Source organism: Camelus bactrianus, chromosome 2 (assembly GCF_048773025.1).
Source record: "Camelus bactrianus isolate YW-2024 breed Bactrian camel chromosome 2, ASM4877302v1, whole genome shotgun sequence".
NCBI classification, from domain to species: Eukaryota; Metazoa; Chordata; class Mammalia; order Artiodactyla; family Camelidae; genus Camelus; species Camelus bactrianus.
Window position 1 is genome coordinate 62,283,542 of NC_133540.1, and position 288,358 is coordinate 62,571,899.

The 288,358-nt window shown below is 37.7% G+C and overlaps 1 protein-coding gene and 1 long non-coding RNA gene across 6 annotated transcripts; one reads left to right on the forward strand and one right to left on the reverse strand.

Annotated features, from left to right (window-relative positions):
* Positions 1 to 17,458: 17,458 nt before the first annotated feature.
* TET2 (tet methylcytosine dioxygenase 2) lies at positions 17,459 to 141,216 on the reverse strand. 4 transcript variants are annotated; one of them, XM_045515758.2, is made up of 11 exons: positions 141,084 to 141,216; positions 104,793 to 104,937; positions 60,879 to 64,330; positions 59,153 to 59,243; positions 57,664 to 57,757; positions 56,808 to 57,016; positions 40,264 to 40,414; positions 38,254 to 38,343; positions 27,016 to 27,153; positions 24,296 to 24,650; positions 17,459 to 22,245 (listed from the first exon to the last, which is right to left on the reverse strand). In XM_045515758.2, the coding sequence occupies exons 3-11, from the start codon at positions 64,282 to 64,284 to the stop codon at positions 20,759 to 20,761; spliced, it is 6,021 nt and encodes a 2,006-aa protein (XP_045371714.2). In that variant the 5' UTR covers positions 64,285 to 64,330; positions 104,793 to 104,937; positions 141,084 to 141,216; the 3' UTR covers positions 17,459 to 20,758. The 4 variants fall into 4 exon arrangements, with proteins under 4 accessions (XP_045371714.2, XP_010951921.2, XP_045371713.2 ...); XM_010953619.3 differs by lacking the exon at positions 141,084 to 141,216 and adding an exon at positions 140,168 to 140,306; XM_045515757.2 differs by lacking the exon at positions 141,084 to 141,216 and adding an exon at positions 139,335 to 139,473.
* Positions 141,217 to 189,452: 48,236 nt separating this feature from the next.
* On the forward strand, positions 189,453 to 196,535 carry LOC141573612 (uncharacterized). Of its 2 annotated transcripts, none has more exons than XR_012499487.1 (3): positions 189,453 to 190,656; positions 191,191 to 193,431; positions 193,552 to 196,535. It is a non-coding gene; the product is annotated as an uncharacterized LOC141573612 (long non-coding RNA). The 2 variants fall into 2 exon arrangements; XR_012499488.1 differs by having other exon boundaries at positions 191,191 to 191,344; positions 191,654 to 196,535.
* The last annotated feature ends 91,823 nt before the right edge of the window (positions 196,536 to 288,358 follow it).

Here is a 288,358-nt window from a genome sequence, read left to right on the forward strand (position 1 = left end):
ACACATACAAGGCTGCTTTTGAATGTTTTACTTCTCCACAGTGTCTCACCTAGCTTCTCAGCAGGGCTACTGATGGTCTGTTGTATGTCTCCATCAGTCACCTCTTACTCTGGACACCTACTGGTCTCAGTCGCCTTGTAGCTTTCTTGACTGACTCCCATTCCTTCTCCCCACCTGAGCTCTAAGTTGGATGAAACAGAGACTAGGCATTCAGGCGGATGCCAGACAGGCTAGAACATTGCAGATAAGATCTGCTCTGACCCACTGGCTCATGGGAAGGAGTTGGAAACTGAGATGTGGCCTTTTCTAGACTAACACTGCCTCCCTCAGACTCTGCCTTGCCCAGGAGGTGGTGGAGCGAAGGCAAGTAAAATAGCACAAAGGTTCCTACCATTTTTCATGTGGCTTTTTCTTGATTGGGTGTCCTCTTGGTTGCTGGTAGACTTTTGACTTCTTTATTCTAGCACTCCTATAAGGTTATTTTAGCGTGTGTATGTGTGTGTGTGTGATGTTTCTGTGGGAAAGTAAGGGCTTGGAGATTCCTAGTCCACAATTTTGTTGACATCACTCTTCATCTTAGGTGTTAAGACTTCACTTTGGGGGAGTATTAATGGAAATTGATATTTTGAGTTACCTCACCACTGAAGTTACTCTTAGGCACTCTCCCAGATTTTGGAATTTTGAAACCATGAATGAAATTAGAAACCCCCATTAGAAGGCAAAATAAAGAGGATCTAGAGAGCCATATTTGGGGTTGGGAGAAGCTGTTCTAACCTCTGCTATGAGGACTTCATTGCAGGTGTTATTCACGTGATCCTCTTGTGTTCTTTATGAGATACCAGGGGAAAGGTTTTTCTCCTTACCTGGTCTGGGTAAAAATATACAAAGATTCTCTGTAAAGAAGGCAAGACAGTTATCATGCCCATTTGCTTCATGAGGAAACTGGAAATTAATAGGTGTTTTAGCCGGGATTCTTCTTCCCGCTCTACCGTACCGAGCCTTCTGCCCTCCCTGAAAAAGGAAGATTCCTTTGTAGCTAAAAGCAGGATCTCTGTCTTGTTTGCTCTTGTATCCCCTGCATCTGGAATGCTGCCTGGCACATAGTAGGTTTTCAAGAAGTATTTGTGGAATGAATGAGTGACTGTGAGGAGCCAGTTTCCTATAGTATATGAGAGAAAAAAAGAGAACTTTTAAAACCATTTAAAAATTTTATTTAGGGGAGGATGTTACAGTGGTAGGGTATGTGCTTAACATGCATGAGGTCCTGGGTTCAATCCCCAGTTCCTCCATTAAATAAATAAGTAAATAAATCTAATTACCCCCGCCCCCAAAGTTTTGTTTAGTGAACTTTATAATGAAGTATACATGCAGAGAAGGGCATCCGTCCTAAGTATATAGGTCAGTGAGCTCCCGCATGGACACATCCTGTAACCTGCTCTCAGATACAGATGTAACCAGCTTCTAGATACAGAAAGAAAACACCCTCTGACAATCAGTACACACCACTAACCCTCTGCCTTCTCTCTGAAGGGTAACAACCACCCTGCTTTCTTAATATCATGGATTTGTCTTGCCTATCTTTGAACTTTCTATGGATTAAATAGTGTAATAAGTCCTTTTTGGTTTTTGGCTTTTTTGTTATTGCTGTTCAACATTTTGTGAGATTCATCTATGCTGCTGAGTGAAGTTCTAGTTGAACTGTGTTACCTTTTGAAACTTTAAAAACATTTTAGTCTGAAATTAGTCAATGTCGGGTGAAATCCCAGGTTTACAGAATAATAACCTTCTCTCAGCACCATTTAGTGAGCACACAGGGACAGACACTATGCTGAGAACTGACATTCATGAATGATCTTACTTAACCCTTTCAACAGTTTCCTGAGCTGTGGGTATCATTCTCCCCACTTTCTTGGTAAAGAAACTCAAACATGAAGAAGTTAACTAGCTTGCTAGTTAATTACAGGTTCATAATTGATGAAACCCTCATTTGAACTCGGGCCCCACAGTCAGCCATGCCCGTGCTTACATTGACTGCCACTCTCATTTATCTTCTCCACATGGGATTCCTTTAAGAAACTGTTTTAAAATGAATATGCATTTAGGTAAATCCAGAGGGGAAAGCGGGGCTGGTACTGATTTGGAGATGGCTGTCTTTCAGCCATCTTCACCGTGCGATTGGACAGCTTCCCAGGACCTCTTTGCTGTCTTGAAATGTGTGTACACTGACCCTTTGAGTCTTTGTCCTCTCGTCACCAGGGCTGACTCAGGGACCCAGAGCCAAGGAAGAGAGGAAGAATACCTGGATCCCGGCCTGTATGTTCTGGATTTCAGCCTCAGGATAAAGTCAGGAAGGATTGTCTACAGCCATGTCCTGTGTCTTTGGGCCCAACAGTCATGGGTCACAGACCTAGCGAGAGGTCAGCTCCATGCCAGCTGTTCTCTGTATCTGTGTAGGAGGTGGTGACCTTGGTTGAATTGGCCCAGCTGAGAACTAGGTTCCTCTGTCAAGTGGTGAGCTGCATTTGTGGAACTTTTCTCCAGAGGCAAGCTCTCCCAGCCTGGGATTTACTGTGTTTACTTCCCAGCTGTTTTTAACACACCATTCAGAATGATGCAGGTTTTTCTTTTTTTCTTTTTTTCCTCCTGTTAGATTTTCCTTAGGCCAACATTTGTCCTTCTCCATTTGGTGGGCCTGAAATACTGCAGGCTCGCTGTGACTCCTGCTTTTGTGCTCATTTGTAGAAGATACCGGTGAGTGAGGGTAGAGACATCTGTCTGACACTAGCAAAGGCTGTGCTCTCCCCTCTTCCTTGCTGCTCACCATGACCTGTCCTTTTGTGGGACAGGATACCCCTCAAATGTCCATTCTCCTTTTACTTCAATTTTTGGTTTTGTTTTGTCTTTTAAAAAGCTGTATTTGCTGATTTTACAGAATTAGCCAGGACTTAACTCTTGGTTTGGATCTTTCACTTCCCCAGTTTCGGGGGAAAATGCATGCCCTCTGTCCTCTGGCCCCTTTCCCAGTTCTCTTATTTCAAGCCTTGAGCTCTCTCAGTGTCATCAGCTTCCTCTGTCAGTTCAACGCTTTGCTTCATCTCTGTTGCTTTTAAAGATACAACATACTCTCCGGGCTTTTATGACCGTGGCCTGTGTTATTTCCTCTGCTGATCTAACTCTTTCAAAAGCGCCTTTCTGCAGCCTCTCCCCTTTCTGCTCCACTTCCTCTTGTCTCGGAGAATGATCTTTAGCTGGTGAGCACAAGTTCATCCTCCCCGCAGCCTCTCTGAATTGTCTGGAAGAGCCAGGCTTCTCGGCACCAGGCATCTTGTGGGACACGTTCCAGCGCTCAGCTCACGACATCCTTGCTGCCACGTTCGTGAGAGTCATGCTGCCACCACCACTTACAGGGTGAGGAGATTGTTCCCAAAGCACAGAGCTGGGAATTAAACTCAGGGTTCTTGAAAGCCCACATTTCTGTCTGCTTTACCCACTTGCCTCCAAGTCCTTTTACCTTTGGTATTTATAAAAGAATACTGTCCAGAGGAGAAGGGTCCTATCCGAATATTTGTGGAGGGAGCTTCCTAAAATAGAGTGCCCTTCAGGCAGCATTTCTCTGTCCCGTCACCTCCATCCTGCAAAGCCCCGCTCACATCTCACCTCTTGTACGCAGCCTTCCCTGGGAACGGCCCCTCCCAGTGCCCCCTGGTTCCTTTGAATAATCCAGAGGCGTGTTTAACCACGTATTTGGTGCCTAATTATTTCCCACTTCCACTTTGTCATCCACACATCCCACCTCTCATCATCAGCCTCTGAAGGGTGACAGTTCTTTCCTGTGCTTTGTTTATCTTCCACATTGCCCTGAACATAGTTTGTACCCAGGAAATATATTTAGATCAACTGGATTATTTTGTAGATTCTGGCTCTTCTTCCGTTTTGTGTTTTGTCCCTTTTTTCCCCTCTTAAGTCCAAGGATTTGCTCTTGAGTTTCCCACCTTCCTTGCTACTTATGAAAGCCCTTGGGTATTCCCACGTTGCTGAAGTGTCACTTTCCCAGGCTGCTCAGCCTCTAGGTCTCCCTCCTTTGAGCTCCACATTTCTTAACAGCAACAGCCTTCATCATGCTCCAAGCCTATGCAACCTTGTCTTAATGCAGTTTCATAATCAGTTCTTTCAGGGAATTGTGATTTAATATCATTTGAATGCCTCTTACATGCCAGATTGGGTGGGAAGTGGTGGGTGGGGAGTGAAACCAGGGCCCATAGGACCCCCATCCCTGCTTTGACGAGCTAAGCAAGCCAAGCGGCTGTAGCCTGGTGAGTGGTGTGAGAGGGGAGAGAGGGCTGTGGGGAGGGACGCCAACCCAGGTTGGAGGAGTCGAAGTTTCACAAGGAGTTGCCACTGTGGAGGAACTAAAAAGAGTTCGATATGACTAGAGTGTAAGGTGGGACTAAAGATGGGGGCAGAGGAGTGTGGAGAGAGATGCAAGAGATGTGACCAGAACCCAAAGCAGAGACCCATCACAAAGGCTTCTGCAGGCCCTGGGCAGGAGGTTGAACTTGACCTTAGGAGCAGGAAGAAACCCCTGAAGGGATGTGGTCAGGGGTGGGGGCCGCTCTCAAAGCCTGTCACCCTGACTGTGCACAAAGGTCTTTGAAGGCAGACGCTGGTGTAGCTTTTCTGTAACTCAGCAGTACTGGGCACATAATAATGCTTGGCTGTTGAGAGTGACGAGCAGGCAGGGGAGAATCCTGGCTCTCCTCCTACCAGCCCCACTGCCTGGGGTGGAATTGAAGGAGGCGGGAAGTGGGCTGCACAGGCTACACCTGAGTGCTTACTCTGTCCTGAGAATGCTGCTACACACTATTTTATGTAAATGATTTTATTTCATCTCCGCAACGACTTTGCAGCAAATGTGTTATCCCTCATTTACCAAGTGTCTAAACAAAGCTTAAAGAGGTTATATAATTTAATCAATAACAATAATAATAATACTTATTAGATACACTGAGTTACTGCAATTGAAGTGGACAAGAAACAACCAACCAACCATATTATAGTTTACACTTAATTCCCCGTCGAACTCAACTTCAGTGGTGGATTTTATTAAAAATGCACTTAATGTTATTTTCTGCCTCAAATGTCTATCTTCCTAAGGTTTATGATGGCATTATGTTAAAAAAAAAAAAAGAAAAGAAACAGGAGTAAACCCCTGCAAACTTCCTCTTATCCAAGTTCTACACCAACCTGGACTAGCCTGGGACTTTGCATTGCACGGGATGTTGATGCTTCCTAGTTAAGAAATTGCATGTGCACCTTTGGGGTAAGAGAGATTATTTGCCTACTTCTGATTTACAAATTATCTTTTTAGCATTTGAGACATGAGCTGTCACTATACAAAATTTTTATCATAATTACAAATGAGCTTTACATATGAAAGACCTACCAGCACTTTTAAGGAAAAAACCCACTTCAGTTAGAAATGGGACACATATTTGATTGCTATCAAATAGCATTTATTTAATACAACGATGGAATCTATCAAGTCAGTGGGCTTTTACCTGCCTGTCTCTTCTGCCTTTAGTTGTGGGATCCGCAGCTGTGATTGGGTGGAAACCTCTTGAAGGAAGTAGAGGAAGGCCTGGCCCACCCCTTACTGCCTTGTGACCTCAGCCAAGTTGCTTTACTGCCCTGGGTCCTGGTTTCGTCGTCATGTTTTTAATTTAAAGAAGGCTCTTGCCTACTCAAGTACATCACGCCAGTATTCTCCCCTTACTCTTTCTCCCACTTTGTCAATTCTCGTAGAGACTTCCAGTCTGCATACTGAGTCAGTCTCGTAGAGAATCATTCCAGTCTGCATACTGAGATCCTCCGTGGTATCCCAGCTTAAAAAGCCTTTTCCTTGCCTCCACCTCCCTCCAGATAACGCCTCATTTCTCTTCTCTCTTCATAGCAAAACTCCTTGAAACAACCACTGAGACCCACTGTCTGAATTCTCTTCTCCACTTTTTTTTTCTATTTATTAAAAAAATTTTTTAAAATTGAAGTGCAGTTGATTTACAACGTTGTATAAGTTTCAGGTGTACAGCATAGTGATTCGGTTATATGTATACATAAATATGTGTGTGTGTATATATATGGATATAACCTTTTCATATTCTTTTTCATTATAGGTTACTACAAGATAGTAAATTTAGTTCCCCGTGCTATACAGTAGGACCTTATATTTTATCTATTTTATATATAGTAGTTTTGTATCTGCTAACCCCAAACTCCTAATTTATCCCTCCCCACGCTTTCCCTTTTGGTAACCATAAGTTTATTTTCTATGTCTGCAAGTCTGTTTCTATCTTGTAAATGAGTTCATTTGTATCATTTTTTAGATTCCCCATATACATGACAACATATGGTATTTGTCTTTCTCTGCCTGACTTACTTCACTTAGTATGATCACCTCTAGGTCCATCCATGTTGCTTCATCCTCCTCTCTACTTTTGAGCTCTGTCCAGTCAGGCTTTGGCTTGTGCCATTCCCCCAGAACAGCTCCTATAGTTCTCAATCATGATCTGCCTGTTTCTAAACCCAGCAGTCCACTCTCACGCCTCATTTTTGTTGACCTCGAGCAGGACTGAACACAGTTGATCATTTTTTTTTTTATTTTTTTAAATAAGAAAAAGCTCTTTCTTCACTTGGTTTCTAGATAACATCTCCACCCACCGCCACTGCCACCTATGTCATGAATGGCTCTTTCAGCCTTCTTTGTAGGGTTCTTTTCCACATCTCAATCTCTGAATATTGAAATGGCCCAGACCTCAGTCCTTGGGCATCTCTACACTCCCCCTTAGGAGATTTTATGTAGTCTAATGGCTTTAGTGCCATCTTATGCTGATATGACTTCCACATTTGAATCTCCAGCCATTCTTCTCTGAAGAAGACTTTGTTACCAATTGACTTTGCAGTACCTCCACTTGAGTATCTGGTAAGCATCTCAAACTGAACATCTTTGAACTCCTAACTCTTCCCAGCCTCCAAACCTTCTCCTAAAGTTTTCCCAGCTGAATTTCATTGTTTCCTCCTGAGTAAATGATAATTTCAATCATCCAGTTGCCCAAGCCAAAGTCTTTGAGGTCATTCTTTGTTTCTTTCATAGCCACATCCTTGATTCCTCCACTTCTCATCACCTCTACCACTTTGGTCTCTTACTTGGCTTCCTACAGTGGCCTTTCGTCTGGTCTCCTTATTTCTGGCTTTGTTTCCCTAGGTTTATTGAGATCTAATTGACACAAAATATTATGTATGATTTGATACATTTATGTGTTGCAAAATGATTACCATCATAGGCTTAGCTATCACCTCCATCCAGTCATATAGTTATTTCATTTTTTGTGTTGAGAATGCTTAAGATCTATTTTCTTAGCAACATTCAAGTATATATAATACAGCATTATTAGCTAAAACAACCATGCTTACATTAGATCCCCAAACATGTTAATCTTGTCATTCAAGTATATATAATACAGCATTATTAGCTAAAACAACCATGCTTACATTAGATCCCCAAACATGTTAATCTTGTAACTGGAAGTTTATACCCTTTGACCAATAACAACCATTCTACTTTCTGTTTCTGAGTTTGACTTTTTTTTGATTCTGCATATAAATGAGATCACACAGTTGTTTATCTTTCTCTGTCTGACATACTTCACTTAGCATGGTACCCTCAAGGTTCATCCAAGTAGTTGCAAATGGCAGGATTTCCTTTTTTTTCTCATGGGTGAATCATCTATTCATCCACTGACAGACACTTAAGTTGTTTCCATATCTTGGTTATTGTGAGTAATGCTGCAATGTACATGGGAGTTCAGATATCTCTATGAGATCCTAGTTTTAATTACTTTGGATATACACCCAGAAGTGGACTCCTAGTTCATATGGTAGTTCCATTTTTAATTTTTTTGAGGAACCTCCATACTGTTTTCCGCAGAGGATGCATGAATTTACATTCCCACCAACAGTGCACAAGGATTCCTCTCTACACCCTCACCAAAACTTGTTCTCTTTTTGATGATAGTCATTCTAACAGGTGTGACATGATATCTTATTGTGGTTTTGATTTGCATTTCCCTTATGATTAGTAATGTCAAGCAATTTTTCATGTACCTGTTAGCCATCTGTACGTCGTCTTTGGAAAACTGTTTATTCAGTTTGCGTATTTTCAATCAGATTGTCGTTTATTTTTTGCTTTTGAGTTGCTTGAATTCTTGATGTACAGTAGTCCCCCCTTATCTGTGGTTTCAGTTATTCCCTGTCAACCAAGGTCCAAAAATAGTAAATGGAATATTCTGGAAATATTATGGACTATTTCTGAAAGAAATAGTTCATAAGTTTTAAATTCTGCACTGATCTGAGCAGCATAATGAAACCTCATGCAGTCCTGCTCTGTCCTGCCCAAGATCCCCAAACATTGACATCATCTTGGCTCAATGATTCGAAATCACCTAAAGCAGATGACCCTGCTGCTGATGGATTGTCAGTCGGCCAATCAGAGCCTAACACTAGGTTACAGTGCCTACGTCATTCACCTCACTTCCTCTCAGCATGTAGGCGTTTTATCATTTTATCATTAGAGATTACATTCACATAAGGTTTGTTACAGCATATTGTTACAATTCTATGATTAGTTATTGCTGTTAATCTCTTACTGTGCCTAATTTATAAGTTAAGCCTTATCATAGGTATGTATGTGTAGAAAAGAAATATGTATAGAGTTTGATACCATCTGCGGTTTCAGACATCCAGTAGTGGGTCTTGGAGCTTATTGCCCACAGATAAGGAAGGACTGACTGTATTTTGGATATTAACTGTTTGTCAGATACATGATTTGCAAATACTTTCTCCCATTCTATAGGTTGTCTTTTCACTTTGTTGATTGTTTCTTTTGCTGTGCAGAAGCTTTTCAGTTGGATGTGGTCACACATTTTTGCTTTTGCTGCTTGTGCTTTTGTTGTCTTATCCAGGAAATCATAGCCAAGACCAAATGTCAGGGAGATTTCTTCCTAAGTTTTCTTCTACAAGTATAATGGCTTTAGGTCTTCAATTTAAGTCTTTAATTCAGTTGAGTTACTTTTTTCTGAGTGGCCTAACATAGGGGTCCAATTCCATTCTACACATGTTTATCCAGTTTTCCCAACCCTTTTCCCACATTGAATATTCTTGGTTCTCTTGTCAGATATAGTTTGCCTTATATGTGTGGAGTTCATTTCTGGGCTCTTGATTTTGGTGGAGTCTTTAGGGTTTTCTGTACATAGTAACATGTCATCTTCAAATAATGACAGCTGTAATTCTTCCCTTCAAATGCCTTTTTTTCCTTTGTCTGATTGTTGTGGCTAGGACTTCCAACACTATGTTAAATGGAAGTGGTGAGGGTGAACATCCTTGTTTTGTTCCTGATCTTACAGGAAAAGCTTTCAGCTTGTCACCAGTGAGAATGATGTTGGTTGTGGGTTTGTCATAAATAGCTTTTATTATATTAAGGTATGTTCCCTCTATACCAACTTTGTTGAGAGCATTTATCTTAAATAGATGTTGAATTTTGTCAAATGCTTTTTCTGCATCTGTTGAGATTATCATGTAATTTTTACCCTTTATTTTGTTAATATGGTGTGTCACATTGACTGATCTATGGATATGGAACCATCTTTGCATCCCTGGAATAAATCCCACTTGCTCATGATGTATGATTCTTTTTATATATTGTTGAATTTGATATGCTAATGTTTTGTTGAGGATTTTTACATTTATGTTCATCAAGGATATTGGCCTGTAATATTCTTCATTTTATTTTATTTATTTTTTTAATGTCATCTGGTTTTTGTATCAGTGTAAGACTGGCCTTGTAGAATGAATTTGGAAGTGTTCCCTAGTCTTTACTTTTTTGGAATAGAAAAAGATAGGTATTAACTCTTCTGTAAATGTTTGGTAGAATTTTCTGGTGAAGAGGTCTGGTCCTGTTTGTTGGGAGTTTCTTGATTACTGATTCAATTTTATTACTAGTAAAGGATCATCCAGATTTTCTATTTCTTCCTGATATAGTCTGGGAAGATTGTATGTTTTAGGAATGTATTTATTTCTTCTAGGTGGTTCAATTTTTTGACATGTAACTCTTCATTGTATTTCTGTAATATAGGTTATAACTTCTCCTTTTTCATTATTAATTTTATTTATTTGAGCCCTCTTTTTTGATGAGTTTGGCTAAAGGCTTATCAATTTCTATTTTGTAAAAAAGAAACTTAATTTCATTGATACTTCCTATTTTTTTTTTGTCTCTATTTTATTTATTTTGTTTTTGATCTTTATTTCCTTCCTTCTGCTGATTTGGGACTTTGTTCTTTTTCTTCTAAACTCTTTAGACAGAAAGGTTATTTGAGATTTTTCTTGTTTCTTGATGTAGGCCTGTATTGCTATAAACTTCCCTTTTATAACTGCTTTTGCTGTGTCCTGTGGATTTTTGAATATTATTTTTCTATTTTTATTAATCTCAAGGTTTTTTTTTTTTTTATTTCTTCTTTGTTTTCTCTATTGACTCATTGGTTTTTTTTTAGTAATATGTTGTTTGTCTCCACATATTTGTGCTTTTCCAGTTTTCTTCCTATAATTATTTTTAGTTTCATACTATTTGTGGTCAGAAAAGATGCTTTATGTAATTTTAATCTTGGTAAATTTGATACTTGTTTTGTGGCCTAGCACATGATCTGTCTTGGAGAAAGTTCTATGTGAACCTGAAAAGAAGGTGTATTCTGCTTTTTTGGAGGTAGAATGTTCTACAGATATTAAGTCCTGGTCTAATGTGTCATTTAAGGCAGCTGTGTCCTTATTGATTTTCTGCCTGGATGATCTATCCATTGATGTAAGTGGATTTTTTTTCTTTAAATATTTGGTAGAATTCACTAGTGAAGCAGTCTGGTCCTGGACTTTTATTTGTTGGGAGGTTTGATTACTAATTCACTCTGCTTACTCGTTATTAGTCTGTTCAGATTTCCTGGCTGTTTATGATTGAGTCTTTCTGGAAAGTTTTCCATTTCTTGAAATTTATCCATTTCTTCTAGGTTATCCAGTTTGGGGCATATAATTGGTTTTACTAGTCTCTCATGATACTTTGTATTTCTGTGGTATCAGTTGTAATGTCTCCTATTTCATTTCTGATTTTGAGTCCTCAGTCCTCTTTCAGTTTTTTTAAGTAAGTCTAACTAGAAGTCCATAAATTTTTAATTTTTTCAAAAAAAAGCTCTTAATTTCATTGATTTTTTTTTTATTGTTTTATGGTCTCTCATTTATTTATGCTCAGATACTTGTTATTATCTTCCTTCTTCTAACTTTAGTTTTATATGTTCTTTTTCTAGTTTGAGGTATAAAATTGTTTGAGATTTCTTTTTTCTTAATATATGTATTAATATATGCATATATAAACATCCCTCTTAGACTGCTCTTGGAGCATCCTATAATGTTTTATATGTTGTACCTCCATTTTTATGTTTCTAATATATTTGATTTTCCTTTTCCTTTTTTTTTTTTTTTTGATCCATTAGGTTTTCATGACTATGTTGCTTCATCTGCATGTACTTGCAAAATTTCCAGGTTTCCTCTTGTTACTGATTCCTAGTTTCATACTATTGTGGCTGGAAAATATACTTACTGTTATTTCAGTCTTCTTGTATTTGCTAAGACTTATTTCGTAATGTGATCTATTCTGAAGAAAGTTATATTAGAGCTTGAGAAGAAACTGTATTCTGCTGCTGTTAGATTAATATTCTGTATGTGTCTGTTAAGTTTATTTGGTCTAAAGTTTGATTCAAGTCTAACGTTTCCTTGTTTTTCCTGTTTTGATAATTTCTCCATTGTTGAAAATGGAGTATTGAAGTCCCCTACTCTTAATATATTATTATCTGCTTCCCCCTTCAGACCTGTTAGTATTTGCTTAAAATATTTAAGGTATTCTGATGTTAAGGGCATATATATTTATAAGTGTTTTATCTTCTTAATAAATTGATACCTTTATCAATATAATGTCCATCTTTTCCTCTTGTTATCACTATTGGCTTAAAGTTTATTTTTTCTGATATTAAGTATAGCTACCCCTGGTCTCTTTTGGTTTCCACTTAGATGGAATATATCCACCTTCATTTGAGATCATGTGTGTCCTTAAAGCTGAACTGAGTCTCTTGTAAGCATACAGTTTTTTAATGCATTTAGTCACTCTGTGCCTTCTCATTGGGGAATTCAACAAAGTAATATTTAATTATTGATAGGTAAGTTTTGAAGTTTTCTTTCTCTTTTCTTTCTTTCTTTCTTTGCTGCCTTTCTTTGTAAGTTGATGACTTTCTGAAGTGTAATGTTTTGATTTCCTGCTCTTAATTTATGTATCTATTGTAGATTCTGGCTTGTGTTCCCCACAAGGTTTACATAAAACATCTTGTGTACGTAACAGTCTAATTTACCCTGATAATAATTTAACTTTGATTGCATACAAAAACTATATTTTTACTCCCTGCTTTTATATTTCTGATGTCATCATTTACCATCTTTTTTTTATTGTGTATCCATTAACAAATTGTTGAAACTAGAGCTATTTTTATGCTTTTGTGCTTTAACTATTATTTTAGAGGTAAGTAGTTGGCACATCACCATGTTACAGTATTAGAGTATTCTCAATTTGACTATATGTTACCCTTTACCAGTGTGTGGTACATTTTATGTTTTATTTTAGTAGTTAGCATTCTTTTGTTTCAACTCAAAGACTCATTTCAGCATTTCTTGTAAGCTGGTTTCATGGTGATCAATTCCCTTAGCTTTTGTCTGTTAGGGAAGGTCTTTATTTCACGTTCATTTCTGAAGAGCAATTTTTGCATGGTAAAATATTCTTGGTTGGCAGTTTCTTTCTTTTAGGATTTTGCATATATTATCCCGTTCTCTCCTGGCTTGTAAGGTCTCTGCTGAGAAATCCATTGATAACCTTATGGAGGTTCCTTTGTATGAGACAATTTTTTCTCTCACCTTTTGAATTCTGTTTTTATTTTTGGTTTTATAGAGTTTAATTAATATGTGTCTTGGATAAGAACATTTTGGATTAGAATTTTGAGATGACTTACTAACTTCATGAGCTTAGATCTGTATTTGCCTTTTAAAATCCATTCTTAACAGAGTTATCCAGGAAGATTGGTTTTGCTCATTGCCAGATGCTTAACTACTAGAAATGTACTTGACACAATGTTTAAGAGTGAGTGTTCAAAACTATATGTGAATGAATGAATGATTACATAAAACCAGGGTGCTGGGAAGTGATCTCTAAGGTCTTATTCAAATCTGCTTATCCATGCTCTTGTACAGTTAATAAGTACTTCCTCTTTCTCACTAATGACTTTAAAATGTGTAAAATAAAGCCACTATAGTAGGAAATTAGTCTCAGCTGAACTAATGAACATAATTATAATAGTTGAGTTTTTTAGAGGTCTTTTTAATGTGCTTTAAATGAACTTATTTGTTCCTCACAACAACCTTGTGAGATAGGTATTGTTATTTTCATTCTCCAGGGGCAGAAATTGAGGAAAAGAGAGGAAGGATTAGCACCTAGCTAGCCCAGGGTCGTATGGCTAGTAATAGCCAGGACTTGAACCCAGAGCTGTAGTTCCTTATTGTAAGTCACTTCCTAGGGAATTCAAAAATGAAAACATTTTTAAGTCGGTGATACATAATACTTAAAACATAACTCCCTTCTATTTTAATATACTCCACCCTAAAATATTTTATTCAAATTTGAAAGATGGATATTGTAAACAATAATTCCATGAACTATATCTGTTAGTATGTGACACTGTAAGTAAAGGAAATAAAAATATAATATTGGTTGATTTTTTTTTCCCTTTGCTTTTAACTCTCAAATGGTTTGGACATTTTATTGGTCTTTGATATGTATTTGGTATGTTAAGAACTGTGACGTCATTCCAACTACTGGAGTTTTCACATAATCTCTAGGGGATTAACTCATCTGGAAATCAGTTTGAGGCTTTATGAGATCACAGGACAGAGGATTATTTCCTTGTTTTGTCACTGTCTTCTTGTAGCTTTGAGGTCCTAATGCTGCCTCATGATCAAGAGCTCTTATGCTGCTATGTAAATCTGTTTGGTCAGGGGAGGGAATGAGGGGTCCTACCGTGGGGAGAAGGGACAGGGCTTCGGGAGTCAGCAAGGTGAGCCCTAAGGTGTGGTCAGTGGATGCCCCTCCTAACATGAAGCAAAGGGCAGGGAGAGGGAAAACATAAACTGTAAGAACAACTGTTTATTCTAGTTGGTGACTGAAGTTTTACATTCTCACTAGTCCTCACCACATCCCTGTGAGGCATGCACTATTTTATTGGTTTTTGCAGTTGAAGCCTAACTGGTAAAAGTGCAAGGCTGCGTCCAAAGCCAGGTGCTTTCTGCTACACTGCTGCTCCTACTTCATCGCCGTCCTTAAAGCTCAATCCAGAGCTCCCCATGAGAGAGGGGTTAGGCCACCACAGGCGTCTCAAGTTTCAAGCAACTCCACTCAGATTTCTATTAATGTGACTCTTCTGTGCAAGGAATAAAAGCAAGTGCTCAATGGATATGCCTATAGATCCTTCATTAAGTGAATTTAAATGATCAGAATTCATTCTCGTGGGAGTAGGGAAAGATGTGGAGTATCTTTCTGTAACTACGAAATTTTACCCAGCACCTGAGTAGTAATCTCATTTCTGTTTGAATTAAGAATTGATTAGAGAGGAAAATGACAAGTTGAGTCAAGAAATCCTTTTGAAACAGCATAAAAGCCCCCTAAAGAAAGCATATTCGTCGAGTGTGTGTGTAAGAGTGGCCCCTTTCAAGAAGGAATCCTGGACATTTGTGAGAAACTGCCTGATAGGAGAGGGAAATGCAGGCAGGTGGCCTCAGAAATATGGGAACAAAAGTACCTTTATTCTTCGAAACTGAAGAGTGCTGGTAAAACTGAAATAATCTATAATTGCAGTTAATTCTTTTCTAGGCATCTTTTGTGAATGTTTTTTCACCACTCTAACAACTAGAGAGTGTGTTTCTCAGGAGAGGGAGGAAGGGAGGGAGGGAGAGACAGAGGGAAGGAGGAAGTGTCTCAACTCCTTACTGCAAAGCTGAGTGACTGAAGTTTGTGAGCAAAGGTCTTCGTGGGACCAGCACTCTCCCCTCGCGTTCATTTTGGAAAGAAAAGACCCTCCCCTAGACGCCTTCTTCCTCTTTTTGTTTTGTTTTGTTTTGTTTTGTTTTGTTTTGTTTTGTTGTTGTTGTATACTCACCTCCAGGTGGCCTTTAAAAAAAAAAAAAGATTAAATTCACAGTAGCCTGAGGAGTAGGTGCCTTGATGAATAAGGCCTTTCTCACTGAATCTGGTTCTCACACAGCTGCTCTGAGTACAGAGTGGGAGGATCAGGCAGGAGTCAAAGCGGAGCTAGAATTACCCAAAGCAGGAGGGCTTTTATGATAAACCCAACGGGAGAGACTGAGGAAAGGTGCATGTGGTCCTGGGTGACAGAGCAGCTGTGTGCACGTCTGCTTGCCTGAAAAGGTTCATTCTTGGCAATTATTTCCAGAGGAGGCAAGGGGCCAATAAAGCTTTGTGATGCGGGCTCATCTGTCATTGCCAGCTGTCTCCCGCGTTCAAGTCCACCTCCACTCACAAGCAGCAGTGCGTCATTTACAGCGCGCTGGCATCACCAGCCTCCGCTGGTGGGGTCAGTCAGGACCGCCCCTGGAGGGAAAAGCTTTTGCGCTCACAGAACTTTAAATTCCCGTTGCTCTGGGCACTGGAGACTAGCAAATGTGGAGAGTCGGAGGCTCCCAAGTTTCAGCCGGAGGATGGATCATGAAACGAGGGTTGACAGTATTCCCAAAGGGTTGAAATTAAAAAAAAAATCAAATCATTGGATCACTGCTTTTAAAATGGTGATGTTGCTTCTCTTCATATCCTGGCTTTGAGTAGGGTGCTGGAGGAATCACCTGGTCAGTGATTCAAAGGTTATTAAACGGCAGTCATTTTCCGGGCTTAGAAATGACTGTTTGGCCCAGGCTGAACAGAGAAGAAATCATGGGAAAGGGAAGTCCCTTACTTCACACGTAGTGAAAATGATTCTCTACCAATTTGGGAAGGGGTGGGGGTGGGGGTTGGAAGACCCACCGTAACTAGAACTAGTCACTGTGTTTAAATCTTGTGTTTCTAAAAGTGTTTCAGCAGGAGTGCATGGTGCTGTGTGAGGGGTGGTTCACATGACAGGGGAAGGGGCGGAGATAGAGACAATCTAACTTCAAGCTCTCTGAAGCCATGTGGGATGGATGAGGGCATGCACATTCTTCTGGGGCCTCTCAGGCCACCTCTTCCCATTCCTCTTGCCTAATGCTGCCTCCTTTCGGACAGGCAGTGAGAGGAAGGAGTCTTCCTTGGAGAGTGGACATGAAGAGGAAGATAAGAATCTGAGAACAAGGCTGGCCTTAGACCAAAGCAATATGAACTCAACCCCAGTGTCCCTGTTGTCGTCAACAGCCCTCAGACTATACATCAGGAGGGCCGGTCAGCCTAAGGTCAGCAGAAGTGCTGTGACTCCGTTCCTGACTTATGCTGGCTCCATACTCAAAGTGAATAGGTTAAAAATTAAGCTTGAAAAATAAGTCAATTGACTGACTAAACTATTCAACCAGAGAAATATCTTGGCCTTAATTATTTGGATGTTACCTTAGATATTGAGAATTGAGAATAACCATCTAATTAAATGAAGAAGTATGTATATATATATATACACACACACATACATACACACATATACATACACACATATACATACACACAGAGAATAACCATCTAATTAGATGAAGAAGTTGTGGTGTACACACACACACACACACACACACACACACACAAGAATATTACTCAGCCATAGTCTAAGTGAAGTAAGACAGAAAGAAAAATACCATAGGATATCACTTATATGTGGACTCTAAAAAAATAACACAAATGAACTTACAAAACAGAAACAGACTTGCAAACATAGAAAGCAAACTTATGGTTACCCAAGGGGAAAGGGTGGGTAAGGCTAAATTAAGAGTTTGGGATTAGCAGATACAAACTACTGTATATAAAACAGATGAACAACAAGGTCCTACTGTATAGCACAGAGAACTATATTCAGTATCTTGTAATAACCTATAATGAAAAAGAATATAGATATATGTATAACTGAATCAGTTTGCTGTTCACCAGAAACTGAAACAACATTGTAAGTCAACTAAACTGCAATAAAAAAAAGGTCAAGAATAACCATCTAAAAAGTATCTTTAAAAAACAATCTCTTCATTCCCTTTTGCCTCACTGAGGCAGCAGTAATTCAGGCAGTAAACAGAAATTTCAACAGGACAATACTTAGAGTGCATTAAATAAATATAAATTTTATTAAAAACACTCACATAGCGTTATCAGGAATGATATAATAATAAACGCTTTCAAATAACCGGCATTCATAACATTACAATACTTACAGTATTTATAACCATCCGATTTTTATAGACAAATCAAACATCTGATGAAAAGGAAATGAAACTAAGTTTTTTTTAAAAAAAAGCATAGAAAAATGCACACAGAGTTCATTATCTTAGTGTCAAACTGCAAAAGTTTCCTACACAAGTTAACCACTAGCTTTAGAAGTGAGCTGTACACCACTGTGCGTCAATCAAGATGAAAAATTCATTCAAGTAAAGTTGACACCACTCAGAAGCATTTTCAAGTATGGCTATATAGTCAACCTGATATTCCTATATAAGCAAATTGGAGATCTGCTTTCCATTCATTCTAACTGAGGCAGGTTTGATATTTACAGTTATAAATCTGATATTTACAATATGCCACTCAACTTCCTCTCCTCCTCCCTACCTAACCTCTCCTCAACCTCCCCCAAACTATATTTCCTGCTCTTGTTGGCCAGCAGTTTGACAGATGACAGTGGATGATACAGAAACCAAATATCCATTCATATAGGGTGGCTGACTCAAAACCAACTAATGTGCATGTAGTAACCAAATATTTGGGGTTAGATATATGGCATAGGCAAAATATTAAAATCATGCAGTTTGACATATTCAAAGCAAACATTTTTGAAATGTTTGTAAACTGGTCACAGCCAAAAATGGGAGGATTTTTTTTTAAGACAAAAGCCATGTTATAAAGATCTGACCAATAAAACTCAAAGTCCTCCTTTGATTAAGGATTTATTTGAAAGATTAGTAAGCAAAAATGAACCTAGACCAAGATGTAGCTGTACAGTCGATTGCACACCATACCCCTAAGTGTTCTGCCTGTGTAGGGAAGTCCTCGTGGATCTGTACCTGTACTGATTACAGGATCAAGACATCTTTATTTAGAGAGTTGAAGACTCTAGCCAACAGCCACTTGCCAAACTCCTGCCTTACAATTTTCCCTTTATCAACTCAGTGCATTCTATTTTCATGTAATTTTTTTCTGCTTGAAACAGTCAAAAGATTCTCCAGACTTTTAAAATGCTTTTCTTTACAATAAAAAGAGCCAACAGATTTACAAAATTAGTTTTAGTTACATCAGGACATATACAAGTAAAAATAGGAGGGATTTGAAATAAAAGGGTTAAATCCCTGAAAAAAATATATTTATTAAACCTACAACAATTTTACATAAACACAGGTGACATATTGGCATAAGGAGAACATGAGCTGAAATATCCCTGAATTTTTAGAACAAAAAGGTTGAAGTTCAAGTTATACTTGCTAAGAAATCAAGTATCGAAAAAAGGTATTTTTTTTTAATAATAATTAAAAAAAAAGACTTGGAAAAAAATGATGGTACACAATGCTATAAGCTTTCACTCTCAGTTCAATATCCTATTGCCAAACTAGTGTTGAGGTATATGACAAGTAGGAACATCACTCAAACCTTTAATGAATTCTTAGCTCACATTATGATATATTTGTAGCAGGCTGAGTAGCACCATCATGATGTGAATTCTGCTTCAAATCCATATATATATATATGTATATATTTAATTTCTTTTTACAGTACTAAAATACTAAAGCATTGCGTTAAAAAAGTTTTGTTTACAATTTAATTTACTTACTATACATCTCTTTCACTTCTTTATACAAATTAATGATTTAAAACCACCACAGCAAACCAGCTGCCTGTTTTTGTTTTTTTTTTTTTTCTTTTTAATTAACAGATTCACATGGAACTAACCCTGTTTATACTCATCTTACGCAGGCATCAGTCTGCTCAATCTTCCTGGTGACGAGGACACTTAAGCTAAGGAATGACAACATCACAATGTACAATTATCAGCAAAAGGCAGACTGCCATTCGGTTTGCTGAAGAGCACACAGATCTATACAATAGCGCTGGCTTAAGTGAACTAGCTTTGATGAGTCTGTAGCATGCGGTTATTACCTGCTGCTAATAGACAATTCTTAAAACCTACATATTTGAGCAATGAACTTGTCATACAATTTTGTATAAAACTGTTTTACAGTATAGCATGTGAGATGAGCACCAGAAAACATGTTTTGTGGACTAACGTATTCCCTTGAATCCAGTAAGCCCCATTTTTGGATGTAACTGGCTATATTAAAAATGGACACGTTGCTCATCAGCAGATGCATGGCTAAAAGCAAAAATATTTTAAAAGCTTTCCTTGTTTCCTTAAAAAAATCAACTTTGCATCCTAAAATGAAAGTAAACTTTTTTTTTTTAAACGTCTCAGTACCTTAGCATTGTTCAAGTTGTCAAAGCTTAGGTAGACAAAGTGCTTCTAAAACACCATTTAAAATATTTATACATATACATGTTTGTGCACATATACATATGTGTATATATGTACATATATACGTTTACTGTCCTACAAGGACTTCACTGGATGAGCAAAATCCAGAGGCCTTTAAAATGTCCACATTTTAAAAACTAAGCTCATGTAAGAATAGGTAATTATGATTAAAAACTTGAATGAAAAGGTACCCCCATTATTCAAGGGCATTGGAGTACACTGGTAGCATCTTGATGATACAAAGGCATTAAATTTTCAACTGTTAAAGACACCATTTTCTTAGCACCATTTCTTAGAACATCCAAACAAATTCAGTGTTTCGCTGTCCATTTATGCTTCCTGTAGCTATTCTGATAAATAAAAGTTAATATTAAGATTACAGTAAAAACTGCATGTTAAAAAGCCATAATTCCAGTATTTCAATATATCATATATTCAGCACCAGATGGTATTTTAAGATTCCTGCCCCTGTAATAATACAGTACTTGTTTGATTTGCGTTCCATGACTATGCAAACTTGGCATTATTAAAAGTGGTCACAGATGTGTAGAGTTGTAAGGGGAGGGGTATCACATTTACGTATCATCTCATCCAATAACAGAACCAGTGTTTAACAATGTAAATTGTGGAACACTTTTTTCTCCACCTTCATTTTGCATAGAATGCTTTGGTCTTTTGCCTAGATTCCATCTGTGACCACTTAGGAGTCAGGGGAAATTAAGTGCTATGGTGAGAGGACCTCTTTTTTCGCTGGTGAGCAGAGGTTCTTCCCCCCATATTTGTCAGGAACACTGTGTCCTTTCCCCACTGCCCGCGTCATGAGAACTACACTACGGATAGGCTGGTTGTGGTCTTTTCAAATGAGGTAACCAACCCGAGGGGCGACATCATATATATCTGTTATAAGGCCCTGTGACCCGAGTGAAGGCATATGGAGATGTCGTTACTGTGGAGTCTGTGGTCACGGACATGGTCCTTTCGGCGAGGGACTTGATGAAGCGCAGGTACGTGGGCTCGGAAGGCTCATGCGGCTCAGTGGGCTCCCGCTTCACTTTCTTGCCGTGGGTTTTCTGAGGCACGTAGTCCGGGCCGTACTTCTCACACTCTTCCTCTTTCTCGCGGGCCTTCTCGGCCATTTTGGCTTCCCAGAGCGCCAAGCCGTGCTTCGGCTCATTCATGCTCTTGTGCTGGTAGAAGACGAGCGAGATCCTGGTGGGGTGATTCCTGTTGGGGTTCTTCAAGGGGGTGGTGGCGTGCAGCTCGCGCTTGGCACACTCGATGAGGATCGACCCGTGAGTGGGAGCCACGGCCACGCCCCCGATGTCAGGATCCAGGAAGCTCTGCTCGCTGTCGGACCAGACCTCGTCGTTGTCCTCGGCGGCCGAGGGCTGCCTGTCCTGACTGCTAGCGTCGTGAAATTTGTGTAAGCCCTCCTGGACAGGGGCGGTCCTGTCGTGGTTAAGGCCGGGAAGCATCTTAGACAGCCCGTTAGCTGTGTGGGAAAGCACGTCGTTCTCCTTGTTTTGGAGATGCAGGGCGTGAAGAGAGCTGTTGAACATGCTCGGAGCTGCACCGTAGTTATGGATTAAGTGAGAAGACGGGTGATGTTCACCATTTTTATAGTCTATGTTTGGATTGCTCAAATTGGGTGGTAATCTAGAGGCGGCTCCCATGAAGTGGCCGTCCATCTCATGAGTGGAATAAGGAGGAAATGCCCCTACGTGGTGCACATTTGGTCGAATAGTACAACTGCTGAAGGCATCTCCTTGCATATTTTGGTTTCCATAACCTAAGTACTTAGAAGTAAAACTCTGGCTATTTCCGAACCTCGGCTGGTAAAGTGGTAGATTTAGCTTAGACAGAGGATCCTGGTTTGGATATCTGTATAGATCCACGGGCTGAGACTGGGGAGAATAGGAACCCAGATACTGGGAGCAACTGTCCACTGATATGTTTCCGTTGCATTGATATGATGGATACTGGTTATTCTGGTTCAAAAGCCCAGGGTAGGGGCTCATGGGGTTCGAATTCAGATATGAACTTGCAGCTTGGGATGAGGTGGAATAGAGGTTCATAGGGTTGGCACCTCCATATATCTCTGAAGTGTGTGAAGAGCTTGGATAAGGACTGACTGGATTGGGCCGTCTCATGTATAGATTGGTGGATCCAGAAGAAGAGTAAGAGTTGACAGACTCTGACTGAGGGTTACTAGTTAAGGGGAGATGTGGCTGCTGTTGCTGGGGTTGCTGCAGCTGGGGTAGCTGCTTTGGTAGCTGCGGGACTTGCTTCTGTAGTTGGGGCTGGGGCGGCTGGGGCGGCTGGGGCGGCTGCGGCTGCGGCTGCTGCATGACTGGTCCTGAAAGTCGCAAAAGTTCTGTGGACAGGATAAGAGAGAACATGGACAAAGGCGCTTGATTATCATCTTATGACAGCTGGTGAGGATGCTTACATGTATGTGAGACCCACCACCAGGATCTTGCAACATCCACCAAACAAGAACAAGAGCAAAGTTCGGGCTCTAATCACTGCCTAGCATAATTTTTTGTGTCTAAAACATTGAAAATAAAATGGTAGACCATGTAACAGTGCAATCTGTTAAGTGGTGAGAAATATAATAAACATCCCAAAGCCATTCCATTGGGAGCATCATATTCTCTGGAGTTTCTGTGCTTTTGACCAAGCCACATTCTCTACTTGAACTGCTCTCCTCCTTCCTCCCCATCTCCCTGCCCTTCCTTGACATAGTCATCCCTTCCTCAAGGAAGCCTTCTATAACCTCAGCTTCTAGTGCTTTTGTAACACTCTGTAATATCCACTGCATACATAAGTCAGATAAAGCAACAGTCCATAGCATACTAGAATTATCAATTTCTCGTCCCCTCTTCACTCCACTGCAAAGTAGTTCCGTGAGGGAAGAGGGATCACATCTTATTTTATTTCCCCATTGCCTGGCAAGCAATCAAATTTATTAAGTAAAGTAGCAGAAAAATTATTATAGAAGATTTAGCAATGCTATGAGAAAGAGTGACATTCATTTAAGTACCCAAAGCACTTTATATAATTGGCAAACCCTATTTCTCCAGCGTGCTTTCCAGAAAGGAAGTTTATACAGTTGTAGATAAAACTTTAAAGAAACTTTCAGCTTTGCAAATGAAACTTTTTTTTTTTATTAGTACTGACTTATTCATCCACTTTTTGGGGGGCGTGGGGAGAGGTGTAAATGAAACTCTTAAAAGTGATAATTCTATTTCATGATCTCACTTAAAAAAAAGTCATATGAGAAATGAAAACAGATAAAAGGAGCTACAACAGCTGTCCTGTAGAGACCAGTTAGAAGGAATCAAAGGCAAAGTTTCATCTGATTACACTTTACAGCTAGCTTAAAGGAGACAGCAGGGAGCGGACAGGATTTACTTCTCTTAGTGTAAGTCAACCAGTCAACAAATATTTATTAAACATCTCTGACATATTATTCCAAATTACTTGGTTTTATCTCTGAGCTTCAAAATCAATCAGTAGGGAAATTTGACTCTGTGAAGCAAAGATGGTTGATTGCTAAGCAAACCAGTATACTTACACTTAACAGATACACATTTTTCTCTTATTAATGACTACGCCAATACAGTCTCTAAAATTTGGGTAGGGACAGTACATTGTATGATTTTTTTTAAACAGTATTAACCACAGACATAGATCAAGGGGCTTTGGAAAGAAAGTATCAATTTAGCACTGATAAATAATGCTCCATTTCTGCTACTATAGATGTGGTCTATTTTGATGGGTAAAAGCTTTATAAGAACTACATGTGGACTCCCCTCATGAACCTCGACTCAACGCGTCTAAGGAAAAGTACCTTATTCTCCTGCACCTCCCTCCATAAATCCTATTTTCAAACTTATCTCGATAAATAGTATAGTTTTAATTATCTAGGCTTAAAACTCTAGAGGCATCCTTAAAGATTTTTTCTCCTTCATTCTAATGCTTTGTCACCAATGTACTGATACTCATTTTGGAAGAATTCCCCTGTGTCATCTTTGCTACATCTTCACTGTTACCACCAAAATTCAAGCTCTTGTTACCTTACTCTTTGGTTTACTGCATCAGTCACCAAAGTATTAGCTCCTCTACCTCCAATTTGGCCTTCCTGCCGTTTGTAGATTAACAGTAATTTCACCATATCACCTACCATAAAACTTTGCCATGTATTACAGAATAAAATCCAAACTTCTCCCTCAAGCTGGGGTTGATGGTACAACATCTCATTACTGTCTGCCAGACCAAGGCCTGGGCCTTGCTCCTTTACAAGAGATTCTGGTACACAACTAAGACCATGACTGAACATAACCTTCCAAAATTAACACTGTTGATGTTCAACCTAAGTGTCATAGAACACACATATCTACAATGTTTCACGTTAAAGTTACCTGCCAACTGTTTAGCCTGGCTTGTGTTTTCTATCTGTTTTGTACGAGATGAGGCTGACTTTTCCTTTTCACTCTTGCTTGTGCTGTTTTCCAGAGAGGAAAGCTTCTCAGCTGCAGCTTTCTTGGCTTCTAGCTTCCTTTGTCGGCATGTCTTGACCGGCTCCGCTAACATCCTGACTTTGCGCCGAAAAGAACTCAGGACCTGAATGGCACCATTTCGTTTCTTCTCCTCCTGAGCTTCTACACTCCCAAACTCATCCACGTCAGAGACTTTGTAGAGGGGCAGAACGTGGAGCTGCTCATCGTCTGGTTTTCCTCCAATTTCTCGATTGTCTTCTCTAGTGAGGGTGCATACCTGGTATGGAAATAAGACCGTGGCTTCAGTTTCAGTCCAAATGACAAGTGGTGTGTGTTTGTGTGTGTGTGTGTTTCTCTTTCTCAGTATTTAGATTTGTGGTGGGGGCTTACTTGACCAGATTGGTGACATGCATATTACCATAAAACCACGTCTGTCCGTTATTAACGCAGATTGCATCAAAATGGTACATCGAGATCGAAAAGTTCGCGTGGACCCTTTTGTTGTTGTTGTTTTGAGTCTATCAGGAAATGACACCTGTAGTGACTCTGTTCCTCACATACATTTCGGACTAAGGGAAGAAGTGATACTCTTACCAAAGCGAAGCAATTTCCCAGTTTTCACACTTAAAAAATAGATGTGGTCGATGTGAAGCCTCTTCAAAAGAGGCTGAAAGTTTCCTCTACCCAATGACTTCCTCTGTTTTTGGTAATATCACATTCACCTCATCTCATGCTTTTGTACAGAAAGAAATTTCACCTCTTTCCTCACACCTAACTTGCCTTCACTGTGTCTAAGAAATTTCCACAGGATACCAAAGTGAAATCTAAATAATGTAAAATGGAAGATCTGATTGATAAAGGTAATATGTAACTTAACACTGTTTCTATGTCTCTTTTCTTTCTTTCTGGGTATTCTGTGAAATCTAACTCAGTGTTTCCCTTTTCATTTCTTTTCTGAAAAGGAAAAAAAAAGCTACTTCTGCTGCTTTGATAAGTTAATGGTACTTTTTTTTTGTTGGCCACACTGGCCTTGATGAAAGATTACTTGTTGGTTTTAAAAATACTAGTTTTTAGTATTTAGGGTTTTTAATTAACAGAAAATGTGACCATGATTATTTAAAACCCAAGGTAATACAAAATCATTGGAAGATACTCTTGAAAGGAATGTGGTCACGATTGTTTTAGGTTTACCTCTATAAATAAGTTTAACATGAGATGGTATTAAAATGAGTGTTATACATTGTACACACATCTTCCCAAATCCTTGCCCCTGAGCGCTTGTCACCTTTTCCCACATACATTTATCCCTACTCACGTCTGCTTACCTAGCGCTGCTTCCGTTTCACCTCACAGAACCTGTGACCTACCAGGCAAATTCCCCTTTATTTAAAAATTCTTTCTCATCCTCGGCCCACTCTCCATCACCTTGCTGGAGAGAAACCTGGCTATCTTCAGGACCTACTATAGCTCCAGCTATTATTTATTTCTTCTACTTCCCAGAATTGAGCATAGCCTCCAAAGGATGGGCAGGTGTTCAATGCATGATTAGCAATGATGTTAGATACTGTGGATGGTAAGCCTTGTGTTTGTTCTCCTGGATCAGAAGTCATGTGGGGTCTGTGACCAACCAGCCCTTCAGCCTGTTTTATATGGCCAGTGAACTAAGAATGGTTTCTGCATTTTAAAAGAACTTTTTATTGAAAAAACCACAAACAAAAAATATGGCAGAGATCCTCTGGGGCTTGCAAAGCTTTTAATAGAAAAGTTTTCTAACCCCTGCTCTAGACCATTAAACCAGTACCTTTGCTTCTCAACAAAAATTTCACACCAGCTTCCTCGAATTACTTCCACTACTGCCTTCTACCTCCCCGAGATCTTTTCTACCCTAGAATGTAACTTTAGTGCCTGCTTTCTATTTTCCACGTTAAGTCTCATTGGTCATCTTCCTCAGCTACCCCTGTATCCATGTTGATGACTCATTGGGTTGATTCATTTACAGTTTCTACACTTGAGCTTTTTCATTATCTCTACTTTGGGTCATCCCTCCACGTGCAGGGCCTCACCCTGAGCTTTGTTGATGTGGAATACTCCTCCCCTCCTAACATGGATCTATTTCCTGCCCTTACCATAGCCAACAATTATAAGGCCCAATCCCTTTCACCCACTGTAATGTGTAGTTACAAAGGGTTCTTTTGCACTTTGAACCTTTTGTACTAGTACTGTGACAATGATGATCCATTTTTCATTCACACCTCTCTCTTGCAAGGTGGATTGGTACTTTGGCTTGTATATGGCTTTTTGCTTAACTGCTTATGACCTACTAGACATGGAACACTAAATTTTCAAAGACTTTTTTGGGCATCTAATTGTAGCTGGCAATGCTTAGTTACCAGTTTAGGTTAGCACCAAGAATTTCCATGATTTTCACGTTGCTTGACCACACTGTTTTCCACTAATGTGCCATGCCAACCTGTGATGAGTACTAATTATGCCATATAAGGTCACCTTGCAATAGCAATTCATTCACAAAAACACTGTTGTGCAGTGACACCTGCAGAGAACATATTCCTTGAACTGCTGCTAACTTCCAGTCCTCTGCTCCACAACGGGACATGCTGCTGACCTATCCTCAGCACACTTACCAACGTGCTGCCGTTCTGCATGTTGTGCAAGTCTCTGTGGGCATGAGCACAGAAGTCCAAACATGCAGTGACCCCTGAGAATGGACGACCTTCCTTCAGACCCAGACGGCACTCTGGTGCTCTGTGTTCATATTCAATCTGAAAAATAGAAGTGTGTGTGTGTGAGTGGGGAAGTACTTAGGCATTTGAAATTCTTAGGCACACATGTGACAAAAAAGCACAAGTCCTGTGTACTGAGCAGGTCAAAAAGATTCCTTAGTATTATATTTTATCTCCAAGAACACAATGGAATGACTCAAAACAGAGCAAGTACCCTGACATAGCAGAGTTTTTATTTTATAGTGTTATTCAGATATAACTGACTTACATTGAATCGCATATATTTAAAGTGTACTATTTGATAAGTTTTGACATATATATATACATGAAACGATTGCCACAATCAAAATGATGTACATATTCATCATTCCCCAAAGTTTCATCACACTCCTTTATAGTTCACACCTCCTGCTTTGTTCCCAGGTAGTTAACTACTGATCTGTTTTCTGTCACTATAAATCAGTTTGCATATTCTAGAATTTATATAAATGGTTCCATTTTGAGTTAATTTTTACATAGGTTGTGAGATTAAGAGTCTAAGTTAATTTTTGTCCATATGGATATCCAACTGTTCAAACAAACACCTTTGGATAAAAAGATAATACTTACCCCACTGAATTGCTTTTGTTGAAAAGCAGTTGACAATCCATGTTGAATCTATTTCCAGACTCTCTATTCTAATATTTTGTTATGTAATGGTGTGCTGATGTGTGTGTATGTATTGTATTTATGCCAGTATCAACTGTTTTGATTACTAGTAATGTAGGTTTGTAGTAAATCTTGAAATCAGGGAGTATAAATCTTCAAATTCTGCCCTTAAAAAAATGTTTGACTATTACAGGTTATTTGCATTTCTCTCTATATTTTAGAATCACCTTGTCAATTCCTTCAGAATACCTGGTGAGATTGATTAATCTGGGGAAAATTAACTTCTTAATGATTAGTCTTGAGATCCATGAACATGGTATATCTCTCCAGTTGTTTAGGTCTTTTATAATTTCTTTCAGCAGAGTTTTAAAGTTTTCAGTGCACAGGTGTTGTAAATCTTTGTCAAATTTATATCTAAGGATTTCATATTTTGGGTGCTATTTTAATTGATATTGGTTTTCATTTCAATTTTTAATTGTTTATTGCTAGTATATAGAAATATAATTGATTTTTGTATTTTGCAACTTTGCTAAAGCATTTATTCTAGGAGTTTTTTTTTGTAGATTCTGTGGGACTTTCCATGTAGACACACATGTTATCTGCAAATAAGGACATTTTTATTTCTTACTGTTCAATCTGTATCCTTTTTATTCCTTTTTCTTGCTTGTTGCATTGTCTAAAATTTCCATTTAGATGTTAAATACAATAAGCTACCAGGACATATTATACAGCACAGGGAATATAGCCAACATTTTATAATAAACGGAGTATAACCTTTAACAGTGTGAATCACTATGTTGTACACGTGAAACGTATGTAATATTGTAAATCAACTATACCTCAATTAAAAAATTTGGATGCCACAAAAAGCTTACTGACCAAAGATGAAAACTATTCTTGAAAACCTTCCTTGAATTTTATTAAGCAAACATCCATTTGATAAAAAATTTAAAGTATTTCTTTTTGCTATTGTATGACAATTGTATATTAAGTGTATGTTTATAAATAGGCACAGAGAGCATCTTTAACACATAATAAAACCTACTTGAGAAGTTAAAAAAATGTTAACTAGAAGTGGTGAAAATATACATACTTTTCTTTTTCCCAATCTTAGGGGTAAAGTGTTCAGTCTTTCACTATTAAGTATGATAGTAGCTTTAGGTTTTTCAACTAAGCCTTTCATCAGGCTGAGAAAGTTCCTTCTATGGATGTTAAATTTTGTCAAATGCTTTTTATCTATTTAGTGAGATACCATATTTTTCTCTAATATGTTGGTTAATATGGTGAATTACACTGGTTTTTTAAAATTGAAGTATAGTTGGCTTACGAAGTTGTGTTAGTTTCTGGTGTAAAGCAGGTTATTTATATATGTGTATGTATATTCTTTTTCACATTATTTTTCATTATAGGTTAGTACAAGATATTGAATATAATTTCCTGTGCATACAGTAGGACCTTGTTTATCTCTTTTATATATGGTATTTTGTATCTGTTAATCCCATACTCCTAATTTATCCTCCCCTACTTCCCCTTTGGTAACCATAAGTTGTTTTTTTTTTTTTTTTTTTTTTTATGTTTGTGAGTCTGCTTCTGTTTTGGTAATAAGATCATTTGTATCATTTTTTATATTCCACATATACATGATATCATATTTATTTTTCTGTGACTTACTTCACTTTATATGATAATCTCTAGGACCATCCATGTTGCTGGAAATGGCATCTTTTTTTTTTTTTTTTATATACCTAAGTACTATTCCATTGCATGCATATACCTACCTACCTATCTATCTACCTATCTATCTCCCCCAACTTCTTATCCAGTTAGTTATCTGTTGATGGACATTTAAGTTGCTTCCATTTCTTGGCTATTGTAAACAGTGCTACTATGAACACTGGGGTGCATGTATCTTTTTGAATTAAGAGTCTTCTCCAGGTATATGCCCAGGGGTGTGATTGCTAGATCATAGAATAAGTCTATTTTAATTTTGTTAATGTAATCTCCATACTGTTTTCCGTAGTGGCCGCACCAAAGTACATTCCCACCAACAGTGTAAGATGGTTCCCTTTTTCCACACACTGTCCAGTATTTATTGTTTATGGACTTTCTATGATGGCTATACTGACTGGTGTGAGGTGATATCTCACTGTAGTTTTGACTTGCATTTCTCTGAGAATTAGCGATACTGAGCATTTTTTCATGTGCCTACTGGCCACCTGTATGTTTTCTTTGGAGAAATGTCTACTTGGGTCTTCTGCCAATTTTTTGATTGGATTGTTTGCTTTTTTGTTATTAAGTTGTATGACTTGTTTATGTATTCTGGAGATTAAGCCCTTGTCAGTCATATCATTGCAAATATTTTCTCGCAGTTCATATATTGTCTTTTCATTTTGTTAATGGTCTCTTTTGCTGTGCAAAAACTTATAAGTTTGATTAGGTCCTATTTGTTTTTGCTTTTATTTCTGTTGCCCTGAGAGACTGCCCTAGGAGAACATTGCTAAGATTTATGTCAGAGACTGTCTTGCCTATGTTCTCTTCTAGGAGGTTTATGGTGTCCTATCTTAAGTCTTTAATCCATTTTGAGTTTATTTTTGTGTATGGTGTGAGAGTGTTCTAACTTCATTGATTTACATGTGGCTGTCCAGCTTTCCCAACACCACTTGCTGAAAAGACTGTCTTTTCTCCATTGTATATTCTTGCCTCCTTTGTCAAAGATTAATTGACTGTAGGTGTGTGGGCTTATTTCTAGGCTCTCTATTCTGTTCTACTGAGCCATATGTCTGGTTTTTGTGCCAATACCATGCTGTTTTGATTACTGTAGCTTTGTAGTATTGTCTGAAGCCTGAGAGGGTTAAGCCTCCAGCCCAATTCTTTTTCTTCAATATTGCTTTGGCACTTCTGGGTCTTTTGTGATTCCATATACATTTTAGGATTGTTTTTTCTAGTTCTGTGAAAAAGCTCCTGGGTAATTTGATAGGGATTGCATTAAATCTGTAGATTGCCATGGGCAGTATGGCCATTTTAACAATATTAATTCTTCCAATTCAAGAGCATGAGATATCTTTCCATTTCTTTAAATCCTCTTCAATTTCCTTTACACATTGATTAATTTTTGAACATTAAATGAATCAACCATTATTGAAATAAACTCCATTTGGTTGTGATGCATTATCCCTTTTACACATTGTTGGATGTAATTAGATAAAATTTTGTTAAGAATTTTCACATCAATATTTATAAAGAATTAGATTTTATTTTCTTTTTATTTAATGCCCTTATCTGATTCTAGTATCAGGATATTTCCAGTCCCATATTATGAGTTGGGAAGTGTTTGCTCCTTTGCCATTTTCTAAAAGAGTTTCCATTGAATTTTTTTTTTCTTAAATAATGGGTAAAATTTTAAAGGCAAATCATCTGGTTCTGGAGTTCTCCTTTTGGGGAAGTTTTTAACTACAAATTCAATTTCTTTAATAGATACAGTACTATTCATGGTATTTATATTTTTCTTTAGTAAGCTTTGGTAATTTGTGCTTTTCAAGGACTTTGCCCATTTCATCTAAGTCATTTTTTTATTGGCATGAAGTTTAAATTATGTTTTTATTACTATTCTTTTATTGTCTGTACAATTTATAATGATGTTTCATCTCTAATTCTTGATACTGACAGTTTGTGCCTTCTTTTTTTTTTCTTGATCATTATTCAAAGTACTAGCTTTTGTTTCACTGATATATTCTGTTTTCTGTATTCTATTTCAATGATTTCTGTTTTCCCCTTTATCTTTTCTGTCCTTCTGTCTTTTAGGGCTAAAGTTGCTCTCTTTTTCCAAGTTTTGTAGGGTAGATCTGCATACTCGAGAGATGGTTGAGATTATATTTTTCTGTTATAAATGTTCAGTGCTACAAATCACTCTCTAATCAAGGCTTTAAAGCTGCATCTCACAAGTTTCTTCATTTTCATTCAGTTTGAACTACATTCTAATTTTCTTTGTGATTTATTCTTTGGCCCATAGGTCATTTAGAAATATGTTGTTCAGTTTCCAGATATTTAGGGATTTTGTAGGTATCCTTTTGGTACAGATTTTTAATTTCATTTCATTGTGGTCAGACAACATACTCTGAGGCTTTTAAATTTATAGATACTTGTTTTATGACCCAGAATATAAACTGTCTTGGTAAATCATCCTTGTATACTTGAAAATAATGTTATTCTGTCATCACCTGGGGAGTCCTATACAAGTTAATAAGATCAAGTTGGTTAAGTGTGGTTCAAGTCTTCTATCTCCTTACTAATTTTCTCTCTACTTGTTCTAACAGTTATTGAGAGAGATGTATTGAAAACTGACTGCAATTGTGGACTTGTTTCTATTTTTAGTTCTATCAGTTTTTCTTTAATAAAATTTGAAGCTCTGTTATTAGATGCATAGTTAGGATTGCTGAGCTGACCTTTTTATCATTATAAAATGATCCTCCTTATGTTACATTCTTTGCTATGAAATCTACATGGCTACTAATATCACTCTAGCTTTCTTTTGATTGACATTAACATGAAATGTCTTGGTTCTTGCTTTTTAAAATATCACAATTGTTTTGTAGCTGTGTGATTATTCAATACACAAACTCTACCTTTTAATTAGGAGTGTTAAAAACATTTACATTTAATGTGGTTTTTATATGGTTGGGATTAAATATACCATCTTGTTATTTGTTTTGTATTTGTTAATGTTTCTTTTGATTCCATATTCTTTGTTTAAAATGTTTTGGGATTCATTCCATTCCTATCTCTTTTAAAGTGGCTGTTTGCTTAAGGTTTACAGTGCACTGGACAATCTACATACAAGTAATATTATACCACTCCATGTATAATATAAGAAACTTAGAGCAGTACACGCCCAACCCCCAGCCTCTGTGCTACTTCTACATGTTATAAACCTTAAATTACATTGTTAATATATATTTTTTAAACAGCAAATTATCTTTTAAAGAAAAATTTTAAATAAGGGAAAAAGTCTTTTTACTTGCATATGTACTATTCATGACATTTTCATTCCTTATCATCAATCCAGATTTCTATCTGGTATCATTTTCTATCAGAGGGCTTCCTTTAAGATTTTTGAAGTGTTAGTCTGCTGGTGGTAAACTATTTCAGCTTTTGTATGTCTGAAAAAAAGTATTTTGCCTTCACTTTTGAGAGTTGTTTTTACTGAGTATATATTTCTAGGTTGACAGTTTTTTTTCTTTTCTTTCAGTACTTCAAAGATGTTTCTCTTCTATCTCTCTTGCATCTTTCCATAGTCTCCTGTGTTTATTATCATTTTTCTTCCTATATGTAATATGTTTTTTCCTCCATCTGTTTTTCACATTTTCTCTTTATCACTGTAAACAAATTGATTTTAAGGTGACTTTATGTAGTTTTTTTCATGTTCCCCACTACCCCACCTCTCTCTGGGGCTTGCTGAGCCTCTGGGATCTATGGGTTTATTGTTTTGAACAAATTTGGAAAAAAAAATTGGCCATTATAAAAATATTTTTCTGTCCTTCTGGGACTTACACATGTATTAGTGTAATAATATTGTGCCATAGGTCTTTTGAGCTATTCGTTTTATTTTTCTTCTTTCTTTCACTTGGGGACATTTCTGTTGCTGTATATCCAATTTCTCCAATCTGTTAATTCTGTCTATTGTATTTTTTATCCAGACATCATATATTTTTTCATTTCTAGAAGTTCAGTGTGGGTCTGATATCTTCTTAGCTTTTTTAAAAAAATCATGTTCATACTTTCCTCTGTTGTCTTAAATTTATGGCTACTTTAATGTCCTTGTCTATTACATCCTCATCACATGTCATTTCTGGAACTATTTCCATTGATTGCTTCTCCCTTTACCCCCACCACCCCTCATTATGGGTCATATTTTCTAATTTCTTTGTATTCCTGGTAATTTTTGATGAAATGCTAGACATTATAAATTTTACCTTGTTGTTTTTGAGGCCTTTTGTTGTTTTTGTACTGAGATGTTTAGTTGGAATCAGTTTGATACTTTCAAGTGTTGATTTTAAACATTTTTAGATGGAACCAGAATAATCTAATTTACTTCTGCTACTAAAGCCAGGAGATTCTAAATACTCTACTTGATCTCTTTTATGTTAGGAGTTCTTTTCCTTCTGGATGGTATTAACAACTGTTCCAGGTCCTGTATAAAATCAAGGGATTATTCTGCCTGTTCCTTCGTTTTGTGGTTTTTTTTTTGTTTGTTTGTTTTTTGTTTTTTTTTTGCTGTTTTATGAGAGGGAGGTAATTGGGTTTATTTATTTATATTTGGAGGAGGTACTGGGGATTGAACCTAGGACCTCATGCATGCTAAGCATGCGCTGTACTGCTTGAGCTATACCCTCCCCGATCTGCCTGTTCCTTTTGATAGTTTTTTCCACAGCCATGGTAATCTCTTCACATGCATGCACTGTTCAGTCCTCAGCTGAAGATTTGAGCAGAACCCTCTACAGATCTCTAGAGCTCTTCTCAATGAAGTGCTCTCCTCTCTGGTACTCTGAATTGTGAATTCTAGCACTTTGGCTTCCCCAAATTCTGAACTTTGTTTCCTTAACACAAAGATAACCCTGGAGTCTGTTTAGGCTCCTCCTCTCTACCTTGAAGCCTAATATGCTCTTTAGGAAGTAAGCTGGAGTATGTTTGTAAGTTTATCTATTTTATTTCTTTTCTCTTTGGTGTTACTATCTTGTGCTTCTTATTGTCCTGTGTCTAAAAACACTTGTTTCATGTATTTTTTCTTATTTTTTTTAATATGTGAAAGTAAATCCAGCAGCTGTTAATCCATCATGGCTAGAAGTTGAACTCATAACATAAAGAAGTTTTTGATGGCTTGAATATTATTTATTATTGGGTTCACATAGCATTTTTGTATACTGAAGCTTAAAAAACTCTGGCTAAAGGAAAATGACCATTCTGTCTCACAAACTACAAACACTGGTCTGTGACTTTTTAGTCCATGCTCTGCTCTAGTTAGCTTTAGTCTGTTCCTTGAATAAAAAACATACAAAGTCTAGTTGGTCCTTATGCCATCTCATAAGAAATACCACGCAGGGGTCTGTGACTGGATTACTGGAAATTCATCTCTACATCTGAAGACAATTCTAAGTGCATGGCTTTCTGATGGCGTAAAGCTGTGCTGTTCCGTATGGCAGCTGCTAGTCACAAGTGGCAATTTAAATTTAAATTAATTAAAATTAAAGTTCATTAACTCAGTTATCAAGTGTTCAAGAGCCACATGTAGCTAGTAACTACTATTCTGAATAGTATAGGCAGAAAATATTTCCACTGTCAGAAAGTTCTCTTGGTCTAAAATGTCATCTCCACACAAGACGAAACCACACAATTTTGAGATTTGAGCCTGCTAATTCAGGCCTAAAGTTTAATGGGAAGATGAGCATAGAAAAGGGAGAGAAATAAGAAAAGAAATGAATCTACTGGATAGATATGAAGGATTATTTAAATTAAGAAAACCTATTTTCTAATTCCATAGAGCTGACAGAAGAAATGCCGTGAAGGCCCAATGAAGCTTAGCTTTAGCACTAAGACTATGAAATCAAGGAATAAAGCAAGGAGAACATTCATATATGAGAAATAAAGGTATTCTATTTAGTTGAGGGAAGGAGGCAAAGACCAAAGGGTAGATTTTGATAGCATCCACAGCCTCGATGCTTTACATATACTGTATAGAACTATCACATGGCTGTTTTTTTTTTTTTCTCTAAACCACATTAAAGCATATGGATAAACATTTCCAATAATACCTAAAATGCAATATAAAAAATACCTTATCCATTCTCAGCCATTAGTTGATTTAGTTTATATAAATATTACATCTATTTTTAATGTATAAATGTACATATGCATTTACATTTTATTGTGGTAAGAACATAAGACAACAAATTTTTAAATGTACATTATTGCTGACTATAGGTACAACTGTACAGCAGATCTCTAGACCTTAAACATCCCACTTAACTGAAACTTTATGCTAATTCATTAGTACATATACACATTTACTCATATATAAATTTTGAAACACATCTAAGGAATTTTATCTAATCATGTTGTTATAACTTAAAATTTGGGGCACCTTCATATTTTAGTTATTCTAGGTTCAGGAAATGCATAAAATATTCCAAACAAAAAGTAATAGAGTAGAATATAAAAGCTTAGAAAATCACTGTTGTATGAAACAGTCAATAATAAGAATCAATGGAGTAAAAAGAATATCAATGCTTGTTGTTTTTGTCCCTTTCCCCAGTTAAAACCTTTTGATTAATAGCCCCTATAAAAAATTCATTCAACAGAAAATGGCCAAACTTGAAATCTAGCAACATAGGCTCAATTCATTTTCTTTTATAGCCTGATTTATTGTGTTTGTCACCCCTGAATTATTTTACAACAGTACCATACCATTCCTTATACTTTTCTGTGACACTGATTAAAACAGGCAAGGTTGTAAAATAACAGTATTAATCTCATTGTTATTAAGACAGCATTTAAAATAATTTTCATAGACATTCACATACATTTCTAAAAATGTAAGTTGTAACATAAAATTTATAAACAGACTACTGTCATTATTAAAATTTCCTCCCTTGCTCCCACTAAAAAATAGAAAAAGAAGAATTGGGGTTTGGGGGGAAAGTTCACAATGGAAACAAGAATAGTTAAACTGTTAATTAGAATTGGTCCCCTGTCTGTCTCTGCTATGTAAACTAATCCCCTTAGAAGGTTTAACATTATTAAGTACATGACAATGTTTGCAAAATGTACTACCCTCCACACTTCCCTGTACCCTTGCTCTGTGTACTCTGCTCTGGATACCTTATCACCTCTAGCTTTCCTTCTATCATCCTCCCGCTTCCTCTTAAATCTTTAACCTCTCCATCTCCACTGCTTCCAATCCCAGTGCTTCCTTCGTTGGTTTCTCTTCCTCCTCTCACCCCTAAAATGTTAAATGTTAAAATCATTAGCCACTTCTTAATAATCTCCATTCTGAAAAACTGCATTCACTTCTACATATTCAGCTACTTCCTGCATTTTGATAACTTTCAAATCACAGTGCTAAACTAGATTTTTCTTCTAATTATTCTAGAAGTATGTAAAACCTAGCTTTGCCAAAATGAAATTTCTGAAATGAAATTTATCATCTTCCCCTTATCTCCCCCAAACTTATTTTTCTTCACTGATTCCTGGTACTAACTCATAGAACCATCTGTTCAAGCCAGAAATTTGGTGGATCTTCAAATTATCTTTTTCTTATCCTTAAATCCAGCTAGTCACTAAGTTCTATAAATTCTACCTCAAATATTTTATATATTTATTTCATTTTCTCTATCAATCATTACTGCCATTTCTTTAAATTAGGACCTTCACATCTCTTGCCCAGTGACTGTAATAGCCTGCTTCTCTCACTGAATCTTCCACTAATCGAAGCTATCTATGCTGTATTTCATTTGTTTGGCTTGAGTGACTTTTTTAAGTGAAATCACTTCGCCCTTCCCCACCCCTAGTATACACTTAGAACACCCCAATGGTGGTAGGTCTCTTACTTACAGGAAAAAGTTCAAAGATCTTTACATGGCCTCCAAGGCCATTTGTGACTTTATACCCCTACTTTCAGGGAAAGCCTTTTCATTCCTTCAGAAATGTGTGCAAACCTCTACCTCGGCTGTTATTTTTCTATAATTGGTATTTTACGTCCCTACATCTTGTATTTTACATCCCTACATCTCCTCTAGAGGAGGAATTTTTTAAAGACATAGAACCCACACTGCTCATCTTACTGTCCACAGTGACTAAACACAGTGATTTAGAACAGGCTCTCATTTAGGGCTTTTGAAACAGGGAAGACTTCAGTCTTCTGCCTCCTTCATAAGCATTTAAGAACAAATCACTTAGCCTTCCATATAGATACTGCCTAGCACACACTTACAAAATAGAAAAAAAAGAAGTTTGGCTTGGTTCATGAAGCCAAGGCCAAAAGAAAAAAATAAACATCTAGCAAAATCTGACACATCTGGACACATGTATGTACACTTAGCAAGTAGCACACCCATAGCTTTGAATGTATAGACTTGCTGTGAAAACAGTTAACAGGTGGTTAGAACCAATAGTTTGAGCCATCTAATTTTAATTAATCACTAAAGTCTGCTTACAGAGACAAAATTATCCATTTGAGAACAAGATTACTAGATAAAACAGCTTGTGAGTCTTAAAAGCTCATTACTTTTACAGATTAGAAGACCAACAACATGCTCTTTCAAATGGTGTAGTTTTTATATACCAGAAACAGAACATTGCAATGGCTTCAACAGTTAGGAAAAGAAAAAATTAGAAAAGTAAAGGAAAATCATTGCTTCAAAAATATGTTTGGAAGTAGATAGGTAGGTCAGCAACAGTGAGTAAGTGTTCCAGTCATTGTCAATAACTATTTACACTTACCTGGTTATTATATGCATCGGGTGCAAGCTTCTTGTATGTTGGTGCCATAAGAGTGGACAGGTTTTGTAAATGAGACTCCAGTTTCTCTTCCTGTATAAAATGAATAACCCTCCATATTAAATTCTAAATCCATTCTTCATGAAAGAGGCTATCAGTTAGATTCCTCACCCCCCTATGTATTAGATCCAAATCACAAGACACAGCGTCTCTTATTAAAAAACTAAAGCATCTTAACATGACTATTTCTAAGTGGAAAGTATAGACCATGTATTACCTATTTTTGTATGTGTTGTTAAATATCGAGCTCTTTGATATTTTCTTAAGATTAATCAATTTTCTACTTTGCATGCAGATATTTCGCATTTTATAAATATAAGCCTCTGCTGGTAGCAGGGTTAGGAGAATGAAGTCAGACAGTCTTTAAAGGGTCACATTCTCTACTGCCTAATTAGTGGCCAAGGAAGATGAGCTACTGAAAGGATTTGTTTGGTTTAATTTCCTATTTCCAATCTTTATATTTTTAAATGTTTATAAAAATAACATTTCAAAATTTGAAATGATCTCTCCATAGAGCAACTAAAAGTTACCAGGTGATTCAAATATGAACAAAACTCTCAGAACTATAAGGTGGTATATATGAAAAACTGTAAAGTTTACTTGAAAGGAGAAATGTTCAGTTACACTCCCTCCTCCCAACTGAAGAACAGATTTTTCAAGCAATATGTTTTTTTAAAATGGTAGACAATACTTGGTTGGTCCATTCATACTTAGACGTGCTCATTTCACAGTGATAGCTCTCTAAAATCCTCGGGAGTCGTAACCAGCTGGCAGAGATACACATATTTGCATTTTAGAAGATGAGGAGGTTTCTGAGTGGCGCCCTACTACCTAACTGAGGGAGATGTCACCAGCCATCCCCCAGATTTGGTTTACATGAAACCTGGTTAGAGTGATAAACATTTATGAAGTAGTGGTGAAAAAAATCTCTCCAGTGTGAAAAACTAAAGTGGAGCACAGCATGCAAAATTGCTATTAGGTTTATTACATATTTGGGGCTTTTTCTTATGAAAAGAGGACATCTAGTACATTAATACAGTTTATTAAAATATTATGCTCCTATAAAAAATTATATCATGACTTGAACTTTTGCACTTTATTAAACTGCTTATTATTATAGTCACAAATACTAAGGTTAACAGTTTTGTTCAATTAGAGGGACATTTAATTATTATTATATCCACAGTATAACTATATTTAAATTGCATTTAAAACTTGAAAGAAATTATAAGCTATATAGATTCACTAAAAATTTGACCATATTTAAATGCTAAATATACTGAGGTTTTCTGATTATCCAAAATTAGCATACTCTAGAATACATACTACCCTAAACTTATTAAATTTGATACCAATCCGCAAGTTATATTTTGAGAAATATTTATCTTAGAGAAAGGACAAAAACCAGTGACTTAAATGAGAAATCAGTATTTATTTCAACGATACCTTTATATGAAAATCTAAATGTTTTAGTTACTTGAATGCATTCATTATAGTAACATTAAACCATCTAACCTCATGGTGTGAAAAGGATGAGTAGAAATGGTCTTTTATAAATGCGGCAGTCATGAACATGACTTCTATAATTCAGGTTCAAAAGATGAAAGTTTTAACACCAAGGTTTTAACATTTAGTTTTAATATTGAAGGGACAGCTATGTGAAACTCTAGAATTAACATTAATGATAAAGAATGAAGAGGAAAGGCCATAGGTATAAAGAGTTTATGCTGCTCAAACTTTATTACTTTGGTATCCCATGGTTGTTATCATGCTAATCTCATGAAATTGTTATGTGCGTCTATAATTTAGCCAAAATTTTGCTGGTTCATCTCTGAGATGAAATTCTCTCTGTTAACAAGAGTTTAACAGAGTTATATCATATTGTTCACTTCATCTGTGCTCGTCAATTCTCCATGAAAAAGAAACAAATTATACATCAGGAAGTAAACAAACCTCTTTTGGGTCATCCCCAAGCAGCTTAAATTTTCTTGGGATCTTGCTTCTGGCAAACTTACATCCATTGTAGTACATGCTCCATGAACAACCAAAAGAAAAGGAGGCACCACAGGTCTCTGGGTCCAGCCCCTGGCAGGCACAGGTTCTTCTGAGAAATCAAAGAACCAAGTTCGTGACTATGGACAGCATTGCCTAGGCTATCGATCTCACAGGCTGGGTGTCTGCTTTCAAAAACGAGTGCAAATTAGTTTTAAAAGTTTAACTATATATTAAGCTGTGCCACAATCACATCAGAAAAAAACTATTTCAACTGATTTTAAAACACAATTTAAACAAAGTTTTCACTGTAGTATAATACACACACAGAAAAGTACACAGAATTTTATAGCCTGCAAGTGCTCACAAGTGAAACATACCTGAATAGCATTCAAACTAAGAAACAAAACATAAATACTTGCACCCCAGATTCCCATCTTATATTTCCTTCCAGGTATTGCCCCTCTGACAGTAACTTCTATTGAAATAGATTATATAGTATAAAAATAGGCAAAACTAAAGTATATACTATATACCTACTCTGAATATCGTGTGTATATGTATGTGTATATATATATAGATTTGCCTACTTGTATACTACAGCTATGTGTACATATATGTATGTGTGTATATAGTTTTTCCTATTTTTATACCATGTATAGTACACATATACAGATATATATATATATATACATAGTTTTGAGTATTTTAATACTATATGGTATGCTACATAAAAACAGGCAAAACTATATACACACACACACAAATACATAACATACATACCACTTACATGCGATTAACTGGTATAAGCCTGTGCCTTGCTTTTCTTCAGCACTGTTTGGCATATCCATCCACAATGTTGCACGTAGCTGTACTTTATTAATGTATTTATTCACTAAGCATAGTTTTTTATTGTATGAATATGCCACAAATTAAGCATTCCATCATTGATGAGCATTTGAGTGCTTTCTAGCTTTTGGCTAAAACACAGTGTTACGACTTTATGGCCCAAATCAGTTATATCCTAAGGGCAATAAGCAGACAAAAGCAAAGAAACCAAAAACAAACCCAGATAAAATACCTTACTAAGAAAATTATATTCAGTAAGTATTTTTTCCAGATTTATTGAGGTATAATTGACAAATAAAATATTTATTTAAAGTAAACAATGTGATGATCTGATATAAGCATAAATTATGAAAGGATTTTCCCATCAAGTTAATTAACACATCACCACCTCACATATTTATCTTTTCTTTCTTGCAAAGAACATTAAGTTCTACTCTTTCAGCAAATTTCAATTACACAGTGAGGTGTCATCAACCATAGTCACCATGTTATACATTAGATCCTCAGATCGTACTCATTTTATAACTGAAAGATTATACTCTTTTATTAACTTCTCCCTATTTCCCTCACCCGTTCCCCCCAGCCTCTCACAAATATTTTTCTACTCTTTCATGAGTTTGACTTTTGGTTGGTTTTGATTCCAGGTATGAGTGATACCATGCAGTATTTGCCTTTCTCTATCTGGTTTATATCATTTAGCATAATACCCTCCAGGTTTATCCATATTGTTGAAAATGGGAGAATTTTCTTTTTCAAAAGCTGAATGACATTCCTCTGTGTGTGTGTGTACACATGCCACAACTTTATCCATTCATCCATTGATGGACACTTAGGTTGTCTCCACATCTTAGGTACTGTAAAGAATGCTATGTTCATCAGAAATACTGGCTGGTAATTTTCTTTTCTTGTAGTGTCCTTGTCTGATTTTTTTTTTTTAATTGGAGTAACGCTGGCCTCATAAAATGAGTTTGGAAGTGATCCTTTCTCTTCAATTCTTTGGAAGAGTTTGAGAAGGACTGGTAGTAATTCATCTTAACTGTTTGGTAGAATTCACTGTTGAAGCCACCTGGTCATGAACTTTTTTGTGAGGTTTTTGATTACTGATTCAATCTCCTTACTAGCAGTTGGTCTGTTCATATTTTCTATTTCTTCATGACAGCCTTGGTAAGCTGTACGTTTCTAGGAATTTATCTATTTCTTCTAGGTTGTTGGTGTATAATTATTCATAGTATTTGTATTTATGTGGTATCAGTTGTTACACCTTTCCTTTCATTTGTAATTTTATTTCTTTTCTCTCTTTTTCTGGTAAGTGTAGCTAAAGGTTTGCCTGTTTTGTTTATATTTTACAAAAAAAATGTTCTCAGTTTCATTTTTTTTTTTTTTTGCTTAGTTTGTTCTTTGTCAGGTTCCTTGAGGTGTGAAGTTAGGTTGTTTAAGAGAGAGCATTCTTTTCTCTTAACGTAGGTATTTACCACTATGTGGTTTCCTCTTAGAACTGGTTTGCTGCATCCTAGAAGTGTTGGTATGTTTGTCTTAAGATATTTTTCAGCCATTATTTCTTGAGTAAGCTTTCTATCCCTTTTTCTTTCTTCTCCTTTTAGGACCCCTATAATGTATATGTTGGTCCTCTTATGGTGTTCGATAAATCCTTCAAACTAACTTCACTCTTTTTTATTCTTTTTCCTTTTTGTTCCTCTTCTTGAATGAGTTCCACTGCCCTATCTTTGAGTTGTACACCAGTCCTTTTTTCCACTTGATGTAGTCTGCTGTTGAATCCCTCTAGTGAATTTTTCAGCTTATTTATATTCTTCAACCCCCTAATTTGTTTGGTATTTTCTGTCTCTTTGCTAAATTCTCATTTTGCTTATGAATTGCTCTCCTGATCTCACTGAACATCAGTAGTCTTAGTAGTAATGATATTATTTTGAAGTTACTTATGGACATTGTGACATGAAAAATTACTGTTAATGTCAACAAGAATTTCAGCGTAAAAGTAAATATCCTATAATCCTATGAATAGGAAATAAAACATATGAACTCATGATAATGATTTAAAAAGCTTAAATTTTCTTTCTAAAAAAAATTACTTCCTATGTCTGCCCACTAGAAAACACCTTAAAGTAACAGTATCTTTGTAGCAATGAGAACATCTGGACACAGACTGTGATCTCTAAGTATCATTTCTCACTGAAATGAATATAGATTAAAATCCATCACTTTTTTTTTTAATGATAGCAAAAAGAAAGAATAAGCTAACTGATTATTTTTGGATGGTTACTAAGGCACCAAATCACTATTTTGAAATTTCACAATTAAAGATACTTACCATGCATTATTCTGTCATTTGTTTACAAACTATATTTAATGGTAACCAACAGTTGATAAGGAAAATTCTTTAAGGAATTTCATCTAATAAATGCAGAAGGAATGTTACAATTAGAAATTATGATTTTATAGATGTTAGCAAAAATGGCAAAATAAGGATCTCTGAAAATTCTCTCCTCCATAAAAGCAATAAGAATCCTGGTAAATATTGTCAAGATCAACTTTTCAGAAATCTGAAAATTGATAAAAAGGCTTGCAGCATTCCAGGAAGCATTTATTCAAGAAAAGCAGTGAACTTTTGGTAAGAAACTAAGCTTTACAGTGCTTTAACTTGCCCTGTTCCTAGTGTCCCCAGAACTCTGCAACAGCCTTGAAAACCAACAGCCCACATTTAGGATGAACATCAGTAGGCTGGCAACCACTGGAGGGTTTAGGTTAGATACCCTCCAAAGCCCCATTCCCAGGAAGTGTCCATATTTTACCTGTTTGGTAGTTCCCTAGAAGACCCCACGAGTAAGGCTTTCTTCATCTGATTTTCTGATTTCACTGGGAGTTCACCTATTGTGTATAGCATTTTCCCCACTGGAAGTATTTGTTGAAAATAGTCAGGGACAGTTATTGAACACTGGCTGCCTGGGGTCTTGGACAAAACTAATTAGACTGATCCCGAAAAAGAGAAGAGACTCAAAGTATTTAAAATTAGAAGTGAAAAAGAGGACATTACTAATGACCTTATGAAAAGCATTATAAGGGAATACTATAAAAAATGGTATCAACAAGTTATATAAATTATATGAAATGGACAAATTCCTAGAAAGCACAAATTAACTGAAACTGACAATCTGACATATTACAAGTAAAAAGACTTAAACAGTAATCAAAAAACTTCCTACAAAGATAAGCCCAGGAGTAAATGATTTTGCTGGTGAATTCTAATGAACATTTAAATTAGCCCCAATCCTTTACAAATTCTCCTCAAAAATAGAACAGGGAACCCTTCTCAATGCATTCCATAAGGCCATTATCCTGAAACCAAAAACAAAGATACTACAGTAAAATTCTAGACCAATATCCCTTATCAATGTAGATGAAAAAGTCTTCAATAATATACTAGCAAATGGAATTCAGCAACATATAGAAAAAGGTATACACTATGGTCGAGTAAGATTTATCCAGAAATGCAATGCTGGTCCCATATACAAAAGTCAATCAATATGATACACCATGCTAACACAATAAGGGCCAAGAAGCACACAATCATCTTATTAGATGCAGAAAAAGCATTTGAAAAAAATCAAGCACCCTTTCATGATAAAGATACTCAACCAAGGAACAGAAAATGTCTTCAACCAGACAAGGAGCATTTACAAGAAACCCTACATTTAGCATCATGCTTAATGCTGAAAAACTGAAAGTTTTCCCCCTAAAATCAGGGACAGGACAGATGTTTGCTCTTGCCAATTCTGCTCAGTATCTACTGTAGATTCTAGCCAGGGAAGTTACGCAAAAGAAAAAAAAAATAAGGACACACAGATTGGGAAGGAAGAAATTGAACTACTTGTAGATGACATGATTTTGTATGTAGAAATCCACCAAAAAAATTTAACACTAATAAACTAGTTAAATAAGTTTGTAGGATACAAGATTAATACATAAAAACCAACTGTGTAAATATATGCTAGTAATGAACAATCCAAAAATGAAATAAAAATAAACCCACTTAAAACAGCATGAAAAATAAAATACTAAGAAATTTGACAAAAGTAGTATAGGACTTGTACACTGAAAACTAGAAAACATCATTGAAAGAAATTAAAAACCTAAAGAAATGTAAAGACACCCTGTGTTAATAAATTGGAAGACTGAATATTAAGATGTCAATATTTCCTAACTGATTGACTGATTCAACAGAACCTCTGTCAGAATCCCAGCTGGGGAAATTGATAAGGTGATCCTAAAATTCACAGGGACATGAAAAGGACCCAGAGTAGCTGAAACAATCTTGTAAAAGAAAAACAGTTGGAGGACTGACTTACACATCCCAATTTCAAAACTTACCACAACTACAGTAATCAACACCATGTAGTATTGGCATAAGGATAGATATGTCCTGAAATGACTCGTACATCTTTGTCAATTAATTTTCAACAAGGATGACAAGAACATTCAATGTGGAAAAAATAGTCTCTCTAACAAAATAGTCCTGGGACAACAGTGATCAAAGACTGAAATTTAAGACCTAAAACTATAATAAATACTTGGGAGTAGGGGTAAAAATCACTGTGTAAATCTTCCAAACCATTGGATTAGGCAATGATTTCTTAGATATAACACTAAAAGTATAGTCAATCAAAAAGATAGATCAACTTGATTTCATCAAAATTGAAAACTTTTGTTTCAAGGGTATCATCAAATGGAGAGACAACCTACAGAATAAAAGAAAATGTCTATAAACCAAATGTCTGTAAACCATATATCTGATAAGTTCTAGTATCCATAATATATAAATAACTCTTACAACTCAAAAAACAACTAACATACTTTAAAAATGAGCAAACATTTAAGTAAGGATTTCTTCAAAGAAGATATATGAATAGCTAGTAGTACATGACATAATGCCTAACATTTACTCATTACAGAAAAGCAAAATCAAAACCACAAGATACACATTATACCCACTGGAAGGACGATAATAAAAAAGGCAGACAACTAGTTTTGGTGAGAATGTGGAGACATCAGGATCTCCATCTATCACTGGTAGGAATGAAAAATGTTACAGCTTCTCTGGAAAACAGTTTGGCAGTTCCGCAAAAAGTTAAACATAGTTACCATCTGACTAACAATGTCACTCCTAGATATATATCCAAGAGAACTGAAAGAGGCCAGACAAGACAGGTTAAACGTTGTATGATTCCATTAATATGAAATGTCCAGAAGAAGCAATCTATAGAGACAGAAAGATTGGTGGTTGCCACTTACGAGGGGAGGAGAAAGGAAAGTGACTGCCTAATGACTATGAAGTTTCCTTCTGGGAGTGATGAAAACGTTGTGCAACTCTGTGAATATACTTACCCACTGCACTATATACTATAAAAGGGTGAATTTTATGATATGTGTATTATATCTAGAAAAAAAATTTTAAATCCCTGCATAACAAAGTAACTTCAAGATGATTTCCTACATGAATTGGCTACCAAAAGGCACTTTTATTTCTATAGGGGACTTTCAAATATTGTTAGAATTTTCATATTGCAGCCTCATTTTAACATGGCTGAGAATTTGGCTAATGGTTAAATAATGAATTAGAGAAATTATACTAAAAATATTCACCTATACAACAGATTTTTAAAAATATTCTCACCTCACACCAGTCAGAATGGCCATCATTCAAAAGTCCACAAACAATAAATGCTGGAGAGGCTGTAGAGAAAAGGGAACCTTCCTACACTGCTGGTAAGAATGTAGTTTGGTGCAGCTATTATGGAAAACAGTATGGAGATTCCTCAAAAGACTAAAAACAGACTTACCATATGATCCAACAATCCCACTTCTGGGCCTATATCCAGAGGGAATCTTAATTCAAAAGACACATGCACCCCAATGTTCAGAGCAGCACTATTTACAATAGCCAAGACATGGAAACAACCTAAATGTCCATCGACAAATGACTGGATAAAGAAGCTGTGGTATATTTATACAATGGAACACTACTCAGCCATAAAATTAATAAAATAATGCCATTTGCAGCAACATGGATGGGCCTGGAGAAAGTCATTCTAAGTGAAGTTAAGCCAGAAAGAGAAAGAAAAATACTATGTGATATCACTTATATGTGGAATCTTAAAAAAAAAAAAAAAAAAGACAAACTTATCTACAAAACAGAAACAGATTCACAGACATAGAAAACAAACTTACGGTTACAAGGGGGGGGAAGGGCAGGAAGGGATAAGTTGGGAGTTCTAGATTTGCAGATACTAATATACATAAAATAGATAACAAGTTTATACTATATAGCACAGGGAACTATATTCAATATCTTGTAGTAACCTATTGTAGAAAAGAATATGAAAATGAATAGATGTATGTTCATGTATGACTCAAGAATTATGCTGTACACCAGAATTTGACATAACACTGTACACTGACTATACTTCAATAAAAATATATTAAAACACTCTACCTCTGAGTTACCATATGGATTTCTAACTGTTAAAAAAAATTTTAAGCTAAAAATTAGATCAGCTATTCAAACTTAATGCAAGTATAGAAAAACTAGCTAAATAAATTTAAATATATAATAGATAAACTTATACAACAATAAAAATGAGAAAATTATTAATTTGCAAACTCTCATAAAATAATGCAAAAGGGCGATAATCATCGATGGATGTGCTAAGCCATTAGGTAAAAGTTTTCTGGGAAACTTTATGATGGATGGATCAAGCTAATGACTCCTGAATTGAACACTCTTAACATTACTATAAATGGAACAAAGCAGCTATTATGTCCCTCCTCATGGATCTGAAGAACTAAGCTGATTTCATCACCACTTATGAAGTCTTTTGCCACTTATGAAGTATATATACATTTTATCACCATTTAAGTATGTATGTACACATGGATAATATATACTTCATAAGTCTCTAATTACCAATGTACAGAAGATATTGGTGATAGAGGAAGTTAAACAACTGTGCACAGCCAAATCCAGAATGTGGGAAATCTTACAAAGCAAATCATAGTCTCCTTAACAAATAAATTCATAAAAAAGAGAAGGGAAACTATTATAAAATAAAAAGCTTGTGAATCATATACTTTATCTTCCAAACTGGGACACTTTTTGAGAATTAAAGGAAATTCTGTCAATAATTATGCTAGACAATAGGCATGAACTGGGTGGGACCTACTCAAAGCTTCTACTCAAAAGCCTCAATCAAATGCAAGGTATGGACTTTCTTTTTCTCAATATCCTTTTACTTTTGTTTTGGGTTTTGTTGTTGGTGGTGGTCTTTTTTTGTTTGTTTGTTTTAGAAACAAGATCCAATTAGGGAATTAGAATATGGTCTGAACATTAAATGATATTTAAAAATCACTACCAGGATTTCCAGTCAAGATGGCAGAGTAGTAGGGCCACGAGCTTGTCTCTCCTTGCAACTACAACAAAACCACAACTGACTGCTGAACAACCATCAGAAAAAAGACTGGAACCTAGCAAAAACAGATCTTCAACTGGAAACAATGAGGGAACCACAGCAGGACGGTAGGAGGGGCGTGCTCGCAATACAATTGGGCCCCATACCCCTCAGGCGGGCGACTCACAAGCTGAAGAATAATTAAGTGAGAGGAGTGAGAGCTCTGAGCCCCATGTCAGCCTCCCCAGCCCAGGGATCCAGCATTGGGAGGAGGAGACCCCCAAGACACCTGGTTTTGAAGGTCAGCGAGGCTGAACTCCAGGAGCCCCACAGGACGACGGGAAACAGATTTCTTTCTCTTGTGAAGCACACGTAGAATCTTGCTCATGCCGGGTCCAAGGGCAGAGGCAGTGGTCTCATAGGAACCTGGGCCATACCTGCCTGCTGGTTTTGGAAGGTACCCAGGAGAGGTAGGGGGCGGCTATGGTTCACCCTGGGGACATAAAAGCTGGTGGCTGGCATTTGGGGAGTGTTTATCTACATAAGCTTTCCTGGAGGCTGACATCTTGCTTAGGTCATTAGCCCCCAAGCCCCACCCAACAGCCTGTAGGCCTAAGGGCTAGGAAGCCTCAGGCCAAACAAAACACTGGGTGGGAATGCAGACCTACCCATTAGCAGACTTCCTCACACTTCCTGTTCCTCTAGACAGGGCCCTGCCCACCAGAGGACCAGGATGAAGCTCCACTCAGCAGTAGGAGGGAAAGGCTCCTCCTGCCAGGAAACTTGCAAAAGCCTCTAGTCCAGCCTCATCCACCAGGGGGCAGATGCCAGAAGTAAGAAAACAATAATCCCAAATCCTGTGGAAGGAATCCACAAATGCAAGCCAGACTCTACCCCAGGACAGCTGGACCCTGGCCCTTGGGTGCCAAGAGAGGCGTGTACTGCTGGGACACATACGACTACACCCACAGAGGGCCACTTCTCCGAGGTTGAGAAACATAGCTAACCTACCTAAAATTACAAATAGAAAGACAGATAATATGAGGTAGCAGAGGAGTATCTTCCAGGCCAAGGCACAAGATAATTCAGAAGAAACAAGTAGTGAGGAGATAGACAATCTATCCAAGAAAAAATTTAGTGTAATGATGAAGATGTTCAGAGAACTCAGAAGGAGTACAGATGCAGAGGGGGAGTTTTAAGCAAAGAGTTGGAAAATATAAAGAATACCCAGAGTTGAAGAATAAAATTACTGAAATGAATAATACTAGAAGGAACCAAGAATAGGGCAAATGAGGCAGACGAATGGATTAGTGAGCTAGAGGACAGATTAGTGGAAATCACTACTGCAAAACAGAAAAAAGAATGAAAAGAAATGAGGATAATTTAAGAGAACTCTGGGACAACATTAAGTGCACTAATATTCACATTATAGGGGTCCCAGAAAGTGAATAGAGAAAGGACCTGAGAAAATATTTGAAGAGAAAATAACTGAAAACTTCCCTAGCTTGGGAATGGAAACAGTCATCCAAGTCCAGGAAACACAGAGATCAAACCAAAGAGGAACACACCAAGGCACATAGTCATCAAATTGACAAAAAATTAAGGATAAGGAGAAAATACTAAAATCAGCAAGAGAAAAGCAACAAATAACACACAAACGAACTCCCATAAGGTTATCAGCTGATTTTTCAGCAGAAATTCTACAGGCCAGAAGGGAGTGGCATGATATATTTGAAGTTATGAAAGGGAAAAATTTACAACCAAGAATACTTCATCAAGGGTCTCATTCATATTTGATGGAGAAATTAAAAGCTTCACAAATAAACAAAAGCTAAAAGAATTCACCACCACCAAACCAGCTTTACAACAAATGTTAAAGGAACTTCTCTAGTCATCAAACCACAAGAAAAGAGATACATGTACCCCAATGTTCACAGCAGAACTATTGACAAAAACTAAGACATGGAAACAACCTAAATGTCCATTGACAGATGACTGGATAAAGAAGTTGTACATCATACACACAATGGAATACTACTCAGCCATAAAGAATAAAATCATGCCATTTGCAGCAACATGGATGGACCTGGAGATCATCATACTAAGTAAGCCAGAAAGAGAAAAATACCATATGATATCACTTATATATGGAATCTGAAATAAAGAAAAAGAAAAAAGGGGACACGACCTTATTTACAAAACAGACTGATTCACAGACATAGAAAACAAACTTATGGTTACAAGGTGAGGGCAACAGGGTGGGGAGGGATAAATTGGGAGTTCAGAATTTGTAGATACTAACTACTATATATAAAATAGATAAGCAACAAGGACCTACTGTACAGCACAGGGAACTATATTCAATATCTTGTAGTAACATCCAATGAGGAAGAATATGAAAAGGAATGTATATAAGTGAATCACTCTGCTATACACCAGAAATGAACATATTATAAATCAACTATACTTCAATTAAATAACCATTAAAAGATGAAAATAAAAACCAGTGCCAAATTTGAGATAAATGATAAGGACCTTTTAAATAAAACCTAGTCATGGTGACATTGTCTGTTATAGATACACACTGAAGTGAACACAGGGGAGATGATACAGTATCTGTGTTTTGCTTTAAAACATTGGTGGGAGTAGGAAGTAGGGGTGGGGGAATATATGGAATAGTACTGATAAGAGGTTGATAAATAGTGAAGCTGCATGATGGGTCCATGGAGATTCATTATTCTGCACTCCTCCATTTATGTATTTGAAAAATTTTTATAATATAAAGTTTCTTTAAAAGTTTAGTATTAACCAAGCAGCCAAGATGGAGTAGAAGGATGCTCTTAGGTCACCCTCTCCCACGAATACACCAAGAGAGACATCCACAGACCCACTCATTCACTCAGAACACCTGCTGAACTTTGACAGAACATTGTGTTCTTTAAAAAACAAAATTCCTCACAAATTTGGTGGGAGGAAAAAAAAAAAAAAGAAGAAAATGGAAATTAGTGCAGGACCTGTCTCGCAGGGAGGAGCGGCAAAGAAAGAGTAGCGCTCTTACACTGGGACTCCCCCTCTCCAACGGAAAGGTCAGCAGGGACGGAGAGGGAACCTCCGAGGCTCGGATCTGTGCATAGCAGTCTTTGGCCAACAGAACTAAATGAGATTCATACAAAGAAGAACTCATACCAGTCCTTCTCAAACTCTTCCAATAGACTGAAAAGGAAGGAGTACTCCCAAACTCATTCTTTGAGGCCACCAACACTCTGATACCAAAACCAGACAAAAACACTACCAAAAAAGAAAATTACAGGCCAATATCACTGATGAACATAGATGCAAAAATCCTCAACAAAATATTAGCAAACAAACCAACAGCACATAAAAAAGATCATACACCATTCATCCTAGGAACACAAGGAGGGTTCAACATATGCAAATCAATCGATGTGATACACCACCTAAAGAAAGGACAAAAATCACATGATCATCTTAACAGAGGTAGAAAAAGCACTTGATAAAATTCAACACCCATTTATGATAAAAACTCTTAAGTGGGTATAGAGGGAACATATCTCAACATTATAAAAGCTATTTATGATAAGCCCACAGCCAGTATAATACTCAACGGTGAAAAACTGAAAGCCTTCCCACTGAAATCTGGAACAAGACAAGGATGCCCACTCTCACCACTTCTATTCAACATAGTCTTGGAAGTCCTGGCTATAGCAATCAGGCAAGAAAGAGATAAAAGGGATCCAAATTGGAAGAGAAGCGGTAAAATTGTCACTATATGTGGGTGATATGATACTATAGAAAAACCTAAAAGCTCGACACAAAAACTACTAGAGCTGATAAAAGAATTTAGCAAGGTAGCAGCATACAAGATTAACATACAGAAATCAGTGGCATTTCTTTACACTGACAATGAATTAGCAGGAAAAGAAAGTAAAGAAACAATTTTGTTTAAAATTGCATCCAAAAGAATAAAATACTTAGGAATCTGATCAAGGAGGTGAAAGACTTATACATGGAGAACTACAAAACACTGATTAAGGAAATTAAAGATGACTTAAAAAAATGGAAAGATATCCCATGCTCTTGGATTGGAAGAATCAATATTGTTAAAATGGCCATATTGCCCAAGGCAATCTACAGATTTAATGCAATCCCTATCAAATTACCAAGGACATATTTCACAACTAGAACAAATAATCTTAATATTTATATGGAATCCCAAAAGACCTAGAATTGCTAAAGCAATACTGAAGAAAAAGAATGAAGCTGGAGGAATAACCCTCCCAGACTTCAGAAAATAGTACAGAGCTACAGTAATCAAAACATCATGGTATTGGCATAAAAACAGATATATGACTCAATGGAACAGATAGAGAGCCCAGAAATAAACCCACAGACCTATGGTCAATTTATCTTTGACAAAGGAGGCAAGAATGTAAATGGAGAAAAGACTCTCTTCAGCAAGTAGTGTGGGAAAACTGGACAGCAGCATGTAAATCAATGAAGTTAGAACATTCTCTTACATCATACACAAAAATAAACTCCAAATGGCTTAAAGACTTAAATATAAGACAAGACACGATAAATCGCCTAGAAGAAAACAGGCAAAACATTCTCTGACATAAATCTTAGCAATGTTCTCCTAGGGCAATCTGCCCAGGCAATAGAAATAAAAGCAAAAATAAACAAATGGGACCTAATTAAATTTACAAGCTTTTGCACAGCAAAGGAAACCATAAGCAAAACAAAATGACAACCTATGGAATGGGAGAAAATACTTGCAAATGATGCAACTGACAAAGGCTTAATTTCCAGAATATATAAACAGCTCATACAACTTAAGAAAAAACAACCCAATCTAAAAATGGGCAGAAGACCTAAACAAGCAATTGTCCAATGAAGACATATGAATGACCAATAGGCACATGAAAAAATGCTCTATATCACTAATTATCAGAGAAATGCAAATCAAAACTATAATGAGGTATTCAAAAGTCCATGAATGATAAATGCTGGAGAGGGTGTGAAGAAAACAGAACCCTCCTACACTGCTGGTAGGAATGTTGTTTGGTGCAGCCATTATAGAAAACGTTATGGGGAGTCCTCAAAAAAACTAAAAACAAACTTTACATAAGATCCAGCAATCCCACTTCTAGGTATATATCCAGAGAGAACTCTAACTTGAATAGATACACCCCAGTGTTCATAGCAGCACTGTATACAATAGCCAAGACATGGAAGCAACCTAAATGTCCATTGACAGATGACTGGATAAAGAAGCTGTGGTATATTTATACAATGGACTACTACTCAGCCATAAAAAGAATAAAATAAAGCCATCTGTAGCAACATGGATGTTCCTGGAGAATGCCATTCTAAGTGAAGTAAGCCAGAAAGAGAAAGAAAAATACCATATGATATCACTCATATGTGGAATCCAAAAAAAAATTTTTAAAAATTTAAAAAAGGACACTTATGAACTCATCTACAAAACAGAAACAGACTTGCAGACATAGTAAACAATCTTATGGTTACTGGGGAAAGTGGGTAGGAAGGGATAAATTTGGGAGTTTGAGATTGCAAATGTTAGCCACTATATATAAAAATAGATTAAAAAAAGTTTCTTCTGTACAGCACAGGGAACTATATTCAATACCTTATAATAACTTCTAATGAAAAATATGAAAATGTGTATGTATATGCACGACTGGGACATTGTGCTGCACACCAGAAACTGACACATTGTAACTGACTGTACTTCAATTTTTAAAAATTAAAAGTATTTAAAAAAATGCTTAGTATTACCTAGCATTGCAGAGGCATTTCTGGCTTTGACTCTATATAACGACAAATACACTCCCACAACTCTTATTTGCCAAATAAATATTGGTTAGCCTTAGTCATCAAATGGAAATCTCAAAGGGAAATCTTTAACAGAGAAACAGCTGGCGTGGCTCAAAGAAAATGTAAAAATCCATTTTTGACCTTCCCACTGAAAGATGCTCTCAAGAGTTCTTTTCTGGACTCCCAGTCGGTGGTTATGGCACATGTGGGCACAGGGATTTATAACTCAGTGATAAGCATCACACAGCGTTAAACATTAAACTGAGTCAGCAGCCCCAGTTTGAGATTATCTTCCATTCTTGGCAAAAAATCATAGTTTTGACTTTTGTCAGACATAAAATTTATTTTATGGTGTAGAAGAAACTTCAAAAGCTATATCTGAGTCAAGTCTCTATGCCATTGGTGAAGTGTCTATTTGAACCATGTATCAAGTATATTTTTTGTTTTGTTTTATTTTTGGAGGATTGCTCTAAGTATGAGTAGCCCAAAATTAAAACTTCATCTAACAACTACTCATCTTTATCTTGAAATTCTAGACAAAGTTAAGGAAACGTATAAAGATTGGCCTTTAAAATGCTTTTTTAAAGCACGTCTTTTAATAGCTTTGTACTTGCCTCCTATTTAGACCAGTTAAACAAATTAGAATTTTTCGTAGACTTTAGCTCAGTCATTGTTCGTGGTTTTCAAATACAAAATAACATAATTTAGGAAAGTTCTTAACATGGAATCCGACGTAGAGAAAGAAATTCTGTTTCAGACAACGGCATTTCTAGGAATCAAAAGGTTTCAAGGGAAAAACATCAGAGATGTACGTAATAGTAAAAATTAAATCAATCACAAAGAATGTGAAATAGACTATGCACAAAACTTCAAGAAATTTAAATAAAACAACAACTGTCATTTTCACAAGAAGTTCTTCAGTGGTTTACAAGTTCCAGCCATCAAGTCTAAGAGGAAGTCTGCTTTACAAAAACAAGGCAGTGTCACTGAATTCCTGAGAAAAACGCTATCACCAACATCAGCTCAAGGTGCCTTAACTTTGATTTTCTTTCTGATTAAAGGCATCCAAATACATTTTTAAAAGAAGAAACAAGGAAAATTAGGGTAAACTGAATCCCCCAACATACCATTTGTGAAAGTGGATTTACGGCTATGAGTACACATCATGAAATCTGGGGACCCTAACTATCACAGAAAGCCAAGTCACACTTTCATGTAGGAAAAGTAACTTCCCTAAATTGATGATTTGTAGTTGACTTGCAACTCCCCACCCCTACCCACTGATGACCCAGAGGGAGAACCTATGTTAATACGTAGCAAAACCACACTGGTTAGAGTAATTGTCAGAAAAGAACAAATTTGGTTAGCCAGGGGTTGTTGCAATCAGCAGCATAACTCTATAAGCTCAGTGAACTATTTTGTATTTGGTGGATGCAGAAGAAAGGAGACTAAAGGAAGAAGCGCGAAATTATTTTACTACCCACTGTGAGTAAAATAGCTACGTAGGATTTCAGTGCAGCACTGTGAATTTTCCTCTGTTCTTTTAATGATTATAGGAATAGCACAGCAGAAGAAGAATAAAAAATTAAGCTTTATCTAAGTGAAGATTTAAACTTCCTACAAGTGGATGAGGGTAAAAAACAAAAAACACAGACAAAACAAACACAGCACTTGGTTGCACTAAATATATTCAGCTGCATACCCTTGCTCTCCTATTCCAAACTGTTATATTCCTGGGAAATAATGCCTATCCACAGCCACTAATTTCTTGATTATTTACTAGCAGTAAAAATGGAAGCAATTTTGATTATTATTATGGAAATAATTAACAAGATTGAAATGAAGTCAAAATCAGTCTGTTTCTTGTAGAACTTCTACAAGCCTTGTATTTTTACGTTCGCTACATATATAGTAAGGTCTTTGACCTGGGAATCCTCAAGTTTCTCACCAAACTTACCTTCTTTTTCAGATACTGCAACACAGAAGTCATGTCAATACTTACTAACGTGGTGGCTAGGCACACAACACAGTTGACACTTGTAGCAAAGGGACATTCGAATATTTTCAAGTTTATGAGTTTCTGGGTACAGACACTCAGACTTTGCAGCAAACAGCTTCTAGCTAATGGCTACACTGTCTGAAGGTACACAGTATGAGTAAATGAAATGGCCTCAAATTTTCCAAGTTAGCAAACACAAGTTCCTACTGCATGACTGTGAAGCAGGCATTTGGATCTCTATTTTGTAAATGTAAAACTGCAGGTTCAACTCTCCACCCTCAAACCAACAAATACGCTTTCCTCGCAGTGGAAAGAGAGGGGGAAGCCCCGGCTTCACTTACTCCTCATTCAGGGCACACCGACGGTTGGTGAGCGTGCCGTATTTCCTCAGCGTCTCGGTGAGCTCGGAGTAGAGTTTGTCAGCCAGAGAGAGTGGGATTCCTTCCCACACCAGGATGAGAATCACGATCACCGCAGCCTCACAGGTGTGGCCAGCTCGCTCCCGCACCAGACACAGTAGCTTCTCCTCGCTGCAGCTTCTGCGGACCACCTGCTCGGGTCACCATTCCACCCCAACACCCCCCACCCCAACCAAAACAAAACAAGGGTCACTTGCAGCCGATGAGAGCATTGATTGATGTCTGTACTTCTTCTCACTTCTGGGTCACAATTAGGGCGACCTTTACCAGCACCTGCAACTTGCCCTTTGCTGCCCTTCTACAGACTGGGGGCTCCCCCTGGGGTCAGAACCGGGAGGGATGCGAAAGCACTCAGTGTGGATGAGACTCTACCCAGTGCAATGGGGGCAATGCTCCCTGCCTTAAAGCCAGAGCTAGATGGAAGACAGGCAGGTCTTTTCCATAAAGTTTAAGGTCTTCATAAATGACAGTATAAAGATTAACTGCAGGTGTTTAAAAGATTAGGGACCTCTTCCTCACATGCCGTGAGAATTATACTTTTAGCAGGCACTTGAATGGACCTCCTCCTCACCATTAAATTCTTTCAATTAAATACAGTTTGCACATGATTTTTAAAACAAATCTGCTTTTCTTAAGAGATAACACATGATAAATATAAGCAATATTCCTTTAAACTAGCATAAATAACTCTCTGATCTGGGTAACCCCACTCTCAGGGTTAGATTAAGAATTAAAATGCCCAAGACTGAAGACCAAAGGCTTGTCAATCCACACTTACCCATTTAGCAATAGGACATCCCTGAGAACTTTTGCCTTCTTTACCAGTATAGATGACTCTTTCAATCCTAATAGCTTTACCCTTCTGTCCAAACCTTAAAGAAATCCACAGAAACACACACACACACAAAATTAGCAAATGAATCTAAGGCAACCAAAATATTGAACATTTGAATATCATTTTATTCTATGACCACATCCTGAGAAATGAATAGTTTTATTTTTTTAAAAAAATAGATCTAAGCCAAGCAAACTGGATAATAAACTTTAAGCCTTGTATTTCTTCAGTATCAAAATATACTGATAATTTTAATGAGCTAGGAAAGCTGATTTTTATACATAATTTCATAAAGCACAAAACTTTTTAAAGTTTGTTAAATTCAGTCTTCTAAGATATATATTATTTGATTTGTCCTTTACTAAATTTAGCTGTTTTAAAACTTGGGGAATCATAATTGATTTTAGTTAACACTGTTCGTCTAAGAACCTCTCACATTTTTTTTTTAAAGGCTGGCAAATAACTGGTATCCAGCAATTTTGAAAATATAGGATAATTCTAGAAATAGATTATATTTTCCCTTATGGCCAAGGCACTACTTACTGTTTGCTAATAAAAAAAGGCACTTAGGGAAATTCACTATTTCTGCCAGGCTACTAGATGATTATTCAGTGAATTTCTGTGTGCTAATTTAGAAATGAATAATTTGGAAATGGGGCAAGAATGATATAGAATATGTCCCTGCTGCCCAGAATGTCTCCTAATGTATTTTAATGATAACACTGCCTACCTCTCAAAGAAAAGGCCCCCTAACGTAGTAACAGCTTGGAGCTGTGGGTCCCTATATGAAAGTCTCTCTCTGTATTGATTATCTCACTCATAAGAGTCTTCTACATGCAGGAGAAACTGTGTAGGTTCGGGTAAATACTTGCATACCTGTGATTGACAGTAAGGAAAAAAATGCAGCTATAAATGGAATTGGTCTCTATTTCTATTCAGTATATCACTCTTGCCCTCTGCTCACACTCATGGCCAACCTCCTCAGAGATAACTACTCATTTACAACGTAGTTACAATTCACCTACTGTAGGTGAGTGTAACTCAGTGGTTCCCGTCTTAGACGACCTTTCCCCGCTTTACTTTTGGACACTTTGTCATCAGATGGGGAAGCCAGAGTAGGGCTTCTCTTTGCAGCCTGCGCCAGCACCCTTGTGCCTGGCAGGCTGGCTGGCTGGTTCTTGTTTGTGCCTGGGTTTTCTGGCATCCATCTCAGAGTGGGCAGCCTGTGCCAGCTCGCAGACTATTAGTCCTGTCAAATATTGTGACTCTCTGGTGAATTGCAGTGTGTAGTGTTGGCAACCCTGGAATAGCTAAGCCTCCTAATAATTACTCAATTTACAATTGTTTACTGCTTTGTATGTGAAAGCTGGAAAAATTCTGACATATACAAAAGGATAAACGTTAATCTGCCCTGTGCCTTTGCGTTAATTACCTTTCTTCCATGATTTCTCTAATAGCTGCCACATTAGGACCTGCTCCTAGATGGGTATAAAAAGGACCTTCATCTTTTTCAATAATTTGCTCTGTTGAGATAATAGAAGATTATTATTTTAGACCTCAATTGTACTAAATATAAAGGCTACATCCACAAAGCTTATCCCCCAACTGCACATTAAGGGCCCTAAATGTGACTTTAAACATTTTGTTTTCTTTAAAATGAATGGACTAATCTATTAAAAAAATGTGCCAAATAATTAAGTATATGTACATGCTGCCTGTTGGATAAAAATATATTATATTCTATTTCAGATACGGGATAAAGAATTATTTTAAACCAAGTAAGTGGAACTAGACAGAAAAAAAACACTGAGGGAATTAAATATATTATATGTAATATCAACTATGATCCAGTTTTTTAAACTGAAAAAAATTATAGCTTACTAGAATGCCTGCCTGCTATTTGGATGTTAAAAGATTAAAAAGAAAATGTCCTGTCCTGTCTCACCCCAGGATACTGTTCAGTTTATTGTCAAGATATTTTTTTTCCCGCTTATTTCCCCACAACACTTAATTACTCTGTTTTGAAAGTAAGAACACTGAATCCAGACCCATATTTATATGTCCTTTAGAACAACTTACAATGAGAAGAAATACTGGAGAGAGGGTCAGAGAAAAGGAAGAAGCTCTTATAAACTATCAGAGATGACAGGTGGGAAACAAGGGTTAGGGTGACAGAAGGGAGTGAAGATGAGTGAAACTTACCTAATATTGTGTGTGGCACGTTAGCCCAGTGAGGCGACAGTATTAGCCACACACAAAGGGGCAGTACGGCCCCTCCCTCCATCCTTCTCTACAATGTGGGCTGTCCTGTTGTAAGAGGAATACCACGGAGTGTGTGGACCATCAGCCACATGAGTTTAACACTGGCTTTTACAAATGTCTTCTACTGTATCCAAGCTGAGTGGCTATAGTTAAGATCTTCTCATGTAGATCTCTGCCCATCAGCAAAAAGTTGCCCTATTCCAAAAGACCTAGCACGTATCTTGAATTTTAACAAAAAGGTGCTTGTTTAAAAAAAGAAAGGGAAATACCATATTTTCTATCAAAAAGAAGAAACTTATCAAAATAAATATAAATTACACAATATTTCAAGTGCATAAATGGAGAAAAGGCAAAACTTTGAGTATTCAGAACTTTAGCATTACAATTTCCCCTGACTCACCAAGACAGAAGATGATAACCTCCCCCTGTCTAGAAATTAATCTTCTAAAATGACTAATACATTCGACCTTGAATTAGAAAAAGTACTAAAAGCTCTCTTTTACATTTGTTTGCAGATGGCAGTTAGTTTTGTCATTTTAACAGATCTTTTTTACTGCCTGGCTGTCTCTCCAGGAGATGGTACACAAAGAGTTAAATAAATTGATTAGTCTAAAACAGATACCTTTATATTTTAAAGGATTTGAATGGAGAGGAAAAATGAGCATGTACAATTGTTTTAATTTTTTGGAAAAACTGAATGTAAGTGAAGTTCTCTCTAGCACAGCACAAGCATCGGTAACTCAAAGACAAGAAATGTAAGCTTTGGGTTTTTATGAGCCTTCACAAATTGCTGCCAGACTCAAGATTTTAAAAAAGAAAGAAAAATCCCATATCTGAAGATAAATTCCCTAATTCTGGATAAACACCATGTGTCTCAGTACATTTCTGGCACTTACCTACACATCTGCACGATGGGAAATCATACTGGGTCTTGACAGGTGTATCCAATAAATTTTTTATTGGAGTATCTAGTAATTTGGAAGGTGACTCTAAAAAATTATTGAGAACAGAACCAGCTGTTCTTTTGGTTGGTGTCTTTTCTGAAGACGGCGTTGCTTGCTGCTCTAAAGCTGGGGTGTGGCTCTCAAGTTCTGCAGCAGGGGTTTGTGTAGTTAAAACCGTGACTGGCCCGGACATTTCAACTTTTACTTGCTTCTGTGATTTGAGAGTAAGAGCCTTATGGTCAAATAATGATTTGACCTGAAATTGCTTCAGATGCTGCTCCATGGTCTCAAGGATGCTCTTTTGTTGCACATTATCGCAGCTCGGAGGTGGAATCTCTTGCTTTGGCATCTTTTTCCATGTTTTGTTTTCTGGCTGTGCTGACATAGGGCGCATACAGGCTTGGGGCTTGGACCCAGGTTCGACCTTAATTGGCCTGTGCATCTGATTGTGGCCAGACTCGGTTTGGAGTTGCTGTATTTGCTGCTGTTCTTGCTTCTGCAAGAGGTGCCACCTTAGAGCAGCGTGCTTTTGAATGTCCTTCTGGGGCGGGGTCTGAATGTGACTTCCCGCGTGATTGGGCACAGGGAACGCATTTGCTTGGGTTTGCATCAGGTACCTTTGCTGACCGAGTTGTGCAGCTTGTTGAGCAGACACATCTTGGTTTCTACTTTTGTATCCCTGTAGAACTGAAGCTTGCTGAGGTTTCTGTTCTTGTTCTTGAAAGCACCTGTGAAGAATGTCTTGCTTTGGGGTCACATTATTTGGAAAATACTGCATGTGATGCAAGTTTTGGGTCTTGTTTCCTGCAAAGAGTTCAGAATGTATAGCCTGTTCTTTATTCTCTGGAACGAGGTGTGTATTGTTCAAACAAGAAATCTGCACTTTGCTTGCATTTGATTTCAAGATCTGACCGTAGGGGGAATTTCTACTCTTCATATTCTGTACTTGCTCCAGTCCCATTTGGGTACTACGAGTCTGGAACTCATTTGATTTCGAATATTGATTTTCACCACGAAAGCAGTCTTCTACTTTAACCTGGCTGAAGAATGACCCTTCTCTTTGCTGATCACTGTTGCCTTGGGGATGTGAAAAAGTCTGGGGCATTTGTTCTTTATTCTTTATCTGTAATGTTTGCTGCTGTTGCTGGCTTTGAGAGAGGGGTGACTTCTGGGATGGTTGTGTTTGTGCTGCCTGCTTCTGAGGCTTATGCAGAAGGTGTGAGTTTGAGAATGGCTCAGTCTCTGAAGCCTGTTGATTTAAGTGTTGTTTTAATGTTGGGGCCATGAGTTCCTCACTTTGGAATTCTAGTCTTTGCTGAATATGAAATCTTGGGGCACACAGTGACTGCCTGTGAGATTCAGGTGAAGGGTCTGTTTTGGAGAAGTGCACCTGGAGTGAGGGTTTTTGGAAGTGGAGAGGCTGGTCCACTGTACCTTGAGACTGCCCTTGATTCATCTCAACTTGGTACCTTTGTGGCCTCTGCTCTGGTTGCATTATTTTCTGGATATAAGCCTGCCCTGGGAGGCCCCCAGGCATGTTGGAATTTCCAGTGTATTGTTTGGAGGTCATTTGATTGGAGGCGTTGGACTGATACTGAAGAATTGACCGCAGGGATGTCTCATTACATTTTGGATGGGACTCTGCTTGATGATAGCGAGGGACCTTCAATTCAATCCATCCCGGTTTCAGACAGGACTGTGTTGGGAGCACAGGGTCTCGTGTTTGTTCTTCACCTCGACCCTTGAGGATCTCTTGCTCTTTGTGTCCCGTCATCGGCTGGCAGTGGTCCTGTGGATCTCCTCTGCTACCAGGAACTGGTGGGTTATGCTTGAGATGTTCTGATACTTGTCTTGTTTTCTCAGAACATGATGCAACAGTCATTGTCCCTGGAGTCCGTATGTCATTCTTGTTAACACAATTATTCTGAGGCCTTTCTGGAAGCATCAGAGAGGAGCTGGATACATGTGTGGATGGAGTAGGACTCTGGGATGGTGGTGCCTCAGGCTGACCCTCTATTTTCACTGCCCTTAAAAGAGTTGTGTTACTTTGGTTGGGGTAGTGATGGTGTTCTTCCAAAACTCCATCATTCAGAGTGCTTTTTCCTTCTGAAGGAAGCTGAGGAAACTGTGGGAGAGGAGGAGGGGGAGAAAGAAGCAGTTGTGATGGTGGTGGTGTGGTAGTGGCAGAAAAGGAATCCTTAGTGAACACTGAGCTTTGCTTGAAGTAAGCACCATTTATTTCATTTTGCTTTAAATACCGTTCAGAGCTGCCACCAGGAGCCTGCACATTGCTGCTGGAACCTGAACAGAATTCTTCACCAGATGCTAGCTGTGTGGTTCCTGGGATGTTACCATTTTCTGCCGGAGCTGGGCAGATCTCAAAAACTGCATTTTGCTGTTCTGGTTTCTGAAAGGGACAGGTAGCCAGCATTGCAGCCGGTTTACTGGCACTGTCAGCATCACAGGCCTCGGTCACCACTGCGGCTGGCTCTGGAGGCAGCTCAGAGTTCGAGGTCTGTGGGAAATTGATCTGCCCTGAGGTATGCGATGGGTGAGTGATCTCACAGGACAACTCATTAGTAGCCTGACTGTTAATGGCATGTATGTGAGATGTGGTTTTCTGCACCGCAATGGAAACACAATCTGGATAATATTGAGACAGTGTTTTTTCCAGGAGTTCACCGTGTGTGTTTTCCATGGAAGAGGCAGAAACTGTAGCACCATTAGGCATTAGCACTGCCGTGTTTTTAAGAAGTAATACAATGTTCTTGTCGTGGTAGTTAACATCTCTCCCCTCCTGCTCACTCAGAACCTGAAGCTCTGGATTTTCAGACCCACTGCAGTTATGTGTTGGAAAACTGGTGAGACCTGTCACTTCATCTTCCTGGGCTACAGAGCTCACAGATTCTCTCTTCTCACTCACATCGGAGACGTTTGGTTGACTGCTGCCTTTGACTGGATTTCTTTCTTGGCTTTCCCCGAAGTTCGTTCTTTCTCCATTAGCCTTTTGGTCTTGTTTCAGTTTCTTGTTCTGATGGAGCCCAAAGAGAGACGGTTCACTCACTGTGCGTTTTATCCCTCCATTCTGCAAACACCTGGAATACCCTCTACCTTCTTGTACAAAGTCCGGACTCACACGACTGTTCTGGCTCCCCTTCATGTGGGGTATTCCATAGTAACTTTTGAAAGACCGCCACTTGGTGTCTCCGTTTACTTCTGAATAAGGTCTCTCAGTTAATGGGCTTCCATTCTGGAGCTTTATAGCCAGAGGTTCTGTCTGGCAAACAGGAGAAGGAGATGGTATCAGGAATGGACTTAGTCTGTTGCCCTCAACATGGTTGGTTCTGTCCTGTTCCATCAGGCTTGCTTCGGGGCCATCCACAAGGCTGCCCTCTGAATGAATCCTAAAAAGCATGGAAACAAAAACCAGAGTACATTGATATGTTTCTAACACTAATAATACACCTTAGAGAAGCATCGTGGCATGAACAATATTGGAGCTCCTAGACAGAGCAAACCGTGGTCCTTATTTCCATGTCTCAGAGTGACACAACCAGGAGCTACTCAGGAAATTACTCTTGTCTTCCCAGCAACTCTCAAATATTCATGGTCACAGAGAACAAAGACCAAAATCACCAGCTAAAGGGGGAACCTGATACTATATTAGTAAATAGTATCGACTTCCTTCCCAAATAATTCTTTGTCAAAATGCTAAGAACAATAAAGACTACCACCTTTCTTTCTTCTCTAGCACCTTACATATCCAATCACTTGCTAAGCTTGATCAATTCCATTTCCCATATAGTTCTTGACTTTTCTTCACTGCCACTTAGTAGCCAGATCTACATGATCTTGTTTCAGTATCTATTGCAACAGCTTTTTAAAGGGCTTCTCCCAAGCCCAGACCTGTCCTCTCCCCAGTCCTTCAAGGACCCTTCATACTGTTATCAAAGGGAATGTTCTAAAACGCAAATCTGATGTCATACCCTTCTTAACACCTTACTGACGCCATATTGCCTGCATCAGTAGTTCTCAAACTCTTTACCCAAACACACCTGAAAGACACGGCAAGCTCCCAGTAGTGCTGACATTCCAGAGGATGGGGAAGGGATGAAAGCGTGGTTCACAAAGTGCCCTTTCTGAGTGATTCTGTCCTCCTCTCCAGGCACTTCCTGCCCACTTCTTTTGAGAATTCCTGACTAATAATGAATGGTTTTTCACGTATAGGTTTCTATTTTTCTGTTCTCCTACTTCTTCTCACAGTTTATACTCCAATTATAACAACAGCTTATAAATTCTCAAGTGTGGTAAGCTGTGTCAGACCTCCACACTGTTGTTTTATCTGCCCAGAATGCCTTTTTGGTCTCCTTACTTGCTCAGTGACTCCTGTGTTCAGCTAAAACTGTCTCAGGCATCACCTCCCCTAGGATTCCTTCTTTGATTTTTCCAAGAGAATTAATCACTTCTATTCCTATGCTGCTTCTATATCTTGTATATGATCTGCAGCTCAACATATCACACTCAGTTATATTTTGTTTACTCTAACAGGACTGTGAACTCCTTAAAAATATCCTACTCTGTTTATTTCTGTACTTGGTATAGAGTGAGCATCCAGCTTCACTAGATTGATAAAAATTTGCTCATCTTGTGATCAGATCATTTCTTCTTCATTTATTCAAACATTTTTGAGACCAATACCAATGGAGACTTCAAAGCCCAAATGCTAGGGAAAGCAGGAAGAAATGGGCACTAAAACCCCAAAATAATGTATTATAGAAAATCAATTCTGCCCCATTTATGATACAACCATGCTTTATTTTCCCCGAGGTTTTCTCATTAAATTTATTCTAGGGTGTAAGTGGAAAAAAAAATCAAAATTATTTTCCCTTTGGACTATAAAAAAGCTCTATTAAAATAGCCATTGCTTACTAAGAAAAATGAAACAGAGGAGAAAATAAACATTGGGAAGCAACACTGAAGTTATCATTTGCAGATAATAAGACTGTATACTGGTCAACCAAGAGAATCAGCTGAAAAGTTGTTACAGTTGATGAGAATTCAGTAAAGTAGCTGAAGAAAAAAATCAATAGCCTTGGTATATAAAAGCAACAACCAGTCAGAAGCTCTGGTGGAATAAAATACTATAATAGAAAAAAATGTTTTTAAAACATTACGAATAAACTTAAAAAGAAATGTGAAAGACCTATTTGAATAAAACTCTAAAACAATACTGAGGGTTACACAAACATAAAAACAAAACAAGTGGAAAGGTATATGTTCCTGGGTAGCTGTCAAATTAATCTATTCATTTAATGTACTCTCATAAAGATACTAGCAGAATGTTCTGAGGAACTAAAGAAGCTGTCTCTAAAGTTCATGTGAAAAAATAAGCAAACTGGGTACCCAGGAATAATCTGGAAGAGAATCGTAATGTGGCCTGGGAAGGGCACTGACCAAATTAAAAGCTATTAAAAGGCAACAAAAGCTCTACTGTACTTAAAGCAGCTTGTACTTACACATCAACAGATAATACAGTATTTACAAGACCAATGGAATAGAATAGAATGTCCAGAAATAGATTTAAACATGCATAGAAATACGGTGCAAGGTAACAACGGCATTTCAAATAAATACATTAGAATGACTGGACAGTTTTCTGAGAAAAATAATAAAGTTGGACCTGTCCCTTATATCTGACACCAAAATGTATTCTAGATGGATTTAACATCTGAATGTGGAAAACAAAACCCTAAGAAAATTAAAAGCAACCTGAGAAAGCTTAAAAAATAATTATCTAATGACTGGGTAAGTTCTTTGTGACAAAAAAATCTAGAAGCCATAAAAGATGATAAAGTTCAGTAAAATTTATGCATGCGAAAATAAACCAATAAGCAAAGTTAGAAGTACATAAAATGTAATATATAGGACCCATACAAACTGACAGGATAAAGACCAACCACTGAAGAAAAAAATAATGAGCAAAGGATGTGGACAGTTCACAGAAAATGAAATGCAAATGGCTCTGAAATATTTTTAAGATGTCCATTATTACTTGTAAAAAGAAATGGAAATTAAAACTGCAACGAGATACAGTTCTTTCCCCAAATTGGCAAAGAAGAAAAATTTTGATAATACACTATGTTGGCAAGCATGTGGGGAAACAGACATGCTTTGCATGGTTCTCAGGAGTCAAAAGTAATACAAATACCATGGAGGACAATTTAGCAATATCGTAGAATTTCACAGAAACTTCTTTGATTCTTCAGTTTTAAGAACTTATTTTACAAATATGCCCATATATATGTGTTAAAGAATGTATGCACAATACTTTGCAATAGCAAAAGTTTGGAAACAACCTACATTTTCATATAAAGTATTTCCAGGTAATTAAATGAAGTCAAACAAGCTGCAGAACAGTATGTGTAAGGATGCCACAGCCTGTACATTTACCAAACTAAAGAAAAGCAGCTCTGGGAGAATATACACTGAAACTGGTGATAATACTTTGCCTCCAGGAGAAGGAGTGGAGAGGCTGGAAAACAGCACTGGGAGGAAGACTGCTTTTAAATGTGTCGTTTTGTAACTTTTAAGCATGTATATTAATTAATAAATAAAACCTAAATCAAAAGGTCATAATTCCTATTGGACAAAGAAAAACAACAGAACAAAGTGACATCTTTATTTCTGTAAACCTACTTCCTTTGAAATGCTAAGAAATGGCCTAGACATGCAAGCCACTGGTCACCAATGGCTCCTGAGCCTTTGAAATGTGGTTAGTACGAATTGAGATGTTCTGTAAGTATAAATACACACTGGATTTCAAAGGTCTTAGTGTGCACAAAAAAAGAAAATAACTCAGTTTCTTAAAATACGTATTACATGCTGAAACAATATGATTTTGGTTAAGTAAAATACATTATTAAAAAAATTTTTTTTACTTGTTTTAACGTGAGTACTGGAAAATTAAAAATTTTACACGTGGCTTATGGTGTACTTCTATTGGGTAGCTTGGAGCTAAACTAATACTCTTAATCATCAGTAGCCTTTAATTTAAAAACTTTTGTTTCCAGGATCATGAGAATTGATTTGTAGTCTTTGATGTAAGGGGTTTCTCCAAAATCAGGGGCACCACCACTTTTCAAAAGGTAAGAAGCATAGACATAAGCCTAGGAAAATCCTTCATAGACGAGGTCAATTAGCTTTCCAAACACTACAACCAAAAATTCTTTCTTTCAGTAACTAAATCAATTTCCACTGTACCAAACAAAATGTATTTACATGCACACATGTACACTTATGTTATATAAACTTGCAGGTTCTTTATACACTGTATATTGTCCTACTTAATTTTTAGATAATACCTTTATCTATAAATACATATTTATATTTATTATATATGTAATATATTATTCTCTGTTATGGTCCATACCACATAATTTGGACATTCTTTAAAGTGTCAAGGGCAGAATTACAATGGATGAAGTTTGCGTATCTTTTATGAGCATAATATTAGCTTCTAAGAAGAAATGAAGTTGACTTAGAATAAAATTTATTTCAATATGGAACTTTAAACACAACAGACATTTTTAAACACTAATTTAATATTATTGTTAGAATTATTCTGCCCATGACAGCAAGTCCTTTACTGAGTACAACCATCAGATGTGAAGAGTTAGTTAAATGGTTAACCTTTTAAGGGAGGACAGGAAAAGGGTATATTGTCTTTCCATTTTAGGATGAAGATAATTCGTTATTTGATGATTATTTGTTATTAGTCTATGAATCTGACTGAGAAAATTTAAACCAATAAAGTACCACTTGACAGGAAGAAAAAAAAAGAAATATTTTCTTTGACTTCAATATGTCCTAGACCACACTTTGCACCTGTATCCCAGAGTATTACACAATCCAGTAACCCACTTGGAACAGCACTCTCACAATCACCCAGTGCTTTTATACTTCCATTGGAAAGCATTATTTATTTTTAATAAAAACAGAAAAAAATGAGACCTGTTCATTTTGACTATTATAAAAATACTGGCAAAGCTTTCATGCTGTAATTTGCACAGTGTATATAAATATACAAAGTTTTTTCAAGCTTACAAAAGTCAGTAATCTATGTATTAGGCAAGAAAATCTTCCAAGATAATTTTTTGTAGATATCTACCAGCTAATCAGTGAAAAAAGAGTTAGTAGGTGGTGGTTGTTGCTGCTGCTGCTGCTGCTGTTATTATTGTTATTGTTGTTGTTGTTATTATTATTAACAAATTTAGGGGAAAGGGGGAAATTTTTCCAAAGTTAAACTAAGTGTTTTCTGGAATGAATGTAAATTTTTGCCTTAGAGATATTTTTGTGTGGCATTCCCTTTGCTTCTGAGTGACTAAGAACAGAAATAAAATTTTTTATTCATTCATACCTGCTCTTCTAAGTGACTGATAACAGAAATATTTTGAATTCTCATAATTGATTTTTTGATATTGAAATTAAATATCCTTTATTTTTTCCTACACTAGAGAACATATAATTAATATGATGTACAGTACTAGTCAGGATACTTTTCCCTTGTGAAGCTGAATATTTAAATGCTTTTTAAAGTAATGCCAGCTTTTGGAAGTTTGTATATGGTAATTTATGCCAAATAAAATTATAATACAGTTTATGCCAAATAAAATTGAGCCTATAAAAAGCAGGAGAGAGAATTTTCATTTTAGAACAAGACTCACTTTTTACAGTAGGGACAATGACTCACCTATGAGGACACTGGTCAGTCAAAATTAAGGCACTAATTTTTTCTTAAAACTGTTATGAAATTTATATGCAAGAGCATAAGGCAGAAGAGCCTTTGGTAAACCTGGAAAGAATGACTGTGTATGCTTCCCCTGTGATGTTCTTCATGATGTCAACACTTCATGTTACAGCATTAGTTACAATCTAAAAATGAATAGCGAGCTTTTAATATATTCCTTAAAAGATGTTCCTATGGGTGATGGCCGATTTCAAGCTATCAAACTCCAGCTCACAAAATTCTGAAAATTTCACAATCTGTTCTTGCTAACTCTTATAAGCTGGTTCTAAGCATACTACTGTTAGAGCTACCAAAATATTAACAAATCATGTTATCTTTTTTTTGAGGGGGGGTAGAAATAGAATGAATGTTCCCTTAGATCAAATGCATGCCATATGATTTGGGTAGTCTTCCTTACTTCCAGAATAGCAATGGACAGAGAGCTCTTCCTCAAAGGATTACTGAACAGCATTTAAAACTTTTGGAAGGCCAAGAAATTTAAAAATTACTTACTCAAAATGAATGGTATTATGTGATGATGGTGGTCCTAACAATGTACAAAACATTTCAGAGCATAAGAAGGAATCTAGTTCCACTCTCTCATTTTACAGATGTAAAAACTGAGCAAATTTTTTTTCAAGTTAGGCATCAAAATAATTGCTCCCACCAGGGCTAGCCTGGCAGTTTCATAGAAGCTCTTCCTGCCACATAATATTAAGAAAAATGCATAATTCAGGGAGTTGGTTCTGTTAATAAATTCACACTTTGCCAACATTTTAGTTTTTGGGGGACTTAGGATGAAAAAAAAATATTCTAGTTACATATCTGTAGGTCTGTAATCATTTGCATGATTAACGGTATTGTGCATGTATTTCACTAAGGTATCATTTCTTTGTGTGGATTAGAATGGAATGTAAAAGATGTAAACATTTAGTACGTGGAATCTGAAGTTGCCACAGAGTTATTCTAATCCCTTCTTTGCTACCTTTCTAGATTACCTTTTTAATTAATGCTGGGATGCTGGTGATTTTTCTCTAAAACATCTGAGAACAATTTATAAATTTCCCCCAGTAATGTCAACTGAGAGAACTGGAATTCAATGTGCATTAGTTCATTTGTGTCAGTCAGGCATCAGTTGAAGCCCTACTCAGTGCAAGGGCTCTGAAGTGGCACAAGCACAAAGATGCAGAGGTCCTGCAGTGCCCTGGACTGTGGTTATGGTGAGACAGTGTGACTGTTCAAGTGCCACAGGAGTACAGGGCAGGGGAGAAGCACTAGCAGCTGTCAGGGTCTGCATGCCATCAACCCAAATTTCCCTTGTGAAATTTAACTTCATTCCCTCTTGCAATAATAAGAAAGACATACATGTCCCACTAAATCAAAGTTAGTTTTAAAAGGATGACAACGAATGTTCACCAAAAACATCTATCAACATCATTGAGGCAGAAGAACTAGTGTCCTAAGTAGAATATGTATCAGTAGTTACCAAGTACAGAGGAGACCGTACAAAAAAACTGAATGGAGTGCATTTTTTAAAAACTAATAATATTCAACAAATGACTTGTGGAAACTCCTCTGGTTATTGAATTCTTAGGAAAAGACATAGCATATATTTAGCTGCTTTAACAGTTATCTTTGCTAATAAAAATATAATAAGTAGCTCATTATTTAAATTGTACACACATGCAGTTTTTGATTATGTGGTACACCATGTTTATAGGTTTACCAAAAAAGCCAGCAAAGTGACTTAAACTTTAAGAATGAACAAAATAACATGGAAGCAACCTAAACACCCATCAACAGATGACTAGGTAAAGAAGTTGTGGGGGGTGTGTGTGTGTGTATATGTAATGTTATATATATATATATAGATAATATATATCCTGGAATACTACTCAGCCATTAAAAAGAATGAAATAATGCCATTTGCAGCAACATGGATGGACCTAGAAATTATCATACTAAGTGAAGTCAAAAAGAGAAGGACAAATACCATGTGATATCACTTATATGTGGAATCTAAAATATGATACAAATGAACTTATTTATGAAACAGAAACAAAATCACAGACATAGAAAAATAATGGTTACTAAAGGGGAAAGGGGGCAGGAGAGATAAATTAGGAGTTTGGGATTAGCAGATACAAACTACTATATATATAAAATAGATAAACAACAAGGTCCTACCATATAGCACAGGGAACTATATTTAATATCCTGTAATGAAGCATAATGGAAAATAATATGTATATATGTATATACTCTTTTCCATTATGGTTTATATAACTGAATCACTGCTGTACACCAGAAACTAATACAACATTGTAAATCAACTATAAGAAAAAAAGAAATGAAACAAGAATGGACAAAATATACCACTCATTCTAAAACCAGCTTTGGCATTTTTTAAAAAGAGGCAGTTTTAGAAATTATTTACCTAAATGGCGGGTGTTAATTAAATAACAATTTAAAATGTCATAATTTAGATCTTACTAGTCATATGATTTAGGTTTATCCCTTTATTCTAATATTCTAATATACCCCATGAAGTACGGTCTTCTAAGAAACCAAAAAGAGTAGTTTTATCTGCTATAAATGTCACTTTTTTTTTTTTAAGAAATTCTAAAGGTCAAATTATAATCAGGTAATAGGAATATAAAGAAGCTGTTACGGCCACTCTATGATTTCGGCTAATGCTCCAGAATAATTTTTCATAAGCTGTGAAGGAGAAAGAGAGAAAGATACTGAGATAGGGATTGAGAACTTTGAGTAAAAATGCCAAGTATGTCAACCTTCAGCTGTGTCAGAGGTACACATTAATGAAGCATGTTTATCTTGGTTGAAAACACTAGCCTTCTGACTTGTCGCCAGCATTGTGGTTTCTTAAGGCCAAAGCAGGCTTTAGCCTCAGCAGTTTTTACTTTGGTATTTGATTTTGCTCCTTCTCACGACTCTCTGACAATAATTTATTATGAATTCAAGTCACATCAGCAGCATCTGTGAAACAATTACTGCATCCAGGACTGACTCTGCAGTCTAATCCATCATAATTATGACAGGCCTCTTTGAAGATGCTATGATGCATGACTTAAAAATAGCACATTAGTGTGCAAATGGTTCGGCATCTCATTTCACCAATATGCATTTAGGGTTGTAATTTAGCTCAACACCATTTGACTCTTTTTGAATCACTCAAGAATGGTGGCTGCACCTCTCACCACATAAAGCTGTAGAGGATGCTCAAAATGTGTGAAAAGGGTTTTTGTTTTTGCTTCTAGATTTTGGCTTATTGATTTTGTTGGTGGTGTGTCTTTTACTGCTGTAAGAGGAAAAAAACACACACATCATTTAAATCTCATGTCAGCTATTTTCAAGAAGACAAGAGACTCAATTTATAGATCTGTTTAGCTGCCATACAATAAGACAAAACTTTTTTCCCTATAAAAATACCTTTGACTTCATATTAAAAGTATATAAAATATGCTACTCTTGTCAGATGAATCCTGTTTATTAATTTATGCAAATTACTGGGGTAAATTCTTAAGACCAGTTACCTGCAGGGACTGCATCGAGTCAAGCCCATGAGTTTCAGCATCAGCCTTAGGAGATGACTGTATATGCCTCTATCACCTCCACCCACAGGCTCTGCACCTATTGGTCATTCAGGTGTTAGGAATTAATTAGTTCCTGACATGGAAGACATTGAGTAAAGACGATGTATTTGACTACACTGCCTGCATAGATGGCACTATTCTCCAAAATTTTAGATTCTTCCTACCAAAATGGGACATAATGTGTGTCAACTACACGTTTATTTCAAAATATGTGCAGGACAGTGGGCCCCAGTTTTGTCTAGTGAATGTTCCTGTGGACAGTGCTCTAAAATTCTGACCAAAATGTTGGTTTCAATCCCTATCTTCTACGTCTATCAAACTCCTTCCACTTGGTTTGACTTTCTTTCTTAATATATAATATTAGTACAGCTGTTAAGTCCCTCTCTGGAAACAAGCAAAGTGTTCTTTAAAGGGCATAACTTACTAAATTAAAAAAAATTTTTCATTTATAGTAATGGTAAAATATTAAGGGAAAAGTCAATCAATCCAAAACATAATTTCAACAGAAAAATTTGTGTATCCAAACTACATGTTAAGCTTGGAACATAATGTTTTATATTTGCATTAAACATGGAGAACATAAGGTGAATCAGTATTTTTACTGTGAAACTGACTTTTCTATTTCTACTCTTATAAGAACTTTGAATCTTAATATTAAGAGATCTGTGAAGGCGTACTTCACATATCCCAGAAAAAAAGCCAGTAAACACATGAGTGTGTCAGAATCTGGGAGGAAGAGCCTGCGTTCCCAGCAGTGCATTAATTACACAAGCAGCTGCACGCACGTGACAAGCACTTGCGTTGCTCCTGTGGTGTGAACATGCTTCCTGGGGAGGCCTCATCCAGTTTTTCACAATCCTCAGTAGAAACTACGTAATTCCAACGTATGAAGTTTTAAAATGTGTTTCTTATCTTAAAAGAACAGCATAGACAACATTTAATAACAAATAGATTATTTGAGGGAGGAGAGTCAGGTGGAATGTCACTGAAGGTTAGGGAGGAGGCTTACAGACAGAATTCTCCGTGGAAGACATGGAAACAATGGACAGTTTAGAAATGAAACTGCTTACAGCCTGCAACTCTAGTCAACGAGTTTCCCAACTGGGAAGGCGGGCATCATCTTCTGTCAGTTCTCAATTAGCCACATATCTATCTGTTCATCCTGAGATTGTTTCTCAAATTTGGGCTTATTCCAGGTCTCTGACTTTCAGCAAACTAATATGTGCTGAGGGGAAAGATCATCGAATATAATTAGGAATGTAATTTGTCACAAGCATTATTTGCTTCTCATAAATCATAAAAGCTATTCAGGGTTTTCAGTTTCAGTCCACTCTCATCATTAAAATGGCTAATTATGAGCTAGTTATTCTTACTAGGACACATTTACTTGAATACACTCTAGCCAGTGCTTGACATTTCTGATTAACAAGATGTATTCTAGAAACTAGTTGTTTGGGCTTGATCTCGCTGATACCCTATCTGAGAATCTGTCCAGTGAACAAACACGCCCCAGCAGGGGGAGGCTGTAGGCTGGGCTCTCTGCAGGCAAAGCTGAGGTAGGAGAGATGAAGAGAAGGCAGACTTCCTGGGCAGGGAGCCGTGCAGTAAGAGCCCCTGGGGTCCCTCCGAAGAACGCACGTGTGCCGAGAGAGAGCCAGTATTTGGATGCTTGCCCCATAGAGGGCATCCAATGGCTAGTCAATGTCAACCACCAAAATAGCAACATCCAAGGTCCTGCTGCTTTGTTCAGGCAAATGGGGAACCCTAAGCATTTTTCATCCTTCCTTAGCCCTGCCCAACCTCCTAGTGGCTAGTGTTTAAAAGAGAGAGGGCAGGGGCAGAGAGATTCAGAGTGAGACTCTCAACTCCAAATGTTGGAGCCAGAGGTTAAGGCTGTGCTGGGTAAGAAGACCCCTGACTCAGGCTTGACTTGGGAGTTTTAAGATGACTAGGACTGAGTTTCAAAGACTGGAATAAAATTATTCTAATAACCAGAAGATGCTATAAAAGTATGGAGCCTAATCAAGACAACACCATAGGATAGTGGGGTGTGTGTGTGGGGGCAATATCATAGTATATTTACAGGTAAATTATAGGGGGAAATGGCTTCATTTTTATGCCTTGAAGTATGATTTTTCCAATAAAACTGTTGCATAAATCCGACAAAGCAGTTTCTGGTAATATAAAAGAACTTTATGTAATTTCTGACAGGGCTCATAATCATGCAATGTTTTTATATAGTGACAGAGGCAGAGTCATAAAAATAAAATGTCGATGTATTCATTCTTTTATTTAACAAACATTTATTTGAGCACATCCTATGCCTACCTGCTAGGCACCGTCATAGCCAACAGCAGTACAGCACTGAGCAAAAGAAACAAACGGCCCTGCCCTCTTGGACCTGATACTCTACTGGAGAAAGAGGCAATAAACATAATAAGGAATAAACTGCATGGTATAATAAGAAGATGTTGAGTGTTAAAGGACTTACAAGGCAGGGGTGAGGATCAAAAGTACCAGGGAAGATTTGCAGGTTGCCTTATTAAATACTTTAGTCAGAGTAAGTCTTATTGAAATAGACCTGAACACAGTCTTGGAACCAAATTATGTAATCAACATCCAGCTCACCAAGATGATCCTAATTAATCAATGTGTGAAACTGTATTATTGGATACACTGTCACACATCTGGAGCCCTAAAATCAAGAATGGAAAAAGGGAAAAAAAAAACTACCAAGATGTAGAAAATAACTATATTAGAGTTACCTAATGTGTCACATACCCAGGGGGCTTTAAAGTATTATTGTGAAACAAATTAATAACATACCCTGGAAGGGCAGGGGGAGGTGGTTGTGGTAATAGCTCAGTGGTGGAGCGCATGCTTAGCATGCACGAGGTCCTGGGTTTAATCCCTAGTACCTCTGTTAAAAAAAAAAGAAAAAGAAAAAAAGATTAAAAAAAAAAAAAAACTAACATTTTATAGACAACTCCATACTAGGGATACTTGGAACACAGGCATTTTGGCATTTATACTTTGTATTGTATTCATGAAATCTGCTCCCTCTCAAAGGTGTTTTGTTCCTACCACTGCCTCAGAAGTCATGCCATCTGTGTTTCTGAGAAGTTTTATACAACCTTGAACAGCTCCATCTTCATAGCAATCTAGTCCTAATCTGCTACAGTTACCATGACAACCTAGTCATTTTTTTTTTCTTCCCATCTTGAAACAACTAGTGATTACTGTGGTTCAGTTAACTTGTAGGTTGTTACAGTTATTCTTGAGGGTAAAATGAATATTCTATGTAAAGATTAATAATGGAGATGCCATTAAACCCATTACCCATCAATAGGTTACCAAGTTAAGATACTTCAATATGTGCCAGTCCTAAAGAATACTGCCAATATTATTTCATAATGTAAATAAAATAATTTCTGTCCACCAGAAGAAAAAAAAGGAAAAGAGATTTTCTACTGAGTAAAACATTAGGAAAATGAAAAAAGTCAACTATGTAGATATTTTAAAAGAACATTATATAACCATGTGTTCATCAGAAACATGTTCTCATATATTATGAAGGTTACTCTCATCTTCTTTATCTTTTGTGTTTTGTTAGAAGATCTGATAAATACTTTATATTGCCCAAAATTATAGTATACATTTTAAATGATACCAAAGTAGAAATAAAAAGACTGTGAAATTTTTTTTTCCCTCAAAACAAGTTCTTACTTCTGGAAACACAATCTAAGGGATCCAGAGGTAGTATTTAACATGGTCTCTGCCTTTAGGGATTTTAGTTACTACACTGGCTAGGTAAGACATATGTATATAAGAACAGCTATTCAGAGCTGGTCCTGGGTATAGATTTTTGAGCAAGTCACAAACTTCACACATCACAATTTAAAAAAAAAACTCAATTATAATCTGAGGGAAATGAACATGATTACGTCTACGTTCTTTTTGAGGTCTAAAATACGATTTTCTAAAATTAGCAGTGATAGGGGGAAGGGTATAGCTCAACTGGTAGAGCACATGCTCAGCACACAAGAAGTCCCAGTTCATTCCCCGGTACCTCCTCCAAGCGGAAATCAATGAAGAAACCTAATTACCTGCCCTTCAGACTACAGATAATAAAATTGGCAATGATAAATATCTACTGGGTCTCACTGAAAAAAGGCATCAAGAAGACTATTTTTGGTCTGAAAAGTATACTTTTCACCTCATTTTACCAATAAGTAAATAGAAACTAAAAGAGTAAAGTAGCTTGGCATAGCTGATACAAGGCAGATGTAGATATGAAACACAGACCTGTCAACCTCTGAGCCAAAGTGTGGCTAGATGGGGGAGGTCAGCTCAGGGCAGAGAAGCAGGTCTGGCACTCCTTATGTTTATAAAAGCACTCCATATACCGTCCCAGGAAGAGAAACTCTGGATTGGTCCTTATGAGTACAGTCACTATGCAAGCAAATTCTTCTAAGGAGCAAGGATGACTAAACTTTCTTCACTGATACTATGTCTGTACTAAAAATACCATTTGAATTCAAAATAACACCTAATTATCTACAAAGTAATTTCCATATAACCATAGCATTATTTAGGGGAGATCACAAATTTACATGTCACACCAAAGGATGCATTAAAGGTTGATTTGGATAATGATTTGACCAAGAAACACAGCCAAATCTGTTATCATGACCATAATTAAATCCACTAAAAGAAGAATTAGCTTTTTATCTGAAAATAATTTCAAATTAACAAATTAGTGAATAAGCCAAGTTCATGGCATTTTCATGGAATAGAATTTTCTAGAGAAAAAAATCTGATAGTATACATTTTCTGTCTTAACTTGTATCAAATTATTATGTTTACACTTCAATTATATTTGAATATGATATATGCAATATAAATCAGAAGCCATGTGTGTTTAAAATGTCACCAACTCTCTAAACATTGTGGCTTTCCCTTGTTCCCTTTCCTTTCCATCGTTCGGTGGTTATAAACACTCTGGTTTTAATTATCATCTTATAAATATGGTACCATAAAATAAGTCTACCAATTAAAATACACACTGAATTAGTTTTCTAGGGTTCTTTTGGTGAGGGAGAGGAGGAGGTAATTAAGTTTTATTTATTTAAATTTTGTTTTTAATGGAGGTCCTGGGTATTGAACCCAGGACCTAGTGCATGCTAAGCATGTGCTCTACCACTTGAGCTATACCCTCCCCACAACACACTGAATTAGAATGAAGAAAAAGAACTTCTCAGATTAACTCATAAAGGTTACAGAACTGTAGTAAGCAGAAGCAACAACATTTCCATGAAAGGACTCTGTTAGAAATTCAAAACAGTATTTCCTTTGAACTCTACGCCACCCCCACCTGCTGCAAAGAGTTATAGAGAAATAAACACATTTGAAACATTCATTTGTTTTAGTCTTTGGCTTTAAACATTGATTTCTACTCAACTTGTCTTTTTCCATCTCCCCCAGAAACTCTAACGAAAACTCCAAGTCCCACTAACTCTAGTATTCACAGTGTGGAAATGTTTTATACTGTCTGCTAAACCCACAGGTAGCAATAAGGATCATAAAATAGTCTGAAGCAAAATTAATTTTATTTGAGGGGAGAACAATGGGTAGAAAGAAATGGTGGTTAGTCTCCTAACAAAAAAATTATTTTAGTCACATATAGAGAAAACACACTCTGAACTGTCAGATTTTTCTATTCAAAGGCATTGACTTACAGTTAAAATGTTCCTCAGGCCCCCCACTTATGGTCCTGCATAAAAATTCAACACTGCTCTGCTGAAAGAGGTTATGGGTTAGAATCCTAGAATTGAGTTGGCATCCTGGTCCCCTTTTAGTTTCCTACAATTCAAGGCAAACTCTTTCTCATGTTTAAACGGTCTTTTTGTGGCAAAGGGCAGCATGAAGAGATGGTGAAATCATTGCAATCAAGAAAAAAAAAAAAAAGAAATCTGGCTGATCTCATCTTAACTGCAGTTAATGCTTTGAGATGGTGTTTAAAATGGCGTTATTGAAGCAATGCTGGGAAAATGTTGTATTCCTTTGTTTCTCTATTCAGAATACTTTGAAAACTCTAAATCTTTCTTCAAAACCCACTCTGGCATTTCCAGCTTTGGAAGACTGCCACAGAGCTACCAATCTTAAAGACTCAAAGTACCCACTAGCTAATTTAATGTTTAAATAATTGAAATTATAATGTGCTGAATCAGAATCCAAGCTTTTCAGTAATAAATATAAGTCAAAGGTCACAAAGTTTAAAAAGCTCTTTCATTAATTTTCTTGAACATAGATTTCATGATCTGGCAAGTGATCACAAGATGTTACTATAGAGAGGCACTGAACCCATTCTTTTTGGTTTAAATGCTACTTAACTGAAGAATATTAGATTTTTACAAAAATGTCCCATGTGGCATTTTCTGCTTAAAAAAGAAAAGCATTATATATTTGTTAGTATACGTGGCAAAATTTTATGGTACACTTTTTGACACTTATTTTCCAATTTCATCATTTATTGAGCCTGTGAGCTAAGGACTGTGGTAGGTGCCACGAGAAACACAATGATGACTGGCTGTAGTGCACTCAGGGAGCTTAATCTAGAGGGCACAGAGTTATAAGAAGATAATGCCATCCAGCTCATACAAACAGGAAACTATGGAACATATATCCAAATGGAGATGATTTTGATAGAGGCCCTTAAAAATTTTTAGAATTTCTTCAGTTGCAGTGAAAGAAGAGCATTCTAGGTGAATGCTTGAGAAAATTTACAGAAACCGTAAAATAACAAGAAATCTAGTTGGTCAAGCAAAGGTATACATAAAACCTTAAAGTCAGAAGGATACAGAAGTGACAGTAGTTAAGGTGTCATTTTAAGTAAGGCTCTTTGTGATTATTACTACAAGCTTTGATGCATAATCACTCAGCTTGATTAAAACTAGCTAAAAAAATTTAGTATGCTTCTTCTAAGACTTACTTTTTCTGAATATATTTGAAAAGCTGAGAATCTTCCTGAGTTCTACATTTATACCCTTATAATAACCAAGTAAGTGTGCTGTCAAATTTGAGCATACAAATTGAGTTCTACTCCTAAAAATTGCCACTGTAGGCTATTTCATACTGTAATTGTATATTTCCATGCTAGAAGAAGGGTTGAGGAGCTGAGTCAAGACTTAAACTCAGACTTGATGTAGTTAAAAAGAAAACAGAGACACAGATCCATTTGTAATGTTAAACTTCCAATGGACTCTTTTGGTGGGAAATGGTGGGGTGAAGAATGAATGCTTTTTTTTTTTTTAAATAATGGAAAGTTAGAAAATTGAGACTAATAACATGAACTCAATTTTTAATGTGTTTAAGCTGGAAAGAACAGCACTAGAAAATACAGACAGTCTTCACAATTTCATTTTCCAAAATTTTGTGCATCTTTGATTTAGCGTACATAAATGAATTATTTTACTCTAGTTTAAAATATAGGTGTGTAAACTAAACTCAAAGCAAAAAGAAGAGGTGGGGAAGGTATAGCTCAGTGGTAGAGTGCATGCCTAGCATGCATGAAGTCCTGGGTTTAATCCCCAGTACCTCCATTAAAAATAAATAAATCTAATTAACTACCCCCCCCCAAATAAAAAGCAGAAGGAAGGAAATAAGATCAGTAGAAATAAATTAGATAACTGGATAACAATAGAAAAGATTTATAAAACTTGAGAGTTGGTTCTTTGAAAAGATAAACAAAACTGACAAACTTTTAGCTAGACTAACCAAAAGAAAAAAGAGGGCTCAAATAAATAAAAATAAAAGTGACAACATTATAATTGATAACACAGAAATACAAAGGAACATAAGAAATTACTATGAACAACTATACACCAAACTTAGACACCCTAGAATAAATGGATTATTCTCAGAAAGGACCAAACTACCAAGATTGAATCATGAAGAAATAGAAAATCTGAAGACCAGTAATGAGTAAGAAATTGAATCAACAATCAAAAACCTCCCAGTAAAGAAAAGCCCAGGATCAGATGGCTGGTTTCACTGGTGCATTTTAATAAACAGTTAAATAAAAATTAACATCAACTCTTCTCAAACTTTTCCAGAGAATAGAAGAGGTGGAACACTCCCAAATGAGGCCAGCATTATCCTGATTCCAAAGTCAGATAAGGATATAAGAAAAGAAAACTATAGGCCAATATCCCTGATGAATATAGATGCAAAAACTCAACGAAATACTAGGAAACCAAATTCAAGAGCACATTAAAAGGATCATACACCATGATCAAGTGGGACTCACTCATCCTTGAAATGCAAGGATGGTTTAATAAATGTGACACATCACATTAACTGAATGAAAAATAAAAATCGTATTATCATCCCAACAGATGCAGAAACAGCATTTGATAAAATTCAACATTCATGACTGAAAAAAAAAAAAAAAAAAAAAACTAGAGTGAATGTTCCTCAACATAAGACCATATATGACAAGCCTACAGGTAATATTACACTCAATGGTGAAAGATTGAAAACATTTCCTCTATGGTCAGGAACAAGACAAGGGTGCCTACTGTCACCACCCATATTTAACATAGTACTGGAAGTCCTAGCCAGGGCAACTGGGCAAGAAAAAGAAATAGAAGGCATCAGAACCAGAAAGGAAGAAGTAAAACTCTCTCTATTTGAAGATAACATGATTTAATATAGAGAAAATCTTAACGATTCTATCCACCCCCTGCCAAAAAAAACAAAACAAAAAGGCAGACCTAATCAACAACTTCAGAGAAGTTGCAGGATATAAAATTAACATACAAAAATCAGTAGTGTTTCTATGCACTAACAATGAAGTAGCTGAAAAAGAAATAAAGAACATGATCCATTTACAATAGAATCAAAAACAATACAATACTTAGGAGTAAATTTAACCAAGGAGATGGAAGATTACTATGCTGAAAAACTTTAAAACATTGATGAAAGAAACTGAAGAAGACATAAATAAATGGAAAGGTATCCCATGTTTATAGATTAGAAGAATTAATACTGTTAAAATGCCCATTTCCCCAAAGCCATCTACAGATCCAGTGCAATCCCTATCAAAATTCCAATAACATTTTTTTTTTACAGAAGCAAAAAAATTCTAAAATTTATATGGAACCACAAAAGACCCCAAATACCCAAAGCAATTGTGAGAAAAAGTACAAAATGGGAGGCATCACACTTCCTGATTTCAAGCAATATTATAAAGCTATAGTAATCCTAACAGTATGGTACTGGCAAGAAAACAGACATACATACCAAGGGAACAATCAAGAGCCCAGAAATAAACTGACACATACAATCAACTAATATATGACAAGGGAGCCAAGGATACTCAACGGAGAAAAGACAAGTCTCTTCAATAAATGCTTCTGGGAAAACTGAATATTCACATGCAAAAGAAGAAAACTGGATTCCTAACCCTACACCATTCACAAGAAGTAACTCAAAATGGACTAAAGTCTTAAACATAAGACCTGAAACCATAAAACTCCTAGAAGAAAACACTGGAAAAAAGCCCCTTGCAGAGGTCTTAGCAATGATTTTTTGGATATGACACCTAAAGCACAAGCAACAAAATAAAAAATGAACAAGTGGGACTGCATCAAACTAAAACATTTCTGCACAGCAAAAGAAACAATCAGCAAAATGTAAAGACAGCCTATAATGGAAAAAAAATTTGCAAATCAAATATGTGATAACAGGTTAATATCCAAAGTATATAACGAATTTATACAACTCTGTAGCAAAAACCTCAAATAATCCAATTTCAAAATGGGCAAAGGACCCGAACAGACTTTTTTCCAAAGAAGATATATATATGAATGGCCAATGGGTACATCAAGAGGTGCTCAATATCACTAATCATTAGGGAAATGGAAATTAAGACCACAATGTGCTATCACCTCACAGCTTTCAGAGTAGCTATCATCACAAGACAAGAGGTTGCACATTGTGGTGACGATGTGGATAAAAGCGAACACTTACACACTGTTGCTGGGATTGTAAATTGGTGCAACAACTATGGAAAATATAATGGAATATCCTCAAAGAATTAAAAATAGAACTACCATCTGTTCTAGAAATTCCACTTCTGGGTTTATATCTGAAGGAAATAAAAGCACTGTGTTGAAGAGATATCTGCCCTGCCATGTTCATAGCAGCATATTTCCAACAGCCAAGAGACAGAAGCAACCTAAGTGTTCATTAATGGATAAATGGATACAGAAAGTGTGAGACATATATATGAATATTACTCAACCATATAAAAGAAGGAAATCCTGCTATTTGCAACAACATGGGTGGAAACTTGAGGGTATTATACTAAGTGAAGTAAGTCAGAGAAAGACAAATGCCATATGATCTTATTTATATATAATCTATACAAACAAACAAACAAACAAAAACAAACTCTAACTCATACAAACAGAATAAATTGGTGGTTACCAGAGGCAGGGGTGGAGGTGGCAAAATGGGTGAAGGTGATCAAAAGGTACAAACTTACAGTTATAAAATGAGTAAGTCACAGGGATGTAATATACAGCATGGTGATCATGGTTAATAATACTGTATTGTATATTTGAAAGTTGCTAAGAGAGTAGAAAAAGTTCTCAGCACAAGATAAAAATATTTGTAGCTATGTTGGGTGATGGATATTAACTGAAATTATGGTGGTGATCATTTTGCAATAAATTTATCAAATCACTACATCGTGCACCTTAAATTTATGCAATGTTGTATGTCAATTATATGTTAAAACTGGAAAAATAAAAAAATACAGGTGGGTGTGTGTGTGTGTGTACACCTACAAATACAAGCATATAGGCAAACAGCCTACCATAAAATTCCAAGTTGCCAATCTTTATAAATAACTGATTTTGAATACATAAGAAAAATAATTCAACACTTGAAACTATCATAAACATTCATTTAATAGTGTTTTTGTGATTAAATATAACCTTTTGAAAGTCTGCTGTTCCTCTCAATCCAAAAAGGGCATTGAGTGATCTGTACAGGTCATTTTGCAAAGCAGAACAGTAAGAAGATAAAGAAGAGGTGCTCTTCATTATAATTATGAGTAAACTGGACTTGTCAACCATCTGACAAGACAGACACTGCATAGTTTGAAACTTTCAAAACTTCTCATATTTTTGAGACAGAGAAAGTGCTGAAATGAGAGTACTTAATTGTATCCTCAGCTCAATTTCTCTTGAGGCCAAGATGGGAATAGTCAAAGGTAGGAGTATCTGTCTCCACTGCCACCTACTTTTTATACCTCATTCCATCAGTGGCATACAGTCATTTTCAGGGTAGACATGACGTATCTGTAGAGAATCTCAATGACTTAAGTTGGAGTTAAAAAGTAGACTTTGCAGTCAGATAGATCTACATGTACTTAAATTTTAAAATCTTCCTTCTTCCACTTACTGTGTGATGCTGGTGGAGTTTTTTTAATCTAGTGACAACACCAACACTGAAGGGGTTACTGAGTATTAAGTGAGGCATATGAAAGACAAATGAAATGACTCTCTGTTCCCCACCCAGGCATGCATATTCTGCTTCTACACCTTTGTGCTTCCATTCTCTCCTTCTTACAGGATTTCCCTACCTATCTTCCAAGGTTCAATAAAAATTCACTTCCTCCATACAGCTTTTCCTGTTCCCTTTCAGCCAGAAGAGCTGCCCTCTTCCAAACGCTCTTTCCCTTTAGACCTGTATTAGGACACTCTCACTTTAGTGACATCTTGCCTTAGTTGTCTTCTGTCTCTCATTGCTCCTCCTCACTGTCCTATCAAGCACCTCTTCCTCTGCTTATTCCTTTGATGCCAGTGTCCTCGGGGTTCTAGTCTAGAACTTCTTCAACATTCATTCATCTATTTACTCATTCTATTTAACAGGTAGCTATATTCAAGGTATTGCTGAGTTCTAGAGATGTGGGATGAACAAGAGAGTCTAGATTCCCTCATTAATGAAGTTTATTTAGACAAACAAGTAAACAAATAAGAAAATTGCAGATTCCTAAGTGTTCTGAAGGAAATAAATCTGAATGTTAGGACAGAGAGGGGCTAAAAGGGAATTATTTAATAGAGAAGTTAGGGAAAGACTTTGAGTTGCCAACCTCTATCTGAGCTGAATGAAAAAGCCAGTGGCAGGAAAAGTTGGCGGAAGAATGTCCCAGTCAGATGGAACAGAAAGTACACAGGCACTGAAGCGTAAATGAGCTTGGCCTATCTGAGAAACAGAGGAACTGGTCTGGTTAGTTCTCAGTAAGCAAGAGAGAGGGAGAGCAGTTTTAAGATGAGGTTAGAGGCATGTAAAGGCCAGGGAGGGGTGAGGCACTTAGATCACTACTGAAATCCAATGAGAAGCCATTGAGTGTTACATAAAGAATACTTGCATACTCTGATGTGGACTTTTACAGATCACTCTGGTAGTTTATGGAGAATTAACTGAAGGCATTGAGAGTAGATGCATCAAGCTGGGAGACTGCTGTAATCCAAGAGAAAGAATGTGATCTCCTGAAGCAGGGGGAGAGCAGTGGAAACACAGAGAAGTGAATGGATTCGGTATGCATTCTGGAGGCAGAAACAAAACAACTTGGTTAATGAATTGGGTGTGAGAGGTGAATGAAAGGGAAGAAAGCAGGATATGCCTAGTTTTATCCTGGGCCTCAAGGTTGATGATGGTGCCATTTACCGAGACAGAGATGAACGGGAGTAACAAGACTGATGGGGAAATTATGGGTTCAGTCTTGAAGAAGTACATTTGAAGTGCATATTATCATTCAAATGGGTACATTAGGCAGGCAGTTGGGTTTAAAAGTCAAGAACTCAGTTAAGAGGGCAAAGCTGTCAGCCTCTCAATGGTATTTAAAGCCATAGGGCTCCATGAGATGATCTTCAGAGAGAGCACAGTAAGAGAACATGGCCTAAGATTGGGGCTGAGAAATCTCTAGAATTTAAGAGATCCCAGAGAGAAAGAAAAGCCAGCAAGGTGACCCAAGAGATGGCCAGAAAGGTAGTGAGATAACCATTTGCTGGATGATTAGCTCCCATGAACACAATTTACAGATCAACCTCAGATCTCTACTTCTAGTCCTCATCAGAGCTGCCAAGTTGAATTTGCAATTAATCTCCTAGTCATCTGAGTACACAAAACTGAATTCACTGTCTTTTGCTTCAAATTTGTACTCTCGTGCAAGTTCCCTGTCACAGTGGTAATATCATCTGCCCAGTTACTTAAGAAGAAACCTTAAATGTTTATTTAATTCTTTCTTTCCTCTTACAAGCACCCCCATTAAATACCAAGTATTTATTAGTTCTACCTTTTCATTGTCTCTGGAATCCATAAATTAGCCACATCCTCTTTCTTACTATCATGGTTCTTACTGTCACTGTCTGATTCCTGGATTACCGCAACAGTCCATTCTTGCCTCTAGTCTTCGTCTTCCCCCGTTCTCTATACTAAAGCCCAGTGCTGAACACCATGGCTTCTCTACAGACTTCTCATCCTTTATTAGATCCTTCCAACCCCTTAATCCCCTTAATATGACCCTAAAGCTATCAGGGTCTAGTCTTGATTTCTCTCACGCTCATTTGCTGGAGCCTCCTGTTGACACATTTGTAATTTTCAGTTCCTTCAACACACAGATTCTCTCTTGCCTCTGTGCCTTCCCAAGGGGGTGGCAGTGTCCTTCTCACTGTAACAAATCTTCCCCTTCACCGTTCCCATTTTGAACAAATTAACTCTTATTTATTCTGTTCAGGTCTTAGTGTAAAGAGTGCTTCCTCTAGGAAACTGAGTGAATTTCCAAGAGGGTGTTAGATGCTCTCCGGGGTGTTCCAAGAACACTTCGTGTTTTTCCTCACTTAACACGCTGTACTGTACCTGCCTGTTTCCTTATCTGCAGCCTCCACCAGGCTTAAGCTTCTTACAGAGTAACAGTTGTCTACTGGTTTCATATTCAACCATAATAATTAACTCAGTACCTGGCAGAAAGTAGACATTCAGTATTTGTTGAATGAATGAATGATTATATACACATACTCTCTCTCCTGCTGGTTTATAGGAATCTTAAGGTTTGTGTTTAGCAATTAGGCCTTTTAACATAGAAATTTATTTTAGTGACTAAGTGCATTAAATACTAGAACACACACCACCTAGTTACTGAATTAGCAACTGAGGAAAAACAAATTTAAAGTCTCTTCCCATACATGTTTATTTTCAACACAGGTCCCAACATGCGGGGACGAAAAAAAAAACAAAAACCTCAACAAACTACTGGGACTCCAATGTAAATGACTTGCTTACTTTTTAGCACATTGGTTAAAAGAACAAGGACCTCACACAGGGGTTTAGAGCCCTAAATTCTCTTGGTGGCTCACCTGATTATCACAAACAAAGTTTGTCCTTTTTTGACTTAGTTATTTCTGACTCCTTAGGGGCAAATTCCATGTCTTATCTCTCCCCTCCCTATCTGAAAGCCTACACAGGCATGTAGCAGGCACTCAAAAATTGCCTATTCATTGAATGAAAACAGAATAGATATGATTATTCTTGATGGGCTCTATGATAAACAAATAAACCTGAAATGTCAGTAAAATATCTATAGGGAAAATCTCAGCATTCTGGTATTCCCAGATGAGTAGAACTAAACTCTTTAGTTTTTTGCGTCTGTTTAAACTAGTTATTTCGTAGCTACAAGTTTAAGATTTCTGAATCTTTAATAATAAAATATCTTCACTGCAGAAAAATAAAATCATATATTTAATTCCATTAAGAAACAAAAAAAATGAGAAATCTGCTGTCAGATTTCTGTTCTATTCCCATTGTGACAAACTGACCTGGCGTGTATACTGTTGTAGCTAAAAGAAAGTTCTTGGAAGCACACTATGTTAGCCATGAAACTGTATCAAAGGGCACAAAGTATTTAGACCTCTAACCTTAAAAATCAATTCAGCTGACCACTTAATGTAAAGATCCAAGGACAAAGCATCTCAGTTATGCGAAGAACAGATATTTCAAATTTCCTCCCAAATAAGGCTGAAGACTTGTTTTGATACAGAAACCTATTACTACACCTGACTCATCCTAGAACAAATTCAAACTTCAAATACTGCTACTCAGATTAATTTGGAGTTATATGGGTACAAACTGAATCATCCCAGTTAAATAACTCACAGCTGGGATGAAAGTGAATGTATACACAATATTCATGTAGACTTCCATCCCAGTGTATTCAATTTTGCTGAAAGCGGTCTCCACCCAAACATACACACTATGCATTAGGCATCTATTTGTATTTCTGCTGTGCAAGTTGTAACATATTAAATACCAAACTTAATTAAACTGGCATGCATTTTAATTGTTTTCCAGCAGATGCTGAAATGTAATAGTTTTGTCCTTTTATTCCTGTTTCATCTAAAACACTTATCACTATTTGAATTTGAGATTACATTTGCTGACAGTTCAGTTCTTCGGTGGAAGGAGACTGGTTTTAATTGGTACCAAGTTTCCTGCTGTTTCCTCTTTGTTATGGCAGGTCACTATGTCAGAAAAACAGGAAGACACCAAAGAATAGAATTAATGCTAAATGAATCCCGAACATTGAGATTAGTTGGAAACACTATCTGCTCACCATTGTGCCTTTACACACTCCCATTTTACTCTTCTTTATCTTATAAGCTAGTAAACAAAGTTGGGCTTGCTCAGCAACTTTTCCATGATTAGAAAAGATTCAGGAAATATAAAAGGGTTAAGTAGTTTAAAAAAAACAAAAACAAAAAAAGAGATACCCTAATTAGATTTTTAACTTGTTGCACATACAAATCAATCAAATCCCTCTGTGTCCCTCATACTCAACGACAAGGAAAATAATTAGATGATTAAAAAAAAAGAGAAAACCAGAGTTTCCCAATTTGGGAAACTGATGCCTCTAAGGACTCAAAATGTAATTCAGAGGAAGAAACTGGGGAGCCCTGCTCAGTGCTGGCCAGTTGGATTGTTCACAAATTGAACAACTTGTTCAGTTTTTGCAGAAAATTGTTTTACCAGTTCCCACCAAAACAAAGAAGCATATGAAAATATTCTGATACATTAGAAGAATGAGCTGTACTGACTGCCAGTGCCTAGCTTTGTGACGCCAGTACTGATAGCACCTTCCATGCAGGAAGAGAGAGCTGGGCTCTTTCCCCCTCAAAAACCATCGAAGCGCAGAACCGCCATCATGACCAATCACCTCAGTCCCCTCAACGCTCCCTGACAAGATTCTGAAACTGAAACATCAAGGCCGAAACAAACTTCAGTTGGTGCTCTCCACTTGTCCTTTCAAACTCCCTCCTCCTCCCTCCCCAGCACACCAAAGAACCACGCAATACAGCATCTTGTTTAAAGTCTGCTGGTGATTCTGGATACACTTCAAATGGTAGCAAATCCAGTTTTCTGCACTCCAGTTTCAGCTCTTCACTCTCCTTTTCTGTAGTAAAACTGCAAACCAGAAACTCTTAAGATGGTGAATTTTTGCCCTCATTTTCTTATACACTTACAGCTTTAGTTCCTGAGCTTTGAGATCCTGTTGAGAATCCTAAGAAAGCAACTGGTCCCCTTTTCCTAGCAAAGTTTATTTAAAATTTGCAGTGAGCTTATAGATTCTCATAAATTAGCACGTAGGATCCTTATCTGTTAAAGATTTTAGCTCTTCAGTTTCATGTGAAGAGTTCAACTTGAATTGGAAATGTTAAAAAAAAAATTACTCCAAAAGATTTGGCTTATTTTTATCCTTGTGAGACTGGCTGATAATTTATTCTCTTTTCTTGAAAGCTTGCTTTCTATTTTGAATTTCCTTGAAAGCAGCATCCAATATTAAACTCATTTAAGGAGCTAATTTTCATCATGCTCGTGAACAAAATTAGGCGGAGGACTTGTAGAGAAAAATGGTAACATAAGAGCAGACATCTAAGCCCTCTTCCCATTAAATGATTTAAATAATAAGAGAAAAACAAAACTTGCAAAATGTCCTGCATCAGCACTAAAATACTATATGGTATAGTGACAGCTGAGAGGCAGAAGGTTTGAGGAATTTCTGGATAAAATGCAGATGAACCCACACTAAAGGACATCTCTAAGAGTCTAATCACAGCCCTTCCTCCTGAACCAGCTGTGGCCTGTAGAAAATAAAGACAACCCTGGCCGACTGCCCCAACAGCCCCTCACTGGAGGGCGCAGGTTGGGGCACACAGGGCTGACAGGACAGAGGGAGGCCCTGCAGCTGAAGCCCTGCCCCGGCGCCACAGCTGAGGGAACGGGAAACACAACCAGAAGCGCAGCAGCGCTGCGGTACTGCTCCCCAAGCTCACTGCTCTTGCGGGCGGACTCACTCTGACACAGGGACGCTTCTTCCCAACCAGTCTCCCTCCTCATACACAGCAAGGGCCGAAGGTGCGGGAGGCTTTGGAGAAACAGGTATGTCTTACTTAAACACGAAGCAGCCAAAGGCAGCGGTGCCGGGGAAAGGAAACGGGTCCAAGCTCACCAGACAGAACAGCTGTGTGTGGCAGGACCCTTCTCTCACCTGGCCTCTCACTCTGAGTGGGCTCGCCTTGGCAGGAGTGCTCAGTTTCCCAAACAGGTTGGGCTCACTGGGGGAGGAAGGCCCCAGAGGGACAGAGCTCTTCTCCAAGCACCAAAAATGAAAATCGGACAAACCCAGATTATGAACCTGGACCAGAGTCCACGACAATTTGAAAGACAGATACAGAAAGGGGTAGGAGGGAGGGAGCTGACCTCTTAAGCAGTATTTTCAACAATTAGAAAAAAGTTTTAAAGCAATAATGTTCTAAATGTCCCAGTAAAAGAACGTTTTGGGCAGTCTGAGAAGATGCTCTCACACACTTCTGCGGTGCTAGGTGAATCATCAGTCCTCCTTTAAGGATGTATTAGGGGAACAGAGCAGAACAGTACCCTTGAAAAATATACTTCAACTTAAATAAATAAATAAACATATTACTCAACAGTAGAAGAACATGCTTAAAGATATGATTTGCTTAGTGTTCTAGAAATAAATCTTAGACCTCACATGCCTTGTCCTGCCAAGGAAAGTTTTCACAGGTACTCTCTGAGGCAGATTAATGGTTAAACTAGAAGACAGATGGAAATTAAGGAGTGAAGGAAAATAATGCCCAGTAACATGATTCCACAAGCAAAATATAAAACAGAATTGGAAGAAAAAACAAAACAAAACAAAACAGGAATTAATATTGCAAATAATAACATTAGTCAAGGAGAGGATAAACTGAAGAGATTTTTGTTTCTTTTTCTAAATAACTTTTTGCTCCAAGAAGAAATTGAAACTTTAAAAATTTTCTGGAAAAAAGTGGTAATGAATACAGTACATCACAAAATGCATGGGCTGTAACTGAATTATAACTAGAGCCTTAAAAAATCCTTTTACTGAGAACACAAAATAGAATAGAAATAAAAGACATAAGTATTTCAACCAAATTTAGAAAAACAAAACAAACTTAAGGAAAAAGGGAAAACTGACAATAAGAGAATTAGTTAATAACAAAAACCTGTGTAACAGGCTTAAATGAATTCAAGTGTAGATTCCTGTAGTGTAGAAAAGAAAATACAGTGGATAGAAAAATCACTAAGGCAATTAAAAAATCTATATAAACTAGTGTAGACAGAAGTACTATATCTACAGACATAAAGAATATTTTTAAAAATAATAAAATGCCATATACTTTAGACCAGTAAATTAGAAAAACCCAGATAGAGTGAATCAGCTCAAAGGAACTTTAAAGCCTAATAAATTTATTCCTTTGGAATACAACCTTTAAACTTTTCAAACTATTATTCTGCAATGAGACCCAGAGCTCAAGTGTTCCCACAGACATACCCTTTCAATCTTCCAAGAAACATGTAACACTTACATTACCTAAATTTTGCAAAGGAAAAAAACAAAAAAACAAGGGGGGGATAACTAAAGATCCCTCCATTAGAAAAGTTTTCTGAATAACAGAACACTTTTTTTCCATCTACTGTATGCCTGATATTAAATGCTATTATTTTTAGGTAGCAGTAGCCCACTCTTCATTCAAGTATCTATTAAGTGCCTGGTATGTACTAAGGATTCAAGAGTCTGATCTCTGAGGAAGAGAGATGCTTCAAACACCCTAAAGAAACAGTGTGACAAGTTTTGTAGTAGATCATACACAACATGTTTTGGAGACACAGAAAAGAAAGGGGCTAAGTTTGCCTCAAGGAGTTGGGATGATTTCACAGGAGCTATGTATTTCTTATTATAAAAAACTTACTCAAATCTTGCCCAAGACATCTCAACATCCTAAATCATGGCTCTGCCTCCTGGTATTACATACCGCTCAGCAGTGTCAGTGCTGAGCACGGGTACGGGTGCTTCCCAAAGCAAGGCGTTCCCTTCTGTGTGATGAGGTGAACTCATAAATACGCAAAGACCTTTCTCAGACACAAGCACATTCAACTCAAACTGTTCACAGTATTGTTTAGGATATTTTTAAAAATTATGAATATGATCATTTTCTAGTACATTCAAAGCTTAAAACCCTCTTTTACCACATGCTTTCTCAACCATCCCCTAAACAAGTTTGGTGTTTTATGTATTCTGGTGAGATTATATTGGCTAAATATAAATTCATATGGTCTATGTAAGAACAGAAGTAGTTCTTACCTTAGTATAGCATAGTCATATGGCACTGTTTTCTCACCAAACATTGTAAAATGTTCCAAAGCGTCTAACTCGATTATCGATAAGCAGCATCTTTGTAACTCCCCTCCCCGGTTAGTGAGTCAATGCCAATCATTACTCACGCACCAAACACTTACTCGTTACCTAACATGTGCCAAGCACAGTGTCAGGGGTCCTAATAAGAACAAGAGAGAAGCCCCAGGACCTCCTGAGCTCAAACTCCATTAGGTCATTTTCAGTTTACATGGATGATTATGCAACTCAAAGGTTTCCAGTGACATTCCTTAAGACATTTTCAAGTACGTGGCCAGGTATCCAACTATATTTTATACTTTTATTTACTCACGTTCTGTTTTGTCCCAGAAAATGTTCACATTTACTATTTTCATTTTGCCTGCTATCGTTAACAACCATTCCATGTCTTCACAATAAAATCTTCATGGTGTTAACATGATACCCCCTACTCTGCTGACAGCCATCTAATACAAAACTATGGAACCTAAAGGGTGGTACTTTCTCTGATAAATTATAAGTGATTAATAATAATAATAATAATAATAATAATAATAATAATAATAATAGTAATAATAGTAGTCGTAGTAGTCGTAGTAGTCGTAGTAGTCGTAGTAAAACCCCGGGGGGAGGGAAATAGCTAAGTGGTAGAGCACATGCTTAGCATGCACAATCCCCAGTACACTTCCATAAAATAAAACAAAATTAAAATAAAGAATTAAAAAAAACCCAAGCCTTGTTATAAAAAGTAACTAGGAATATGGTTCAAAATAAGGGTTTAATGTGACCACTGATTAAAATTATGTTACTGAAAATACTAAGTGTTATTTAGAAGAGGCAAAAATACTACTGCCTTTGAGAAAAACAAAATTTCAGAGAAGAAAAATACTTACTAACGTATCTGAAAACAATGAGCAATTTTAAGAAATCTTTTCTGTATTTCTTTAATAATAATATAATAGTTTATGGAAAATATTAAAAAATGAACTATGAATTACAGAATTTTTTTAACAGGGGTAGTACACAGCAGTGGGAAGAGCACCACTACGTACTTAGAGGACTTAGTGTCACCTAAGTACCACTGTCACCTGTCACCCTGGAGCAGTCACCTCACTTCTCAAAGACTCAGGCTTCTCAAAGGTAAGGGCTAGGAAAAACAGAATTAATAATTTGACTTTCATGTTATTTTCAGCATCAGCTATCCATTAAGTAAGATTAATATGTTTTTTATCCACAGTTTTTGTAAGCTTTCTGTAAAAATAAAGTTTGAAGAGACAGCTATATAGGGACATACTCATTTATGTGTATGAGTCAGGGAAACTTCTTTGGACGTATATCTACATTTACAATGGGTCAAGGAATGAAGACGTTAGGGATGGATGTTATCTCATGAAATATGCACTAATCCTATGGTCACACAAACCTGCAGGGCAGGAGATGGTAATCTGTGGATTCTGGATGAAGATGTCCTGTTGATGATACCATATTTAACTATATTGGCAGGAATGCAACTCTTGCCCCAAATTGGAGGTAACTTTCTATTGCCTTATAGTTTGCTTCATAAAATCCATAATCAAGAGTCCTGAAACCCTCTTAGTGAAATTAAGTTTTTCTTTAAAAAGTTCACAAGTAAGCAATATCTCCACTTTAAGTAAGCCTGGTTTGACTGTTATCCACTGATCATTTTATTTACCAAAAGCTATTAAGCACTGCAGTGGGAACAAAAATAAAGCATAGCACCAATACACCCACAATTTATCATTAAAAAAAAAAAAACGCTTTTTTTTTTGCCTCACATCTATTGTGTTGTTTACTATCAATGCATGAAAATATAGGCTTAGACTTTACATAAAATTTCTGAGAAATACTTTACATTAAACAATAGGCTAAATAAGATAAGTATGAACCACTTAAGCAGGAAAATATTTCTTCTCAATTATGTATTTGGGGGAAAATAGTGCCTTTTTTGAAGAGATGATTTTGTTTTAAAGGGCAATTCATCCAACTTTTTAAAATACAACAGAAGTAATGTCTTAATTTGCAAGTATTTAAATGATTCAGCTAACTGAATTTAAAGGAAATTCTCAGTCTTTCAGGGGTAGAAGGATTCAACAATAGGGATTTTAATCATAGTATTATCAAGTATCTCAAGACATAAATATCACAAACATAAAACTTTGAGCTTGAACATAAAACAAAACAGAAGCACAGTAAAGTCAAACTTCTTTGTCATTTTGATTAAAAGAATGACCTGGGTTGGGTATTTACATATATATAAATATTCATATCAGACCCATCCATGGTTTCTGACCTACTGACCTACTGACCTACTGACCAGCAGGAAGCAGTGTTCCCAGAAAGGGAGGGAAATGATTGACAGTTAAAGAGAATAGGAGGCAGGAGATGACAAATAAATGAAAAGGTAATTAGACAGTGGTTGAGTGAACATATAAAGTTTAGGGATATAGCAGAAATTTTTTTATTAGTAAACCTTCCTACTGAAATAATTTTCTGAAAATGGAGTAATTGATGAACTAAGGCTTTGGAAACAACAGTGGAAGTTTAAAGTTTACATTTTTTTCTCTAATATCCTCAAAAAAAAAGAAAATTCACAATTTTTCTTATCAATGTCAGTTGTGCATCATTATATCACTCTGACCTGCATTATTCTAATGTGACTTAGACCAAAAAGTCTCAGGTTTATATTGGTTAATACCAAGAGTATTATCTGCTATTTCTGATAAATTAGTTAAATGGAAAAATCAGTCTACCAATGGGTCAAAGATGGAAAATACATTATCTGCAGAATCAATGGGAAAGTGTTTTCTCCTTAACAAAGGCAAAAGTAACCACAAATTCAGAAGTGAGACAATTGCTTCTACACGTCCAAGCCTACCTTCTATAACATCCTTTAGTTCATGATTCATCACTGTGTCCAACTTACTGGACAAATGTCTTAAAATCATTCCAGTAAGGCCAGTCAGTTCAGTGTTGCACTCGGCCCCCTCCCCACCCATTTTTGGGGGGAGGTGGGCAGAGTTCATCTTAACCTTCCTCAGTTGCCTATCTTGATCCAGGACCTTCAGTCTGTGGGAACCATCTAATTTATGCCACCAGTTGTAAATATAAAGCTAACTTTTAAAGTTTTAAAAGTATAGCATTACATCATGAAAGCAGACTCTTTTTTCCTATAAAGTAAGATATACAATGCCTCTACTTTCTAGAGAGAGTTAAAAACAGAGAAGATGAAGGACGTCACAAATGAGAGTTGTTCTAAGTTTTAAGACTTAAACATGTATAACATATATATGATTGTTCTCTGAATGATTAGCCATTTTTTAAAAAGAAATTAAACCAACATTTTAATCAGTAACATCAAAGAAAACACAGAGGTTATGCTTATAAAATTTACAGAGGAAATGAGGAGAGAAGAGAGCATATGTATATAAATAATACATGGAATGAAAAGATTTTCATAAACTTGCCTAAGCTTAAAGGAGGGACCAAGAATAAGAAGATGGAATTTACTAAATTAAATGTTAAAATCTTCCACATTGATTTAGAAAATCACAGTGACAAAGTAAGAATGAAAGAAATTTGGTTAATCAGCTGCTTGTGAGAAAAAAAAAAGACAAAGCATTTCAACGTGTGGTCTTGGGGCAAGAAAGCCATGTGTGCTTTAGGGCCGTATTAATAGATGTGCAGTGTCCAGGAAACTAGAGTGCCCTATAATGATCTGATCGTACCTAAAATACCAAATCCCAAACTTTAATATTTAAGGGACCATTACATTAAAAAAGGGAGCCAACATTCTTCAAGAAATGCATATTTTAGCTTAGTATGATACGAAACAATTAGAACATTCTAAAAATGTACTCAATTGGTGAGTTCCCAATTAGAAGAATCCAGTCGGATGCTAGACCAGTCCTTTGTAGAAAGATAGTAAACAAGATTCCTGCATGTGGCATAAAAAGGGAATAACCATTTTTTTAAAGTTTTAAAATAGTTAACTTTTCTCCCAGATGATAGCTGTCAAAATTTTATAAACATTTTGTCTCATAAATTTAGAAAATTGCCCTCTTTATCTTCTGGCCACTTTTCTCCCCTTATCTCCCTCTTCTGCCTTCTTTAACTGGCCTCAATAAAGATCTGAAGTAGACATTTTATGATATATTCCAATTGTATGACACATGTTAGTGAAGAAAAGTATCTTCTCCATCATTAGAAAAAACTAAGCTTTTCAAAATATTTTGATGTTACATTATCTTCCTTTCCATAGGGTGAAACCCCTTCAATCAATCAAAAAAATATTTATTAAGCACCTACTATGTGCTAGGCATTCAGATGTGTTTTTGTCCCTTGCTACTTCAGGAAAACTTACTAACAAAATATTATAGTAATTTATATTTTTAAAATATCTAAAAATGACTCACTTTGAGAAGGTGGACATCTGAAAAAAGGGAAAGGGACAACTAAAATATAAATGATACCAGAAAAAAAAAAAAAAGAAAGAAAGAAAACCCAAACTATCTACTACCTTTAAAAAAGTATGAAACTAAGGAAAAAAAACCTTTTTAAGACCATCTGGTTTTATACTTTTAATAAATATATAACAAAAGTCTACACTTTTTTGTTGTTGTTGTTGTTCTAAATGAAATATACTTAAAATGTACAAGAACTCAATTGTGCATTTGATGCGGGAAGTTTATTTACCATCCTCTGAAGCTATGGATTTTAATAATCAGTTCACTGTTTGGTTAGGGAACCTGGAGCTGGAAGTCTTTCCTAAAATGCTCTCTAGAGATGCAGCATATTGATTTAGCCCTGCAGGCTTGCACACATTCCCAGCTATGTCCTCATAACATCACAAGGCACCCGGAAAGCACCGCCAAATACACGGCCTCCCACAGGAGCCTACGTTCTGAAGTTACGCTGACCGCTTTTCTCCTCTTACCTGAGAGTGAAAAAAAGAGCAGAGCAAAAAACTGCTGGGTCAGAAAATCTATCATCAACTAAACTTTCTGGAATTTTCAAAACATTTCCTGCACTTATGTCTCACCAAACAAGGCCTTGAGTGTGTTTATTCATCAAAATTATCACCCAGTAGACACCATCCACAACAGCTTTCAAATTTCTCTTCCTATAGTTAAAACTTCTGTGCATTGATACTACTGGAATTAGAATATTCCTAAAGTCTCCCCAAATAGCCAACAAAAACATAAATCCCAGTTGTAATAAATTTAATTTGGGTAGGATACTTTAGGGGTGGGGGGGGAGCATCAAATGTTACTTAGACAAGTGTTACTTACAATTGAGTATCTTGGAGATTCAAATTCTGCAATAATGTAACTTTGTATATGAGATTACTATGCCCAGACACTGAAAGTTCCAACTTACTCTCCCAGTTCCTCCTCCACCTCTGCCCACCCCCTTAAGGGGCAGGTGCTGTATCTATTTTAAGAAGGAGCCATAGGGGACAAAGAATAAAAGATATGATCACAAAGTGAATTCCTTCTTTTAAAGAGTGTGATTAAGTGCCTACTATGTAACCGAAGACTGTGTGAGATGTTAGGAATGGAAGATAAGACACAGCCTTTGTCCTAGGGATTTTTAGAGTTTGTAGAGAAGACAGGCACACAGGAATACAGTAAGTGGAATGTGTGAGGGACAGCAGTGCCACACATAAGAGGTTTTGCTGATGAGAAACCTGAGCTGAGTCTTTAAGTGGAAAAAGGCAGTTAACCAGAAGAGCAGCAAGTACAAAGGCTTGAATGCGTGAAATATAATGTTATATTAAGGACCTATAGAGTTAGGAATAATTACATCACAGAATCTGAGGGACAGACAACATGGTGACAAGGAGGTTGAAGAGTAATGAAGAGCCAGATAAGGAATATAAAATACTGAGTTTGACTTACTTCCTGTAGGCCAGTGGTTTTCCAAACTGAGTTCTTTAGATAGCAAGCATTCATTCTCAGAGTGATTCAGGCCTACATGGGCTGAACAGGGAGGTAGGTGGCCCTAAGAGCCCCGGCATTGCATCCATTTCTGCACTGACCAGATGAATTCTATTTTAATTGTAAAAACTTTGCAAGGGGTGGGGGTGGGGGACTTGCTCTGCTTTAACATACAGTTTGACAACAGGTATCCATCAAAGTCCCCCGAAGTATCCCTAAGGAGGGATATGCACAGTTACATTTGCATCTAAGAATGAGCTTAATGGGGTACTTTAAATTGACTGCCAGGAAAGAAAAAAGGGGGGGGGGGATAGAAACAGAGGGAACAACTAGGAAATGACTACTTCATGGAAAAAGGAAATTAAGAATGGCAAGGATGGGTAGAGGTGTGGACAAGCTGGATTTAGGAGTGTGAGTGGGAAAGAAAGTGGGAGAAGCTCTTGCCCAAGTTTGATGTTCTCAAGGAAGTAGGAAGCCAGCTAGCCGGGAGAATTTAAGGAAAGATGTGTGTGCCTGTGTGCATATGTGCAAGCGTGGAGGGGGATTCAAGATCTGGAAAAGGTGGCCAAGATTTTTTATTTGTTTGTTTGTCTTAAGGGCTCTCCAAAACCACCAAGATTCAAGGACTATAGGTGGTTTTGGCTGAAAATTACAAAAGTGGTATACACATATACAACATTAACTGTATTATCACAGATTCTCCAAGAAACCCATCACTTGCTCTTCCAATCTTTTCAACATTAAAAAAAGCCAAGATAACAAATTAATTTCACATTTAGTAGTGCCTTTCACCTTTTCTAAACAACTTAGATCTGTTTCATGAGAGAGGATGAAAATGTACATACTAACTAGAAAAATTAATGAGGAAATGATTTGGTTAGATGAACATCTGTAATGAGAGAGAATAAGGAAAAGATTTGGTTAGATAAACATCTATAAAGGTGGGCAAACATCTCTAGTGCCGTTATTTGCATTGCTACTTCATTTCAGAATACACAGTGTTTTCACCAAGTCTCACTTATGCTTAAAATATCCTATGAGATCAATAGAGGCAAATGATACTTCACCTGTCGATGGGGAAACTGAAACACAAGAATTGTGAAAATAACTTTCATAGGGGACAGCCTATTTTAGCCTGGCTGACTCGTTCTAAACTCAAAGTGTATGTCATATGTGGACAGGCATTAATGCCAGAAATGCTATATAGTACTATTTATAACTTAGGGACTGCCAGAGTTCTCAGCAGAATCTCATGAGAATGTCAACAGTCTTCCATAATTCACTCTCTTGGGACATAGAGACTAAGAGACCAATCTGAGCCTCATACACATAGAACTCAAGACACCGCAGATAACAAAGGTTTTGATTTCATACAGTTCAGTCATGACTCATATTATAACACAGCATGTGTATGGAGAAAGTAAAGAGATGTATAAAGAAAGGATTGTAGCACTGTTGTTAATAGAAAAATAAAATTTTCTCTTTTAAATACACTTCTGCCCCCTTGCTAGACAATTACATTTTATTAAAAGTAAAAAAATATTTAATAAGAAATAGATGGGTAGAAAGTAACCATTTGAAGAGCACTGCATTAGATGATCTCTAGGGTCTGTTTTAGGTTAGAGTCCCATGACTCAAAGGATAAATTGATCAAGCTTGTTCAGTTTATAGGATTGGTCCATAAGAAAGGGACATTTGAAGTTTTAATTTTGAAATCCATGTGGTGATTTAAAGTTGAGATAACAAAAGTCATTTTTCTTCTGAAAAATAAACAGAAAGAACAGTACCATGATAGAAATAATTGTTCCATCTCAAACCATTGAAGAAAAAGAAAGATGACATCTTCAGCATGGGAGAATCTAAGCATATACAATGACCTTTTTCTAGTCTTATCAATGTTTCTTTGACCCTTTCTAAACAACATAGATCTGTTTCATGAGAAAAGGTAAAAATGTCCATATTAAGTAGAAAAATGGCCTCAAAACAGTGTTAATGGGCAAATCGAAACCTTCTAACTCTATTCTCCACAAGTTGTCAGGCAAAACACTTCTTATGGACGGCATGGAGACGGGGAGACAGGGAGCTGTCAATGTGAAGACCTGGAGCCAGCCCAGGTTCTGCCAGTAGCTAATGACAGGAACCCAGAGGGGTCCTGTATCATCTCTGGGTATCCTAGCTTCCCTACTTCCTGTAATGCCAAAATTTTAATTGGTCAGTTTAAAACTTGAAGGGAAAACTTTGACACTTTGTAATCTCCTATGTGCAATTAGCGGTTAAATCTTCATGATTTTTCTCTAAAATATATCAAACCTATCTTCCCTTTTCTGCCTTATTTCTATGACCATACTCCACATTCTCAACCTCACTCCTAAATCATTCCAACCACTTCCTCTATCTCCCTAATCTTCTAAACTTGTCGAAATAATAATATCGCTAAAGACCTGAATTTACCTTATTACTTACCTCTTCAGTTGTTCCTCAACATTTGTACAACAGTATGTAACAATCTTTAGACAGGTCATAGGATTTTACAAAAATTAACCTCATCTGTTTTTCCATCTTCTCTGCCATTACTTGCCAACTCTGTACAAGATCACCTGCCCCTGGCCTTTTCTTAGTGCACCTTTTCGCCCTCAAAGCCAACATCCTTTTTTTCATTCCACCTCATGTTTCTCCTCCACTTCTCTGCACGGGGCTGTCACTCCTTATTGTTTGTTTTATGGCTGGTGGTGTGAGGACTATGCGACTGTGAAGTGTATAAAAGTAACTTTAACTAGAACTCCTCCTTTGGAGATTTTTTTTTCCAGCTTCACTGAGACATAAAATGACAACTAAAACTAAGATACATAAAGCATACACGATAATGATTTTATATATACACTAAGAAAGAATTCCCCTTATCAGGTTGATCACCACATCCATCACCTCACACATTTAGGGTTTTTTGTTGTTGTTGTTCATTTGTTTGTTTTTGGTGAGAACACTTAAGTTCTACTCTCTCAGCGAATTTCAATCATATAATAGAGTGTTATCAACAATAGTCACCATGCTATATGTTAGATCCTCAGACCTTATTCATCTTGTAACTGAATGTCTGTACCCTTTTACCAACTACCCAAATTCTTCCTGTCCTTCAAGACTAGGCCACAGCTTTCCTTTGTGAAGTCTTCCCTTACCTGTTTTAGTCTAAATGGGCCCTGCCATTCTTTGAACTTCCAGCGTTCTTGTCTGCACCACTCACCTGGGCACCTGGGTAACTGTTTACTGGTGACATGACTGAGCTGTGTAAGATGTTCTGATTCTCTCTGAATCACTCTGAAAAAACTGTTACTACCCCAGGGCTTTGTGGCATTTCTCCTCTAACTGAAACACTCTTCCCCCATGTAACCTTATGGTATGTGTATATTATTTTTTTATGTTTTTACTCAAAAAAATAATTTTATCATGATGTCTTTTCTGACTGCTCCATCTTTAGTTATTTATTCTCCATGCCTCCAATTTCCTTTCTCTGCCAACATTTTTATGCTGAGCACTTCTTGGTATTCATCATACTATACATTTTTATTTATGTCTGTCTCCCACTCTATAAACAAGGAGAGAGATTTTCATCTATATTGCTCATTCATGCATTCCAGTTCCTAAAGAGTGCCTGGTATTTATAGGTGGTCAAGAAATACTATTTGAATGAATTTAGTATTAAAAAACTAAAAGCAACATTACTAACAGTGATTAATAATAATAAAGAGATGTTAATTTAAAATTGAAAACTTACTGTATGCCCAGTCCTGCACATATTATCCATATGATATTATATGATTCCATTATTATTTAACTCAGACCTATTTCCCCTTTGCCAAATAAAACAAGGCTTAAAGGGGTTAAATAATTTCCCCAAGAACACACAGCTAATAAATATGACTAAAGTTAAGCCTTAGGCTTATTCACTATTGAAAATAAGTTCTAGGCTAAGCTTATCCAACTGTAAAAAAAAAAAATGCAAAATTAGATTATTTTGAGTATGAGGGAAGGACTCCTCCAGGAGTTACTTGAAAATCTTGTTTTAAAAAAAGTAACAGCTAATATTTTAATTTCCTGGCCTCTTTTTTTTTTTTTTTTTGTCAGTAACTTATCTTATATTTTTCCCTAAACTTTTGCTTTTCCATACTTACCCACCCTTCACCTCCCAGAAGAGAAAATCTTCTGACTAACGTTATGCCTTCACTAAAGAGATAAAAATTCTATCTTAAAAATGTGTCTCCACTCTCATGTTAAGGCCAAGCACAGAACGAGCAGCCACAGTCCCCACAGTGAGAGGCAGAGAGCATCCACTAAGGGAGGAGGGGAAAAGCAAAGAATGCTCTATTCATAATTACCTAATAAGATTTTCCAGCATGAGAGGGGAAAGAGGAAGTCTATTTTCAGTGACAATGATTACTCTAAAAACATTAACATGAAAGGGGAAATTTTTCATTCTGAGAGTTACTACTGTGCTGAGTTCTCTTTCCCTTACACAGTGACTTAAAATTCCCAGGGCAGAGAGGTAATCTAGGCAGATGCACTTGCCCTGTGTCTCGAAAATGACAACATCCAGGAATCATGGGAGTTTAACTGAGGACACCCTGGAAAGGGTTTCTCAGCACCAGGTCAGTCTCTAAGAAGTATCAAATGGCAGAGTGGATACTTATATCCTCAGGCATCTGGAGTGAGGGCAGAGATTACAGCTGCACGGGCTTTTTAGAAGATTTGCTATGCTGAATGCATAAACAAGATTCAGTGAAGCTAAAGCTGAATTACCTGCTAAAAGAGTTATAGAACGGGGGAAAAAAGCCTCATTCTTCTCTTTCTCCAGCTAGCCTGCATTTTTTTTCCTACAATGCATTTAACTGGCTTATGGTACAGGCAAACGTATATATAGTAGAGTTCATTCTAGCATTCATCATAAATATTTTGGGGAAGAAGATACACCAGTTCCCTACTTCCACATGTCCATATAAATGATAATAATCTGATTAAAAAACAAACAAAAAAACAAAACCTTAGGTCGGGACACTTATTAACAGATTTTGGCATTCAGAACAAATTAGTCTTTATTAAAATGAACTATAAGAACATAATGAAAAAAGTGTCTTTCTCTCTGTCAGTAGCTCTACTTGTACTTTCAGGAAAATCATGTGAAACAAATCCTATAGGCTCTCCTGAGATCTGTCATCCTAAGCTTGAATTCTCTGCTAGTTCCATGAGGCCAAGCTGTCGTGAAACCCAGCTGCCTAGGCTCAGGCAGTGCTCACTTTTCAGGCCAGCAAATGACCACAAATAGCACTTCTGGGGGGTCCTCAACAAGACTGAGACAAAGTGGCTGTAAGTGAGGTCCACACGGAGAGGAGGCACACTGAGACAGGTGGCTAGAGACAGCACCTTTCTCATGCTGACCATTATATTTGAATGGTTCTTATCTCTCTTTCATTAAAAATGACAGACATTAAGAATCATAAAAATCTTTCCTCCAGAAAAAACGAAACAAAACATATATACATCAAAGTCAACACACAATTTTAACAGATTCACAGACCTTAAAATCTAACCCATGTGTCCCAAGTATAGATAATAGAGGCCTTTGAGAGGCAACTCAGAGTAACTTTAGAGTTGAAGGCTGGAAGAGAGGCTGACCATTAAATCAGGAATAAACTTATGCTTGTAAGCAAGTACCGACTGTCCCCAGGGTCTTACCAGCAGCTCTGCCCCTCACTGCTCCTCCTGGATCATGGCCTGCTGGCTGCTGCTGAGCCCATCTCCTGCTTCCACATGTGGCAGCTCAACAGGAGCAAGGGCGACCGACAGTCTCGGGAGGGTCTGCTGCTGAATGTTGGCCAGCCTGTAAAAGACACAGAGTTTGAGTATTTTTAAGTTAGCAAAAAGGCACGTACATCTGGTATGAAAGCTACTGCACAGAGTTTAAAGGTTTTAGACATCTATAATTAGATATTTCCACCATGCCATTGGCTGCGAAAAAATTCGGGGCAGGAGGATCTTTCTCAAAGCAGTGAAACGCCCAACCGCATCATAATATATGGCCTAATATTTGCAGAGCGGTTTGCAATATCCAAAGCATCTCTGCCTGCATTAGTGGTCCTCACATCTTGATTGCGGCCATCAATTAGGTTTGAGACTCACTGGCTTGTATTACTTCATCTGCTGAATCCAGTGGTTCTCAGCCTTGGTTATAATAGCATCACCTGGGGATAAAGCTGAGGCTTCAGGCTCAGAGAGTCTCATTTGTTGGCCTAAAATGAAGCCTCATTCCCCAGGTATCTCTAAGGTGCAGCTAGGATTGATAGTCACTAGGTTAAGTCCTTGTACGTGCTGAGATGCAGCACTGACTTAACTCACAAATAGCAAATATTTATTCCCAATACACTATATCAAGGCAATGTGCTAAATGCTATGGAAAAGGTAAAGCATCATAACATGTGGCCCCTGTGCTCGGGGGCTTTAACTTAGCTGGACACATACTTTCAAAAGATCACACAATCACATAAATACTTTAGAAGTATAACCAAACTAAAGCTTTACTGGTCAAAGATGTAGTGAAAATTCTGAGAGCTACAAAAACTAGAGATAACCATGCACTGAAATAAGGGGAAAGATTAGTACACAGGGAAAGGCTTCTTCTGAGTTTTAAGGGCAGGGTGAAATTCAGAGAAAGAGGAAGAGGGGCAGGGCATTGTTTTCTGGGAAAGACACAGCTGCAAGAATATGCGAAGCAAACTGGGGGAGACTAAAACGCCCATTTGGATTGAAGGATTTCTATAAAGGAGCACTGGGAGGATTTGGAGAGGCAGTTTTGAGCCAGAATGGAAAGAGTATGGGTAAAATGGCAAAGGAGTTGGGCCATTTTCCAGAGTATCTGGAAACAGTATCTGAAACAGTATTGGAAGCTGCTGAAGGCTCATGTCCCGGGAGGTCTTGGTAAATTTACTGGGCTCTTAGTAAACGCCAGACACTGTGCTAGAAGCACTGCGTATGTTCACTCATTCAACACAAACATCTGGAGAGGTAGTTATTATTATTCCTATTTTACGGAGTCAGAAGGGAGATCACTTAATTTTCTCGAAGTTGCATAGCTAGAAATAGTAAGCTGAGACTGGGACGTGCTGTTTCTCTAGCAACATGGCATCATATAAGTCATGTATTAAGATTTAGGGTTTTTTAAATTGAGATATAATTCATACACCATAAAATTCATTCTTTTGAAGCATATAATTCTGTGGGTTCAGTATATTCAAAAAGTTGTGCCATGATCGCCACTACCAAATTCCAGAACAATTTCATCACTCCCAAAATAAATCCAGTCTTCCTTCATCCCTCCTCCACCTAATCAACTTTCAGTTTTTGTGGATTTGCCTATTCTGGAGATTTCAAATACATGGAATCATGAAAAAGTTGGCTTTTTGGTTTTGATTTCTTTCACTGAGCATTGTTTTCAAGCTTCACCTGTGTTTTAATATGTATCAGTACTTCATTCCTTTTTACAGCAGAACAGTGTCCCACCCCACAGATACACCATACTCTATCTATCCATGATGCGTATTTGGGGTATTATAAAGAATGCTACTATGGACATTAATTTATAAATCTTTCTCTATTATGGTAAAATATATGTAAACATAAAATGTACTATTTTAACCACATTTTAAGTGGCATTAAGCACACTCACATTGTGGTGCAACCATCACCACCATCCATCTCTAGAGCTTTTTCATTTTCTGAAAACCAAACTCTGTACCCATTAAATAACTCCCCATTTTCCCCTCTCCCAAGTCCCTGACAACCACCATTCTACTTTGTCTCTAGGAATTTGACTATTCTAGGTACCTTATATAAGCAGAATCATATTTATCCTTCTGTGACTGGTTTATTTCACTTAGCATAATGTCTTCAAGATTCATCCATGTTGTAACGTGTCAGATTTCCCTCCTTTTTAAGGTAGGACAGTATTGCGTTATATGTATATGCCACCTTTTGTTTTTCTATGTATCTGTTGAGAGACACAGATTGCTTCCACCTCTAGGATATTATCAATAATGCTGCTTTCAACATAGGTGTTCATTGTTTATAAATTTTTGTATGGATATATGTTTTCAGTTCTCTTGGGAGTAGAATTCCTAGGGGGTGGAAATCACTAGATCATATGATAATTCTATGTTTAACCTTTTGAGAAACTGCCAGACTGTTTTTACAAAGTCTCTGTGCCATTTTACATTCCCATCAGCAATATGAGGATTGCTGTATGGGGATTCCAATTTTTCCACACCCTCACTAACACTTGTTATTCTCTATTTTTTTAAAGCCATCCTAGTGGGAGTAATGAAGTAGAATACTTAGGGGTTATGATTCATTGTTGCAGTAGTTCAGATATAAAGTGTAATTCTGAATAAGAGGGTGTCAGAGGAAATGAAATAAAATGATCAAGCAGGGAAATATTACTGGTTGAGAAATGAGTGGATATTAGTAACACTCTAGATGTAGGGAGAAAAAGAAAGTCAATTATAGTGATAAAGCTTTGAATTTGGCTATCTGGATGGATGATGGTATTAATCAGAGACAATTCTATAAAGGAATTTGACATGACAGAATATATTTTTGATGTGATGTTTTTGAGGAATCTATGCATTTCAAATAAATAATCAGCAGACAGGTAAAGTTCAGCTTAGGGTGGGAAACAATGAAATACTTAATGATTTTAGAAAAGATCAAAGCAGCATTATTAGGACTAGAAGAGGGTCACCGTCTGTATATGCTTAGATTCCTAAGGCTGGGTTTAGTAACTTAGTGACCAAACATTGAGAAAGGAAGGAAACACTTGTCTTCCTGTTTTCTGTTTAAAATAGTAATACAAACCCCAAATGGGTAATGTATTCTTTACACTCAGAGTTTTATTGGAACTCAGTGTTGGATTTTTGGATTCGACTTTTATCTATACTGGGGGGCATTCAGGACAGCGGTGCCCTTGGCTCAGAATGGTGTGAGCAGGCTTAGTGCGACCGCTCTCTAAGGGCTGGCACAAGATGGGGGGTCCTGGAGAAATGAGTGTCACCACAAGCAGTTATCTGATTGGCTGGAAACCAACCTGGCAAATTATCAAGGAGAACGTGAAGTTCCAGTTTTCTGTGCCCCAGACAGCCCCCTTGTAAAGCAAGGCCATCTCAACATACAGAATGTACACCTGTAAGAGACCACAAGGCTCTCATTAGAACACAGTTCCTCAGTGGTCAGTGATCCTGGCTTTGTCCGGTCTGGGAAAGTCTCCAACGTGGTAATATTCAGGCATCAATACAGTGATGACTCACGTGCTCTGGGTATCAGTACTACTTAGGGTGCTGTTGTAAACAGTCTCAAAGAAAGTTTGCAACACTGTCAGTCTGCTTATACATTGAGTTTTCCCTCTGATACACTGAGATGATAAGAACAAAATCACTCAGAAGGAAAAACAGAAAAAAACATGAAGGGCAACTGCTGCAAAAGACAGCAGGTTAGGGTAAGAGTCACAGAGACAAAAGGAGGGAAATGTAAGAATGAAAGCCTGTGAGCATGTTTAAATGCTCTCGCTCTCACACACACATCCACATGTTCAATTGAATGAAATAAACCTCACGGTCAAAATCACAATCTTTCTGAGGATAATGTGGTTCCAACACAGATTTTTCTTTTGCTTCCCTAAATTAAAGCTTATTCTGGTAATTTTACCTTCATCAACTATTCACTGTGTTTTAAAAGGATAGTATCTTTCTGCAATTTGTTCTTTACTGAATGCATTCTGAGTTACTTAGTCTTCAAACCACGATCAGTCCTGTCCCTTAGCGCACACTTTGTGGGTGGCAGGCCTCCAGAGCTGTGCTCTTATCCACCGTGCTTCACAGCCTCCACCAGCTTGTAGGAGAGTCGATGAAGAATACATTTCAGTTTGGTGAAAGGTAAGTTATTCTATATTTCAAACCCTAGAAGCGGATATTTTCCTTCAAAAATGAAACAAAACTTCTCTTTACAAACCAGTTACTCTACCTATAGACATGCATATATATCAATGCCTGCTATTCATTGTGTGCAAACATCTTCCTTTGGGGCCTTCAATACATTCTCCTTTCAGTCGATGGATCCTCCACTGATCAAGTCATTAAATACTTCCATCACAAACAGGGCACTATGTTTAATCTGCTGGATCTAGTCCTTCCTTTCCCGTGTGCGCTATTCGTCCCCCCTCATTGCAGGTCTCTTCAAAGCTTCCCAGCAATGGGTGTTTCCTTCCTGCTGTCATGCTGCTTCCCTGTCCATGTGATCCTCCTCCAGGTCTAAATGGGGTCAGACTGGAAGTTCCCTGAACAGCAGGTTACTGACCTCAGCAGGACATCCCCAGGAGTCAGTTCTCCTCTGCCCTTCTCCCCAGCCCCCACCACGCACAAGCACATACACATGCTCATTCTCTACCCATCTCGCTCCCTCTCTCCACAAGTAAATGATCCCAACTGTAAGGTGCCCAAAGGGAAGTGCTATTTCAGGATGTCGGCTACTTGGCAGCAATGGGCTGTTCTATTAATGCTTAAAAAAAAATCACTACAGTAGTTAAAGATCTAAGAGGAAAACTAAAGGAAATCCTTATACATATTTACTCTCTGTGCTTCCTAAGACAAAGTGGTGACTCCAAAGAAACATTCAGTAAGCATTTACAGAACAAATTCCACTAAGATAAAATATGTGTGTATGTGTATATATGCATACACACACACACACACACACCAGACAAGCTTGCTTCTAATGAACAGCCTTTACAGAACTAAAATTGCCAAACGAAGCTGAAATATTAGGCAGCAGTTATAAACTGACATAGCATTTCCATTGCACAAAGAAATTAAGAACCAAACACAGAAATGTAGAGGTACAGGTATAAATTCACTGGACACTGTGAATATATTACCAGATCCATTTACATACCTCCCAGAAACAAAAGTTATGAGGGAGTAGATATTTTTTAAAAACCAAGATGGCAAATCCACAGTAAAAGAACATACTGAGTAAAATTCAAGCAGAAAAAGTACATGTAAATTCTTGCATCTGAAATGCAAACTTTTTCTTATTTACCTAGAGTTGATTTATAATATCCTGTTCGTTTCAGGTGTATGGCTTCATATTCTTTTTCATTACAAGATACTGAATATAGTTTCATGTGCTATACAGTAAATCCTTGTTGTTTATCTATTTTAAGTATAGCAGTGTGTATATATTAATCTCATACTCCTAATTTATCCCTCCCCTTCCCCTTTCCCCTTTGGTAACTGTAAGTTTGTTTTCTTTGTGAGTTTGCCTCTGTTTTGTAAATAAGTTCATTTGTATTATTATTATTATTATTTTAGATTTCACATATAAGTGATATCATGTAATATCTGTCTTTCTCTACCTGACTTACTTCACTTAGTATGATCATCTCTAGGCCCCTCCATGTTGCTGCAAATGGCAATGTTTCATTTTTTATGGCTGAGTAATACTCCATTGTGTGTGTGTGTGTGTGTGTGTGTGTGTGTGTGTGTGTGTATACACACATCCATATATACACATAATATATCACATCTTTTTGCATTCATCTGTTGATAAACATTTAGGTTGCTTCCATGTCTCAGCTATTGTGAACAGTGCTACTATGAACAATGGGATGCATGTATCTTCTTTAATTAGAGTTTTTGTCTTTTCTGGATATATGCCCAGGAGTGGAATTGCTGGATCAAATGGTAACTCTATTTGTAGTTTTTAAAGGAATTGTTTTCCATAGTGTGAAAAGCAAACATTTCTGTGACACTCTTAACACTTGCCAATATTTGACCTCTTTGGTCAGAGACAAGGCTATCATAAGCAAGTGGAGGTGTGCCCAGTGTCTTAACTCTGAAAAGCCAGTAGAGGATATAGTTTATTTTTCATCCACTAAAACAGGAAACATAATTCTCTGCAACAGAATTGCCATTCCCAACATCCAAGCATTTTGGGGATCTCCTCTAGAAATTCCATGTAGTGGAGGAGAAGAAGAGGGCAAAGAAGAGGAAAGAGGTGAAGAAAAGTGTGTGCCCTGATTTCAGTAGTTCATCTGTTATTTCCTTTTTCTCCACACAAGGAACTTTCATTATTGGTGACTGTATTTAAATGGCTGACTGCAGGACAACGTTTCTGTTAGGAGCTAGGTTTCGAGCTGAATCTCAGAAGAAACTTCTCATCTGTAACTCTCACCCATAAACAAATAAGCAAACTATGGAAGTAGGAAGGTAAGAGAGATAACCAAAGAATAACTCCAGCTCAGGTTCTAATTCTGCCGCTAATCCTCCACAGCAGCATGACCTTGAGCCAAGCACTTAAAGAAACTGAGGATTAGAGAAGTCTATAATATGTCGAATTGTATTATCTCTTCCCAAACCAGACTTTATGGCGTTTAAGGCATTATGATTCTATGACTTAGATACCATCTAATTCGATACAGATGGAACAAATACATGTATAAGAAAAAGAGTTATTACACAGATAAATACAGTGTAAAAACACAAGCAAAATTATACTGGTAGGATTATCCCAATTTAAATATACTCATTCAGTATTACATCTATCAAAATTCATCAAATTATACATTTGAAATATGTATACTTTACTGTACAGGAAACATACTATGATAAATGTGTTTTTAAAAAGGCAATAAATAAATAAACTCATTCAGTATTAAAACTTTTACAACGAATAATCCTTCAATTGTACTATAATTTAAGGTAACTGTAAACTAATAGCCACAATGCTTACTGAGTTCAAAAAAATTCTTCTACGATAAGTATCCTGTGCCTTTAGATTTGGTAATACAATATTATGAGGTGACATATTAAATTTTTCAGAGTAATGAGGCTACTACTATGGTTCATTTAGATTGAACAGCTACATCCACTTTTAACAGCCATAGATAGAGGATCAATAACATGGTAGACTGTGAGAGCTTTACAAAAAACTGCTTCAAATCTATAACATTAACCAAGATATTTTAAAGATGAATTCATTATTCCTACATTTTAGGGAAATTACTAGGTGTACATTAACCCCACCTTACCATTTCTTTAAGATAGATGAGGAGTAAAGAATAATTTTTCAAGAATGAATTTTTAATCATTGATTATTATATAAGTTATTTATAGCCCAAAGAATACCCTCTGCAAGGATGCTGCAAGTCATATGAACTAAGGCTTAAAGCCAGTACATTAATAACATCAATACGAACACCAAAGGATCAGTGAGAACATCTCTAATGCTTGATAACAAACTGTGTATAAAATGAAATTTTATACTATAAAACTGCCAATGTTTGATACATCACTATTTTTTAAAACCAATATTACTTCAGTTATAATACTGTCTACATTTTTCATTCTAAAAATGTAAACAAGGAAATTTCATCAAACTTTACTTCCAATAAAAAGGCAAAGGAAGGTGACTGGAAAACACAAATTTCCCAAAGATTCTAATTTTATCTTTCTCCTTAAAGTACATAGAAAATATTTCAGAATATTTAGGAAAACTCTAGTTATGTTTACTTTTTACCTGGATTGTTAAAAGACAAATTATGCATTTTACAAAATGGGAAGTGTCACTAACATGACAGAAAATATTTGTACCATAAGGTATTCCTAAAAACATCAAGTTAAGATAAATAAATTATGACCCTCTTGCTATACATGAGTGGTAATCAAAATATTTAACAGCTGGCACGTCAAACATGGGTCATAGTGAGGGAGGAAGGTCCTAGGGGCCACCTACGGGCCACACATTATTATTTTAGCTGCAGGATTGTGGGGAGGTCCAGGGAGTCATGGAGCGGGAGCTACAGTATCTTAGTGCAGCAGAATTCTCTGGCTACCTCAGAAATATTTCAGCAACCATCAGCACAGCCACACTCATGTTTTCCTGCTGCATACCAACTCTGGTTGCTTGTATGAATCTTAAATAAGGGAGTTTTTTTAAAAAGGCATTCAGCAATTGTTAAAATACCGCTTGTTATTAGAGAAAATGTAACTATTAACTTTGGCAGCAGCTAGAAAGAAACATCATGAAGAAAATTTGATGGAAGTAATAAAACTTAAAGATGAAAGGTTCTTTTTAATTTTTAAAATTATACATGAAAATTATGTAAAATGTTTGTGACTTTTTAACTTATTTAAAAACTAAAATACAAGGTTAAACTTTCAGGTCATGACCAGGATGACAGAATGTAAATACACTTTTCCCTAAATAAAGAAAATGTTTAGTATAAGTAGCTGTATATTCGATCACACTTAAGACTGGAAGTCATATAAATAACTGAGAAATCCAAATAGATACTTTAATAACAAAATTTCGATATAGTATTTTCGTAAAATTATCATTTTCAAATTAAAATGGATTTTCAAATATTTCCTGGAGGTGGAGTACACCTACCATTGCTTAGAAGTTGATTTCTTAAGAACAAGCAGATCATAATGTTGAGGAAATGGCAGCATAATTAAAAAGTATGTGATGCCATGTTCCAGAGATGTAGGATGTGGTCCATATAGAACTGCACATTTAAAAAAATGCTTTATATCATTTTTTATTTGCTACTTCTTCTAGGTGAAATATACAAATATCAAGAGAACAGGAATTTATTGTTGTTGTTGACTGTTCTCTTGTTGAAAGGGATTAAAATCACCTAGCAACCTCAGTGTTGTAGAAACCAAAATAATAGAAGAGTTGGTTGTCAACTACCAGTTCGTCTAAAACGGAAGAGTGCAAGCAAGTAGGAAAGTACTATTTTGCTACAGTTCTTTGTCACACATTTTTCATCACATGACAAAGTGAAAATCATCGAGAAACTCCCAAGAAGAAAAAACTCCTCTGAAAGAATAGTAATTGTGACTAATTTGAGAGTTTATAAACCATGACCACACAGAAACACACACACACAACATACACTCCAAAAAGGAAAATAACATAAAGACTTGGCCAAAGAGTACACAGGTCATAGCTTAGAAAGGAGGACTGAATAATGGAAACTTTGTTAAGGGCTTTAAAACATTCTAGGTAGAAATAGAAATGAGCATAATAATAATGATTAATGGCACCAGAGGCTATTTTTAAACTTACTTTGGTAGAGGCAAGCGAGGAATGAAAATTAAAGTAGGACAGGAGGTAGGGAAAGCAACTTGAACACAGAGGAATAAATATGAAGACTGGAGTTATAAAGAATGACAATAAGGGCAATATCAATAAAAATGTAAAATACTATTTGTGATGATGGGATAGACAGGTAAATGGTGGAGAATATTTAAATTTCAGAACTTTTTTTTTTTTTTTGGAGTGTCATGATATCCCAGAGTGTAAAAACTAAGCTCTAAAATAAATCAATATAAGCTAGCTCCCTTGTAAAACAAAGAAACTATATATTTTAAAACAAAAGAGCTCAGTAATTACAGAACATGTGTGCACATATTTTATACATGTGCAAGTATGAGAGCAGGAATGTGAGAACATGTTACTTTCATCTATGTATTAATGACTGAGGTTTTGGAATGTGTGGCAGTATTTTTAGACAGTGAAAGACTAAAATCACCATTTCAAAACCATCATTGAGCTTGGAGTTTGGGGAAAAAAGGAGCAGGTGACTCTGCCTTTAGAGAAGGATGTCTGGGGAAAGCCTTTTGGGCCAAGCTGACTCAGGCTGACAGGCTGTGGAAATCAATACTAGATGTCTTGATTCATCATGGACTCTGAGGGGATGAGCAGCTAAATGACAACTGGAACATTAACTCCTTATACTTGGAGATGTAAGCGTGTCATATCTAAGAAAGGTCAATTGTCAGCTGACCAGAAAGGCATAGATACTCTAACCTTCAAGAATGAGTCAGTAAAAGATGAGAAGGGAAACAAACAAATGAGCAACCACTAGTATATGCATGTTCTCTCAGCTTGGCAGCCATTAAAAGCCAGATACTCTGCATGCTAGAAGAACCTCTTTCCTTCTGAGAAAGATGAGTAATACCGAAGAACCTAATACTGGGATGAACTTAACCAGGTCTCACTAGGAATGCAGCTGCTTTACAGAACCTCACTGCAGACACTCAGAGTGGGATGTCAATCTTCTCTCCAACAACTGTCACTAAAATGATTTAACACTCTAGGTTTATGCCGGGTCATTGTACACAGGTCATCTCCAGAGCCATGAATGAAGTCATGCTTTATCAGAAAGCAGGTCAGAGGTGACATAAATCATCTAAGTGTAACAGCTGGCTAAATATAACTTTCTATGATAAGCACTCATTTCCTAAATGAAGAGGATATATATCCTTCATTTATTGAGGAGTGATGAGGAGAGAAATCCTCACATAAAACCAAACAAGACTTTTTCATCTTCAATACTCTGGGAAAAGGCACAGAGTCTGTAGGTACATGAATTTGGCTCATAGCCTCTGACGTCTCATGGGCACTGAGTGAAGCTCGCCTGCTGACGGCCTTGTGAACAACCCCTACCCCTCCTCCACTCACCTTTCTTATGAAGGACTGGTGCTAACTGTTCATTGCAAATAGGATTATGAGTCAATTAAGAAGGAGATTAGGTTACTTCCTTAACCTCAGGTTGAAAAACCAAGTGTCAATAGAGGACTTGGAGTGAAACACTGCAGCCACCCAAAGGAGAAACAGAAAATACTCTTACTGTCTAGCTTATTTTCTTTTCATGGTTTTTTCAGGTTGCTTTACATTTTTTAAAATTAAAATTTACTTTTTAGAGCAGATTTAGGTTCACTCTAAAATTTAGCAGAAAGTTCAGTGGTTTGCCATACTTCCATCCACACACATGTATAACCTCCCCCCACTGTGAACATCCCTTTCCCAAGTGGTGCATTTGTTACAGCTGAGCAGCCTACACTGACGCATCATTATCGCATCATTATCACCCTAGGTCCATAGTTGACATTAGGGTTCACTCTTGATATTGTACATTCTATGAGTTTTGACAGATATATAAGGACATATATCCACTTTATAGTATATTACAGAATAGTTTCACTACCCAATTCTTCTGTTGACAATTGGAAAGCAGTATGGAGGTTCCTTAAAACAAACAAACAAACAAAAAACCTAAAAATAGAGCTGCCATATGATCCTGAATATATCCTGAAAAGATAAAACTCTAATTTGAAAAGATACGTGCACTCCAATGTTCACAGCAGCAGTGTAGACACACACACGCACACACACACAAAATGTAATGTTATTCAGCTATAAAAAAAAAGAAAATATTGCCATTGCAGCAACATGGATGGACCTAGAGTATATCATACTAGGTAATGTAAATCAGACAGAGAAAGATAAATACTATATAATATCATTTATATTTAGAATCTAAAAAAAATAGAAATGAATCCATATACAAAACAGAAAAGGACTCATATAGAAAACAAATTCATGGTTACCAAAAGGGAAAGGGAGAGAGGGGGATACATTAGGAGTATGGGATTAACAGATATAAACTACTGTATGTCAAATATATAAGCAACAAGGATTTACTGTATAGCCCAGGAATCTTCAGTATCTAAGCCTATAATGGAAATAATCTGAAAAAAGATATAGCTAAATCACTTTGCTGCACACCTGAAACTGACATTATAAATTAACTATATTTCAATTAAAAAAAAATTTCTTCTTGTGATAAGAACTCTTAGGATTTACTCTTAACAACTTTAATATATAATATATAGCAGTGTTAATTATGTTTATCATGTTGTACATTACATCCCTAGTACTTAGAACTAGATGTTTGTACTTTGACTGCCTTCATTCAATCTCCCTCCCCCCACCTCTCATAACCACAAATCTTTTTCTATGAGTTTTTTTGCTTGATTTTAAAGTATAATTGACCTACAACACTATGTTAGCTCGTTCCACAATACAGTGATTCAATATTTATATACCTCTCACACTGACCACCATACTAAGTCTAGTTACAATATATCACCATAGAAAGATATTACATAGTTATTGACTATATTCCCCACACTGTACATTTCATACTCATGACTCATTTATTTTGCAGCTTGAAGTCTGTACCTCTTAATCTCCCTCACCTATTTCAGAAGGTGATGGACTTTTGTACATTAACCTTGTACCCTACAACTTTGCTACAATTGCTTATTAGTTGCAGATGATATTTTTTTGTTTGGTCATTTCAAATTTTCTACATAGAAGATCACATCATTTGGGAACAAAGATGGTTTTACTTTTTCCTTTCCAATCTGGATACCTTTTATTTCCTTTTCCTGTCTTACTGCATTACCTACAACTTACAATACTATGTTGTTGGAAAGCAGTAGTGAAAGGTGACATCTTGCCTTGTTCCTGATCTTAGTGAGAACTTAGAATTTCCCACCATTAAGTGTGATATTAGATGTAGGTTTTTTGTAGATGTTCTCTATCAGGTTGAGTGAGTTCCCTTCTATTCCTAGTTTGCTAAGTTTTTATCATAAATAGATGTTGGATTTTGTCAAATGCTTTTCTGCATCTATTGATACAATAATGTGTTTTTCTTCTTTAGCCTATTAATGTGATCAATTATATTAATTGACTTTTGAATGTTGAACTAGCCTTCCATATCTGGCATAAATCCCACTTGGTTGTGATGTAAAATTCCTTTTATACATCAAAGGATATGACTTGCTAACATTTTTTGTTGGGGATTTCTGGATCAATATTCTTGAGACATCTTTCTGGTTTTCATTTCTGTAGTGTTTTTGTCTAGTTTTGGTACTAGGATAATGCTGGCCTCATGGAATGAATTAGAAACTATTCTCTCTGCTTCCATTCTCTGAAAGAGGTTATAGAAAACTGATAAAAACTTCTTTCTTAAATGTTTGATAGAATTCACTACTGAATCCATAGGAACCTTGTGTTTTCTGTTTTGGAAAGTTAATTATTGATTCAATTTACTTAATGAATAGAGGCCTATTCCAATTATTTAATTCTTCTGTGAGCTTTGGTAGATTGTGCCTTTCAACAAATTAGTCCTTTTCATCTAGGTTACCAAATTTGTGGGGATAGAGTTGTTCACTGTATTCTTTTATTATCTTTCTAATGTCCATGGGATCTATAGTGCTGTCTCCTCTGTTGATTTTCTGTTTTCAATTTCATTGATTTCTCCTCTAATTTTTATTTTCTCCTGCTTACTTTGGATTTAATTTGCTCTTCATTGTCTAGTTTCCTAAAATGAGAGGTTAGATTATTGATTTAAAATTTTTCATTCCATAATATATGTATTCAGTGCTATAAACTTCCCTCCAAGCATTGTATTCACCACATTGTAAAATGTTTTGGTAAGCTGTATTTTCATTTTCTTTTAGTTCAAAATATTTTTTGTATTTTCCTTGAGATTCCTTCCTTGACCTGTGTGTTATTCAAATTATGTTGTTAAATCTCCAAGTATTTGGGGATCTTTCAATGGCCTTTTTGTTGTTGATTTCTGGTTTAATTCTCTCTTCCCACTTAGAAGGTTAGGGGGATCTGGAGTTGGCAATTTCTCTTACCCAGGTATTTTAGGCTCTAGTAAAACCATTTCCTTCGAGGGCAGGCCTTGTCAAGAAGAACAGAATGCTCTGGCATAGTTCAAAATCATTCCTTTTTCCCTGACCCTGTCAGAAGTACAAGGGGATTTTCCTCTAATATTTACTGTGAGGAGCTGGCAGAGCTCCTGGAGGTAAAACTCGCAAAAGTGTGCAGTCCTCCCTACGGCAGCTGGGTTCCCCTGGAGTTTTCTACTCCGTGACTTTTATCCACATTGAACCTCCAGTGATTTGCTAATTACAGTTCAGGTTTTTCCCACCATAGCACTGGTTCCTGTGGACGTTTCTACACATAGGATTCTGCCCCAACAAGTTTATGATTCTCTGGATATGGCGCTTGTCTCTCCAATTTTGGGAGCAGTGGTTTGCCCTGTGACCTGACTTCTCTGATGAAGCGAAGAGGAGTTGTTGATTTTTCAGTTTGTTCAGCTTTTTACACTCGTTAGGATGGTAAGCTCCTTACATGCTGGACTGGAAATCAAAAACCTCAGGTTTTGTTTGTTTTGTTTTAAGATCTTTTAAAAAAACTTTTAACCAGATGTCTTTCTAGTAATATATCAAGTCTTCTTTTCAAAATATGTATTTGGAAATACTGATGACTAAAAATTCTGTGATCACAGTGAGCTGCTTCTCAAAAAGAACTTTTACAATGTACAAATAAAGTTTTTAGAAGAAGACACTGGTGAAATATCTTTTAAGGCCTCTCAAATAAGGTGTAGGCTTACCAAGATTATATGTATACAAACATTAGCCTTTTTCTAACTCTTTGATACTCTTAAATTTTTATTTGTACATGCAGTATAGTTACAGAACAAATTGAGGTTCTGGGTGAAAATAGGATTAGCATATTAGCTCATGTTTACAATAATTTTTCAATGTGTATGTTTACAGGGTGACCTATGGTCTTTTGAAGTCATTGCTACCTACTATTAAGAAATGATGTACATTATTTTTACAGGCATGGATACAGTGTTTTATATTTCCATGTATACATCTACCCTCAGTCAATATTTTGTTAAATTGAAGTCCTAAATAAGTCTCAAGATTTTTCCCAAGCAATACTAACCTCTGTTAAATTAGACCCTGTTCATACTCCAGTTTAAGAGGAGCTCCCCTAAGGATATTAGGCTGCTTTCAAAGATGTTTTAATTTACCATGTAATTAATATCTGAATAAATGGGCTTTTGTATTCACATAGCAGAGAAAATAAATCAGCAAATTTCTTTGAATTTCCTACTCACCAACTTTGCATTCTTGTAGCAAATCTGTCATTTTCAAAACTAGACTATTTCCTTTACTTACTAAAATGACTCATTGGTATCTCAAGCTTTTCAATAATAGAAATTTTCTTAAAAGATTAATCTAGGAACTTATCACTTTAATAAACTGTACACAGTCAATAGCAATTTTATGAACATTTTTCTTTGGGGATTAAAGATGGGCAAACTTTTTATCCTTTGTATTGGCATGCAGGAGTGAACTTCTTAAGAACAAAATCTATATTCTTAAGAGGTCTGAGAAGCAAGATTCTTTTTCACAACATCTCTTCCCTCAAGGGATATTTAGTTTGGTTTATGGAAATAAGACCAAAGTAACTTTTCTCTCTGCTCTTTCACATTATGATACTGCAGAAAGTTTAAAACAATCTATAAGGAACCCTGAATTCAACCTTCACAGTTCTGAAATATTTCTCATAAGCATAAAGGTGTTTGAATATAATACTATTTTTTTCTTTGAAAGGAAATGAGAAAGTCACTTATAAAATGCAATGAAACATACTTACTTAAAATCTGCGATATGCTGCAGTAGTCATGTGTGTGTATATATTTTGAAGTTCAAATTCTAATTTGAAGTTCTGTGAAATTTCAGAAAATACTATCTTGTCCAAGTTCTTTATTTAAAAATGAGAAAATAGTAATAAACTTCCTGCCCAGCCTCACATGAAAAGCCCAAGAACTCATTTGAACTCAACATGCATTTTTGCAATACCAAATATGTACTGATCCTGTTTGGCCTGTCTGAGAAGTGCATGCTTTGGACATATGAAGGTGATAAGCCTTGGAAAAAGATAAGAAAACAGACTTTCAAAACAGGTAAAGACATGCATATGAAAATGAATAATGCAGTCCAGAAGAAAGAATCCACTCTATTTCTGTAGGTCACCCCAAATGGTCAAATACAACACTGGCAGCAAGAACCAGCATCCTTTATCAAGAAACAGTTGTAGCTCAAGAGTTGTACCTTGGTGGTACTTGTATAGAATTTAAAGATTTCAGAAGATACCTCAGTGAGTTACACTGTGAGTGACTACTGGCTTCTGTTACCTGGCTATGTGGTTACATACTATTATGTCAATAAAAAAAATTAAGTCAATTCTTCTGATTACAGAAAATCCTCTGTATTTGGAAGAAGAGTAGAAAGAACTACTCTATCAGTTTGTACTTCATTTCACTAGCATCAAGTAGAATATTAATCATATGGGTTTTTTATGCTACTAAATCTTTGGAATCACAATTCTCTACAACTGTTGGTCTACATTCAACAAATATCTATTGTGGGCTTACAATGTTCCACTCACTGTGCTAGACAATGGCAATAACACTTTAAACAAAACAGAAATACAACTCCCACCATGAAACTTACAAATCACACTCAAATTCTACTACATTTTGAACCTTTAGTAATAAAAGCAATAGTGAAATAAAAATGCACTCAAAACACTGTGGCTTTACATTAAGCACACCCCCTTTTTTTTAATGAATAAAGAAGGTGTTTCAAAACCTTTGGAAAATTCGCATTGACGAATCATCTGTCTATAACTATTTTCCACTATGAACTAGATGTCAAGGACACTTGAATTCAGAACTAATATTTTAAATGATATTATCTCATCATGATGGTAGATGCTAAGAGATACTGAAAACAGTGTCATTTCTGCTAGCTAGAAGGAAGTTGTAACCACACAACTGAGAGAAAGGAAGCAGAAAGAAGAACATAAGCATTGCTCATCTTTCAGGAGGTTTGAGTCCAAAAGTCTATTTATAAATTAGTTGTTTAAAACTTAAGGTAGCTTCTCAAATAGTGTTTTTATATTTTTAAGTTTCTTTATTTTTTAAAATCTTTTATGGCTTTTTCCTTCTTAATGGAGGCACTGGGGATTGAACCTAGGACCTATACTCTATCACTGAGCCTGTAGCCCCACCTCCAATGTTTATATTTTGAAGTAGCCTTTTAAATACATAATGTAACTGAAATACTATCCAATTATAACAACATCAGAAAAAAACTACAGTTGCCAATATGTATGATATTTTAGCTACAAATGTTTCCTTGGCCCTAGAAATTCCTGGGAGACTATCTCAGCTATGCCATGTGGATCTGAAAGGCTAATTCCACCCATGTGTGCTGAATGTATGTATTTGTTTATCTTCAACTTCTGATGGGGAGGAATCAGGAGGAAAAAAACACAAAGAATAGTGAAGTTAAAATTATATCATTGCCTTTTTTTCCCACCATTTCATTCACCCATACATTCACCAAATATGTATTCAGTGCCTGCCATGTGCCAGCCACTGTTGTAGGTGCTGAGGCTACATGTGACCCAAACAATGCCCTTGTTCTCACGGAACTCACATCTCCTGGGGGGAGCAGACAATGAACAATTTATTTTCAAAAGCAGAAACAAATACTCTGCCAAGTGACCAAAAAAAAAAAAAAAAAAAAATCCTAGTGAAAGAAAATGAGACAAGGTAAAGTGTGGCAGTTCTGTTAAATGGTTCTGGAACTTGTCCTTGTAAAACTAACACTCAAGGAGAGATTAGAAGGAAGGGAAGAAGCAACACATGTGGATATCTAGACAAAGGCTGTTCCAGGAAGAGAAAACAGCAAGTGCAATACCTGGAGGAAAGAGGATGCTCATCTGGTTCCTGGGACAGCAAGAAAGCCATGGAGATGAGAGTGAGGTAGAAAAAAGAGTGGCAAGAAATGGAATCAGAAACATAAACATTGGCCAGATCATCTGAGACCTCATAGGCCATGGAAAGGACTTCGGCTTTTACTCTTGAGTATGTGGGGATCCACTGATGGCTTTAAACAGAAGAGGACGCATGATCTGGCTTAATTTTTAAATGATCACTTGAATTTCTTGGTTGGGTAAAAGATCACAGTGAGGTGAGGAAGGGAATGCAAACCAGAAGCAGGGTGACCCATTAGGATGACACTGCAGGACTCAAAGTTAAACATGACAGTGGCTTGCAAGAGTGTGGAAATGGTGGAATGGTGGGAAATGGTCAAATTATGGACGTGTTTCAAAGCTAGAGTCAACAAACTTTGAGGGGTTGAATATTTTACCTGTTGTTTCTAATGTTCCCTTCATTCCCTGAAGTTAGGGAAGTGGGGTCTCAGAAAAACATTATACCTTTATGGATATTGCATTTATTTTTAAAGATCCCTAAGCAGAGCAAAACGATGAAATTTAAATTGTACCTCCTTTTCTTATTTTCTAGTACCTGGTACTGAGCAGCAAAGTAAGTAAAAGATAGAAGATGAGCAAAGTGTCCTCAAGGACCCAGAAATTAGCTAGTCAGTCACACCTTAGATCTGCAATGAATGAATCTCTACTGTTAGGATTAATAAGCACAATTACAGACTAAGCCTGGGGATTATAAGGCTGAAGCATGGTGGGGATATGAAGGGCTTACTAAGCAAAGCCACGCATCAAGTTTTGAAAATTAGTCTGTAATGGACTCTACTACTACTATTATCTTTGAAAGGAGCAGAAATAAAGTACCAGTAAAACTATAAATACATGTATATATTATCTATTTACATACTATACAGTGTATACAAACATTTTTGAAAGTTGGTTGCATTGTTTTGTAGAGATTGTTAGGATAGAATCTAACTCCTTTGTTTCTCTAATTTTTCTGCAAATTTAATTCATTCCATAGAATTTGAGCCACATACAGGCTGTCATTAAAACGAATCAATCAGAAGGTATAAGACTTTTTGGAAGGTAAAATTCAATTGTTAACATAAAAAAAAATCAAAAGAGTTGAGAAAATAAAATATAGAGAGAAAACAGGTGGAAAATATGAGAAGAAATTTAATAAACAAGAAAAATAAATTGAGGAAGCCTAATGTTGAATTAATGTAAGTTACATAAAGACAGACAGGAAAAAAAAAAATAAAGCAGAATAAATAATAAGAGGTAAAACAGAAAAAGCTCCTAAAGCTGAATAAAGGCACTTTTCCCCTAGATTGTACAGGATCATTTAATGTTGGGAAGGAGGCATTTAAAAAGTTATGACTAGATATATTTGGACTCAGATATTCCTTTGAGCTTTTAATTTTCTGGTGGAGATAAAAAGATCAAAATAAGCACTTTAAAACAAAGTTATCTAAAAAAGATGAATCATATTAACATCAGATATCTCATAAGCAACACTGGATGAAGGACAGCAATGTGCCAATGTCCCCCAAGTTCTGAGGGAAAATTACTTTGAACCAGGAATCCTACATACCATTATTTAATCAATTAACTCTGAGAAAAATTTAATGCGCCTGGACATGCAAGGACTTAGTTTTCATCCCATGCACCATTTCTGGAAATAAAATAACTTGGGGACATACATCACTGAAAAGGGAAAAAAAAAAAAAAAAGAATCAGATACAGAGAAAAACATGGGACTAAAGCAATAAAGGACCTAACCAGGAGAATAATGAGAAGGAACTTTATCAGAATAATCAGAGAGCACAGAGAAGGAATGACCTTAAGAAGAACATATATTTCATTCACCAAGTGGTATAATTAAGAAATTTGAAAAATCACTGCAATATGATGAAAACATATTTCTTCTATCAAGAACAACAACAACAAAGCACAGGAACACTATTTACAATAGCTAAAATATGAAAGCAACCTAAATCCCCATCAAGAGGTGAATGGATAAAGATGTGGTGCAGACAGACAGATGGGATGGAATATTACTCAGCCACAAAAAGGAATGAAATTTTGCCATTTGCAACAATGTAGATGGACCTAGAGGGTATTATGCTTAGTGAAATATGTCAGCCAGACAAAGACTAATACTGTATGTTTTCACTGATGTGTGTAATCTAAAAAATAAAACAAATGAATATAACAGAAACATATTCATAGATTTAAATAACACACTAGTGGTAACCAGGGGAGACAGGGATAGAGGGAGGGGCAAGATAGGGATAGGTGATTCAGAAGTACAAATTATTATGTATAAAATAAGATGCAAGGATGTCCTGTACAACACAGGGAATGTAGCCACTATCTTATAATAACTTTAAATGGAGTATAATCCATAAAAATGTTGAATCACTGTTATATACCTGAAATATACAGAAAATCAACTATTCTTTAATAAAAAAATAGAATTTGAGAAAAATGACAAGGTCACAGGAAAAATCAAAGTCCAAGTGTGAAAGGAAACTAAAACATGACATAATTTTGAGAAATCAAAGGAATTTTAGAAAATGAAATCCATTTTACCTTGATGCTTAAAATATCCTTGCAACAAACCAAGTTTTAGTGCTATAGGATCATTTTTTCCTTCTTTACATAGTCAATCACACCATTTGGTGTTATAGTGAATTCTATTTATTATAATCACATTGTAAATGCTGTTTTTTTTTTTTTCAGTTAGCATTAAGAAACAGCACAGTAGAAACCGCTATATGTGCAGAAGAGAATATATAGAATACAGATGTTGACAGAAGGCAGGGGAGGAAACGTAGATGGCAATGAGGAATACTAATTTTTTTGTTTTTTACTTCTTTCATGGTGTGGAGTCAGGAAAGTATGGTCTGAAATTGATAATTTTGAGAATTAAATGTATTACTGTGGGGAGGAATAACAAAGACATACTTTGATTATATCATTTAAAAATTTTTTGTTCTTACCATGTGCCTAAATTTTTGAAGTCACTGTGAAAACTAATCAATCAATCAAAAATCTCCCTTTGTAATGTTTATTTTCCAGAAATAATAGTTCATATTTAGGATGGAACTCAAGGATATTTCCAGCCAACACTTAGCAACAAGTCTGTCCGTAACTATGTATGTATGTACATATGTGAGGATCGGCTATGCACTTGGTTGCATGTTAATTATTGTGGGAAGATTCAACAGACATACAAGATGTGAGCTTGGTTCTCAAGGAAACTTCACATTGTTGAAAGACAGCTACTGACACATAAATAGCTAGTATAATTTTAAACTGTTAACTAATTGGAAGACACTCCAAAGTATCTTTTACACAGGCCCCAAATCCTATGACACCACCATGTAAGGAATTTTCATTCCCATGGGAAACTCCTGGGATTAACACAGCAAGGCTATTATCTATCTTTAAGCAAGGTATGCCAAAGAATCTGTTCTTGTTCTTAAAAATGGGATATGCAAGAGTAAGAATAAATAGCATCTATAATCCTTAGTCATTTTTAAGTCGAGCATACTATCATTTTATATTTCTATGGAGAAGCTTGTCTGTATCCTTTCAGTAGACCTAACAAAGACAGTAAAAGATGATTGTGAACAGATGACAGTATGGGCTCATAATTTGTATCCCCATTGAAAGACTAAAAGGGATGGAAATAATCCCTCATCTCTTTCTCCTAGAGATACTCTTCAGAGACTCTGCTTCTAGTCTTGTGCAGTCTCTGTCAGGACACAAGGTTGAGAAAGCTTTGCCAACTCCAGTGCCAAGGCCCATTCAGGCAACTGCAGAATCACACCTTTGAGCAGAGGGTTGGAAGCATCCTGGAAAATTCCTCACTTGACCAGGTTGTAAGCCAACAATTTCCATCTCATTATGATTTTTAAAAAACCATAGTATTAATTCTTTCCCATGAATTAGCTCTCTTCTTGCCTAATACACAGATGCTCAACATTTGCTTGAGGAATGAGTATTTATTCAGTCACCACAAATTTCCCAAGTAACATGCTGGATGCTTTATTTATGATAACTCACCTCACCCTCCCAGCAACATGTGAGATAAGCGTTTTTAGTTGTTCCCACTTTACCGATGGGGTAGCAGATTCAGAGAGGCTAAAGCTACTGTGTTGAGTAAGAACATACATAGCTTATAAGAAGGCAAGTCAGGATTCAAAACTAGATCTTAACTCGAAAAACCAGATTGTATGATGACACCCAGCTATTTAGGAGTTGATTTTGATTCGTTAGAAATAAGGAGGCAATATGGATCCTGGGGGGTGGGGAGTGGGGGAAATAGGGTGAAAAGCAGAAAGATCTAGAAGAGGGTAGGAGAGAAAGCTCACAGAGGTGAGAACATCAAGGAGGAAGAAATTACAGTCACAATGAACAGAGTGAAAAAGGGCAGGGCAAAGGAAGCAGAAATGGAAAGGGGCAGAGCAAACGGCCACAGTAAAATATTCTATAGGGCTTAGTGATAAATTTGGAAATAGGGAAATGTCAAGGATAATTCACACTGTATGAGGAAATTATTTAATCCTATATCCTGGTTTCTTCCTTAGTAAAATGGGGATAGTATCACCAACAAAAATAGAGATGATGTGAGAATTGAATAAAATAATCTCTGGAAATGCCTACTATGAGGCTTAACACAATGAAAGAACTTAGTCAATATTGGCTATTATTAGAATGGTAAATACCCTGCTATTCAATTTGAGGCAACTGTCTCTACCTTCCCATGCCTCAATTTTTTTTCTCATTTATTCTGCAACAAATAGTCTCAAAAATTTGTTCAATAAAAATCTATGATTCTGTTTGAAAATGAACTATATTTTTGCAAATCTGATGAATAATTTATTGAAATATTGAAGTAAAGGTGGTGAGAATCAAGGTGGCACTATCTTCCACCTTAGTAGTAAGTAGTAGGAAACTTCTCTAGTTCACACAGCCAGATCTGTAACATAAAAACATACTCAAACACACATACACACACTCAAAATAAAACCCAGAGTCCAGAAAAATCTGTTAAAAGTCCAAAGAGGTAGATTAAAAAGTTTTGGATAATTTGTTACAAGTAGGAAAGAGTTTGAAATATCTTTTAAACGTTCATAGTTTGTAATAGAGCACTTTTTCATTGAAAACTCCTTCTTCTCATTTATAACATGTTTTCACCCTTTTAGACACTTTTCCATGTTTAAATACAGTTGCTTGGTATTTAGTTGTATGAAGACCACCACCTTACTAGTATATATTTTCCAAAATTATCACTTACCTTTTTTCACCCTTTATCATGATTGTACCAGATAAGAGGGGGATTCCCCCATGTATTGTAGATAAAGCTTCTTAAAGTAGTTCCATACAAACATACCCAGTGATTTTGAAAAGCAGTTCTATATGTAGTAGGAATGGCATATTTTCACAAATAGAAATAATAGATGAGAAACAATTTTTCAAAACCAGAGAAAATGGTGGCTCTAACCCCAACTGTCTGTTCCCATGCAGGTATGTAGTCATTTTATTAGAGATGGGTAAGTTGCCATAATAGCTTCTAAAAGAGTCTGAGTCAGCTGGGTTATGAAAGAGAGTGACACTTTTTAGAGCTTCGTCACCTTCAGTCGTTGGATACCAAAGCGCTTACTCACTTGTCCGAGTTAAAAGCTACTATTTTAAGTTCAAAGTAGAAAGCTCCTTTCGGGTGGTAATCATAGTTTAAAATAAACAATGTGGGGGGTTGGGGAAAAGCCCCCTTTAAGCATCCGCTGTTTTCCCTCCAGGCAAGTTTTACTACAATGAGTGCCTTCTTATTCTCTATCAGTATTCATGACCCAGGTCATTAAACAGTTTGTGAGATACAGACCGCCCCTTCCCCCTCTGTTACATCACTAGTGTTCAGAACTCTGGACTCGTGTGTGTAAACATTGAAGCCACGTGCGCTTGACACATGGGAAGGCATCAGGATGACCCGGAACTCCTACGCAAGAGGGAACACCCTGGCGCCAATCTTAACATCACCAAACGGGCCGTTTGTTTTCATGTGTGAGTGCCTATGTGATTCTTCAGCAGTCTTCTGAAGGAACCATATGAAAGCAGTTTATATAAAAGACCCTTCATGTGCACCTTCGTGATATTTGGAAAAATGCATCACATTAGTATTTTTTCATTTTATATTCACAGACAGTTTTACTATGGTTTGTTTAATTAATATTTAACCATTTCTACCTAAGAGGATTTAACTCATATATTAAAAGTCCAAAACTGAATGAGGGTGCACACACAAATGCTCACTCATACACGCTCTCAACGATAGTTGGAAAGAGAAAACAACCTAAAATTTCCACATTGCTTCTTGATACATGTCTGCACGTTAATCGATCGTTTTGATATAATAGAGACAACTGTGAGTCAGTCTCATCTGACTACTGAATAAATCGATGTTTACTGAATGCTTGCCACTTCAGGTAAAACAAAAGTCTAGTCAAACAAAGTTAGATTTAAGCCCTTTCTTGGCAGAACTGCATTAATTTATAACCTTTATCAAATTCTGAGCACTTTCAGCTTGTAAGCATACATGATTTACTGTCCAATAAAGGTATATAAGAAGAGGAGAAAATATTAATGTTCTAATAAAGGATAAGATCAACCCTGTGAAAGCTCAAAAGCATTCAGATATGGCACTGCCCTTAGTAGGAAAGTAATTTCACACAAACTCTCACTATTTGGGGTCTAGGGTAATTAAGATAAATACATCATCTTCAGGCCAAAACAATGAAAAGCATACAAATAAACAAATGAAAACAATTCTTTTAGCTTATAATCTCTTTTCACCATATCTTAATTCAACATATTAGAAAAGTACAATTGATAGCCGATAACCACTAAATAAGTTATATCTTTTCAAATTCAGAAGGAACTTTTACTCAGCAAGAAAGATGAAAAATGCCTATCCTCAGCTTTCATTGTGTTGGTTAAATAGGTCACTGTTTTGATAATTTCTTCTAAAAGGAACAGATTCAAACGTTAAACAGCTAAAACTTAATTTCTAAGCCTCATATATAAATAATAGATTTGGACAGATAATCTCTAAATTATTCCAGATCTAAATTTCTCTTATACAAAACATTACTTGGTGTTTGGTTTATCTCTTGGGGGAAGAAATCCTTTATTTTTAAAAGTTAAACAAATTCCTTCCATTTACAGTACCATATTTCAAAGATTCTGATCTTTCCTCTAGTATAAGATAGTGTAATTAGGAAAAAATATATTCTATGAAAGAAGAGTTCAAACAGGCCAACTTTTTAATTCACTACAAGTTCATTTTTGATGATCTAATTTCAATTCTTTGTTAGGCAAGAAGGGTTCTATTTTTGGATAATCAATGATGACATCCGTCCAAAATGACCCTAAAATGCAATACAAAAAGAACTCAAAATTTGTTCATATTATAAATATTCCAATCAGTCAGCTTACAATTAACAATGAAAAAAAGCATCAGGAAACATATACCAGATTTACACAGGATTGGATATTTAAATTCATGGTGTTTTTTTTTAAATGAGACTTTTTTTTAAAAAATGATAAATATAAATGAAAACTCTTAAAGTCAATCTGAGAAAGGAAGAACAAGTCCCTAAAAATAGATATTTAATTTAAAAAAAAACCCCAACAATCCTTAATATGTAATTAAAAATAGAGGAGGGTTGAGGGAGGTGTGGTGATGGGGAACTGAAAAGGGAGGTGGGGAGGGATGGGGACAGGCAGAACAGGACTGGGTATGGAGGATGATCAAATAATAATTTTGAGTATTCTGTGGTCAGAGAGTCTAGTTGGGCAAGTCAGTTTATGAATTCTCTTGCATCTGAAGGTGTTTACAAATAAGAAAACACATTTTTTAAAAAAAGCATTTGTGAGGCTGGGCAGCAGGGACAAGTGCACCATAAATTACAAACAGAACCAAGGCACAATTTGCCCACATTTCCCAAAATCACACAAAAAAAAGTCTGACATAACTGGTTCTGTTTTTCTGCAGGAGGAAAATGAAACATTAATCCTATATTAAGGCACAGTCTCTGAGGCTTTGGTAGGAAACCTGCATATGGGGCAGATCCTGACCTAGACATCTTGATCTCTGGTTCATGACCTCATCGGAGCCAGACAAGGACTCCCTGACTATGAATTAAACTGTTTGATTCCTCTGCGCCCGCGCCCACGGACACACAAAGCCTGTACTCTCAGCTGTTACATAAGAGTCTCTGGAATCCCAGGATGGTGTTTGTAAATAGCACTGCCATGCGCACGGTACCCATGTGTCAAATGTTGATGTGGCCGCGTGTAATCGGAAGGCGAGAAAGTGTCAACAAGCTCCAAAGAGAAACCTCGTGTTTTTCTTTGGTCCTAAAAAAGAGCATGTGGGTGTCGAGAAATTTTCCCTAAGCGAGATTTTTTTTCCTTGTCCCACTCCCCATCCCCTCCCCAGACACCACAAAAAAAAAAAAAAATTAGTGGGAAGAGCTGGAGGAAATGACCAAGCTCCAACACATTTCTTTCCTTCTTTCAGTAGCTCCTGACCTGAGGACAGAATCAAAATTAACTGCCGTGCCTAGGTAAATTTAGGGCAAGTTTTGTAACCAGAACAATGCATCCTAAATGCACGTTCTACCATTCTCATCCTAAGGCTTCTCTTTTTCTCTGTTCATTTACTTCAGTGCCTATGGGAATACTATGAGAGAGGATTCAACAACCACTAGAAGTACACTAAATAGGCAAACTGTCTGCAAAGTAACAGTCTACATCCAAATAAAATTACGGTATGATCCTTTCAGCAGAGTATCCAATGGCTGTGTCTGAGTGAACAGAAACATAATTTAGTATTTTACCTGTCTCCTTATTTTAAAGTTCACCCTCATCTACATTCATTGTATCTCTTACCATGGGTTTATTAACAGAAAGTAAGTAAACTCCATTCCTTAAGGAGGAAATTTTTACCAATATTGAAGAAAGATGACAATGTTAACAACTAAGTATTTTACCCCTAAATCTGGAAAAGTTTCCCATAATCTTCAAGATTAATTGAAGCATGACAAATTATAACAATGAAAAAATACTGATGCAGAACTGTCAGTAGTAAATTAAACTTGTTTTTGAAAATACCTTTGACTTCAACAAAATCTCATTTTTCTGTCCTTTAAAATGCCATATCCTATATCTTTTACACACCCGATAAAAATTTTTTTTTAAATTATATATTAGTTGATGTCTATAAAATTTCCTACTTGAAAAGAATCACATTTAAGAGTAAGCAGGTTAAGTTTCAAAATACTGAAAATTTAGCTCCCAAAGTTAACCAAATGTTCTTTCCAATTTTGATCTCTAATAGAAACACATAATTAAATCATAGTCATTTTTACAGGTAAGCTATTAGCAAAATGTCTACTTCGTTTTCTGCCAATGTTTTCCTTCACTCTATAATACAGTAGAGAATTCCAAAATTAAATTACAATTTTAAAAATTTCAATTTTATATACCGTAACTTCATAACAGAAAAAAAAATAACCATTTAGGTGGCTGGATAGGAATAAAGATAGATTAAATCTAGAATGCAAAGTTTAAAATAAGTGCTTTTACTGAAATGGACCTGCTCCTCTTTTTAATTAAAAAAAAAAAATTTATGTGGTATTTTTAGGATGGAAGATTTGTTCTTCTCACATGTCTTTTATTTTTCCAGTTTTACTGAGAAATAACTGACATACATCACTGTGTGGTCTTCCCTCATGTTTGAAAGGTATCCACATATAGTATTTTTCCTTTTTTCAGTTAAGTTTGATACATGAACATATGAATAAGTGAAGAAGTGTTTCAATAACTGAATTCACTTTTTAAGATGCTCACTTTAATTTCATGAACTATCAAGCACTTTATTTGCAGAAGTGGTTTCTTGTTCTGACGTATGCAGTAAAACAAAAAGCTAATAATCATCCAAACTAATTAGTGGGTGTCCAAAAGTAATCCTTTTAATGCAAAAATCATGAAAGGTTATAAAAGAGCTGACAAAACTTTACAGCCAATGGCAAATATGAAAATTCTATAACTTCAAAGTAAGAGACTTCAAACAAAAATGGGAAAAGTGCTGAAAGAACAAACAAATTAAAAAATAAATTAATAGGAACAAGACAGTATGTCAGGGATGGAATCTGGGTGTGGTATCATTGTATTATTTTCAGATTCTGGTGCTTTACTTTAGAATCAGCACAACCAATAATTAAGGTTTTTTTTTAATGGGTGCCCTTGTTTCTCAATGCAGACAGGAAAGAAAAACAGGAGAAATAACTCGCAGGTGGACCTCTATCCTCTGACCTTCACTAATATTAAGCTTTTTTCCCTTTACATTGCAAGACACAAAATATATCAATTTGAGGAGAAATATGACAATAAAACCCATCTTGAAAGTTGGGTGAATAGTTTCCATTAGTGTAACTGGAGCACAGAAACTCAGTTTAATATTCTATCAAGAAAATAAGTGACTTGATAAGGCAGGTTTTAGCGATGGCTAATGAGGCATGACAAAAGTAATTAAAATAATCATTTGTGACATCTACAAATTCGTGGCAAATCTCAAAATAGTCAAAGTAGTAAATGAAAAGCATCATTTCTATGGCATACCTTCATGGGAGAGCTGTGTTCTATGTCTGACTGTGGGCAATTCTGCTCTCTGCAGAGAACAGTCCATCAAGCAAAAATTCACAGCCTGCTGTTTTTCTTTTGAATATAGTGTATCTTTCATAGTAATTATTTATAAAAAAGCAAAGCTAAAAATATAAACAAATCAAAATATCCCTACTTTGTTTGAAAAGGCTTACAAGTTTTAGAAGTGCATTAAAAAAAGCAAAGATGGAAAACTACACTCAAATTCAGTGAACGACTTTCTGATATGATGGAGATACTACTATAAAAATCTGTTGTCAGCTGAGGTGGTTCAAAAAGTGTTACAAGAAACAAAAGATAAAAAACAAGTAAGCTACTGATTTCTCCCGTAAGAAAGACCAGACCTATATTTTACCTTATTGCTTTGCATAACAATCACTACATCAATTTCTTGATGGGTTACAGGTTCTAACAGAAGTGTCTAACTTGGGCATGGCTGTCACCAATATACAATAAACCTACAAGTAATGCTATAATCATACTCTCAAAAGGTGGAATTCTGGGTCATTTCTGTAGCTATTCCTTGGGAAAGTAATGATTACAGCAACTACATGAAGCTAAGACATGTCCTTACTGAGTACAATAACACATTATACATTATTAAAACGGAAGGCTTCAAGATCATTGGCTCTCCCCTACTCTGTCACTAGTCATGGTGCCAAGCTATGGGATCCAACTGGCAGCAACCCAGTATTCTCATCAGAATAAAAGGGAGCGAAGTACTGCTCAACAAGAAGAATATTTGGTATCTAGAAATACAGTTAGAAATTCAAATAAAACCAACCCCAATTAATTCACCCTGTGTGTCCAAAATTATACATCCTAATTGCATAGAGGCTAGTCCTAAAAATCTGCATCCTCTTACCATTAATAGTCTGTAAAAAAATTCTGCTGGTGCTTCTAAAGACTGTAGCTATGTGTAGCAAAACTGGAGGACCATCAACATTCTGACCCTAACTTTTTCCCACTTTATCTTTGCATCACAGAGACTGCTGCAGACCAATTTCTTTCTTAACTCTATTTTACATCTATATTGTTAATAATGTTGCTATGAATATTCAGGTACAAGTTTCTGTGTAGACAACTGTAAGCATTTTAAGTCTCCTTTTATGACTTTCCCCACATAGCCTAGATTGTAGCTACACTTTTATTATTAATGATAATGAGGTGGTATGCATAATGGTTAAAAGACTGGTTCTTGAGACAGACTGCCTAAATTCAAATCCTAGCTAAGCCATGTCCTGGCTGTGTGAACTTGGGCAAGTTATTTAATATCACTGTGTTTTAATTTCCTTGCCAGAGACGGGGATAATAATAATACCTACTTCTAGAGTTGTGATGAGAAATGACATAACTTACAATATCATGAAACATTAAAATGACTTAAAATATTTTTAATGCAGAGGTCATTTTAAGCAAAAAATAATTTTTGAGTATACAAAACCTATATCCTGATGCACATTTTGATAAGGCATGGTAGTACAATCACATAATTAATGAAGTAGAACTAAAACTTCTGTTTTCAGGAGAAAAGGCTTAAAATGATCTAATCATGTGGTAAAGATACAGAACTGAATATACACATACACAAATGTACAGGTCAGACTGGGGAGATCTGAATAAGATTGGTAGACTGCGTCAATGTCTGTCTCCTGATTGTGACATGATACTATAGTTTTGCAAAATGTTACCACTGGGGAAAACTGGGCTGAATGTACATGGCTAGTTATTTCATACAACTGTACATGAATCTACAACCAACTCAATAAAATTTCAATGAAAAATAGGTTATCCCAATATAAATTTGTTAAAAATCATTAAACTGTATACTTACACTAGACCACTTTTATGGGACAACTGCTGTAGCCAGTAGAAGTTACATTTAAGGAAAAAGCACCATCCTTACTACCATCATTGCTAGCACCAACTGTTTACATTATTTTTCTCTGATGCACTGAGAATAGATTACACATTTTCTAATTTAATGGCATTTTTTTTCTAATTCTATGTCATTCATTAAGGCAAACTGCCCCGTGCTCTTATTGAGAGTAATTAACTTATAACATTGTGTAAATTTAAGGCATACAATGTGATGATTTGTTATAGGTATATATTGGGAAATTATTACTACAATAAGGTTAGTTACATCCATGACCTCATAGAGTTATGACTTCGTGTGTGTGGTGAAAATACTCTTAGCAACTTTCAAATGTATAACACAGTATTGCTAATTATAGTCACCCTGCTATGCATTACAACCCAGAACTCACGCTTTTTATAACTGGAAGTCTGTACCCTTTGACCACTTTTACCTCCACCCTGGACCTCCAGTTTAGTAAATCTTGACTGAATAGTACACCAGATTCTATTAGACTGAAAGGACATAGAAATCAGTACCTTCCTTTCAACAGACATAAATATAATTTGAAAGAAACATTTATAGTATTTTTAATGAATAAACCAGTTTATTTTATGTCTTAAATTATCCTTCAAAAACACCTCATCCCAATTTACTTATCTTACTTAATTCTCAGATTATTTGGAGCTTGATTTCAACTCAGTTTGAGGAACAACCCTTACTAAGCATGAAATATCCAAATTCTTAAAACTGCAGGTAGGTTGACATCATCACTGAAATTATTTTTACACAAAATATTGAAAATCCACTTACTATCTATTTATACTTCTTAAAGCCTGGCGCATTTAACTGCATTTCCTGACGAATGGAGAAAGCATAAGCCAAAGCTGACAGGACTTTGTTTTGGAATGGGCAACCAAAATTCATTTTACTGAGAAAAGATTATATATCTACCTTACATCAGGGATTTTCTGCAATGTACAACCTAGGGTCAAAATAATGCTGGAAATAAGCAGATATATACAAGTCTTCTTGGCTTGCAGTCACAGTGATTCAAGGTCTCCTGCTCTACCCTCTCCTCTTCCAGAACTCTTCTCTCCTACTACATACCAAACCAACAGATGTACTATATAACCTCCTTAAATAATGTCACAGTACTCACGGAGTTTTGGCAGTGACTCAAAAATAGAAATTGGAGATTTAGACCAAGTAAATACTGTATATTTGGCAAAATCATTTGTGGCTGTGTTCTTCAGCACAGTGTCTAAGATAACCACCAGCTCTACTTGGCAACCCGACTCTCCCACAGTTTAGACTCCAATTGTAAAGCTGGCTTGTGAGATGTCTTCCTGCTACTGGCTTCAGTGCCACTACTCCTCCTAAGGACTACTGTGCAATGGTGTCATCATAGTGCAGAAAATGTTATTTCAGTGAACCAACACGGACAGTTAGCTGGTCCAAAGTTTTAACCTGTCCCCATGACAGGAAACAATTACAGTAGAACAGTCTACATGCTTGTTAACGAAACAAAGAAGACTCCCTCTCGTAATTTCAGACAGCTCAGTAAGACTATTAAATTCTACTAAACAACAGCAACGTCAACAACAAGGACAACAACTGAACTTGCAGCAGAAGCAATTAGAGCATAAAAAAGCACATCTAACATTTTCTAAGTATTAGACATTCTAGATGTCAAACATCCACAGCTTTTGAGAACGTTTTATTTCAAGGTCATTTCTTAAGAATTCATAAAAGTTTACTAACTTGGATTTGGGGTAGAATGAAAAATAGAGTTTCTGCCAGGTGTGTCTGTGAATCATAAGAAGAACTTCTTAATGAGATCAGCAAATAAGGAAATACACTTCAATAGTGACATGTGACTTACAACACTGTGTATGGGTGGAGCCTAGGGGAAATTGATAGAGACATTTTAACTCCAACAAGTGAAACCAAAACATTAACTCCAGTCTTTGTTACCCAATACAAGCCCAGTGCCCAAACAGGACTTGGGAAGTCTGTCATAATAACTCCCGGGCAGGTGCATTTCACTTGTTCTGGAAGTGATGTTGACCTGCCAAAGTAAGTCCAAATGCCATTGAATCAAAAATCATATCAATCCTTCTGGATCCTGGCATGGACCAGCACAATGCCAGATCTAATTAGAGCCTTAAGAAGAGTTTGTTAAACATGTGAATTTAAACAATCAAGAGACTTTCCTCATTCCAAGTTCACTTCTCACTAGCCATCAGTTCAGTAAGAAAATAAGCAAAACAATATTGTAGTCTAAGAAATACTGTCCAGTTATTGTCCACTGTCACTCACTCCCCTAAAAATTCAATTACCCAAGACAGTTCAAGCCATGAAATTTTTGGAGAATCCAGGTAGTACTATCACAAACATGGTCAATGAAGAGCTGAGGTTATATTTTTTTATTGTAAACTATTTCATACTGATTCAAATAATTTCTTTTCTAATAAAGGAGAAAGTGGTGCTTACTCAGATTGGTGAATAATATGCACATCTCCTGCTTATAATCATTGAAGCCACTCATACAATATTAATCAGCAACTATTTTCAGAATACAAACAGAATGCATAAAATAAGAGTCTAAATTAAATGACAGAAAAGAGCAAGCTTTCATGGTCACAATCAAAATTTTTAAACAATGTAGTGTTCTTATTTATCAATGTAAGTAGGAAATATTATACCTATTATTTGTTGAATAGCCTGAAAACAGTTGTATATACAACATTTGAAAAGTTTCCCCCCAAAAGTTAGATACTACTGCAAGCAAAAGGAATTATTTTAAATTTTGAATTGCTAGAATAATTAATCATAGTTTTCTCAACAAATAGTAAGCATTAATGCTAAGCTCTTATTTTCTTTATTATTTTAGGACAAATAAAAACTAACCAAATGAGCTGTTTCTATTCCATAGAGAAGAGTAATATGTCTCCCTTGTAATCATGTGAAATAACCTTTAGTGTCAATAATTAAAGTAAATGTAACTGCTTTCCCAGAGATCAAAATAGAAAGAGTTACAAAGTGAACACAGAACAAGCAGTTTTGGAATTCTGATTTATGGAGTAATGTCCATTATTGTGCTTTCCCCTCTGCCCATCTTTTAATCAAACACATGCCTTCAAAACTTAAGTTTGACTTTCCAATCCTCCACTAATACTTCTCTGCTTAATATATTTAAAAAATCAGTATGTATTGTGTTGAAATTTATATTCTACTTTAAACCCATTATGAAACACACATGTAAACAGGGAAAAGACTATAATTCCCCTCCAGTACTTCAACTTTTCATTAAAATGCAAATATAATGATTTCATTAGCCAGGCAACAATACCCACAGTCTTAAACCAAACCAAACCCAGTATCTTTTCTATGTACATTACAACTACCCCTAAGATACTATCTTACTCTTATGTTGGACCATTTATTGGCAAATATTTTTGGATCTGGGTTTGTCATTATTATCCCTGATTGGAGAGAGAAAAGCACAATGTGAGTTGAGATTTTAAATTTAGGATGTGACAAGTATAAAAATATCTCAATACATTTAAGCAAGCAACTGGAAAATGACCCTTCTTCAATTCCTAAACATCCACGAAGGGGGTGGGGGGCCAGGGGAACTCACTCAATGCAATTAAAAGTCTTTCATGAGGGCAACCCCCAGTAAATTTCACTTATATTTCACACTCGACCTTCCCAGAAGTCTACCCAGGCCATACTTTATTTTGTCATAGGTAGAAAACTCTCCATAGAAACTGTTAGCTTAATTATCACTAGACAAGCAGTCTCAATGAAAAACATTCAGCAAGACTCGAGTGTATGTGTGAAGAACGCGGCGGAAGACCAGGAGAAAAGGGACACACAGAACTGCAGAGAGATGAAAGACTCAAGAAAAGAGAAGAGCCAAGAGAGAAGAGAAATTGGGAAAGGACTGTTAGAAATCTGCTCTCTACTTCTCCGTTTCTTCGCTGGGATTGGGTTTCATTTCTCTGGGCGCCCCTGACCTTGCAGTCTTCCAACTCTCCACGCTCCCCCTCCTCCCGCCCGCCCCCTCCCCCGGCCTGCGCCTGCCTTTGTGTCTGCCTGTCACTTACCGGGGAACCCGACGAAGCTGATTCGGGAGACGCACAAAGCCAGGACACAGACTTGCCCACAAATTCTCCTACACGCATTCCCCAGGCTGGAAGGTACAGCTAGCCCATGGCAGAGCTGATGTACCTGGAGAAAAGTGGGTTCGGGTCTTGTTGGGGGAACCAGAGAAACTATTCTTTCCTCTCTCGCTCAGCACCGCTAACAAAACGCGCGGACTTCAGGAAAAACAAAACCCCAGTGAGTGGACTCCAGTTCCACTCAGCGTGACACTCGCGGAGCGCACCCCCGGGAAAGGGGGCACGGGGCAGAAAGGGGCGGACGCAAACGCACATCCAAACCCAGACCCCCAGCGGAGAAAAGGGTCGAAAACCACCCCGTCAGTGTTCTTTCCGGGGTGGGTGAGGACAGACCAGAGGCTCGTTCGCCTTCCACGAAGGAAGAGGGGGTGGGGAAGATTCAAGGGAAAAGTCTTGCCCCCCAAAGCTGAACTATTTTAGAAAGGAAAGCAGAGAAAAATCACTTTCCTGGGGATAAAAGGCCGGGAAAGCGGTCGGCCGGACTCACAAAGGTAAGTTTTCTGGGTGAGGAAGACACGAGCATTAGCGGGAGAGAGAAGCGAACACAGAACTACAGGTTTAAAGTGGGGGGGGGGGGGAATTAAAACTATATTTGTCAGCCATGTTGAAGAGGCTCCAGTAATTTGTGAAGCTTCCCTCTTCCCTCTTGGTATTTGTGGGTGACACTGCAGGCTTTGCTCCCCAGTCCCCGCAAGCCCGAGAGAAAGCGAAGGGGAGAGGAAAGTGGGAGTTCCGCGGCATAAGAGAAGCGCTCTGACCTCGTTCTCGTCCCTCAGCCTTGCAGCAATCCAGCAGTTGCAGTCGGGTCTCCTTTCTAACAAATCCTAAAGGGCAGCCATCTTGCTTCCTTCTGCTTCTCTACGAAAGCAGCCTAGCCTCCGCATCAATATTCATAAGGCAGTTTGACGTCTGTTCTCATCACTCGGCGGGGCCGGCGTCTCGGGGCGGCCGCGGCGAGGGGGCGGACGTGACTCGCATGCGAGCCGGGCCTGGGCGCGCGGCGCTCGCGAGGAGGCGGCGGGGCCGCCCGAGCTCTCGCCGCTGCCGCTGCCGCCGCTCTCCTCCTCCGCCTCCTCCACCCGCTTCCTCCCCCTCCTCCTCTCCCTCCTCCACCGCCCCGCCGCCTCCTCCCACTCTGCCCGGCCGCCGCCTCCTCCGCCCCGGCCTCTGCCGCCGCCGCCCCGGGGCCCTCGGCCCCGGGTCCCGGGGAGTCGGCCCCCCGCCCCGGGCTTCCCGCACCAAAGCCGGCGGCACCTGGGGCCGAAGCAGGGGGCGCGCGGTCGAGGCCGGGGCCGGGGAGCAAGCGGACGGAGCGGTGCGCCCGGAGGAGCGCGAGGCGGGCGAACGCTGGGGAAAGTCCGGCCCCTGGACGCCGCCGCTAGACCCCGGGGCACCCCCCGGATCCTCAGGTCTCCACCCGCGAGACACGCACGAAGGGGGAGGTGGCGTGGGTGCCTGGCACGAGGATGCGAGACCCCAGCTGAACCCTTGAAACTTTGTTGTTACCGCACCCCACCGCCCCCTTAGAGTAGGTGCGCACCCCCCCGCCGCCCTCGCACCCGCCCCGACTCCCAGGTCCTGACAGGTACCCCCTCACACGCCCTTAAGCGCACCCGTCTCCGCCCGCGCGGGCCCGCACCGCACCCCCTGGTAGGTCCACCAGCCCCGCCTCACCTCGCCCCCGCTTTGGCATCCTCTCCACGCGGCCGCTTTAATCTCACTCAGCAGAAGCACTCCCCAGTTTCGCGGAGGGCATGCCCTTAGTGCTTTAGGGGCCTGTAGTTTTAAAGACTCGACAAATTGGGAAATTGACCGAGGCCCGCTTCTCCCCGCCCCGGCACACCTTCTGTTTACTTTGGCCACGTGGGCTGGGAAGGCGAGGGATTCACGCAGATCCAGGCGGACTTTCTCACCGGTGATTCTACTTCTCGCTAGATTAGGTTGTAATCTAACAAACCTGCACTTTCAAATGCTTACGTTTACTCCCGTAAGAGCCTTTATTTTTGAAAAAAATTCCCAGCCTTATAATTAAGTAATGAAGAAATCGACCGGTAAAGAACTAAACTCCGAATGACGGACACTCGATTTTCCCTGAAGTTCGGAATTCTATAACCGCTGGCATCCATTGACAGTTTTTCTTTTCTATTGCCGAACAGTTTTACTTCTCTTTAATGTTTTTTTCTAATCATAATTTTTTTTACGTGAAGATGAGATAAAGAACAAAGCCCTTGTGAATCATCAGATAGTAATTTTTGAGATTTGCCCTCTATCAGAAGTTCTCATGTTACTGACATTCAAATTTTAAACAGATATTTTGGTCACATCGTTTACGAAATCACTACGTTGTGATCGTGATACTCTGAAGTCAACACAAGTTATTTTGTGTAGCTCACTTTTTTTGTCCGTAATTTCTTTAGAAGTAAAGTCTCCTTCTTTTTATGAAATTGGAGTATTTCCTCTTTGGAAAGGATTAATAAAGCAACTCTTCTTATGTGTCACGTTGTTACGAAGAAGAGCGTTCAAAGTATGTTCTAATGAAACACTGTTTATTCTATTTTGAGACAAAGTTGACTTCAAATTCTGGTTTTGCACTAGGCTAAACAAATCGTTTGTTTCCCTAAGCATTCATGTGAAATGAATTGCAGCCTTTTCTAACAGTACACTAACGTGTCATTGAAGTCTTGGCAATTGCTAATCGGTTTTGAGTTGTTTGTGAGGTGCCTCGTAATTTGTTTTTTAAGTCCAAAAAGTAAAGTTTTCCAAAGACTATGACATACACTTGTGTAGCACACTGTGCAACAGAATCGTGGAAAGCATGGGCTTTGGAGTCCGACAGACCTAGATGAATCTTGACTCCACCCCTTATTAAATGTGTGACCTTGAGCATGGGACTTAACTCTTTGTATGTCGGTTTCCTCAGCTGTTACCCTCTAAAACAGTGTGGTTGTGAGGATTAAGTAAGACACTAAGTATGTGCCCAGGTAATTACTATTACCAATCATAAGCCATGCACTTTCAGGAGTTTTCCTTGATTGAATAGAAAGATATAAATAATTATATGTCTTCTTACATTGAATAACATGTGGCAAATACTGTAGTCACATGAGTTTGATATAAAAACCTACATGTTCCTTATTATTTATATGATAATTGGGAAAATGCTCTTAAAGGTCACCTCATCTTTAAACCTCGCTCTGTTGCAACAGGTGATTCTCATCTATCTGGAATCAACTTGGCTTGCAGTTGGTTTTGCAACAGGCCCTGAACCTTTTCTTGCCAGCTTCTTTCTCTGTACCCCCACCCCACCCTTAACCACTATGACATTTGTTAATTTAAAAGAAAATGCATTACTCCTCCTGGCTATTGTAACTTCTCAACAGCAAAAGGAAGTAAAACTGTAAAGATCTCCAAGTGTAAAATATTTTAGTGAAATTTTGTGTTGTTGGTTAAAAAAAACCCCCAAACTCTCAGTTGCTATTCCTGGGATAAAAAAAAAAGGGGGGGGGTGCACATAATCTGTTGTTTACTGGACTATAGTGCACAGTTGTATGGGTAATCCAGAGCCAGCTTTTATTAAATGTGTGCATTCTTGAGATTCCTCCTCCTATAGGTGTGGATAATCTATTTTTAAAAGATAATTTGCTGTTTTAACAACAGTCAATTGTTATTAAATTCCTTACCATTTTCCCCCCTTCAACTAGAAAGACCAGCACTGCTTCCAAAAAGTAAAATCCTTGCCTCCTTACCAGAGAAGACAGACTGATACAACAAGTTCCACGACATGCTATTCTGTATTAGAAAATTGACTTGATTGGCCGGGGCACCTGCTGTCTAACTCAGTTGCTCAGTCTCTAAGCCTCTTAGGGTGGAGGCAGCTTCCTGTCTGCTCTGTCCTTTAAAGAGCTGACAACAGCAGCTTGCTTTACAATGCAAATTTCTTGTACTAACAAAAAAAGAAAAAGAAAGAAAAAAAAAAGGACGATTCTTAATTTCCTCCCCACCTGCAGAATAGGAAATTTTCTTTAAGGACTTGATTTTTCTCTTTAACAGAGAGAAATAGTTGTGACACATATTCCTTTGAAAGAATTACAGTGGTTTAACAAAAACATTTAATCATGGCCTGTTGTTTCCCATCTCCAAAAACATATTTCTGAAGTATGACATGATAAAGATTCTCTCCATGCTTAAAAGACAGTTGACCTTCAAACAGCACAGCAGTCATTGCTGTGAAGGGGCTTTCTTGTTTCTTTTGTCTAGTGACATCACTACACACCATACAAAGGTACAGATTTAATATAAGTAGAATGCCAATTTAAAAAATCCAAGAGATGAGACATTTAGACATAACACTTTAAATTACTGATGTAAATTATTATTATTAATACAAACAATTATTGTCTAAAGCCAAAGATCATAATATTATAAGTCTTGATAGTTTCTCTTTTATTAATATGATTTCTACTTACTTTCTTTCTGGCCTTGTTTCAGATGGTTAATTTCTCTTTCTGTAATTTGAACTTTTAGAAACATAGATACAAATGATATAATCCTAACTCACTCAAATCAGAAGCCATCCAATGTGTGTACTGATTTAATGGGGGTTCAAATGAAATGTCAGATAAAACTCAAAAGTCTAATCCTGTTAAAATACTGCCAAAGGCGTTATAAAAAGAAAATTAGCATCATTAGTAGGACAAACGTCATGGAAATGCCTCCAGAAGCACTGCAGATTTGTTGCTAATATCAATCTACTTTCTTCTCATACATTCTGAATTCACAATCCAGTAGCTACTCTTCTTATTCTCATCCAAATTTGGTAACATTTAATATCCCACTTTCTTTTGAGAAAATAATTTTTCAGCTTCGATGATAAATTTCAGTAATGAAGTTTATTAGTAATTACTTCCGCACCACTCTACATTTGTATAAATTTTATAGTTTTTAAAGCATTTTAGTACACTGTAAGTTTTATGGCAAGGTGTACACTAATAATTTAATATTCAAAATCATATGCCATATTCAAAATAGCATTTAATTTAATTCCCATCTTAGAAAAATATGAAATGAGGTGAAGTGACTTTCTCAAAGTCATACAGCCTGCAAATAGAGTTTTGTGAATCCAAGATCAGGCCTTTCATTATAGCAAAACTATCCACATATCCTTTCCTGCTCATCTTCCTCTAAATTCTTCTCACCGTTATTAGCACTACTAGTATAAAAATCTTCCCTTCAAAACTCAATAATTTTCCATTGTTCTTTGTTACTTAAAAAAACAAAACAGAACAAAACATCTACATTGACAGATTTTTAGTACTACATTTACTTACTTGCTAAATACTGGCTAGGTACCAAGCATTGCAATAAGTCTTTTACATTTATTATCTTTTAATTTAATTCTTGGCATAACCAAATAAGGTAGGCAATAGCTTATTGAGAATTGAGTTGAGTAACTTGGTTGGGATTAAAGAGCTGGAACCAAAGTCTGAATCTAAATCTAGGTTTATATGATTCTAAAGTTCATGTCCCTGCAGCTACACTGTGCTGTCCCCCCAGTGTAGCAGATACAGATATCTATGTTTAATACCATGAGAAGTTTCTCAAACAATTACCTGTGTGTGTGTGGAGGAGGAGGGTATATTTTTGGTTTGGGGCTTTTGCTTTTTTTTTTTTTTTTACCATAACATCAGTGATCCCCACCTCTTCCTCATAAAACAAAAGCAGAAACAAGATCTCTTCTGTCTAAATCTCTACTTGGTTTTCCTTATCATTGCTTTCTACCCTGTTTCTTTAGTTTCCAATTGTATGCTAGAAGTTGGCATGCTTGAACTCTTTGGAACAATGATTATATTTGTCTAATAAACAAATGTGGTACCACTCCCCTGCTCACCTCCCCACCCCTTTAACTTATGTCTTACCCCACTAACAAACTGTTCGCAAAGATAAGTGCTGCTGTTTTCCATTGGTGTGGTGAAAGGAAGTTGCACCCTTGACCTGCTCCTGACTTCCTTGGATGATTTAGGGTTCGTTCATTCCCGCCAAACAGGGAAGCTGGCAGGTGGAAAGAGCGCCACCTACTGAAATTATTCATAGGACATGGATCTTTGGGGATAAAATACTCAGAATGGGATAGCACCAAATCTTTCCATTGAGAAAATGAATCAGAATCACCTATGGAGCTTTTGAAAAATATGCATAATGAGGTTCCACTCCTCTCTACCCATAGAAGCATCTTGGAGCTTCTGATTAATGAGGTCTGGGATGAGGCTGGAGTAACGGTATTTTTCAAAAGACTCACAATCAGATGTACAACGCTACTTAAAAATCACTGGTATAGCTTACTGTGTAAAAACACAATGAAAACAATGGATGTTTACACCTAATATTAATAGCTAATAGGCACACAATATTGTCGTTCATAGAGTGTCCTGTGACAAAGAGCAAACAGCATGTATTTCTCTGATGAAGCCCTCACACCTTTGCAGAGATCCAGCAAAGCTGCCTGTGACTCCCTTTTTGTATTTCAGGTTGATTAAATAGTTCTAATTTCTCTTGTGACAGGTTAAAAAAAAAAAAAACTCCTTTGAGAAAGAGGTAAATAATTAGCAGCCAAAGAATGATCCAGATTATCAGTAGGGAAAGGAAAGAGTAGGGGAAATAGGACTGAGAGCCTGCTGCAGTGGGGAGAAAGGGGTGTGTTGGCCCTTGCCTGAGTTTGATTTGTAAAGAATAATTGAGGATTTTTTTGCTCTAATAGGAAAATTCTATTGGTTGAGTTTTGTCACGTTTTTCTAAAAAATTGTAAACCATTTTAAAATCCAGGCAGTTAGACAAATTGATTCTGATTTCTTTCTTTTTCCAAAACAATCATCATGCAATAGTTCTCTATGAGTTAAATTCTTCTTCTTATGATAGTCTGTATGGAAAAGAAAGAAAAATGTAAAAAAGAAGGGGTGTGGTCACTATTTGACATCCAGTTTTCTTCAAATATTCTAAAGTGTGTTTTCATACTTTCTAGAGATGTGTAAGAAAATCTAATGAGATCTGAGTCAATGCCAACTCAGAACCAGTGGGAAGGTCTAGTAGTTTCCTGCAAAGATCTGCACTACCAACTTCTGTTTAATTTGCTTTCTTAGTTTATAACATATATATAGTATTATATACTATATACTATTATATATTATAATAGTACAATACTATTACTAGTTGGCACAAAAGCTCCTTGATCTGTCATAACTAGGCACACCTCTAAGTTGAACATGGGTTGATTGCCAAGCAATTGTTCTGCATTTCACAATGACTTTAATCCCCAAGAGAATAAATTATATTTAAGTAATGACCACAAAATAAGGGTTCCTGAAAGAGAGGTTCGAGTAGAAGGTGAAAAGAAACACACACACACACACACACACACACACACATGCATATATTAAATCGGAATATCACAAACAAATGCTAAAGAAGCATTTCTTTGGGGGGGGGGTGTCCCTAACATTTATTTCTCTGAAATCTTATGATCACTGGCCCTAGTTAGACTGGTAGAGAGAGATTAGACTGTTTAGAGAGAGAGAAGGAAGTGAGAACAATTGGAGAATGGTCTGTTTAGCATGGGGGAGGGGGATGTCACATAGGTGTGATCATAGTGGTAATGCTGGTATATGTTAATAAAGGAAATTTTACTCATTCTCCTTAAATTAGAAAACATCAGTAGCCACTGTCTACTAGAGAACGAGAACCAATAGAGTCTCTCTCTAAATTTACAACCCAAGAAAGGGTAAAGTCATAATTTTGATGGGTGAGGGCCACTGTTAAAGGTAAAGGTAGTATGAACTCACAAAATAGAAATTCAAAACATTTAGAAAGCGAAACTAACAAAACATACTTACTGGAAGGGTTAAACTCTCTGTGTTATGAGTAAATGACATGGTTTACTAGTAGTCTAGATGCAGCTACTAAACACCTTTAATATATGCATTATCTCATTTAGTATTTACAATAATCTTTAAAAGAGGTAAGACAGTTATGAATTCTATTTCATTTTATCTTATTTCTTAACACTAGCAAGCATGTGTTAAACAAATGAAGGGACACGTCAGAGAGATTAAGTAACCTGCCCAGGGTCACACAGCATGTGATACATTCTGATTTAAGTCTTCTTCAGTATTCTTTCCACAAACCAAAGGGAAACAAATAAACCATCTTTAATTCCTTCCTGGGGGCAAAAAAGAAGTTCTGATCAACTTGTGACATTGTATCTTGGGTGATACATTTGTCTTGCTTGCCTGTGCTCACACAGGCGGGGAAAATGCTACAGTAACAGAAACATTTAGGAAACGTGTGTCTAGTGTTTTCATTTGTTTATTTATTTAATGTGGGCCATCCACTGTGGTAGGAATTCTATTCATTCCAAATGTTAGGTGAAAGTTAATCTAGTCCCTAAAAACGTTTCTAAGGGAAAGAATAATAAGTTAAAAAGGTATGAAAGACAAAACATTGGAGTTCTTCCTTGCTCTCTGCCTTCCCAAGCCACAGAGAAAGATGTTTGGGGGGGTGTGTGTGTGTCTGTGTGTGTGTTTAATGAAGCAAAATCATTATACAAGAAGACATAGACTTATGTTTTCATAAAAAGCAAAGTTGTTTGAAAATATCTGAAAGTAATCGAAACAATTCTCCCTTCATTGAATAGGGCTAGAGATATTGGGGTTTGGTGGATATGGTTCAAGTCAAAGTTTCAAACTCACAGATTTTTCTAATGAAACTAAAACTCAGAATGAAACTTCATGCACACAATGTGGAATGAGTAAAATGTTTTGCTCTAAACTATTTCATGAAAAGACAAGTTTCATACAATTCTAGTAAATGACAGTGCTCTCCAACAGGGCTGCTTACCAATCAATGGCACTTCATCACATATCCTATATCTTTAGGGAAAATATGCTAATGTAGAATAAATTGATTATAGAATTGCTAATTCTTGGTGACAATAATTATACTTGTAGCACACATTTTTACTTCTGATCTTTTAGAAACTTCATGCATGACAGCCTATATGATGGGTGTGGATTTGGGGAATAATGCATAATATTTAAAAGCATAACTTTTTTGGCCTTAGAACTAATTCTAGGTCCCACTTTTGAGTTGTGACCTTTTGAGTTGCTTTGCTCATGAAAGGGTTGTGCTATGAATTCAGGGGTTGGAGAGAAGCTCCACACTATTTGAGATGATTGAAAACTAACCTAGACAAGACACCTTCTCAGAAATGTTTTTTTTTTTTTTTAACTTTAGAAATGAAGGATTGGTAGTCTCATTTTCCATTGGAAATGGTTCACTGCAGTTTCTAATTTGTCATAGTTTACAGTGGTGCTTGAGATACCAATTTGTCATTGGTGTTTCAATTTCCCCTTCTTGAGAGGCAGCTTAATCAGCAAATGACCATAGCTGAACAGTCAAATGGTGCCATTATAGGTCTGCTCAGGAAATCTTCAAATGACAGAAGGATCAGAAATGGGTGGAAATACCATCACAAAACATCCCTTGAAAGGTGTAATAATAATGACGTATCTGGTCATTTTTGTTTCACATCAGTGGTAGCATTTCCCATGCTCTGCTTTCTCAGCCTTATTCTATGTTTGAAACTAAACTTATGTGGTGATGGCTCACTGCATTCTTGTCACTTCAATATACCTCTCACTTGTCCTCTCATTCAGTGATATGATAGTAAACAAGATGTGTCCCTCTGCCCTCAAAGAGCGTATAGTCAAGTGGGAAAACAGATAAGTAAATGAGCAGTTATAAAACATGTGCTGTGTGCTAGGGTGCAGTGGGAAGTGTGCGTACCTCATACCTGCAAGCTCAGAGCAAACGTCCTATGAAAGTAACATTTAAGCTGAGATCTTAAGGCTGAATCAGAATTATTCAGGCCAAGTAGAAAGTCAGAGAAGATTGCTTGGTGGAGATAAAAGAGTACATAAGAGAGAGCATGACACATTTGAGGAAATAAAACACATTCCAGATGACTTGGGGAGAAAGTGAAGAGGAAGAGGGTCAGTGCTCAGGCTGCAGCTGTGTTGCACAGACCAGATCATGAGGGTTAGTGACAATCATGGTAAGGGGTGTGGATTGTGGCCTCAGTGCAACAGGTAATCAATCATGGGTTTTAAGAGAGGAGAAAATGATCAGATATGGACTTTGGAAATACCTCTCCAGCTGCAGTGGGGAGAGTGGGTTGAGAGAAAGCAGGGGCACCAGTGGGGACTCAGGGGAAGTGACTTAGGGAAAATGAGAGTGGTCTGAGTTAGAGACTCGGCAATAGGAAGGAGAGAAATGGATAGGCCCATGGGGATCACAGAGGTAGAAGAAATGGAGCAAGGTAACTACTTGGAAACAGAGGTGAGACAGAGGCAGGGCTCAAGAATGTCACCCAGGTTTCTGACCTGCCAATGATGGTTGGTGGTGACATTCACTGGAGATAAAAATAACAGGAAGAGAAGAGATCCTGGAAGTAGGAGTTTTAGAGTTGTGGGAGAAAAAAAGGAAATCAGTGATGAAAAAATCAAGTTTGAGGCACCCATAGGACATCCATGTGGACATGAGGAGCAAGCAATTGGACAGCTGAGCCTGAACCCGAGAGAAAAGACTCAGACCAGAGCTATAAATTTATGAATCATCTGCACAAAGATGGCAGTTGGGAAAGATAACCTTCTGTTCTGGTGAGAAAAGTGGAGTTCTAGGAAAGAAATGAAGGAACCCCCCCTGTGAGGTTTGGAAGAAAAAGGAGGAAACCAGAGGTGTGTGCCATTGTGGGGACCAACTTAAGGAGACGCTTCATGAAGGAGGTCTGACCTGGTTAGCAGCACCACATGCTAATGAGTTGTCACCTGAGACAAGTAATGAGAAGTCCCTTGGGTATAAACAGTGGTGCATTCATTGCAATCCTTGGCAAAGTGAGCTTCAGGAGAAGAGTCATGAGGACAGAAGCCAGATTGCCTGAGGCTGGAGGATAAACAGGAAGTGAGGATGTGGAGATAGGGCGAGCTGATGGCTGTTTAAAGAAGGTTGGCTACTGAGAGGGGAAAGGAGATAGCGAAGTAGCTACAGAGGGGTGTGGGATTGAAGAAAGGATGTTTTAAGATGAGAAAGACTTGAGCATGTTTACTGAAGGGGAGAGCAAATTGAGGTGGGTGGTCAAAGATACAGAAAGGAAGAGAAAACTTATTGAACAAGGTCCCTGAAAGACTGGGTCATTTAAAAGGGTATTCTACCCCTCAGCCATAAAAAAGAACGGAACAATGCCATTTGCAGCAACATGGATGGACCTAGAGATTATCATACTAGGGGAAGTAAGTCAGACAAAGACACATATCATATGATATCATTATATGTGGAATCTAAAAAAAAATGATACAAATGAACTTATTTACAAACTGGAAATAGACTCACAGACACAGAAAACAACCTATGGTTGCCAAAGTGTAAAGGGGAAGAGGAAGGGATAAATTAGTTGTTTGGGATTAACATATACACACTGCTGTATATAAAACTAGGGGGAAGGTATAGTGCAGTGGTAGAGTGCATGCCTAGCATGAACAAGGTCCTGGATTCAATCCCCAGTACCTCCATTAAAAAGGGGGGGGGGCAGGGGGCTTAAAAATAAAACATAATAAACAAATAACAAGGACCTACTATATAGCATAGGGAACTATTTTCAACATCCTGTAATAAACCATAATGAAAAAGAATATATATGTGTATATATTATATATGTATCTAACTATCACTATGCTGTACACCAGAAGCTAACACAGCACTGTAAATCAACTACACTTAAATAATAAATAAATAAGAGTACTCTGCTGACAAACTGAGGAAGAAGATATGCCTTGTAAAGGTGAGGGGCCAATTTGTTTAGTGTAAAGATTTCTTTCCATTTTTTAAATGTTTCAGGTAGGATACAGTCTGCAGTTACTGACACAGGCGAAAACTGTTGATTTCACTGTGCCCGCCCTCCGTCTCTCCCTCCCGACTGGGATCTGTAGCCTCTCTTCACAAATTTCATCATTGCTTTAGAGAGAAAGAGGAATGGGGTCTGTGAGATGCATTATGAATTAAATGCTGATGTTTGGACAAGGCCGAAGTGGTGTCTAATATAATACAAATTTCTGTAAGTCAGAGATTCCTTCAAAACACAAGAGTGTATTGTAAAACACTACAGGTAATAAATAAAAACTAAAGAGATCCTACAACAGCAAAAGAATCTCCATCTGGGTGATGTGCAGTGATGGCTATGGTTTCAAATCCATGCTTCTTACTGTACTGACCGCTCTGTGATCTAAGAATAATCATAAGAATACATACCAAATACTGGCTGCCTACTGGGTATTTATTTATGTATTTATTTTTATTGAAGTATAGTTGATTTACAGTGTTTACTAGTTTCAAGTGTACAGCAAAATGATTCAGTTATACATATACATATATATGTATATATGTCTATATATATATATATATATATATTCTTTTTCAGATTTTTTCCATCATAGGTTATTACAAAATATTGAATATAGGCCCCTGTGCAATATAGTACGTCCCTGTTGTTTACCTATTTCAAAAACAGTAGTGTGTATATGTTAGTCCCAAACTCCTAATTTATCCCTCCCCACCACTTCTTTCCCCTTTAGTAACCATAGTTTGTTTTCTATGTGTGTGAGTCTATTTCCAGTTTGTAAATAAGTTCATTTGTATCATTTTTTAAAGATTCCACATATAAGTGATATCATATGGTATTTTTCTTTCTCTTTCTGGCTTACTTCCCTTAGAATGATGATCTCTAGGTCCATCCATGTTGCTGCAAATGGTGTGATTTTATTCTTTTTATGGCTGAGTAGTATTCCATTGTATAAATATACCACAGCTTCTTTATCCAGTCATCTTTTGATGGATATTTAGGTTGCTTCCATGACTTGGCTATTGTAAATAGTGCTGCTATGAACTGGGTACATATTATTTTTATACACTTTTAAGAATCCTGCAAGATAAATATTTATTTTCAGTTTACAGTTAAGTAAAGGCTCAGAGAGAAGAAATACATTTCTACAACCAAAGAGATATTTAATGGCTCAACTAGCACTAGAACCCAAGTTTATCTATTTCATTCAGAGTGTGAACACTTTGCACTAAGTAACACAATGTATCTTTCAGAAATATCTAATTGAAAATTACTTTTGCCCCAAATTTCCCTCATAGTCATGTATTCTTATGCAACTAAAATATCTCCTCTTTTAGACAACAGTGAACAATCAACCTAGGGAAAAACTGGTATTGCTGCACAAGGGAGAGAGTTGGAGAAAAACTAGATCCAGAAATATAGAGATTAATGGGGGAAAAGAAAAAAAAAAAAAAAGATTATCCACAGCATCACATGTTCCTTCAGCTTGCCTATTTGTTCACATGCTTTATTTATTCATTCCTTGAATAATACTTTAAAAATTCAGACAGAGATATTTTGGCCTCATAGAGCTAAAAGTAATTACACAACTAAATACTTAATTGCAATTATGACAGGCACTACAAAGGGAAAGTTTGGAGGCTGCGGGGGAAGATAAAAGGAAGGATAAAATTCAGTTTAGAAGTCAACTTAATCTTCCCTTGCGGAAGTGATAATTGAGCTCACTTTTGAAAAGTAGAAATGAACCAATAAAATGAGGCATGAGGAGAGGAGTCTTGTTTCAGGCAGAAGGAATTGCACTTGGGAAGGGCCAAAAGCACAGAGGGATGTGGCATAAGGCCAGTGTGGCTGCAGTGCAAAGATTAAGTAGGAGGCTACAATCGGTGAGGCTGGTAAGATAGGCCAGGACCAGGACTTACACAGCCTGGTAGGTCTTGTTAAGTATTGAGTTTGCTTTTGTCATTAAAAATTGATTTCACCTCCTCAGGGTCCCCAGCGTCCCTTTTGTCAGGTAATGGCACTATGTTTTATCCTTGGGGAACTGTAAGTAGATAGAGTGGCTGTTCCTAAAGAGAACCAGGCATGGCTTTCTTGAGAAGAGAAGAAGCCATTTTGTGATCTAAGCCTGGCCACAGTGCTTGCCCTTGAACACTTCTCAGTAATTAATGATCATAATGCAACAAAAAAATGCAGAAACAGAGTATTATCAGGCAAGAGAAGTAACAATAGCAAAGATAATGTATCAGCTGTAAAGACTCTCAGTTCTGTTTCAGTGGTAAAGATCAGCCTGAAGCACTCAACCACCAGATCAACCTGAACCTAAGGGACTCTGACCCTCTGATGTCAGTCAGCTAAAGCTTGTGATGCAGGGGGAAAAAATGGGGAGTGTGAGAGGATGGCAGTGTCCCAGGTCTCAGTGGAGTCCCTGGGGCGTGTCCCAACAAGTGAGAGTCCTTGGCTTCATGCAGGAAAGAATTCAAGAGCGAGCCACAATTGAGTAAAAGTAGATTTATTTAGAGAGATGTGCACTCCATAGACAGAGTGCAGGCCATCTCAGAAGGCAAGAAAAAGGCTAAGAGGTGCAGGGTTGGGTGCTTAGTTTAAAGTAAAAGTAACAGGCAGAGTGTGGGCTGTCCTGGAAGGCAGGAGAGACTGACTGAGAGGTGCGGTGTTGCTAGTTTTTATATGCTAACAAGTGAGAGGGTTATCCCAACCGCTCTGAGGAGAGGGGAGGATTCCCAGGATTGGGCCACTGCCTTCTCTTTGGTCTTTGATGGGTAGCCTTGGAACTGCCCTGGCACTTGTGGGTATGCCATTCACCATGCTACTACCTGACAATGTGTATAATGAAGCTCAAGGTTCACTGGAGGTAGATTCTCCCGCCATCTTGGTCCCCCAGGGTCTAATGGGAGTTGATTTTTTCATCATTTTGGTGTTAATTGCTGTGTCCTTCCTTTAATGGCCGTGTCCTGCCCCCTTTCTTCCTGTGTCACTTGGACTCTATCCACTGCCCAAGCCCCTTCATGAAAATACATATACCCTTAGCTTAAAACTTCCCCAATTTTGTTGTTTGGGGAGATACTGCCTTGGAAAAATCCCCAGTGTTCTCCTTGCTGCAGGTAATAAATCCTTCCTTCTCTGCATCTTTGGCTTGATTTGTGTCTTTTGATACCCACCAAGAGGCAAACCCAGTTTTTTGGGTAACAGAAACAATCTTCAAACCCTGAGGCTCAGGGAGAGCCAGTCTACCTTCAGCTTCAAAGGTGGGCACATGTTGAACCAGCCATGGCCAGTCAGAACCAACTCTGGGCCTTCTACTGGTATCACTGGCTATTGCAACCAGAAGGAAAAGCTCAGTTCTCTCAAAGGAAATGTTTCTCCTACAGCGCAGCCAACACAGAGGAAAGTGGAGCTGAGAGATGCCGTCTAGTTGACGTCACTGAACAGACCATGCTCCGTAACTTTTCATTTTTGTGTATCAGTAAATTCCTCCTACCAAGCAAGACTGTTTGAGATATATTTTGGTTACTTAAATCTGGAAGAGTCTTGATTTATAATTTTTTTAAAGGGTACAAGAATCAAATTGTAGTGACAGCTAGAATGCAGAATTAGCCAAGTCCAGGTAGAAAAGAGACAATAAGGACCCCTCCTTCTGTTACTGGAAAACTGGGTTCACCCTTTGGTGGGTGTTGAGCCAAAAGACACAATGAAACCAAAGATCAGGAGAAGGAGGGATTTCTTACATGTAGCAAACAAGGAGACCACGGAGGGTTTTCCCCCAAGCGGTCTCCCCCCCCCCCACCAAATTGAACAACAACAACAAAAAACCCCAGCAAAATCTGGGAAATTTTAAGCTAAGGGTACATGCAAATTCATGAAGGAGCTGGGGTTGGGGGGGGGGGGCTCGACAGAATAGAAACTTTAGTTGATTGAAGTCATGAGGGTCAGGAAAAGTCAACATCCTCATCCCTTAGGTTCCAAGTGATCTGGTGGTTGAGTACCCGAGGGCCGTGATTGGGGGCTGGGGTTTTAAATTCTGCAAAACAGCTCAAGACAGTGCTTTAGGCTAGAATTTATCATTGAAATAGGTCTGGAAGTCTTTACTAATGGTTTGTTATCTTTGCTATTGTTACTTCTCTTTCCTAAGAAGTATGTCCTTTTGTTCTTTAAATGTCAGTATTACTGAGACCTGTTCAAGGGCAAGCATTGTGTCCAGGCTTAGATCACAAAAGGGCTTAGGCCAAAAAATGGCTTCTCTTCTGTCAAGAAAGCTTTGCCTGCTTCTCTTTCTCTGGAGACACCCCTACCCTATCTGCTTACATTTCTTTATCTGAGAAATTAAACAACAGTTGAATAAGTTACTATCTGTGGTATCTTAGGACTTGAGTATGGGCTGACTGAGACTGGAGATTAGAAGACATGTTTGGAAAAAAAAATCAGAAATGTATTGGTTCCTTTTTGTGAGGTTTAGTGACATCCTTTAAGAAAAGGACAAGCTGCAGTTAAAGCTGGTTTATTTGGAAGCAGTGAAAACATCAAGAGCAGGCCTTTCGCCCTTATCCTGCAATCCCAAACAGCCAGGAGCCAGAAACTGTATAACTGTTTGAAAAGTAAAGTCCTCTTTGCAGTCTAAATTTAGTGCCAGCAAAAGTGAGGAGGGTAGGGTGAAATTAGAAGATAAGATTGAAACCAGGAGCCACCCACTTCTGTTGACAGAACATCAAGGCTAATTGTTAGAAGACAGAAACAACACCTTTGGGATCTAGAATCAAGGATTAGGCCTCTGTGTGAATACTGGCTTTTGTTGTTAACTCAGTGAATTTACTGGAAACAAATAGATTGTAGAGTTTACTAAACTTTTAAGGAACTGGTGTTTCCAGAGAAACTCAAACACCCAGAAACTCAGGGCTGTGATTGCTCAACCCCCAAGGCAATACTCAGTCAGGATCCTAAACCCACACTAACAGAAACAACACCACTGATGGACTGTGAGAATGAGAAAGTAAACACCCCCAGTGCCTTTCGCAGCTCTGATCAGACAGGACAAGTTACAGGGGAAATCATCCCAGAAGACACACCCAAGAGCAGACCAAAGGGTCCCCAAGAAATTCACTCTGAAGCCAATACAAGGGATCCCTTACTCCTGTTCAGTGAGTACTAAGCACATTGCAAGTCACCCCTCCTCCCATTTCCCCTTTTCAAGTAGAAGGTTTATAGTAGTCATTTTGTTTCCGCATCACAAATGTATATTATGTTTGTTGGAGATACTTAAATGTATCAGTTTACAGTAGGTTTCTGAATCGTGAGGAATGCACATGAACAAGAGAGTCTGGACTCAGCCTGGGTTCAGTAACTGGGTAAAACCTGCATGGTGCTGGTACGTATGTTTTTGATTCCATATATATTACTGCTTAATGCAGGGTTGGGCAATTTTGAGTTTGGTGGCTGGTGCAGAGGCAGGCAGTGAACTGTGATAAACATCTGTTTTGGCCTATCCAGAATCCATTTCTTCTAGGTCCACTCCCTGGTTTTCCCAGGGGAACTCCTCCTACCCCACTTTCATTACACGTGACTAGGTGAATCTGACTTCAATTTCAGCTTCAGAAGGTCAATGCGGACGCAGACCTGGCCAATCAAAACATTGTAAACCTCTGGCTGTAGTGACTGGTTCTGGGTATCTAAACCACAGTTTGATATCTAGGCCAGTTAAATCAAAAGCAATGAGACAGTTTTGGGACTGGGGAAGAGACATTTTCTTTCTGTTGGAATTGTTGCAAATATAGAACATAAGCCTGTGGTTTCTAGCACCTATCATAAATGACAATAGAGCTTACCTGACAATACAGCTAAAATAGGCCAAAGGAGAGCATTTGACTCATTTTGAAATGGAGCAGGATGCTGTGGGACCCTCCAGGTACAAATACTTGTCATGTCTGCCTTTTTTTTTTTTTTTTTTAATGGTGGTACTGAGAATTGAACCTAGGACCCCATGCACTCTACCACTGAAGCACTGAACTATACCCTCCCCTCCCCATTTCTTGTTGTAGGAAATAGGCTTCAGTCAGCCTCCTTGACCTTCCCTGGGTTCCAAAGGGCAGATTCAAATAGTTACTAATCAGCAAAGGGAAAATGCAGAAAGAAAAGAGGAGCAGTTGAGAAACAATAGTGCAGACTTGGGACAGGGTCCTGATTCCTCCTCAAGGAATATATATAACCGTATCTTTGAGTTCTTCTGCAGGAACTAAGGCACCACCCAGATGGAGGATGGTAATTTCAGACTGAGCACAAGATTGCTGGAGCCCTGCCCTGTTACGTCACCACCAACCAATCAAAAGAAAGTCACACACCCTGCAGCCCTCATCCCAAATTGTGCCTTTAAAAACTTCTCCCTGAAAATCATCAGGGAGTTTGGGGTTTTCCGAGCATGAACCACCTGTTCGCCTTGCTTGGCCCTGCAATAAACCTTTCTCTGCTCCAAACGCTAATGTTTCAGTTTGGCCTCACTGTACATTGGGTACAGGAACTTGTGTTTGGTAACAATTTGAGTTCCTTCGTCTAGCTGAACCTAAGAGTAATCTACCTTTGACATTTTTCACTATGTGATTCACCCCCCACCCCCCCAGCTTCCCACTTTCCTGAGGGCAATCTAATTTATGTTGGGTTCATTTCCTTCCCAACGGAGAGTCTTTAACACAAGAGCAATGAGAAGTCATGAAATGGATTTAATCTGGTGGTATGTGATGAGATTTGATGTTTTTGAGGGGTAAGTTTTGATTGAAGGAACACCTTTAAAACATTTCCCATTTCATTCCCAAAAAGTACTAAATAGGAAGAATCAGTAGGCTAACTGTACCTATATTTGTACCCAGAGTTTGTAGCAAAACCAAATATAACTGGTTAGGGGTCATCACTGGGGACAAGGTAGGTAAGTATTGTCCACATTGTTACTTTTACTCTTCTTTAGTGTCTGCTATTTGGTCTCCCATTATTTTGCATAGAATTCTATCCAGGTATACTTTTATACATTCACCAAGCCAGTTAGCATTTCATCCATGAATTAAGTAAAGTTCTGGCTCATTCTCTGTGTATTGAAGGTTTGAAAAGATAGTTGGTAGGACTTTTCCAAGATAGAAATATAGTAAGCATTTTTTATGAAAAGATGAAAGAGAATAGGCCCACCAATTGCTATAATTATCTACAGCAAGATTAACAATAATTTATTAGTATTAATTGTATCACATATGCATATATTAATTAAGACTAAGAATAAATGTTAGAAACTTTCTAATGAAGTTAGAAGTGTTCTGGCTGTCTTCTGATATATCACTTAAACTAAATTTTAAAAAATTCTTTAAATTTTAGCTAGTGAATAAAAGTAAAATCTGTCACTTGTAGATGACATTTTATTGCTTTCTGTTTCATCTCCTTTCCCTATGGTGGGCTAGGTTGCAATCATGATGGTAAAAACCAGAGTTGATCATGGACCAGGGAGTCAAGGCCAACACTCTAGAGGAGGGAGAGCAACAAAGTAGAACTAAGCTGGATCCCTAAATGACCACCTGTATTGGAGCCAACTACCTACCCAGGAACACTCATGAGAAATGAATAAACTCTGTTTTATTAAAAGATTGTATTTTGGTGGCTCTTTATCACATCAGTTTAGCATGTACATCCATCAAATACAATGGATTATTACTTCCAAATAATAATTAGTCTTGTGTGTGTGTGTGTGTGTGTGTGTGTGTGTGTGTAGCAGATTAGGTGACCAAAAATTCAAATTTTTGGTCACTAAACAAAATTCAAAATTTCCTTTATTCTCATTATACAGAATGCCCCTTGTGGCAATGGTTGTCAAACTTTAGAATGCATAAAAATTTCCTGGGAAGTTTCTTTAAAAGAATATATAACAGAATAACAAGGATAGTTCTAAATTCACATATTTTTGGACACAAAAATTTAATTTGGTTAATCAGTTTATAAGTAATAATCTTACAAACTTTTACTCCTTTAAAATTAGTTTGAATTTAATTCAATCTAAGATACAGACTGAACTTAAAACATTTAATTCTTCATGCTCTAAAAATGAGCTTGAAATATGCTAAAATGATAAATAATGGTTCAATTATAGGAAGTGACTGATAATCTGAAGTTTATGTCAGAAAGATACAATGCAAGAGATAGACTTTTTGCTGCAATAATCAGTTCTGTATGGAAGAAACAGAAGTTCTAAACTTTAGATTAAACATATATAAATTTAAGGATAGAATGACCAGCTTTAGTATTTGATTCTTGGGTGTTTTCTATAACTTTCTGAAGCAGCAAGAGGTAAGAAAACAGATAAGAAAAATTAAAGGCAATACTAAACTTGGCCCCATCTCACTTCAAATCCTCAAGTCTAAAAAGAGGTTTAAGAAAAAAATTTTATCTAACTATGCCTTGATGGAAAATAAGAGCCAACCTATGGGGGGAAAAAAGCCCCCAAACACTATACTTTAAAACTCTTCTCTTCATTTTTGTTGAATTATATATTTTTTACCTCTAATATGTTTGTTGTAAAGAAAAGAGGGCCTATTATTCAGCTGAGGACTTATTCCACTTCCTCAGAATGTAAGAGAAATACAAAAAGAGGAAAATTTTGATTTAATGCAAAATTTCCTTCCAGGCAGCTATGTTCATTTCATGGTGGGAAGCAGCTGGCACAAGGAGGCCTGAGCTGCAGGAGCGAAGTTTCTCTCTCTTCCAGCCAAGTGGCTTTAAATGCCTCTCTCATCAAAGGAGGAACCAAGTTGGACTTCACATCTACGCAATTTAAAAATAAAGAGGCAAACCTTTTCATGTATTATTTTTTTTTAGTGAGTTTTTCAAATGATTAAACAGTTTGCCTTTAATGAACATCTTAAAATGTTCTCCTAAGTGTTTTCATTCCAGAGGAAAGAAAGCACTCTACACTCTGATATCAACATTAGTACTGAGTATACACTCTTCTCCCCAAGAGACTCAAGAATTACTCTGTATAAACAGATTTCTAGAACCTGAAGTCTTATTTGGTATAAATATAAATTTTCTAAGTATTATCAATCGATATCAAATTTTTTGACAACCTATTGTGTATCTGAATTTGGGCAAAATACTATGATCTACTTTTTATTGCAAAACAAAAATCTTAAATTAGATGTTTACACAAAGACGCTTAGGGTGTCACACCGCTATGAGGAATAGTTGTACCACATAATGCCAGTAATATGTTCTTTACTGAAGATTTTGAAGAAAGACGATTTTGAGAAAAGTGAGTCAGCTTTTTAAAATGGCTTTTTGTATGATTTTAAACTCTATTTTAAAAGTAGGTAGCACTTTTTCCCCATTTAATGTTACCACCACATTACTACCTTCTAGTTGTGAAATCTCATGATTCATCATCATTAGAGAAATTTAGAAAGTTCTGATGGCATAATGCCTGCCTTGGCTTCCCACTATAGTAGTTTAGTGTCAGGATACCAACCTACACATATATTTTGGTTTGTTACACAATGCCTCTGATTTGCAAGACTTCCTCCTTTATTAGCAATGTTCTTTTTCTTCTGTAATTCTCAACATATTTTACTAAAGAAGAGTGACCTAAAAATCTAGGTCACTGCATTTTGTAGGTGAAACTTTGCTTAAGGTTTGGCTAAGAGATATTCGCATTAAGAAGTTTGAGAATATTTGGGGTAATTCACTGGACACATTCCTAGAAAAGAAAATGCTCTTTTTGAGACTTATTCAACAAGTTAATCTGTTAACATTCTAAACTAATGTATCCTTTGGAGCAGAAGCAGAAGGTGGTAAGCATGAAGCCTCATTTACTGTTTGACAGTTTGTTTTCCAAAACCAGGCTTCTGTGGCCAAGTCTAAGTGGTCGAGGTTTGGGGTAAACTCTCCTGTGGTTATACAAGTGATTGTCCTTAAAATCGGAGTTTCTTCAGATGAATCCACATATGCACCGGTGAAGCCCACAGCTTAAGAGTAACCTCCTCACTCCCCATTCTGTTTTAACCAATATCTAAGAGTAGGTTTAGCCACAAGAAAATTGGCTGCACCCATACTGTCATGGTGTTAGGGACACCTGCCAACTGTTTCAAAACATGGACGGCATTGGCAGGCATCAGTGAGACAAATGGAGTTTAGCTCTGAAAACTGATTTTGTAAGTGCTTTTGTTTCTACTATGCCTCCTGGAATCTCATTCAAAGACATTTTGCAATAATGTGGTTACTACCTTATTGATCTCTGAAAAAAAAACAAGCACTTTACTTTTTAGAGGAGAAAATGTTCTCATCATGTTAGGTTAAGGTCAATCTATGAACCCCAAGTACTTTTCATTTCAGCATAGATTTTTCCATCTGTCCCATGAACAGCCTCTTTGACCAAGAAGAACATTGTAAAAAGCAAATATTTTATGTCCAGATTTCCCTAGAGAATAATAAATAATTGAATTTTCTGTGTTTCAAAAATATTTGAAAGTGTAATCATAGTTTGTGATAAAAGACACATGCATTTCCATAAATCCAAACGTGTTTAGAAAATGTCCTCAAATAGCTTACATGAGGGATTACACTACTCAACTGGATAGATTTCTTTTCTTCCATAAAGGGGCACAGAGTGAGTTTCCTTATTAAAAACATGTGCCAAGGATTTTTTTTTCTACAATCTGTATATTATTTACCTTTTACAAAGATATTTATGTAAAATTTATGTACAATTTCCTTCTTGGAACTGGTCAACAGTCCTTGTCAGTCAAGATAAATCTTAGAAATCAATAATATAAAGTTAATAAAATCAGTATCTGTCTTACATAAGCATATTTTTTTTATTTCATTTTTTTCTCACATTCTTTTTGAAAGAGGATATTTTGATCCCTAAAATGTAAGACTTGTCAGGACTTCCAGAATTTTTAATCTTGCTAGAATACTGTGTACAGAAGTCCTGGAACATGGGAAAATACTGACATTTAAAGTTTCTAGATTGTTTCAACTTTATAAAACCCAGTGAATTATCTATTAAGCTAATTTTTTTTTTTTTTTTTTTTTTTGCTGAGCAACAGTTATTGAATACAGAAGGTATAAGCCTGTTAGCCACCTTTTAATTACATTAAGCAAATTTTAGTCTATCACATTCCAATGAGTTCTTCTGCTTATCAGTGTGTTAGGTAGGTAGATAAGTGGGACCACCAAGCAGATAAGGTGGAGAAGATGGAGGATGGTCCGGAAGATGGCAGTATGCCCGCCTCCAGCATAAAACGGCTTTCCATCCTCTAAATGAGTGCAGCAAGAAACCAGTTAGGACTGGACAGCAGCAACGGTGTGGCAGTGACAAGGACCTAACTGGACACGACCCAATCCTCATTGTAATGTAATTGGTATTGCAGTTTAGGTACCTCCCCCGTAGGTTTTTCTGTGTGCATCATGGGTAAGGACATGTGCAAAAGGGGACAAGCATGACTAAGCACTCCAGGAGCAAGAGCCGTCAATCAAGAGACCACCCCTAAGCCAGGGTGTAAGACAGAAGGGACAAGCAAAGACCAGGCTGCCCTCCTCTCTTGGAGGTGTGCTTTTACTTTGCTAATAAAACCTTTAAAATCTTAAGCTACCCAATGCTTCCATCTCCTGTCTGAATTCTTACCTTTTGGGTAAGACAAGAACTGGGGTCTTTTCCCTTCCCCTTTTGAGGTAACAAGTGTACTTTTTGGGTATATCACCCTATCATTTGATAGGTACATACTTAGAATTGATCATTCCTGAAATAATACTTTCAAGGACATAGCCCTCAAACCTTTCAGAAAAATTCTAATAAGAGTTGAGTCAGAAAGTGTCCCAGCAGGAAACAGAGGGCATACTCAAATAAGGGTAACTTGAGAAGTGTTTAATAAAGAGATATTACAGCTGTTTGGAAAAGGTTTATGGAAAACAAAAGAGAACACTGCTATCATCCCTAGGCGTAGAGGGGCAAGGTGAGGAAATGGTTACCAGAACTCAGAAGAGAAGCAATGTGTGGAGTAGGCCAGCTTGAGAGGAGCTGTGAAGGACAAAGCCAGTCTGAGGTGACCCCCAGGGAGGGAATCAGGAAAGAAATACCCCAAATTTACTCTTGCCTCTCTGTGGTCCATTGCCAGGCAAGTCTTCCATGAGCTAAACTGCACTGCTTAATATGGTAACCTAGTCACAGATGGCTACTGAGTACTCAAAATGTTGTAAGAGTAAAATATACACCAAATTTTGAAAACATGGTGCAAAAAGAGAGTGGAAAATATATTACTAACTTTGTATTAATTGAAAATAGGAAGGATAATATTTAGACACATAATCAACATATTAAATATGAACATGTACTATTAAATATATATTTATCAATATATGTGATGTTATGTATAAGTAATAACATAAGATATTGGGGTTTTTAAAACAACACACGTAGTATGAGTTTACTTACATGACGTTTAAACAGTCCAAACTAAAGTATTTTTTATTTAGAGTCACTTACATTTGTGGTGAAACTATAAAGAAAAGCAAGGGAATTAAAAATAAAAAATTCAGACTAGAGATTCCTGGCTGAGAGGGAGGAGTGACTAGGAAAGGCACGTAGGGGACTTCAAAGGTATTGATAATGCTTTATAAGATACATTGCTAATACTAATTTTACCTGTTTCTTTTTAATTTTTAAAACATGCTACTAGAAAAAGTCAAATGTTTAAATAATTATTAAATTTAAAATATGTTTATATCGTATCATTTATCGTATCATTTTTCTTAGAGAGCACTGGGATAAACTCACCAGGAGTTAGAGGATACAGGGGTCTGCTGATGTGGTTAGAGACAGGCCAGCCTTCTATAGCAGAAAGTAGGATGAAGAGTGAACCTGGAGGGGCCAACAAAGATACCTGGCTTAGGCTGTTAATAGAGAAAATGAACATGAAAAGATTTACCCTAAGGAAGAGGATTTCTCTCTCTCTCTCTCTCTCTCTCTCTCTCTCTCTCTCTCTCTCTCTCTCTCTCTGTGTGTGTGTGTGTGTGTGTGTGTGTATGTGTGTGTGTGTGATTTCTATTGTTGGCCAGTGGAATAATTTCTTAGCAAGCTTGTTAGCACATTCCATATCAGCGAAGACTAGCATAAAAACAAACAAACAAACAAACAAAAAACCCAGCATTGGGGATGCACCAAATAATCAGTTGAGCCTTTTAGAATTGTTTTGAATTTATGCATGTTTCCACTTGCTAAAGCTTAAATATAAATTGAAATTCATATTATCTTTAGGTCTTTAACAGACAGCTACAGCAGTCCTAACAAGAAGAAGACATAATTAAAATGGTTTTCCGGGATGGCATTTTGATAAAAACATTTGACAGAATATTTCTGATAAAAAAGATTTGTTTAAAAAAATCTTTTGTCAAAAAAACCTTTGTTTAATTTTAGGCATTTATCTACTTATTCAGCAAATACTAAGTTGGAACACCTATATTCACCCATTGAGCTTTCCAGTCTAATACTAGGAGAGAGATACTTAGCAGGAAAGCAAAAAAATAAATAATATTAATTTCATAGAGTTTTCTATATTAGTGAAACAGAGCAGGACTCTGTAGGGCCCTCCCAGGTACAAACCCTTTCCATGTCTCCTGTTTCTTATTTGCAGGAAATAGGCTTCGTTCAGCCTCTGTTCCTGAGTTCCAAAGGGCAGATTAAAATAGTTGTTAATCAGGGAAGGGATAGAATGCAGAAACAAGGGAGGAACAATTAAGAAATAAATATTGTAGAGAGAATATTAAAAATTGAAGTATTTAATTCCCTGATTGTATAGCCTTTGATTAAAATGAAGAAGTTCAATCCAGTTAATACTAGAAAGATTACTCTTTAAAATCTTATATAAGCTTAAAGGAACAATTGAGATTTTCTCTTACATACAAAATGCATATGCTTCATCTAGAGTTTGAAATTCATTGATGCAGGAGGCTACTTTATTTGACTTTCGCCACTTGGGTAATTTTGTCTTTTTCTGCATGCAACATGCTGGATTATCTGAATAGTATACTAACAGCCCGGATATTTGAGATGATGTACATTTCAAATTGGAGATTCCTCGAAAAATTAAAAAAGGGAATATCCTTCTTAAAACTCTGAAAGCCTTTGGATGCATCCAGATCACCAAATTCTAAAAGTCAATGATGGCTATGTACATATGTCTGTTGTGCAAATGCTGATTTTTTTATATTTTAATTTTTTAAAAAGTCTTAATTTTTATTGAAGTGTAATTGATTCATGTTAGTTTCATGCACGCAGCAAAGCGATTCAGTTACACATAAACATACATACATATATATATATATGTGTTTCAGTTTCTTTTCCATTGCAGCTCATTGCAAGAAACTGAATATAGTCTCCTGTGAAAATTCTGATTTTAAGTGTTAGAGTTTACTAGAAGGATATACAGCAAACAACATCTTTAGGGCCTTACACTTCCCAAAATTTCTATTCTCTTCCTCTTTTTCTAGGCTCCAACCTCTGGTTTATATTCCTCATATATCTTCTTGTTCCATCTTCCTCTTCCTTTCTGGTCACATAGTCTTAATCATCTTATGCCTTTGCATGATCTTTCTTTCTATTTTTTTTTTTCATGGAGATACTGGGGATTGAACCCAGGACCTCATGCATGCTAAGCATGCACTCTACCACTGGGCTATACCCTCCTCCACCACATGATCTTTCAAGTGATCCCATATATTTAGGAAAATCCATTAAGCCAAAGGCCTACTCTAGGCAAAACTAGAAAAAATTATCCTTCATGATTTTTTAATCTTCCCTTTAAGCCCTTGTTGATTTCTTTTTAGCACATCTACTCCACCAAGTAGCCAGAGATTTCAGGCCTTCTTTTCCTTTTCCAATGTAAAAGCTCAGATTCAGCAAGATCTTCCCGGAGAACTCACATATAGAAGTTTAAACAATTGGTAAGTAATTTCCTGTGTGCAAGGAGTGTCTGCATTTCAGTATGTGATAATTGGTTAATTCAAAAGACTGAGGATTTAATCATGAAATGTTCAGAACAATCAGGTTAGGTGCCAGTCAGGCCCAGTGTCCCTATGAACTGCCCTGCTCAGGAAAGCAGCACCAGGCTCTATGTGCAAAATCAGGACTAATTTGACCAGAGTAGGCACCTGGCTAACTAAGGTCCACTCATCATAATGTCAATAATCTATAAGACTGACCGGTTCTTAAGGTACAAAAGGTTCTGTCCAAGAAGGGTGAGATAATTCACCCAGACAATCATCCTATCTCTTTCAGAGTTCTGTGTGGAGATTTTGGGAAGAATTTCTCAGTAAGGGTACAAGAGCAGAATGACCACTCCTGGCAGGGAAAACAGACATGCCATGGGAGAAAGGCTACGAAGGTTATGAAAGAGAAAATAATTGGTCCCCAAGTGTTTTGGCTATCTGTAGCTATATAACAAATTACCCTCAAACTCAGTGCTTTCAACAAGTTTTATATGCTCATGGATCTCGGGGTCCAGAATGGAGGCAGAGTTTGGTCGGACAGTTTTTCTGCTCCACTTGGCATGCACTATCTCATTCACTCATTTGCACTCCCTTGGTGGTTGAGCTGGACTGGACGTTCCAAGCAAGCTTTACTCACATGTCTGACACGTAAGTGCTCCTCCACATGGATTCTCTCCCTCCACGTGGTTAGCCTGGATTCCTCCCAACATGGTGGTCTCTGGGTAGTTGTACTTCCCACATGGTGGCTGGTTTCTGAGGAATATTCCAGGAGGGGCAAAAGCAGAATATACAGATCTTTGAAGACCAGTCTTGCAAGTTGTACAGTCATTTCTGCCACATTCCATTTGTCAAAGTGTGTGATAGGGCTAGATTAGGTTCAAGGGGGAGTGGAAATAAACCTCACCTCTTGATGTGAGGTGTGGCAAGAATTCAATGATATCTTTAAGTCACCATATCAGGGTTACTTTGGAGCCACATGGTTTTCCAGTTCTGAGTCTTTGTACTATGCAAATGGAAGGTCCCAACAGAGAGCTGATTTGGGGTGGCAGTGGTGAGATTAGGGTGTGTCCAGTTCCACTTGTCGTAACTTGCTGATAATCATGATGCTTATTAGTAATATTTGCTTAAATCATGCCATAAATACAACATCTCTCTAATCTAGGGAATCAAAAAGAGTTTTAACTTCTTTTAAAGCTCTGCTGGCAGTTATTTTCTATGGGATCCCCTTTAAATGTATTTTAAAAACTCATATTAAGTTAATAGAACAATAAAAATATAAAACAGATCTTTATGGAAGATTTCTTTTAAAAATTGTTCAGTGAATGAAAAAAGGCCTCTGGCTTGATAGTATGAGGTATAGTAGGAGTGAATCTGTGTTGAAGAGGGAATATTACAAGAATTAGACATTAATTTTATGGTGCCCCATTAATTGAGTGAGTGCACATGTAATACACATGAGTTAATTCTTTTCTGATCTACCTGAGATGACAAGGGCTTTTCAGAATAAATACTATTTTACATTTCATGGGCCAGAAGCGTATTTAGAATATATATAGCGTATGTCTCAGGCACTTGGCAGAGTAGGGGGAGGGGAGGGAAAGGGGTGGGCAGGAGGCACATGCAGTGGCTATACTAGGATGACTAAGGGTGAGATGCCCCTGTTAATTTCTGGGAAATAAAACCCAAGGCACTTGAGGACAAGAGAAAAGTCACATTAGGGCTAGAAGACTTCTATCTTGGCCTTTTATTTTTTCTTTCTTTCTTTCTTTTTTTTTTTAAACAAATATTTCTAAGAGAGGTTAAGAAACTTACCCAAAGTTTCACAATTCCTTGGATACAGCCCTTTGACTTCACATATCTACCACACCATTCAAGAAAGTAACATAACATTTTCAACCTTCTAAACATCACCTCTGGTCCTGGCACTATTTATGAGACCGACTTCCCTTGTGTTTCCTTTTAAGGCAGGCTTTGATGATAATTCAAAAACAATTTCATCTGTTTTCAATCAGGTTTTCTCATCCTTTAATGTGAAGATGCCGATTTGTTAGCTCTGATTCATTAGGTCTGAGATACTGTGGTTCTCACAGGCTCCCAGGTGATGTGGATGATGCCTGCTGTGGGCCAAGCTTTGAATCTCAAAGAGTTAGGCTATTACGGTGTCAAATATTGTCCCTAAAATACCTGTGGAAATTAGCAGGAAATTAATAGCAGGTATAAATGCCAAATAAATTCTACTTTCCTAGGCTAGTCAAAGATTTATTCATTTATACAAGAAATATTTATCAAGAGTGTGAAACAGTTTAGGCATTATCTAGGAAGAGAAAAGATAAAATTTTTACTGTCATTTCCATTATCACAATAAAACAAAGTACCACATTAGTGATTACTTAGAAGTCATTTTTGATATGTTCAAGCAGAGTTGTTTTCTAGCACACTTTGGACGTAGATTATACGTAAATATTAAAAACCCTTTTCCAAGAATAGACTCTATCAGTATATTGTTCAAGTTCCTAGAATTTAGAAATACTTCTGGAGATGACCTTCAGTGAAATTTTGCTCCAAAATAAAATTTTTTTTTTACCATTAAACAAGGGGAAAAACATGTTTACTTTTAAGTCCACAGAGGAAAGCCGGCTTATACTGCCTGGTACTTGAACTTGTTAAATGTGCACAGAATGCTTTATGTGACACTTAGGCTAGGATTGCTTGATTTGCTTCCACAGCTGGCCCATGTGGTCTTTTGTGACATAACCCAGGTCAGGTTGACCTGCCAAATAACTAAAATTGCCAAGTGCCAACCAGAAAGAGCGAACTGAATTATTATTGGTACTGTCTTCCCTCACTGCAAGGGCAGTAACCTCAGCATTTATTAATCCAAAGAGATGCTCAGTTTATCATGAACCTGGGAGCTACATCAAATGTATAACTGTACCTCTGACAGCAAGAGTGAGATTTGCTGAGCCTTGAAACTCTCTCAGCACATCCTTAGGAGATACAACTTTGTAGCTATCAGTTGGTGGCTGTGAGAGTTAAACAAACAAAAAAAGCAGTCATGCTATTGCAACAGGGATTGCCCCAATCTCTCCTTTCAGTTAATGAAGTGTTGAAAGTTCAACACCCAAGTTCTTTGTGGAACTAACAAGAAACAAACGAATACTAGTTGCTGGAATGAAGACTTTAGGATTTAAAGCTTATTCACCATCATGCCATCAAGACTGCATTAGGCATTGTCCAGGAAAGAAAAGATAAATTTTTTTGTAAGCATTTACTAGTTCACTATTTATTTATTTATTCATGCATATCTTTTTTTTGGTGGGGGGAGGTAATTAGATTTATTTATGTATTTGTTTATTTTAAAGTGAAGGTACTGGGGATTGAACCTAGGACCTCGTGCATGCTAAGCATGTGCTCTAACACTGAACTATACCCTCCCCCACCATGCATATCTTTTGATCACATAAAGTGTGAGCAAAGATAGTGCCACTTGTTTCTCTGCTGTGCTAATATACAGCCTTGTTCATATAAGTGCACAGAACTGCTTGGTGAGTAATAACAGGATGCAATCTGGATACTTATCTTCTTCTATTATTTACTTATTTTATTAGCATCACACTTTCTCTGCTTATTCCAAAGAGAAATTCTTGGCTCACTTCTTGACTTCTTGATAATGGCTGGATTAGACAATTAGAGCAGTCCCTCAGAGAAGTTTGGATGAATTCCCATGATTCCATAATTGATTTTTCTGGAAAAACAGAGGGATGCAGATTATCTAAAATGTCTCAGTATCTTCTGGGGTACTCATTCCCTGGATGTTGCTGTTGTGACTACAGCAAGACACATCAGGGAAGCGAACTCTTTCAGCACTGGTGTTAGGAGGACCAAAATTTACTCTTCATTTTCTCCTCAATCACATTTATTCTCTGGGACAAAAGAAGTAACCTATCTGGATATAACTTTGTAAAGTTTCTCCTGTAAAATCTCCCACAACCCTATTTTTGTGTTATTTAAAATAAAATCATATATGGTGATAGAAGTAGGACATTAAAGATGTCTTCGAGGAATATTATGCATTGAATATTCTGGCTATAACATAAATGAGCCCAAATTTAGAACCAAGCCCTACAGTATTAAAAGATGTTTCTTATTCTGACTACCCCGAGACCCAACTGCTTGTTGTATCAAAGTGGCAGATGGAAGAGAACAACCCCAGTCCCTGATGGTCCCCTCGCATCGCTGTATGCCAGGCACTGGGCGAACGGCTTCATATGCATCAACTCATTTCATTATAAATTTTTAAGTAAAAAACTCATTTCATCTCTATGATAACCCTATAAAGTAGGTAATTTTTTTTACCCGCTTTATAGATGGGGAAATAAAGGTGCAGAAAGATATTAAGAAATATTTCCAAGGATATTCAACTAGTACAGACAAAATGTATCCAAGCCCAGGCTTACCTAGCTCTAGAGTCCTTATTCTAACTGCTGGTACACTATGGGGCCCTTCTAATCCAAGCTTCCTCCAAATTCCCTCAAACAGAAGTGTTGCCAGTACCAGAATCCCCTTGTAAAGGTGAAAACCTAGAATAATTGCTCTCATCAAATTGGCACATATAGTTTTTCTAATCTTGTAAATAATGTCTTGTAATAGACATTATTTGTCTACTACATTACAATGACTTGTAAATAAGTCTTTGGTGCCTTGAAAAGATGGTTTTATACCAGGCTGCAGAGTAATGGGGATTTAATATAATTTCATATGGACAATCTGCAGCAGAGGTGAGGAGAGAATTTATATTTACTGACACCCCCAAAGTTATATTCAATTCAGTAGACTTGGCTGCATGCATGCCCTAACCTATTTAGAGCACAATTAAACTTAAGTCTACTCTTGGAAAGGATAAACCTTACTCCCATCCCGGTTAATCCAACCGATCAATATGCTTCATGACTTCATGACTTTACATAGCTGAATCAAAATGTAGATGCAATTGTTAATTCTATATACTTGACACTGTGAGCATTTTTCCTTCTTCTTGCATAGTTTTATGATTTGCAAAATATTTTGTGTATTTCTTGTTCATTATGCAAATATGTCATCGTTGTTAGGCATTTTCTTTTTCCTTTCCTTAGGTTTTTCTCTCTTTCTTTCCTTGTCTCTCTCTTTTTGTTAGTGTAAGTATGTGAAATGACCGTCTTGTTATATATAGCTCACTTTTGCTTCCTTCCTTCCTTCCTCTCCCTCCCTTCTTTCTTTCCCTTCTCTCCCTCTCCCTTGCTTCTCTCGCTTTCTTTCGTTAAGCTAAATTGTGAAAAGTGATCAAAGGAAAAGAATGTTTTTGCAACTCTTGAAACCTCTTGCCAAACTATTTACCAAAAGCGCTGTACCTATTTATGCTGAAATCCACAACGTATGGGAGCACAGTTTCTTTTTATTCTTGCTGGAACTGTTCGTTATAGTAATTTTAAACTTCAAGTAGTGATAGAATGCTTCCTCATTGGGAAAAATTCCACCTTTTTGAAAGGTTCTTTCTAAAGTTTTTCACCTTTTATATTGTTGGAGAGTTAATTTTTTGGTTATTAAAAATGTTCAATAGACTACCAAAATCAGTTTATTTTCACCATCCATATCTGCCTAAGATATATGAGACAAATGGTTCTATATGTCAAATTATCCCTCCTTGTTTGTCCACTCAAGACTTTACACTGCTACCTCAGTCTGGGAGAAGAAATCCCCCTTGCTAGCTCTTTTCTCACCACAGGCTGAATTTGCATTTAGAGGTTCCCATTTTCTTTCTCTTGACATTACCCAATAGATACCACAAAATAACTGGCTGTCGAGAACCCTTGTGGCTCTAATTACAAGGAGAGCAGTAGCCTCCAAAGAGCCTGGTGTTCTTATGTGTGAACTAATCAGCAACTAGTACTGGTTCAGGGTCAAACATTCCCCTTTGATAAAGTCCTGGGGCAGGAGGATGATGGACAGGAGTCAAGCATGCCTGAAAACTTATTTTTTTGTAAACAGTGTTACAACCTATACATTCAAAAGTAATGTGAGAATAAGTTTTTTTTTAATTTTGAGAAATGTTTTTGGTTGGAAAAAAAAGTCAAACCTACAGTCAAATCCTAAGACTAATAACAATGACTTCTGTACAGCCCAGGGAACTATATTCAATATCTTATAGTAATCTATTATGAAAACAAGTATATGTATGTATATGTAGGACTGAAACATTGTGCTGTACACCAGAAATTGACACGTTGTAACTGACTATACTTTAATTAAATTGTAAATAAATAAAAAATAAAAATATTAAATTAAAAAACAAGACTAATGCAATGAACACTCACAGATTCTTCATCTACATTCACTAATTGTCAATATTTTGCCATATTTACTGTCTCTTTTTCTTTAAATAACATTTTCCCCCAAACCTGTTGAGAGTAAGTTGCATTTATCACTTTAATTTACCCATAAACACTTTAGCATATATATCTCCTAGGAACATATTCTCCTACACAAGTACAGTCTTACCACCATTCTCAGAGTATTTATTATTGGCACAACAGTGTTGTCTAATAGAGAGTCTATACCTAAATTCCCCTATTGTCCCAATGCCTTTATAATTAATAAAAATCTAAGATTTTATCAAGAATCATGCATTTTATTTAGTCTCCTTTAATCCAGAACAGTTTCTCAGTCTTTCTTTTTTTTTTACTCTTTCATGACATTGATGTTTTTGAAGATTCTCAGCCTTTCCCCACCGTGTTTTTTGGAATTTGGAAGCTGTCTTTCTGACTGTCGTATCAATCTACTTTTGACACCATTTCTCTCTGTGTGTCTTTCTTTTAGATCTTCCCCCTGACACTTTGTCTCTGTATTGTCCCTTTATTTACCTAGAAAGTCCCTTTCTTCTCTTTCATCAGCTTTTGGGACTTTTTTTGTTTCACATTTATTTTGTCCCTTTCCTTGTCTTACCCAACTTTTCCCTTTCCCTGTAGGCACTGATCTGTTTCCTTGAGATAATACTATTCTTAAACATTGTAATCAGTTTGGTATTATATATATCCTTTCTGACTCTTCAAGACTGTGTGCTCCCACTTAGCCATAAATAAGAAGGAAATAATGCCATTTGCGACAATGTGGAGGGACATCGAGATGATCATGTTAAGTGAAGTAAGTCAGACAGAGAAAGGCAAATATCATATGATATCATTTATATGTGGAATCTAAAAAAAATGATACAAATGAACTTATTTACAGAAACTATTTACAGAAATAGACTCAGACATAGAAAACAAACTTATGGTTACCAAAAGGGAAAGAGGGGAGGGATAAATTAGGAGTTCGGGATTAGCATATACACACTACTATATATAAAATAGATATACAACAAGGACCTACTCTATGAATTAGGGAACTATGTTCAATATCTTGTAATAACCTATAATGGAAAAGAATCTGAAAAAAGGGTAGACAGATAGATAGATGTATGTATAACTGAATCACTATGCTGTACACCTGAAACTAACATAACATTTTAAATCAACCGTACATCACTAAAAACAAAATAAAACAAAAAAAGACTATGTGATCCCTGCAAAGACAATTCTGTTTTACAAATATTTCCCTAAAAGTGTAATTTAAATTTGCCTTAAAGAGTTATACTTGTTTTCTCTCATCTCCCCAGCTCTCTTTCCTTTCTGTAGCTCTTAACTGAAATCCTTACTTTCCAGGTTGCCCTAAACTAGAAGTTTACTTTCATTACAATTACATTCAGTTAGATAGAGCATAATATGCTTTCCTTTACTCTTTGGTAGAAAAATGCATTTTGTCACATTTCTGGTTCAAAATTCATGAGATTCTATTTTAGTTAACACAAACCTTGATTTAAAGATTAAAAGCATGAAAATCAGCTTACCATACCTAAGCAAACACATCCGTCGAAAAATGGCTATTTAAAAATTACATCTCCTCACACCAGACAGAATGGCCATCATTCAAAAGTCCAGAAACGATAAATGCTGGAGAACAGGGAACTCTCCTACATTGTTGGTGGGAAGGTAGTTTGGTGCAGCCACTGTGGAAAACACTATGGAGATTCCTTAAAAAACTAAAAATAGACTCACCGTATGATCCAAAAATCCCACTCCTGGGCATATATCTGTCGAAAACTCTAATTCGAAAAGATACATGCACCCCAATGTTCACAGCAGCACTATGTACAGTAGCCAAGGCATGGAAACAACTTAAATGTCCATCAACAGATGACTGGATAAAGAAGTAGTGGTATATTTATACAATGGAATACTACTCAGCCATAAAAAAGAATAAAATAATGCCATTTGCAGCAACATGGATGGACCTCAAGACCATCACTCCAAGTGAAGTAAGCCAGAGAGAGAAAGAAAAATACCATATGATATCACCTATATGTGGAATCTAAAAAAAGAAAGACACAAATAAACTAATTTACAAAACAGAAACAGACTCAGACATAGAGAACAAACTTACGGTTACCAGGAGGGAAAGTGGGGGCAGTAGGAAGGAATAATTTGGGAGTTTGAGATTTGCAGATACTAACTACTATGTATAAAATAGATAAACAAGTTTCTACTGTATAGCACAGGGAACTATATTCAATATCTTGTAGTAACCTAGAATGAAAAAGAATATAAGGAATATATGTGTGTATGTGTATGACTGAAACATTATGCTGTACACCAGAGATGGACACAACATTGTAAACTGACTATACTTCAGTTAATAAAAAATTACATCCTGATTATTTCAAGATAGTCAAATACAGTCCTATTTGTAAGCCCTGGAGGGGTCTTCGACATAATTAATTTACTCCCCAGAGTCTTCAGTTAAGGAAATTGAGAGCTCAAATCATTCAAGGTCATGATCAGTTGGTGGCAGAGACAGCCACTATAACCTGATTCTCAGTTTAGAATTATTTCTTTTGCTCTCATTATATTTAATTTAATATTTTCCTAGAAATAGTATTCGGATATATAAGAAATATTGCAAAGCACTTGGAAATGTGTGGCAACAAAATGTTAACAGGGCCAGTCACAACCTCATTAGCTGTATCCTCTGATTGCTTTAAAAATATAGTCTGGCTTTCGTGGCTATACCTACAGACTTAACATTAAATTATTGAATTATTGCCTTGTACCAGGCCCTGTTCTAGGTATTTTACATGCATTTTTCATTTCATATTTACAGCATCCCTAAAAGTTGCCTTATTATTATTATCATCCTCGTTTTACAAATGGAAACACTGAGGCACAGAGAGCATGAGTAATTTGCATAAGATTATTTATTAATTGTGCATAACGGGCTGCAAACTCACTCAGTATATTTCCAGGCTTATGCACCCAACCGCTATGATACACTGTCCCTCTAAGGGCTTCAAACACAAATGCCACTCATATTCTTCCACAGAAATGGAAACTGAGGCATACTTACATTTTAATGATTTATTATTGCTACTCAGTCAATGAGCTGCCAATAGCTATCCCAAACTACCTTTGCCCCAAATGAGGATTTTTCCAAAATCACAAATGTGCTATATTCTGCATTTGAAGAGAATTGCTGGTGACAATTGTGGTGAAACAGGATTTTACCGACAGTTACATTGATTCGTCTTGTTATTTCTTTTTGCCAATGTGAATTAGCAGGACTGCTGTCTGTAGTGTATGTCCTATCATCTCTGATGATGGAATTGCTTTTTGTCCTTATGCAGAAGCAAATCACTTGAATCTGCTAGAGACCGAATATGTATAACTAATTAATACTCCCCTTTTAAAAATAGAAAATAACACTGAACTCTGCATTTATGATTCATTTAATCATTTGCATTAAATTGATAACAGTGTCAGTTATCACTACCACTATAAAAGAACTTTTATAAAGGTCATTAAGACTAGAAATAACAAAGTCAATAACTAAGCAGATAATAGAAAATTGAATCTTTGGCCAAGAGTATGAAGTAGAAACTACATTATCAGTTGGGGCTGACCTGACAACAGAATAAATTTTGAGCTGATGACTTAAGCCCAGAATGTTTCAGACACTTCTGGAAAGATGAACTGTTGTGTATTGTATTTGCTGAATAATGCATGACACCACAGTGACCCTTTGTTAAATTTAAGGCAAACAGGAAACGATACTTATACAGTTGGAAGAACTGGGCTGCATTTCAGCAGGTTGTGCTTCTCTCTGCCTCCTTCTCGGCTCTGTGTTGGCTCACAGATGAGGAATACCTCAAGATGAGAAGAGGCGTAGGGCCTCCTGAGACTCGCTGGGGTCTTGAAGGTGCACCTTGAGCTAGGTTTGACACTAACACCTAACTTTTCCTGGCAATCTGGGGAATGAGAATAGTCACTAACAACTTGGAATGACTACTTATACAAAAACCGCTGGCGTCTCTAATAAAATTCCCCCTGCTGTTTTGGGGGACAGCCTACACAGCAGGTAATTACAGATACGAGGCCAGAATGTAAGTCAGCCAAGACCTTATCTCAATAGCATGTCTTGCTGGAAAAATGAGGTGTAAGAGTCAAGCCCAGGAAGAGAGCAAGGCTGAGCAAGTTTCTGGAAAAAAAAGAGTTGAAGAGAGAGAGGAATAGGAGTGGAGAATGCCAAATATAACCTCCTTTTTTGGTCTAGACACTACTAAAATTCCAGAATCTTCTATCCCGTGTTCATCATAAATTCAATAGTGAATCTTATGTGCGATTCTAAACATGTAAGGTAGTGCCACATTTTGTTGAGAGGTTTACTGTTGAAGAGCATCAAAATGTGAGTTTGTTCTCCACGGCAAAGGCCAGGGATATAACCTAACACTAGCATTAAGCCGTTCACTAAATTTGAATGAGCAGTGGTTTCTAGTTGGCAAGGACTGTTTCTCAAGGGACAGCTGATAAAGAAGACAGCAGTAAAAAGCTCTGTGAGGAAGAGGTAGACAAAGGCCAATGGTTCCTTATGTTGAAAGGGTGATGTGTTATATCAGAGGTCTTACCAAGAGGGTCTCTGGAACATGGAGGAAAATTACTGCCAGAGTAAAAGCTCTATATTTTAGTTTTAGAAAGGAAAATAAAGATTGAGATAGAAAAAGTGAATGAAAACTCTGAATGAGAAGCAGTTTTATTTAAAATGAAATGAAAAACACTTTTTTATTTGAAAATGAAATTGAAAAAATCTGAGGTTGATATATGTCACCTTTGGGTTTGAACAGCGGGAATATTCTGCTGCATATCTTGACAATTCTTGACTTATGAATGGCACGTATATCAATATATTTGTTGTCATGGGAACTATCTTCCCAGGCTACTGTGGGAGCTGCTCTCCCTCCGGCCCCCACCTTTGGTGTTTACTGTAGCTGAGGACTCAAAGAGCTTGGGTTGTATTAGTCAACATTTGGATGACCCAGGTTTTCAACTGCAGGACTTTAAGTAGAATTTTTTTGATTCTTCTGAGAACCTGAACCATGGATTAGTGTAAAAAATGTGTTCTAACTCCAATTTGTAAATCAACTGATTTACAAATGCATTTCGGAACACATTGTGTTTCTGATCTGAGTATTTGTAAAACTCTCTTCTCTGTGTTTATGAAAGACAGGTAATATGTCGTTCTCCATCAAGTTCAGAAGTTTTGGGGACAGAGACGCTGTGTCTGTTTGGGCCTCTGGAGGGTAATTTAAAAGCACAAGTCTTGTTTTCCTTACTCTTGGCTCAGGCCTAAGGAACTATGTATCTCACTCCTGGCATTTGACTTAATATCTCCCTTTGGATCAATTGACAAAAATTTCATATTTATGGATTTCCTTAAAGTAAAATTTCCAACTACTTATAATTTAATGAAGAGATTCATTATTTTAATTTTTTAAAAATTCCCAGAGAAAGTTCCAAAAGCTCTCTTGGCCATTCAGATCTCCCCAGACACTTCTTAACCTGTCACTACTCCCCAGCCCTGCTGGGGCCAGTGCTGACTTCCCCATGGTGCTCCCAGGACTAGGAAGCAACTCTGCAGTCATCCTGATGGTCAGGCGGCATATTCCCTGGTGTCAGTAACTTCAGTTTGTTTCCTGGTGTCCCTCCATTTTTTTTAGATTTAGCAAGTTTATGTCTTTGTTTTGGCCTTCCTTTTAATTATTAGCTAGTTAATACCAGGTATTTTATCATCCAGTGGCTAGTAGATGAAGAGAAGGAGGTGGTGTCAGCCTCTGGCCAGTTTTCAGGCAGCATCAAGAAGTCCATATTCAGCCTCAACCATTATTACCTTGTTTGATGTCTCAAGTGGGAGTAAAGATTAAACACAGATTATGTGTGTCAGCCTGTAGAACAGGGGCCTAAAACAGAAAATAAGTCCTTGTTCCTTATATTCCATAAGATTCTGTTGTAAAATTTCTAAAGCAGAGGACTAGTGCCATTTCCCTGATTATTTATACAAGCTCACCTACTAGGATGCATGAAGGATAGATGGGACATTTTGGGTATTTAGAAAATAAATTCCAGTTTATGCTTGAAACATGCTTCCTGGACAACTACACATGGTACACAAAGGGCTGTTGTCATGAGAACCGTCGTCCTGGGCTACTATAAAAAGCTGTTCTTCCTCTGGTTTTCTGCCTTCAGAGTTCTCAGTAACTTAAGATTCAAATAAACCTGGGACTTAAAACTCAACTCTCAGATTGTAGTTGATAAGAATTTCTATGATGCACAGAACCTAACCACAGATATTACAAAGCTCTATCCGCCAATCTCCAAGTAGTTGTATCCACAGATTTAGCCATAAGAATTGGACTTGGTTTGGTGGTTCCAGGACAAGTGATGGTTCATATAGTTGCTAATGTTTCTGATTCAAGGATGTCAAAAACAGATAATTTGTTATTATGCTTAGGGCTTGGTTTATGAGGCAAAACTAGGAGAAACAAAAGGAATACAAGGACTAAAGTAGAAGCTGGTGTGGGAAGAGACTATGGTGAAAACACAAGTGGGGCAATTTATAAAGATATACAGCAAACAAGGTGTGGTGAGGTCTTGGAACATTTAAGTCAAAAGAGAAGTTATCTCAAACTCCAATAAATAAGAAAAAAAGGGGAATAAGAGGAAGTGTACTGAAAAGGACAAACCATGGAGATCTGTCCTCAGGAAACGACTAATTGAATCAAGGCCATCTTGTCTTAAAAGAAGCTCACTGGGTAGAAGGGACTTGTGGGGACGTCAGCAATATTCATACAGCCTCACAAATTAAATCTTTTCACTGTATCTGTTTTATTATAGTACATGAACAAATACAACACCAGTTCATGCTTAGTAGTCATTTCTACACTCTTCATGGAGTTTTGTAGCATAGACTTGGATGCAGGGTAACAAACTCCTTTACCTTATTATTAAAGACTCAAGAATCTGGCTACAAGCCAAATTATCATCATCTCACACTTATTAAATATTATTGTAGTGTGTATTATACAAAGTGATAAAACTAGACATGGCTCTTACAACTTGGGAGTTTAAAATCTGAGTTAGAATATTAAAGCATTCCAAGGTCTGTTGAAAATACCGAGTAAGCAAATACATACCCCCACCACACAAAATGCATTCCTGCAACAAAGACTTAAAAGGGGTTTTTTTCCCCACTAAGAGAATATTAGAGAAAAATAATTTTGAACTGACCTAAATCCTGATTTTATTAGCTGAAAATTTTAGAAGCTCTTATTAAAAGAAAAGATGAGTATTCCAACAAGAGGATGGTTGACAGCATAAAACCCTAAATACAAAAGTGGTGAGTGAGATGAGTGATGGAAATAAAGGGTGACAATACTTTATTCACTCATTTTCTCATTCGCTCATTCATTCAGAAATTATTAAGTGCTGCAGGGGATTGTTTTATTTTGTTTTTAGAGATGGCTGCAGCAATATTTCCTACTTTACAGGCTCTTTTGCAATATAATCTTGCTATTTATCCATCAAGAGGTAGAGTTTGTTTCTCTTCCCCTTGAATCTTGGTTGGTCTGTGGCAATTTTGTTCAACAATATTGACAGAAGTGATGCTGTGTAACTTGTGAGGCTGAGCTTTAAAATATCTTCAGCTGCTATTACTTACAACAGCCAAGACATGGAAGTAACCTAAATGTCCATCAACAGATGACTGCATAAAGAAGATGTGGTAAATATACTTACAATAGAATATTACTCAGCCATAAAAAATGAAATATTGCCATTTGCAGCAACATGGATGGGCCTAGAGATTATCATACTAAATGAAGAAAGTCAGGCAGAGAAAGACAAATACTACATATCACTTACATGTGGAATCTTAAAACATTATACAAATGAACTTATTTACAAAACAGAAATAGACTCACAGGCATAGAAATCAAACTCATGGTTACCAAAGGGGAAAGGGGGCGGGAGAAATTAGGAATTTGGGGATTAACAGCTACACACTACTATATATAAAATAGATAACAAGGATTTACCGTATAGAATGTGGAACTATATTTGATATCTTATAATAACCTATAATAGAAAAGAATCTAAAACTGCACATCTGAAACTAACAGAATATTGCAAATCAACTACAGCTTAATAAATACAATTAAAAAAAAAAACTTCATCAGCTACTTTTGTTGCTTGGAACCCAGCCACCATGTTGTGGGGAAGCTCAGGTAGCCCCATAGAGAGGCCCATGTGAAGGAGAACCAAGTGCCCGGGCTGAAAGCACCAGTTGAGTTCCTGGTTGTAGGCTGCTGGTCATGTGAAGGAAGGCATTTGGTATCTTCCACTTGCCTTTGTGCCCAAGACAACATTACATGAAGCAGAAGATTATCCAATGAAACCGCAGAATAAAGAGAAATTATGAATCTTTGTTGCTTTAAGCTACTGAGACTGGGGAAGTTTTGCCATGCAGCAGTATATACTGCAAGTGTTTACTATGTGCCTGTCACTGGGCTAGTTGAAAAAAAAACAACACATTCCCTTTCAAGAAACAAAGAGAATTAATAGTCTAGTGGGAGATACCTACATATTAACTGTGCATATAGTATATGGGGATAAATTCAATAGCAGCATATTCATGTGCAGAGAGAACACAGTGATCAAGGTGATGAACACATTCTGGGTAATGAGGAAAGACTTCTAAGAGAAGGTAGCATTTAACCATGGTATATAAATAAGGCATTTTAAATTGAAGGAATTCTATGCACAAGTGTATGGAGGCGTGAGGTAGTATATGTATATCACTTTGGACACATTTAATGGCCAATAACAGAAAATCTGAATCAAACTAAGTTAAGCTAAAATGGAAGACCTTAGTTCATACACATGAACAGCCTGGGGTAGACCTGGCTCCTGGTTCGGCTGTACAGTCTCAGATGAGGTCATCAGTACCCAGTTCTTTTCTCTCCATCATTTACTTTGCTTTTTCTTCTGTGTTGGCTTTATTCTTAGGGTTATCCCATCTGGTCTCTAGATGGCTGCCAGTAGAACCAGCGGTTACATAATTTCTGGGTTTGTGCATAATAGGAAAGCTTGAGAGTTTCTTTCCCAGGATTCCTGAAAAAATAAATCTTATCATGATCCCTGGGTTTGACTGGGTAGTGCCCATTCCTGGCAATAACTATGGCCTAATTGTGAGCACTTAGCCTGGGAAAGGGAGAGGGGGTAGCTGCCCAGAGAAAACTTAGGATATGATTTCCAGAACCATTACAGGATATTTGGAAGTTTAAGCTACCTAATGTTTCTAGAGAGTGAAGTGGCTTAGGGGTAAAAAAAAAAAAGAAAAAAGAAAAAAAAAAAAAAAGAAAAAAGACTGGAAGTAAGGCTAGAGAATTAGGCATAGAAAGACCATCCAGGGCTTTATATATCTGACTAAGGAACTTAGTCCTTAATTTGTAGGTGGTATGAAGCCATTGAAATAGCAGAGACATAACCTGCTTTCTAAAAGCCTGTCTTGACATCAGAGAAAAAGGTTTGGAATTAGTAAGGCTGCAGTCAGGGGGCCCAAGTGAGACACAGTTCAAATGATAGAGCCAACAGATTCTTGGGAAGTAGAATCAACTGGGCGTGAGAATTGCTTGGATGAGTGGAGGTGAAGGAAGCCTCCACAAGTGTGAACTGCACTGCAGTTCTGTCAGCCCTGGGCTTCCTGTTGTGTTAGAGAAGGTACTGGGAGGGCAGATGCTCAGGTGCATTAGTAGTACAAGCTACAGTCTCTGTTGTTTCAGTGGTCCTCAGACTGAAATTGACTTTCATCTTCTGCCTCTTCCACCTCTGGTACTAGATTTTTGTAATCCTTGGCTAACACTTAAGCTGGTTGAGGTTGCTTTTCTGGTTGGATCAAGGAACCTGAGTCCTTGGTTACTTTGTCCTTGTGAGAGGCTATGACGGCCCCAACTGCCAGTTAACTGTTATCACCAAGCATGGAAACACTACAGTATACTATGAGACTCCAAGTTGAAGACACAGTCTTCTTTATCTCTATTTTGTACCAACTGTAAGACCTCAAGGGAATCAGATTTGAATATTCCTGTCAGTAGAGTATCTTCTTTGCCAGTTGGTCCACTGACATAAGGAACTATAGTTTCTAGTTCAGTGGAATACTTACAATGTTTCCTGGTGGAAGAATTCCCTAATATCACCACCCCTTTCAGAGTTCAGACCTCTCATCCAACAGAGCCTTAGACTACAGGGTATAAGAGCATAAGTTTTTTGTTTTTTTTTTAATTGAGTTATAATCAGTTTGCAATGTTGTGTCAATTTCCAGGGTAAAGCACAATTTTTCAGTTATACATGAACATACATAGATTTATTGACCCATTCTTTTTCACTGTGAGCTACCACAAGATCTTGTATATATTTCCCTGTGCTATACAGTATAATCTTGTTTATCTATTCTACATATGCCTGTCAGTTTCTACAAATTTCGAACTCCCAGTCTGTCCCTTCCCACCCTCCTCCCCCCTGACAACCACAAATTTGTATTCTATGTCTATGAATCTATTTATTTTGTATTTATGTTCATTTGTCTCTTTCTTTCTTTCTTTCTTTTCTTTAGATTCCACATATGAGCAATCTCATATGGTATTTTTCTTTCTTTTTCTGGCTTACTTCACTTAGAATGACATTCTCCAGGGACATTCCATGTTGCTGCAAATGGTGTTATGTTGTCATTTTTATGGCTGAATAGTATTCCACTGTATAAATATACCACATCTTCTTTATCCAGTCATTTGTTGGTGGACATTTAGGCTGTTTCCATGTCTTGGCTATTGTAAATTGTGCTGCTATGAACATTGGGGTGCAGGTGTCTTTTTGAAGTAGGGTTCCTTCTGAATATACACCCAGGAGCAGGATTCCTGGGTCCTATGGTAAGTCTATTCCTAGTCTTTTGAGAAATCTCCATACTGTTTTCCACAATGGCTGCACCAAACTGCATTCCCACCAGCAGTGTAGGAGGGTCCCCTTTTCTCCACAGCCTCTCCAGTAAGAGCATAACTTTTGCAAGCACATTATTGGCAGTGATTGTGAGGGGTCAATCCTACTGTTACTTCTTGGTGATAGTAATCCACTGCACAGGAGTGTCTATATACTCCTACTCAGGCCACTTCTCCCTCCATAAAAAGGGGGCAATAAAGTATACTGATCAAAGCTCTGCCAAACAGCATTTCCCTTTCTTATTGTCCATGAGTGGAGCTGCAGCGAAGTGCAGGCCTTTTTGTCTCATGTCAACATATTGAGCATTGAGCTGACTGTGAACAGGTCCAATATGTATATATGTATGTATGTATATATATACACATACATACATACATATATATATATAATGTAAATATGTGTGTGCATTTATAGAGAGAGAGAGAGAGAGAGAAAGAGAGAGAGAAAGAGAGAGACAGGCAGGCAGACAGAGAGAGGAGATACTTTAAGGGATTGGTTCACACAACTGTCAGGGCAAGTCTGAAATCTGTAGGGCAGGTTGGCAGGCTGAAAATTCTGGCAGGAGTTGATGCTGCAGTCTTCCATATGTTGTTGTATGAAGGCCGTGCAGAGGTGGAATACCTTCCTTTACCAGGGAACTCAGTCTTTTCTCTTAAGGCCTTCAACAGATTGGATAAGACCCATCTACATTATGGAGGGTAACCTGCTTTACTCAAAGTCTACTGATTTACAGGTTAATTTCATCTAAAAAATACTCTCACAGCAACATGTAGATCAGTGTGTGACCAGCAACAGAGCACCACAGCCTAGCCAAGTTGACACATAAAATTAACAATCACAATTGTCTTTTCACTTTCTTGATGGTGATATTAATTTTCAAGTAAGTTATCATTGAGGGCAACTGGACCTTAAGCCCACTGGGGAACTTTTGGAGACTGTGAAACATAGTACTTACACCTTATCCCACTTAACGGCTGAGGGAGTGCTCACCAATTCTCATCAGCCACTAGTTGAGGGTTGCTCTTGGGAAGCACCTGGTACTTCTGGCCTTCCTCAGACCCTGGTGGCCAGTAAGACAGCTCTCAAGCACAAACCTGCAGTGCTGACAATTAGAAGTCAGGTCTATGGACACAGAAATGGAAAAGAATAAGGTGTAAGGCACTGAGAGCATCTGTTTTACTTATCAGATGTTGCAACTTTTTGTTAGTGACAGGGTTGCAAGGTGCAAAGGCTTGTCCTTTATCTCAGAGTGCATAAGGACATGTCTCAACATATGCCATATCATTGGCTCCCTAAATATCTTCAAAATATGTGGTTCAATGGATGGACTTAGAGATCGTCATTCTAAGTGAAGTAATCCAGAAAGAGAAAGAAAAATACCACATGATATCACTCATATGTGGAATCTAAAAAAAAAAAAAAGAAAAAAGAAAGAAAGAAAAAAGAGGACACTAATGAACTCATCTATAAAACAGACTCACAGACATAGTAAACAATCTGTGGTTACTGGGGGAAAGGAGGTGGGAAGGGATACGTTTGGGAGTTTGAGATTTGCAAATGTTAGCCACTATATATAAAAACAGATAAAAAAAATTTCTTCTGTATAGCACAGGGAACTATATTCAATAGCTTATAATAACCTTTAATTAAAAAGAATATGAAAATGAATATATGTATGTATATGCATGACTGGGACATTATGCTGTACCAGAAATTGATACATTACACTATTCAGATTCAGAATCCCTGAATCTCTGTAACTTTTATCTCCGACTTTCTGTATGGATGGTCTTACTATGCAATCAACTACTTACTACTTCCCATTCATCATAATGTCATCAATATAGCAGACCAGCATAACGTTCTGCAGAATGTTGATACGATCCACTTCCCCGCGTACTACACTTTGACAGAGAACAGGAGAAATGATGCAGCCCTGGAATAAGGCAGTGAATGTGTACTGCTGATCTTAACACATAAACGTGCATTGCTTTGCTCCTTGTTATTGATGAAAAAAACATGTTCCCCAGATTAATAGCTATGTACCAAGCACCACCATTTGATCAACAAGCGGTGATCAGTTCCAGTAAAGATGTCACATTTCATATAGAAATACAATTGTGGCTCTTGTTTGGTAATGTCCTGGCCATCAGCTACAATGATGTTAACTAGACAGGATATGAGGACCATCATACTCGTGTCCTTTACATTGTGATTATAGCATTAACCTTGCATTTTCATATGGAGTGTGGTATTGCTTCTGATTTGTTATTGTGGCTGGGTAGGGGTGGTGTCAAAACCTTATTCTTGGCCTTTCAAATAATAATGACTCATTGCACAATTCAGGGAACCACCTGAATGTTTATTAGCTGCTGAATATATCCACCCCAATTACACCCTCAGGGACAAGGGAAATAACAACAGAATGGGTCAGTGGACCAATTGTGAGATAATGTTTGGTCAAGATTCATCTGATTTCAAAAGCCCTGCTCTAACTAGGGTAGCAGGGATAAGGGCATTTCATGCCTCCCTGTATTTTTGTTAATCTAGAAGCACATCTAATAATCCTTGAAAGGTCAGAGTGCTCCTCCTTCTTTAGTGCACAATTTCCCCTGGTAAATAGGCACAGGTTTTTTGGTAATGAATTGGTGAGATGTTTACCGAGTATGTTTATTAAAGCAGTATGTATGATAAACATCCCTTAAGGAGATATTCAAGGATCTTTCTTCTTTTTTGAGGAGGGGGGTAATTAGGTTCATTTATTTATTTATTTTAACGGCAGTACTGAAGATTGAGCCCAGGACCTCATGCATGCTAAGCATGTGCTCTACCACTGAGCTATACTCTCCCCTCTTTAAGTATCTTTCTTAAGGATGGCCTTTCTCCCTCTCAGTGATTGGCTCTTTGAGAACAGGATCTGACTGTAAAGCTGGTTGAATAGTTGTGATTTTCCACTATGGAGGCTGACATCAGCTCTTTGCTCATTAGCCCTTGATTTCTGTCTGTAGTCAGATGACCATCTGTGTCACTCCTAGAAACACCATGGTCAAGGTATCTTGATTGCTATTTTGGATTTGATGCCCATTATGGTAAACACTTTTACCTTGCCTCTGACTTTTAAATGCTACAACCTGGTCTCTGATTTTTTGGAATTCTGCCATCCCCATTGGCACAATGGAAATTAATTCCACCACAGTGTCAATTCCTACTATTTATCCTGGCTTACAGAGAAGAGGAAGCACTGAAATTCTCAAAGATAAAACAGAATCTTATAAAAAAAAGTTTATTCTTTATTGTCTTAGAAATGGGTATATCCTCTGGGCCCTCCTGCAAAACACAGCTAGGGTAAGTTTTCTTTCCCTTTTTCATGAGCCTTCCAAATCCTTTTTCAATACTCTGCCAAGGCAGTTCCATTATCTTTACCTTTATAGGCCATAATTGTGACTAAGCTTTAGGAAGACATCCTAGCTCTGTGTCAGGACTGGGTTCTGGTGTTCCTGCCAAGACACTAAATCCTGAGTCATGGAAGAGTATGTCATTGTCAATAAATCTCCCCTATTTAGGTTTATATCCCCATCTTAACCCTCAAAATCCACTCCCACACATATCCTTCCAATACTTGCCAATACATATAAGCTAGTATTATGTGTTTTTTGTAAAAAAGCTATTTTCTTTTGGAGCAGGGATTGCATTTCCCTACTCAGTGAATACTGGGTCATGCCCATTGTGACTGGTTTGTGTATTATATCGGGGGTGGGTATGGTGGGTCCTAAGGAGGCAACATCATCTTTCTAGGCATCTGCTCAGGTGAGGTCTCTACAAGGTCTTCAGGTGAGGGACATTCTACTCCTCTAGCAGGGGGAGGGAGCTGCTTCAGCCAATCTGGTGACTCCAGGAGAACTTGGGAGTTCAATCTTCTTAAATGAGTCTACCCAAATGTCTCCATATCAGGACTCAGGACTTCACTACTTTTCTATTACGGCTGTATCTTCAGCTTAGGAGAGCTCTCAACATTGTACACCCTACCTCTTCATAAGTTTAGCTCTTTGGCCTGACTTGCAGCAGAGGCCACCCTCTGATTATGTGAGTGAAGGTCTGTTTGAACCCTTCTGTGGAAGCTTTATGATATTCACAGTGGGCACTGAGTTGACAGCTGACATGACGCTGGTATTTTATTTCTACTCCATATTCTATTCAAATTTTTCAAGGTTTTTAAGACATTTAACAAAAGCCATTCAATTTCATAATCCTTGTAATTACCATCGCCCCGTATCATTCAGTGCAATGCTTTTCCTTTCATTTTATCATACTGCGGGGTCTTAGTAACTGAATGCTGCATCATGTTGGGTCTTATCACCATCCTGCTTACCATCAGTAATTACATAATTAGTGTCATCTAAATGGAGACAGTCCAGCCAAAGAATCTCATTTGGACGGTTTGCTTTCCAGGACCATTCCTGGCACCAAATGCCTTTGGGTTTCCCTAAAAGCAGTGGCTGAGATAAAAATCTTGGGTACAGGCAGTTAATTTGGGAAGTGATCCTACAAAGCCAGAGTGGCCAAGTAAGAAGAATAAGATGGTACAGGAGGAAGAGACATGGCAAGGTGCTTTATTCAGGTCAGTGCTCTGGGCAACAAGGGACTTTTGAGAAGAACAAAGAATGCCTCTAGGAATTAGCCATCTGAAGGGTGGAAGACAAGCATTTATCTACTGACTTCCCCATTGTGGACTGCCCTTGCTTAATAGGGCAAGCCAGCTCCTATGGCTTTATAGGAGGCCCTGAGGGCAGAACACAGAAGACATGCCACAGCAGGCACTTGGGGTGGGAGTTTAGAAGCAGGAGCTGAGTTAGAATTATTCACAATAATTACAGCTCCTATTGAAATGGGAAGGCGAAGATGGAAGGACTTAGGAAGGATGTCTAGGCTAACAACACAGATGTGAAAATTATGCAGAGGTGATACTGAAAACATAAGAGCAAATGAGATCATCAAAGAGGTGGAGAACACAAAAGAACTAACCTATTTTTAAGAGGATGGGGGAAGAGGACTAGGGAAAGAAGACAGAAGTGATCTGATCTAAAAATTAAAAAGTGTTTCCTTAACTCTTTATTCTCTACTTGAAGAATATTATATAATTTTATAATTGCCTTAAAAAAAAAAGGAATTGATCTGAGATGTATGAGAATCAGGAAGGCATGGTAGCATGGAAAACAAAAGAGGAGGAATTTCTCAAAGGAGAAGTTGGTCAGCATCTTCAAATACCAGAGACAAATCCAATACAATATGTGCTCAAAAATATTCACTGTGTTTATCAATACACAGGTCGCTTCAACCACTGTGTTTGTAAGTTTCAGTAAGGTGGTAAGGGCAGAAGCCAGGGCACGGCGGGTTAGTGAATCAGCTGAGAGGGAGCAGAAACAATGACTGTGCTTCCCTGAGACGTGAAGTGGAGGTGCCATGTTCAGGATGAACAAGAAGGGGAGAGATTCCTTCTCAGGTGGGTATTCAGAAGCTGGGAATTAGTCACCTCGCAGATTTCGCTTCTTTCTTAAAGACTAATTTGACTAGTTACTCTAATTTTTGTAGAGGAGTTAGTTCTTGAGCCTATTTATGGGAGATTCAGCTGCTTTAGGAAATGCCATCCTTGTACTGATCTCACCACTTCCTCTTACAAAAGGACAGACTTGGGTTACAACTCGTTTGTGTTCTACTCTAACCACCAGGATTCAAGTGAGGGCCAGGGGTGTTGTCCGGAGCCTGGAAACAGGAGGAAAAAGTGATTAAAATAAACACAAAGCTTGTTTACATATTCACAGGAAACTTCCCACGACCTATTAAAATGGAAACAAAGAGATCAGATTCAAGAAAGGGAGGCAAAAGTTGAATTTCTCTTACTCCATGGAGGCCAATTTTCTTTACAGTAAAAAGCCCTGCGAAAGGAAATTAGCCAAATGCACTACTGTTTTCTCTGGCTGCCAGCTTTTCAGCATCCGGTCACATTGCTGCGCTGATTTTCCCCCTTATTACAGGCAGGCGGGAGCTTGAAATTCCCCGCTGAAGCAGAGGGCATCCGGGCAGATGCGTATCGTGGGCAATTGCAGTGTGACTCACACGGGGAGGCTGGGGATCTTGGGAGTTGAACTGAGGACAAAAGGGGAGGGATTTCCCTTCCCTGGACTGGTCTCCGGGTCTCTTTACACACCCCGTTCATCACGTAAGCTTACTGCTTGGCTACAGAGTGCCCCGCGGAGAGAGATTATGAGGCCGTAGGGAAAGTTAGTGCTTGTTGCTTTTTTCCTTTCCTAACTTCTTTGACTTTGTGCTTTACTGTGCTCTTCCTGTTGTTTTTTCCCTGAAGCTCCCCAACCTTAGTTGTGAGCTTATAAGAAATTTTATAGGTAAGATTGGTGACGATGATGCCACTACTTATAATATAAAGAGTAATTATTACTGAGGAGTCCCAAGAAATATGTGGATCTTAATCTTCAGAATACTCGTTAGGAGACAGCAGGAGATATTATTCGGATTCAGACTGACATCCAATTACAGGAAAAGCTGGGGAGGCGGCTTCCCCCTTACTTCCCTCCTTTCCCTTTTCCTCCCCTTTCTCCCTTTTGCCCCTCCCTTTCTTTTCCATTCTTACTCTTCTTAACACTACCAGGTCTGCCCTGATCACCTGCTTTTCTCACAGGGCTTTTTATGAGATTATGCAACACATAGGAAACTATTTTAAATTTCATAAAATCCGATGGCATTGTTTTATGATTATGATGCTCACTCTTGTGGTCTTTTGGAATGAAGATCAAAGATGGTATCACTGATGGAAACACAGCACTGACAGGTGAATATTTCTTTCTTTTACCCTGCACGTGAAACCGAAGGAGAAAGAGTAGTGGATATTGATTGTTAACCAGTTGTTGATGACAGCGGTCATTCTTCTGCCCCAGTTCTACCTGTATCAGGCCGTGTGTGTGTGTGTGTGTGTGTGTGTGTGTGTGTGTGTGTGTGTCTAGATCTACATTTATATTTCTATCTATCACAGATTTTTATGATTCTTAGTCATAAATTACATTGGGTTCCTCAAACTGTTTACTGATTCGTTGAGGCCACCACCACCACTTGAAGAGTAACTGTGACCTTCCTTTTTGGTCTCATCTTCCTTTTCTAACAATTCTCAGTGCACTTACAAAAAGATCAGCTCCTGCCCTGCTTCTGACAGAACAAATGGGCTGGTCTGTTTCTCTCGAGTCCAGAACTCCTGGAGCATCTCTGGAGCTTCCCTCAGTTTCTGAGATCATAGTTACTTTTCCTTTATTTCTGAACATTCAATGAGGAAGGCATTAATCCTTCAGCACATGATACAATATACTTTTAGGATCCTAGGTGCCATCAAGTACCAGATTCAAAGCTGATTAGTTAATACACAAGAGGGCTTCTGGAAGATGCTGGGACTGTTCACGCGGACATATGGGCCATCCACGGCAGCTCACATCTCAGGACCACGTGGAAGTCTGGCACATACTTGTCAGGTGAACACTGTTGGCCTGTTATTCTTGTGAGATATTCTATTATCTCGTATGGCTGAGATGCTTGCTTCTTGCTTCCAGGACATTATTTGGGGATTTTTTTTTTTTTTTTTTGGTTGGGGAGAGGGAGGCAATTAGGCTTGTTTGTTTATTTATTAACCGAGGCATCTCATGCATGCTAAGAACGCACTCTACCACTGAGCTACACCCTTCCCCAAGGGACATTATTGAGTTGGTTAAATCTTTAAATGGGCAGGGAAGATAAAAATGAAGCAGAACCTTCTTCTGACGAGCACTCTTTGCCTCCTCTAGGTAGTTCTATCTTCCCTAGGTTGACAGGATGGGATTTTCTTCTGCCAGATCCCCATTTATTCTCTCTCCCACCCCCACAAGAGCGTAATAACACACCAAAACCATCACATTCCAGGTGCTCAGTCTTAACTGAAGTCTGCAAGATGTACAGTCTTTGGGGGGACCAAGCACGACAAGAGGCTGTTGGCACTTCAGTGGCGACAATGCCTATAGATGGAAATGGAAAAGAAGGTCTGCATGATCTCTGGGGCTTTGCAGACTTGTGACTGTGTAATAACAAGATTACTCCTCCCAACTGCACCCCTCCCTGCAGGACCCACTGTCCCTGCAGGTACTGTTAGATGGCCCAGGTATAGCAAAGAAACTGACTTGTTAACCATGGACAGCACTCTGCTCCCTAACACATGTGCTTCTGGTTTGGTAATCTCACTGGCTGCTGAATTTTCTCAGTGGAATCACTTTTCTTCGGATGGAAATTAAAAAACTCCTTTGGGACAGAAGAGTTGCTTCTTGTTTGATGTCAGAGAGGAAAAAGGACTCCCTCTCCCTCAAGTGGAGCAAGACCATGACACATACCCTGGGACTCTATCGCCCCCTCCCAGACCTACAAGACAGCTCGAGGTTTTATTGTTCATCACTTCATCCTCAGTGTTGTATAGATCACAGTATCACCTTGACAGAAGCCCTGAAGGTGTTTAAAGTTACAAAGGGTAGATGATTTTATCAAGCTGGAACCTAACCATGGCCCTCTTGGCTATACAGCAGAATTTTGTTCAAGGGGTTTTAGTTTTATTGCTGAAGTGATGTTGCATGAAGATATCAACTTTTAAGTAATACTCCATTCATCTTTTAAATTTAGCTCAAGACCAGTGGATGTTCAAAATGAGGCATAGAGCTAAAGTCTTTATTTCTAGGAGAGTGGCTACAGATGCTAATTGAAATTTATGGAGAAAGACAATGGCCCGTGGCAAACTAAGCAGAGCATTTGGGAGGCCACTGGTATTCTGGGAGGATGCGTCCTAATTAAGCTGTACACCTCCCTCTGCTACTCTCAAGACCCAGTGCTGTTGTTTATGACAAAAAACTTACCATTTGTTATAGTGTTCATTTTCCTCCAAGTTTTTGGATTTTTATTTCTGCTAGCAAATTTTGAAAATTGTCCAATTCATTGGACAGCTCTTCCCCTAAGGGGAGCATAAACTGGAATTAAAAATTAACTTTTGCTTCTGAGCACTAGAAGTATAGGATTTTTTTCCTTTTGTGGACATATGACAGAAGAATCTGCTGTAATTTGCTTTTTGGGCACTTGCCCAGATTATGCTCAGAGATACACCAAGAATTGTTAGCAAGGGAAGGAGGAATGGCAAACACAGGCTCTGCGTTGTCATTTCAAAGCTTCAAGGGAACCCTATTAATATAGGAGAAACTTAACCCTTACAGAACTCACCCCATCCTAGGTGCCATTCTTAATTTCTCTTATTCTTGCTCTCTCTCTCTTGTCCCACACTTTTTCCTACTTCATTAGCACTGGCATATTCCTTTAAATCTGCTAAAGGTCATATTTTATAGATGATTGTCTGGATTTAGGAAATACCGACTTACTGATGACTAAGTATGTTGTCTGATCAGAAATGGTCAGTGATTCTCAAGAAGCTAACGTGAAACGTTTGAAGTGTTCATGATTCTGTTTTCATGGAGAGGGCAAGAATGATGGAGACAGCATGGTGAGTGGAAGAATATGCAGCCAACTTCCCAGAAGTTCCTATGGTGGAGGGAAGGTGAGTAAGTGATTCGTTCCTAGGCTTTCTATTGTCACAGACCAGTTGTACTGCAGTCAAATCTTTCCTTACTTTGTGCAATCGCATATTTTTCATTCCCTTTCTTCTGCTCAAGCATAGGTTGCCTATTGATGAAAAGACACTGATTAATACATTAGGAGACCAATAGTGACTTTTCTGAATTGTAGAAGTCTGGCTTAAGACCAATGATGTGCTGGAGAAGGGGAGATCAAGATGGCAGAGTAAGAGGACATGGAACTCATCTCCCTCAACAGACACATCAAAACTACATCTGCAGACCAGAAGAAGGATGATGATTGAGATTCCTGAAACACTACCCTGTTACCTCAACACGAACCAGTTAGAGGAGGATTACACACCCTGCCACCCTCCACGTAAATTTTGCCTATAAAATGCCTCCCTCGAGCCTATCAAGGGAATGTTTTGAGCACTGGCTCCCTTGGACTCCTTGTCTGGCCCCTTACAAAACAAACAAACAAACAAACAAACAAACAAACAAACAAAAAAACCAAACCAAAACAAAAAAACTACATGTGGAATAATTCTCAGAGAAAACCAACTGGCAAATGGGAGACGGACTCCTGTACAACCAAGTCTGTAAGAAAGATACTTACATAATTGGGTAGGATGGGAAGAAAAGCTTCAGACTGGGAACTGTGTCCCTGGGAGGGAGATTGAGAGAAAAAGGGAGATTGCAGGGGTGGACACTTACCCTGGGGAGTGAGTGGCCAAGTCACAAGCCGGGGGTCCCAGTCTTGGGGCCCTATGGGTAGGGGTCAAGCCCCTTTGGCTGCTTGGAGAACCACTGGGACAGACAGAAAGGCTGGAGAAGCCTAGACTCTACTTGAGGAGAGCATGGTGCTGGCGTGCCCCAGGCAGGGTGGAGAGAGGTCTGCCCCAGCTGCTGCCACCTTGCTGCACTGCCCAGTCCAAGCAGAGTGAATGCCCTGGCACTGCTCACTCCACCCACAGCTTGGCACTGGAGCTAGGGCAGCCAGGACCTGGAAAAGGATTTGATGTATGGATGCTGAGGCAGCCTGGGGCCCTGGGGTCTAACCCAGGTGGAGTGGTGGTGGCCATCGTTGGTGCTTACTCAAGAGGCTTCCCAGAAGCAGCCCAGAGCTCTGACAGCAGTGCAGGTGCCAGAATTCCCAGGACAGCCTTGCTGCATGCCCCAGCCCAGCCTGAGTGAACACTCCTTCCCCACTCAACCCTAGCCACAGGCCAGCACTAGACCTGAGGTGGCCACAGCAGGGGAAAGATGTGACCATGGGCAGCACCTGAGTGGAGCCACAGATGCCTACAGAGGCAGAGCACTGAACTTCTGTAATCACACGGGCCCCCCTTGCTTCAGCCTCCCCTCCTTTGGGGCTAAGGCCCTAGAGCAGGGAGAAGGGAACACAGCCAGCTGAGCCTGACCCTCAGGGCCTCAGATCTAGTGATGTGGGAGCAGATCCTGCCCCAGACAAGGTGGTGATGACCACTGAGCAGAGAAGAAGTCCTGCCTCACACACTGTGCAGGCTCTAGTTCCTCCATTACCAGCCACATCCCCCACCAGGGCGATAGCTGCCAGCACACCCCGAGGAAAGACATGACTGGCATCCACATTAAATTCAGCTTTCCCACCAAAGGCACTGGGCATACACAGTCTACATAAGGATGTCCCCACATAAGAACACCCTCTCAAGACCACAGTAAGAACAGGGAACTGTTTCACCTAAATTCATAGAGACAGAGAAAGTTACGTAAAATGAAAGGCAGAGGACCTACTCTCAATTGAAAGAGTAAGAGAAAACTGAAAAAGTAAATAATGAAACAGAAATAAACAATTTACCAAAGAATTCAAGATATTGGTAATAAAAATGCCACCTAAATTAGAGGAAAGAATTGATCTAAACACAGATCATTTTAACAAGGAACTAGACAATATAAAGAAGACCCAGTCAAAAACAGATAATTCAATATGTGAGACAAAAATACTCTAGAAGCAACGAATAGCAAAATAAATGACACAGAGCAACACATAAGCTTCTGCCAGCTGGTATGAGGCGGCTTCAGGATACCACTGAATATATGTGAAGTGCTTAGAGAGTGGCTTGGAACATGGTAAATTCTAAACTAATGTATCTTTTAATAAATTATTAATATTACTATTGTGATTATTATTGTTCTCTGTCTCACTTTTCCTCTCCTTTTATGAATGTATGCATGCATCCAGTGGTGTGCTGGGAAACTTTTTAAAAAGTCTTGATTTGTGTCATTTACCAATTTCCATGTAAGTATTCAAACAATGGGTAATTTCAAGCTACCAATGAGTTAACACTTGGATTGTGAAATTCCTAAATATTTAACAATCTGCCCTCTCAAGCTGGTACAAAATTGCTCCAGCATACAAACGTTTCAAGAGTTAATTTCTAAGGATGTCTGTATTGACTTCAGAATTTTGTTCACAAACATCGAAAGGACAAGTTGTAATTTTTAGATTCTGTATAAGAGAACTTTTTCTCTTTTGAGTAAAAACCTATGAATAAGCGTTTTCTATTTCTTTTTCCCAACTCTTTCTTCTCTCTATTTGAATAATTTTACCTCTCTGTTTACAATAAAATTTTTAGTACAAAATCTTATCTTACATGACTCATTTGACATTTCCTGGAAAGCCTTATTAATTCAGAGTCTTGGCCTTAGAATTTCTGTTAGTTAGAAACAACTATTGCTCTGGCTCTTAGTAGTTACTAGCTTTGTAATTTTGGACAAGGCACTAATCAGGGACAGTAAGAAATATCTCGGAGGACAACTATGAGTACGTGAAAGGATGTTACAAACTACGCATGTTTAAACACATGGCATGTTCTTACTGTCTCAAGAATCAATATTGCAGCTAATTCCTCATGCAGTTGTGTAATGGGGTGGTGGGTGGACAGATGATACGGACTTTTGGTGTCACAGAGTTTGAATGAGGAAAGAGATACTAAGATTAGGACAGTTTGGAAAGAAGCTGAGGCTAGAGAAAATAGTTTAGATAGATAGAAAAGACTGGAGACGGCATCTTAGGTAGAAAAAGTGTATAAATAAAATAACAGAAGGGGAAACAGTCATTCAATACATACTCCCTGGTCACCATATGCCAGACACTGTGCTTGGTGCTAGAGCTATGAAGCAATGAGACAGAATTCCTACATTCATAGGCTCTGAAATCAAGTAAGAGAAGAAGCACTAGATTGGAGAAGATGGTTTGGGAAAAGTGCAAATTCAGTTTTGTTGGGTAAATTGACATAACTTGGTAGAAGAATGTGAATTTGTAGTTATCAGATACATAAAAGAAGTCACTGGGGAACTGCATGTGAGTGACAATTAAAATGGTATTTTGCAACAATTAATTTAGTTGAGAAATGTAGAAGAGATGAGCAGTTTGGAGACAGGGAGAGAGAAGAGAATATTGAAACAATTTAGAAATAAAGACAGCCGGAATTGAGACTGGTAACATTTACTCCCTGTTGTATATGAAGAAGAAAAAAGGAGGAGTCAGAGGTTTAGAAAAACGGTTAGCAAATTTTTCCATACAAAGCCAGATAGTGAATAATTTTAACTTTGCAGGTCATGTCGTCTCGGTTTCAACTACTCAGTTCTGCCCCTGTAGTGTGAAAGCAGCCACAGACAGTACAGAACTAAACGAGCACAGCTGGGTTCCAGCACAACTGGCGGTGGTGGCCTGGCCCACCGACTGCAGTTATCCAACCCCTGGTCTAGAGTACCCAGAAAATGACAATGGTCATTGTTTAGGGCAGAGGATAACTTAACTTTTGGATATGCCTGATTTAGGCGATGAAGAGGAAATCCAAGTGGAAATATGGAAATTTAGGATTGGATTTTTGGAGGAGAGATCAAGGTTGGATTTTGATTTGAGTTATTCACTGTTAAAGTAAGAAAGATGATGCCTTTTTAGGATCAAACCAGGAACACAAAAGACAGAAGCAAACTGATGCAAAGAATCAATTAAGCAGGTGATGAAGGAGCTTAGGAGACAAGTAGGGGGCAACCCAGAGATTAGGAATAGCATGTGGCTAGGATCCTAAGCCATGCTAGGATGGGGTGCTGTTCCTGGAGGGACTGGATGAAGTGTATAGTTACAATAACTGTCCCCAGTGAATGACATTCCCTTGTGTCCAGGCCCTTTGCAATATATTATTGCTGCCCTTCTCATCAAGAAGTCGTCTATTTTTCTATCCTGTTGAGTAAGGGTTGGCCTTGTAACTTGCTTTAACCAATAGAATGTGGTGGATGTGACATTGTGTGAATTCTGGAACCCACAGGTCTTAAAAGGCCTTGAAATTCCAGTCTTGCTCTCTTGAAAGCTTTAGACCACCATGCTGTGAAAAAGCCCACTCTAGTCTGCTGAGAGGTGAGAGGTCACATGGAGGAGAACCCTGTGAACAAGCAAAACAAATTGGCAGACCTGTGAGTGAAGCCCTGCTGAACCGTCCTGGTCCAGTCAAGACATCAGAGATGGCCTCCAAGGCAGAGGGAGGCAGGGTGAGCAATCCTCTGGCTTCTCCCAGCCTGTATTCTCTTGTCTTCCTCAGCACCTCTGCCAGGGCCTCCTTTCTCCCTCCAGGGCCTCCAGTTAGTCTAACTCAGTGAAGCCAGCTGATAGGGGTCCCCCCTGAAACATGACCTGCCAAATGGCGTAGAACTGGGGAAACAAGTTGAGGATCAAAGGAAATTAAGCAAAGGAAAGCAAGAATGAAGTAGGGGAGAAAAGTGGAGGGTTTAGCCCTGTTGCAAGCATGGAGAAGAAAGAGGAATTGGTAAAGAAGCAGAGATGGACCCACCAGGTAGGCGGAGAAGCAATAATATAATATTGGCCTTAATTAAAAAATGAGAGGGTTATAAGGAAGAAGGAGAGGTCTGATAAATGGTGTAAAATAATGCAGAGACTTCAAAGAGGGTGACAGATGAAAGAGACAATTTTACTTGGTGGACAAGCAGTAATTAGGGACACATGAGTGGCCTGTAAGCACTGATTAACTTTTCCTTCCCAACTCATGGTTTGAAAATCCTAGAAGGTTTGTAAAATTGTCATAGGGGACTCATCATTAAAAATGGTAATGACATCTATTTTGGCCTCTAGTGTGTTTAAAAAATTATTTGGTAAGTTTATAAAGATTATTGTATGTAATATGTCTCCATTAAAAAAAACCATGCAGAGGTGTATAAAAATTAGGTCAATAATCTCTAATTTCTGTTTTAAAAATATCTAAATGATGATGTGATTATTTTTTCTTTGAAAACTGAACCCTTTGAGGGTCTTATAGAATGTATTGAGTGGCCATGTACACCAGTCACTGGATATAAGATCACTGTAGTTTGGTCACCCAGTTGAATACCTCTAGCCATTGTGCTGATTTTGATTACTATAGAGCTAATTTTTTTTTTATTCTCAAGTACCTTTTAAGTTTAATATATATCCATGATGGGACTTTTGATAAAGACAAAAATCAAACTGAACACTAAAGTTAAATATGAGTTAATTAAGAGTATAAAAATGATAATAATGCTCTAATTTGCTTCAAGACATCCTGCCTAAAATTCTGGTTTCATTGATTTAATCACATTTTAAATATAGCACACCAAAATCTCTCTAGTACTTCTAAAACCAGTGTAAAAAAAAAAAAAAAAAAAAAGCAGAGCAACAAATACATCTCATTTAGCTTTTTTACTTATTATAAATAAAGATAACCCATATCTTTAATGCAACATTTTCAAAGAAGTGTTGCTTTAGATAATTTTGTCTTATTATTTAAAAACAAAATTTAAGGGGGGAGGGTATAGCTCAGGGGTAGAGTGTGTGCTTAGCACGCATGAGATCCTGGGTTCAATCCTCAGTACTGCCATTAAAAGTAAATAAAGAAACCTAATTACCTCTTCCCCATAAAATGTAAATACTGTCTGATACCATTTATAGAAAATTATAAAAAGTCAAATCTAAACTAAAATGACAGAAAGTAAATCAGTGGTTTCCTAGGACCAGAGTTGGGGACAGATAACAGCAAAGGAGCATGAGGGAATTTTGGGGATGATGGAAATATCTGTATCTTGATGGTGGAGGGAAATTACACTGTTAAATTCAAGGAACTATACATTACAAAGTGTGCATTACATTACATTGAATATAAATTAAATATAATTAAAAAACCATGTATGACTTCATAAAATAATTTATTATTTTTTTAATGTTCAATTAGATAATTCCAAATATTAGGTCACAAAAGCAGACCTTTGTCTATAAGGGCCAGGACTGGGGTGAGTCAAGTAAGGGAACCAGGGCACAAAGTGAAGGCAGCACTCGCTGCCAGGTTTCTGAAAGGGCCAGCCCTGAACTCGTATGTCCCTAAATTTTCCCTTCTTAAATTTTGTGTCCTGAGTGCCTCACTCTTATTTTTTTTAATGTTTCCATATTATTTATTTTTTTGGGGGGGGGATTTAGATATATTTATTTTTTAACAGGTACTGGGGATTGAACCCAGGAACCTTATGCATGCCAAGCATGCGCTCTACCACTAAGCTATACCCTCCCCAACTCATCCTTTTAGAGGACTTCATAAAAGTTAAAATTTCATTCTATCTTTTAATATACATTTGTTAAACCAAATGTTATAAAATATGTTGCCATTAAATTTTGTTTGTTGTCAAATATATTTTAAAAAATATTGGTGCAGGTTGTTGGGTTTCTGGAGTGTGAGGATTGAGGCCTTTCACTTCTGGAAAACTCTTAGCCATCATCTCATGAAATACTGCTCCCCACCCCACCCCTACCCCACCCCTATTTTCTCCTGAAACACTGAATGGGCATGTGTTAGAACTTTCTTTTCTTTTTTTCTTTTTTTGGACCCTCTTTTTTTTTTTTTAATTGAAGTATGGTCATTTACAATGTTGTGTCAGTTTCTGGTGTACAGCACAACAGTTCAGTCATCCATAGACATACATATATCTGTTCTTCATGCTCTGTTATCTCTCGTTCATTTTCTCCATCCCTTTGTCTCTTTGTCCTGCATTCTGAACAAAAGCTTGAGTTCTCTCTTCAGTTGTTTTTAACCCGTGGTTTATCCCATCCATTGAGTTTTTAATTTTCAAGATGATTATTATTTTTATTTCTTCAAGTTCTATTTGTTTATTGAATCTGCCTGTAATGTTGACATCCTCTAGTATTTCTTTTAAAAAGTTAAAGGGACAGTCTTTCCATTTTAAACATTAATAATAAATCTCACCAAAATGGCAAGAATTTGGTCTTGCTCATTGATGTGTCCAATCCCAGGCACCAAGGATAATCTGGCACAAAGGATGCAACTGATTAACATTTGTTTACAAATTTATTATTTGCAATCTTTGCAGGCCAGATTCTGGTTTTTTTTTTTTTTTTTTTTTTTTTTTTTTACTGTTTTGGCTGATTCTTGCTAATGACAACTTATTTTCTTGGGTGTTGTGTGATTTTTTCCCCCTTCTTACTGTGAGCTCACATTTCTTGGAAACTTATTTGGGAAAACTGTGTTCTGGATCTAAGGTGTTTTCCTTTGGAAAGTTTCTATATTTGCTCTTCCCAGATGCTTCAGAGGCATTCACAATCATAAGCCACTTTAAATTCCTAGCTTGGGGTTTTTACAGCTTATATGGGTAGAATGCATGAGCCCCAAATTTACATGAAGACCACCTTATGATTAAAAGTTCTCATGGGAGAACTTTCTGTTTTCTTCACACAGGACAAAGGCAGGATTTTATTTTTTTTCAATTTATTTTTTTTTCTTCTTTTCTTTTTTTTTTTAAATTAAAGTATAGTTGATTTACAATGTGTTAGTTTCTGGTGTACAGCATAGTGATTCACATATAGATATAGACATAGATAATTTTTCATTATAGGTTATTATAAGCTATTTAATATAGTTCCCAGAAGTAGGATTTCTTACTACTTCTCCTGAAGGTTGAAATGGAGGCTTAAGAAAATTCAGGTTATACAGCTAGAAAAGGAAAGAGTTAGGAAGAGTACATAGATTTGTAGGACTTTGAAGCCCATGCTTTTCCCTTACACCAAATGCCTTCAAACGACTTGTACTGTGTTGATATAGGAACCTGACTTAAACCAGCTCTCAAGGGGGTGAACAAATTAAAGCCTGCAGGAGATCAGTCATGTCCAGCCACCAGCGTGGCGTCAGAAATGGCACTGAGCAGAAGTCTGCAGAAGCTTTCTGGTTCTTTGTGGCTATTGCCTCTGTGAATTCACCATGAAGGGTCTGGTGGCAGCCTTAGCCTGGAGTTGGAGTTGTTATATTGGTCAGCAAAGCAGGCAGTCAGGGAGGGAGCTGGGCACGGATCACGGAGAGCAGGATAGACTGGAACTTCTTTGTCTATCCTTCCCTGACTTGAGCAACCACGATCTTCTGAGCATAACGGCTGCTGCTTTCCTTGGCCTCCCAAATCGCACGCAAACGTCTCCGGGGCACTAACCCAGGACTACACAGGGAAGAAGATTCCGGGAAGTGTGGTTCCAGCTTATCTAAACAGACACAGTCTACAACCACCAAAGGAGGGGAAACACTTGGCAGCCTACTTATGCTGGTCACGTCTTTCTCCATATCTTAGGAGAGGAACTGCAGGGCTTAAGACTCTTCGTAAGTGATCACTAGCTGCCTTAACTTCTCACCACAAAACTTACCATCCGGAGAGTGGCTGTGGGAGTTGTATACTTTGTGCATCTAGTGTTATAAGTGTATTTTTTTTCCTGGGGTGTCAGTTTCAGAAGCAAAAATATGTGGTAGTTTTTGATCCATAATTCCTGCAGCTTTCTAGGAGGCTATTTAAAAATCTTCGGTTCCAGTAAAAATGGGAAGCTGTCAGTTTTGGAGCAGAGGTACAAAGTGAATGCTTGCCACTGACTGGCACCTTCACGTAGGCTACATAAACACGTGGGAAACTGATTTATTGAGAGAGAAACATGACCTTCACCAGTTAACGTGACCACCCCTCCCTTACCCCTGTTCTGTGGGTCAAGATCATTTGAAACCCTGCAAGTTCTCAGGTGAAGAGGATCCTCTGTCAGCCCACCCCTTGCTTTTGAAAAAGGGTCTCCGAAAGATGTGACTTTAATTCAGGGTCTGCAGAGTTTCTTTCAAAGAACTCATGTTTATGTATCTGGAGTCCGCCTCAGTCATGACAGACTTCATTTTTTCATATGGGATTATGTGTGTGTCTCCTTGTCCTCCAGTCCAGAGCATAAGAACATAGGTGAGCTGTACCATCTACCAATTCTGGGCAAGATTTGCTCTTTTGAATAGTAATAATAGTCATTGTTATGTTTAATCATATTACAATTATTTTATAATTATTACTGTTAGTATTATCATTCCTCTGGCTCCTTTTTTTCCTGGTGCTCTTAAGGTGTTTTACCATTTGCAGAGTTCTTCACAAACATTTTTCCATTTCCTTCTCACAATTAAAGGAACATTTGACCCTTTCCACTTTATAGTGGAAATGGAATCTCAGAGGCATTACGGGATCTGCCTGGGTCACACCATCAATGTCAAAGCTGAGCTCGACTCAAGGTACTGTTCTACACTTTATACCCGTATCATTTTTTCAACTCTTAACAAGCCTGTTTGTGTTTCTGATGTTTGGTCACTTACACAATGTGAACTTCTTTCCAGTAGGAATTATGGAAATGCCACCAATTTAATCAATATTACCTGCTTAAACAGTGAACATGTGACAGCTGACTTCCTGGACCAATTGATGAATTTGTTACCATTTGTTCATCCTCCCTTAAAAGAGGTGTTTCAGGATCAGTCTTTTAGGTAAACTGCACATTCTCAAGAAACTGATTAAATCCGGGGACACTTTGACTTCTTACAATGTCTAGCCCACAGAGATGGGTAGAGGATATTTCCTTTTGCCCACATGGAACAGAATAGAAAAATGACTTGTCATGCACTGATAATTGCAGTACAAAAGAAATGTGGCTATTTTTAAAGCACTATTTTCCTTCTAAGACCTAAAGCTTCCCAACCTCTTATAAAAATCTATTCACCTGATATTGAAAGCTCCGTTCCCTGCACCAAACCTCAGCCTCTGAACCTGACGCAGAATGGCAAGTTCTCAGCAGATGATGCAGCCGCTGCCACAGTCGAAGCCTTTGTTGTTTGCACTTATCCGCACACGCAGACATCTCTGAATAGAGAGGCAGGTGCTGTTTGATTAAAAAAAAAAAAAAAAAAAAACCTGGTCCCCACAGTAAACGTGAGCAGCAGACAGAGCACATTTACATTTTTTTATTTTCTGCAGGAAACGTTCGATGAGTTTGGAATCTTGCAAATACCCTTCCGTAGTTTAATGCCCACCTCCCTCCATCCTTGACCAATTTCAGGATTTTAAAGCCGTGTTTATTGTAAATTCACACCAGGAGTTCAGAGGCAGGTATCCCAGTAGATGACAAAAAACAATGACAAAGAGAAAAATCATGGTATATTTCAATGAATACCCTGGATTCAGAATGAAAAGATGCTGCTGGCCTATTCCCATTTCTTATTATTTAGAAAGGTTCTTTGGAGTTGCTCTTTGCAGACACAGCAAATTCACTGACAGGATTAAAAAAATTTGGAGCGGGATTTTAGATGAAAGTGTCGCTGTCTGCATATCAACGCCAGCTACAAATCAGCACCAACAATTGTTCCGTCATTAGCAAGAGCCTGTGAACAGGAGCAGTCCTAATATTAAGCCTTCTGGCGCTTTCCTTGGATTTGTTTGACTTGATTGCATCCCGTTACATTTACAATCTGTTTTGTGTTATCGGCACATAGACTGACAGACTTTTAAATTCACATTTAGAAAATTTGAGAGCAGTTTTCCCAAAACAAACACTCCCCAAAAGAGTAATATATCAGCAGCTTTGACTTACACTGCCAATAAATAATATTTAGCCACTGGAAACAGATCATCTGATCCAATTAAAGAGGCATCCTGAAAGATGAGAGACCTAGATTCCACTAAGGGTTTACTTGGTTTTACTTTGTGCGTGTGGAGTTCGTTCTTTTGAGTAACTAGGCCAGTGTATGTGCTCCCGCCTTTACCAGTATAAATAAAGTAAATAAGAATTAATATCTTCCAGGGCTTTGGTTCTCTGAGATGAAATGTGCTGTGGAAATGCAAAGACCTACTAAAACTGTGAGTTCCAAGTGTTATCATTTGGCTCAGACATACGAGCAGCTGGTTGCATGCAGAGAAAAAATAAGAATGAGTCAAAATAACTATGTAATGAGTATTTATCCTGGGCTGGTCATGTCCTAAATGCTTTATGTTTGCTCTTCCTTTTCATTCTCACAACACCACTATTAGCATCTCTGTTTTACACGCAGGGAAACTGTGGTTAGCGAAGTTCAGCAACTGGTCCAAGGGCACACAGCTCAGTGCCACACACAGGATTCAAACTAAGGCTGGTCTGTCTCCAAAGCCTGCGCTCTTCACCACGATGTGAACTCAGGAAGCCACTGCCAGCGCCTTCTATTCTGAAGTCACCTTTCATGATCTGTTCTCCAAATCCCATGTGCTCTCTACTTTCATGCTTTCCATTGGTCATCTTTCCAAGCAGTGGGGAACTCAGGGGATGAGTTTCCAGGATAAGGACTCCCTGTTGATTCCCATAGCCCACATCTATCTTTTAGCTAAGAAAAAAAACCTAGTTAAACAACTTTGGGTTCTCAACAAACAGGAGAGTTTTAAGGCTTCTGAGAGGGCTCCTCCATCATGATGTGGGTCCCACAGAGTAAAGAGGAGAATGTGTTTTCCACTATAATGTTCTAATTTGTTATATCAAAATAACTGGAGAACTAGCAGAAAAATTAACTGAGTTGTTTGAGATTTCCTATTTGACTTAACACACGTAAATTAAGAATGTACAATATTCAGGCTTTGTTCTAGTTGGTTGGGGATGAGATGAATTAGACATGATAGCTGCCCTCAAGGAGTTTAAATTTAAATGAGAGAAATAGATCGATGAACAATTAACTACTTAAAATAACGTGAGGTAGGGACAAAAATCATTATAGGTTTTAAAATCCATAGCATAGGGAAAATTCTTTTTTATATTGGAAAGAAAATGATTTAAGCTAAAAACATTTTTATAATTCTTGCATAAGGCCCACTTTACAGATAAAGGTTTTGTTTGTTTTTTAAATGGAGGTACTGGGGATTGAACCCAGGACCTCATGCATAACTAAGAATGTGCTCTACCACTGAGCTATTTCTCCCCCCACCAACAGATAAAGTTTTTAAAAGATGAAATATACATGAGTCTGGAGTCAATGACTAATCATTTCTGCCAATTAACTGAATTACTATGGACAAGTTAACCATTATAAACCTTGGTTTTCATGTAAGATGTAGATAATAATCCTTACTCGAGAGTGCTGTTGTAAGGCTGGAGTATGAAGGCATTTTTAAAGGGCTTACAGCAGTGCGTGGCATGGACCAGCACTCCACATTTGTTTGCCTTGTCCTACCTCCCGTCACAAGCCCTGTTTTTCCTCTTTCTGATTAAACAATAGAAGAGATGCATTTTCATTAATAATAACGGTTATAAAGCAGAATACATTTCTGAGGTCATGTCTATAAGAGATAAGTGAATTCTGTTTTCTTCCTCATGCTATTTAAAATATAAAATGCAGGGGGGGAGAAGGTGTAGCTCAAGTGGTAGAGTGCATGCTTAGCATGTACAAGGTCCTGGGTTCAATCCCCAGTGCCTCCTCCAAAAAATAAATAACTAAACCTAATTAGCTCCTCTCCAAAAAAGAAAAAAAAATTATATATAGAGAGAGCGCGCTAAACATTGAGTTAGGTGAGAAATAGGGGTTGTTGTAAATGCAGAGAGAGGCAGCCTCCTGGCTACCTGTTTACACATGGAATTAAGGGCACTGTATTTCTTTGAAGGACACTCAGGGCTCTGCCTATTATTTCCCCTGTGTTTTTGCAGTGAACCTGTAACAACAGTTGTTAAGGACCCCTTCTGTATGGATTCTAAGCTAGGCCTGTTCATGTACATCTACCTTCAGTTCTTCTGATCACTTTGTGAGCAACAGATGCAGAAATGGGAGACGTATAGAGTTCAAGATCATCTGATGCAGGATGACAAACTCTCTGTCTTTTTACAGGTGTCAGGTCCATTGTGCTCTGAAGGCTTTTCCTACTCCTGCTCCCTCCCCCTTTATTATTCATGAGTTTTTCCTAATAAATATCTTACATGTGTAATCCTATCTTGATGTCTGCCTCTGGTTGACCTGAATTTATACAGTTGATACTCAAAATGTTCTGATAAATCAGGTGGTAAGATAGATTTGAGCCCTGGGCTCATTCACTGCCCAGCAGGTAAGGAGGACCCCATCTGAAGAGGAAGGTGGGAAACTGACAGTCCCTGGCACAGGATGGCAGTCCAACAGCTGAACATTTTACCAGTGGCGACTTGCAGAAACATCACAAGGGAGACCTCTTTGCAGGTGTGATGATTCAGGGATTTAGAAGACATGGAGGTGGGGCATGCAAGGACTGCAGAGTTGGCTGGTTATTACTAGGCTATGTTGACGCTCTGCAGAGGGATAATGAGAAGCTGAGGGCCCTTAACACACAACAAATCCTCAGAGTGAGAACCAGAGTGCCTCTCTGGTACTTTATTAAGAGGCACCAATCTCCCTCAGTGGAGCAGTGAAGAGCTGAAGAACAGACTCAATACTTGATGGAGTTCTAGAAGCTGCAGAGATGCTTTGATGGGCCCTGATTGGGAAAACCTGGGACCTTAAAACATAGGATAGAAGCATCTGGATAGATGCCCCCCAGAGGATTTTGGTTCTGTAGACCTTCCTGAATGTTCAAAGTTTACAGAACTAGTCTACTCCTCTATAATAAGAGTTGGCAATCCCTGGTTGTGGGAGATGAAGTTTCAGGAACCTGTCACTTCAGCGAAGTTTATAGGTACCCAGTGATCAGTAACACGGTGGAAGTTGCTCTCCTATGTAAAAGTCTAATTGCTGCATCTTGCATCCCCATCACAAGGAGGGAAGCACTGCTCCTGGTAGGTCTCCTCAGGTTCTAGATGCCACACCCTCTACAAATAGAAATGCTCCTGTAGCATATACCCTTGGTTACACAGAAGGCTGTCTGCTTTGAGGGGGCACTAGAGCTGGAAAGGGCTCTGCATCGGGTTTAGGCTGCAGTGGGGTCTAGGTCCTCGGGCTATGAGATCCATAAGACCCTACAGTGCTGGAGGTTGTCGGTATTGGGAAAAGATGTTGTTTGGAGCCAATGGCAACCTCTAGTGACAGACACTCAAGGCAGGCCTTTGGGAGTTTGGAGCAAGGCCATGCCATCTGCAATGGAGAATGAGATACTTCCTGAAAAACGGCTCTTGGAGTGATCTTGAGTCTAGTAGAGATGAAACTCTTGCCTACAGGATGCCGACTGAGCTGCCCATTATGAGCTAATTTCTGTTGGACTGGCCGAGTCATGAAGACAGATGGGCCCGGCAGCAGTCTATCACTAGGTAGAAGGGTATATCTAGATGCGTCACAGGCAGTGACAGAGAACACAGTAAGCTGCATGACCAGGCAGCCCAGACCCTCGTGCCACTCATCACAGTCACACCAGTGACATTCTCTCAGTTTGCACCTATGCCCATGGTGGGAGGGAGATACTGTACATTCAACTAAAGAAGAGTGAGAATATCTGAGCTTGGTTTATAGACAAATTAGCTCAGTATGCGAAAATGGAAAGTGACTATATTACAAATATATTTAGTATAGCTGCAAATTATGGATAAAAATTCGACTATGAAAGTAGATAATTTTAAATGTAAATATATGTCAAAACTTTATACATTTTTCTTGAAGTTTTTTTTTTTTCTCCTGAGAAGAATTTTTAAGAATTCAGGAAACTTACAAATTATGTGGGATAAAGTTATGTTCTCATATTTTCATTCTCTGACCACCCAATTTAGGATAATAAAGTTTTTAGTCTTTTACTTACACATTTCCATCTGCCCAGCAACTGGAGTCCATCTGGAATAATGTATTTTCATCAAATTGTATGGGTAACTCAAACCAGGATCACTCATCTGAAGAGAAAATGGTTGTTATTTCATAGGTTTCACACATGAGCAAATTGATCTATAGCTGTGAAATGAATAATAGTGTTATTTGACTATACAGTTAAATGAAAGTCTTGGAAATTGCATAGCTGAATATTTTGCATTATTATTGCTATTTTCTCTGGATTTCTCTTTGGGAGGGCCTTTATACTTAGAAATTTTCTTCACTTTTCATCTTTCTATTAAACAATAAAAAGGGCTGTTTTGTTAGTCCAGGGTTGGCCGGCAGCTCTGGAATGCAGCGTGGATGTGACAGAACTATGACAAATGAACCACCTTTTGAGGCAGATTCATGAGCTTAAAGTCAATGCAGGGCCTTTCCAATTAGTGATTGATTCCATCCCCAAATGGGATCATTTCACAATATGAGCTACGGATAACTGGATAGTTCTAGGATGCAGTGTTATTTCCTCTTCCTGTCAGTGCACATACATGAATCAAGCTCTGGTATCTAGGTGACCTGGGCTTGGCTTGGCTTCTTCCCTATATTAATCCTGTGACCTTTGCAAGTCACTTAATTTGTTTGTGCCTCAGTTTGCTTATCTGTAAGATGAGAGGGTTAGAGTAGATTTATTTTCTTCTAGCTTTGATTTTTAAATTTCTAGGAACCAGATTTTTTAATATAATTAAGGCTGACTGAAATGAATATCTGACTGCCTCCAAAGTACTTCCTCCTGAAAGTCTCTTAAAATGTTGTTTGAAGGTTAAAGGGATTGATATATGCATTGTGATTTAATTTTCTAACCAACACACAATTGTGCTAAGTCCTCATCATTAATTCTTTATTCTCCCTCCAACAAGATGACATTAAAATGTCCCAGTGTAATATTTTAAATTCTTTTCAGGCAGAGATAGACCTTGAGAGATATTGATCATACTTTGAAAAAGTCAGTTATCTGAATGGATGGCACATGATCTCATTTATATAGCATATTTCATATAGGAATTCTCAAAAAAAAAAATGGATGAACAAGATTTACCATGAGTGGTCCATCCTCTGGCCTTCTATTCTACTGCCAACAGCAGTCCTACCTCAAAATTTATCCAAATATTTAAAAAATCCATTCATTTCTGAAAGATATGAAGTAATAAATTTCATAAACTCATTACATACTAGTAAAGTAGTAATTCTGATATTTGTCTAAAAATTGCCTCATTCTTTTACTCTAATATTTGCCTGTGTTCCTCTTACCCACTGACCTGAGGGCATCTTTGATTCTTTACACTGAGGATAAAAAAAATCCTTCATTAAAATACAAGCAAACAAACAAACAAAAAACCCTTCATTTTGAGAATTCACCACAGAAGAATAATATCACAGGAGAATCGATGCTTGGCAACTTTGAAGAATTACAAGAAAAGTCTCCATGCAAAGGTTTATAAGCAAGAAGGGAATATGCTATGATCTCCACAACCCTGTCCTAGAGTAAGAACTCAGTCGATATTTGCCAAAAAAATGAAGGGATTAAATTAGAACAGCAAGTTTCTTTTTTTTCTTTCAGTTCAATGCAGATAGTGATTTCAGACAAAAAAAAAATATTATCTCAAATATTTCCTAGCCAGCAAATGTCATCACACCCCTCACCTAATTTTGGAGATTTTATCATGTCTAGCAACAATATTGTAGATTAAGATCTGCAACCATCTCATTGATTAAAAGGCCTTAAAAATATGATAATTAGAGCATTCTTGATGTTCACTCTTTCTGTTGGAATTACTTTAATATTATCATTTCATTTTTGTGTTTGTTTGTTTCTTACAACCGCATTCGCATCTTGGCACTTACACAGAAAGCTTCACTTATTATGTCTGTTTCACAATTGATTCCATCCTTTGACTTCCTGTTTTCACAATTTACCAGCCAATCAAAGATATGTGTGGTTTGAAAGCACGTGTCAACTGAACAGATATCAAGAATAAAATGCACATATGCATCCCAAAAGACTTGTGTCAAAACCAGTAAGATTGCACAAGGCAGGAACTTCGGATAGCATGTTCACAGAAGAAAATGGTCAGAAATTAGTTCATTCAGCATAGTATCTGGGCTTTAATAAACCACGTCTTATCTCCGTTGGCCAGTGGGCAGTTTCTAATTGGTAAGGGTCCAAGGTAAGGCAAACAAATGCAAGGAAACCTGTCTGCCTGGCTTTCTACATCAGCAAGATAGCCCTATCGTACATCAACGGACAGGCTTCAAGTTGACAACAGGAAAAATGTGACTCAGCTTATACCAAAGGGGAAGTCCCGGTGTTGGGCTCAAACAAAGGGCCTGTCATTTTACTGCTCTGCTGGTCTGTCTTACCTTTTGTGAAGATATGCAGGAGCCGAGGGCTCAGTATTCTTCTCTGAGCCCTAGACAGGGACACTGAATTTAGTAGTGAGGGAGAGGTATTACTCAAGGGTGAGAGCAGAGCAGAGGAAACAATGCAGAACTTGCGGTTAGGCTGGTAAAATGACACCTTAAATTCCAGGAATACTTCATTTGGGTATAGAAACTGGATAGGCCCAGCAACAAAACAGAAGTGGTGCAAAATCCTCCCCGGAGTGATGAGACTCCTGAACGAAGAAGACAAAGAGGGTGGTCTGGGAGGGACGTGCTTATTTTCTCCTCCCATTCTCACCTGTCTGCAATTCCCTCTGCAGAAGAGAAATCCCATTTCAGGTCAGCAGCTACCTGCTCACTGATGCAAACCCATTTCTGTGATATGACGCCAAACACCACGTACATGTGGTTTACATGTTTTGTTATTTGAATTTTGGGGGGAATTCTTTACTTAAGACCCCTAAGGCTGAAGAAAACTTGATTTCTCTGACATCTGCGCTCCGTATTACATAAATTACACCACCACCACCCAATGGGCAGACCTCGCTGTACAATCAACACAGAAATATCAAGCTCTCCAGAAGAGACACTCCAAAAGGTCTGCGGTCTCCGACAACCTCTATGCTTGTCCATAGTCCCTGTCTTAGGGCTTCACCTAACTTCACTGTTTCCAGTTCTTTATTGACTTTTGTGAAGCTTCCATCCTCTTCCTTCCCTGTGGTGTAGTGAGAAAACGGTAAATGTGCACGATTAAGGCCTTTTGGTGAAACACAGACTTACTAACAGGAACCAGGAGAAGTGGCTAAATGTTGCTGGGTTTTCAGACGTTTATGGGAAAGACAATGGCAGTAGTCAAATAATCATTGGTAAGAACATGAGTTTTCTTAAGTCTCACCTTGTTAGATTCCATTGGGAAAAAATGTTTGTTATTTTTGACTGAATTATTTTTGGGGTATGAGGAATATATTTTATTGTTTTCTTGTGACTTAATGGTCATTATATTCTGACCTGTGGTATAGTCACACCCCAACAGGTGATGGTATAGTAACACCCCAAGAGGTTACTAAGGATGGCTTCTCACTACTGATAGAACCACATCTTCCTCATGTTTATGTTCTTGGTATATAGTCAGGACCTGTCAATTATTCAATAACCATATTTAGTTGAAATGCATACATTTTTAACTATGTTTTGATTAGCTATGTTGAAAAAGCCCCAAGGAACAGAAAGATATGTGATAAGACTGGTAGAGAGCAAGGATTAAAACAATAAAACTGAAATTCCCTATCCTGGGCTGGAAATCATAGTTTTGATTGCTCTCCTTTGGTTGCCACATAAATACAGAAGGAAGGGGAAACCAGTTAAAAGAAGTCTTCAGTGGCAGCAAAAAGACCCTGTGAGTTTTAAATGTCAGATTTAGATAACTTAAACTCATTACAGGGGAGAACATTTAAGAAATAGGAAAGGTTTTGACTTCATACTAGAGACAAGATTTCCAGAACCTTCCCTGATCTCAGATTAGCACGGCGTTCCCTCTCCTTCCCACCTCCTCATTCTTGAGTCTTGTGCTGCTTCTCCTTTCTCTGTTCCTGTACTCAGTCTCCTACGTCACGCGACAGTCACAAAATGACTAAAACCTTACTCACTGAATTTACTGTGTGAGCCAAAAACAAGTGCTCTGGCAGCTCAGCAAGCTAACCACATCTTCTGTGTCTCAAAGGCAGCGCTGGATGAAAGCTCTCGATGGAGGTGGGAGAGGAAAGTGTGATCCGTCTTTTCTCAAATATCCACTTGGCTAACCCCATTGCCTCCTTCAAGTCTGCTCAAACCTCACCTTCTCAATGAGGCATGCTCTGACTATTCTATTTAGTGCTGCAAATGGCCCAACCTCCAATCTTGATCCTGGCACTCCTGATCTGTCTTCATCTACCTTATCTCTTTTCCGTTACATTTATCATCTTCTATGATATTAGCAGTCTACTGATTGTATTTAGTTTTTGTTCTGCTTCCCACTGGAATGTAAGCTCCACAAGGGCAGGGATCTTAGTTTGTTGACTAGGTTCCAAGAACTGTGTGTAGCACATAGCCGATGCTCAATAAAGATTTGCAGCATGAATGAATGAGTGAATATCAGTCTACTGCCCCACTTTACCTAAGCTTCTGAGTAGGGCAGCTAGAATCTCAATGGAACTTCACAGGGTTCTGTAGAAGTATTATAACCAAAATCCTATTATGTTCATACATATAGGGTGACAGGCCACAAATGAAATACCAATGGGAAGTTCAGTTAAATTCAATTCATTAAGATTTTTAAAATGCTTATTCTGGTTCAGGAGATTTGTTGGGTCCTAGAGAGAAAGAGATGAAGAAGCTATTGCTTTTGCTCTCAAAGAGTCTGCCATGTATTAGATAAACAGATATACAGACAACACCTCATAACACAGTGTGATTGGTGACCGAATAGAAACATAAGCCAAGAGCAACGAAACCAGAAGTACCGTTGAACGTGGCACAATTCTGTAGAATAGTTCCCGGTCTTAGTGAGAGAGCCAAAGTGGGTCATAGGAGAGGGCCTCAAGGTATCGAGGAACGAAGAAGAGACCTCATGTGCGTTATCAGCTTCTCTTCTCTCATCAGAATGCAGTCTTCTCATTAGGGCCTTTTCTTGCCTCTGATGTTGCAAGTTGAGCCAGCAAGTAGAGTTGGAAGAATGAGTTGGTAGACTGAAACTCACCTACTGAGTCTCTTGGTTCCCGTTCTCTGGTTAGTGTTAGGCCTCCTTCCCTGTTCCGCATCAGTTACTGCAGGTTTTAGGTCTCATCCTACTTAGATCTGGCCAGCCTGCTTAATGGGGTTCTGAATAAATCAGTCTCCTAATGATAGCTTCTCACACGCTTCATCTTTCCTGTTTTGCATTTTCTTGGTATCTTGGTATCGCTTTGCTCTTGGTTATTTGTATCTTGACTTATCTTTTCTGAATGAGAAGCAGATGGTAGATGACTCATCAGTACAATCATTATGACTTTCTTTGCTGCTCATAATTTCAGATTCCTGGCCTGAATGCTTCTTACCACTTCGGCTTTAGATGAGTCATATGACTTCAGGTGGTGGATTAGAATCACTGCTTCCTCTGCCCTCACCAGTTCCAAGTATCTGCTAATTTTAGGTGGTCTGATGGGTGTTTAGAAGTTATGCTACTGAGCAGGCCCTCCCCAGTGAGAAGAATGGGGAGAAGTTCTGCATTTGTAATATCTTATTTCTACTGACGAGCACAAGTTTGTCATATTGATCGTTACCCCAAGTATTTAAAAGCCATCCAAAGATTTCAAGAGTGAAAACTTAAAGTGTATGTCAGCCATCTACTCCTATTTACTGTGTTCTCTTTGGCTTTGGAAAGTGAGAAACTAACGAGTTACATCTCTTCTTTGTGAAGCTTTTACTGATTTCTTAAGACAGAGGCTGGGAAACACAAGGGAAAGTACCTAATCATCTGCCTACAGTGTACTAGTAAGCTTCTTTGGCTCAAATTCGCTTTTGCATATTCAGCTCCTAACACAGAGCTGCATGCACTGTAGGTATCTGATAGGCGTTGTGAGTCAGTGATTATAGGAAGGCATGGGTTGGCCTGTCTGGTGGTATGATAAACAATGTGGAACCTGGCAATCCAATTTCTATGTCTGTAGGAAGGAAGAATTATGCCAGTCAATTATCTACTAATGAGAGATACTGCAGGGCAAATTAAACAGCTGAGATTTTTAAGCTTAAGAAAATGTATAAACATTATATTTTTCCAAGTTTACAAAAAGGGCAAATTGCCATAGGAGTATACTGAGTAAGTACCATCTACAAAGTACAACTTGAGGGAATCTAAGACAGAATCTCTTGGATTCCTCCCATGATACTGCCTTTCTTTTTCACTTGGTCAGTAACCCCGATCAAAAGGCTTGTCTTTCCAGATGTCTTCATAGGTGAATTCTACCAAACATTTAAAGAAGAGTTTAACATCTATCCTTCTGAAACTATTCCAAAAAATTGCAGAGGAAGGAACACTTCCAAACTCATTCTATGAGGCCATCATTACCCTGATAACAAAACCAGACAAAGACATCACACACACACACAAAGAAAATTACAGGCCAATATCATTTATGAGTATAGATGCAAAAATCCTGAGCAAAATACTAGCAAATTTGACTCCAACAATGTGTTAAAAGGATCATACACCATGATCAAGTGGGATTTATCCCAGAGATGCAAGGATTTTTCAATATCCACAAATCAATCAATGTGATACATAACATTAACACACTGAAGAATAACAACCATATGATCATCTCAGTAGATGCAGAAAAAGCTTTTGATAAAATTCAACATCCATTTATGATAAAAACTCTCCAGAAAGTGGGCATAGATGGAACATACCTCAACATAATAAAGGCCATATATGACAAACCCACAGCTAACATCATACTTAATGGGGAAAAGCTGAAAGCATTTATTTCCTCGAAGATCAGGAGCAAGACAAGGATGCCCACTATCACCACTTTTATTCAACACATTTTTGAAAGTCCTAGCCATAGCAATCAGAGAAGAAAAAGAAAAGGAATCCAAATTGGAAAAGAAGTGAAACTGTTACTGTTTGCAGATGACATGATACTATACATAAAAAACCCTAAAGAAGCAACCAGAAAACTATTAGAACTCATCAATGAATTTGGTAAATTGCAGGATACAAAATTAATATGCAGGAATCAATTTTATTTCTATACACTAACAACAAATAGCAGAAAAAGAAATTAATGAAATAATACCATTCACCATTGCACCAAAAATAATAAAATACCTAGGAATAAACCACACAAGGAGGAAAAATTCTCTTTAGTACTTATTTCTCTTAAGACCCACACTTATTTCTCTTTAGTGTGGGTGTGCTGGTAACAAATTTTTCTTAGTAATTTTTAAACTGTCATGTATTTATTTCACTTTCACTTTTGAAGTACATTTTCACTGTGTATAGAATTTTAGTTTGGCAGTTATTTTCTTTTAGTACTTTGAAAATAGCATTGCATTGTTTCCTGGCTTCTATAGTTTCTGTTGAGGATTTACTTAGCATTCTTATTATTTTTCTTTGAAGAAAATTCATCTTTTTCTTTTAGCTGTTCTTAATATTTTCTCCTTAACTTTAGCTTTTAGTAGTTTTAAAAAACTCTGATAAGCTCACATACAATTTTATTTGCATTTATCCTGCTTAATTCATAGAACTTTCTTAATCGGTATATTAATATCTTTCATTAGTTCTGGAAAATTCTTGGCCATTATCTCCTAAATATTGCTTCTATCATATCATTTCTCCTCATCGCCTTATGAGGCTCTATTTATTTGTCATTTAAAATTTTCAATTTGTTCCATTTGTCATGTGTGTCCTTTTTCTTCACTGTTTTTACTCTCCATTCTTTGCATGGATTTTTTTTCTATTGACTTATTTTCTGTTTTACTGTCCTTTGTTGAGTCTAACTTTCTGCTTTGTTTTCATTTTTAGTTGTTGAAATTTTTAGTTCTAGAATATCTGTTCGATTCTTTTTCTGAATTTCATTTCTCTAATGAAATTCTTCATTTTATAATCTATTTTCTTATATATATATTAATCACAATTATTTTAAAAACCATGCCTTATAAATCCAATATTTGTGTTATCTGTGATTTTGTTTTCATTATCTTTTTTTCCTCTTTGTTTCGCCTCTAGAATGCCTGGTAATTTTATAATTAACTGTTGGGCATTATGTATGAGGAATTATGGACTCTCTTGATCACATTCTTGTAGAAAGGATTATTCTTATCCTCTTATAGGCAGCTGGTATAAGGGCCTATTACCTTAATAAAAACAGAGGGCTATTGTGAGCTAATGTGTGGCTGGATTTAAGTTTGGGTAGAACTCGGTTTACCTCTGGTTTGCCACCAATGGCAAGGTGTAACCCTGTAACATTCTCATCTCAAAGCCTTAGGTATTTACTAGGAACGCTCCTCCTTGGTTAGTCCTAAATTCCAATATTTGTCTCCTCAGAAACATGAGATTACCAGTGTGTCTGTTCTCCATTTCAGTGACTTTCTGCTTGGTTTCTTGGGGAATTCTTTGAACCTTGGGCTCACTTATCTATCCCCCATCACCCTCTACCCTTGGATTTTGACCTCTTGGGTCCTGATTACCTTGGGCACCTCAAATTTCAATTTTTGTTTCTTTAGTACTTTGAGATATCTATAAGCCCAGCTGGGTTCTTTGCATCTTAGCAGTGATCATTTACCATCCCTGGTCCCCCAATTCCTTGCCCAAAATCAGGTTCTGATAGGGTAGAGGTAGACACTGAATGTCAAATGGCTTCTCTGTAGTTCTCTTTCCTGATCTTGTCCCCTCAAAAGTTCTGGTTGCTTGATAGCTTTTTAAATACTATCAGATATTATCTGAGGTTTTCAGGTTCTTTCAGCTGAAGGGTGAGTTTGCTATAGATACTACATTATACCTGGAAGTAGTGATAATACCAAATTGAATTTTGTTTATCACTTATTTATTGAAAACTTCAGTGTCAGGAATTTTAAAAATGCTTTATATATCCATTAATTTATTAAACAAATATTTATTGAGAACCTACTAATTATACTTTTTAAGCACATAGGCTACATTGATGACAAACACCATCAAAATGTCTATCCTCATATATCTTCAATTCTGGTAAGTGAGATTAAGATAAACAATAAGTATTATCCATCTTCATTTACAGATGATAAAACCAGACAGATTTTTGTGTGTGTGTGTGGTTTTTTTTATAGTTGATTTTCAATTTTGTGTTAGTTTCAGGTGTACAGCAAAGTGATTCAGATATATATATATAACTTTTCAGATACCTTTCCATTATAGGTCATGACAAGATACTGGACATAGTTTCCTGTGCTATGCAGTAGGTCCTTGTTGGTTATAAAGACAGAGATTTTTAAGCTTGCCCAGGGCCAAATACTTAATGAATGATAAAGGCAGAGTTTGCACATAGCTTTCTCTGAAGTTCTATACTATTCTGTACAAAAAATATTTATACTTATTTGACCCTTTCCAAGAGTGAGAATTTGGCTATTTACATATTTTGAACATCTTAGAAGAACTGTCTATACAGAGTCAAGGTATTACTCATAAACTAGAAACTCTCTTCTATGATGAACTTTTTTAGTAAGTGTCTGTTCTGTGATGATCACTTTAAATAAACTTATTCTGCTTTTAAAACCAACAAGTGAGATGGGCACAAGTTTCTGTGGAGTTGGCCTCCGTGTGCAGTGCTCATCCCCATTGCTTTAGATACTCTAGCCAAACAAGATATGGCTCTTGTTTTCCCTGATTCTCATGCTGCACCATGGGCCCTTGTCATCACTGATGAGTGGCATGGTTGTACTTCTCTGCCTGACTCTTAATATACTCCTCATGACATAATTTTGGTTTTTGCCTTTCAGCTCTACAAACCACAAGTGAGGGTAGGAAGCCCAACTCTATTCAGCATTCCCACCGTTATGACTGAAGAGCATTAGGCTGATATTTAAATGTTTCAGTTGCTCACTTAGTCCATAAGTCAAATTCTTTGCACTTGAGTTCCCTTTGGCTCTCTAGATACACAGAGTAAATTGTTTTTTAATCTGGCATTTATTTTCACTTGACTTATTTTTAAAGTCTCATTTTTTTTCCTGTTCATTTATAACTCTATTAGCTGAGAGACACCATTCATTTTGTAAGCAGTGCTTTAAACACATTTCATCTATCAGGATTAATTTTGCTGAATGCACCACCAAATAAATACATTAAAAACAACTGTAACACTTCATTAATCAAAATGTCAACTTCTGCAGATGTGAAATGTCCCCCACCTTTAAAATTTTCTTCCTTTGCTTGTGAGTGCTTGTCTGTTTGACTAAAATATAAAAAGTGATATAAAACACTGTCATTCTATTAGAATATGCATGCAGGATTTGAAGGTGCAATCCATTATAATTAAGGCTAATTAATTATTATATGGTCAAATGAGCAACAAATGCACATGCAAAATCTAAAAAGTTAATTATTTGAAAATTGGTTAATCAATTGTGCATTCAAATGCACATTTGTTTTAGCATGCAGACACTTTGCACTTTTATAAGGGATTAGTCTAGATAAAAAGCCATTAAAGCAAAACATTTTAGAAATATCTCTGCTCTACAGGGGAAGAAAATACATTAAGATCAAATGGGTTGGATTCTTAAAAATTATAACTGTTTTTCTAATAAACAATCTTCAAAAGAAAGAAAAAATATTAGTATGAACACTTACTTAGAATGACAGAAAGAAATCAGTCCAGATTACCTACTTTGTGGGAGGCATTCAACGTGAACATAATTAAAAGGAAATCTCCACCATGTTAAGTGGCCTGCCACCTGCAGAAAGTCCTCCCAAAGGCCAATATCCAGATGGAATTGCTTTCTTTCAAAAACAAACTAGAACCATGTAAGGATGTACAAATCCCTAGGCAGCTAAGCAGCTTCAAGCAAGCCCTTTTCATCTTCGAATTTCACAAACTGCAAAACTTAAAGAAAAGAAAGGGGTGGGGGAGGGGGAGCACAAGAGACCCTCACAGTGGCAGCAATAACAAAAACCTAACAAACTGCAGGAAAGACACGAGGAGAATGGTTGCTAAAAAAGAACCCAGAGTGCAAGTGATTTATTTTTTCATACATTCATCAGGGACTCAAATCTACTGGAAGCAGAGAACATATTTTATTGGCCACTGAATATCAGAAATGAATCTCTTGTTTATTCAAGGTGATTTCCAGAAGTCCTCTGTGGGAGAAGCGGGAACAGAATTGATCAACTGGGAGAGGGGGCAGGAAGGCATAGCAGAGTAGAAGCCCAGGGGTGAAAATGAGCTTGTCCCACTATAACATTCATTTTTGGGAAGCAGACAGTTAATTTGGATACATCAAGGGTATCAGATTACAGTTGTCTCTGAAAGGCAGTCTCACGAATCTGGACTTTATGTGATGGGTAGGGGAGAGTCATTGAAGGTTCCTGGTTCAGAATCATGACTTCATTTAAGCTAAATTTACAGAAGGTTAATCTGCTTAAAAGAGATTGGAGAAAAGAGGCATTTGGAATAGGGGGAATTGTTAGGGTTATTTAGTTAATTGAGGTAAATATATCTGAATTTTGAAGGAGGAGGAAAAATGAAGCAATAGATATTAGAGACATTTGAAAGATCGAATCAACATGACAGGAATAGTTATAAATGCCTCAAGTATTTAATGCTCTAAGACTGGAAAAGTGATGGTACCACTGGAAGAAAGAGGAAGACTGGAATGAATAGTATATTTAGACTTAAGATGGTAAGTTTAGTTTTGGAAACTTTGAGCTTGAAATGGCAAAAGGCAACAAGTACAGATACAGGAATTAGTATGAACCATGCTCATTGCTTTGGGGAGTCTCCTAACTCAGAACGGATCTGCTTAAAAGAAAATGGTTGAGGAGGGAAAAAAAGTCAAAATATGAGCCCTGGGGAAACAGAGAATACAATCATAAGAGCAATAACATAAATAGAGGAATCAGCAAAAGAGGCAGGAAAAAGAGAGAAGCACAGGAGGACAACTAGAATAGCATAGAATCACATAAGCCAACAGTGGAGATGGTAGCCAGTGACAAATCATCACAATGACAAGGGGTGAGGAAGAGCAGAGTTTTGATGTGAGAACAGTTCATTAGAGTTTAAAAACAGAGAGATCAACAGGATTACAGTATAAACTAGGGTCACGGGATTAGGGTTGAGGATAAGTGCCAAAGATGTGATGTCATTAAGCAGAAGAGATATGGAGAACGCAAGTAATGGGACAGTCAATTAGTTCTTTAGTAAACAATTAACATTGACTGATTGTCAATGTACAAAGTACTAGGCTAGGTGATGTGAGACACAATTCAGACTCTCAAGGGGTTTACACTTTGGATTGGGAGATGGAAAGAATAACACAATGCTGTGAGTTGAAAAAAGAGCAAGCCCCATGGACAGAGGATGATGCCAAAGGCCTTAATAAAAGGTAGTCCTAAACTTGGACATGAAGACACGTAAAGAGATGAAAGGGAAAGAGAAGGCATTCTAGGTGAGAAGGTCTAGATGCTGAGCCAGTCTTAGGTATTATAGAAGATACAATCTAATGCCTACCCAATGGTCATTCTCCAACTCCCTATGTTCTGTTCACAGAATCCACATTTATTCAGGTAGCAATGGAAAACTCCCAACCTCAAGTGGAGAAGGGCCCTATCCTAGTTTCAGGAAATGGGTTGTGATTGGTCTAAATTAGAAATGTTATTCTTATATACCTTTGCCATTGGTTTGTCCGAGGTGGCCATCGAATTCTGTTCTGCCAATGAGAAATAAAAGGAAGTTTACTTTGGTTCCTAATAAAAAGGAATACGTTTAGTTTGTCCCACCTTCTGTCCTTTTGGCTTTTCCTCTTTGTTCTGCTTGTAAAATGGACTAATTTCTCAAGAAACAGTAGCTAACTTGTAACTATGTTGATAAGCAATAAAAATAAATGTCAAAACACTAAATTTCACAAGCAGAGAAGTAGAAAAAGCCCAAAGTTCTGCCATCATCATTGTCATAGCCATTGAGCAGCTGCACTGAACTGGAATAGCTACCTCCAGACTTCATGTTTTGTTAAAAAAAAAAAAAAGCGATTATTTATAGCAACTATTTAATCTTTTTTTTGTTGTTGTTACTTGTAGCCAAATAATTCATAACAGATTTAGATTTTGAGCAGTTAGGACAATGGGACACTGACAAGTTGAGTGGAAAAAGAGATTTCAGGAGAAAAGATTCGATCTCTAGACTGGCTGTCCTCCTAAGAGTAAAATGCTGGGTAAAATACAGAAAAATACTCTTTAATTGCATTCATGAGGCAAGAAATAAGGAATAAGCAGGCCAGAGACTATGGTGCACTTGGGTACCTAGGTAAGTACATTAACCACATAGAACTTGAGCATTGTTTTTGTGAGATTGTAAAATTCCCGGAATCGAAGAAAACATTCTGGAAGCCACCTAAAGTGAGAGTCTAATTTAAAAAATCCCTTACATAAAGCTGGGGTCACAAAGGACTCTGCACCCAGAGTATACATTGACTATAAATCAACTTGCCTCCTCTTTCTCTTTCAGAAGCTATAAGAAAAATTGCCAGTCTCAAAACTTGGTATTTAGTAGAAAAATTTAAAAAATTATCCTTTGATATTTGTAACCACAATTCAATTTTGTGTCCAAATTCACACTATCTGCTAAACCAAAAAATGAGCAAAAAAACAAATTGAGAATTTAATTTAAAGTGCCCTTAGATGCCTGAACATAACAAATTCTTTGTAGAATAACCAACCTTCACACCAGGCATTAACACATATCCACAGACAAAATTCTGGGGCATATGAGCAGTATATAATAAAAAAGTATCACTAAATACAAGGAAATAAGCTATCCTATGTGAAAAAGGAAGTGGAAACAGATACTCAAACTTCATATTTTGAAATTATAGGACACAGAATATAAAAATGTGTGAATATATTTCAATAAATAAAATCAGAGAAAATTTGAAAAAGCACAAAACAGAACTCCTACCAATGAAAACTATAATTACTACAAACTTAATGGACTGGTTGAATACAGATTATGCACATCTAAGAAAAAAAACTAGTAAATAATAAAATTTAAAAAAAGCAACTGAAGAGATGCTCTTAGCTTGGAGAGACAGAGAAATGAAAAATATCAAAGACAGGTCAAAATATAGGGAGAACAAACAGAAAAAGTCAAACACACAGACATATATATATGAAATTATACATGTATAGTTGAAATTTCCACTTGAGAGAAGAGAGAAAATGAAGCAGAGGAAATATTTGACGATATTATGGCTGAGAACTTTCCAGCAGTGATGAAAAATATCACTATTATCAATATCATTCAACAAATGCAATAGATTCCAAGCAAGGAAATTAAAAATATTCACACCTAGGTGCATCACAGTAAAACTGAAGAACATCAAAATCATCCACAGAATTATATGCCTTTTGAAAACAGCTCTTGGCATACTACTGGGTGACGGTATAAATGGAATGCATAACTGTGTGTCTGGACCTGGTCAGCACGAGCGAGGGTCTGCCAGGTTCTTGGAGATGTACAACTGGGTGTGCCCAGCAACAATTCATTGTAAAATGGAAGTAGTACACTTGGAATCAAGGATGAGCAAAGGGCAAAAGCAAGCCAACTCCCATTTCATCCACCATCATTATACCAGCAACCACTTAGCTCACAATTTTAGTTATAATTTAGTTACAATAAGATGACTGAGGAAAACAAAGCCCAAGCTTGGTTTATGAATGGGCCGGCTTGGCATGTTGGTACCTACCCAGGGACAGCAATTTCACTGCATCCATACTCAGTGGCTTTGAAAAGCAATGGTGAGAGAAAATCCCCTCAACAGTTAGAACTGTGAGGGATGTGCCTGGTCATATAGTTTGGATAAAGGAGTATATGGGCCTGTAGACGTCAGCCAGTAAGGAGAAAGACTGGATGGTCAGAGACCAAAAGATATGATGTAGGGCATACGGATGGGTATATATAAATAGGTACAAAGGTTAAAGATCTTCACATTACTGATTAATCCCTGCCAGAGAGCAATTATCACAGAAAAGACACTTAAAAACAAAGTAGATCAAATAACTTGGCTAATTGATGTCAACAGAATACCTAGTGCTAGAACAACAGGCTTATGAGCAAAGTGGCCATGGTAACAGGGATGGGTGTTCTGCATAAAGGAGCCCTACTCAGTAAGACTAATCTCACTACTACCACTATCAATTGTCCAGTCTGTCAGTCAGCACCATATACCAACTTCGCGGCTCCAATACGGTACCATTCCAACAGGCTCCATGGTGACTTAAGGGGATCAGGTGGGCACCACGAGGTATTTCAGGGCAGATTAAGGTATTGTCATCTTGGCCCTGGGCTGTCTGTACTACAGTAATTTCAATGGGCATCTCTGTTGGAGCCTCTCGCCCACCACTTATCAAGGTACCAATGTTTCTTCTGGGGTTGTCCATCTGCCATGGGCTGGGTGGTAGCCCTGTGAGAAGCGGCGATTGACTTCTGTGCCCTGGATGGGCTTGCATTTCTCATGTTGTACGAGGCCTTGCAGATTATGAAGCAGGTCCTGCCTGTAAGAACAGATGAGAGCAGGCTCCCTCACACCACTGATGGGTAGTCAAGTAAGATTACTAGGGATTCATAAGTAAAGCTCTGAAGTCAGTGCTTGACAGAGAGTAAGTGAACAAAAACATTAGCTGTTATTAATGTTATCATGATTGTTAAAAAGGGAAAAAACAATGCTAACTGCTGTGGAGGAGAGGAACAGGCAGGTTAAAGCATACCATATATGTAGATTAAACAAGCAACTGATTTTTATCTAGGCATAATACAATCAAATCAGGGGATTTACTTAAAGTTTTACATGCTCTAGAAACCCTGTAACATGCAAAAAAAAAAAAATCTATCAAAATTCTCCACAAAATGAAAACAGCAGCCTGGAAAGAGAAAATTAGTTCAGCATCAGGCCAAGGGTTCAAAAGTTTAACCTTGTTTAACCAGAAGGGGGAAAGGAATTCTAGAGATCACTTTCCTTTGAGGAAAGTAATAAAGCAATTATATAAGGCTAGTTCAAGAAAAGTTGTAATTGGATAGTGTGAAGTGTTAATTAAAATGGACACAAAAAGATTGCTTACTTTTTCCCTCTTTAACAACCACTAAGCAAATATTTATTGAGGGCCTACTGTGTGCCAGGGACTGGACACAAAAGAGTCTGTGGACCATAGAGTCAAAATTTCTGTTCTCATGGAGCTTACTTTAAAATAAAACCAAGAGAATTATCATAGCGTATTTGGACAAAGAAAAATTAGTTAAATAATAGATGTTATTACTTTTTTTAAATTAAAATACATAGATCATGTACTCAGCTTGATAAATTTTTATATATGTGTATATCTATGTAAAACAATCTGGAAATCAAGTTTTAAAATATTTTGCTTTTTTTAGAAAGTTCCCTCATGCTCTTTCCAGTGAATAGCTATCCCTTTCCTCAAAAGAAACTGCTATTTTGACTTCTTATAAATTATTGTTGCCCATTACAGAAGTCTTTATAAATGAAATCATATAGTATTTAGTCTTATGTGTCTGACTTCTTTTGCTAAACATAATGTCAATGAGATTCATCCATTTTGTTGCACGGATGTTTGCCTTACTTTAATTTTTTATTTTTTATTGCTAAGTAGTATTCTCTTGTCTGAATTTACCTCAGTTGCTTTATCTATTCTCATGTTGCTAGATATTTGGATTATTCCTCATTTCTTTTTAAAAAAAATTTTAACTCGAAGTATAGTTGATTTACAATATTATATTATTTTCAGGTGTACAACACAGTGATTCACTATTTTTATAGCTCATAGTCCATTTAAAGTTACTGCAAAATAATGGCTACATTTTCCTGTGCTGTACAATATATCCTTGTTGCTGTTTCTTCCTTCCTGATCAGTACTACCAGGATTTTATCAAATTTGTTAATTTTTTTCAAAGCTTTGCTGTGGCTTTGTTGATTTTCTCAATTGTCTCTATCTTTTATTACTCATTTATTTCTATTTAAAAAATTATGTTCTTCCTTTTATTTTCTTTGGATTTGATATCTTTCTAGTTTCTCGAGTTGCAGACTTAAGATTTTTGATTTTAAACTTTCTTCTAATTTAAATTTTATAAATTTTTCTTAAGTACTACTTTAGTTGCATTCCTGAAATTTTATTGTTTGATTCTTATTCAATTCAAATACTTCCTAGTTTCCCTATGATTTCCTCTTCAATTTGTAAGTTCCTTAAAATGCAATGCTTAATTTCTAAGCAATTAGGAATTTTCTAGTTCTGTTTTTATTATTATTTGTTAGTATAATTTCACTGTGGTAAGAGAGCATATTCTGCACAATTTCAATGCATTGAAAAATTTGACTTGCTTTATTTACCAGCATATGATCTATTTTAGTAAGTGTTCCTTGTGCACTTAAACACTGTGTATTTTGAAGGTCTTGAATATAGTGTTTTTTATAAATGCAAATGTTGGTAAATCATGTTATGTAACTTTTCTACATCCTTACTATTTATTTATTTTGCTTAACCTATCAATTGCTAAAAAGGTGAAGTTCTCTATGATTGTAGAGTTGTTTATTTCTTTTTAACTGTAATTTTTGCTTCATTAGTTTTGAAAGTATGTTATTAGGTGTACACATGGGTGCATACATATAAACACTCATATTTAAGTCTTTCAGATGAATTGATTTTTTATCATTATAAAATATTCCTCTTTATATCTGGTAAGATCCTTTATTTTGGAGCCTACTTTATTTGATATTAATATAATCACAATAGCTTGTCTTCCCCCCAGTTAGGGTTTGCATAGCCTATCTCTTCCCATTCTGTAATTTTCTCCTTATCCAGGACATTACATTTAAATTGTGTCTTTTGTAAATAGCATTTGATTGGGTCTTGTTTCTTTATGCAGTTTGACAATATTTTAATTGGAATGTTTCGTCCATTTACATTTAATACAGTTACTACTCACATGGGTTTAAGTATATCATCTTGCTGTTTTGTTTTCTATTTGTTCCATCTGGGTTTTTGTTTTTGTTTTTTCTTTTGGTGCATTTATCCCTTTTCCCATTTTGGATGGAATACTTTTGGGGGGGGGGTGGTAATTAGGTTTATTTATTTATTTATTTTGTTAATGGAGGTACTGGGGTTTGAACCCAGGATGTCACACATGCTAAGCATGTACTCTACCATTGACCTATACCCTCCCCACCCTGACCAAGTATATTTTTATTATTGTACTGTGGCTTTTCTACTAGATTATTCTTTGCATTATTTTTAGAGGTTAGTATAAACATTTATAATATATATCATTAATTTATCCTAGTTGACACTGAATTAATATTAAAATATTTCATCAATAATGTCAGAACCTTATATGGAATAATGCCATTTATCCCAACTCCTATTCTTTGTGTTTTGTCATTGTTTTAATTCTCTGTGTTTAAAAGCCAAAAATATATCATCATCATTGTTATTTTACTTTAAACATTCAATCATCTTTTATATTTTTACATTAATTCACATAGTCATTCTTTTCTGTGTTTTTCATCCCTTCCTGAATATTCAGTCTTCCATGTAGAATCATTCCATTAAGCCTGAATAACTTCCTTTAGAGTTTTTTGTAGTGCTGGTCTGCTGGAAACACGTTTTACTAACTTCAGTTTGCTTGACAATGTCTTTAATTTTCCTTCATTTTTAAAAAAAGTTTCACTGTGTATACAATTTTAGGTCGAGAGAATTATTTCCTTAAGTTTCCCTCTTTTGATGTTTTTTTCTTGCTTATGGGTCATGTTCCTGCTTTGTCCAATATCTTATAACTTTTTAAATGTATATCAGATACTTTGTATAAAAAATAGTAGACATTTAAGTAGATAATGTTTATTCCTATGAAGGACATGGTCATTTTTCTTGTAGGCAATAATTGTGATCTCTTTGGCATAATCAATAGTTGAGTCGGGATAATAGTCTTTACCTATCACATTGATTAGATTTTTATTTGCTTTCTCACTTCTTAGAAAGTCTTTTGCCAGTCCAGGTTATTTTAAAAAGCTGCCTAAAGAAATCACCTGATGAAATTTTATTTGTTCTCTTATATGGTCTGCAATTAGCAAAGGGAATAAAAATCATCCCATTATCCTTAAAGATGGACTCAAAATCATTAAATACATCTTAAATGTATTCTGTTCATTGCTGTAGTTCATAGTGACATCATGATAATATGTACTCTTGTGGGCATCTGTATTTTTTTTTTTTTTTGGCTACTCAGTGTGTAATTGTCCTTCCTGTTTGGAGGAATTGTCCATCGTATAGATTTGTGGGATGTAAAGCCTACTTCTCTTTACCTCCCTATCACTACTACCAATAAACTGAGGTATAGGTTCATGAACTAGGCTCAGATATCTGGATGCTTGCACCCAGAATTTTGAAAGTGGAGGTAGTGAAACAGGAAGTAGAAATCATTTAAAAGTATTGAGAGTCCAGTGGGGGCAGCACCACATGTTCACAATGGTGACATCCAATAGCATAGACAAGGTAACTGGACTATTCGTGTGGTTTAGCTTTAGTCTTGGTTTTGCTGCCCTGAATCCATTGGTTCCTGCCCATTTTCTAAGCCTATTTCTCCATCCAGCCTTCTCCTTAATTCTGTAATCCACCCACATTTTATTAATGCATTTCTTTTCTGACTAACTTAGCCACAATTGGTTTTAGTGGCTTACAAGAAAGAAATCTCATTGATACAGGAATCTTCTAAATAACAGGTACCTATTCTAGATGCCAAGGTCATAGAGATAAAAAGATATGGTTTCTGATTGCAGAAAAGTACAATATAATGAGGAGCTGGATACACTACACAAGGAATTTACAAGAGTATGTATAATGATATATAGGGACTGTGATGGAGCTATGTGTGAGGACGATAGGAGTAGAGAAAGAAGTCTCTATGCTTGCTCAGGGGGTCAGGCACAAAGTGGAGACTCTGGAACTGAGGAGAGACATCTGGCAGAGGAAAGGAGTCACGCAGAGGAGTGGGGGAAGGGACTCTAGACAGAAGGGAGAGCCTGGGCTCGAAGAGAACTGTATCAGGGAATACTGAAAAGTCACTAAGACAATGGGATAGATACCTGGCGGCAGAATGGCAGGAGGGAGGGAAGACTAACCATGTGGATGGATGCCACACTAAGGGGTTTAGAACTTGGAGAAAAGATTGGAATGCTGTTAGAAAGATTTTTCTAAAATGAAAGTGTGGATGAGAATGATCCAAGAGGTAAAGAAATCAGTTAAGACTGTGGTGTTTCTCTTAGTAAATTTCATATTTTAGAGGGCTGAAGAAACATCTCTCTTCACAGCACCTCCTACGTTCTTTTTGCACAATCACAAGTATAATGTCTCAATAGCAGACTAGACTTTTTAGACTTCCAGTTATTAAGAACCAACACATAAATCTCTTTTATCTTACAGGGTCCTAGGTTTATTTGTCATGGTATTCCCATTCTATCTCATCCCTTCATGTGTTATTGGAAAGCAATACAAAAAATTACTTCATTTGTAGGCATGTTAGAAATTTGCAGTATCTTCCAACAAATTGAAGGGTCAGTATCTTGATTGTGCATGTTGCTACTGCATTGCCAAAGGGATGGGTGAAAGCAGAAGTGAGTGAAGGGCAGCAATTAGACAGAAGCAAATGACTAAAGAGGTAAATGTGCATAGGATTAAGGAGTTACAGATAATGAGATAGTGATGGTATAACTGAAAGCAACAGGATGTCTCAAAAAATTTAATAGAAGATAATGATCAAAGCAAAGAGGTTCCTGTATACAGAAGGCAACATACATCCATATGTTGCAGAACATAAATTCTGAAAGTGAAAGTTTTTACCCCCTCCAGTTACTGTGTTCCCTTCTTGTTCTGGGCTGGGCTACAGCCAGAGGGATAATGAGGAACAATCGTGCTCATGTCCTTTCTTGCTAAAGCCAACAGGAGAAGCCATGGTATACATTGAGTTTTAGTTGCCAGAGCAATCCTGAAGTTCTGTTCTGACACACGTGGTAGCTGAAACAATGTGGAAGGAGAATGTAGGGTTGGCAGTGAGAGGATGAGCAGGGATGGTAGGAAGGGAGAGAAGAGGAGAGCAAGGGAATGAGAGGAGAGGAGGAAGAAGTGAACAAAGAGAAGGAGAAAAAGGGAAGTAAGGAGAGTCTCATAAGGCAGGGAAAGAAGATAATTCAACTCAAAAGAAAATAATAAATTGAACTAATTCCAGCTACTGACTGGTTTAAATGAGAATTATGGGTTAGCCAGGTGTCTACACACTGTTTATAGCAATTGTTCCAGCATTGCTCAATGTTTGCTGAATTAAAACAATCTAAATAAACTTTTGGATTTTAAAGAGAAAGGGGAAGGGGAAGGCTATTGAGAATGAAAAAGAGCTGCTGCAAGAAAAGATGATGGAAATTATAAAACATGATTGCTCTAAAATAGGAAGCAAATCATTTATAATATATGAGGTGAAAACCAGGAAGTTTGGATGAAAAAGGTTAAGGCTCAGAGAAGCTTCATTGCCAGTGTTGTCTGCAACATTTAACGTCACAGAAGTGTAGAAATTAAACTCTTCCCTGTAGAAAGCACAGCTGTACAGTGCCTCTGTGATTTCAGTTTTGTTGGAAACTGTAGACTAGGGAAGTGTAATTTTTTGGGGTGCTATTTACTTTGTATCTTATTATGGGATTTAAAAACTAATGTTTAATGCATCTTGGTTTAGTAAAAGCAGAGTTGGCCATGGCTTTAAAGTATACACAGATATTCTGAAAGGATACCTACTTGCTAACAGTGGCAAATTCTGACAGTGGGAGTGTCGTTGTGGGATGAGCAATGTTTTCATCTTTTACTTCACACATTTTTGTAATATATGGTAAAGTTAACATTTTAAACAGTTTTTATCTTCTTTGCCTCTCTTACCTAACCATACTTAAAGTTTTTCTTGAGATTACAAAATGGATACATGCATATATTAATCCCAAACTCCTAATCTATCTCTCCCCCTGCTTTCTCACCCCTGGTAAGCACAGTTTGTTTACTATGTCCATGAGTCTATTTCTGGTTTGTAAGTAAAATTTGTATCTTAAAAAAAGCAAAGTGGAAACACACTTGTAAAAATTTATAGTAATTTATGTAATCAGTTCCTATGGACAAATTTTAGGTTTTTTTTTTTTTTTTTGCTATGACAATCACTGTTAAGGTGGTCATACTTGTATGTTTCATTTATGTTTATATATAACTGTAGGATAAATTCATAGAAGCAGAATTCCTGGGTCAAAGCGATTGTGAACTTTTGAGAAATACTACTAAATACTTTGTTGAAATGTTACAGCAATTTATACTTCCCAAAAGTATAAATAGTCCACGATCACGCTAATTTCACCAAGACTATATTAATATTCTTTTAAATCTTCCCTAGCTTATAAGTAAAATTGATATGAGGTCAGGAATAGTTTCATATGCTTAACAGCATTTATGTTATTTAAAAAAGAAGTTGATTTGCAAATACTTTCTATGCAAAGTGGTATTTACCTTTTACCATACGCCCTGAAAATATCTTCTCCAGTGTGTAGTGTCTTTGACCTTTGTTTATAGTGTCCCTTCATATAAAAATATTCTGGTTTTATGAAGTCAAATGTGAGAATATTTTTTTCTTTAGAGCTTCTGGGTTTCATATCATCATTAGGAAGAATTATAGAAATATTCTCATCTACATCACTGCCATCTTAGTAAATAATGGAGACTCAAAAACTGGGTTAAAAATCCATAGGACTATATACAGAGCTATAGTTAGTCAAGCTGACAGAAACCATTAGTCATTTAAAAATTATTAAAAACATCTCTCCTATCTTGTGTGCATTATTTCTTCCTTAATTTTCCAACACTACAGTCTTTAGCAACTATTACATGCTAATCAGAAGGCTAAGTGTAAAAATTAAAAGATATTTCTATGATTAAAAAAAAAAGAAAAGAATAAAATCTCATTTTACAATTCCTATCATGAATAAAGTACATGGTGCTTTCTGTTTTTAGAAAGAAGGTTATGTTGTACAGGCCATTTACTGGCATATCATTTTATTTCCATTTAACGACTTAGTCAAGATGCAGATATGTATTTTGTGTCAGCAACACTGTGAGTAACAGTTCCTGATTGTCCATTTCTGCGTGGACCATTGCCATAAAGGGACTGCTGGGTATCAACCTCACTATAGAATAAGCTACTCCATGTTTCCCAAAAGGAATATGGGATCACCAAGTTTTAAAGAGAGAGAAGAAATATAAATTGCTATCAGTTAACTCAGTCTGGTCATCTCACGTAGTTGTGTCTGCCCATTTTCCTACCCCAATATATACAAACAATACCTGTCCGTAAAGACTCAGCACAAGCACACTTTCCTCTGTGAGACGTATTTTAGTCTCTCTATCCAGGATTCATTGTTTCCGTTTTCTGGATTCTCATAACCCTTTGTGTATACCACTCTTCCCCAAGTAGCTCTGCCTGTCTTGTTTCCCAGTTATTTAAGTAGCCATTATTTATTCCTATTAGAATGTAAACTCACTGGGGGAAAGATGTTTTTTAAATCAACTTTGCAGTTCTTCATAGTACTTATTACGATGACTTTACTCATTTGAATGGGTAAAAACAGAATTAAAATAGATTGGGGAGACACATGGAAATTAAAATTAGAACTCAAGAAAATGAAAAGTTTTAGAATAAGGAAGGAGGACCCATAAAATTGCTGAAAAGCTGATAGCTAACTCAGGTAATGTAGCTGAAATAGCTAGCAAACAGAAAAACAAACAAACAAACTTAGGCTTCCTTGCTTTTGCTGTGTAACTATTAAAAAAATCATCTCAGACAACTATGACTTACAGTGGCCTGTTCTGCTTATTTGAGAGAGTATTTAATAACCAACTCCCTCCCCACTAAAAGAAAACATTTTATAAATTAAAATTTTTGTTCAAGTCACAGAAAATAAGACACACAAAATAGTTCACTGAACTAGGAGGAAGAGAAAATTAATATGCCTAACAACTGATTTGTATTTTAAAATTTATAGTTATTCTTTCCATCAGGGTGGTATTTGTCATTCTTCACATCGGTATGATTCAGGCAAGTCCATACTTCGTACAAATACAATTAATCTTTATTGACTTTTTTAGTATGAATTTTCAGTCTAATATAGTAACTGTAGAGCAAAAAAAAAGATGTTTTATATTAAAACAGAATTTAATCTTCTCAAATAGGAGCTAAAATTATGTTTTATATTGTCATTTTATTTCAACCACAGGGACTGGCTTTGGGATTCTTTGAAATGTATTTTGAAGCTGCAGACCTCCTGGATAGTTGGTATGGGTGTGCTTAAATCAAAGCAATGTGATTTTCTTCAAGGAAAAATAGCTAATTAAGGTGCTATCATTCCTCAATCATCAACAGAGAATAGCCAATAATTGACTTGGGAAAGGAGAGAGTATCCTACATAAATTGGCACTGATATTTTTATTTTTTTATTTTATTGAATCTGTCACCTGATGATTAACACAGAAATTCCTCTAGCAATTATGGACTTTCTTATAAATGACTGTCTCATAATTTACAGCTTGCCAGGAGCAGCTTCAACTCAAACATGTGTGTAATTCACTCTTCTCGCTCATTTCTATCACAGTTTCCCTCCAGTCCAGATCCTCTCCCACATGTGAAATGCTTCACACTGAGAGTATATGGTCCTCTTTGCCAGAAAAACTGACCTATCATATAGAGAATACCATAGCTGGTTTCCCAGAGTGCATTCTAATGGAAAATAAGAATCTTCAGGAATTTCATAGTCACTCTCACACTCTAAGGATTAGGTTCCTCTAAGGAGGATTTTAGCCTCCTACCTCCTTCTACCAGTTTTTACCTCCCCATTTTTTTTTTAAACTATCAGAATTATGGGCACACAACTCAGTCAATAAATTTTAATTTTAGTTCCTTTTCTATTTATATTTCTTCTCCTCTAGTAGGTACTCCAATGATCTGTGAAATGTCCAAAACATGGGTATTAAAAAATAAAAGAAAAAATGACTGGAGACCATGAAAACTCCAAACCCTTCCCTGAACGCTAAGTAGTCGAATGTAGAACCATTTTAAAATTTGCCTTTAAAAGATACATAACTTAGCTGTAATATAGCTCTTATCTTTATTAGGAGTAACACTTACTTTATTATTAAATGGTCTTATTCTTTTCCTGTTGCATGTGATAGTGGTGGGCAGAAGAAAAGCAGATAGCCATGTTCATAGTAGTGGCCCATGAGGCAGTAGGTTACACTCCCAGGAAGATAATTTGTTTGCTACAGATGTATTGCATGTCTACATTATTCAATGCACTGTACCTTGTCAGGCTTCCCACAGACATGGGGAGAAGGTAGGGAATAAGAGTAGGGAAAGAGTATAATGAATAGACAAAGATATTGCAGAAGATGGATCACAAAGGGCTAGCCAGGGAGCTGTAAAAATGGAGCCAAAGGGACTGGTCTGAGACCAATGCTTAGTTGCTATTCATTTGGTTAAAATTTTCCAGTCATCTACGATCGGCTAGGCTATGGAGCAGGGTTCCAGGAATAGAGCAGGAAATACAAGAGAGTCACTGTATTTCCCACTCAGAGTTTACAGTCTAGCATAGAGCTAGGAAGAAGTACCAGTAGAAGAAGAGACAGTTGGTCATGAGGACCGAACAAAGCCTGGTAAGAACTGGGAAAATAATCTTCAAGTCCAAAGCCCTAAGTGTAAATGTTCCTTTTATACTACCCATACTACCCTACTGTGGCTTTATCAAGCTGAGGACACTGAGTCAACTGGCAGAGAGATAAGGAGATAACTAAGACAGTCCTGAATGCAGGCATTTAAATCTAGAGAATGCCACATGCAGTATACAAGGATGACTATATTACAAAGCAGTATGTGATTAATGCCATTAGAGAAGGAGGAGATTTGAAATGTACTGAGTGCCACTACACTGGCTTCATCATACTGTCTTCAGTGCCCAGTGTTCCTTCTTTGGTAAAGCTGCCTTTCCCTTAGCTGTCAACTCAGAGAAGCAACAATGGGCTGTTTTTGCACAGATCTGGCCAATGCATACCTGCACCAAATCAGCCGGTCTATACCCAGCCGGTAATATATGATGAAGCCTGGCCTGAAAATATGAATTGACCAATTGGACTATTTTTCAATGGAATTGAGCTTAAAGCCACTAATTAGCATGAGGAGGTAAACATGAAGTCACAAATCAGAGTTGAACGGGACTGTGCTGTCCATGAAAGAAACAGGAACAGTGGGATCTGGTTGAGCCCAGTCCTGGATGTCAAGGAGGCCCCTGAGCTCCCCTCCTCCATCTGACTTATGAGACGATGACTTACCACTGCAAGACGGTATGAGGATGACAAGAACAGACTGGGAAGAATACTGCTGGTAGAAACCTGAACTGGTTCAGGAAAGAACAGAAGGGCGAAAATTCAAAGCAGCAAATACATAGAACTATTTCAATGAGTTTTTTTGTGAAGGGAAGGTGAGAAATGGAGCAGTGATGGAGGAAAAAGAGGGGTCAGGAGAGGAAGGTTTTTTAAGATGGGGAAAATAACAGCATAGTTTAATGTTGGCAAGAAAGAGTCAGTAGAGAGGGGAAGAATGATGATGCAGGGAAACGGGATGGAGTTCCTAGAGCGATGTCCTTGAGCAAATGAGAGGGGTTAGAACTGGTGGTTGACCTGTGGTGTTCACCCTTCATAATGGCAAGAAGACAGAGGACTTGGGGCCAGGTGCCTGTATGTAAGTAACTGTGGCAATGAGAGCTTGAAGTTCTCATGGTTTTTATTTTCTCTGTGACATTGGAAACAGCCCAAGCAACTTGAAGGGAAAGAAGGAACAGAAAATGTTAAGAGAGAGGATGAGGTATGAAACTGTTGAGTGAAAGAAAGAAGGGACTGAAGAAATGTGATGGTAGCATCCAGGCTCACTGGATGGTCAGTGATCATGAATTTAAAGTGAAACCATCAAAGTCAGCTGTATTGTGGGTCTGGACCAGGGGTGGACTTGGCTTTAGTCATGCTGTGATTAGCCAAGGGAGGCCTGCCCAGGGAGATGGATGTGGGAGAATGGTGGGGGTGAAAAGGAATGACTATAGCAACTGACCACGGAATTTAACCTCATCAGGGGAAATGCAAAGTTGTGAGGGGGTGAAAATGAAAAGGTAGTAGGTCGGGGCCCAAGCAGTGGGAGTGAGTGGCTAAGGTAGGACAGAGCACAAGATCCCTGCAAGAGAGGAAGCCAACCAGCAGCTTTCACATTCTACTAAAATTATCTGTTTATATGCCTGTTTCTCCTACTAGGTCAGGGCATCTCAACCTTGGCACTATTATTTTGGATGGTATAATTCTTTGTTGGGGTCGGAAGAGCTGTTCCATTTATACTGTAGGATGTTTATTTAACAACTTCACTGGCTTCTACTCACTTGGTGTCAGTAGCACTGTCCCGGTGGTGACAATCAAAAAATGTCTCCAGACAAGCCAAATGTCCCCTGGGAGACAAAATCAACCTTGGGTGAGAACCATGCCGCTGGACCACAGGCTTCTTAATAGGGGGTCCACTTTATTCATTATTATATTTCCAATGTTTAAAAAATACTTGGGTGCACAGTGAAAACTCAATAGATGTCTAGTAATACTTCCAGGGGAAAAGAAATGCGGGGAAGGGAGGAAGAAAAGGGTGACCTTCTCTGACCACTCAACCTAAAATAGCCTCTAAGAGAAACACTAAAAATCAACAGAGCTCATTCAGACTATCAAGGGATTTAACAAATTTTTAAATTGAAGTCCCTCTGTGATATTTTGAGGAAATAGAAAAATGTTCCTATAATTTCTTAGAAAGGAAAGCCTACACAAATAACCAGAAAATTTTTGATAGTGTATTGGAAGTGTGGAGATAGAGGGGATGGTGGTTAGGAAAAATAAGAGATTACCAAAACCAAAAAAGATAGATAGAGCCACTGAAAAAAAAAAAAAAAGATGTGTGATGAGCTTAAGACTTTTAGTAATAGTGAGTAAGATGCTTTGTTGAAAGTCTCCCAAGATCACCCCCAGGTTTGGTGGTTTGCTTGGAAAATTTGTAAGACTCAGTATATAGTCATACTCAGCTAAGATTATTACAGAAAAAGCCTACCACGCTCAATTGGCAAAGGGAAAAGGCCCATGGGATGAAGTCCGGGGAAAACTGGGTATAAGTTCCAAAGGGTCCTCTCCCAGTGGAGTAACACAGGATGTGCTGAATTCCCCCGACATGAGTTGTGACCCCTCCTTGGTAGCTGTTGCCAACCAGGAAGCTTGATAAAAGCTTAGTGCCAGGGGTTTTTATTGGAGGCACCCTCTGCCTGACACCCAAATTCCAAACACCCAGAGGGAAAGCAGGTGTTCAGGAAGAACCACATTGTCTGAACAGCTGAGGTACAATGAGCCACTTTTATCAGTTTTGGAAACAGTTCCCCCTGCTTCCCTGAAATCTAACCTCCCAGATACCAACCAAGGGTCAACCTTGTAAGCAGGACTCTCAAGGAATAGAAATCAGGTCTACTGTGTTAACTCATTTCTGCACAGGGGATTTATATTACACATGACATAGAAAAACAATACCATTTCTGTTTAATCTCTATTTTCAAAATTCTTAATCTCCTGATCAAATTCCTCATTTTTCATCTTTTTTCTAAACCAATCTGCAAAGAAAGAAATGTCTCTAGTCCAGCATTGCACAGCTCTGCATACCCTGTTTCTCTAAACAGCAGTTCAGGGACCATTTATTGTTCATAAGCAATGCTGCCAGGATACAAAACTCTACCTCTTACTCCAAACGGCCAAGAAAACAAAATATTTTCCATGTTAGTTCATATAGGAAACAAAAGGGGGTATTTGGGTAATATTTAAGAAAACTTTGGACACCCTGTCAGAGATCTTTCAACCTTCGAGCAAAATACACTTAATAGAATAAACCATATGGAAAATACATTTTAGAATGAAAATATACATAATAGAATGAAAACAGGGTTTACTGCAGCAAAAATATTAACCCTAGTTGCTTCAACTGTTGACCAGATTAAAACAATTATCCAATTATTAAAAATCCTGTCTCAAAAAAGAAATAATTCATATGATTGACAATCCTGACTATGAAGAATTTATCAGTCAGGGTTGCTCTCTGTGGGCCACCCAAGGGAATGGAGAGGCTGCAGGAATGAGAAATGCTGACTGCTCTCTGTGACCACTCCTTGATCAATTAAAATTCCCTGTTAAAGAAGCTCTAATAAAATGCAAGTGAGCGACAATGTGTATTTTAGGAAAATTTTGAAAGACACTCATATTTTTAAAAAGGTAATTCGTTTGTTAGCTCCACAGTTACTAATAGCATGGAATCAGACCATAATTAAAGTCCCAAAGTTTTTACCCACTGTCAGTAGCTAAATGACAATTTCTCTAAGCTTCAATTCCCTCATCTGTAAAATGGGAGTAGTAGTAGTGCTGACTTCCTAGGTTTGGAGTAGTAAAACAGATAATGCAGGTAAGCACCTAGCCCGGCCTCGGAGCACAGGTCCCTAGTGTGGTCTCAATAAATTTCAGCTCTTGTTTTAGTGACACCTTATATGCTATTGCTATTTAACTATCCAAGTGCTCATTTAAAACACTTCCGACACCAGACCTTGCTCTAGGTATTAGGATTATACAATGAACACGATAGTCATGGCTACTCTATCCTCACAGTGCTAAGAATCTAACAGGCAATGAAGTATGTGATTATAATAAGTGATAACTACTCTGATAAGCAAAAGTAACAAATCACTGAGACATAACCCATAAATTACTGAGCTATATCAGTGTGTTAGAGTCTGGCTTTAGGAACCTCTAAATGAGCATACAGGACATCTGGGTCTATCCCATTTTGTAAAAACAGCAGTAAAAGTAATCTTATAAATGACCATGTATGTTGTATGTTGTTGACCATGTAAAAGACGAGTACCAGTTTATTCAGTGTCTTGGCGTGAGGAAAAGGTGGTACTTTGTACAGCTTTCCCTAGGTTCACAGATCGAGGCTAACACGTTACTTTTGAGATTTGAGAAAATTTTAATTTAAAAAAGTTTTAAGAGGATTTCCATATAGGGAGATAACTTAAAAATGATTACAAAAGTCCTCAGAAGAAATGAGGTATGTCCCACCAAGGTACTGGAGGAAGAGAAGAAACAAAAAAGATAATTCTAGGGGGTGGAGGGATAAATTGGGAGTTCAGGATTTGCAGATACTAAATACTATGAATAAAATAGTTAAACATCATGGCCCTACTGTATAGTACAGGGAACTACATCCAATGCCTTGTATTAACCTATAATGAAAGAGAATATGAAAACAAATATATTTTTACATATATAGTATGACTAAATCAGTATGCTGTATACCAGAAATTAACTGGTATACAGCATAGTGTATACTTACTGACTATACTTCAAAAAAAATAAAGACAATTCTTTTTTTTTAAACATTTTTTATTGAGTTATAGTCAATTTACAATGTTGTGTCAAATTCCAGTGTAGAGTACAATTTTTCAATTATACATGAACATACATATATTCATTGTCACATTTTTTTTTGCTGTGAGCTAACACAAGATCTTGTATATATTTCCCTGTGCTATACAGTATAATCTTGCTTATCTATTCTACATTTTGAAATCCCAGTCTGTCCCTTCCCACCCTCTGTCCCCTTGGCAACCACAAGTTTGTATTCTATGTCTATGAGTCTGTTTCTGTTTTGTATTTATGTTCATTTTTTTTAAAAAGATTCCACATATGAGCTATCTCATATGGTATTTTTCTTTCTTTTTCTGGCTTACTTCACTTAGAATGACATTCTCCAGGAACACCCATGTTGCTGCAAATGGTGTTATGTTGTCATTTTTATGGCTGAATAGTATTCCATTGTATAAATATACCACCTCTTCTTTATCCAGTCATCTATTGGTGGACATTTAGGCTGTTTCCATGTCTTGGCTATTGTAAATAGTGCTGCTATGAACATTGGGGTGCAGGTGTCTTTTTGAAGTAGGGTTCCTTCTGGATATATGCCCAGGAGAGGGATTCCTGGGTCATATGTTAAGTCTATTCCTAGTCTTTTGAGGAATCTCCATACTGTTTTCCACAGTGGCTGCACCAAACTGCATTCCCACCAGCAGTGTAGGAGGGTTCCCTTTTCTCCACAGCCTCTCTAGCATTTGACATTTGTGGACTTTTGAATGATGGCCATTCTGGCTGGTGTGAGGTGATACCTCATTGTAGTTTTGATTTGCATTTCTCTGATAATTAGTGATATGGAGCATTTTTTCATGTGCCTATTGATCATTTGTATTCTTTCCTTGGGGAATTGCTTGTTTAGGTCTTCTGCCCATTTTTGGATTGGGTTGTTTATTTTTTTCTTCTTATGTCGTATGAGCTGCTTATATATTCTGGAGATAAAGCCTTTGTTGGTTTCATCATTGGCAAAATTTTCTTCCATTCCATAGGTTGTCGTTCTGTTTTACTTATGATTTCCTTTGCTGTGCAGAAGCTTGTAAGTTTAATTAGGTCCCATTTGTTTATTCTTGCTTTTATTTCTATTGCTTGGGTAGACTGCCGTAGGAGAACATTTTTGAGATGTATGTCAGATAATGTTTTGCCTATATTTTCTTCTAGGAGGTTTTATTGTATCTTGTCTGATGTTTAAGTCTTCGATCCATTTTGAGTTGATTTTTGTGTGTGGTGTAAGGGAGTGTTCTAGCTTCATTGCTTTTTCATGCTGGTGTCCAGTTTTCCCAACACCATTTGCTGAAGAGACTGTTTTTATTCCATTGTATATTCTTGCCTCCTTTGTCGAAGATTAGTTGGCCAAAAGTTTGTGGGTTCACTTCTGGGCTCTCTATTCTGTTCCATTGGTCCATATGTCTGTTTTTGTACCAACACCATGCTGTCTTGATTACTGTAGCTCTGTATTATTGTCTGAAGTCTGGGAGAGTTATTGCTCCAGCCTCTTTCTTTTTCTTCAGTAATGCTTTGGCAATTCTAGATCATTTGTGGTTCCATATAAATTTTATTATGGTTTGTTCTAGTTCTGTGAAATATGTCCTGGGTAATTTGATAGGGATTGCATTAAATCTGCAGATTGCCTAGGGCAGTGTGACCATTTTAACAATATTGATTCTTCCAATCCAGGAGCATGGGCTATCTTTCCATTTTTTAAAGTCTTCTTTAATTTCCTTCATCAATGGTTTATAGTTTTCCATGTATAAGTCTTTCACTTCCTTGGTTAGATTTATTCCTAGGTATTTTATTACTTTGGGTGCTATATTAAAGGGGACTGTTTCTTTACTTTCTTCTTCTGTTAATTCATCGTTAGTGTAAAGAAATGCAACTGATTTAAAGACAATTCTAAGAACATTTTTGAACCTTGTAACTGGTAAGATGTAGACATTGAGAAAGAGGGGGAGTCAAGGACAGCTCCCAGATTTCTGGTCGAGAGAAATGGATACACTTAGCTAACCAGAGAGCATAAGAGAGGGAGGGGTGCTCAAAACTAAGGGATTATGATTTGACTTTTAGTGTGGTGACACTGGGCACACACAGGACATTGGAGAGGGAAAAGCTATTTGACAAGAGGGTCTCCATCCTCAGGAGAGATGTCAAGATAGCAGATAAATGTTGAGGGGGAAGTCAGTCAGTTGATTGCTCATCTATCTATCCAGTGTCCACTCTGTGGCAGGTACTTGCTTGATCTGTAAAAGCTGTTAAGTCAGAGGTGTCTCCAGGTTTGTTTCCTGCCCTCTATTCACTGTTACACTGAGCCCCTGTCTCTTACGTCCTTAAATCATACCTTGTCATGACAAATAACTTCAATTAATTCTACCATGTCAAGGTCAAGCTTTCTAACTCTCTGCTTACCACCTCCTTCCATTCCAGGTTCCTCCTCTGGTATCATGACTCACTGGGTCCCCACAACTCCTTTGCCTCACTGGAATCTACAATTCTATCATTCTACCACCTTTTTATTGTCAGCTCGCTACCCTCTCTTGTTCTCACGTTGCCTCTAAGCTAGCTTAAATTCCAACCCTTTATGACTTCTACAGAGTCTTCCTTACTTTCTCAGTCATCTCCCCTGCAGCTAGGGGTTTTTGTGTGACTCATTTCTGGCCCATAAGCTGTTAGTAGAAACTGGTGGAGTTTGTGTGAGCGTGTTTGTGTGGGGGGATGGTTTTGGGAAAGCTTTGGTGTGCCTCCTTCCTCCCCTCTTTGTCCTGCCTTAATTGAGGTCATGGTGGCTAAAACCTTGGCAGCCATGTTGCAGCCACAAACGAAAAGCCATGAGGACAGCCAAGATGTCGGCGGGCCCTGATGCATCAGAGCAGCTGAACGAAAGGCAGCAACTGCATTCCTCTGGATATCTTTTTATGCAAAATGCAATCCCCATTTGAGGCAGAAAGTATTCCTAAGTAGTATGGCCCACAGAAATGAGGGATGTTTTGCTGTATCTGTGTCACTTAAAGAGTCATGTGTTATTGTGAATGTTTTCCACCAATATTCTGCTAAAGGCATGGGGGAAAGTTGATCATGTTTAAACAAAGAAAAAACAGATTTAGATCTGTATTTTAGAAAGAGCCCTCGGTTGAATGTATGGAAGATTACAATGGACAACCTTTTTGTTCCTTGAGATAACTCTTCCTTTCTCCCTCCATGTGGTTGTGGTTGGGGTCACACAACCCAAGACTCCACAGCCCTGGTAATTACCCCTGAGAATGAAGTGTGGATCAAGGAGGGCCGATCAGAATCCATCCTTAGGACTGTGCTAACCAGAGCTGGATGGGGAGGCTGAACTCTGATTCTGGCATCATGGAGATGGGATTCTGGAAGTCTCAGTCATTTAGGCCAGGAAACCCGTTATTATAGGCTGGCTACCCTGGAGGCAGACAGATATGGAGTTTGGGGTGCAGGTGTTTCTTAGGGGTCAACCCTGTAAAGGGAAAGGAAAAGATATACTGTTGGGCAGAGGGAGAGGTGGAATTGTGATGCAGGTCTGACAAAGCTCCAGCCCAGCCGGCAGGGAGCTCTGGGCCTCAGGTGGCTGGCCAGCCTCACTTTGTGACCAGCGGTGTGCTACTGTGGGAAAGGAGTGACCTACAGCAAGGTGGCCCTCCACAGTGGAGGCAGACCTAAAAGGAGCTGACAGGTGGCGGCTGCTGGCTCATGCACCCTTGCAGTTGGCAGCAAGTCCCTTCTGGAAGGGGGAATTTGGCCAGTGCACCTCCATGTCCACCACACTCAACGTGTGGAGAAAGTCTGTCAGCAGAAGGTGAGAATGGAGCCAATATATTGACGAAACCAGAGGTGAGGGACAGAAAAAGAGACCTTACAAGAGGTTTGAGTCTACAGACCCATGAGGCCAGAACCACTCTTACCATTCTTGGTTACTTGAGCCAATAATTTCTCTTTTTTGGCCTAATTCACTTTAGCCATGACAGCCGGGGTTAACATGATACTGTTGAAGGCAATAATTGATTTGAAGGAACAATAAGTAGGTGGTAGAGAGACTTTTACAGAAGTTGGGGAGGATTGAAGAGAGACGAAGATAGTAGTCATGGTGACGCACGCATGTTGCACGGGAGAAGTGACAGGCTATGATGACTAATCTTAAAGCAGGAACCAAGGAGAGCAAGAATTCTCAGAAAAATTCCCAGGACTTAGCTTAGGTGAGAGCCTCCCCCTTCTCCCCTAGTTATGCAGGTAGGGCATAAAGGAGCAGGAAAAAGTGGGAGGAATTTACGGGTTTTGATTTATAATACTACATCTTGAGTGTATCCAATGGACTTACTTAAAATCTAAAATGCTAGCTAATAAATTTTCAGTGAAAAATATCACTACTGCCTGGTGCGAAAACTTAAAACAGCTGATCAGCTGACGGGTCTTTCTCGTCAGAAGGGCCTATTTGTGCAGCTAAATTCAAATCAGAAATTTGCTCGAGTCAGGATAAAACAAGTTAATGATGCTTTTAAATTGTCATGAAGCTGTGATACTCATTAAGTTACAAGGACTGATCTGCTGAGAAAACATGACTACTTTGTCAGTTGGCTAGGGTACCTGTGCCCTTGGACAGTAGCAGGAAAAACCTGGAAAATACCTACTCATCACCTCTCTTTTGATCACCTAAGACTTAATGCAGATTTCCTTGTCTGTTTATCATTACGTTATTATCTCCTGACATATAAGTTCCAAGCTTATACTCTATATGCTTTAGGAAAATCACTGACAATATCTAGGAGGTGGCATATTCGCCTCATAAGATAAGTGACAGGGAATCACCTCATAAGATGGATCCTATGGAAATACATTTTACTTACATGAATCTTCATTTACAGAAAATTGCACTGCTCTACCTTTTCTCTGCATCTTGGGGTACGACCTCCTCATTTTACATTCTGACAGGTACGTGAGTAGTGAAGACGAGAGGAAGGCCAAAATCAGGAAGGAACTCATGATGGGGCAGTGTTTGCTTTGTTAGATTCCAAAACCTAGGAATGAAGCCATCACATGCTATATATGCTTTATAAATTTCTTATTTCATCTCAAATTACAGAATTGGCATCTGTATGGGAGGCATTAGTGATATTAGTGACATACCCAATACCTCTCGTATTGATGATCTGTATTCATTTTACAATTGACATTATTGTGAGTTAGGTGTTACCCTAAGTTGTACCTATCTAGAAAAATGTGTAATGCAAAGGTATAGACAAAGAAAAACTGTGTTGGATAATTGTGGGCACTAATCACAATTCTTTATGCCCTGCATGAGATCCTCACTCTAGTACCTCTACCTCCTATTCTTCAACTTACTCCTTTCCCACTTCACTCATAACCCCCTATTTGTCATTGCTTCACACTGTCTGAAGTCCCCACTTAGTCTCACTAGGACCTCTAGTCACTTAGCTCTCCCCAATTCACATAGCACATGAATTCTCAGTGGAAGCAATATCACCCTTAAAGGGCCAAGCTATTAAGTACACCCTGGGCAAGAGCATCTCAGATATTAGAATGGTTTGTGGTCCCTCCAAAAGGGCCACAGTATATACGCACAATACAGTGTATCTTTTGTTGTCAAATTTCATGGGGAGGGCAACTAGAAAAACGTCTAAAAAGGCATCTCAGGGAATGATAACAACAACAACAAAAAGGAGAAACACTGACCCAGAACAACCACCTACCTGAATGTACAATTAAATCAGCACTGACTTCATTCCCACCCTCCCCTCCCCTGTCCCTGTGATCTTCTGTGGTGTCTGGTCCAATGTTGACTGGTAGAAATAAAATGTGAGCCTCATGCGGAATTTAAAATTTTCTAGTTAATTGCATAAGAAAAAAAGAAACAGGTAAAATTGATTTGAATATGTACTTGACTTAATATATCCAAAATATTCAACATATAACCAAAATAATAATTACTAAATATCTTACTTTCTTTGTGGGCTAAATCTTTAAAATCCAGTTAGTATTTTAGACTTATAGCACATTTGAATTTGAATGTTAATTTCCATTGAAATTACTTGATCTGTTTTTAGATTTCAACACATGTAATGGCTAAAAAGTGGCATCACATATCCAAGTTATTTTAAACATATTTAAACATTTTCAATAACCAAATAGAGTATCCCCTATTTCAATTTAAATTACTTAAGATTAAGTGAAATAAAAATTTCAGTTTCTCCGTCACACTAGCCAGATTTTAAGTGCTCAAAAGCCACATGTAGTTAAATGGCTGCCATATTAGGAAATGCCAGTTTGGTCTATTATTTCCCCATAGTTCTCTCTCTTTTTTTTTTTTTTTCTGGATTGCTGGATACAAATGCAGTGACAATTTAGAATGGTAAGACGCTAGCTCAGGACAGATACATGATATCAAAACTCGTTTGAGTCCTCACTGTTATCAGGCAGTCATAGATGGCTGAGGTCTTGTGGAATTCCTAGCACAGGGACAGCTACTCGCACAGCTCAGTGTCACCACTTCTCTATTCTGACTTCAGGGTAGACATCCCAAATTAAAGATGGTGTTCTTTCCCACTGAACTCAACTGCAGCCTCAACATCCTTTTATAGGTTATTTCAGCTAAAATCACTTCTCTTAAGACGGTATTTCAGTCAGCTACAGTAAATTAACTGGAGTTACCATAAAAGTTGAAAGCGTTCTGCCATTCTTGTCTTTGTTCATCCCACAATATCCTTTCCAGAACATATTTTAAGTGAACATAATGGGTTTTAGACTGGATATAAAATGATTCACGGGCATTAGAAGACAAGAATTCATGGCATATGAGTACATGTAAAAGCAGTAAAACAGACTTGGGACTGAATCTACTTTTACCACTTGCCATCTGTATCAGTTTGGACTACTTACCCAACCTCCCTGAGTCTTATTTTCTTATTTGAAAAATTGGAATAATACCTTCTGCTTTGAAGGATTATTATAATAATTAAAAAGTATAGGACATGTCAGGCATTTGGCACAGAGCCTGGCATATAGTAAGCATTCAAATTAAATTGGTATCTATTGTCTTGAGTTAATTAAATATCTTATATCACTAGCTAAACGTTCAGTGTTCATATCCTCTGGCTTCCTAGCCACCTTGCTAACTTCTTGGAAGGAAGAATTACGTGCCATTCAACATTTTTTACCCTTTTCAGAGGTTAGCAAAGTTCTCACCATAGGACTGACTTTCAGTGAGTACTGAATGAATGAATCGATGCGTCTGTAAACCTGTAATTGCTCTCATAATATTCAAAAGATGAATTTGCCAATTCAGGTCAAAATAGCTATTAAATTCGGGCTGAGAAGATTTCTATGACACCAGACCTCAGTCTCAGGACTGTAGGTGGGGGCAGGTACAATGTTCTAAGATCTATATCAATGCATCTCAGAGTCCACACTTTTGCTACTGTTTTAATTGGAGCTTAGGTCATGGGGAGAGTAGGAAAACATGGTGAAGACCTGAGGAGCAGACAGTTTTACAAAGGAATGACAGCCAACTGAAGGGTCTTAGCATCAGAAAATAAGAAGTAGTTAAGCAGGAGTTACTTAGGGAAAGGTCTGCAGTAGGCAAGAAGTCTAGGTCCCAGGAGGTGATAGAGCATGGCAGGGTTGGGAAACACGTGGTTAAGCAATCAGCAGAGGGACAGCTTGGCAGTCAATTACATTCAAGTATATTTCGTATCACGTAGTAGAAATTCAGCTATGGAGACTAATTTGGAGTAGGACTTTTAACATCTAGAAAGGACTGTGAGGGGGAAGTCAGGAAACCAATTCCAAATGTAGTGGTCAGTAAATTCAGTAAAAGACTTACTGCTACAGATTCAAGTGCCTAGAGTTTTTATTTGAATTATGTCAATAGCCTTCTATATGGCTCCTGCTCTTCCTCCTCCCATCTTTCTCCCCTTCCTTTCCTTTCTCCACATGGTGGCCAGAATGAAATACTCAAAATGCAAAATTGATCCTGCTGTTCCCCTAGTTTACACCCTTCAAAGGCTCCAAGTTGTTCTTAAAGTCCAAACTCTCTCTTATGGCCTACCATTTCCTGTAAAAGCGATTCCTTCTTAGTTCTCTGACCTCATCTATCACATCACTCAACACTACTTTAAAATCCAGCCACATTCAACTCTTCTCAGTTCCTCCAAAAGGATACCTGCTGAGGTCTCTCTTACTTCTGAGTTTCCCCAAGGCTGTTCTTTCTTTCAAGAGTATTTTCTCACTTTTCTGTGCCAAGATAATTTTCTCGGAATCCTTTAGGCCTTGGTTAGAAGGCATTTCTTCCGGTAAACTCAGATCTGTCAAGTTTGGGTTAGTTGCCCCTGTACTTCCTTTAATGGCTGTTCCACTTCCTCCTGGTACCTCCACCTCCTCCCCCACCCCTGCTCCCACTCCCAGCTCTGTAAGGATAGGGATCATCAAAGTCCTCTTCAGTTATATCTCCAGGGACCAACATACACAAGGTACTCAATAAATATTTTTTGAATGATAAATATATGCTAAAGCTTGTTTACAAAGAACACGGCTGGACTCTGGTTCTGGGCAATAACATCATATGTCAAGGCAGCTAGACTGGCCAGATGTTGAGCTTTGAACTGCTGGACAGAAGGCACAAAGATCTCCTTGATTGCATTCAAAGATTGCAAACAGGTAAATTAAAAGGCCTATCTCTGGAGGTACAAGAGATATAAAGAACCAAGCAGATTTTTATAAACATTTTAAATGTTCTACGTGTGGTTAGGGTGGAGTGTTATAGTTACCTATCCACAATTTTTTTTCTTTTTCTAAGCTACTAATAGAATATTAATTAATTATTGTTAACTATGTTAACATTAGTATTAATACTACAAGAAAAAGAACACATAATTATATTTTCCAATTTTTATGTGATTAGTACACAACCCAACAATGAATGATGTTCTTTCTCTAATCTAGTTTATAAAACATAAAATGAATAAGCATTTTAGTTGTTGACTGACAAATGGAATTAATGTGTAGGAAGACTATAAATATCATCTCTCCTCTTTAAAAAATTATTTTCTTATTCTTATTTTTTTAACGGAGGTACTGGGGATCAAACCCAGGACCCTGTGCATGTTAGGCATGCACTCTTACCACTGAGCTATACCCTCCCCCTACAACATCACCTTTTCTTGATCAGGATTGTCTACTTTGTTTTATTTAATCCTTCTCTAATGAATTTTACTCTAAAATTCCAACAGTTACATATATTAAAGTTGTATTTATAACCAATTATTTTTATTTTACTGATATCTGAAATTCTTGTGATAATATCCACAAAGGTAAAATCCATACACATCATATAAAATATTTTTTCCTACTACATAAAAACAAAGTAGGGTTTCTTGCCCCTGGATGATATTGTGACCTTAACAAATTGTGGCCCGAGTTGTGATATATCTCATCATTACAACTCAGAGGCACTAAAGACATCTGATTAGTCATATTCTTCCAAGGATTCTGCCAAATTTCTTTTGACTAGTAACGTAGTATTGAGCTACTCTTGATTTTCTTTCTAATTTGATGACTGTGGTGGGAGTTCCCTCATCTCAACTTTTACCTCTCTTGAAAAAAGTCATCTCTCTTAGCATCCTAAAGTTTTTCTTTAAAGCACTTGTCAGAATTTATTTGTTTATTATGTTTTAGAACATGTTTCTTGCAGGAGGGTATAGCTCAGTGGTAGAGTGCATGCCTGGCAAGCATAAGACCTCCATTAGAATAAATAAATAAAAACCTAATTATGCCCTCACCTCCAAAAAGAATAAAAAATAAATGAAAATAAAAATGTGAAATTCTAAAATAAGTTGTTAAAAAAAGAATAATAAAATGTGATTCTCAGTGAGATTATTACAAATAAGCACAATGAAAGCAGAATTTTATCTATTAGGCCTCACAAATTGTATTCTCTACCATCTAGCACAGACCCTGGCATGTATCAGGCACTGAAGAATAGTTCTTGAATTACTGAATAAATGCGCTGAACTTTTTAATCTTGAGTGTGTTCAGGTTTTGTCAGAAAACAGAAATCACTTAGTATTTTGTGTAGGAATAAAATTAATCCAGAACATTGGAATTACTGTGGGAGAGAAAGTCTGGAAGGTTATTATTCAGCAAATTTGAAAGTGTAGTTTTGCTGGAGGGTCACTATCAGTGATCCTAGTTGCACAGAGAACTCAAGTGGGTTATTCTCAGGAGGATGGCTGGAGCCACTGGAAGCTTCTGTTGATGATCTCAGCTGCCTGCTTATAGCAGGTGATTCCTGGGAGAAGCACTGAAAGCCAAAGAGCGCTGCCAACAGTGATCTCATCTGCCTGCAAACAGCTGCTACTGAGAGAAATGGCTTCTTCTCTTTAAAATCTTTGTGACTGTCTCATTGGCAGGCTCTAACCTTGAACAATACTGGAAAGGGATTCTGGGACACGTAGTTCTACAGTGTAGACAGGGATGAGGGTAAAGCTGATGAAAGGCAATTCAGCACACTGAGCCATTAGGAGGGAGCTCCTAATTAAAGATAAACTAGACTGTAAGCTCTGTGACAAGAAGGATTTAATTTTTTTAAATTGATCTATCCATAGCATTTGGGTGCTTATGGCAGCAATGGCTGGCTGAGAAGGACAGCGTCATACCCCTCCCTTCCACAGTGTAGACTTCTTTCTGGGAAGTGGCTGTCTACTTCCCTTAGCTTCCCTGGCATCTAAGTGAGGCCACGTAACTAGTTCTTGCTAATGCACTGGGGACAGAAGTGATGTGAATCTATTCTGAGTTGAAGTGGAGCTGAGGTGTCAGGAACTCAACTTTCTGAGGTATCTTTTTGCTTGTTGTCTGGCAGAGTGTAAAACATTGAGCAGAGGACTCAAAAGACCCTAGGACATGGCAAGTCACCCATGGAAATAGCTGGGATTTCATCATTGCTTGGATGAAGGCTGCTCAGGATCAGATCAGGAATGTCTGATTTGACTTTGTGCCTAAGAACTAAATCAGATAGTATAAAACCAAAGAAATTTTGAGGTTGCTTCTTATAGCAGCTGGTCACTCCTAAATGCTTAGGAAATATTCAGCCAATAAGTGAATAAGACAGAAAGGCTTACCATGCCCTTTGCAAATTCTGCTGTGGTCACTGCTTAAGGATGAGTGCCCTGACAGGCAAACTGCATTCTAGCGTACACATCTGTGTGCTTCATGTCCCTTAACTTCTCCCCAAATGTTGTTCGGGGATATGATAAGGCAAGTTTGGTGATTAATTAGGGAAGATCTCCCATTGTTAGACATTGAAAACTCTTTGTTACACAGCTTTCTGATCACAATTTTGCAGGAAAAAAATCATAAAAAGTGATCAGGTATCATCCCTTACCATAATTAGCCTTGCCTGATTAAACCCAGAACTCCTGTTAAATACTTTAAGTTTAGAATTCCTACTGAACAAACTAAGAAGTGAGGACCCCAGGAGCCTGTAATCTATCTGAAATTTTAATCCTGTGACAGGTTCAGGTATTGAAAATTAGCCGGGTCATTATTTCCTGATAAGTCTTCAAATCTTTCAACTAAATCATTTTAATCCTAGCAGCTGAGATAAAAATAATAGACGACAACAACAAAGTGATGGAGGCACTACATTAAGTGGTTTCCATGCACCACTGGCTATTAATTTCACATATATGACAATAATCTCTCATTATTATTATTCCAACTTTACTAATTAAAAAAAACCCTGATGCTCAGAGAGATTAAGAAACATTCTTAAGGCCACATAACTATTTAATACTTTTATTTGATCTAGAAAGTAATCTATGTATTTGTTGATATTTTGTCTGATAGACTCACAACCCACAGGAGGAAGTTTTCATAAACCTTTTTGCCCAGTTGCACTCAGTCATTATTTTCCTTACTAGACACTCTGCTAAAGAATGAGTTATTTCTTCATATATTTGGCAAGAAGTTTCTCTTGATTTCATATTCTTTCATTTTATACTCATTTCTCTACTTCTGTACACTGTATTATAGAATGGATCTCTTTTTTCCTCATTGCTTTAAACACCAGAGACCCCTTGATCAATGTGGTCTCACTGATTCAGGGACTGAAAAATGTTGTCTTAAACTTCCTATCATTCTAGTACCTTAAAACCAGAAATTAAAAGGACATTCTTAAAAGAAATTTTGTTTATAACTGTAAACTTCAGTTCCACACTTATGAATATTACTCAAGCTTTCACAAAATAAGAAACCTAAAAACAGAAGACAATGAAGTGAGAGCTTTTGGTTTGGTGTATAAGCTAATTATTTCTCTGTTGATGCTCCAATAATGACCACTGTGGCTGTGGATACGATTGCTATGGTGATTCTTCCTGTTGCCACAATTATTTATTGAAGGTCCACTATTCTCACTCACCATACTAGGTACTTACGTGCAAAAACACTAATCTTTAAAACAACCCCGTGAGGCAGGTATTATTATTATTAATATTACAGGTGAGTAAGCTGAAGTGAAGGAAGATTTAAAAACTGCCCGTGAGGACATAGATTAGGGCTAGTTAGTGACAGATCAGGTTTGAACACTGCTTCAGGTCCTGCTATCTTTCCTTACACCTGCTGCCTCTCTGAACTCATTCATTCAGACACATCTAAAACACAGTCCAGTTTGCTTACCTGGAATCAAAGAGAAATGCTCAGCCGTGTATTCAGGTTGTTTCAACGTAGTATCATGGGCTTCCAAACATGTGTTACGGTTTCCCACCTCTGTGTTTTCTCTTCTCTATGAGCTGCCTTCCTAACTCGTTTCTGTGATCCAGGTCTTAGCCAGCTGATAACACTCAAGCAATTCTTCTCTTGAGTGGAATAGATAAACACTGACCAGGCAAGTGCTTCTCCTATAAAGCCTTCCAAGATTTCTTCCATGCAGGTCGTCCTTTAGGTGAGGCTTCATAGGAGTGCTGGTCTGGAGGAGTAGAAAGAAGAACCAATGGATCAGGCAAGCAGTTTAGCAGACAGATGAAGGGAGCAAACAGTTTTTTTGTTTGTTTGTTTGTTTGTTTTTCCAACTCCACAGGTTCACTGAAGACTTTTTATTTTAATTAAAAACAATTCTTTTAGTGGAGGTACAGGGGATTAAACCCAGGACCTCGTGCGTGCTAAGCATGTGCTCTCCACGAGGTATAGCCCTCCCCCTCAGCTGAAGACTGTTAAGAAAAGGTGTGACATCTACCTCTAACGATGATCAGTATTGATCCCATTAGCATTATGGCTTTAGCTCTACAATTGTATGAAACAGAAAAAGAGAAAAAAAAAATCTGGAAGTGCAGCAAAGGTTGATCCAATAAAGTCAGAGGCTTTATTTTAAAATTAAAGTGTGACTTTATGCCTTACTGAGTGGCTGCTTAAATTGAACTTTTTACATTGCTGAAAAAAAAACTGCCCTCTCTAATACCAAGCTGACTCCCACCCACAAAGCTTATCCCCCAGCTGATCAGCCTTAGAGTCTGGGCGAGGAACTAACATATGGCTTGTTAGAGCAGTGATTCTACACATTGAATCACCTGGGAAACCTTAACAAGCCTGCCGTCTGGGTTTCCTACTCAGAGATACTGATTTAATTGGTCTGGGTATGGGGAGGTTTTTTAAAAAATTTTTTTTGTAGTGGGGGAGGTAATTAGATTGTTTGTTAGTTTGTTTAAATGGAGGTCTTGGGGATTGAATCCAGGACCTTGTGCATCTTGTGCATGCTAGGCACACACTCTACCACTGAGTCATACTCTGTGCCCTGCCACCCTCCATCCCGGCATGTGGAGTTTTAAAACCTCCCCAGGCATTTCTAATGTGGAGCAAAGGTTGAGAATTAGTGAGCAACTAGGCTGGCCCTGGGAGCCTGGGTCGCCACACTGAAGACCCTTGGGATTCATAAGGAAGGATGACATTAATCAGCCACTCCTGTGAACTTCCTCTTATGTAATTTCTTCACAACTCCTATTTCTTTCTTTTCTTCTCTCTCTCTTTCTCTTTGAAAACCCGAGACTGTCCAAGAGAAAGAAAGTGGGTCTCAAAGAGTTGTTCTGGGAAATCAGGCTTTCTGAGATTGGCTAAAGCTGGGTAAGAATTCATTCTTTGGCTAGGCTAGGCTGGCTAAGAAATGAATAGATTAGAGATGGTGGAGATGGAGTGAGGAAATATGGTACAGTGGAAAAAATTAACTTGGAATTAAAACACTTGGATTTATTTCTGGCTTTGACACTTATTGTGCATGACTGATTCGCTTCCCTTTTTAGTAGAATGAGAAAATCTGACTTTTTGATTTCTGAAGTATTTTCTGGTTTAACAACTATCACTCAGGGAAAAGAGGGGGATGTAATTAAAGTTAAGGAAGCAATGCTTAGGTAGGCTCCAGCTCTTTTAGGTCGGTTTGCAGAAAAATGAAAGAAATCCTGCTTCTTCCAACACCTTCCTGGCTTGAGAAGACGTCATGGAACCTCATGTGGAATGGGCTTTGATTCCAAGCAGTGGCTGGGGGGCTTTCTCATTACCTAGTTTCCGCCTCCCTGACTCTGGTTTTGTCCTGGCTCACACGGTGTTTCTCTATTTTCTTTCCTGCTTCTGGACTCTTAAACTTGCCAGTGCAACCACGGCTGGTGCTCAGCTCAGTCTAGTTTAGACCAGTGGGTGTGTCACCCTGGGTCCAGGAAATGGCGAGTTCCGCTCCTTTGAGGTGAAGGGGATGCATTGGGGAAGAGGGTGCAGTGGGGGATTTCCTGGGCTTTCTGCACTTGATTGGAGGGGCTTGCTCTTGGTGGCACTAATCCCACTTGGAAACCCTGGGCTCTCAATGCAGAATGAGGGCAGCAGAAGCATTTCAGAGGCTCCCTTTGAGGTCAACAGGGTGTGTTCCAGAGAGGACTGGAGAGGTTTAATGATCCTCTGGGCCCTAGTTCCTGATGTTCTGTATTGTGGTGGGCATTCAAGGGGAGGTGACGGCAGGGGGTTTCTTTACCTGTGGAGATGGGAAATGGTCATCTACCTGGCGGGTCTGAAACCTTGTACATTGGAATCACCTGAGAGTCTTCAAAGGCTATTTAGTTGCCTGACTCCAACAGGACGGATGGACAGTTTAAATGAGTGCATAATGAAGAGAGGCTGAGGGAAGCAGATCTTGTCTGAAAAAATTTCCCTACAATAATGCTAATAACTAACAAAGATTAAGGCCACACTGTACTTGGCGCACTGTGCAAAGCACTTGACTGGTTGAGATCAGTTTGCAAACAGCAGGAGCAAGACTCGAACCTAGCTCTCTCCTCAGACCCTGTGCATTCTTAAACCACTCAACCAAACCAAGTCGTATCACTTCACGAAAATTTCCAGTGTGATAGAACTGGCACAGAGAGGAGTTAAAGCGCCCTCGGTCACTTCCTGCCAATGAAGGCTGCTCAGAATCTGGAAGCAGGAAGATGGGAAGGCACAAGAAGCCAGGGTAGTGTTTACAGCAGTGGTTCTCAAAGTGTGATCCCTGCACTAGCACACCAGCAACATGTGGGAGCCCGCTAGAAATGCAAACTCTGGGGCCCCAGCCCGGACCTACTTTATCAGAAACTCTGGGGGTGGGCTCTGCAGTCGGGCTTAACAAGCCCCCAGGTGACGCTGATGCCCACTCCTGCCTGAGAATCGCAGTTTTGGAAGAGCGGCTTTCCTTCCCCGCCCTGCTCCGCGCCTGGGTGTGGTGCGCGAGGAGAAGCCTGTTACTGCTTAGGCTCGGCAAGGGGGGGGGGGGGGTCGAGGAACAGAACGAGGGGCTGCGTGACTCGGGCCAGGCGTGGCAGCAGGTAGAGGACCAGGCCTTGGGTTCGGGGGGGCGGCCGAGGATGGCACGCCTTCCATAACTTGCCCTCCACACTTGCACGGAGAAGGGCCTATTCTTTTTCTCCACTGGTGTAGGGTCGGACTTGCTTTTGCTGGCCGGTGGCTCTGAGGGTCCTTAGTGTGCCTTTCCTGTTTAAGGATCCCCTGCATTAAAGCGACTGCAACCGGTTGCTGCTGGTTTGCAGCCTGGCTTCGCCACACCGAGGACAAGGAGAGAGGGAAGAAAGAGGGAAGAAGGAGGTAGGCACCCCAGATGGGTAGGCGGCAGTTCCAAAAAGCGAGGGAACGTACTTACCAGGCTTATCTCTGGAGGCCACAAGCGGATAGCTCTCCGCACCCATCCGCCAGAATCTTAAGTTTGTATAGTGGCCTTAATGTATGTATAGTACCATCCAGATGGCTTCAGCAACCCGTTGCTCTGTCAGGGTTGCATCACTGAAATGGCTCCGGCTGTGGGAACCGTGGGCGGAACGTACATCTCGAGGACGGGGTGGGAGTGAGGAGTCTCCAGTTGTCCGGGTTCAGTTCACAGGTCAAGCCGTGGTCACGTCCTCTCCACAACCTCCTCCGACAGTTGCGAATTAGCCGGAAGGTGCAGTGTGACTGCGAGCTGAAGAGGAAGGAGCAGGAGCTGGGGCAGCTCCGGGAGCAGGTGCGGCAGATGTGGAGGAAAAGGTGGAATCGCTGGAGGAAGTTAGTATTTGGAGGTGGAAGGATGCGTTCCCGGGAGAAAGCTCCTTACTTGCCATGGCACCCTCCACCTTCTCTCGTCCCACCCAGAGACCGACGTTCTCAACAACCCAGGAGGTCAGATGGGAAGCAGACCACTGCACGGAAAACTGGCAAAGCGAACAGTAGGTAAGGATGGAGGGGGCAGTTTGTGGGAAGTCTGGGGGTGTAAAGTCTTGGAAGAGGTGTGCTGGAGTATTTTGGTGAGCTTTGAGCTATTTGTTTGTCTTTCTTGTCCGTGTCCTGTTCCATCTTGCCGAAAAGAGGGAGGGTTGTTGGCCGACGTGGTGAGAAACCTCCAAAGCAGGAGGCGGCAGTTCCCAGGGAAAATGAGGAACTCAAGCAGTTGCTGGCCATGCGAGACAAGGATGTGGCTCAACTCCTGGGCTACCCTTGGGACAGTCCCACTGTGAGTTTTTATGTAGTGGAAAGAGAGAGGACTAAACCTTGGGTGGATACAGTTGTTTTTAATGAGGTGAGGGAGGCTCCTGGTATTTTCTCCAGAAATTTAACCTGTTTAATAGGAGCCAGCTGCAAAACGGTCCACTTCCTAGAAGGTTTCTGCTCGGGTTCCCTAAAACCGCAGGATTGTTAGATCAAGTTCATAGAATGCCTAGTTTTTCCTCTTCTTTCCCACTCCATACCCCCTTCCCCTCCCTAGAAGGCTCAAATGAGGAGGCTGTGGATTGTGGTGGCTTGTGGAAACACTGGAGGTGGAAAAAGGTTAGCTTTTATTTATCTTTCAGTGATGGGGAAAGCCCTGTTATTTTAATTGTTCTGGCCTCAGGAAAGAATAAACCCTTTAGTGTCCTAGAAATGGGCATTAAGGCTGGGTGAACTGGTTTCCAGGGGATGATGAATCATGGAAGAAAATCTGTTGGGAGTGGAGAGAGAATTGAAAGGAGTGCAAAGTTCTCTTTCCCTCAAAAAATAGGATAAATATTTTACTTGGGCAGACTGAGAAATAATGGATAAAATTCTTAAGCTGTCCACAACTTTTCTCTTTACTCCTCTTCCCTTCTTTTGTTAACGCCTTGTCTTGATTTAAGTTTAGAGGAGACAATTGATATTCCACAGTAGAAGGGGGACCCCTGTGGGAATTGGGGGGTGCAGGATTGGACAGGATGCAGGACCTAAGACAGTTAAGTTAGGAACATGGACTTAAGAGTCTCCAATACTATCTCAGTTTTCACACTGTGGAGTGAGTATCAGAGAAGGAGTTTTCAGCAGGTGAGAATGGGCCAGATGGGTAAGCTCAATATCTGAATTTCTTACAGAAGTCATCATTTAGTTTTGGTGCAGCTTGAGGATGGAGTGAGGGTGGGGAGTTAAGGAAATGCTGAACTCACAGGATGGTCCTCATTATATTGTCTGGATAACTGTTCCTGTCTCTCAACAATCTTTAAGAGCAAGGATTACACATTTTAGTGTGTATCCTATAAACAAAGGAAAGAGACTTAGAAGGAAGGAGGGACTCTTTTACCCATAACAGTTTTAGCACTGATCATGACCTCCTCACTCTCCTTCCGACCCCATCAAGCCCCTTTTGATTTTTGTTGTTATATTCTAAGTTGTGTTTGGATGTAATACATTAAAAATATCTTTTATCTTTTAAGAAAGAACATAGAGATGTTTTACAAAACTTTACGATAACTATAATTATGTATAAATGCTGGAGGACATACACTATTGGTTGACAGTTATTCATTTTCCTCTTTCCGATTCTCAGAGACAACCTGTCAGTGATAGAGCCTGAAAGCGACAGTGCTTTTGTAACTTCCTCTGCAGTTGGAGATAGCCATGCATCCTGGTTTTGGCTTATTAGATATAAGGAAATACTGTTGGGAAACTCTTGGGAAAGAATTCTTGATTGAAAAAGAGATAATGTGTATTAGAAAGCTCTCTTTTTCACTCTTTAGTCCCTCATGCACGTGAGAGGAATGATGTCTGTCCTGGTAGCAGCTATATATTTAGGAGGATGAAAGCTAACATGCATACAACAAGGAATGGATGGGTGGAAAATACCTTGGTCTTTAAGGCAATTCTTGTACCAGTCCGCTGAAAAAAACTGATGTTTGTGTACCCCAAAGTCTCCATTTTTAGAGCTAGTTTTGGATAGTATTCTATAACTTGCCACCTGACAGTCTTTTATGTCATAGCTTACCTGTTTTTGAAGTCTATAGCTTGCTGTGTTGGTTGGTTGGTTGACTGAAATAATCAAGTATCTTTTTTTTTTTTTTTTTTTTTTTTTTTTTTAGGGAAGATTGCTAGAGTGGTATGCAAAAATTTGAGGAAATATATCTGAAAATGTTTTTGCCTTTACATGTAAACTCATTTCAGTATAGAATTCTTGGCTCATAGTCTTTTCCCTGAGACTTCCATGCAAATTGCCCCATTGTTTCCTGTCATTAAAGAGCTCAGGCCTAGCCTCATTTTTCCTTTTCTTTCCCTTCCCTTCTCCAATATTTCACCATGATGTAACAAAGATTTCATTATTTTTCATAATTTTTATTAGTGCATCATGAGCCCTTTTATCTGCTTGGATTTGTTCTCAGTTTAGGAAAGTTTTTTTCTAATATTTTGTTTTAAGCCAACCACAAAGATGTCTAAAACCATTTGTTAAATGAATACCCATTATTTATATATTAGATATCTGATCTGTTTTTTTATATATTTTATCTACTTAATTTGCTGTTACTTTTAAAATCTAATTCTGGAAGATTCTCTACAGTTTATTTTCTGTAATTGAATCTAATCATTACTGCTTCTAGTGGCCATTTAAAATCCCACCATTTCATTATTTGTTTTCTTATTTTTCCGCCTTACTGTTCTTCTCATCTGTGGTCTTGTGTATTCTATAATCTGTCCCTACTTCTTGTCTCATTAATTTTCTTTAATTTTCCTGTGGGTGATGCAGATGGTAACTGACTTTTTTTTTTTTTTTTTGCCCTCCTATTTCCCCCAAGTAGTATTTATGCCTATTTTGGCCTCTTCCTTTTAGAACTTTAAATTATCAGTTATATATCAGTCTGAGGGGAGTCAGGAGGAAGATAAATACATCTACAGAAGAATCTGCTCTCTACAATTTGGTTGTCTGAGAGTGTTTTAGAGTCATATTTCTTTTACCCCAGGCATGTGATGTTTCTAGAGACAGCTGTACCTTGTTGGTAGAAACACAGAGTGCTCTTACACTTTAGAAGAATACATTTCCAGTTGGGAAAAGTCTACTACATTTATGAGGAACCACTTCAGAAAACATTGCATAGTTTTATTTGGTATGACCAGCATTCCTCTCCCAATGAGGTAGCATAGCCCTTGTATGAGCTGGTGATAGGACACCAAGCTGAGTGATGCCAACCTCACCTCTAGCCCGGTCCCCTCTAATTTAAAGGCACTTTGGTTTTTCCCCCCCTGGGGTTTCCTTAGTTCCTCCCTGTGTATCATCACTACTCCTGAGGAAGGGGAATCATGGTTGTGTTCTAATGAGCTCTTCAAGCTAATCATTATATCTAGTGAAAGAAATTCTTAGTGCTTTTGCCGCGCCTTGTTAAGGAGCCTGAACAACTCAACAGCACATTTTCTAGACACTCTTAGCTAGGACTCTGGGCCATCCTGGGGTGTCTATTTTTGTTGTGGCTTCCTGTTTATGAGGTGGCAGCATCTGAGTTTTGCAGGCAGGTGCCTGACTGTACTGCTGGCATTTTCTTCATAGCTTGGTTCTGTGTTGTCGTTCTCAGTCATTTCTGAAAAGTTAACTTGGAGTTTCTTTATTAAGTTTTCTAGTGATTCGGATAGCTATCTAAAATCATGTAAAAAGAAAAATCTGCTTAAGTTCTGCTTAAGTTAAATAGAATAGATTAAATGTCTGCCACTGGAATTTGATCAGCGTGAACATGGATGCAGATCTCTACCTATTCTTATTTTTCTTTTGTGATTTGGCTCAGTTTCTAGGAAGGGCTTTAGGTATCTGCTCCTATACTACCGTCTTTTCTGAAAGTCTGTTTCTGATTAGTAATAACTTTTCAGATATTTATGTAATCAAAGCTGTCTCTGCTTTTCCTCTCATTTCTATCTTTGGGAATTTGCTTAGGAAGGAAGATAATAGTTTTATGGAGATTTCATATACACCCTACATCTTCAAAGCCGTTGGTAGCATAAATCCCAGTCATCTCACTATAAACAGATAACATCTTCATGAATCACTTCCTACTGGTGTATTTTGTAAAGAAAGTTTAATTTTATAACTGTTCTGAGTTCTTGATGCTACATGTTTCTTTTCTCCTAGTTTTACTTTGGTCATTGTTCATTTTATTGCTGTTCACTCTTCTGCCCACATGGAGCTGAGGGTGATGGAGAAGACCGAAGTAAAGAGACTGATAGAGCAGGTGGGCTTCCTCTGTGTTACCCACATACATGTCTGTCAGATCATCCCTGAAACTGGTGGGGATAAATGGAGCCAATTTTGAAGAAACTGTAGGTTTTAGCCTACTGTAAAAGTGGTGATGCTGAATGTTCCAGGTAGAACATTGTTCTTTGACAAGTGCCAAGACTCAGGTATGAGAGAGAAAAAAAAAATGGACTCTGGCCCCCAGACAGTTTTTGGAGCCAGAGGGAATGTGGTAGGCTAAGGAGAAGACATAATGGCCAGATAAAAAGTTGAGGACCAAACAATAAAGTGTAAATTTAATGTTAGAAGCTCTAAGGATTGAGTATACTGTTTTCTAGGGTGTAAGATTCAAGGACATGAATTAGATGAATGGTTCACACATGCATCAGCTGTCCTGTAGCTGTTAGTTCTCTTAGATTTTTGATAGGCTCCAGTCTAGAGTAGGATGGATATTATTTTGGTCTGGAAGGATTTTAAAGCAGATGTTTTTAAATTGACTTTTGACGTAGAAAAACAAATCTCAATGGGATGACTGGGGAAGCCCGATTCCAGGTATCATGCTGTCAAGACATGCTTATGTCATAATCTGCATTCCTAGGTAAACTGATTGCTATTTAGTATGATTTTACAGTGAGCAGTTGAATTTTGAGAGTTTGCCAATGGCGATGATTTAGGCTATGCTGACCCTTTCTTTCCTGTAGCTGGGGTACTCAGTAAACCGTAATATAAAGATGTCTTTTAAGGAATGACATCCAGTGGACGGGTGTGTGGATGAAGTAAGACTTGTGGGAAGGACTTGTACATGGTAAACACACAATAAATACGAGTTCCCTTATCCTCCTCAACAGGGGAGCTAGTGACCAGACAACATGTTGTGGTGATAGCTGATTGCCATGATGAACATAAAAGGACGAGTGTTTCTAACATACCAGCAGAGCCTCTTTTCCACTTTCCTTTCACACTGTCTGTGGTTTTGTGATTCTGCTAAGATTGAGAGTGGAACAGTGAGCTTTGATAGCTGGAAAGGTCTTACGGAAGATGTGATACTTAAAGGACAGGTGTAGAGAAGTAAAGAATACTCAGGTCAGATAGAGAAACATGATTGAAAGCTGAGAGATGTGTCGTGATAGAGTTCCCGTGAGAACAGGGAGCTCAGCCTTGGTGGGTAAAAGAAGACACTCAACTGACTTAATCAAACCTGCCCTCTTATGAAAGATCACTGGGAGAAACCAGCTACCAGTCTAAGTAAAGTGAAGGGTTGGACAGTTGGATGGCAAAGCTTAGTGATTCAGAAAACAATTACATGTTTCACATTTATTCATTAGGCTGAAAATTTTGGCTATTTTTATAGCCCAATTCTATAGCAGTTCCCCTTTTTGCTATACTACAATGTTGTCATGTACTTATTTTTAACCTCTAGGTTAACAGTATCAACTAATCAGAAATTCCTTCAGTTTGATATATGGAGGGAATGTCTCAAAAGTATAAAAATACATTTTTCATGTAAGAAAATAGTTCTGGTTTCTCTTAAAAGTAGGACTATTCTAAAAACTATTTTATCTGTATCTTAGAATTGCAAGTAGAAAATTTTGATATTTAAATTTAAGTGGTACAGAAAGAAGTACTTAATATGAATTTTAGATCATTAACCATGTGGCAACAATGATATAATTTTCCTGAAAATTTATATTTTTGTAGGGCTATTTTCATGCAAAGCATCTTATTTTTCTCTGAAAATTATGCTTTTCCAAGAAGCCAGTAGTTTCATTTCAGTATTTTAACTAGTATTTTTATTTTTTCCACAATCTGTTGATAATGATGGGAAACTTGAACTTAAGACTTTGTTTAAATGTATAGTTCTTGAAATTAGTGTCTTTCTCCAGGGGGACATCATTTGAATAGGGAATCAGTGTTGATTCAGTATAGAAATACTGAAGAAGCATTTCACCGTGACTCCATAAAAAATTCAAAGTGAAAATTATAAGGAAGTTGCAAGGGAAGGAAGCTGTCTTAAAGTTCAAACACTCCAGAAAAATTCAATAAAACTAGAGGTAATTTTCCACAAGTCTAGTAATGAGTCTGTTGAGTATAGCTTTAAAGTGAAAAGAAAGCATTACTGTTCTCCTTTTTAAAAAATTCTACTTAGAGTTAAAAAAATCAACTATAAAAGAAATCAAATAAAAAAATTAAACAATTTTTAAAGTTCTCCAGATGGTTCTAATGTGCTGCCAAGGTTGAGAAGTCCTGCCTCCTTCTTGATCAATGACCTCTTCGGCTCACTTAGCCAGGATTTCTGAAAGTAAAGCATTTCTTAACTTCATACTAAGCCAATATTAAACATGAGGAAATATCTGTGTATTAAAGTCTTCTCCTAGGAAACGGGGATTCTTAGCTACTGTACCCTTGATTGTTCTATTCACAGTGATTTTTTTGTGAATTATTCCACCTCTTTTGTAAATCATCCTTTATTCTTCCTACTTCCGATCCCTTCTTAACTTTTGATGCTATACTTTATCCTTTTGACAACTATTATTTTTCTCACCTCAATTTGCTACTTCCCTTCCTTCTTACTCTATCTTTTCTTTACTCTTAGCCTCTATTTCAACTTTGATCATCCCCATTCTCTTCATTAAGCAACCCTGTGCCATCACAATCTCACAGGCTTCCTTCTGCCCACTCATTCAGTTTGAGATCATGGAGCCTTGGCTCTTGCTTGAAGAAACTTCCATGTTTCTTTACCCTGCCAGATGCCTGTCTCCATGTAAAATGCAGTGTGAATTTTGTCTTCTGATGAGATGATAAAAATACCAGTTACCCTCCCCCAATCAAATGAAAACTAACATTTATAATAAAGGACACACTTCTAGAAAATATGACTTGGTTTTGTAAATTTTATAGGGGTACCCCATGATGATTTTAGAAATCCTCTATGGAGAGAAAAGAATCATTTGAAAGTATTTCTCTGGTATTAATCATAGAAACTTTCTGAAAACTTCATATAGGATGAACACCAAGGCTTAAGTGTCTGACGACTGTTACTAAATTTTCTTCAGTGAATTTTGGATAGAGTTTTGTTCCACATGATTTTCCCTTGCCATGTCTAGGCCACTCTGATGGTGAGTTAAAAAGAACTTCAAAGCTATCTAACACCTTGTAAAAAGGAAAAATAAATAAGCATAAGCGTGAACTATGTGGGTTGGCCCTCAGCACCTGTGGGCAAGATTTGAGGTTATTCCTAGAGCGTCAGCAGTGAAGATGGAATGGGACTTGATAGGAATAATTCCAGTAGGAAATAAGCAACAAGACAGAAAGTACCAAAAATGAAGCAGGCGACTTTCATTCCGTGTCAGTTTTGATTGAACTTCATTTTAAATATGTTTACTTCTGCAGAGCACAGAGTTCAGAAAAAGATGTAGATATCCTCAGGAGTTTGGGGGAGAGTAACCAGGAGGAGGAAGAGGTCACTGTGAAGAGCAGGTCAATAAATGGGGCTGGTTAGCCTGCAAAAGAGGGAGGTTACCAGGGGACCTAATCCCTGCTGTCAAATGTTTCTAAGGCTCTTAATGTGGTACATGCACACAACCTGTTATGCAGATAATAATAGGGGAGAGGCTAGGGACACATGGTGCATTTAGAAGGATGTGAAGAAGAAAACAAATTCTTGATATAAAAATCTTGTCCCTGCCCCCAAATTTTTTTGTTTCTGATATTCTAGGTTTTACATTTCTACATTTCTATATTAATTCGTGTGTGTGTGTGTGAGTTGTTTCCCAGTTAATTTAGAATTGAATAGTGAGCTGTTTGTTTCTTCTTTAGAACAAGTTATGTGATCTTAGGATACTTAACTTTTCTTGGACTCAGTTTCTTTATCTTATTACATAGTAAGCCCTTTGTAAATGTTATCTAGTGAAAAACAAATGTTAAATACTTAACATGATTTTATGAGTATTAGTTAAAATCATTCTCTTGTATCTGGGATAAGGTGTTCTGAAAGGTGGGTGAATGGGTTAATTTTCCAATATCATAGCCTTATCTGCACATATGATAATTTCCTTAGATTGCCTCTGCCCATTCGGTATCATCCCTCAGGGCAACTGGTGGAACAGAGGCACAGTTATTCCCCTTGATGGGCACAGCAAAATTTGGGATGAGCTGCTTCTCTTAGAAGTTTATTCCTTTCCTATCCAATGTGAAGTGATCAGAAAAAGAAAAAAAAAAAACTTAAAAAATTTGGAAAATTGTTTAAACTTTTTTGTTGGTTTCTTTTACATTTGATTTTAAACCAGGATTCCCTAAGTTAAGAATATCTTTGAAAGCATTAGGTGTGGACAACATCCAAATAGGTGTAAAGAAAACAAAGAAATATGAAAAAGAATCTCTTACTAGGCCCTGAAATTTTAAAAGCATTCACAATTGAGAAAGAGAAAACTTACAGATAAATCCCTCTTTTTCTTATTAAAAATGATTCTCCAGACTAGATGCCCTGAAAGACTCTTCCAGTGGAAACAACTAAAATGTTGAACAAAATGAAAAAAAAAATGGAAATTTCAGAAGAAAGATACCAAAAGTCTTACACAGATAAAGCCACTATTGATATATTCATATACTTCATTTTATTTCTCATTTCTATGTAGAAAATGCTAGAAAATTGGGTTGCTTCTCATAGTACAGGATTAAGAGGTCTGGCTTAAAGTTTTTTATATGTCTAGAATTGTCCAGATTTCTCAAAACCTTAATTTGGTAATGATATTAATGCCATGGTCCCAGTGGCCACATTGAATTGGTCTGGGATGGGTCCCAGACTGTGGTAACCTTTCAGGGTCCCCAATCTTTCTAATGTCCTGCCAAGGCTGAGAAGCCTGATCGAGAATAGATTTGTGCTGTTGTTGATAAATGACCTCCTCCTCAGCTCATTCAGCCTGGAATCCTGGATGGAACTGTACTTTGCTCTTTATTTTGGGGCGCATGTCCATTCCATGAATTTGTCTGTGAAATCTCTGCTGATGACTCCCAGATCATTGTAGCCCCATCCTCTCTTCCAGCTCTTGAACTGTATCACTGAACACTTATTGGATATTTTCGTTAGAATGTCTTCTCTCAAACTCCCCATGTTCTCTGCCAACAGCATTGGCAGTCACTCGTGAAAACTTGTGGTCATCTTTGACTTTGCCTCCTCCTTCAGCTTTCTCTTCCTCTGTCTGTTGGTTTTTGTCTATTTTTTCTACTACAGGAAAGCTCTTCTATCCTTACCCCCTATCTCGAGTCTGTCAGGTTAGTTCAGGCTCTCACTATCTGGTGTGACTCTTACTTTTAACAGATCATTGGCCTACTCTAACCTCCAGTGTATCCTGTTTATGCCTAGCAGATGAATTTCTTTTAAGCATTGTTTTAATTTCATTCCTCACCTTTCATTGCATCCTGTTCTTTTTTTTTTTCTCTTTCATGTCATGGTCTGCATAATTTGGCCCAAGCTTTTGCAGCTAACATTATTTAATACCATTTGTTCTTTTATTCCAGCAAGTCTGTCGTATGCTCCACAGCATGCTTTAATTTGATTAATTCAGTGTTTCCCATTGATGACCCTTGAGCTGTTTTTGGTGTTCTATGAATAAACTTCCAAAATGTTTAGTATCTATTTGAATTGGATGTAAAGTAGAAAAATATATCTCCACTGAAAATTCATGATTTGACAGGTTTTTATTACTTAGACTGAGACTAAGATAAATATTAATGTTTTCTAAGGTATCAATTTAAATAAAATACTAAGTATGGAAAAACTGTGAAGGTGATGCATGAACAGTTGACATCCATAAAAGGAATAGTTTTATGTTATTTTCACCACCTGGAATAATGTGGGACAGATTCTATCCATCCTTTCAGTCCTCATTAAACTTCAAAATTCTCCATTAAGTCAGCCATGCCAAATCTGCCACAGAGATGGAGGAGGATGAAGGGAGAAAACAAATCCACTGGTTTTGACCAAGAACACTGGTAATGTGTGAGTGCAAGATGTTGCTGGGTGGTGAGTGTGGGTACTGTTGTGGCAGCTCCAGTTGTGGGCTGTGCTTTTGAATATTAAAGGGGGAAAAGAAAGCTAGGATCAATATTAGAGGGGTAGACCCAGGTGAGCATGCAGATTCCTCTCAACCGCCGTCCATCCAGGCAGCTCCCTCTACAAGTTGGACAAGTGCAGAGGGAGAAACGCCAGCTCTCTAGTCTCTCTCTATCTATATATCTATCTGTCTAGATGTCTATGTATCTGTATCTACAATTCTGTCCCTTCTGTCTCCTGATGCTCCCTCTAACTTCTTCCTTTTCTTCTGACATCCTACCCTGGTCTGCACTCTCCAAATGCGAACCGGGGAGCAGGAGCTAGTCTGGGGCGAGAAGGGTGTGAGTTTCAGATGTGGGAGCAAGAGAACTTGCCATGGGCTGTTGTAGCTTGTCTGGGCCCTTTGTGCTTGAAAAACCAGTCCTATAGGACTTGGGGGAAGAAGCCCAAAGTGCCAATTAATGTTATTCATCCTCTTCCCACTCCGTAAACAGAGACTTTTCCCATGGTTAAGTCATAGGATGTTTGTTTATTTTTTTTCCCTGTCCTTTCTCCCTCAGGGATCTCTTACACTCCCCCGCCCCTCTTGGATGTGCCTGACTGGGTGTCAGTCCAGTAATCTTGTGCCTTGGATGCATCCTTCCCTTTCCCTTGGAATTAAATCTGTCAACTGTGAAACCAGTTTTTTCACAACAATTTTTAGTGGTTTCACTCTTTATCAAACCGGAGGAAGAAATTCAAGTGAAATCAAGGTGTGTGTGCCTGTGTGTGTGTTAGCAAAAACTGAACCAGGGGTTGGGTGTCAGGTTTTATTTTTGGCTCTGCTTTTAACAAGCTGGGTGGTGGCATCCTCCTCAGTTCACTCATCAGCAACGTGAAGGGCAGAACCAGAACACCTCTCCTTCCCTCCCAGCTCAGTGATAGTGAAGAACGCCTTTCTCTTAAGTTTTATTAGGGTGTTTCCCAGTATTTCCCCCAACCTTCCACTGACCCACTGCCAGACACACGGGCAGCAAATGTAGCAACTGTTTCAAGTTTCATGGAGAGACAGATGGTTAGGTTTCATCCAACTGCTTACAGCATTCTGAACACTGAGGGGAGAAAAGGAACTAGTTATATCGGTTCCTGGTTTGAATAGGAAGTGGTGAGTGTTTGGAGGAGTCGGGACTAGAAGTGGGGAAAAACGTGTTTTGAAAAGGGAAGGCCAGCTGCTTGTTTAGCAAAGCAAGGACATGAACCTTAGCTAATGAATAAAAGCCATCCACGGAGTGACTTTGAGAAAGTCTGAAAACAACCAGTGGGACATTTCAAGATGAGATCTGAAGAAATCCGGCAGTTTATTCTGCCTTGCATGAACTTTATATTTTACTGTCTAAAACTCCCCCTTCTCCCAGTTCTTCCAGTGCTAGCTCACAACATCATATTTCTGATTGTTCCATCTCCAGACGGTGCTGACAGACTTTACTTTGTGTACTGTGTTTTCCAGGGAGCTGAAAAACATTGATTTTATACAGTTGGAGTGTGTGATGGGAAAAGTTTTCAGGTCTCCATTTTCTCAGGGAAAACTTAGCATTTAACAAAAAGATACTGTGGGTGGTCATTCTGCTTGTGCATTTGATAGGTTAGAATTAGGTGATGAGATTTTAATGTGTCACTATTAATTTTTTCCTATATTTTTAATCCTGACATGAGATCATTTATGATAAATCTTTCTTTTCAGGAACCTAAACATTTTAAAAGCTCTAAGAATGATCGTTCCTAACAGTCCTCTTTACCACAGCCTGTTCTTGCTTTGATGCTCAGACCACACATCATTTTCTCAGGACCATGACTCAAAAGGGTTCATTTCAAGATTAAGTAATGCTGTCTAACATTCTAACTGAAAACAGTTTTACCCTCCTGTATCATGTCCTCCATTTCTAAGGAAAATTTTTAATGAAAAATGCTCTGGAAGAAAAATAATCTTATCCTAAGTCCAGGATTAGAATTATTGTTTTCAAGGTGTTCAATGCTTCCTGAATATAAAAATAAATCAACATCACAAGACCTTTAATTTATCTCTATAAGAACAGTGGCAATAACAGTGAATACCGTTTATTGGGCAGCCACTGAACCTTCGAAGCTTGGCACATTAACCCATGTAGTCCCCCCAACAAATCCATGCGATTGTGATCCTTGTTTAGCAGATGATGAACTGAGATTTTGAGAAGCTAAGCATCCTGCCCAAGGCTGTATAACTAAGGAGTGCAGGCCTCCCTCATTACAAAGCTTATGTACTTTTCCTTATACCACATGGATTTTTTTTTTAAAGGTACTCTTCATTCCATTTATAAATAACTTTGTAATTGTTTAAAGAAAATAAATCTGCTTTCAAGTTCTCATTAGAAATGACTTTTTGGAGTTAATTTAGAACATAGAATAAGTCAAACATATGCATCCACAATTTGAAAAAAAAAAACAGTTTGTAGGTCTGGAGTAGTAATTTAGGTTCCAGTGTCATCACTTTTTTGGTGTTGGAAGGGCCTTTTGAAATTTCATCAAAACATCCGGTCTGGGGATTCCCTCTGCCCCACCACCCTTAAAGGAACTGTTTGATCTCATTTAGTGAGAGGACAGGCAGAACTTTTCAGGCAGAACTTTCCATTTTCAGCCAATCTGAATGATTAGTAATAGTACTTCACCTTTATATACTCTGTGCAGTTGACATGTTACTCACCTCTTTTACACATCTTGTTTCATTTGTGATAGCTTGTTCTTATTTTGAGTCCAAGTTTGTTCTCCCATTTCCTTCAAACTCATAGAACCAATGGAAACATTTTCTGTGTAGAATGTAAATGAGGTGGGGCATAGTGCTGGGGTGAATAATTTCTAATTGAATGTTCATGGTGTGGTATCTCTTTGCCAAGGTGGTTTTGGTGAACATAATCCTTGTAGAGTTGATGACAATGAGTGCTTTCCGCATCTATGAAGCCTTTCTAGAGCTACAAAACCAAGAGCTTTGCTTATGCAACTCTGTATTTCCCCCTCCCCTCTCCCCCTGCCCCTGCTGTGAAAAAACAGCACCATGGAAGGCAGGGATATTTCTGACCAACAGCAATAACTTGCCACCTTAGGGACAATAGGTCTATGGATAGAGAATTACAAAGTAAACTCTTGGTAGCTAAGAATGTTGCTTTGGTTTTAGAAATTGAAGCTTTTGACTTTTGAGTTACCTATTAATGTCAATGTGGGTAAAACAAGAACTTGATATTACAGACCTTTAACTGAACTTTTTGTGCCCTTTAAAAAACACACTCTGAGGGCTTGGAAAGATATCATACATTTTTACCTTGGGACCTCTGTCTAGATAAGATGAATCCTTTTATCTACTTTTCTCATTCTTGCATGTAAAGTGTTAAGTGTGCAAAAGGGAGTGTGCAATCAGATATAGTTCAGAAAATGCATATGCAAGACTCACATGGATAAAATCATGCAATTTCTCTAGGCCCAGTTCTAACTCCTGCATGACTGGAGTATGTGGATCATGGTGTGTGTCCCTCAGTTTAGAAAGAATCAACCTTACTGTTGGGGCAGCTTTCCAATCAGGCTTACATCCCCATAATTGTTTGATAAGTACATTTTACCTTCTGATATATAGATAAGCATGCCCCCGATCAGAATTTAAAGGAATGCGCATCACTAATATTACCTGATCTTTCACGTGGTCAGAGAAGATTAGAATAGTCTGATAGGACTTTATTCAACAACGCTGATTTCTTCTAAGGATCTCCTCAAAGGGCTGACAAATTGATAGTTTCCTCATTTTTCTCATTTAGCAATTTCAGTTATTTAATACCTATGGATATATATATTAAAGGAGAAGAGAAGTATGATGAGGGGGAGCTAGGTAGAATTTAGTGTCGGGGCGATGGGAGGAATTGACCGTTTTTAGTCTGAACTATTTTGAGTTGGAGACATGTTACTTATCTTCAATTAACTGGGTATCTATCAAGGACAAGGGTTATAGTCATTCATGTGTAGCTCCAAAGGGAAGAAAGATGGTGAGGTGAGATTTGCAAATATTAACTACTATAAATATAAACAACAAGTTTCTTCTGTATAGCACAGGGAACTATATTCAATATCTTGTAGTAACTTATTATGAAAAAGAATACGAAAAGGAATATGTGATGTCTTTATGTATATGTATGACTGAAACATTATGCTGTGCATCAGAAATTAACACACTGTAAACTGACTATACTTCAATAAAAAAAAATGACACGGAGAAAATATGCTTTTAGGAAGCAGAATTCTACTTTCTTCCCCACCCATAAAATGCTTATACATCTGAGTTTCCTGAAGAAAGATTTATCAATTAGAATTGTTATAAAATGGATGGATGAGGGGGGAGGGCATAGCTCAAGTGGCAGAGTGCATGGCTAGCATGCATGAGGTCCTGGGTTCAATCCCAGTACCTCCTCTGAGAATAAGTAAATAAATAAACCTAATTACCTCCCCTTACCAAAAACAAACACAAATTAAAAAATACAATGAATGGGTGGAACCATCTCAAATTCTTCCTCCCAAAAAGTGTTCCAGTAGACACAAAACCAACAGTCAATGATGTTATGGGCTTCCCCAGTGTTGAGCTCTCTGGAGACCAGAAAGAACAAGACAGGTACAGTCCTTCCTCTTTGAAAGCTTGTATTGAGAGCAACGTTTGGAGGACTTAGGAAGCAGGGAAGGTCGAAAGGGAAAGAGTCATTAGGGAAGCTACTCAGAAGGACGAGGTCAGAGGGGAAGAGACAGGATGCCTCAGAACTGTGGCTGGGACGTGACCACTTCATCTAGGTTGTGCTGGGTACACAGTGATGAGCAACGTGCCATCCCGGCTCCCAAGGGGCTTCTAGTCCAGGGTAGGGACACACCCTTGAGAGAGAGAGCAAGCACGCTGATTGGTCCCACCTGGGATTCATCCACGGGGAGTGGGCGTGTGCTCCTCTGAGTGGTCTCACTGCGTGTGGATTGTGAACTCCTTGGGCCTGTCCTTCTGAGGATGGGGCCCTCACACTTGGGATGCCCACACTGTGGCCCACCTTGGGCAGGTCAGTACTCCATTAATCCCAGCATTTTCTGTGAAAATAATAAACCACAGTCTTTGAATAAAGCCTTCCCAAAGTGTAACAACTCTGTAGGCGTCTCAGTACTCACACTGTTATTCAGCAGAGACAATAAATGCATGCATAATAAATATGACACTTGTTCATATATTTGCATTAGAAATGAACCTGTTTTTAAAAATTATGACCAAAAGGTAAATTGACCTCCCTTAAACATTTTCTACCTTTTTACTTATATACTAACTTAATTAAATATTTCCAATTTTAATTTCCAGTACTCTAGAATATGTGACAAATGTCCACTGGAGTATAAAAGTGGTAAATTTCCCTTTATTATTGTTGTTATTTATTGTGAAGACATGCTTTATTAAGCAGTCCCTGTCTCGTTACTGAAACAACTTAATATGGTTTTGCATGACTAATGGTTTTCATCAGCATTCATCACTGAATTGTTTTCTACCTAAGAAACAGGGTTGGTATTCTAAATGTTGTCTATGCTAAGATGGGAATCTCATTACCAAAAAGGTAGTAGGTTTTAGGAGGAAATTAATTTAAATCAATCAGTAATATGGTCTCTGTCGAGAGTTACATGACACTTATGTTCTGCCTGTCTTTTTATTTAGGGGGTTAAATATCTTCTGTTTTCTCTGCTACTGGCCAACCAGAAAGAAGTAATGCTCAGGTTTTGGCTTGCAGTGCTTAGAATGGGCATTTCTGAGTAAGAAAGAGAACTGAATTTAGATGTAGGAACAGAATAGTATGGCTGAACTGTTCCATCTCTCTGGCTCTTAGTTGTCTCATTAATAAAATGAAAAGAGAGGTGTTTGTTTTCTCTAATTTTTCTTCAAATTCTGACACTTTGTAGTTATCACATTGTCTGCTTGCCATCACAAAACATCTTCTACATATTAACAAAGGAATGAAACACATATAGAGTCAGCTCACCAAAAAAGCGCCAGAAGGAAGTACAGTAATCATGGAAAGAGAACCCCGCTGGGAATTTGAAGACTGGGCTCAGTTTTAGCTCTGACCTTGGGTAAGATACTTTGTGGTCCCTGTAATTTCAGTTCTGAGATTCTGTGAGTTCAGCAATGAAGTACAAGTTGGATATTATCAGGAAGTGAACTTTGGACTTGGGGAGACCTAGAGAAAATTGGATTTGACTTTTTTTTTTTTCAAGTACAAGGTAGGTGTTAAACATTTCACAGCTTTTTAGATTACCTTTGACGGAACTTTTTGAAGTATGAAGAGGTGGAGGATCATTACTTCTACCCCATAAGTCCTCTGAGTTTAGAACTAATTGAGAAACGGGCAGAGCCAGATAGATCAGGAGCAGAGGAGTAGGAAGGCTGAATTTGGGTATGGAGCTTAGATGGTCCCTTAATGGTGGAAAATTTATTGTTTCCAACTGTTTTCCCCTAAGGGTGAGCTTTGGGATGATCCACTAGAATTATGTAGGGCAGACATACCCAGAATCACTGCCTCGTTTCTGCTGAACTCTAGTAGCTGACACAGAGAGAGACTGTGCTCCAAGGAGGAGATTTGGGCCCTGACCCCTGCGTGTTTACCATATGAAGTGTAAGGCCTGGAGGAGAAGGCCAGTGGCGGTAGTGGAGTCGGGGGAACCAGTACGAATAACTGGGGCTGGTGGTCTGGAAGGGATGCGGATCTGAATACAAAGCCCTGTTAAAGAGCTTTGTTAGTTTATTCTTCTCTGGAGCCCCCAGGTATTTTTCACCAGGGCCTTAACTGTCCTCTCATAGTGAAAGCCTCTCTTCATAGGCCTGAAGAGAGACGAGGGAAGAGCTGAGCCACACCTGTGCAGCTCCATGTTCTGATCTCCCCGGTCATCTGTGCATTTCCTCCTTGTTTGGGAAACACAGAGGCCCCGTGTGTGGAAGCGGGAGGGAGTTTCACTCTAGAAGCCCCTTCTCAGAAACTCAAGGCTAGGGCACCAACAGTTTTTCTTAACAGGCCTTCTTCTCTTTCTACTTGTGATGGCAAGTATTTATTAGAAGTCTTACCTTTTCTTCTTAACACTATAGCTGAACTGACACCTGCCAAAATTGGTGAACAATTGTGTATCAATTAGCCTGAAACCTTTTCCTCCCACTCTTGGTCTTGACTTAGGGCAAACACATGAATCTTGTCTAAGAATTCCATGGAACTGTTCAAGTCTTTTCCTCAAGGATCCTTGGGGAGAATGAGTTTATATAAGGTTTACTCATGGAGGTCAAGGGGTTGGTTACTTACAGGTCTTGAGATCATATGGAGATATGCTTCTCTGGGGGAACTAACTTCATACACTGCTAATCCCTTTTGCCCTGCCTTCTTTACCAAAGCTTGGGACTGTAATACCTGTCTTTATATCCGATCATGCTGGATTAGCTTGCTTGGGGGTAGCACAAATTCTGGGAGCTGTGGTGGTGGAAATACTGATGCCTTGATGTAGAGGTGACTTAAATACAGGGTAGCCTAGAAAAAAGAGCAGCTTTCATCCTCCCAAATGCTGCTCTACCTGGGTTTGTGAACATACCTTGGGGACAGTCTCCCTGACTCTATCTTCCTTCCTCTGTAACTATCAGAGACAAGGAGACTAGTTTTGTGTTAGACCTGGAAAAGAATACTCAGTAAAAGGATATCCAGAAATCTTAAAGACTAAAAGTGAAGAAAACTGAGTAAAATTTAAAATAAAGCTAGCATTTGTGATAGAGCAGACTGCCAATTCAAGTATTAATCTATGGTACTTGTTTTTGAGAGCACTGTAAAAATACACAAGTGGCCTTATATCACATCAGCTGAATGCAAAGAAAAGCCACAAAGCCAGGGACTATTCCCAGGACAGTGGATGGGGAGAGGGAGCAAAGAGGATGACAAAGCCCTGGTTTATTGCCATCTGGAGCCTGCCTGCCTGGCTTCGAATCTGGGCTCATCATGTTATCTTAGGAAATTGTTTAAATGCTCTGTGCCTCAGTTACATCTTATCTAAAATGAGGTTAGAAATGGTATCCCGTGCTTCAAGAAAGCCCATATTGGATGTGATATGGTAAAGCTGGTGCAGCCAAAGGAGGGAGGCTTGGAAGAGATTTGTTTATTATGCCTAGAGAGGGGATTCATTGAATATGATACAGGACCATGGGGGATGAGCCAGCTCTTGGTCAGGTGGCAGAAGATAGGAGGGAAGGATAAATCTGGGCCAGAGCTTTTATTGGGATTTCCTTGGGAAAGATAAGGCAGCGCAGGGTAAACAGTTTACGATTGGCAAGTCTGAATAATTCCTGTGGGCTTCAGACTGAAGGGGTAGTTTCTTGTTGCCTGCTACCTGGCCCTGGGGTGATTCAGTGCAGGGGAAATGCACTTGGTGTATGAGAGTTAGATGTGAAGAAGTGTCTGGGGCTGTAGACTTGGGATTGGCTAGTTTATATATGAGAGATGTGCTCCTGGCTGAGCCTTTTGTTATCTTTAAGAATTGGCTAGATCTGGGAGGGGCATCTCTCCCTGGATCTGAGAGGCCCGCAAATGCTAAAGATTCAAAAATACAGAAAATAAGAAAATTATAATTAGCCCTGTGACCAGTGGGTACCAAATACCCATGTACAGAATCTAAGAAAACACAGACTACCTACCTTATTGTGACGTTTAATGATTTAATGAACATGTAGTTCAACAGCCCGTCAGTTTCTGTCCTCAATCTAACTGCATGGGAAGCTGAGGCCTGGAGGGGAGTGAGGATCTCTGCCTTCAGTAATTCTCTCCTGGAACAACAAAACCTTGTAGAGTATGTAGGAGAGCTTGCAAAGCGATTGGAGTTTTTTAAATGGTCCATTGTGAGTGGCATGTTGGGATTGTACAGAATAGTTAAGATGAAACAACTTGTATGCGTACATGATTTTCAAGCAGCTAATTAATTTTATGAAATGTAGGTCAAACTGTATAGAACATGAAATGGATTAAGAATTATTTATGGGGGGGTAGGGTATAGCTCAATTGATAGAGTGCCTGCTTAGCACGTGTGAGTTCCTGGGTTCAATCCCCAGTACCTCCATTAAAAATAACAACAAAATATATAAACCTAATTACCTCCCCCCAAAACAACAACAACAAAAAAACTAAACAATAAAACCAAAGTTAAAAAAAATTATTTACAGAATTTTAACTGGTTTAGCATTTTGTTGATATTCAAGATGCGAAAACCAGGATATAAAAGGAAATAAGTTAATAAGAGATGATTTCTTTTACCTAAAGACAGAGGTCAGCAGTTACTTTGATTGCCCCATGTTGAAGTTAGTCACAGTGTCTGCACTGAGGGTGATGTGGACTGTAGGATGCTATGGGGGTGACACCATGAGGGACAGATTTTGCCATCTCTGCCACTGTGTCAATGAATGTGAGTTAAATGGTGGGGAGTGTTGGACTTGGATCCACAAGATTGGGTTGTGGGTCTGTCTCTGCCATTTCCTAGTTATGTGACTTTTTGCCATTCCCATCTGTAAATGGGAGCAATGATGATTTATTAGGATGGGTGTGGGGTTCCATGAGATAATGTTTTTGAATATTTTCAATGAGAGCTCATTCTCAGTATCCTAGCTCTCCCGAAGACATCCCCCGATTTCTACTCGAGTTCTCTAAGTAGGTAGATGCATTTGCTCATGCTGCTGTTGGGTACTCAGTTCTTAGATTCTTCATTGCGTATATAAATAGACAAGAGTTCTGGCTTTGCATTCTGTCTGACTTTACTCCTCTAATCCTTAGTTTTCTCATCATTAAAATGAGGATAATAATAGCATCAACCTCATGAGTTGTCATGATAATTAAATGAAATTACATATGTAGAACACTTAGCTTAGTACCTGACGCATAATAATCACTCAATAAGTGGTTATTATTAATCTCATTTCATGTACACATGAAGGAGTTTGATCTACACTTCTGGGATTCAGATACAAACTAATCTATGTCTCATTAGCAGAATCAGTGAGAAAAAAATAGAGGAAGTTAACTAATGTTAATAAATAATTGATCAAAAGAGCTGTTACAAAAGGACAAATGACTTTTTTTTAACATTTGTTTTTAAAATTGAAGTATAGTCAGTTACAACGTGTCCATTTCTGGTGTACAGCATAATGTTTCAGACGTATGTATATTTGTTTTCATATTCCTTTTCATTATAGGTTATTACAAGATATTGAATATAGTTCTCTGTGCTGTACAGAAGAAATTTGTTTTGGGACAAATGAATTTTCTGTGTTTTTTCAGCAGGGTTTTACTGTAGCTCAGTGTGTTTCTTTGAGAAAAATATAACACTAACAAAAACCTATTGACTCTTTGAAATTTAAAAAACCCCTCCAAATCCCTTAATTTTGGGATTAGCAATGAACTTTTATTGTTAATACTGGCAACTTAAAGTAACCTTAATGGCAATAAGGAAACTATTGTTTCACTTAGATGGAAATTATTTAAGAAAGAAATACTATGATGATTGTTCAGTCATGTAAGTAATGAGCTTCTATTAGTAGATGCTGGAGTGAGTGTCTTAGGAAATATAACAGTCAATAAGAACCAATATTTATCATGAGAAAACATATTTAAAACAGACCAGACTGGCACTTAGTAGGAGCTCAAGAACATTAATTTCTCCTTACCTCTCTCAAGGAATTCTTAAGTGGTGTAGAGAGATAAGACATAAGGAAAATAAAACTTACTACTGTAACAAAGTTTTTTTTTTTTTAAGTCTATCATTTGAGTAGTACCTGCAGTGAATGCTTTAGAAATTCCATTGGTTCATCTTCAAAGAAAACTTCTAGGGGAGGCGATTTTAATGTTTCTGTGTGCCACAGAAGTTGTGAGATAATGCCTGGTAATTAGCATAAGCTTGAAGCCAAATAGCTTGAAAAACATGTTCCAGGACACTGCAGATCAAATCATAGTTCTATAAAAAGAAACTGCTGGATGTTCAGCTGACAGATCATCATCCATAAAAGGATAGCTTAATGGATTTCAATCATTATCTACACACAAAATCACAGAGCCAAGTTTATGTGCATTGTTAATCATATGTTGTGAACCTGGTAAAAGAAAATGTGACAGAAGCATCAGATGAAATGTTTTCCTTTTCCTGACTTAAATTGCAATATTTGATCTTCGAGAATCACTAAAAAAGAGTGGTTTCTTGGAGAAATTGCTCTAAGAAATGTTCATGGTCTTATTGGAGGAACAAAGTGGTGGAACAGAGGAAGAGCTCTGAACAGTGGGTGCTTTATAAAGCTACTGAATTCCTTGGTTTGGCTAATATGTAAATTCTAAAAGAAAGCATGTCCCAATCTAGAGGATTTGTATGTATAGATAGGGGTAGGAGTGTGTGTGTGTATGTATGTGTGTGTTTTAAACCAGGAGACATTTAAAAAATTTTAAATTATGCTAATAACCCAATTATTTCCTAAATTATTTTAAACAATTGATCTTCTTTGAAAATGTTAAGGAAATGATATATCTTGCAGACATGAATATTTTAAGAAAATAAGGATATTCATTAAGGTACATGTCACAAGATATGTAAAATCAGTAGCTTTTTGATATTGCACATTCTTATAAAGAAAACAAAGGGAAAATATTCCATTTACATTTACAAACAAATGCATCTAATATCTAGAATAGTCTTTTAAGAAATATGCGGGAACTGGATGAATTATAGCATTCTACATAATAGCATAACAAAAGGATTGGGAAACATGACAAAAGATTTGAATAAATGGAGAGACATACGTTAGAAAAAACAGGCTTAATTTTTGTAAGGAGGTCAATTTGGTTTAAATTTACTCTGTACACGGTGTATTATTAAATAAAATCCCTAATTATTGTGGGGAGGTTGGTGAGAAACTTGATAAAATGATTCTAAATTCACTTTGAAGAATAAGCATGCAGGTATAAATAAAAAGTCTGAAAAACAAAAACACTAAGAAGGAACATTTCCTAAACAGATATTAAAATGTATCATAAAAATGCTAAAATTAAAACAATGTGAGAAGTAGATGGTAAGAAATAAAATGTCCATCCTCAGATCCAAATATACATAGGGATTTAGCATTTGAGAAAGTTAGAATCATGAATCAGTAAGGAAAATATGCATTCATGAATAAAATGTCCCATATGTAATCATTTGGGGCAAAATGTCATTTCTACAGTACACTTTACATTATTTATACTTGTTTAAAAACTATAAAAGTAACAGAAGAAAATATGGGCAGATTTTAAAGAAAATATCTGGGCGGAGAAGTATGATTTCGAAGTATGATATGAAAGCCAGAGACAATAAAAAACAGATTGATTAATTTAACTATAGAAAGCTAAATGTTATGAATGGAATAAATACTGCACATGAGATTGAAAGACCAAAGGCCAGCAGGAAAAAAGATTTTCCACATACATGACATCTGGAGGTCTACTATCCTTAATAAACAAAAAATCTCTTACAAATTACTAAGAGTGTATACCCCAACGGAAAAATAGTCAAAATACAAAAATACAGCATACACAAGAAACACTTTGGTTGTACAATAAAATTAGTGGGAGACCAAGGTAGGAAGAGGAGGAAAACTGGCATTAAACTTAAGAGACAATAGTGAAAGACAGAATTCTTGCTAGTGGAATAATAAAATGTTTTTGTTACGTTGTTTTTCAAACTTAACTACATTGCTTATGGAAATACTTGTGTTATATGCTGAATGTGATTCCAATATTCACTGAAGGTCTTTTCAATTAAACTTAAAAAAAAAAAAAAACTTGAGCAAAAGATATTAATTAGTTCACATAACTAGGAAGTCCAGAGGGTAGACTAGCTTCAGGAATGTTGGATTCAAGGGCACAAATTTTTTCCTCTGCACTAGCTCCCTCTGATTGGCTCAATGTGGTGGGCTCTGTTTGTTCAAGTTTTTCATCCTACAAAACTAAGCAACCTTAGTAAAGAGAGCTTTTCTTCCTCTGCAGTTCAGCTGAGTATCGCTGTACCAATTTGAACCATGTGACCATTCCTGAATCAATCAGTAGGGTTAAAGAGATGGACTAGGCTTATTGATCAGGTCTCAGTTACATGTCTACTTATAAGTTAGACCATCTGAACCACATGGACTGAAAGTAGGGGAGAAGTGATCCCCAGAAACATCAGGGAGTTATTATAAGGAGATGGCATAGATTCTGAGCAAAAATTAAACTTTTATTTTGAGGCAATTGTAGATTGATATGCAGTTGTAAGAATAATATAGAGCGGTTGCTTTACCCAATTTCCTCCAGTTGGAAATCTTGCAAAGCTATAGTAGAATATCACAACTTGGATATTGCTATTAATGTACTCAAGATAGCAGAAGGACTCTATCACCGCAAGGATTTCTCCTGTTGCCCTTTTATAGCCATACCCACTTCCCCTCTGCCCTTTCCCCACCCTAAACGGTGGCAACCACTAATCTGCTCTGCATTTCTATACTTCTGTCATTACAAGAATGTTAAACAAATGAAATCAGACAGCTTGTAACTGTTGAGGATTGGCTTTTTTCACTCAACATAATTTTCTGGAGATTCATTTAGGTTGTGTATATGGATACTGTTTTTTTGTTTGGTTTTGAGTAGTAGTTCATGGTATGGATGTTCTGCAGTTTGTTTAACCATTTGCTTGTTGAAGGAGGTCTGGGTTGCTGCCAGTTTTGGCTATTAAGACATAAAGCTGTTAGGAACATTAGAATACAAGTTTTTGTGTATACTAAAACTAGAAATTTCATTTCTCTGGGGTAAATTACCAGGAGTGAAATAATAGCACTTTTAAATGAAGACTCTTTCATCCTAAAGAATGTCCCCACACTTTTTAAAAAGAGTTTTTCAAGGGTGTTCTCCAATCCTGAGATGAAGCTGATTATGCGAAGAGTTATGCAAGCAAAATGTTTGGTATAGTTTCAGGAATAGAGTGGATGAACAGACAAGTGAAAAGGCGATGGGAAATCTTGTGCTTCAATGATTCCTTAGGTTGACAAGCTAAGAAAAGTTCAAGCAAAATTCTGTGAAGCCAAAAGACATCTTTGGAAGTTTTGAGATATGACAAATGCCATCTGGACCATCTCAGGACTTCTGACTATACCCTGTAAAGTGAGAGCTATAAGAATGAGTTTGAACTTTTTCTTTAATAAATATATGCTTACTCTAAATACAAATAGTTTCAAAAACTGATTAAAACAGTATCTCCCAGGGAAGCTTTTAAGTAGAGGTAGGACTTAAGCTTACTTTTTATAATTTGAAAACTCTTTTGCCCTACTTTGGCTTTTCTGTAGGAAAGAATGATGTTTTCCCCCTAGAACTGAGAATAGTTGCAGTCTGATAACAAATGTTTTTGAGGAGTAATTTATTATAATAAATTAGAAACTTTATACTTCTGAAGTTGAATCACACCAACATAGACTTTAAAATATATCTTTATTTGAGCCCAACACATTCCCAATGTGACCTGGCTAAGCTGACTGACAAACTGTATGTAATGTGCATTCACTTCCATAAAACATTTTTATTATAGGATCTCACATACTTCAAAAACAGACTAAAAGTTGTAACAGTGTCGGAGAACCTGAATGATATCCATAGCAGTATCATTATAATTTAATATTCACTGAGTGCCAGCAGTGAGCTAGACTCTCTATAAAACACAGCAGGAGAGCTGGTTCCTGTCCTCTGAAAAAACATCCTGTGTATCAAACTGGTATTGAGGCCTTTTGTTTCTTTATAAAAACAAAGTACAAGAAGTTGTCATTTGGAAAGGATAGAATGATTCTGATTAAATGAAAGCTCAAAATTTAAATTAACTGTAGCATCATGCCATGCATATCATAGTGAGCCAGTGAATAATTTTTGATGGATTGATCGAGTCGTGGACCATTTATTTTACTTAAAATTTCATCAACCAGTTCACATCATTCATTTTATAGTGTTTATTAACACTTGCCATATGCAAAGCTAAGTGGAGAAAAGATAGGATGGTAGGAAAGCGTGTGATGTTTGGGGTAATGATAAATTATCCAGTGCGGCTACACTGCAGGCATGAGGCAGAAGCTACCAGATAGGCTGCTTCTGGCTGCAAGTACCAGAAAATATAAATACAAGTGGCTTAAATAAATAGGGTTTTATTTTTTTGTCACATAGCAAGAAGATGGGTGATTACTGACATTGTTTACATTGCTCACAATGCTGTTGAGAACATAGGCTCACTCTAGCTTTCCATCTTGTCTTCCTTCATTTACTGGATTTCTCCTCCTCGGCTTGAGGCCCCATGGTTTTAATATGGCTACTGCAACTCCAGGCATCATACCCACGTGGGAGGAGGAGGTTCTGGCCACGTCTGTCCATTTCATTAGGAAATATGGTGGCTCCTAGTTGCAAAGGAGGGTGGAAACAACATGATGAATATTGTCTTAGAATGACCTCAATTTACCCCCTGGAGATGAGCACATAGAATGAAGTTCTGAGAGTAGAGACAGGGCAGATTAGTTGCTGGTACTGCAGTGAACACTTACAGTATTCCACAGAGGTGGAGGAAAATGAAGGTGGTGGCAAAATGTTGGAGGCCTTTCAGGTGGGTTTAGGAGTTGAGGCTTTATCAACAAAGATGTGGTATTCGATATGAGTCTCCAATTAATGGATTTGGTGCTTGATTGTCATAAACCATTGAAATACTTCTAGGGTTTTAGGTTGCATTGTGATTATGAAAATTTTCTTGGTATTCCAGTTTTACATCTTAGAAAAAATAACTTGACAAATATAGGTCTTACGGAGGGAGACTTTTGCAACCTATTCAGCAAAATAAGCAGGAAAATGTAAGAAAGGAAGCCAGGTTTATCCTAAATGCCTTCAGAATTCCGTGAAGATTTGAGGGAGAGATGTAAGTTTTCCCTGCAACCTGGCAGTTCCAAGTGACAGGCAGGCTGTTTCCCTCCAACTCGTGGACTGACTGCCTTTAAGAGAATTTGTGGATAGTCAGTCAACACATACATACTCAGTGCCTCATGTCTAAATGTGATGTGAAAATAACAATGGAATGTTTTTGGAATACCATCTGTATACACAGAATCTGCCTGACTGTGTGTCAGTGTGTCACCGTGTTATGCTTAAAGTGTTCATTTAAATAGCTTTCTTTTAAAATGTATTTAACTTACTGTTAAAAATACTAATAATCTTTGACCTAATCTGGCAGGTAGTAGGAGGTCTAAAATATCATGACTTACAGTATTTTGGAAAAAGATTTCTATTAAGGAAAATGTTACAGAGAAAATCTTTTGGAGAGTTTAAGCAGCCGTTTTCCTACCATGTGCATGTGTTTAGTATCTGTATGATATGGGACTTACAGATTTGGTGGTGACGTTTCTTCTATCTTTTTCAGTATTGTTTGGTCCTAATTTTCAGTGATTATGTAAACTAGCCAAATGGTTGACCTTTTGAAAGTTTATTTCCCTTTTTGTTGTTGATTTTAATGAGTTTATAATAAGCTCTAGATCTCTGTAAGAAATGGGATCAGTATTAGCATAATTTCCTAAAAGCTAAAATCCATAGTGGTTTCTTTATTTACAAATGAAAAGATATAGGAATATACAAAGAGGAGATTCAGAGACTTTTTCTGGAAAGAGGAGATCACTATGTCTTAACTTGCTTCTATCATACCATGTTCTCTTCCTGTGGGAAAATATGAAAATGTGGTGATTCATTAAGGCGTGTTAACCAGGAAGTAGAGTCCCTATTGCCATCTCATATCTCGGAGCAAAATTATAACTGTTGCTAAGACAGATTTAATCAACAAGAACCAAGGCTTGAAGCAATGACAGATAAACAGAGATAGAAGTACTGGTGCCATTGTAATTTAAAAAAATCTGGTGATTTTTAACTGATCTAAAAGGCCATCTAAAAGCATTTTATCAGGCTTCTTGTATTGTCATTCTCACATAGGTTATGCTACCATTTCATGGACTGTTGTTCTGCTATATTCACTGGAAATGGCGGATTTTAATAGTTGAGGGCTAGCTGATGCAGCACGGGTCCAGAAGGTACATTTTTGGAGCAATCACACAAGGGTCTACCTGTAAGGATTTTGGCTCTAGGTGAATTCTGTAGGTTACCTCAAAACCTCTGCATATCTAAGTTGCACGGATGATAACTTTATTTCTTACACTGAGATTTTTCTTTACCATTATAGTTTTTCTTTTTACCTTTTGTTTCTGTGGTGTGCAAACTCAGTTTTCAGTGGATTATTTAAAGTTGTAAACACACACACACAAAGGACACAAGTGAACTTATTAACAAAACAGGGACAGACTCACAGACAGAAAACAAACTTATGGGTACCAGTGGGGGAAAAGGGTGGGGAGGAATAAATTGGGAGTTCAGGATTTGCAGATATGAACTACTACATATAAAACAGATAAACAACAAGGTCCTACTGTATAGCATAAGCATACCTTGTAATGGCTTACAATGAAAAAGGATATGAGAAGGAATATTTATATATATGTATAAATGAATCGCTATTCTTTACACCACAAATTAACACAACATGGTAAGTTGAGTATACTTCAATAAAAAAAAATTATAAACACAAGTGTGTTTCTGTAAAGACAGTTGACTGTTGAACAACACGGGGGTTAATCCACATAAAATTTACAGTTGTCCCTCCTTATCCATGGTTCTGCATCCTCGAATTCAACAAATCATGGACTGTGTAGTATGTAGTATTTTTTAAAATATCTGCCTGTATGTGGACCTGCACAGTGCAAGCCCTCATCATTCAAGGGTCAACTGTAATGATGGTTGTAGCTGGGTTGTTAGAGGTCCACACGGAGGATAAGATCTTGGGCTGTTCCTTTGGTGTTATGGATCAGGATGCAAGAGGATGGTTCCTTCCTCCCTCTCTCCTTCCTTCCTTCCTTCCTTCCTTCCTTCCTTCCTTCCTTCCTTCCTTCCTTCCTTCCTTCCTTCTTTCCCAGATAGCCTGCATCTCTGCTCTGGGTAGACATTTTTAGGAACAGTTTCAACCCCTAGAATTATAAAATATTTGACAAAACAGAAAACTGAACATCGAGTGGCTCATAGCTGTAAGTTACAAATAGCGGTCAGGTCTGCCCTCTTTTGACTCAATGTACTTTCTATTAGTACATTCTTGTAGGTGCAGCATTGTTTGGCATCTGTAGTTTCAGGAAGTTTTCAACTAACTTGGATCATGTAACCTAGGCAATTAGGAATATTTAGTCTGTGAAAGAACGTTTACGTGTGTTCTTTCTCTTGTGACTGGTTTTAATGGGTCTACCCAGAGAGTAACTCATTTGATGAGACTTCCCACTAAAAAGATAGCACAGTATTTTTAGCAAGCCTAAATAAGCTGCCTCTATTTTGAAGAGTGCTGGATTGCTTATGAAGGGTGTTGGCCCACGAGAACTATATAACAGACATAGCAAGAATTTTCAAATCACCGTTGTATTCAAGTAGGTAAATGTTAGAACCCTGCAAAAGAATCAATGATTACTTTACTGGAAGCAGGGTGGGAAGAGCCTTCTTAGGAATGATGTGTTACAGAGAAACGGCTCTCTGAAGTCCATGTGTCATGTAAGGCAAAGAAGGAGAGGTACTTTGCTTACAATTACAGGTGGAAGAGGCTCATACTAGGATTTTATAATGTGCTAGGGGACACTGATGAACCTTCCACCTAGGACAGTAATGTGAACTGTACATTTGGGGTGAGAATAACATCCATGTGGGATTCTTAAGTTGCTTGACATGACAGGTTCTGCCTTATGGTTTAAGCTTGTCCGCCTTTGAAGATCTCCGAATAGCAATGCTCTATATAAATGAGCCTGTTTATTTTAGATGATTGGTGACAGGAATGATGCATGCCATCTCTGCTGTCTTCTGTGTCTAATTTAGCAGGACTGAATTTGTGTGTGTGTGTGTGTGTGTGATGGAGTTAACATTCGGAGGCCCTGCTGGGCATCTAAGGCAGGCCTGCTCTAGCTTCCCGAGCCCGTAGAAGTCTTTCCTATCTGAGGGGCGGCAGACTTGATATACAGCAGCTGCCAGATCCAAAAAGGAAAACAAACACTAGATCTGTTCATTCTAGATAACTATCTGCCTGCGAATGTTGTGTTTGAGGAGCTAGTTGAAAAGAGTGTGTGTGTGTGTGTGTGTGTGTGTGTGTGTGTGTGTGTGTGTGTGTGTGTTGGGGGGGTAGTTTGGCAATCACAGGTGGCTTCTTGTTTTGCTGGGCTTGAATCTCCTTATAGAAAACAGCCATGTCCTGTTTCTCGGGTTTCTTTAAAATCCTTTTTCTCAGTGCTATCCAAAATGCATTAGCTGTTATTCTCCTGTGTGTCAACACGCCTTCTTTCCTGAGCGTAGAAAACAAGGCAGCTTCCCTTCAAATGTAATCCAGCCCCTTAAGGGCAAATTTTTTGGTCATCATTTACTTGGGTAATTACAGGTATTTCTGCTGTAATTTATAAAATTATAGGAAGTTTAATTTTTCTTAGTTGTGGGTTTCCATCGCTGAAAGTTGTCTGACTAGTTTTAATGCTTTGCACTGAAGTCTGTAGCAATGCATTAATTTTTGACTTTAAATTACAGCGCTATTGTTTTCCACCACCGTGACAGGAGCGGATGGTAGTTGAGGTAGAAGAGTTGAAACTCAAAAAAGGAATGAGAGTCCTTCAGGCAATTCTGATTTTGTCTAGCTGTCTAGAAGTGTTTTGTTTCTGTTGTATTTATTTATATATTTATTTAGCCACTGGGATTCAGCAGCATACTAGCAGTTTACCACAGGCCTGAACAAATACACATTGTGAGAGTAAAGGTTAGACTGTTTCTCCCTAGTGTGTTAGTTTATAAACAGAAGGTTTTAGCCAAACAGAATTAAAGCAATAGTGGTAAATTTTAATCATGCTTTGTTCCAGAAATAAATTTTTCTTTAATCATAGTAATAACATGTTTTCCTTCTCTGGAGTAATTTATGTTTTGTTATCAGAATGTCTTCCATATAAAAGGAGTTAAGATAAATCATTAGATGATTTTAAGGAAGTCAGAGTAAAATCGAAGGTACTATTTGAGACAGTCTAAGTGCAAACTCTGTGTGTATGTATCCGTTTAAATTTCTCAGTGATTATTTCACATAAAAGTAATCAGTGTCTTTGAAAATAAATTTTTTGAGTGGAGTGAAATATGTCTTCCCTGCAAGGAGTAAAAGTAAAGAGAAATTTAAAACCCATATGGGTCTCAACTGGATTTTGATGTGACCAATTTAGATAAAAGGATATAAAATGAAGTTGAAGCACTTTTCTTCCTTCATGAAAAAAAAAAGAGAATCTCTCTTTGACACAAACAGAAACGAGATGTATCCCCAAAGTGACCCAAGAAGGGAGGAGGGAGGTGGTGGTGGTTGTTATTGTCATTATTGTACATGTTCTCAGGAAGAAATCTTCAAAAGTACTTTAAACAGGACCAGTCATTTAATAAGCAGGAACTACTTACATTCTCTCTGCCCAAGCCTTTCCTGTAGGGGATGAGGGGATGTGTAGCATTGTCAGGGCCAATATATCCTCGAGCAGTCTTTGTTTTGGGGGTTTTTGCCTCTTTTCTCTGGACGTTCCAGAACCTCTCATCTCCTCTAGCACGTTGAAGTGAAATTTTCTATACAACATCTTGTGGCCTGAATGCATTAATGTGTTTCTTTTTCCTTAAAACAGTAGTATATCCTTTAACTACTAAACTGACATGTATAAGTTAATATCTGATTAATGTAATTTGTTATATTAATAATTTTAAGCTAGTAATGTTAATTTTAAAAATTATAATGCATGCCCATTGCAGGTAACTTATAAGAAAGGCTTAAAGAAGGGATGGCTGTGCATAGTTACATGCCTCTTATTTCTCCAGATTAAATGAAAAGAAGATCAAGTGTCTGTATGCTGACCTAGTTAATGCCACCCTTGGGGTTCCTTCTCTCCTAGGGGTTCCCTCTCTCCTAGGAGTCCATTGCACTTCCAGACCTGAGATGGAAGAGCCCTGGTGTTGAATCCACCCGCGGTTTCCTTGCTGCCATTATTTCCTGCTGTACTCTTGTGGCTCTGAAAGCTGATGATCTCTCTTAGGATAGCCATCGTTCTTAGACATTGCAGGAGAGCCTTGCTCTTGCTGCCGTTGCCCCTAGTTTGGTCTTATGAGATATCTGACTGTCAGTTTCAATCCAGGTCGCCTCTCCTTGGAGTACAAGGCTTACAGTTCTTAGTGCCCAGTGACTCTCTCATCTCAATTTTCTTTGAAGGGAATCTAGTCCCCAGAAGTTCTGGGATCAGATTGATCTGCTCTCCGCCCAGTATGGCCTACAACCATGTCCATCTTTCTAACCCTGGGAAATCCATCTAGCCTTCAAAGTACATCTGATTTCCTCAGGTGACTCATCCTCCTTTGGCGACTCCATAGTATTTGTTCCCAAGAGTTAGAAGGATGAAAATATTCTGGTGTTTGAATAGAAAAGTAAAACATGGAATCATAAGTATGGCATTCTGACTATCTAAGCAAATAAAAGTCATCTATGTCCATCCTGCTGAGGGATAACAACCATGAGAGTCACTGGGTGAGGTGACAGCAGTGCAGACTGTGTGTTTGTGTTCTTCCAGTGCGGTTCATGTGACTGGCTCCTCTTGGAGTTATGCTGTGTGCAGTTGTCATGGCTCTGACCACTACTCAAATGTAACTTTATTTTTAGTCCATTTTTCTATGCACATTTGTGAAAAAAATATATAAAAACTTTGTAACAACTCATCTTTATACAAGAGTCTTGGGTTCAGACATCCAAGACAGAGGCAATCAGGTGACCCTCCCTGGCATATCTCTTGGTACACAGATCATAGACT

Excerpts from the sequence above, each read along its gene's own strand:
- TET2 (XM_045515758.2), bottom strand. The coding sequence starts at position 64,284 with ATGGAACAGGACAGAACCAACCATGTTGAGGGCAACAGACTAAGTCCA. Across the intron at positions 27,154-38,253 it reads CCGATGCATATAATAACCAG|ATTGAATATGAACACAGAGC; the intron begins GTAAGTGTAAAT and ends TCTATTTTTCAG. Across the intron at positions 24,651-27,015 it reads TGCAGAACGGCAGCACGTTG|GTATGCACCCTCACTAGAGA; the intron begins GTAAGTGTGCTG and ends TTTCCATACCAG.